Source organism: Tetrao urogallus (assembly GCF_951394365.1).
Source record: "Tetrao urogallus genome assembly, chromosome: 8".
In the NCBI taxonomy this organism is placed as follows: domain Eukaryota; kingdom Metazoa; phylum Chordata; class Aves; order Galliformes; family Phasianidae; genus Tetrao; species Tetrao urogallus.
The window spans coordinates 27,404,098-27,692,455 of record NC_136821.1 but is presented as its reverse complement, the minus strand read 5'-3'; the positions used below and the strand labels follow the sequence as shown (position 1 = coordinate 27,692,455).

The following is a 288,358-nucleotide window of genomic DNA, read 5'->3' as shown; positions in this document are numbered from 1 at the left end:
AGGCACTCACATGCTCAGCGCTAAACTGTCTGATTTGGAGACAGGAATGTTTCCTTCCCTGAAGCAGAAGGGGGAGGTATTGTGCTTTGTACCTACTTGTTTAGCAAATTGTGCTACTTCCCTTCACTCTCAAGAACAGAAAGCTTTAGCAGGGTAGTTGTTGCTTTTTTCCCTTTTGCCTCTGCTGGATAGTTATTGCAGTATTTGTGTTTTGTATCAAAATCTTTATTACTACAGACTGATGGGAAGTGACTTGTGGTTTGTAGTGCAAGAGGTAGGACATCTGTTTTCTAAATTTTCTTTATTCATGTATGGCTTGAAATCTGTTTTGCATTTCTATTCAAAGTGACTGTTGCAATTAGAGGAGTAAGGTGAAAACTAATACTGAAGTAGTTTTATTTTGTGCTTTCCAGCAAAAAAAGAAAAGTCATACATATAATCTAGTAATTCTGTCGTGATCACTTTGTTTGTCTAACTAGACACTACCTCCTTATCCCATTTAAGCCCTCACTTTCAGTCCTCTTCCATCTTTACGGACCTGTGTTCCCACAGCAGTCACTAAGACTGGGTTAACCTGCAACAGAACTGCTGATGTAGTTTTAGTTCTGCTTAGTTTTCTTCCATCTGCCATGCTGTTTGACTCCTTGCGGAGTTGCAAACTTGCGCCTGTCTTGTTGCACTGCAGTGAGAAAGGAGAGGCTGTTATCAGCAGTGCTGATGGAGAAGATGAAACACAAAAAGGAGTTGGAAAAAACATTTGAAATGATTTCAAAAGGCACATGAGTTTGTCATCTGCTTTTGTGTGGTTTGTCAAATGCTATTCAGTAATCTGCCCAAAATCATCTACATTTGATTCACTCCATTTTAGCACCCATATTATTTCTGCTAGCAATTGGGAACTCATTTATCTGAAAAGCAAGTGTCTGAGCTTTTATTTTGAGGTGTAATATGCCATAATATTTTGAAAAATGAATGAGACATGCCTGATTGGTTAAAAAGTCTGCATTTATGTAAAAATGTTCAGCAGGCTGAGTGTTATGTTGGAAATGCCAGCATTCTGAACTTTGATGTAAAGCTAATGTCATGAGACGTTTTAATATAGCAGTGTATCATGCCATAACGCTTCATTAAAAGAGACATTTGGAAACATTAGACAAAGTACAGTTATGCAGAATGAAATATTGTGCACAGTACTTTCAACTCAAATGTTCATCTCTCAGTAGTTTATGGCAAAATGGTAATCACAGGTGAAGACAAAGCTGCCTACACTGCAATCTGTAGTTGGCTCCTCTCTTATATTGGTACATTGCACATTAAATCAAGAAAATAATAGAGAGGGATTTTCAACTGCAGTGTTGTGTTCAATGTGCTCCTATTTTGAAATATTAACTTGAATTCTATGAAGAGCTATAGGACTCGATTATTGAAGCACAGCATCTTTTCTCTTTATGCTATTAAAGAGTTCTCTCTTCTACATCTTCTATGCTCTGGAAGAATATATCGCTGTCACTTTCAGTGGCGTTTACCTTTCATCTCACTGCTTTTCAATGACTTTCAAGTCTCTAAGTGGTATCCAATTTATTTGTATTCTGATGCCACTACTGTGAAGCATACCTTTCTGTCAGCTGAGTGCAAGCTTTAGATGTTTTGTATTTGGAAGCTGTGCTGTAAACAAATTGATGATATCAAGTGCAGCCTATCCTCTCGCAGGCTATTTCCACCCATTTGCTATAGAGCATTATACTTCAATTCATTCAGCGCAGCCATTTAATTTCACTCAAGTAGGGCTGGGGTTGACTCTCAGTCACCAGGGCCTGGTTTAAAAACCCTCGGATGTGTGTGGAGGCCATATGCTAAATGCAAAAGGAAGTCATTGTATGCCAGAGATAATGGAGGCAATTATTCCCCTCGACATTTTTCTTCATCTATTTTCTTCCTATGTTAAAGGTTTGTCAGCGCTCTAAGCAGTTCTGCTGTATCTTGCTGCTGAGTTTGTAACTGCCCTACTTGGCTTTACATCTGATAGCAAGTGAGCTCTCAGGAGTGCTAAATTTGCACTAAAACATGAGAGAAGGATTTATTTTCACACGTACTTTTCCTTTTTCTACTTACCTCAGCCTTGTACTGCTTTAATAACTTACTGCTTGTCTAAATAGTCATAACCAGCAGTGATTTATCATTTGTAGCATGTATGCTTCTGTTCTACCTTCACCATTTCTCTCCATTTCTGGTGAATGTTAACTACGTCTTTTATGTGCATATTGTCATATGTATGTAACAAAAGAGTGACAAGTTGGTTTGCAGAATCATTATTCTTGATAGATTTTTAAATAAGCTTCATTTGGATATTTTAAACATGAAGATATGGGTATGTTTTAGAGTTCATAATTATAATTCAGGATAACGAGGCAGATTGGAGAAGGTGTTGATCTTTTATCTTGCATTTGTTTATTTTCCTATGGGGGTATTTTCCAGTGTTTGAGATTTTAATGACAGCTATAATACAGTGCAATACACTATTGCAAGAAAGTAGTATACTTATAAACACAAACTTTTAAAAATGTAATAAATTACTAATGCAGTGTTTAAAAACTAGCTAGCCAAATGGTCCTCTTCCATCTGTTAGGTCCAGTGTTGCTAGGAATCTAACTTTGGTAACAGATAGTACATTTTGCTTGCATGTTAAGTCATTGCCAGACATAACGGAATCCCTGATCATTTAGTTAGGGTTCCAGGTTGCTGAATTTAGATTTAGAAGAAAAGCAGGAAAGAATCTAAAACTATCTTCTGTATTACCTGGTTTGTGCCGGAATTGTTTGCAGAACTACAGCTTTCTTACACTGGAATATGTTTGCCCCATATTTCTAATACTTGTATGTCTACCTAGAGGCCAGCTAGGTTGCGATGGGAATCGCTTTTGTAAGATGTTTTACTTAATTATTCAGATTACTGTTACTACTGTTTTACTAAATTATTCAGATTTGCTCACATTGAGGATTCTGACACAGTACAAACAAGCGTTCCCTAACATCACTTTTGAACTGTAATGAAGGATTTTGTTTTCTAAAGCTTGTTTTTGTTTGTGCATCAGCAATAATTGCTACATCTTCTTTTACAATAAAGTCTTTTTTAATAAAAGCTGATAGTCTTGGCTGGATCTTTTGAAGAAAAAAAAATCAGTTTTCCTATCTGAGGATGTGCTTTTACTACATAATTGCTTAAGCAAAGCTAATCAGTGTACCTCAGAGGAAATTGGTTTTTTTAGCCAGGGAAACCATAACTGAGACTTGAAGTATATCAGGGAGGCCGGTGGAGAAATGATGAACCTGCCGGCATCCCCAATATACCTTTAGCCTACTTCATTCAATAAAAAAGATAGATGCCAGAGCACTGTACTCTGTGTGTACTCTTGGTGTTGCTGTTGCTTTCTTGAAAGTCTTGCTGAGAAGTCTGGCACTGTGTGTGTCCCAGCCAGCTTGTGCTGTAGTGGCATACCCTGCGTGTTCTTCGATCAGACCTCTAAAATATTCCAATTCTCATTTTCCATAAAAACAATGTGCAAAAGTGACTGCTCTTGCTGATAACAGTGCTGCATTTTTGGCAGTTCCGGCATAGTGCCTCTTGTCTGTGGAGCTCAGGGGTTGCCCAGATTTTGTTCATTGTTTGGTCTTACTGCCAGCTACCGAAGGAAAAGAAGTGTAACAAAACAGCTGCCTGGATTGCACTGCAATCTCACTCGGAAACCAAGAAGTTATGAAGACAGGCCCCAGACAGACTGTTGGCAAAGTCTAAGGACTTGTTCCAAGGCACACTGAAATCAGATGGAATAAAAGTAACTGAAGATGCTGACTGATAGAAAGAGGAAAAAGGGGTGAAATAATGCAGACAGAACAAGATTTTTGCCAGCGACTTACAGGGAGCAAAACCAAGCAACGTCATCTTCATCAGTCATAAAAGAGATATCTAGGCTATTTCTCTCCTTCAGCTTTCTTGACAATGTTGTACAGTAAGTCATAAGGATTTTTAGAAAAAAATGAACGTTTAAGTCATTATTTTCCAATTTCTTAATGCATTTTTTTATTATACTCATGGTAATTACTGGGAGCATAAAAATGTTGAGAGAACCTGCCATGCCTCCAGCAGATACCCTAGCAGATTTATGATGGCAGCAAGCATCCACTTTCCCTGGTCACCTTTTGTAGATGTACATGCTGGTTTAGTAAGAGTGAACAAGGAGCTGTTTGTCAGCTATGAAGATCTGTATTTAAACATATAGATTTAGTTTTAAAGAAGCATATGTGGAAAACCAGTTGTCTGCAAAGGTGAAGTGGAAGGACAGACAGATTGAGAAGAATCAGTAAGGCTCAGCCAAACTGGCAAATTTGAAGAAGTTGGAAAATGGGCACACTTAAGTTGCTAATGCTTGCTAAGATTTGGGATGATAGTGAAGTATTTTATTAATAAGACTTCAGCTTTCGTTACTGATATTTGTACAAATAAAAGATGAACATATGATGCTTCTGTAAGGATAATTGATTCATTATTTTTATGTTCAGTTTTTATGAAGGAGACATCAGCACTTTTGTCTAGAGCACTGCCCAAGTGTCTGTAAGGACGGAACTCAAACTTGGCTGCTTCTAGTTTCAGTGAGCTGCAAGGCATTAGGCATGTTAAGGTACTTTTAAGACTTTGACGGTACAACAATTTAAAAATGAAAGTCTTATTCATCCACAGTAATGAATTTAATGGAAAAAAAAATAATAGGATTCCTGAACTCTGCAGATGGCTCTTGTAGATATTGTGGTATGCATTGTAGTACATGTCAAAGAACCTGAAAGCTTCATTTCTTAACTTGAATGGTAAATAAAAATGAGATGCCAGAGAAATTTTTTGGGTTGTCAGTTTTCATTATCTGAGGGGAATTTTAAAATGAAGGGCATGGTATCTTTTAAGTAAGCAAAGGAATGCTAATACGCCTGGACACTTTAGCAGCTTCATTTGTCATTTGTAGGTGGAGTTGGAGTAGGTTCATTTTTCGTGGGTATTACCTGAATTTCTATGCTGCAATTTGTTCTCTTCCCATCTTCTTGCAAGATTTAGTTGTTAAATTTCCTCACCACAAAAAAGACTTGAGCTTGGGAGTTTTAAGCCCAGAAGTTTTGCACTTTTCCACTATCTGCCTTAATTTTCTCCCTTAGGCACTCTTATCTATTGCATGTTTAGAATGGGGAATACATAAAACACGAGCTCATTCCATGTTTTTCATTGTGTGCTGCTGGGCGCAGTCACTCTGTGTGAGGTGTAGATCCTGAACTGCCACAGCTAAACGTAATTTTGGTGGGCATTCAGTCCTCACAGGAGCGGGCTCTGTGCTTGTACTCCTGTGACAGACAAGAAAAGCAGTACTCGTGAAATCAGTCCAGACTTTAGAGAACACCATTAGAATCCTCCAGCTTTAAAACTGTCACTTCCGTTAGGCTGGGTTTTTCATTTACTTATTTGATAAATCTTGCATATTTTTGAAGAATATTTGAAACTATATGATCAAGACCCAAATCTGCATTGCTTAGAAATCACATACTAATAAACTCTAATAAAGTGTTGATTTTTTTTTTTTCCTGGAAAGAGGTTTTATTTCATGCTTTTTTGTGCATTTTTACGGTATATGGTGTGTAATATATCATGACCAAATGACAAAGAGTCATCTTTTTTTTTTTTTTTTTTAGTCGTCTTAAGCAGGGTTCTCACTGATTTCAACTCTGAGAACTTGGCCTGAAGTCTTGACACACCCCTATTATTAGGATAGATTGTCTGTAGTCTGTGTGGCTCTGAATTTACTCACTCTGATGAGTGAGTCTTAGTCTCCTTATAGTTAAGAGGGAATTTTTTTTTGGTGTTTTTTACTCAGTTTTGCCACAGTGCTGCAATGGCCCTCAACCTTAAGGAAAATTTTAATTGGGAGACTTTTCTTCTTATCTCTAATGTACGCTCTGGAGCCTTATTAGAATGGCTTTGTTGATTCTGTTTCTAAACAACATTTTTGTGTCTGAGCTGAACTGAGTTGCATTTAACCATCAACCTTGTAAATGTAGCATTGGGCTGCTATTGCCTTAAATGAGACTGCTGTTGACAAAACGTAGTCTTGGTTGAACTTAAAAGATCACATCTTTCTGCATTTAATGCAAGGACTCTCTCAGTTGTAAATGGTTGCCTTTCTGGGAAAATATATCTTATAACAGTTTTGAGGCACCCTGTTATTTTTTCGCACACATTGATTTAGAAGTACCAGTCATTGGTTATAAAGGGATACCACTGCAACAAACAACTTGCATATTAATGTTCTATTTTATGGGTATGAAACCAAGTTATTTCTAAATGCATAAATGTTGTGCTTCCTCTGTTGTTGCCCAGCGTCCAGACCTTGAATCTGAACAAGGATTTGAAGCTAAGAAAGATGGGATCTTTCACCATATGCAAACAAAATTCTTCTGGTGCCAGTAACTTCCATTTTATTGATGGTAGGAAGGATTGTCTTTAGATGGGCAAAGAAAGGCTAGGTTGCTTTTCCATTAGCCAGATGTTTATAGAGGGGAGATATCTGTGCTAGGTTCTCTTGACTTCTTGGCTAGTTCCACTGGCTGGATGGCATTACTCTGCAGCTGAACTTAGCTGCTTTTATATGTCCTTGGGGAGCTCAGATTGAGTTCCATCTTAACAGGTTACATTGTTCATATAGACATCACCACGTTTGCGTTGTGTTAATTTCTAAATCTCTAGAGTAGAAAGTTATGATTTGGTACACACAGTTTATTGGTACAAGCAACCAACACAGCAAATAAACTATTCCAGCTCTGTCGAACCAAGAGGAAAAGAAAGGGCCTGTTCTCGGCCTAAGGGGACACTCAGCTAAAGAAATTGTCAGAAAAGATTCTCAGTCCTACATCCTGTATCCTATTCTGGCGAGCCACAGTGTGCTGTGCTGCTGCGTGAAATATAACATACAATTCCAGTAGCAATCCCAGATAATTTTGTGAAGGTGGAGAAAAAGAGCTTTATTTTCCTTACTCAGTCCTATGCAGTTCTGTTACATGACCCAACAACAAATGCAATAATTTGCATTGCTTTTTCTGAAGAAGTTTCAGTTCCACTGGGCAGAAGTGAGCCTGCATAAGAAATGCAGCCATTGGTATGCGGAGCTTGCTGCTGTGGTAGTGCCTTATTATAGCATCACAGTCTCTTAAAAACCCAAGTGTGTTACTGAATAGAATTCATATCTCACAGTGACATGCAGTAAAAGATAAATTTTCTTCTGGCTTGATGAGAACTTACGAAAAAATATATACTGGAAATTATATACAGGGAGGAAATAACCTGTTCTAATGTGTGGAGTTCAATATGAGAAGCTCACGATCAAATTCTCCCTGTGTCTAAGATGTTTGCGTTTACACTGTTGTCAGATTTCTTCCCCTTACTTTCTCCCCGTTTTCTCTCTGGTGCTGGGGCAGAATACAGCCAGATGCTGCATGGATTACAAAGTACACAGCTGCTAAAATTCAGATTGCTCCTCATTACTGCACTTTGATTTTCATTGTACAGTTGGGTCTGAAACCTCTTTTATGTAATTCTTATGCTGCCCGGTGCAAAACACCACATCTTAAAATAGTATTTTGTAAATCATCCCTCAGCTTATGTAATGTCCCTTGCTCATGACAGGCAATTAATTTGAGGATAAGGTGGCTTTGGTCCCAGTCACTTATTATGCTATTATCATTCATTTCTCTGGTTTAGATTCAGGCATCATCTGCAGAGATGGATAAAATAAGTAAGTAAATAAAGGGTTACTTAAGCTCTGACTCATAACTGTGTTTGTCTGAGAGTCACTGTAATGCAGGAGTGCTTTTAGCTTTTGAGTAAAGCAGAACAAAAGCAAGAACATTTTTCTTTCCTTCTGGACACAAAAAACTATAAATAGAAAAATGTTGAGAACTTCATTATTATTCTCAGAACTCTTACAATCTGTCACCAAAATGAAAAGGGGAAAAAAAACCACATCCATAAACAAAATCAACAAACCCCAAACACTTCTCTTATGTAGAAGTCTGCCTACTTTGGCAGATGAAGTGAAATCACAGCACAGAAAGTGCCTAGATGCATAAATAGCTGGGAACACGAATGCTATAGAATCTTGTTTTCAAGCAGGAGTGTGTCTGTGCTCTGATACTTTCTGCTGTTATGGCATCTTCTAAAATTTTCAGTGAACATTTACAAGCCCTATGCAGGTAAGAAATCATGATCCTTTGGGAGAGCATCTAAATTTGGTTGCACCTTTGATTATAAACAGAGAAACTGAATCTGTGGTCTCTGAGGATGGCCAGCACATGTTCAGACTCTCCCAGGATCTGACAGAGTAACACACAGCCATCAGTGCTGTTGTAACAGTTCTCTTTCTCAGCAGGAATTCTGTCAGTATCCAACAGGCTGCCACTTCACACTTTTTAAACAAGACAGTTCCAGGACATAGCCAATACTGTTAGAATTCATCTGCCTTCTTTCTAACAGTGAAATAGTTATTCACCCTCATTTGTTGCCATGCCATCATCTCATTCATCTCAGTGGCCCCTCAGCGTTACCATAACCTCCAAGGGTCAGTGAATCTTTTCTTTTTATTTTTATTTTAGAGTGATTTTTTCTTTGTAGTAATTTGAGAATAAAAATCCTTCATGGGGCTGAGAGCAGGAAACCAAAATGAATTTCAGTAGAGGTGTGAAATGGGGCTATCCATTTTTAAATCTGGGTCTCAGCAACCCTCTTTAGGTTGCAGATCGTGCAGTAGTAATTAATTCACGCAAGAAAGCTCAAATGTTTGAGAAAAGCCTTAACATTTTTCATCTTATTGATTTCTTGTAACTGTGAAGATTTTTGACTATGTAATGGCTGCCCATCAATATTGTAGTGTACTTGTTTCCTTCTTACTTGTAAATATTGCTTCTAAATAAATAAGTGGAAGAAGTGTTAACACGCAAGAAAGGTAATCCTATTTGCAAATAGCTCAGGCCTTTACTATTTAAGACACTTGCTGTGCAGTTGTGACTGGTTGTTTGTACACGTCTTGGTTGCTGCAAACTCTTCTAAATCCTTTACAAGAAAGGAAAAGCCATTTTGTTCATGAAATCATTAATTTGTTGTAACATGTTTGACCAGTTCTGGATTATAGGTGTTCGTGCTTTTAATAACTGTTGTTATGAATAGTCAGTGAGAAAAGAGTTGCTGCTGGTTTGTCATTAGGCTAATGGAAGATCTGGAAAGAGTCATCCCAGACAATTGCAGAGTGGGCAGTAACTCACCACATCAGATGCCATTTTGTCAGAGTCCCTCTCTGCTGCCATCTGTCACACAAAACGTAATGGAATATTGGCAGAAAGGTTCAATCTCTGCTGCCATCCCACCAACGTCTGCCTTTGATGTTGTGGGCCAACATAAGAAAATAAGAGGCATTACTTTCAGAGTCCTTGTATCTCCTGTAGTACATCATAGTGGAAATTCTCACCAAGTGTCAACCGAGTGTCTTTAGAGGCACTTAATGTGGATTCTAACTGAAAGCTTTCTGAGAATCCAGGTACACCATTTGAACACAATCCTGCTTCTCTTCATATGCGTTACCATTTTAAAGCATTCATATGTTTGGAAATTATTTATTATACTGATATAATATAATTACATATTATTATTTAGGTCTCAAACCTGGAAACAAAATCTGTTCAATGCAAACACATAGATGTTAATGTTTGATGTTAGTGATAGAATCATTACGTTAGAAGACATCAAACATCATCTAGTCCAACTATCAACACATCACCACCGCACCCACACGTAACAAAGAAAATCTATCATTATATATAGAAATAGCTGATTCCTGTGTTTGGTGAAAAGAAGAGAAAGCAAAACAAATTTCATTTGGAAGCAAGAAGCATTTGCTTCATGAAGCTGGTTGGAACAGAACCGATAAAACTGTGGTGAATTTTGTTCGCTGGAATTGTCCGTTTGATTCTAAAGACATAATTCACGAGTGTAATCAAACACGTAGACTTTCTTTTTTGTCACTGATGTCTGGGAGTTGTCTTAGAGGAGTACTGAGATGCCATAGCCTCAGCTGGGTCATTTGTATAATCCATACTTAACTGTGAGTGTACAGGGTTTTTGCTTCAGTGAGCAAACAGCTGCTATTCTAATTCGACAGCTTCCGGTCTCTGTGCACTGTTTTCCCATCTAACGTTGCAATATACCTGTGAGACATTGACGGGGACAGTTAATAACACGAAGAGCAGCAGCATCTTTGTTCATGTTCTGGAGAGTATGTTTGTTTCACACTATTTGTATTACCTTCAGAATTTCTGCAGGTCTTTAATTTAAAAGGAATGTTTCCTCTTAGCCCTTATGAGAAGCAAATTGGCTTTTGCCACTCTGGTGAGTTGATATTCAAAACAGAGTAAATGAGCCTCTCAAATACTTTAACACTGATTCCTCTTTGCACTAGTAGTGTTCTCCTAGGGGTGCTATCATTAATTACTGGGTCTGTTTTCCTCTTGTGTCACTGTGCTACTTCCTGCAAGCCATTTTAATCATGTGAAGTAGATCGCTTTCTAAGGTAGACTCCTTGAGACTTCTAAAAGCAAACCTCAGAGAAGGAGAAAAGGTGTTTGTTTTTTCAGGGACAGCTATTACGTTTTTAGACATTCAGAATTCTTGATAATTATTGTAGTCCTAAAAATTAACTTCTGACCTATCGAGGGTCTTAAATTGCCTGAAAGCAATTGTTAGGCACATGTATTATTTGCTTTGACAGGTTTCTGAATGTAGTGGTGTAAGATTCATTTTCACATTGAGTTTTTGTCTATATTTTGGGCTTCTTATTCAGCTACGTGATATTACTTGTTTAAAAAAAAAAAAAAACAAGGAGGGAAAATAATCTAGTCTCAGTTTCAGTGTAATGCAAATAGGTCTTCAATAGAAGAACTCTCTCTCCATCTGCAGCGTGTAATTGGAGGAAAACTTCATACTTTGCTGTTCATAGTTTTAGTTAGAGAGATGTATCACTATCTAGGACAGTTCTCCATTGCTCAAATAGCTGTTCAAACCAGTCTTAATACTTCAGAGATGTTCTTGGGGAAATAATTTGAAATTATTTTTAGTATGGACTTTTTATTTTAAACCAAAAGTTGTTCTGCTATTGAAATGGCAAATTTCAGTACAGTTTTTAAGCAAGCTCTATCTTATTTACTGAATGAAAATTACTTTGGTTTTGTACTGTGACACAGATATGTATATTTCTTCATTTGTATTATCATTTCTATCCTTTATATTTAGTTGTAGATCAGTTATTGAGAGAACTTTTTTACTACAGATATATTAAAGAAAGAAAAAACAACACATCTCATTCTTCCTGATTCTGCTAGCAGTAGAATTCTTTCCATGTACTTTTGCTTTCCTTACTACTTATTTCACAGTTTCTAGCTCTGATTTATGATGATTACCATCAGCTCGCATTCATTTGTGACTTGATTCCAGTGAGAAAGCGCTGGTTGAAAATAGTTTTACTGTTTTCCCTTTTAGTTTTGTTTTCTTGTGCTTGAAGGTTCATCAGTTCCCTATGTTTTTGACTACTGTACTTTACTGCTTGTGTATACACTGTCTTAATACTGTTGTTATTTCAAGTGCATTTATGACAGTGGATATCAGTACCTGGAAGATCCCAAAAAGGATCTTTGTAATGCTGACAATTTCAGAGGTCCATTAGGTTTCCAGGCTGGAGAGTGCTCCTTACTGATGAACCTTTGTTATGTGCAACATCCAGTGTAGTGCTGAAATAAAGAATCATCATCTGATCTCTCTGATTTTTCTATTCCTGTTTTTTTTTTCCTGAGTTTCTGCTTCATTATGAGGAGGAAGGTTAAAGGCCTTCAGAGTTTAAGGTGACCACATACTGTTTAACTTTCCTTTTACGTAATTTCCAAGAATTATAAATTATTATTCCTGAAGGGTATCTCTAGCATCTAGATGCTGGTCATTGTAACTGCTGATTTTTTTTTTTCCTTCTAACAGTTTACAATATTTTGCATCTGTTCAAATATTCCAGTGCAACTTCCTCATCTTTTCAGTTATTTTTTTCTCAATTCCGATGTTTTCTTTGAGATTTTACTCCTTTGGTCAGACAAGTCCCCAAAGCCTTTTTGATGATTTTATGTGATCTCTATAGACTTTGGGTAAGGTTTCATGAGGCAAAACTGCAGGCCAGCTTATTGGGTAGAATTTTAGAAACCGTAACAATTGCGATATGGTTTGATGTTGGAGTATATTAACACAGTCGATTCTGTAAACATTAAAATTAAGGAATTTACAGAAAAGCTCTTTGAATTGGCTTTTCCATACTTTGAGTACAAAGTACAAGACCAACTATTCTGTTTATCTGCTGAGGTTGTACAAATGAAGAAAAAAAAAAAAAAAGCTAGTCATGTCTCTGTATTGATGTGTTCCATCTGTTTCGTGGGGTCTGAGTAAAATTTCAGACAGTATCACTTGGCATGCCTTTGATTTCAGTTCTGATAAATCTGTAATTCGGAATGCCATCTGAAATTCATCTTCTAAGGGTGGATGGTACCTTTCTGTATTCTGATGGGATCACCAGCTGTTACAGGTTTTGTGGACTGTGATGTAAAGTAGAATCAAATCTCTTTGGGAAAGATATAAGACACAAAATATAAGATTATGGTCCTGTAACAGAATTTTGAAGAAAAAGAAATTGAGAACAATTCTCAGAAAGTTTTTTTTTTTTTTTAAACACCTTTCACTGAAATGGTAATGAATCAGGTTCTCTAAAGGCAAGGAATTTGTTTTCACGTATTTGAATGTGAAAAGATATTCAGTTGTTAAATACAGGACAGAGTTAAAGTATGAGCATTATACTTGCGAAGCATATCAAATATGAACATTTATGAACATATATCTTAAAATATTTCTTAAAGAATACTTTGAAATACAGTTGTATTCAGATTGTTAGCAATCCTGGTGCGTGTGCATTTCTAATGAGACATAAGGAATGTGTACCTAGAATTAAACTGGTAGGGTTGAAATACATTATAAATAGCTATATGGTTAGGTCTTAGAAGTAAATGTATTTATTAAAAGTAGTCATGACCTGCATGAAGATTGAAAAACACATTTTCAGCTTTTTTGGCATCACATGATTCCTTACAATAAAGAGCCTAGTCTGATAAACATTTCCTCTTACAGAGCAGTTATTAATATAAGAACTGCCTTTTTAGTTACTAAGATGTTAAGGGCTTAAGACTCGGCTCATTTTTATTTGTCTGTTGTATTTCAAGAAGTTGCAGTGCTTGTAATCACAAGACATAGGTTATTTGGAACAGTTCAATTAAAGCACTGAGCACACAGTAGTATATACGTGACTTTAAAGTAGTAATAACAATGCCGTTTCATCCTTAGCTGGAGAACTGTAGGATTCCAAAGTGCTGTACTGATCGCTGATGATATTCCATTTTCAGAAATGGGGTGAATGAGATAAAGGAAGGTGCAGTAACTTTTCAAAGATACAACAGCAGACAAGTGGAAGGGATGATTAAAAAATACAGAATCACAGAATGGCAAGGGTTGGAAGGGACCTTGAGGATCATGAATTTCCAACCCAAATGCCACAGGCAGGGCCACCAACCTCCACATTCAATACTAGATCAGGCCGCCCAGGGCCCCATCCAATCTGGTCTTGAACACCTCCAGGGACGGGGCATCCACAACCTCTCTGGGCAGCCTGTTCCAGCACCTCACCACTCTCTCTGTAAAGAACATCTCTGACATCCAACCTAAATGTTCCCTCTGTCGACTTAAAACTATTTCCCCTTGTCCTGAAACTGGAACTTGCAAGCCAGCCTTGTTTTTTATGTACTTGTTCTAATGATTTGTCATTCTATATAGCCAAATGGAGTAAGACATTAAATTTAGTTCCAGTGCCCTTCCAGGTAAGGACACACTGGAGCATAAAATAAAGCTATCAATTACTAGGGGTATTGCTGTAAGTGACTTTTAAAAAAAAATATAAATAACTCTTAATTCGTTTATTTTTTCAAAGTCTCAGCATCTGTCGAAAGAGACTGATGGCTCTATGAGTCTATAGACAAACATGTTTTTTTGTTTCTGACTGGCTGCTCTAAGTAAAACAGGGGCATCTTAATGGCATGGTAATTTTCATGGTATTTCCATTTTCAGAGTAGTCTGAAAAGCAGAGGACCTGGACCTTGAACCTCTCTTTATCCATTTTTCTCTTTTTGTGCAGTACATGGCAGGCTCAGAGACTCAGTGTATACGACAAGCAGCGTTACATACACAATGTCCAATGAATTCTGACAGTATATCCAATAAGGGAAGAGTTTTAAGTGGTAGCTTCAGTCACTTAGTTAAAGTCAACTGGCTAGTCATTTAAACTCTGAACTTTCAGTTGTGATATCTGTCAGGTTCTGGATCTTTGCAGATTAGGGAAAAAGTAGCTTATCTCAGAAACATGCTTCTGTGATTTTAATGCTGTACCAGTGAAGCAAAGGAGCAACACTACTGAGCACCTACAGGAGCACCGTTAATGAGTATATTATTCTAAATTTTAAAATATTAGTGCAGAATCACTCATGCTTGCCTTATGTAGCATAGTTGGTTTTTAGTTCTTCCCTGATGTCTCATCCATGGTCCGTAAGAACCATTCTCAAAGGTAAAAATGATATGTGCAGTTATTTTTAGGAGATGTCATTGCGCAGCTCTGGTATCAAAAATGCAAGATGGAACCTCAGTCTCAAGGGGAAAAGGAGTATATCCCTGATTTCACGGGCATGTGCTTGAGTAAGCAGCTAAACGTATCCGGAGTCTCCCTAATGTCTAACCTAAAATGTTACCATTACTGATTAGGTCAGAGCTTTGACCTGATGACAAGAAAGCAAGTTTTCAAGTCTCAAACTGACACTGACCCTTGGAAAGGAGGAAAAATGACCCATGAAGTTTCCATTTGCTGACAGAATATCTGTAGCGCTCATGGCTGGCATGAGTTCAGTGGCAGTGAAGTTTGCAGTGGGTGATCTCTGGCTTCCTGAGTTGTGATAGTTTCTGAATAGGAATGGCTACAAATGGAAGTCTTAGAGACATCTCTTAGTCATTGGTTCTGTCTATTGGAGACTACGTAAGAAACAGGACTCCAAGACTGTGCTAAGTTTAAAAACTTATGTGATGAATGAACATGAAAACTGAGTTAGTCACAAATAATTGCTGAATACCCACAGGTACCAAACCATGAGTGTTTTTTTTGGCATATAAACATGCTTGGTGTCTCTGTGCTTGTGGCCTCTTGCTCCAAATCAGAGATGCTGCATTCACACGTGTTTGTATTAATCTATCATCTCTACTACAGTTGCTTTCTTATATTAAAGAATTATTTAAAGAAAAACAAAAAAACTTTCTAATCTTTTAGCTCTTTAATGTCCAAAGATAACTTTTATTGTACTGTATATAATACACTATTTGAGTGTTCTGAAACCAGTCATTTCTCCTGGACTTCTTGGAGAATAAGCTATTAGCACAATTCCTCCATCCCCTTGTGAGAGCAACCCATAGAGCACCCTTGAAAGATTTGGAAATTAGGACTTTCTTGATGAGCACATGCCTGAGGTTATTTATATAATACTTTACACTGCTGTATGCAGGCTAGTCAAAAAAAGGGTAGATGTGGCACTGAAGGACATGGTTAGTGGTATGATATGATGGTGGATGGTTGAACTAGATGATCTTTAATGGCCTTTTCTGATCTTAACAATTCTATGGTTCTATTTAACACTTCTGAATGAAGGAGATGTGAGTTCAAGGAGGAAGGAAGCTTTGTAATTTAAGAGGAAAGCCATTTAAGTTAATAAGTTGGCTCCTGAAGAAACTGCCGAAGTGCTCTGATTAACAAAACTGATATTTTATCTTAAAAGAAACCAAAGGCCTGACTCTCAGTCCATAGTGTTTTCTGCCATCTACCCATTAGTAATTTGTCTAGAAAAAATCAGGAGACTTAGACTGAACAGTGGCAGTAATGTTGCAAAAAAGATTGATTTCATCTTTTGAAAGCAGTATATTAAAATCTTTTCTGGTTTGAATGCAAAAGTGCAACAGAAGTTAATGGCAAGAGGCTTAGCCAGACAACTGCAGACTATTGCATCCGTTCTTTAATTTCCACTGTCACTGCTGTGTTACAGCCTGCTATGATAATTGCAGTGTGCACTTCTAAAGTACAATCTGTTAGGAACATCAATAACATAGTCTTTAAATAAGTCTATTGTCCTGATTTATAAAACACTTGGATGCAAAACTTCATAATTGACATTGTGCCAGTTCCTAGTTTTGAAAAATGTAATTAAGTTAGTTACCAGCATCCAGCCCATAAATGATATGTAATTGTTTGAGCTACTTTATTTCAGCATTGAAGTAATTAAAAAAAAAAGTTGGGAAATTAAAATTGGAAACCAGTAGCTTGAAACATGTGTAAATCAAGAAATACAGAACTACTCAGGTTTCCAGAAAAATATTTGGCTTCCTGTTATTCAAGTGTAAATTCTAATAAAAATATCAAGTATATAATTATGAACCAGGTGTTCTTTTATTTTTATAATTGCTGTAAATCTAAATGATGAAAACTATCAAAATAATCCTATTTCAATATTAATTTCACCCCCCTGCTTTTAATCTTTAAATGAATGTTCTTTGGATTTCACGTGTTCATCTGTTTAGAGTCTGTTTGCTATTAGTATAACAGGATTATAAACCGAAAAGTTATTCCCGTGATGATTTTTAATTCAGGAGATTCAGTTCTAGATGTTGAGTAAATTAATGACATTAATCTGTCAGCTCTTCCCCCAAAATAGAGTGATACCTGACGTGTCTTTAAACCCTTGTAACCATTTCAAGATGCTTAAGCTTCAATCTTGAAACATAATTTGTGGCCTTAAAGTGCTCTTGCAGTTGTTGAAGGTGCTATCCATCCTGTAAGCCATCAGAATCTCATGATAATCTCTTACTCAAAAACTTGCAGATTTGTATACCTTTCAGTTTGATATACTAAATCCATATGATGCAAAATGATTTTTTTTTTAGCTGAGAATATACAGAAATTGACCTAAAACATATTGTTTTTCTGTTCTTGTTTTTTTTTTTTTTTTTTTAATGAGTGTACTGGGTACCTTCAAAATTTCTCTTATTCCATGTAATTCAATCTAGTAGCTCATTTGTGAAGTGGGGAACACAGGCTTTCACACAGCTGCCTCTTCACCATTAGAGGCAAACTGTTCCCCACTGCTACCCTATTTCTTGTAATGTGCCATCTTTCTTCAATCATCATTACACCATGTTAGAACACATGGTGTGGGGGAAGTTATTAGGCATCTTCCATAGAAAACGCATTTGCATAATCAACTTGATGATCTAAACAACACATTGAATGCACATTTGAATCAATTAGGTAGACAATTCTAACTGTTTTGCACAGTCATAGAATTGTGGGGGTTGGAGTGGACCTCTGGAGATCATTGCTAAAGTGGTTCCCTAAAGTAGGTTGTCCAGGAGAGTGTCCAGGTGGGTCTTGAGTATCGCCAAAGGAGGAGACTATGCAACCTCTCTGGATGCTGTTACAGTGCTCAGTCACCCACAACACTAAGAAATTTTCCCTCATGTTTGTACGGACCTACTTCTGTTCCATTCTGTGCCCATTGCCCGTTGTATTGTCACTGGATACTGCTTGAAAAAAGCCTGATCCCATCAATTCACTCTTAACTTCCAGATCTTTGTAAGCATTTTGTCAGCCTTCTCTTCTCTGGGCTGAACAGGTTTCTCCGCCTTTCTTCATATGGGGGATGCTCCAAATCCTTTATTATCTTTGTTGCCCTCTATTGGACTCTCTCCAGAAGCTCCCTGTTCTTCTTGAACTGGGGAACCCAGAACCGGGCAAAGCATTCCAGATGTGACCTCAGTAAGGCAGAGCAGAAGAAAAGAATAACCTCCCTCAACCTGCTGTCCACACCCTTTTTAATTCACCCCAGGATACCATAGGCCTTGGTCACAAGGGCACACTGCCAGGTTGTGGCCAGCCTGTTGTCCACCTGGACACCCAGGTCATCCTCCACAGAGCTTCTCTCCAGCAGGTCAGCCCCTGTGCTGATGCGTGCAGTTATTCCTCTCCAGGTGTAGAGCTCAGTAGGTCAGCCACTCCTCCTATCTTTCTGTCATCGGCAAACTTGCTGAGAGTGGACTTTATCCCATCATCCAGGTCGTGACAAAGATGTTGAGCAAGACAGGACCTAGTACTAGCCCCTGGGGAACCACTCTGCACAGTTGTAAATAGAAAGGATTAGAGGGATTTAGACAGGCTGGACCGCTGGGCTGAGGTGAATGGGTTGAGGTTCAACAAGGCCAAGTGCTGGGTCCTGCACTTTGGGCACAACAACCCCATTCAGCATTATAGGCTTGGGGATGAGTGGCTGGGTGAGTGTGAAGAAGAGAAGAACCTGGGGGTGTTGATGCTCGGCTGAACATGAGCTGACAGTGTGCCCAGGTGGCCAAGAGGGCCAACGGCATCCTGGCCTGCATCAGAAATAGTGTGACCAGCAGGAGGAGGGAGGTGGATCATCCCCCTCAGCTCAGCTGCACCTCGAGTACTGTGTTCAGTTTTGGGCTGCATGCTGTGTGATATGGTATAGTGCTAGTGGTGGCAATGGTGATGAGGAGGCAGTTGGACTAGATAATCTTGTATGTTGTTTCCAACCTTGTGATTCTATGAAATAACCTGACTTTCTCTCAGTGCTTAGATCTCTTATATTTTATTTTTGCAGGATCTGTATCATGTAGTGAGTATATAAAGACTGTTTGATATGGTTAGTTAATAGATGTACATCCTAATGATTAAAATACGTGTAGCTTAATATCTTCTGTCAAGTCTTGATTAAAAAAAAGTTCATTAAACTGAACTTTTGATTATACCTTTAGTAGCAGAAAATATCCTACTTCAGGCAACAGAATAGTTTTGATTATTGAACATGGTGTTCTCTGCAGAATCCACACTACGAAGTGTGCTTTCCATCTCTCTACAGTTTGCTCTTTGTATCTTTCCTCAGTAAATTCAATAAACTCTGTTTACTGTTTTCCTTGTTTACCATATGATTATGAGGGGTCTCATTCCACCTCATTCTCAAAATAAGCATGATGAATGATAACGTCACAATTTTCACCGGGTAAATTTTTCACAATCACTAAAATTGATTTGATCTGCTTTTTTTTTTTTTTTTTTTTTTTTTTTTTTTTTTTTTTTTTTTTTTTTTTTTTTTTTTTTTTTAAGAATATTCAGATTAATTTGGAGTTATTCTGCCTTTTTTCTTTTTGCTTTTTTCTTATGTGTGGATGAGGGATTGTTTTAGGCTTATTTCATTTGGTTAAGTTGGTCTTAGCTTTTGGAAAGGGAGGGGAACATCCATTTAAAGTTAAGAGCATGTTTAAACAAGGCAAAATGTTTTAATCACACCTTTTCCTAGAAATATTCCAAGACATGTTTGTTTTAGCAGAGAAGTAATTTGGCAACTAAGTTCAAAAGGAAGAATATGTTGAGGGAAGACATTGCTATGGCTTTCATGCTTTATTCAGTGCAAAGGGAAATTGAATAGAAAATAAAGTTATGCATGAAGGTTGGGAGGGAGTGAACACAAGGAAGATAGATTAGGTTCAGCATTTTTTCTGTTTGGAACGCAGGTAAATTGTGCTTACTTAGAAAGCGTGATATTAAAATGCACCTGGCATAAATTTTCAGTGCACCCTGAATGCTGGTTATGGCAAAGCTGTGCTCTTTCACGATCAGATCCCAAGAATGCATTATTGACTTGAAGCTGAGAATAAGTTATTCACAATAAAGCCTTTTCTGCAGGTTAGAAAGGCAGTAGCCGGGAAGCTTTGTACAGCCACTCCTTCCTCAAGGAGTGTTGCATGCTCAGTCCATGCTATACTTGCTCCCACGTTCTTAAATTGCCATTTCCATCCTTCTCTCCTGCTTTGTTCTGAGACTTCAGGAAGGGTGGTAGGCACCTGGTCATTTAGTACAGGATTAAGGGGGATGCCTAAATATTAAATTGCTCATAACTGTTACTCAGCATTGGACAATGAAATATGTGTATTTTGTCAATCAGCAATGTCATCAGCAGTGTTTTTCTGCTGAGTTACAGGATAAATAATTTCCACCAGTATTGAATTAAAACTTAGAAAATGTTTATTTTTGGTCCATGCTTAAGATATTTACATGCTAGTATCTAGTAATCACTAGACCTAGGAAATGGCAAACTATAAAAAGAATCAGTGAACTTCTGATGTGTTTCTTTTTAAGACTAAAATGATGTTTCACTTTTCTTGAAAAGCCATTCCTTTGGTAAAATTGTGAACTCTATTCCTTATTCATTACCTACATCTCTTGGCTCACTGAGGTATTGAGGTGTGATGGTGATGATGTAAATGATCGTTTTCCTATTAAGAGATTTGCCTCGGAAGAGTCCGTAGCAGAAGAGAAAGGTTTTCCAGTTATGCTCTTTGTATTCTCTGCAAATAAGAGCCAGAAAAGGATGAGTTTTGAATCATTAACTGATTTTGTAAATATGTTTACTACTAGAGTTTGTGCAAGAAGCACTTGCTTTCTATGTTTCAGGATGCATTTTTTTTTTTTTTACTTGTAAAAAGTATATTTGGTATGAAAATTAATAAGCAACAAACTACACATTGCCTTACATGAGTGAAATTTCACTTTAATTCCTGGCACATAGGGGATTGTGGGAAGGATCCTGTAGAAAACATAATTTTAACTGAATTCTTACGTCACTGTTTATGCAGCCTGTAGAAAGTTGGGTGTTACTTATGTCAGAACAAGTTCAAATAGTAACGTGGTGAACAAACTTGCAGCCAGGTTTTTTTATGACATTGTAGAGGACTCTGCTAGTTCTTAGAGGCACAGCATGCATTCAAGGTGCCTATTTCCCTACTTCAGTGCTACTTCCCAGCACATCTGCCCTCCAACCTCAGCTCTCTGCGGGGACTTTTAGTAGCCTTGGCCCTTAGGGAGCTGTGTTAACAGCCAGACTCCTTCCATGCCTTTACTAAGATGAATTCATTAATTTAATAGTAGACTTCTCCAGTCACATGTACTTGGCTGAGTTTTTACAATTCTCTGTATGTACTGTTGGTGAAGATGAATACACTCCTGATTTAATTTGTCACAGATCCGAGCACCTGTTTCTCTAGCTGAGCTGCTCCAGATCTCAGCTGTGGGTTTTCTGAAGTACTTTGGCAACTGAGTTACATCTTCACTAGTTAAACAACATACTTCAGCTGTAAAGCTATTTACAAACTCATCTGATCAAGCTGCATACACTTGGGCTGAATTTGCTACAGACAGCACTTTGCAGTTGGATCTGAATTCTTTACTAATCATGGTCAATGAATTAATTTATTTGATTAGCAGTAATTTGCATTATTTGCTGATTACATTCTTCAGTTCCCACCCTAAAGAGCTGTGTTGTTGCTAGTGCTGGTTAATTGCTTACTGCACTGCTTCAGAGAGGATGGCATTCTGGTTGTGGATAGAGATCTTTGTCTTGTAGAATCCTCCCAAGAAAAATACTCCTTATGTGTCACATAGCGGAAGATAAGTTTAAAAAATGAGAGGTACATCTGAAACAATGTGTTCCTGTAACCTTTGAGGCTTTTTTGGCTTTTTTTGTCCTATTTTTGTTTTCTCCTTTTCTCGTTCCTCATTATTGTTAAGCAAGTGCTGCTTTTCTTAATGTTGGATGGTTTTCTGCTTTTTTTTTTTTTTTTTTTTTTTTTTTTCTCAACAGTGCCATGAGAGATTTTAAACCAAGTGCACCCACTGGCATTAGGTTCCCCACTGGCCTTCTCTGCAGTGCAAACCCCCAGTGATCTGCACTCTGATACATGTGGCAGACACATAGAGAAATGTAGTTGTAAGCTCTGATGGTGGCCCAGTGCAAGTTACTGGGCCAAGCTGCCTTTTTTTATCTTCTTCAGTGTGTTTAAGTGTACTGTGGAATACTTCCCCTATTGATAAGAAAAATTCATTCAGGAGACTGTGTGCAGGTGCTACACAGGCTTTGCAAATATATTTTTTTTTTCATAAAACATCTTTGAGATACCTGAGGGTCTCTATTATAGGTAATTAAGTCTTCTCTTCTCTTGCTCAGAGCACCACTATCTCTGTAGTGCTTAGGTAAGTAAGGTATTATACTTAATGTTCTCTCCAACGTAAGTGGTTAACAGTTATCATAGAACTTTGAGCAGGAAAGTTTGAATGCTTGCTGCCTGAGAGGGCTGGCATAGTTTTCTCATTTGTATTGCTACATCCTGGAGCATTATCTTTTGTCTGCCCCTTTATAGCTTTATCCTTCTGTGTCCTGAGGTGCTCACAGTTGTCCTAGCAGTGTGTAGTTCTCCAAATCCCCTAAGAATTCAGAAATCTCAGTATCATATTAGCCACCTTTATTTTTCTGGCGCTAAGATAGATTTAAGCGAAAGGTTGCACAGTATAGTGTTACAGTAATTTCATACTTGACTGCCTTTAAAACATCTTAGTGAATATCATTTGGTCTTGGGGACTTGGTGCTTATTCATTTTAACAATTTGTTCCTAATTCTATTCTACTGACACTTATCTTTCAGGTGGTCTGTCTGACGCGTCCATCATAACAAAAGTCTTAGGTATAACTTGCCTAAATGTATTTAAATGTGTGTAGGAATGAGAGTTCGTTCTCTTGCCTTCCATAAGCACTTCTTTCTCACCTTAAATCCTTGTTGGCCCTACTAAATCCCAGGCAGCATTCCTGCTCCTGCAGTGTTGAAAGAAACTAGTTCTAGTTTTTATCTTGTTAGCCAATTGTTCAGTGTTTGCAGTGTTCCTGTTGTGTTTTACACCTGCCTTGCTTACGTTTGTAAAACAAAAGACAAACAAAAAAATCCTATACAGTTAATTTCATTTTAAGCTTCTGTATTAGACGTAAGTCTTCCTTTTATAATAATCTTTTACATTCATATGTAAGTTCATCTTTCACATTCATATGTAAGTTCACCTTTGGAAACTGAAAATTGACATAACAGGTCTCTTGGCTTTTCTGGTGCTCAGTTGAAATGGAACTTCCTTTACAGTGTATCTCTTCTAGTTTCTTCTTCAGTTCATTCCCCTCTTGGTGCCCTTGGTTTTGTGGTTACGTGAAGCATCTGGGCATGGCTTGGGCTTTCTGCCCTTTCATACCCCTTGGCTTTCCTGCAATGGTTCTTTCTACTTTCTGGATGGCTTTACAACATCAATTCTATTTTTAGACATAAACCTCTTGGGCTCCCAAAACTCAGAAATATAGAAACAGGCAGTTAATTACATGAAATTGAGGACTTTTTACATGCAGTTATTTTGTCAGCCAGTGGGGGTGTCTCCAGTAGGTTTTGTATTGTATTTTGAGTCTTTTCATATTCACTCAATTTAGCCATGGCAACTAATCCTGTTATTCCATCATTAACATTACTGATGTTTTGTTAGAGAATTTGTAATTTTCTCTTGGAACTTACAGAAAAAAATAATAGTAAAATTTAAAGAAAGAAAAAAGCATCTGCTTTAAAAAGATATTGTGTGCAGTGTCAAAACAGTGAATTCTTTTGAGAAAATGCCTCTACACCTTATACTTCATGCCAAGCTGCCATAGATGGTTACTGCATTCTGGTAAGTAATTGGTCTGCTGGCATTACACCCACATTACCTCAAAGGGTGAAAATAAAATTATAAAGTGCTGCATAAAGCCTGAAATGGCCACCTTTAAGTTTAATCTTCCCCTTAATGTTGTAGAGTCTATAAAATATGCATTAATTCAAAATTTTAATAGCTTTTATCAATCTATCTTTCCTTTGTAAAGTAGACAATATCTAATATGTACAGTCTCTCTCTCTTTATGCTTTCAACCTCATGATAAATCTTACTATCTTGCCCTTTTAAGGTTTTGGATTTACCTAAGCGATGTTTGATCATCTGCAGCATGCAAAGTAATAAACAGCTCCTGCCCTTTTACACAAACAGAAAGAAAATGGTTCGTAATATTTTAACATATTGGCAAAAGAATCGTTGTTGTCATGTACACAGATTAATATGTTTCTATTGACTATGTACTTTTCCTTTAAGTACAAACTTGCAGTAATATTCCTCAGCTTACTGCTTTTTTAATGAACTTCCTACGTTACATAGAAAAACAATTTAATAAGAGGAATTACATGAATAGAAAAAAAAGCCATCAGTGATTTCAAGTATTCCATCATGAAATATTAAAAATAAACAATGGGATATTGCTTGTACACATGGAAGTATCATAATTGCAGTCATGCTTAACAATCAAGTTATAATACATGACAACCAGGGTATGGCTGGAACAAAAGGACAAATTTCTCTTCCTGAACTGCAGAGAGATTTGTAGGATTGGTGTCTAATGGCTGTCATCATCCAGGACAACAAAAAAATGAGCCCAGTCTGAATAGTTCTCTCCGTTTTTTAGTTTTTGTGGGTCTCAAGATTGATGGATGTTTTTCTAGGGCAGCATTGCTTCAGCCCTATCCTCTGTCCTAGGCTTTCATGATACATGTGCAGAAAAGACCTTGTCTTCCCTCACATTTCTGAATACACATGAATCATATCAAATTTTAGTTATTTACATTCTTGCTGTTGTTTTATCATTAAAATGATGGGAAAATATCCATCTTAAGAGTAACTGATCAATGTTTTTTAACTGAGCATTTAATGTAGCAGAGAAACTCACTGCCACCTGCAAAATATTTGTTTAGATTTCAAAAAAGACTTTTTAGACCTTAAAAATAACTGAGGTACGGATAACTTTCAAAAAATACTGTAAAAGAGTATTCATGCTTCAGTGTTTAAGCTAAATGCTGTCATTAAATATCAGTTGCTTAGTATTTAGTTCACAAGACCACAGAGTCCTATAGTCATTGCTCTTCCCTTTAAAATTTCCTGTTGTCCCTTTGGATGCTTCATGTTACGTCTGTAGGTGGGACAACAGATGGAGCTGGCACTTAATCTGCATCTTAGTCCACGGACTTAAACCATCCAATTTCCTATCACACTGAAAAGCTGTGTTGTGAGTGGTTCAGCTGAAAAGTCTCAGTTTAGAGGATGGTGACCTGCATCAAGTGACCTTGGTATGCTATAGCGTTTTTGGTATCCCACTCTGAATTCCTGAATTTGTGTTAGAGTTTGTCTCCTTAATGCTTGCAGGATATCGCACTTGGGGTTTGGCTCTTTTAATTCACTAAAATCCAGTTGAATCAATTAATGATGACTATCTTTTAGGAAAGGGGGAGTTGGCAACATGCTCAAAAAACACAGGGGAGTGTCACAGAAAACTGGTGTTCGATGATAGGAGTGTACGGCTGAAAGCAGGGGCTGTGGCAATGATCAGGAGATTTGAGATAAAGGAAACTGAGGCTAGAGCAGATAATCCTGAGATTGCCCACTGCTCTGTGTAAATGGCCCACTCTTCCCACAACCTGGCAGCTGCCCATTTTTGGCTTTTGTCAGAGATGGAGTTTTGCATGGTAGACAGTCCCTCTGCATCCATGGTAAGCTACAGCTCAATATGGTAGGATGAGCCAGCACTGATGCTGATTTTTCCAGTATCCATGCATCACAGCTGAGCTACCACTTTTCTGAATTCTCTCTGTGGGTAACAAATATGAAAGTCAATTCACTGCAAAGCAGAATCAGGAAGCTGTAATGTAGTAGTGCTACCTATCTCCTTAATTATCTTTTTTTCTAGCATTTCACGATCGGCTCAGTGTTGTTCCTTCCTTTCCACCCCTAACTTCATCCCACTGGTGAGGCCTACAGCAAAGCACGTAGAAGACACCTTTCTGCTGAGAAGTAGTTATGGGGGCAGCACTCTCAGTGATGCTAATGGAAGCTAAATATTGTTGGTAACTTAGAGGTGGGAAAAACGTGTTCATGGCAGGACTTGGTGATCTCAGCAGTGTGCTGTAGGGAAGCACCTTGTGCAAAGCTGGACAAGTGACAAGGGTATCTGCAGCTGTTGTCACTGGTGCTTGGCATGTGGTAGAGGTTGCTGGTTGTACTCATCAGCATTTGTATAACCTATTCAGATTACTTCAGCAGTGTGACCTACAAGATTCTGGGTGTTTTAAATCAGTGGCTTAGCTCAGGTTTTTCATACAGAGGCACAGTTACATACCAACCAGAGTGGCTAAGACCAATTTTTATGTGACATTTTTCTCAAATGAGTTACTTTCTATTGGAAAAGATGCAAAAATATAAATGTAAGAACAGCACAGTAGCTACAATGAATGCTAAAAACTAGAGAGGAGATGGTAACAAGCCAAGCAATTAGGTTTCATAGGTCATCACCTTTTTGCAAAAAACAAGTGATTGTAAGTGATTGTTATCTATCTCAGAAACAGCGTGGCCTTATAAAACATGTGTCTGGCATGCAACTTGTGGAGAATTGTTAGGTCAGTCTATTTAAATCTCTGAGCATCTGAATTTTATTTTCAAAATACAGCCGGTCAAATCCTTCTCAGTCAGGTCTGCTCGCTGCAGATACGTTTCCTGCTCTCGCACAGAGAGTTGCCCAAGCGCTAGTTAAGAGCGACACCAAGTGGTTAAATACTTCATTCCTATGCGACATTTTTCAAATTATTTCCTCCGCTTCATCTTTGATTTTGAAACATCACTTCACTGTTGTTTGTTATTTTGCTGTTGCGGTTCTGTTTTGAACAGCCCTGATTGTGCCAGTGAATATTTTTTTCCCCTTAATGCACACAAGTTCTCACTTGTTATATAACCAAACACCATTCTCAGAGTGCTGCTCTGGTTCTTTCTGTCTATATATTGCTATCTACGTAAAATTTCCTTTCTCTAGTATAAAGAAATCACTGGATTTTAATGAGGTATGTGTTGAGAAAGATATGCAAACAGAAAAGCAGCAACTGCACTGAAATCCTTTGTAGAACAGCAAAAATAAATAAAATAAATAAATAAATAAAATAAAAATAAATAAAATAAAAAATTAAAAAAAAAAATCAGCAACATGAGCTATTAGATAGAGAATCTTCAAGGAACAGAGAATCTGGTCATGCCAGAATAATGCAGCTTTGTTTCTCCTACATGTCTTTTCAAATGGGAGGTATCTAGTGGCAACCTGTTCCCCTGTTTCCTTCTTCACCAGGGCTCTTGTGAAGGAAGGACAGGGATAAAGCAGCCTGCTTAAAACCCTGCTGACAAAACCAAAATTGATAATACTATTGAATTAGAGCCCACTGCCAGACAGCTATTTATATGGTGGCATCGTTCATAAATCCACAAAATAACAGCTCTGATTGTAGTCGTTCCTTTCCTTGTCAATCAGTTAGAGATTCTTGGTGGCCTTATTAGCACCATATTTCTTAAATTTGTGATCGTATACTTCAAAAAGAGCTCCATTAGCCTGAAGTGTTGCTTTCTGCAGCAAGCGAGATGGCTAAGTTGAATTGGTCTTTCTTAACAGCTATCTTAGCAAAAAAAAATACCATCTGTAGAAGTCCAATACTCTCATTTTTGTTATAAAAAATAGGGCAAGAGAATAAATATTGAAGAACATCTAGGCAAATGACAGTCAGGAAATACCTATCTAGAAAACAAACCTATGGAATTGGGGACTGGGGAGATTAAGAGTGGAGATTACAGGGAAAAAAAAAATAATAATAAAAATGTTATTTTGAACAGAAGTCATTGGTAAGTCTCTGAGTTAATGGCCAGCCCTGCTACTCACAGGATAAGTAGTAGTTGTGCAATTGCTTGCATTAAAAATGATATCAAAGAAAGTTCAGTTAAAGAAGAGTGAGTAAAGAAATAACTACTTAGGTCAGTTTGCTATGCTTGCTAAAAATAGCATATTTAAGTAACTACTATTTTCTCAGGATTGGCAACTATTCTAACAGCAGACATGAAATTTTTTCCCTAAGTGGATTTTTGGCATAGATAGTGAGCTCTGTACTGTTCGTGTAGGACAAGTGCATTTGTGCCATTGAGTTGGAAGGTGACAGTGTTTTTTGATGGTGCCTTTGTGATCTCAGTAATTATCAGCTCCCTTGCCAGTGTAATGAACTAGTGGAGCAAAATACAATTGATGCCAGTGGAATTGTGAGGATTCAACTAATTCAACTGCTACTGCAGAAGCTGCTGATGTGTCAGGATGAATGGAGACAAAACTGCAGGGGATACATCTTTAAGAGGAGGAAAGGAGAAACCATCCTAAGGAAAGAGCAGGATAATCATAAGAGGCCTATATGCATTTTATATGATTGGCTATAGTGTATGCTCTAGTTCAACATTGTAGCATACAGGGTTTTTTGAATTTCAGTAAATACTGTGTTTGAGTATTGCTGTTAAGTTTTGATGTTTCTTGCAAATAAACTGCTATCAGTAAGTTCTTGAGTTTTCCAGGTAAAAATGTTAGTACAGCATCATTCCAGTGATGTGGTTACACACAGACACGTCTAAGTTCCTTGAATGCCCATTATCTGGTGGTTCTTTACCAACCTGTTCTTCAGGTAATTCCGTTTAATGTCTCAGCAAACTGTGCATGGCAAACTGTGCATGGTAGTGGCCCAATTTTATAAGACACAGAATAAGGTTTGCTGATAATAGACACTTTTATAATCTTTAGATTATGAAACCAGCACTGATTTTTGTACATGACTTTTCATGGAATCATAGAAGTCATGGACCATGAAGTCCAACTCCTGGCTGCACACAGGACCTCGCAATCCAAAATCAGACCATGTATCTGAGAGTGTCATCCAGGCACTTCATGAACTCCAGCAAGCTCGGTGCCATGACCACATCCCTGGGAAGCCTGTATCAGTGTCTGACCACCCTCTCAGTGAAGTACCTTTTTGTGATATCCAACTTGACCCTCTCCTGCTACAGCTTCATGCTATTCCCTTGGGTTCTATCCCTGTTACCAGAGAGCAGAGATCTCTGTCTCAGCATTCCCCATCACAAGGGAGCCATGGACCACAATAAGGCCTCTCCTCAGCCTCCTCTTCTCTGGGCTGAGCAAACAAGGGGACTTCAGCCACGCCTCATATGTCTTCTCTTCTAGACTCTTCACCATCTTTCTAGCACTCCTTTGGACATTCTCTAGTAGTTTTATGTCCTTTATGTACTGTGGAATCCCAAACCTGCTGGAGGTACTGCACAGTACTCAAGGTGCGGCTGCGCCAGTGCAGTGTAGAGTGGGAAAATCACTTCACTTGACTGGCTAGCAGCATTGTGCTTGATGCACCCCAGGATGTGATTGGCCTTCGTGGCCTGGGCACACTGTTGATTCCTGTTCAACTTGCTGCCACCCAAGTTTTCTTTCAGCAGGGCTGCTCTCCTGTATCTCATCCTGCAGTATGTTTGTATAGCCAGGATCTTTCTCAAGAGCAGAATCAGGGACTTAGTCTTGTTATCTTTCAGCTGTAGATAAAATTTAGTAAAATTTCTGGGTGTAGGCCATTGGTTCAACATCAGCTACCTCTCACTGGCAATGCACCATTGCATAAAAGTTCTTTTTTCAGTTGTGACTTTGCATACTGTACCACAACACAATCTTATATTTTGGAGCATCTGCTTGTCCAGAAAGAAGTGATTGTTTTATGTATTAAGTGCCCCTAATGACAAATATGTGACTTAGCTATTTCTGTCCATCTCTCAGTGTTCACCATTTCAAGAAACAGCAGTTGTTTGTTGCCAGAATTGCTTGATTTACATAGAGATTTGATGCCCACTCATTGTCAATGCTGAAATTAATGTAACAAGAAATTTCACAAGAAAGGCTGTAAAAAGAGCTGCTTATGCTATAAAAGGAATTCCATATGTCTTCACATTTCCCACACTAAAAATCCTTTTGCTATTCCTCATTCATGCTTTATCAAGTTGAGAGCTATATTACCATTCTTCTCTTTGAAAGGGCATTGGAGATAGCACAGAGAAAAAAGTGTAAATGCAAGAGAAAAACTTAACTGTTTTTAATTAGTGGCAAGCTAGGCCTGTCTCAAATTTATAGAATCATAGAATTATCCTGGTTGGAAAGGACCTTTGGAGATCATCCACTGAAACCCCATTGCTAAAGCAGGTTCTCTAGAGTAGGTTGCACAGGAAAGTGTCCAGGCTGGTCTTGAATATCTAGGAGGATCTTGAATGTACTAGGAGGTGTTTTGAGATGATGCTATTTATCTGGAAGAGGAACTACATTTTCATGTATTTAATTATTTATTTAATTATTCATAAGTCATATTCTATAGTGGTTCACACCTGCAAATATCAAGAGAGTTCCAAGACCCCAGGCAACAGTCATTGGAAGATAAGCATTAAATTTCTTTCCCAGTGTTGTAAGAATTGAGCAACATGAAACTTGCGTTTTCCAAGTTAGAGAATCAGGAAGAAGGGTGTACTTGGGATGTTTGCTGTAAAGCAAATTTAAGATCTTGAGGAAAAAAATTACCTTATCTTTCAAGATCCAGGCAGGTTTTGTGACATATGAGGTACCATATGGGATGCTGCTGAGTCGTGGGACTTGTTTCAGCTCTTGCTGAGGCTATCTAAGAGATATTTTGAGATGTTTTCATACAGTTTGCAGAAGTTAATAAAATATCGTATGAAACAGCTTCTGAATTAATCAAAAGCATTTTGAGTCTCTCCTCAAACCATAGAAAAGAAAGGCCGAAAGCTGTTGAAGATTGATTAGCCTCCTGTGAGAAGCTATTTTTTTAAGATTCTGATTGCATATTTGGGAAGGGTCCTGCAAAGCTGTGAAAGAGTCACCCTTAAGTCCTGACAGCAGTTCTTAGTGCTCGCTCCCTCAGTAATTAAGAGTTATGAGCTGCTTTTTGGGTTAGGCAGCTGAATCAAGCGAAGGTACAGCTTGTGGGTTTGGGAGTTTGAAAGAGTTACCCCGTTTCATTGTCAAGGAAACCTATTCTTGCTTAGTGAAGTCAACTTTTCTGTACTTACAAATTCTTTCTTAATAAGAAAATCATCAGATAATGCTAACCCAAAACAGCAGCACATTTGCCATTTTCTCATTGTAGTAAACTGTTGAAGTTTTCAAATATTTTTATAAGACTGTATCAACTAAACACTCATTACTTTAACAGAGAATTACATCATAGAAATTTTAAAAGAATCTATCCTTTCTATACAGGTACAGTATGATCATCTCTCTCCTGGGATAAGTGAGCTCTTAGAATTTTCCATAGAAATTCTGTACCTGCCAACTTAGAATATGTTTGAGGGAAAAGTCTTAAGTAGCCTAAAAGTAACTGAGCAGATAGAAACCTACTGGCAATTATATGTCAACAATAAAATAAAACCCAAAGTTCTGTTTCTTAATGATGTACAAGTGATATATGACAAAAGACTGCATTCTTAATTAGGAGATCATATATAGTTAATGTGTAATACTCAAAGTGCTTTATCTGAATACTTCATAGAATAGCTACTTTTTCCAAAGCATCCTCTTACACTTTACATTAACCACTCAGGTACATTGTAAGGGTTAAACCAGCATCAGCCCTTATTATTGTACATTACTAATTGGCAGGACATAAATGACTATTCATTATTTTCAGTGAGATGATTACGCATGAGGTCTTAGCAAATCATTTAATGAAATCATCATGCTGCGCATGTTAACATTATAGCAGTATCTTACTCACAAGGGGCAGAGAGAAAAAGAATCATTAATGAAGGACAGAAAATGGAAAAAAACTAACTTCTTTTTCTACTGGAAGTAAAATGCCTTGTGAAAGAAAACAGGAGAATTGAAACCAATTTTATTCCTAGGTTTTCTAATTTACCATACTAGTAAGTGCTACCAATCAACACAGGACTCCCAGCTCTTTGCGTAGATGCTGCATGTTTTGTCTTGCTTTTGAGACTCTTAGGCATTCAAAGCCTGCAGACCAGTGGTCTCTCTGTGTGGGGGACACTTTAATCAGACTTCTTGGAGGAAAAAAAAATAGCTTCTGCAGTTTGTAATCTTTAAAGAGATATCTGAAATTTTCATTTTAGTTCATTGATGCATGGAGAATAAGATTGAGTTCACTCAATTTTATTTCAGCACTGTTGACCGCTTTTCACATACACCAAGTGAGTTATTTCACTCCTGTATACTTCTCCTTTTATTTACCATGACACCCAATGAAGGTGTCCTTTGTGTTTCTCAAAAAAAAAAAATAAAAGACCAGACTGATGATAGACATAAACAGAAAATTGAAGTAAGAGGCACTTGAATAAATTCCTGCATCCAAGAATAGAATAAACTGGCTTAATGTGCTTTCAACACCCAACTTTTTATGGTTATGCTGCATCAAGGTAAATCAATACTTAGTGAGCTCATAACTCTTCTCTTAATTTAGTGGAAATGCAAGTGGAAGTATTTTGGAAAATCTCCAAGCAATAAGTAGCATTTCTGAGCAGTCCTATACATTTTTTTGATGTTATTATATAGAAATTTTTCAAATATGCATGGTTATTCTTTTTGCTTGCTTTTCATACTTTGGAAAATAAATCCAACAGATTTATTTTACTTATGGTATAGATTGGACCAAAATACCAACAGAAGATTTATCCTTTTATATTATGTGACTGAGTTTCTCCACTGAAAATTTGTTGTGAAATCCATAGTAAGACACAATAGTCTTTGTGGTTGAAAGACATCTGGCATTCTGGTACACCTTAATGAATACTTCAAAAACCTCTGAGTTTAATTTAGATTTTCTATGATATTCTGTAAGTGTTTCGTTACGGTTATGTTTCCCTCAGCATTGCTTGAAAGGTATTTCTTGAAACTGTGTGAATGAAAATGCATTAAGGCCCTGTCATCGAAAATCATTTACATCCTTGTCCCTGTGGTAGTGAACTCACATATTCAAAGACCAGAAGAAATGACCAATTCAGAGACACTGGGTGCAAGAATTGTGCTTTTAGATACCAGAACTAAGAAAAGAATGTTTTTCTTTTGTCCCATTTTCTACAACTATGAAATATTAGCAAGTACTTCTGAAAGAGGAGAAGTACAGATCTGTTGGAAGTCCATAGACTTTTCAGGCCCTGTGGACTAGATAGAGTTAGCCACTCTAGCAGTAATGGAAGAGCAATCTGAACATGTGTTAGAGTAACAAAAATATTAGCAAGAGTTGCATATGGATCATCGGAGATGGTTAAAACCATCAGAGATGGTTTAACTTGTCGAGAACACATGTGCTTATTGTAATTATATTTATGTAAAGAAAACCTACTTAGAGGTTCTTCTAAGATGCCTACCCTGGTTAGTTCTCCACTGGCAGTTGTACTCCAATGTTTTTCATACACAACCATTTCTGATCCTGCCAAAGGCAGCATTCCCACTGCACTGAGGACATAAACATTTACTGATGTTTATTATTCCTGTGAAAGTTTTGCGTTTAAAATACACCTTTTTCAAAGCTTTCTAAAATCTTGAGCTCAAATCAATAATTACATGGTTCTTACCTCATTCATTATTTTCTGTAATGCCTATTGTATTTTATACATCACTTTCAGAGAAGTAACCCTATCTGCATATACTGAGGCTGCTTTCAGCAACTGCCACTTGTTGCTTTTCTCCTGTTTGCCATGTCTTCTAGAGACTTGACGGTCAGGTACCAGCTTGTGATCTCCAGAAGCCTCTGCCCTGAGCAGCAGGGCTGCTCAAGTGTGAGCAGGGGCTTTGCTGATGCAGAGGTTCCTCTCAGGGGTCTTCATCAACTGCTGTCATATCCTTGCCATATCACCTCCAAACACACAGCAATGCTATTTAAAATGGTAAGGTTTTGCTAGTTCAAAAAGCTGTTACTTGGAAATAGTGTCATGGATAGTGTTCAGAACAAGATTGGGATTGAACAGCTTGTAGTTCAGGGAGCATCTTCTCTGTAATGTACAGTTGGCTGCCGCATCAGGAACGAACTGCACAAGACTCCAGGGCCATGGATGGCAGGGAGATGGGGATGGGTTTTTGCAGCTGAAGTGAAAAGTGTTGATGGAGAAAATGATTTTTTGTTGAAAAGAGAGAGTATCCTTCTGAATTTTTTTTTTTTTTTGAGACAAAAAAAATTAAGTTGTTGGTCTAATGAAGAATTATATGTGGAAAAAGTATTTTTTCTAAATCTTTTGTCCCTTTAAAAAACATCTATGCTCAAATGGAAAAAGTTATTTTGAACAAAGCTTTCTTCAAATTTGAAACATTTTCTGTAAAATTCTCTGCCTTCCTTGTCTAAAACTATTTGCCAATTTTCAAAATACTTTTAGCTTCCTGAAATTAAAATGAATTGCAAACTTCCTGCTAAGCAAAGAAAAATTTTGCCCATCTCTTTGCCAGATACCTTAAAACCCAGCAAAAAGGAGAGGTAATTGCACTTCCTGCAAGCTCGTCTATACAATTAATTAGGTAGTAAAGATGGGCATGACTCCCAAGTCTGAATTAAGGCAGCTGGTTTTTTTTTTTTGTTTTTTTTTTTTGTTTTTTTTTTTTTTTTTTTACATATTCCAGCACTATGACAGAGTTGCCTTCCAGCCTTCCAGTTTTTTTCATAACTAAGAGCTGGAAATAGTGTCTTATTTTCCTATTAACAAATCTAAGATTCTGTTGCAATCGTGTTACTGTAGGTGCTGGCTTTGAAGTCTTCAGTATGTACTGCTTTATCCCTTAATCAAGGTCTGACGATAGCCTGGATAAGGCTTCCAATTAAATACGCTGTGAAATGGTTGCTGTGATTTTTCAAGTGAGCAGCTGTATGAAACTGGGGCAGTCCCATCACCTCCTCCCTCTGCCCAGCACTGAGATATGGCAGCTCAGCATCAGGACACTGATCAGTTCTGGGTGGCAAAGGGGAGTTGCAGGTGTCTGAATACATTCGTGCAGAGGGATTGGAAGAGCAATGTTTTACAAAGCGCAGCTGAAACTTTTTTCCAGATAGTTTTGTACTTCCTTGGCTTGGCCGGTGACTGGAAGAGCAGAGGGAATTTTTTCCATCCCTAGGCTTTACAGCTTAGTTAGCCAGCTGCAGCCCGTCTGGTCTCATTGCTAATTTTCATAGCATCACTGTTGTGTTTTCCATAACAAAGTACAGCCTCATCTTTTTGATCTGGCTTTTATTAACACTGTGAAAGAAACAGAAGTCGAGGTTCCCATGCAGGAGCCCTGCATGTATGTGTGCTGTGAACCAGACAGAACAAAGTGTTTCCTGTCTTCAGGCTGCTCTCAGAAACAGAACATTTGACTTCATGAAAACGGAAATCTCAGTTCTTAACTTCTTTATGCTCCATGACTATATCTAAGTCAAAGCTCTTTTAGCCCATCCATTCTGCACACTGGGTGCACCCATTACTTTTCTATTTCAGTTAAAGGAATAAGGATTGGCATCTGTCAAGAGACACTTTCCTTTATTTCAGGAACACTTGAAAATATGAAATAATTGGCTAAAAATACACAAGATCTAATACATACCTTAACCAGGAACCCCTATCCTGCCACTCTTTAGTCCTCTTCACATCTTTCTCCTTGGTACAGCGGTCTGTGTGGTAGAGAGCAGCTCCAACTTGCATTTCAGTAGTAGTTTGCCTGGTAAGGGGGAGCTGTGGTGGGAAGTGCTCTGGGTTTGTGAAAAATAATGCCCTAAGGTGGCAAAATTAAAGCATCCTGAACTGGAGAACACTTTTGAAAGTTTGCTCCTGCAAACCTTGATGAGACCCTGACTGAAGCTACTGCCCCAGGTATACTTGGATGTACTCATCTTTGGTCTTAGCAAGCACTGTGTCTGTTACACTTTCAAAATCTCCATCTTCCCTTTCCTATGTGCAAGTGAGGGGAAAGAAAGGGAAAAAAAAAAGCCCAAATGCTCATAATGCTCCATTTCAAAAGGGAATAAGTGTTTACAAAGTGGAATCACAGTGAGGGACAGCTGTTTTTACCCAAAAATGAGGTGTAGGTCAGAATGTCAAATACTACAATATAGTCCTGAAACCACTGTACTAAATGGAAGGTAAATGAGAAAATAGGTTAAGTGTATGTTCCTTAAAAGACAACCATTTTGATTAAACACAACTAATTGCTTTTAGCCTTCTGGCAAACTGAAGAAAATAGCTGCCTTCAAAATTTATTATGTTTCTTTCTTTTCCATGAAGCTATCCAACAGAACTCTAACCTGCAGGCAAGGTTAATGTAAGAGCTAGGTTGTCAGGGCTGCAGGATGCAGCTGATGGAACAAACCTTCCCCAAGCCTGATCTGATTTCTCCTCACTGGAAGCACTCGAGGCCAGGCTGGATGGGGCTGTGAGCAACCTGGTCTAGTGGGAAACGTCACTGCCTATAGCAAGGGGTTGGAACCAGATGATCTTAAATGTCCCTTCCAAACCAAACCATTCTATGATTCTGTGAAGAGGTTCAAGACATGAATAAATGCTTGGGTGTATCAAGACTGGAGTAAAGGCAAAAGTAGTTTGAATTAAGCGTTCTTGCTGCACAAACAGCTTTTTTTTTTTTTTTCATTGAGGGTATAAATGGGTAACTATTTTGATGTTCCTGGTATTGCTCACAAGAGGCCCTTTAACATCTCTGAATAGTCAAGTATCCTTCTACTGGACAAATTTGGAAGGAGACCACTGGGAATCTTTCATTTTTCTTTACATCAATAATAAATTAATACATTCAAGTACATTGATGTGATAGCCAGATCCATGTGAGGCATTCCAGGTAGGTTTTAGTAGTTGCTTGCTGACTTTTTTCCAAATTGTTACAAGTGGACTATCCTTTTCTGTTGGAAAAGTATATCGTTGGTCCCTAAAAACTACAGTAACTCTACAGTTAAAAAACAAGTGCTTTATGAGAGACCAGATGCATGTAATCTGAGCATGTAATCTCTTTCTATTATCAGAGTTCTTCAGAAGTCTTTTCCAAGTCTTCTCTGGATGCTGTTTGCAATACCTGAGTGATGAGGATCAGAACAGTATTTTAAACAAAACAAACACTCCAAAAAACAAACAAACAAAACAACCCACACCATTACCAATGCATTTAGCTGTATTACATTCCTGCTTGCTGCATGAATATGCTTTTATAGCCCACACTACCGGTGTTGATTTGTCCATAGAGCTGTGCTCTTTTGAGGATGCTACCCTGGATTTCTAAAAGGAGATTTGGTATACATCAACTTTACTGATGTCAGTACAATGCATTCCCATACAAATAAATATACCTTGGATGGGAGATTTTTCTGCTACAGCATGAAGACATGCAGGTTGAGTTTAGGTGATTCATGACTCATTCTCTTTCTGCATTTGACTTCACTAGTAGACTAACAGTAATAAGATAAACTGCAACCTCAATGTCCTCTGCAAATTGGACTTTTGTGGAAATTTATTTCAAATCTATACTCTAAGACATATTTTTATGTACTGTAAACTGCAGTTGTAAGTAGGCAGAACCGCCTGTCAGAAAAGCACAAAATAACTCCCCAAACTTCAACACCAAGTTTGCTGCCTTAGAAATACGGCTGCCATTTGAGATTCTATTAAAAGTTAGTAAGAGAAGAGGGCCTACCCTTCATTGAGAAAGGTTACAAGGTGAAACTATGAGGGAACACTGTTTTGGCATTTTGTCCTAGGTAAGAGGCTATAGATAGCTAAAGATTTTAAGGAGAGATTGCACCTGAAGTGGCAAATGAGAGGAACCTTTTTTTCTGAGCTTACCCTGTAGCTGGGTTCACTGTGAAGATATTTAAAGAAAGATACATTTACCAGGTGTCTGCATATGAAAAACATAAGGGGACAAAGAAGAGTGGAGTGCTTGAAGCTTAAGAAAACCAAGCCTTTATAGCCAAAGGATTACAAAATATCCAAGTTGCAAAATAATTATAAAATAAAACTTAGAAACTGCTCAATGTAAATACTGGTAATAGCATTCTCATTCACACAGCTGCCCTACTTAAAAAACACGCTGTTAGAAACTAGGGTGGTTTTTTTTGTTTTTTTTTTACATGATTGGAATATTCATAAATTGGTGACTAGTACAACTAAATCTCATCTAAATTAGATCCTTATAGATTTACAGTGGATGTCCCTCTCAATGGAAGTTTCCATAGTTACAGCACAGTTCTGCATGGAGCGCACTTTGATCACAAACTGTTCACATTTATATACAAGTAGTTTGAATGTATTTTTTTCAGCTTCGTTGGAAATGAGACCAACAAGTCTTAAAGGAGAATTCATTGTCTGTGCCTGGGCACAGCAATGGTCCCAGGAGAATTCTTTACTGCCCCCCTTTTCTTAGGATAGTCAGCTATCACTGGGCCTTGGGGATCTTTGATGCTGTGAGTTGACTACAGGTGCTGTTGAGGATATAGAGTGGCAAAAGTGATATGGAGGGAAAAAGTGTTTCGAAAAAAAATAATAATAATACATTGTCATTGCATTTATAAATTACATAATGGCCTTACAGCTCAACTTCAGAGCCATCTTGCTGGAAGAAGACACAAAACCTGTTCTTCATTCCTCCTTTCGTGATATCTTTGACTCTTCTAATGATTTTCTACATTTGTATTGGCTCAGACATAGCTGCTGCTTAGAATATTATTTCGGATACAATTCTGAAATTGATTGAGAGCTATTTCTTTTCATTAGTTTGATAAATTCAGAAAATAAACCAGGTTTTTTTATGACTTTGCTTTTGATCCTTATATAACTAATCTGGCTTAAGCTTTCTTGGCACGATTTGAGAGCTGGGACGCATTCTTTTTTTCTTCTCCCTGTTTCTGTACTAGTCCCTCATAATTAATATCAATTAGAAAAACCTGCAGGAGACCTAGGCTCCTCTCTGAATCCATTTCCAAGATACAATTCTTTATGTTTAATTGCAAGTAGAGTGTCAGAGGCAAGACGGAAAATTAAGTGTCCTAAACACCTTGACATGTAATGGAAATTACGCTCTAACCACTGTCTGTGCCTTTCAAAATATTGCTCTGTTCCTAAAGCTATCTGTTGAAATTGCTGCCCATTTCCAAGTTTTTCTATGTCCAAACACCTAGACATTTAATGCAAAATTAGCTCACAACAGTACTGGGAGGAACCCTGGTCTTGAATCTGATTCACCTCTTTCCTTGTATTCATCAAAAAAGAAACATTGATTTAGTAGCTTGATATGCAGGAGTTTCAAAATGCTCTCTGGTCAGTTTGGGAGGTGGCCATTTAAAAATGAATTTCTAAGCTTAGTTAATTATTGGTGTATTGAACCTGTCACTCATTGGCACTGTTTCCACTATTTTAATGATTTCCAGAATCTTCTAGTAGAGAATGGAGGATTTTAGTGGAGAGTTATTTTCTTTATCTTTCAGCAGTTGGAAAATCTAATCGCTGCTAAAATTCTTCAGGGCTTTTATTAAGTTGCTCTGATTTATATAATTTGCCATGAAGTTCATTAAAGACTTCATTAATTTTTCACCAATCTGTAACAGTCTTATCACTGCTGTTTTTATTAGCTGAGATATAATTAACTAGGTTTGACTTTTTTAATTTGGGGGCAAGTCATTTACCTGCCCTCTCACCACTTTCATAATAATTACATTTTGCTTTGTCAGATTTGAAATGGTTCTCTCATTATCCATCAGTTCCAGTGATTAGGACCCTCTATTTCAGACCAAGCGTTTGTGCTGACATTTTCATCTGAGCGGTTCATGTTCTCATTCTCATTATCTGACTGGATCGTTATTCTTTTTCTCTTTCCAGAAGAATCATGTGTCTTGATACTTCCAAGGCTAAAAAGGCAAGACCTGCAACTCAACCACATACCCTGGATAGATTGATGTCAACTCCAAGTTCTATTGGTGTATGTCCATCTGCCTTCCAGAAGCTCAGTGGCTCATTCTTGGAACCAGAAAACAAGAAAACCCTGCAGAGGTATGTTGCATACGAGACTACAAGCCAGGGCACTGATTACAAGTGTTTTATAGGGTAGGATTCTTTAACAACTTTATGTGCTCTGGTAAAGCTTTTCCGCACCCCCTTACACCATCATCTGTGGTATGCCATCAGTCATTTGCACTTGACTTCAAATCTCTGCCAGTGATTTGCAGAGCACTAGCATTGTTCAGTGTATGGCTCCATGCACCCACTGAAGGCCTGGAAGATCACTTGGATCGTTCTGTCTGTGATGGACCAGGGCACAAGTGCCAGCCTAAGGGCCTGATTTCTAACTGCCAAATAAAGATAAGATATGAGCAAGTAAGTTCATTCATGTCTTGAATGAAAGACATGACTGGTTGGAGGAGAGAGATGATTATTTCTCCTTTGCTGACGTGTCTGTTTCTTGCTGAAAGAGAATGGGGCTGAGAGTGTTGGTCTGTTCACGCTGAGTCAGCAGGCCTTTCCTTTGCATCTTAAAGCATAATCAGCTAAGTGGTTCTCACAGAAGCACTTTTGGCAATGTATAGGGCTGGCAAGAAGCCTGCTGTGCACTCTTGCTGAAGCTCCCATAACTGTGTTATAGGATTACTTTCTGTTTCTTTGTGCATGTTTCACATAGAGTTCTGCCTCACTTCAGTATGTCAGATCTCATGGGCTGGTAAAGATTGGGAAGAAGATGGAAGTAAGTGATGTGAAGATAGAGCACCCCTTCTGTTTGGCTGTGTTTCAGTGTTGTGTAATCAATGGATGTACAGATGTTATAGTTATGAAATATACCAGAGTTTGGCTATGCAGTTATTATACCAAAACAGGATAGAATGTTTACCTGTATCTTGGGCTCTCTATGAAACTCCAGAGGAGGGGATCTCCAGAAGAGATCTTTTCCTACTGGTAGCCAGCTCTTAAATGGGTCTAGGAGAGGTGGAGCTGGGCTCTGCCCCTTCCAGCCTCCTGTGGCTGACTCAGTGCTCGCCTCAGGTGATCAATCAGAGGTTGAGGCTGTGATTCAGCAGCTCCCATACAAGTGTATGAGTCATTTACTGTTTTTTCTAAATTTGTATGATGTAAATAATAAATATAAGTAGGTATTAAAGGCAGGAGTGGGAAGGGGAGTGGGAGTGGAAAAACTGATAGTTCTCTGATTTGCCTCAAATCAGAGATGATTGACCATTTTGAGTCAATCTAGGAATGGCAACATTAAATGAGTAATCACAGTTTTCAGAGGAAAAATGAATACAGAACCCTTTATCTCCTTTTTTTAATTTCTTTCAGAAATGGCATTTATAATCATTTCTTCTAACACTAATTAGCAGTAATTAGAGAAGAAACATGGTCTGGGACCTTGCAAAAAGCCCTGATTGTATTTGTAATTATTGTTATAGTTTCACATTTTCTTCCTTTGCCCCATTGCATTTGCGTTCAACCTCGTTAGAGTAAAGTAGCCATGTAAAAGGTATCAGTGCTAATTAGATGATTGCTCCAAACCTTCTGTAGCTGCAGTATTTGGAGCCTTATGTACCAAAGGAATGTTTTGATGCAGAAAGCAGAGCAATACACTTTTTAGGCACAGAGCCTGTTTGGAACTCTCAGGTGAGCTGCTGCATGCACAGTAACTTGAGAGACATGTATATTGTCTCCAGTATCTCAAGTGCAGTAGGTGTAATTCACATCTTTGTTAGGACTTTGACAAAGCACGCATTGAAGAGCTTCTGGGATGTGCAGGTGACTCGGGTTCACGTGGTTTCAAGGCTATGTTGCTTGCACTTGCTTTACTAAAAAAAAAAAACTATGCAGCAAGGCTAGGAAGAACCTTTTGCATCCACTGGAATCTGCTTTGATGCAGGAGTATGTTCTGACATTTAATTGAGTTTATTCACAGATATATCTTTTTCATTTAAATGTTATTTAGCAGCAAAAGAGTGAAAGAATGTCAGTTTATGATTCTTCTGGTTTTCAGTAAGGTTTTACTTTCCTCTTGACAGATGGGTATCTATTAATATAACTTATTTCTAATTCTCATGATTGTTGCAAATACTGCTTTCCTCCTGCACAGCATGTTTGATGTGAAGAGCTAGAACAATGTGTGTCAGTGTGGGAAATGAGCTTGCAATTCTGCACTGAGGTCTTCAGATCGTACTCTCAAGAGTCTGTATCCTGTAAAATGCAAAAGTATCTAATGGATACTCATTATTTCCAGCAGATAAAATTAGACTTGATCAAATGTCTAAATTAAAATACCTTATTCTATTTAGGCCTCTTGATTAATTATTTTACAATTAATTTTCCAATCTTCAGGTGTTCTCTAAATTAGCAATACTACCTCTAATCTCCAAATTGCTCCTAAAATGTAGACTTTATACCAGTGTCAATTCGAATGGGAATAGGAGGTTGCTCACCCAGAATTCACAGCTTTGGAGAGATTTAATTCTCTAATATTGCATGTACCAGATAATTTCATTTGCTTGCAACAAGCTGCAGAACTAGGATTTCTTATCATATCATTGAAACTTCGAATTCACAAAGGTGAAAATAAACAGAAAAAATAAAGACTTCCAAGAAACATGTGAGAAGAAAGAAGGAACTTGGACTTTTGTCTGTTATATCATGGTGGGTTTTTTTTTTTTTCTCCTCATAATTTGTAAGTAACACTGTAACATTTTTGTGGCAAATTCTTAATAGTATATAATTAAAGAAAATCTGTCAGTCTGCAGTAGAAAATAAGCAATCTGATCTTTACATTTGAAAGATAATTGATAGTTTCAGAATCTCAGCACCTCCAAAGTTAGAATTTAGAGGCTTTTTAATAGCCAGTGTCCTTCAGGGTGCTAAGGACTGGAGAGAGCTTCCTGTGATGTCTGTTGGTTAGGAAAGATGTTTTCCAAAGCTTAGAACAGAGATGTTATCATCCTTAACGAGTTGGCAAGATGGCCCTTTGTTCTTTTCCTCATTCACTTTTACAGCTCTGCATCATTCTTGCCACTGTGCAGTTGTGGTTTACCTTTTCCGGCAGCCTTTGCAGAGTCCAACTCTATAGCAGGTGACTGGTGTAGATAAAGTTCACCTCCAGCAACTGGTCGCTTTTGATGCACTGGACTGTGTGCATGCTGCTGTGCTTCCAGCTGTTCCAAAAGCCCTCTTCCCACTCTAGCTCTTCAAAAAGATATGCCTCCCTGTCACTGTGCAAATCTGCACTTCTGAGTATACTGTAGCTTGGTGATTCTTTTTCATTTCCCTCAAGTGAATAGGGTGCTGGTGGAGATTTGAGTGTCCTGAGCAAGTCCTGCAGGTTTTTCCATGATCTGCAATAATCTATTATTCCAGCTTTACATTGATCTTGCACACAGAATGGCAGTCTGCCAAAATGTGTGCTGATTTCCCTCAAACATCCTCATACTGACAAAAATCCCTTAGGGAATATCAGAAACTTGCAAACACTTTTGAAACGAGATAAATAAAGCTTGATCTTAGTGGAAGCAGCTGGTATGTTGTTCACTTCAGCAACTGGCTTGACAGTACCACATTGGTTTTTTTTCCCATGAGCACTTCTCTTCATCCTCATGAAACATTCGCTTAGCCTTCCTCAGTAGCCTTATGAATATTTTAAACTGTCTTCTACCAGCAGTACTCTTCTTCCACATTATTTCCCCAAAGATCCGTTCTCAATTTATGTGCTACTCATTTGGCAAATGCCTTTCTGTGAACAGTCTTGCACTCCACAGTTCAGCTAAGCATTCTTCTGTTTGAAGAGGCATAAGCCTTGTGCACATAGAACTCATTCAGGAGTAGCCTGTGAATCTAGGTGTGATAAAGGAAGGGAACGAAGCTGCATCTATCCCATGTACACATGTAGCTTTTCTCAGTGTCTTCCATATCACCTATCCTTCTAAGGACTTTTGTGCTGGGGCGTAAGTGCAGAACAGCAAACTGCAGTGTGAATTGGAAGCAGTTAGCTAATCCCTAGTAAGTACCAGTGTGCGCTATAAAATGTAGTGTCAACTTCTATTACATGCCGGTGTCCATACTTGGATTCCGCTGAAGCAAAGATGGTGTGTGTTAGTTTTCCTCTTTTTACAGAATTCTGTCTCACTCAACTTTATAATCCATTCTCACTGTTCATTAAGAGTAGTAGCTGGCAATATGTTTTATTAGACTGTCTCACACTGGAGGATCTTAAAAGTTACTTACAGTGTACAGCACCCAAGAGAGACTAAAGAAATATACTGAAGAGGAATCTCTTCAACCATCATGGAAATGTATATTCTCTAATACAGAGTGCAAAAGATATAAAACAAAGCACGGTAGTACGCAGAATGATTTCCAACAATATGGAAAGAAAAACTGCACACTTGAAGCTGATACTATCAATCTTTTTCCAGCCGACACCTCGAGAATTTCTATGCATTCGTTTAAAGGCAGTAATTTATGTCATGTTGTCATCACACTAATATTTTGAATACAGGCAAAAAATTTGCACAGCGATGCTCTCAGAAAATTGAAATTGAAATCACTGAAATTGATTTAGGATGGGATAGGTGGTGTGAACCCACTGATTTAATTCAGTTTCAGTACAGCGTGTAATCTGACCTAGGAAGGCAGTCATTCTGTTGCTGTTAGTCACATAAGCACTTCTGTTATCACGTGTACTTTTTGTATAGTTCAACCAGTTGTTACAGCAAAAGCATTTGGTTTCTCTTAATGGGTAGGGATAAGAGGAGCTTACGTGTTTCTGCTGAATGTATGTAGAGACCAGTAGCCCTAATATTTCTTCAAAATAGGGTTAAAGATAGAAAAGTATTCAGGCCAGTAGAAGATATGCTAGTACTTCTGTAATGTATTTTCTGTGGTATACTTTTGATGGAAACACTTGTCAATAGGCTTGAATGTGCCGTAGATTCTCTTGGATTTGGATTATTCTGTTTCTCATTTTTACATATTATATGTATTATATTATATATATTATAAATATGATATTTATTCTTTATAATATCTTTGTAATTCTGAAATAACTATGTAGGCTGGAATTTTTAGTTATTTCTTATTACTTACTTCATAATCCATAGTGTAGAAATAGAGGTAAAGCATTAACACCAGCTTTTTCAAACCACATTCCTTTTTTTTTTTTTTTTTTTTTTTTTTTAAATCACTAATTCTTAATCTGCCAGGAAGGTGTAATGTATAATACAAAGGTAGAAGGTTTTGCTCCTCTGCTTCAATATCTGGAGGAATAGTGTGCTCTCAGTGCCAACCCGATGTCTTCTTTTCCATTATAAGTGGCAGAGAGGTAGTGCTTGGATTTATGTACCGTGTTTGGATAGCAGTCAGATAAGGTATCTGACAGGAGAGAGTCTGTTCTCTAAAACTTGATTCTAATGGGATCAGTCAGTAAAACCCTCAGGCTTTGACCACTTCAGGCTTACTAATTTATGAAACCAATACTGAGGGATGGCAGCTAGGTGAGATTAGAAGAAAAAAGTCTGCACTGTGGAAGGAAAACAGGATATGCAGCACTGATGTTATTGGAGTTGTTTGGAAGGGGCAGCAAAACTTATTTCTACAGACCTGATAACAAGGTGAGTGGCCAGCAGGCCTAGAGGAGTTCTGATGTTCAGCTAGCAAAGCTCTTGGGCTGCAGGGTTGTGGGGAATGGGCAGCACAAGAGGAGTAGAGGTGCTAAAGGGCAAGCAAGTCTTTTCCTCCTGGTTGCGTTACCATTCAGAATCTGGGTTGTGTTTCTTCTCCCATGCCTATACTTTTTATTGCTCTTCTGTTTTCTTTAAATACAGTTGAAAAGATTATGTGGATATCCTGTAAGAGTTCCGAATTCTGCTTTCCTTCTACAAAGAGTGCCTTCATTATTTGTATTAGAGAGAATTAACTGAATTTGGGGTATGGGTTTGTTTGTTTGTTTCTAATTCTAATTGAGGAGAAACAAAATATCACTATTTTTCATGATAGATATCTGCAAAATACTGAGATAGATATTCTAAGTACTGTATATGTTAGCAAGACTATCTCTGATTTCAATTCAGGGTAAAAATAGGTTGCAGTTATTCATATGCATTGTGCAATGCAGACGTGTTACCATCTAGAGCATTATTTGATCAACACAGAGTGAAAGATATTGCAGAAATACAGAATACCAAGAACATATCAAAAAATAAGCTGTTTTTTGCACTTCTCATTTACATATATTTCAGAATTAGTGCACTCTTAGTTGGAATCTTAACTTTTCTTAAGTAAAATCAATGAGGAAACTATGAACATAAGTCAAGATTTCAAGACCCCTTTTAAGCTGCTGAACTGATACAACTTTCAGATATTCTGAGGAGGATTTTGCATGTTGCACAGGGATGTGTCCAACTTAACTCAAGTCATGTAGTCTTGAAATATTCATGTTATGCAGAAACTTGTCTGAATGTCATCAAAGTATGGTGCATTCAAACTATGGCTACCCAAATAACTGTTATTCTTGTATTCCAAAACTCAAGTCCAAACACATCTAATCTTAGTTCAGACCCAGATCTGAATTTCACAGCTGAGATCTCTCCTATTCCCAGTTCAAGCTGTTAATGAATCAGTCTCAAATTTGCAAGAAAAATGGTTGATGTTTTTAAGTAAATATTAGTCATGTCTGTGATACTTCCCAGTGCTACTTATTTTGAAAATCTTCCTGTAAATGTGAACAAAAAAACTAATTTTAAAATTGTCCTATATGATCAAACTGCTGCTCTGAGTGAGCTGTGTTTATATAATCAATCTGTTGCATTCTGTTCTTGGAGTTATAGTTCATGGTTTTGAATAGAAATTTTTATCAAAAAATTATGTAAATCCCTATACACCCCTGCAGTAAATCCAAATCAACTGGGATTCTGTTGGATTTATTTCACAAATGTCTTTTTACTCTTCAGAGCTGACATAAGAAGTGTTTCTGTTTTTCAGTGTGCCAAAGTAATTTGGCTTTTGTGTCCTCTACAAGGGAACCTATTTCCCTGTAGGCCTCTCCCTCGGCATGTAACCAGGAAGAGATGCATCACTCAGTTCAAGTCACCAACATGTGAATAAAAATCTAGTTTTAGAAGCTTTTTTTTTTTTTAAAGTATATAGCTCCTGTAGTAGCTCTACACACATACATATACAAAAAATAACCAGTGCAACTGAGCAGGGATGTAGTGCATTTGCATATCACAGATGTTTGCTTGTATTTCCACAGCCGTTTTTCTTTGTGTTTTAATGTACTGTCTTAAGCCCCTAAGCAATCTCAAACACCCACCAATTAGAGCTCTGTAGAAAATGTTTCCATTTCCCTGAAGTATGGAATTTCCCTTAATACTGCTTATGTTAGCAGTGGATGGCTTGCTCTTTGTGTGTTTTTAGAGTTAGACCTCCAAACGATGTTCTTTCGGACTGTAATTAACAAAGTGACTTGTGGAAAGAAACTGGTGGCAACAGAAATGCAATTTTCTGTCTATATTTACCCAGTGAGAAAGCTAGGGCCCAATTTCAGTCAAGTCTGTAGGAAATGAAAAGCCATAGAAGCTGTAAACTCTTCCACCCCATCTCTGCCTTAAGCAGTCTTTGCCTTCCTTGCCTGCATGGCTGCCCTCCTCTGCTTGCATCCTTTCAAGTCTCCTTCTTTAACCCTCTGCCCAGGTTCCCGGCCGGCTCAGGTTCCATTTTTCCTTTGCTGAAGGTTAAATGAGTAGGCAAAAAAATAGAAAAAATCTAGGCTGAGTTCTGAATTTCACCATAACACAAAAGATGTGGCTAGGTGGGAAATGCAGCTCAATACAGGAAATGCAGCTCCTTGGCATTCTTCTGATGCAGCTTACTGCAGACTTCTGCCAGTGGAAAGAAATATTTACAGTTTCCTTTAAAAACAAGCTTTTAAGCAGGCTAAAAGAGAAGGTACAGAAGATTATTCCAAGCAGAGCTTGGATTTAAAGTAAACAAAGTGGCAAGCTGCATACATTTCTTAAATTTGTGACATTTATTTAACAACGTTTGTGCTGTGGTTGGATAAATCACGGAAAGCAGTGCTCTGCCACAAAGTTAGTCTGTGATTAATGCTGAATAACTGCTTTTCCAAGCACCTCTTACTACTCCTAAGAAGCTAGGAGTAGCTGCTTACTCTTCATTATACACTTATCAGGTTCTTATCCTTTTATGCATCATAATCTAGGTTTAGGCCTTTCTACATCCATAGCTGTGCCTTTAATTGAGTTTACTTAGGAAGTGAATTGTGCACTTGTCAGTAACAAATCTGACAGCCTCATTTGTCTGGTTCTCAAACAGCTGGACATGCAAACAATATTATCAGGCACAATCCCGTTATTTGTCTGTTAGCTCAGGATTTTTTCTTCATTGCCTTTCTAGAATACCTTCTATTACTGAAACACTTAACAGGTTTTTATGACTTTCTGAAAGGTAGGAGAGCCTATAGAGCTAATGACAGTGTGTAGTATTCATCAACACAAAATGCTTTAGTTATTGTCCTAGTCTGTATTTGTAAGAGAAGAAGCTAACTCAGCCTCCTATCCAGTGCAAGCTAACAATGATGGCTGTGTTCACTGTTACCATAGGAAGTGTTTCCAAAAATTGGTCACAAAAAAGGTATTTGATATGTAAATAAGTATACAAAAATTAAAATCTATATTATGTATATATAGCCAGACATGTCTATGCCAGTCACTGCAGTGCAGCAGCAGCACAGCTCAGAACTGATAAGCACCACAGAGACAAAAAAATGCCAGTCTGAGGCATGGTGTGATACGCAGAATGAAAGGGAGAAGGGAGAGTCTGCTTTCTGTCTTCCTGAACAAGGCTGCACTCCTACCAATGCACTTCACTATGGCACTGTGAAAGACATTGTTTTTCTTCAGGGTTCAATGGCACTTTAATTTCCCAGTATTATCATTTCATATTGGTGCTTTCAGGATTAAATCACATCTGTGCTTCAGATGAAAGTGTAGGAATGAAGCCTCATGGATGCAAGAGCAGGCGTACATTTCCTGGAGAGTAAGCACATAATAAAGAGGCAAGCTGCTCTCTGACATTTTCAAACTCTTGAGCGCTTGCTGTGGCTACCTCATATTCTAGTACTACTGCAGTGGGAGAATGAGAGGTGTTACAGCTGACTGTAAGTTATGGATGCAAGGATGATAATAAACCTGTGCGTAACTAAGGACCTAGCTCAGATTTCAGTACCAGTACATTTGACAATGAGTATTTTATTCATGGAGACTAAATAAACTGTTTGACCCTCACGCTCATGGAAGAGAGAAGGCTTGCTGGTTGTGGTTCAGTTCCACTCTGTTCAGCAAAAGTCAACCATCAGCATGCGTTAACCTTCAGCAGTTGCTGGTATCTTTCTTTTGCTTGTATTACAGAGGTATTAAAAAAAGAAATGTGGATTCATGTACTTCATTACCTCCTTGAATGGTACCACAATGCCATATGATAAAGCTGTTTTGACCAGTGCTTTAGCTTTGCTGAGATTAGTTTCAGAATAACTGATTTAGCAAGCATTGCCACGTGGCTGTGGTATAACAAAATGTTCTGTTCCTCCTGGTCATCTGCAGATACGACTGGCACTGCCTAACACTTGTCAGAGTAACACCAACCTTTATTTCTCAGGACACTTGAGTTCTTCAGTCTACAGCTTAAAATGAGGAATTTCAGCTTCAGAAGATTTCTAGAAATGCTTTTTTTCTTAGAAACTTTTAGAAGCAGTGTAGAAAAAAGGACCGGTACTTTTATGTAGCGTCTGTGTGTTTCCAAGTGCCAATGGCAGCTTCTTTGACAAACCACAAGTACTAAGTCATACCTCAGTATTCTCATCTGAATATCATCTGACTGATCTTTTTAATTCCAAAGGGCCTTCTTGGGCAAGATAAAGTTACAGAGATGCAAGAAATTAAGGATTGGTGCAGCCACTGAGATTTTCAAACATTCTCATGCTTATGACTGTAATTAATGGCAATATTAATGATAGACGTACTGCCCTTCTAGTTGAAGTACATTGCTTTTTAAATAAAGAGCAATGTATGTAAAATATTTTTCAGATTCAGTACATGAAAGTACTGCTTCTAATGAGTCAGCAAATGGCAAACAGTGGACCACTTGAATTCATTTTACTTGAAGAACACTTCAGCTCAAAACTAGTATACGTTTACTTTAGCCATTTAAGTGAGATTATCTCAGTATAACTAAAAGCACAACCTAGACAACTTAGCACAAAGTAAAGCATTAGAAATGAAGTTTAATTAGGGTATTACTTGGTTTTACTTCATGCCACTGAATTATTTTGGCATCCAAGAGTACTCAAGTGTGATCATTAAGCACACAGATATTACTGAGAATCAGTGGTTCCAGATAATCAGAGAAACGTAATCATCAGTATTACAGAAAATTTGCATAGGCTAATAGTTTCTACAGGATTTTTTGTGGTACAAACCCCCAGCAAAGTGAGCATTTAGGTATGTTATTGTTATGGATGGATCAACAGTAAAAATTCCATTCTCAGAGGCAATGTTTTTGTGGTGGATAAGACATAATCAGAGTATAGTACCTTTGTTATCTGTATTAATGTCATCTTTCCATGCGCTGATGCTATCTAAAACCTGTTTATATTATGAGATCAAGTGGGTTTGATTCGCGAGATATATATGCACTTATATGCACTCTATATATAAAAACTGCTTTTTCCTCTTTAAGTTTAAAATGTAATTTACCCCAATAACTGCCTTGTGGTATATACATTGGGGAGAGAAAAAAAAAAAAGCAGAAAAAAAAAAAAGCCATGTAACTACTTTTCTCTGAGGCAAAATTGCTAGGCAATTGCTTTTTGTTTTAATTTTCTTTTGGATAAAACTTTAATCTACGCTTGCTAGAGGCAGAAGAAATTCTGTAATGGGATCACTGTTGGGAAACTTTTGGAGTGATTTTTTTTCCAGAAAAAGAAAGGGATTTTATATGAGAGGAGGAACACTACTGAAGCATGTTTTCCTCCTGTCATTTCGTACAATTAGATCAAAATACTATTCCTTTTTCTTTACTTTCTTTTTGTGTGTTTTGAAAGTTTATACATAAAGTCAACATCATTTAACCAAATTTTCAATTGGTTACGAGTACAGCCTTTGCTAAATGAAATTAATTAGAGCCATTTTGAAGAATTTGAATGGAAAGAAAGCTGGCTGTAGAAAATTAACACAGACACAGATAAGTCACTAAGACAAGTACTTTTTGTATCTTATTTTATCCTAGAAGTATGTGAACTCTGTTCACGTGAGAAACGGGCAGCCTAGGGATCTTCTTTGTTGCATCTAAATATCCAAATACTCTGCTAGAATATCACCTTCTTTCTGAAGTGCGCCAGAAGCCTGTCCTTTCTTATCAGAGTCTAATTTGGCTACACTGATGCACACACATGCCTTCTAGACTTGATTGTTGCAATTCATTACAGCTAGGAATTAAGCCATTTGCCTCCAGACATCTCCAGCCCCCTCACTTGGCAGCTTGAGCTGCCAGCTCCCTGCTGTCCACTTTCTGCCCTACACTCTGGCCTGGCTCCCTGCAGAACACAGAATCCAGTCCAGGGATAACTCCTGAAGGGCACAGGCTGCCTAATCACAAATCGTCACTGGAGTTGGCAGTGCCCAGTGCCAACTGGATGGGTGGATGTGCTTGGAGATGGAGCTGGCTGTTCCTCACAGACAGGCACACTCTTGCTATTTCTGAAGCTATCTCCTGAGTCCTTTGTACACTCAAACAACTCTCTGAGATATTTTGCATTCACACAGAATGAGGAATAGCCCAAACTCTCTTCTTCTATTTTTTTTAAATAAGGTGCTGAAATAAATAGAGGCATTTAAAGTTATTCATTAATCACTATATGTGAATGAATTTATCTGAAAATAGTATCTCACTGAGGTTCAGGAAAGTCTGAGCAACCGCTGTGTCTTGCTGCTATTACACAAGCAGATTCTGTGATTGTGAGATTTATCTCACACCAGGTGGACCAGAAGTCTCTGACAACAGCTAGTAGCAAATGTCTAAACAAAGAGTTGCCAAACTGAGTTACCCTAAAGGAACAATTTCCTTAAAAGTCATTCCCAATTCTTTGCAGTGTTTTTCTTAGGAACATCCTAACGGGGTTGCCTGTGGGTTTGTGTTTAATAGACTTTGGATACATGTAGATAACCATCAGATAAAAATAGCTGTTCTCACCAAAGAGGTCACAAGAATGTGTGAGAGCATGAAACTACATAAGTAATGTAAAAACTAAATAGAAGGTTCTCCTGCTCCACAGCAAGTCAGAGATCTAGACTTCAGTTTGCTTTCATCTTTGCAGTCCATTAAGTACCATTAAGTGGGGGGAAAAAAGTGTATTTGCATGGAAATAATACAGGAGCACAAATAACAGAATTTGATTTATTCTAAAATGGAGAGCACAGTTCAGAGTGTAACAGATTGCTGCAGTTTCAATAGGTGTACATATGACCAGCTGTGTATGGACCAGCTTCTTTTTCAGTACCAATGGGAACAGTTAAGTCAGAATCTGGTAGGGGAGTTTCTGATCACAGCATGGTAAGACATACTGGAAATTCAGTGAATGTTACTCGCTCCGCAGCTGATGGGTTTGCCCCCAAACCTCTGGAGATATTTCCCTTTTGAATTTTCATTTAAAGTATGAAGGAAATGAATGCTAATATTTTAAATTCAGTCTTTTAATATCCTGACCAATTGCAGAAAAGCAGTGAAGTACAAACAAAGGAAGCTTTACATGCGTGCATATATAGTATATATATAGCTGGTAATACATGGTAAAAAAAATTCTTTTGGAAATGCGGTCATTAAAGGCAAATCCCTGTCACAAAGCATGGACAAACATAGTCTTTGTGTGCTTTTCTCTGTGTAATTGGCATTTCGTGCAGCAAAATTTTTAAATTAGTGACTGAGAATTGTTGCAGTGGCTGCAGTCTCCTCAGCTACTTAAATATAGCGGTAGTTTCTTTATCAATAGGTGAGTTTTCTCCCTTGATAGGACAAGTATTACAGCACATAAGCAGATTAAAGGTTTCTTCAGCAGATTGGCTTGATTTTGGTGATTGCTGGGCCAACTCTAATGCAGCCGCCTGTCACCTCCTGTACAGCTTATTTCCAAATCAGCCACAGACAATCAGTCATTTCATCATTTTTTTCTTCAGTGGCTGAAATGGAAAGGAAAGAAGTGTGGGATGTTGACAGCAGTGAAAATACTCAAAAGGAGAGGTGAAAAATTTCACGGGTAACTGTAAAGTTAGCTGGAGGAAATCAAAGTAGATTTTAAAGCATTAAAATGTGTATACTTACTTAGTTGGGTGGATTTTGTAATGAATGCTGGACAGGATTTCCTTGTTCTTCATAAAATTTGTTATAATTTATTAGATTATCACCTATATTATTAGTGCTAGAAGCAGGATTCTGCAAATTCACATTAGAAATGAATATCCTGAAAAATTTTGAAGGCTATAACATGAAGTAGTTGTAAAGCAAACAAAGAAGCAGCAGAGTGAATGTCAGTTTCACTAAAACATGAGGCTTCACCTTAGGCCAGAATTATATGCAAGTGTAATAAAATTGCCAGTAATGATCTTGGTCATTGATGTTTAATTATGCATTTCATTATGTAAAGTTCCTATTGTAAAGGAGTTAATTAGTAACACACACAATGTCTCTCTTGTAGCTTATACACACCTGTTCTTAATTACCGTTACCATAGTATTGAAATTAATACTGAAAAATGCTTTGTTACTTTGCATTTTACATAGCATGCTATTTACAACTAGGATTACAACACCTTCAGTGAGCTCTGCTGACACTGGATATTCATCTATTCATCCCGCTGTTCCATACCATATGGTTATTTGCTGAAGATCACTATTAACATTCCTCTTTGTTCTAAACTCAGGTCAAACCATACCTTCCTGTAAATCCATGTTTCGCAGTGAAGACAGAAATTATCTGAATGTGATTTTAGTCAGCCTTTCTAAACCATTCTAAAATCATCCCCTTTTTTGTTTTCTGTCTTTTTTTATCTTATCAGTTATAGATTTTCTGTTACTATCATATACCATTTCTGTAAATAGTCTACATAAAATAACTTAGTCGATTTTCATGGCATTCATTATCATATGATGTCCTGACAGAAACAGTTGCTAGGGCTAGGAACTGTGCCATTACATGAAGCTGTAGTCAAAAAGCCTATTTGTTAACTATTCACTGCTCACATATACATCAGTTCTACTTGAATTCTTGGGAATGCTTGATAGCTGACAGTCTCTATACACGTAGAAAGCCCAGTTTCTATAACATTTATATGGAATTGAGTAATGCATTCTCATGTAATTAGTGAAAATTTTCACTGATATACTTCAACAATCATACTTAAAGTTCTGCCACAAGTAAGCAATCCTTAAAATAGTAACCTTTCAAGTTTCAGCAAATCATCAGTGAGGTTACGGAGCTCTGACCTAAAATTTCGGGGAGCCAACAACAAAGGAATAGAATGAGAACTCTTCTGTATTTTTTCTCAAGTTCTACTTTTATTTTTGTTTTGAAACCATATAGCCCACTGAGATTTCAAACACACAGCTACTTAAAGCTATACATTAAAGCTAAGGAATAGTTTGTGGTAAATTAAACCTCAGTGGGCACTTGCAGAAAGGCAGACGTGGCTTTCTAGATGGTATCTGATTCCTCAACTGTTAGGCAAATATTAGGTATGCTTCAGGCAAAATGTGGCTTAAGGTGCCCTTCCAGATCCGACACCTGTTCTCGTTTAGTTTTACACGTACTTGAGTCAGACCAACCACAGTCTTTTCCTTTCTCTCTTCTCTGGTTATCCTCCCAAGCTACAGCTTTATAGCACTGGCTGCTACGACGAATGGTCACGTAAATCTCCAGACTGATCCTCATCGCACTCATATTCTAAGCTAATACATTTTGACTGTCTTGTGTATCACTGACATATGCTTTCTAGTTTATGCATTTCTATGCATATCTCAGAATTGTCAGTATTCATGTTCCTAGTAGGAGCAAAAATATGGAAAGTGAATTAACATCCAATAATTATTAGCAACAACCTACACAACTATTTTTACTGCTAAGATAGTAGCCCATGATATAGATTGGTAGATTGGTCCATGATATATACAGAAATAACACAAATTAGCTCATGATTTTTTAGAAGAACAGAAATGAAATTTTATTCCCAATTATGACTTAAAAATATGTTCATTCTAAACTATAGCATTTTTTTTCACACAAGAATGGATTTCTCTGACATTCTCTTAAGTAAATTGAAGTTTTTCAGTGTAACTTGTACTGGATGCTCTCAACATTTGTTGGTGTCTCAAGATGATGACACAATTTTTCCCTGTGGAATTCAGAAGCTGAAAAAGGGAGAAACTACAGTCATAGCAACAAGGAACCTTTAAAAAAAAAAAAAAAAGTGACTAATGTTGCAAATTCTCAAAAAGCTTAAGAACAAAAGTAATATTCTCAATTTTTGGGTGGTTAGTATTTGGATCTGAACACTGTGCAGCAGGCTCAACTACATGTATACAAAGCCAAGCTACTACTGATAAATGACAGCCAGAGTTTGTTTCTAGTGTGAATGTAAGGCTGAGAACCCAAAAGCGTGCATTTAAAGTGTTTAAATTATTATTTTGCATAGTTCTTTAATATTTATATTTAAAATAATTATTCAAATAAGCAATCCTGACAGATCAGAAGGAAAATTTCAGGACTGCAGAAATGTCTGCAATATAATTACGTTGTCAATATGTTTTAAGTTATGAAGATAATTACAGTTTATCTTTGCAGGGAAGTACTCTAGACCATCACAAGATAATTGTTACATGTAGTCACAGAATCTACTTAATTCCCTCATCCAAAATTAGCACTTGTGGTTTTAGGGCTTGGTTTAAGCTTGTGGAAGAAAGAGAAGCAACAAACACTGTCCTTGCACTGCACAAGCATTCCTGTTTTTATCTTCCAGTCCCCTTGTGATTGGTGATTTCTATTTCTGCACTTTCTCTGAGTAAACTGCTAGTTTGTGTAGAAATTTTGTGACATGCACAAATTATGTATTGGTTTGCTTTTCTGTAATGAATCCCAGCTTACTGATGCAGTACAAGGCTTCTGTCTGATTTGGGATCAATCACTGGAACTCTACTACTGTAAAGCAACTGGAATTGTTCATTAATCTTCCAGTCTGGTAGTTTTATCTTTCATGAAATAGAATTGATTTCCTTATCTGAGCTTGTGAAGGAGTGCAGAGTGCATCTTTCTTGATTCATGGCTCAGGATAACCAATAATGAAGAAGCTTTGGAAGTCACAGATTTTAGGACACCAGAAATTGCTGTTTTAGGTGCAAGAGTCTGGTATTTACTCATAACAGGACTGCATATTGCACAGTAACTAGATAGCATATGAAAATGCGAGAGTAGTCTCCACTAAAATTGATGTTTAAATTTTAATAAGATCCTTTGGGAAAATAAGCATTTCTACAGATTTTAGTGTATTTATTCCACGCCAAAGAGCTTCGAAGCAGTTCATATACTACAATAAATCTCTTCCGTTGCAAGAGAGTTACTTTATTTTTTTTACTTATATACTGTGTTTGAATCAGTTGCAAATAATTAAAACAATCCTTGAGTTGAACTATTACCATTTTTCAAGTACCAGCAAGATCGGGAGCAGACAGCCTTTCTGCCATAGTCCTACCTATTTTCAGGCCAGATAGTACCAAGAAACACTGGAAGTCTGATGAGTATCCTGTTGGGTTGGTTGCTTTGTTAGTTTATTTACCAACTTCATGGTTAGTGATCCTTCACATCTTTCTCCAATGGTAGCAGTATCTAATGTTACTTAGAGTCATTACAAAAGGAGCCAAGTCTTGATTCTCCTCTTCTGTTTAACCAAAGTTCTACAGTAGTCCTCTATCTAGAAATTAATATTTGAGGAGCTATGTTGTTTCCATTCCTTTCCAGTGTAGTCTGGGAGTGTTTGTACGATTCTTGTAATGCCATCAACACAAAGACTTGACTCAAGTCTGATAAAGATGGTCTGTATTACTCTGAATTTAGTTTAGACCATAACTCTTTACCTACCACCCACCCCATCTACTTTGCTGTTAAAAAATGCAAATAATTTAAGCCTGGAGTATAATTAATGTTCCAGACCTGCAATCCAGTTCCACATGACTGCTCTTCGAATAAAGTCATACTTTGTTCATTTTCTTTCCACTGAGAAGATACTCGAGGCTGTGCTAATATGCTGTGGACAGGAAGGAGAAATGAGCTACAATTATCCCCTGATCAGCAGCATAATTTTCTTAATAGCTGTTTTTCTTGCTGTCAGATGCCATTTGCTCCTATTTTCAGAACTGTCTGCATTCATAATGAGGCTGTGCATCTAGATATTACTGTTAGCAGGGCATAAGCTCTACTAAATAAAAAATAAAATAAAAGTTAACAGCCACTGTCTGTGCAAATACTGCTGTCAACAAATGCTCAGAAGTAGCAAGAGAGATTGGATAAAATCTCTCTTAGCATAGTTGTTTGGAAAGCAAAGCAGCTGGAAACAAACCCCACCAGGGGAAATTCTTGATCTCCTCCAACAAATTGTCCAAGAGCGCAAGCAGGGAACTATAGAGTAAACTTAGGTTTACATTCTGTAGTTGCTTATTTATTTAAACTAAATATTTTGAGTTATCTCAATTTTCTTATCACAGTGAGATCTACTATCTTTTTGTGGTTGTTGTTGTTGCTCTAAGCCAATGGTGTGCTTAGATGTAGCTTGAAGATTCTGTTACAATTTGACTGCATGCAGAAGACCCGAACAAGGCCAGACTGTCATCAGTAGCGCCTTTTTTGGATTACATCTCACCTTCATTTACCACATTGTTAAACGACTTTCAAACTGTGGTAGAACTGATTGCAGACTAGTGTCCCCGCAAGGCAGATGGAATAAATAGTGAATGAAACTGGAACTCATTCAATTCTGCAGACACAGAAGTGCTTAAGCAACTTTGCCATTTAGAAGGCATTACCCAGATTCCTCTCGAAGGAGAATGACATGGCTAATGTACCCCACAAAATCTACATGAGATTTCAGAGTGTGAGTTGTTGAACCTCAAAAAATCATTTTTTTGTCATGTCTGCAGGATTACTTCGGGAGTACTTTTGAACAGAAGAACAGATCAGTTGAGAAAATATAAACGTAGTACCTCCCATTTGCTTGTCTTCTTAATGGAATCTATGACAGAAGGAGGTATTAAGTATCATTATTGGGGGATAAAGTAAAAAGCCTTTATTCTACATATGTCTGAATTAAAAATGAAGGTAAACCCAACTACCGGCGCAAGGTAAAGTCCTGCATAATAGTGAGTTACACTGAGTTTCGATGAGTTACAGCAGTTGTCTGAAAACCTTATTAGTTCAGTGGATCACATTTATGTAGATGTTAATAATTATAACATAAATAAGACATTCAGAATAATGTAAAATAGCCTATCATAATACTTAGTATGTCTAAATTATTACTATAGCGTTACAATTACTGGAGTTTAATAGAGAAATATAGGACACGTGAAGGAAGTAATTGAGATAAAAGAGCATGGTAAATTGGTATAGTCCTGCAGAAAGTGATGAGACACGGCTATTAATTTCAACAATTTCAAACATATAAAGCAAGTTCTGCTTCTCCTGTGTCAGTGAATGGCTGTGTTAAAGCAAATAGTCTATATTCATAATGTAATTCTCATAGTTCATAAATCTGGAAGGTTTGTTAAACATCCCATTTGGTTGTTCTGCAGTGCTGTACTGCTTGTCCTTGAGTGTTTCATCCAGTTGTAATTACAGATGGAGATGTCTTGAAGTGCTGTAGAATATCTCTGTGCTTTGAAGTGTCTGTCCTGAATGATGTAGACATGCCATCAGCCTTCCTCATTGCTAAGGGCATTCATGATTCTCAGATGAAATAAGATCTGTTTTGTGTCTCCCTTATACTAAAAATGCCCCTCCTTTACTATCCCTGGAATTATCCCATGAGTCTTCTGCCCTTTTGAGTGGCTTTTTCAGATGGAGGTAAAGAACACTGACTGGATATCAACAGAACATTAAGACTAAAATCAAGAAAGAGGAGAAAAAAATTCAGAAAGGTACAATAGCTGCCATGCTTCTACTTTTTGTGAGAAATAGGGCAGAGGTTTTGCATAAGCAAAATAATTACCACTGTAAGAAATGAGTCATGAGAAATGCAAAAAGTCCAGAAAGCAAATCAACCTGCTGTTTCTTGGAGCAGAAATTCTGTAGGAGAAGTATGGGAACAGTTTCTGCTGGTGGCTTAAGGAGTGTGGAACAGTGTTTTGGAATTTAGCTTATGGTTAATAAAGAAATCTAGAAAGCAAAATGCTTATATAGTAGGATATCTAGCAAAACCTTTTTTGAGCTCCTTTCTATGAACTCTCCTACTTCTCCATGTCAGTCACTTTTCTAAAAGCCCCACCAAAACTCATTGGCCTTATTTGCACTACTGCTTTGTGAGTAGTTATCAGTTCTTAAAATAGTCTAAAAATTGAAGGTGACCTAATTTCGCGCACACCTACAGTGTCCAGGAATTAATTCTTCTGTTCCCAGAACAATCTTCCCCCTGCTAGTTACACACATTTCTTCCAACACCTTTCTCCTCATTCCATATTCCTTATTCCCAGAGGATTGCAGAAGATCTTCAGCTCTACTGCTCCAAAGAGCAGAAAGAGAACAAAGCATAAGCTTTAGTGTCTTTTGCTTGGAGGCTGTGGAGAAAAATAAAAACATGCAGGTATTGTGAGACATTTCAATACTTTCAATGAATGAAATTGCACAGTGAGTGAAACACTCTCCAAGAGAGAAGGGAACAATTTTGAAAATGTTTGTATGTTCAGATTAGTAATTAAGACTTCGCGTAGATGTTATAAGAGGAACTAAGACTGGATGAAGCTGAAAATACGTGTTCTGAATGTGAATTTTTGCATTCAGAAGGATAATTAAAAGGGATAATTTGAGAATAAAGAGGAAAGAATAACAGCTGGAAAATTTCTCAAAGCCAAATCAAATCTTTTGATTTCCAGGACTCCATCAGTACAATATTTAATATATGATTCAGTGTTCCTAGGATTCACAGCTGCAGATCTTCAGAATCTGGGAAAGACTGGAGGTTTGTGGCTGTTTAAATGTTTTACCTGTGTGTCTCAATATAAGAAAAAATATATAAAGTTGGGAGAAGGAATTACTCCTGGGACCCATGTGTGTGTTTCCCTGACAATTCAGGAACTTGCAGATTATCAGTCTGGGTCATTTTTTCTCTGGAATGGTTTCAGGAAATCCGCCAGTCTTGTTTTTCCAGCTGCTTTTCTTTAAAGTTAGCTAGGTCAGCATAAAACTTTCCATAAGAGAGCAGCATCTGCGTCCTGTTCCACTATACACACACCCTTCTTCAAGCTCCTCACAGGAGACAAGGTGTCATTTCTGGTGGGGGGAAGAAGCAGTGTCAGATGCCTGCTGTGTGGCTCCTCTAAAAAATCATATCCAAGTTAAGATATTTCACAAACACCAAAACCTGTCTGTTGTACTTGCATCTCTTGATAAAGACCAATTCCTAGGATTCACTAGTAAAATAAAAACTTGAAATATACTTTATATTAAAATAGTCAGAATTAAAAAACAAGAAAGTATTACAGTCTCTTGAATGAGCTATTTCAAGCTTGAGAGCATTTTCAGAATTGCATTTCAGACACAGAAAATCCAAATCTTAAGTTTTCATATTAATTAAAAAAAAAACAACAACAACCAACACAGAAAAAGAATTCATAATGTCAGTCATTGAAGTATTCATATAAAAATTAAAGAGGAACCTCAGGCTTTTATGATATAAATATGCATATACTTCCTTTGAAGTCAGATCCTATAGCCACGGACATCAAAGACTGAACCTCTTCTGGAATAGACTAGTCTCTGAAATGGAGATTCTGTTACCTGACTCTCCAAGTATAACGAAGCTTTGGTGAAGACCCTGTTATTAGTATGTGCTTACACCAGGCTCTATTACCACAGTATTGTTCAGTGCTATATGTGGTCATTAATATTCAGATGTCTTCAGAAAGAGATATGTGAAAATGCTGAATCTGGCTGTAGAATTCATACATTAACTATATATCTTTTGAGGAAGCATATTCTAAGTAGGAAAATCCACCAAAATCTGTTTATCCGTAACATTAACACATCAAAATTTATGATTCAAAACAAAATGTCATAAAAACAAAAAGTTACAGCATTTGCATAATTCAGACAAGAAATTTCATGTCAACTACTGCCAGTTTTATTGGCACTTTGCATAATGATCCTCTCCTGTATTTGCTTCATTGAGCCCTAATAACATTTGCCTTTCTTCCTCAATTGAAATCCTGTTAGCATGACAAATGCTGGAAGAGAAATTTTCTGGGTGATTTATGAGAATGATTTATGAGGAATTTGATACAGCATCATTTAACAATACTTAATCCTGGAACCTTAGCCTTGACCTTCATTAACCATATAAATACTTTCCTTTTTTTTTTTTTTTTTTAAAGCTGAATTTCATGTGCTAAAGTTCATCAAAAGAAAAAGAAAAAAAGAAAAAAAAAAAGAAAAAAAAGCAGCTTGGTTTAAAGAAAAAAAAATATAGAAGGCCAAATTTTGCATATCAAAATGAAGCCAAAAACCAAAGTGTGATATAAGGCATCCCCCAGTGTGGCATGACAGGCAGTTCCCATAAGGTGTAGATGTGGCATACCCCAGATGTGGCATAACAGGCAGTTGCTCAGCAATCGTGACACCAGCAATGTTGCAGTTCTTCCCTAAGGTCTCCTGCCCTGAAGGCAAGAGGCATCAGGCAAATCAGAAGCTCACGTCCTGCTGGTCCAGGGTCCAGGGCTGGTTGGCCCTGTGGAGCTTGGACTCAGATTTCTGAGATAAAACAGTCTTCTTATTTTATACCAGGACTGTTGCAGTAGGTTGAGATGGCACTCATTCAGGAACGTTTTTGAGACACATCAATAAACTAGAGAATTTATGTGCAGCTGGAGTTCTTTTGTACTGATACAATGAATTAAGTATAGCTATGGTCCATGCTGTCCCTGTGGTAAAGGATGGCTTTCTCCTCCTAGAGAAACGTGTAACTTGGGTAAGTGTGGTGGTACTATTGGTCATGGAAATCACAATTGGCGAGACTGGCAGAATCTCAGGGGGTCAGGGGAAGAGCTACAAGAGGGAATACCACCTAGCAGGGCTAACTGTGTGCGTGCCAAGGTCTCCCTCTTAACGCAGGACAAAAACACCCATTATCATGGTCTCTGCTCACAACCTGTGCTTCCATCAGGACTTTGGATAGAAAGTACATGCATGGCTGCAAATCCAGAACAGCCTTCTTTCTCCTGTCAGGGGGTAACATGGGGTCTGATGAGACTGTAAATTTATTCCTTGGCAGTGATTGACTATATCTTTGCAGTATTTGGTTGTTTTCCTGCTAGAAAAACAAAGATGATTCAAAATTGTCGAGAGTAGAGTACAAATGGAATAATACACCATATGCTACTATTGACTAGTACTCTAAGGGCACTCAGCAGAGCTGGTTATGGAGCAAGTCCTTGTTATGTTCAATCACTATCCTGCTCATAAACACTGAAGTGCAAACATCTAGATATTGCCTTGTCTGCACTAAATTGTAATCTCTTATCAAATTCTATTCCACATCAATTTTCAATTATAGTATCTGTTCATGCATTTTGTGCAGACTGTGTAGGAAGAAGCTTACTCTAAAACATCTGCAGTAAGACAAGATCACATAAACATTATTTCTTGCAGAAGGTTCTGCCCATAAACTATGACGAAGTCTGTGGAAACAGTCTGCATCAGCATAATCCTACCTTTGCATTTACCTTTTATTATCAAAATGGAGAACAAGAGAAAATAAAGCACAAGGGGAAAAGTCAAATTCCCAGGCACATAATCAGCATGCTCAGATAGAAACTGACAAATCTCTGAAAATTATGTCCCTAAACTGTAAATCTGTTCAATAAACTACATTAAATATCACTGCTGAATGTCTGTTTATGTACCTAAATTCCCAGTAAGCCATATGGAAAATTACTTTCTAATATGGAATCAGCAAAGCTTTTTGATAGCAAAAACCCCACACACATGCTAAACTGTTCCAGAGCAGTTCATGTAGTCAGCAATCTGCAATTTATAGACCCTAATGGATGCAGGAATATCTCTATTTCAGCAGCAGCACTGCGCTCTGTTGCCCCACAATACAAGCAATAGCATACAGCATCTTCAGTGTGAAAGACAGTATAAATTACCCGTATAGTTGAGATTAACGCGGAAGGTTGGTATCTGTACTCAAGCAGTTTCTCCTCAATCGTGCCCACTAGGCTCTTATGGCATGTTGCTCAGCATCGGACATTTCATCTGTAAAGATACTTTTATGCACTCTAATCTGCTTATGAAATATAATAAGGATGCAGCTTGCCATCAGCACACAAATAGCTTTTGTCAGCGAACAAGCTAATTGCAGAAGTATGTGTTCCAAGACTTTCCATGTTAGTTCCTTTAATGGGCTGAGCGTGCTTGATGTTTTCTCATTACATCATTTTGGATGCAAGAAGGAAAGCAAGTCCCAGCACAGATTTTAGGCGCTAGGGGCTGCAGGTTGTAAAGATTCACATAATAGTTCAAAAATTTCACAAAGATGGGAGTCATTTTTAGACAGGAAAATGCTCTGACTGGATTACGTGTTAAACACTTAATATATGTCCCTTGGAAGTCAGTAGAGCTTTTGGATTCCCTTCTTGTAAGATTTTGTTAATAAAAATCTAGCACGATGTGTATAGCCTTCTATTTGATCTTTCTATCTCAGCATTCTCAGTAGAAAATCAACAGAAGAGTTATGTATTTGTACTTCTAGATGCCTACGAGGATTTACCCTTTTTTTATGATTCACCAAGCTGCAGTAGGATTCAATTAATAAAACATACTCCTCACTGCAACTCCCTATAGTACGATAAGTCAGAATATCAGGGCCACTGGTAGAAATGCAGACATGTCAAAACTTGAATGTCTGGTAAAAAATAATTCATTTGCATGTATAATTTTAACCTAAATAAATAAATTTTGTAGGGGCAATTTCATAAGATCTTTCAAAGCTGTGAGGAAAAAAAAAACAACTACCCTAGCTGCTGCTGCAGAAAAGCAAGAGGAGGAAAAGCAGCATTTTCCAAAGAGAGAGCAAATTTGAGGGAAGAAAGCTTATTTTCATACCTTGAAACTTCGGTATGTGTACCAACATAAACTGAGGGTTAAGTAATGTTAGCTGCTGCTGAGTTCTAATTAACAGGACTAAATAACAGAAGCCCTTGGGAGAAGAGCAAACTCAGCTCTGGGTTAGTCAGCCCTGCTGCATTTGGTGTCCAGGCAGAGCCTCACTGCTGCCGGAGGATCCCAGCATGCACAGGCATCAACACTTCAGCAGTGAGGAAGAACTGTGAGAAAATACTTAGGACTAAAAACTGCCTGGAGCCTAAACATTGGGAATGACTTCACTTTTTAGACTGAAAGGAAGGTAGGAAGTCCTATTATGTGTAAGGAAGGCAAAAAAAGTCTTTGTGGCTCACTGGTGAAGTCTGAATTGGAAAGTACTAATTTAACACGAGGATAGTACGTGGAATGATAGCATCTCTTCGTATGAATTCATAAATTAAAAAGTATTTCACATTCTTAAGGGAACATTTCTGTTGGTTATAAAGAAATTATCAAAACCTAAAACCTCTGAGTAATTCGCTGTAATTGGATTCACTGGATATCACTGAACGCCTGTGTCAAATGAGGAAAATAATGTCTCCAGAGGTACTGAGCTTAAAATGAGACTGTAGCAAGTCATCCTCAAAGACTGTTCTGTTCTTGGCAGCTCTTCTAAGAGCACAGTGACTGAACTCTGTGCACATAAAAGAAGTGCTATACCTAAGGCCTTCAATAAATTGAAGGTTTGGCTATTCCAAGAGGGTGTGAAGGATATGAGGAAAATCTAGATTTAAAATAAAATGCCAGATATTTAACTCTCTGTACAATATCTCTGCTAAGTATGGAGAGAACTGAGTGAAATGCAGTGCATACGTAAACAAGTCCAGCCTTAAGATATAGAGAAAATGTAACTGAGTTTCCTGGGACTTGGTAGCATAGGTATCTAGCCAAAACCTTTGTGAGAGCACTCATTGGCATTATAGTTAGTATTTCAAGAGACTTCATGCTTTCATTGTAAGTTAGCATCTGCATCAAATTCCTTTCTTTACCAGCTGATCTTTTTTTGTCTCTTTTTCTTCTTATTTCTCTTCCTTTGTACCCCTTTCTTGAGCTGCTTGTCCTTATCTACACCCAGCTAATTATTTCACTTTCTACTTGCATGCTGCAATTCACTCACGCTCCTACAATTCACTCATGCTCCTGCAGTTCACTCATGCTCCTGTTCCTTCCATCATCATCATCATCATAAAAAAGAGACTGGTAATGTGGCACATTAATTTTGCAGCTTTGCTTGCATTACTAAACATATTTTAGTTAGAAGTTTGACACGAGTAATAAATAATTTACGGGTTTGCTAGTGCACCCATAAAGTATGTATTGCTGCTGAAAACTGAACAGAGATTGTTGAAGTTACTGGACAAAATCCTAACTTGAAAAACACTTTTCTTCTTCTTCCTTTTTATTTTTTTTTAATATACAACTGAAAGAGCCCTTATCCTAATTACAAATACAGCATATTCTTTCAGAGGTATCTGTGTCACTTCATCAGAGAGGAATCTGCTAGAACCGTTTTGGGCAGAGTTTCTCTCATTCCCCATCTCTCCTTTGTAAGGCAGCCAGCTGCCTTCCCAGATCAAGTCATTGAATATATCAGCTCTCCTGCAGTTAAATGGAAGTTCCTTTACAAAACTACAATGCTTTTAAGTCCATGCCTGCCTTTTTCATACATCAGTTAAGTTTCATTTCTGCAATATTGTCCTCTGCATTAACTTGTGATGCAGTGACCCACATTATATCTTGAACTCTTCCAGTGCAATCTTTACAGAGGATGCAGAAGATACAGAACTTGCTGATTATCAGACATCAATTTATTACAAAATCAAAGGAGAAATTGATTGACATTAGTCTCAAAGCTGTAAATCAGGCCCTTTTGAGAATGAATGAACTTGTGTGATAATTTAAACCAGCAGATTTGAAGAAGAATTCTTACATTCTTGACTATGCTACAAAATATCTTGAAGATATTGAAGCTATTCAGTTTTTTAAAAAGAATAAGAACAAAAGAAAGCAGTCATTTCCCCATTTGGGAACATAAGAACAAGGCAACCATTTTACAAATCTGCACTATAGATCCAAGACGTCAGATGAGCACAGCCAGTATATAGGACATCCTCACTACAGGATTAAATGTATAATTATTGTACAGCGATTCAAAGTAAAAACACTCACTGAAAAAATGAAGGGTCTAAACAAAATTCTTTATAAATAAATAAATAAATAGGTCTAAAGTAATTTTTCTCTATCAAGAATTTACCAGTAGGAAAAAGAAAACTTTAAATTATTTATAGCAGCACAATTAAGTAGTTAAGCAATTAATAATAAATTTGGTTTTTCTCTAACTTTTATTCTGAGAATTAAAGTGAATGGGTATTAAGCCAGGTCTTGTTTCCAGGCTGTCACAGCTTTTATAGTTCACGAGGAACTACCTCATCTGTAATTTAAGCTTCCATAGCATCTAACTTTTCACTTGAGCCTGCACAGAATCAGCACTTTTTTGTATGCCTCTATGAGATTGCAAAAAATAAAGCCATTTTATTTTTTAAATGAGTATTTACTCATCTTACAGCAAGTGGTTGAGAATACAACTTGTTCATTAGCACAATTACTGACTTAGCTATAAATAAGTGAACTTTGCATTTGAATGATTTACGAATTTGCAGGAATTGCAGAAATGTATTTTGGGGCTGTATAATTGATCCAGATTTCCTCACAGCCCATATGTTGGTTCTAAACTTTATTCACATACTTGGACATCCTAACGAGAAAAGCAAATGTGGAGACAGGTGTTCTTAGGCTCTGTAAATGTTGGTGGAGCATGGGAACAATTACAGGAGGAGGTCACAGGAGGAGTACACAGACCTACACTTAGGAGAAAGGAAACCTTGTACTAACCCTCAACTTTCAGGACACTAGGTTGCTGTAGGTACTACAATGGTACCCCAAACAAACTACCATAGGCCTGGGGCCTTGCACTGCTTTTGCACTAGTGGAAGTCTGCCCTAGCCCCTTCAATCATACAGTCTTTCTAAAGTTTATATTCTGGAGTTATGAAGAGTCTCGACGTCTAAAGACAGTACAACCACTGGTCGCTAGTTTTAGGCAGCAACTTCCAAGAACACTGTCCTTCCTGCAGAGAACCTGGCAGAGAACCACCACAGGCTGCAAGTGAAGATCCAACCAGAAGACAGTGAGCTCATAATTCATAGTTCATAATTTCAGGAACAAGAAGACACTCCACTGACAGCATTCTGTAACCTTTAACAAGACAAATCTCTACAGACTCAGGCTTGCTCATTGCTTCATAAGGAAGTCTCCTTAATAAATGGCACTGGAAGTTTAATGCTTGGAAGAACAAGGAACTTGTCCTGAAATACCCTTTGGAGGAAGTCATTGGCAGAATCTTTGAAAACCTGTCTCACTTCATTCATTAAGAAAGGGTCTTATATAGTTCATGATATAGTATAGCTTAATTGCTTGTTGTTTTTTGGTGGAAGGTGGACGGTTGGACTGGATGATTTAACACTTTTTTCCAATCTTTGTGATTCTGTGTTTTTCCAGTATAGCCTCACAGGCTATATGCCATTAAAGATCATCCACAGCACAGCTACATGTTTATTTCTGTGCACAATCACACAGTGTTCTGATGAAGTCTTTACTTTTTAAGTCAATTACTCATATCTTAAAAACGTGAACAAGTGGTCAACTGATTTTTTTCAAACACGGTCAAATTCTACAAGTATCTGCTCTGACAGAAGTACTTTTAAAATGTATGGATGAAAGCATGTCAAAGGCAGGAAGGTGAATCAAGTAGGCACTCAAATTAGGATGAGGTTACTCAGTGCTTTCATACTGCAGGGTAGCTATTTCATGATCTTTTGCTTGTAAAGGGAAAGAGCAGTTCTGATTAAACACTGTTTTATCTGTGCTCTTTGTAAGCATAACTCAGTGAAGATGACAGTATGATATGGCTGAGTTTTGAAGGTTTGTGCTCAGAAGACATCTATCTTTAAGGCTAGTACCTAACACGGATTTTCTTCTAATTAAGAACACCTGTAGGGGCCTGACCAGAACCTGTGGTTCAGCAGCAAAACTGCCGAAGGGCTCTGAAAAGGCAGAAAATTTGTTTTGTCTTTTAACTTAAATTATAAGAGTTCAAACCTGTGCCAGCAGAGTAGAGCTATATAATTTATGAGCAATGAGGGCAGCTCTTAGGCCCCTCTGAGGTGATTTTTATCACTGCAATAGCATAAACAGTTCTTCTTTATTTGAACGCTGGGTAAAGAGAGCACTGGGAGACGGCTGTATAAAGGGGATCCAGCGTGTGCTATCATCTGTGTAGCCCACGGATGTTCAGGTAGGTGTATTTGCATTCCCCAATTTCTTTTTGGAGCAAAGGCAGAGGAAGAGGTTGTGCTGAGCTCTTCAGAAGTGTGCTAGGGAGGGGAGTGCAGACTCTGGGCTCCATGGCTCCATGGGGATCAGTTAGAGCACCCCATTTTGTTTTCTGCTGTTAAAATCTTTTGGAAGGATCTCTTCTGCTTTGTTTGATAAATCATTTGCCTTGGTTTTGGAAGGGCCAGGAATGCCAAACTTGATGAGTGGTGTAACAGGACTACCTACAGTAATACAAACTGTACTCGGCTGTAAGAAAGATTTAGGCCCTTCTCAGTTTGTGTTTTAAAGAAGTTTTATTCCCACACACAAGCAGGTGTTATTTAAGGGCAGGTCTTTGAGTTGAATGGAAGACAATTAGATATAACCAGATCATTATTGAGCATGCTTTACAAGTATAAGAAACATAAAAAATCTTTTATTTGTGTGCCGTATATCATTAATATAGTCATCTCTGAGAAGATGACTGTGCAGAACAAAACCCTTTAATTATTTTTCTTCTATTGTGTTATGAGGAGCTTTGGGAGACTTAAATAATAAACTTTTACTGCAGCTGTATGATCTTCTCAGCAAATACTAGACAAGATGTGAGAACAGCCAAGAAATATCAGCTAACTGGAAAAAGAACTGGGGCAATGCCCAGGTGACCCACCTCCAGAAAGCACACAGGCTCTGGGATTGTCTGGTTTTTGTTTCTGTCACTTTGTTTTTTGCTGTTTTGATTGTAACAGTGATAGGAGATACACTGAATTGATTTCTGTGGTTGCTTTATTTCTAGTAGTTTCTGTTCCTTCACTTAGAACTCTTTTCCTCATGTAGTCGCAAACCACCACTATAGTGAAGTGGCACAACCACCACTATGAGTTGTGTTGTTGTTTTTTTTTTTTTTCTTTCCCCAATGCTTATGCCAGGAGGAAAAAGGAAAATCAATTCTGAATTAAAAGATCCTGGGCTTCATTCTTTTTTTTTCCCTCATACAAGGTACTGCACTTTGTTGTGCATCTGAGGGTTTGTAGGTGAATGTCTTTACTTTCAGGCTGCATTTCTTGAAAAGAGGTAACTCGATGGGTTGTTCCTTTCTCTGTAATAAGTCACACTGTTTCTTTGACCATTCTCTCCATCGCTATCATTCTCCATGTCTTGATACTAGAAAGTCAAGACTTTGCTATCTTTCTGTAGATGGGTGGGAACAGTACTGTTAACACAGAAGTTCTGATACGTAAGCAGGATTGCCTGCTTTACTTGAGACTCATAGAAAATGTGTGTTCCAAAACGTCTGATGAACTTCCTGAATCCATACTTACAGTCAATAACGTTTTTATTTAGTACATGTAAGAATTACTTGCTGTGTATTGTTTGCAAGTGCAATGTAGGCAGATACACTTAAGTCCAAGAAGAGTCAGAGGGCACAGGGAAGCAATCTTGTTCCTTTCTGTGTGCACAATCCAAGTCAGGTTGAGCAGATGCTCAGGATCACATCTGTCTGGCTTCTGAATATCTCCACAGATGAAGATTCCACAACTTCCAACCTCTTATAGTTATTGAACACACTCACAGAGGGAAGGGGAGAAGAGGGGGTGAAGAGGAAAAAAATTATACTCTTGTTCAGATTTAATTTCTTGCATTTTAATTTGTGCCCACTGCCTCTTGTGCTATTACTGAGCACTATTTTAAAGTGCCTCCTTTTTTCTCCCCTTCCAGTTTGCTACAGTAATTTCACTGGGAAAGACAGTTTAGTGGCGATGACTTAGGCAAGCTAGCACTGTTGATCTGTTCTTCTGGTCCAAAGAAGCAACTACTTCTGAAAATAACCCACTAAGCCCCTCTGCTGTAGTTCACACCAAAGACAGATGTTTGATATACCTGGAATAGGTAAAGAAAATAGATGGTGTTCTATGCTTCAGTAGTTTGGGAGCAGTAAAACTTGATCATTTCCTGACATGACTCAAACAATCACCACATTCAAAGCAGGAGCTGTCCTTCGATTTCTTGGGGACACTCTTGGTGTTCATCAGCTTAAAACTTTAGAAACTTCTCAGTTCTGCCTGAATTCATTAGGTTAGGTGAAATGCGTCATCTAAACCTCTGCCAACTTTGACCGCCACAGAGATTACTTAGTGCTTATCTCCATCAAGAATAAAATGTAAGAAGACCTTAAAAGTCTGTTGGTTTTGGTTCCCTGATGTTTAGTGTTCAAACAGCTGCAGTAGTTGGAGTCTGCATTTAAAAATAAATAAATAAACAACAACAACACAACTCCTACCACTTTGAGGTAACTCTATTTTTTTAACTTCTCTGTAATGCTGACTGCTGCAGAGGGAGGGATGTGTACACATTTCAAGTTCGTCCTGCCATTTGCAGTAGCAGAAGATAATTAATTTAAAATAACCTTTTTCCTGATGAAAAGCTGGGGCTCTGCCCTCCTTAAGCACTGTCATTTGGCTTAACTCTCCCATGCTGCCCGGTTATGTCCCTTAAAACCTGGGGTAAGAAGTGTTTCTTGAAAAATGATTAAGAGGAAGAGTCATTTCTACTCTTAGAAATATTTTACAACATAATGTAAGAAGTGAGTCAGACTGTAGGTTATGCTTTGATTTAAAAGCACCATGGCCACAGTTCCAAGCCTGAACATGAGCTTAGTGTTCTCACTGCTCTCATCTTGGAATTGTTAAGAATTTTAAGCCATTATGGTTTGTGACTAACTCTGCAGCTTAGATTGGCACAGTCTCAAAGGCAGGCATTTCCCTACATGTGGAAAAAAGTGGACTCTTTAAATGGTCTCTTAAATCGTACTGCAAGCAATCTATACAACAGCTAGAGGCATCGTGTGTAGGTCGTTTAATTTCTTCAGCATTATTATCCCTTTAGTGGGTGTGTGCAAGTACCGTAATTCTCCCGTCAGAAATCCAGCAGAAATTAATCCAATGACTTCTTATGGGATCTGTACTGTTTGTTGTACATTTAATGCAATGAGTTTGTTCTGTAAACAGAAGATCATGGTCAGACTTCTCTTGCAGAATCTAAACATCAAGAAAAGTAAAAGTAGCTTTTAATTAAAAACATAGTATGTGAATTATTGTATCTTAATTCTGATAAAATTGCTCATACTATGATTGAACAACAGCATAGCTTTACGCTACTTACAAAATACATATTATATACTTAAAAAAAAAAAAAAAAAAAAAGGCATGAGTCTGGTTTCTCTGGGTCATTATGCAGGTTGTAACACCCACTGTGGCTCACACCTCATTTTCACTGCACCTTTCTTCTCATTGTGAGTCTGCTTAGCTTTGATCCAGAAAGCAAAATGAGTGTTTGCAGTAATGAACAGAAAAGGAAAAATATTATCAAAGATAGTTTGGAAGCTTTCCTCTGCCCCACTTTGAAATTCTGCAGATGGGATCTCAGATGAATATTTCCTTTTGTGAGAAAGAAAGAACAGAAAATGTGCCTTAGAACATTTTAATGCTGTATCAGACGTGCTTTATAATAAAATAAGGTAAGTTACAGTAGTTGAAGTATGTAGTCATCTTGTCAGTCATGGTAAAAAAAAACAGAAGGTTGTGGACAGATGAACCTGCAAGCATTTTCCTTAGATGTTTGAAAATAGCTGTGTGTTAGCTGCACTGGATTTTTCAATATTGCTTTATGGGATGTGTCCCAGAAATACAATAACATAGAATCTGATTATTCTATTTTTTTCCCAAGTCATTTATTCTTTGCCACCTGAAAGACAACTGCATTTATATATAAAGGTTTTCTGTTGCTTTGTATAGGTCTTCATTAAATTGGCAAGTCTGCTGGTCAGATCGCAAGCTATGCATGGATCAGGAGCAGATCATGTCAAGAAAGTGGTCTAATGTCTGTCTAGACGTAATCTGTATCAGGTTTTTTATGTGCATCATTTGCATCACCTGACAATTGTGGTGATCTTACTATCTGTTGAAAAAATAATAAGTGCACAGTTTGCTTTTGTTGTTTGCTTGTTCATTTGTTTTCTTCAGCTTATTTTCTGTAATACTTGCATTCGAGACTCACTGCTGCTAACAGAGAATTGAGCTGGAATTGATCCTGAAGTGAATATCTATGGTTCTCTCTCACAATGTGCTAAGTATTTTACGTTTCAATAAAGCCTCTTGAAAGGCTATTTGTTAAAGTCAAGGTACCATTTGAAAGAGTTCCTGTAGTAGGACTGGGTAGTGGAAATCTTCCCTCAAGAGTTTCTGTTGGAGAGCCTCTGCCTTAATCTGTGCTAGGGCATCTCTAGGAGAGCCCAGTGCACATATTGATGGTCACTGTACTACACTGTACACTGCACCTAACTCTTCTCCCCATCTGACAGAATAAGTATCTTGCCAGACTGGGCAAATACCACAAGATCTAATGTTATGACATGTGCTATAGGGAATATGCATTCTGTAAGGTGAATGGTATTACTTTTTCATTTAAGATAACTGCTCTGTGTTGGAGAATGCAGAGGTATGCTTGCCTTAAAACAAAGCAGTGTGTGGTAGGGTAGCTGTGGAAAGACTACAGAGAGCAGACATGGAGAGCAGGAATTCATCTTCATTCCTGCAAGTGAAACTAGTGTTGTGACCTAAAAAGGCCAAGGAATAATGCTGAACAAATCTGGAAATCATCAGTTTGAATCAATCTACAGTTAGAGGCAGGAAAGGAAGCAGGCTTGGGAAATCTAAGCATTGTCTGCTTCATGTTCCTCCTGATGTAAAGCCTTCAGGGGAGGGAATAATTCTGTGTGATGGTGGAGGATGATCTGGATGCTTGTTATAATGCAGTTGTTCTTGATTAGCTGAACAGCTGGCTACAATATTATACTGGCTGGAGTCTTGCAGGTTAGGAACTGGTAGCACAGTTACCAGACAGGAAAGAGTGTCTTTTCTGTTGAACTTCTATCATGTGCTTAGTCTATAAGAAAATAAGATGAAATACAGCAGCTGTAAGCAAGAAATAAGTTAGTCTTAGGTTGGCAACATGATGTAGAGGGATAGGGATTACTATACAGTTATAATTGACTTGAAATGCAGCTTGATTGATTGTAATGAAAGGACTAGGAAAACCAGGAGAATCAACTGTATTCTCCAGAAGACGTGTGCCACATTTGAGACAAATATTTCCATTTTGATTAAAATCCATGCAGTTCTTGTATAATGCTGCTACCCCTCTCTGTCATTAGCAGCATATAAGTCTAACCCTGAGAGCTTTTGTTAGAGAAAAGCTTTTCCCTCTTGTCCTTTCATCTAAAATTCCATGTGCATGAAGTAGTGTTTTTACAGGATCAGAGATACACAGTTCTAGTAACTTGATTCTGACAAACTCTTCATTACTGCCAGGGTCTGTCTTCACAGCCATCGGTGAGCACCGCTTATTCATCAGTTCCGTTTAGGTGGAGCTGCTCTGTTTTGATCTATTACACAAATAGAAACGTCAGTGTATTTACCTGTTAGATTTGATGTATGATTTCTTAATCTGTGCTAATTTTTGGGCCCCTTGGCAGTAGTAAATAGCTTGAAAAATAGCATTAGTGACTCAAAAGCTGTTGCCAGGTTTCTCTGGTTTGCTTTTGACCATACTAAGCATTAAGCAATTAATCTCAAGGTCTTAGGCATGGCAAAACAAAACAACCTTATAGATGTGGTTTACTGTCAGTTTGACAAAACTTTCCTTTGCAGTGTGGAAGATGAAAGAAAGAAGAATGAAGTAACACAAGCAATAATTGTATGACAAAATGCTTCTGTAAGCAGAGACCAGACTCAGTATTAGCAAGCTTTTAACCTGTTTTACAAGTGTTCTGAAGCACTGGTAACCTGATAGGTCAAACAAAAGAGATTCTAAGTACTATACACAACTCATGCACATACATTTTTTCTAAGATCTTTCTGAAAACGACATGATTTTTTTTCTTAAAGTATTGTTTTTTTCATTTGAGAAAGTTTAACAGGCTTGGTAAGGGGAAAGGTTTTCTTTGAACTTAGTGCCAGGTTTTGTGCAGATGAATTAAATAGCCTATAAGAAATGTTAAGTGAAGTGGATATTCAGCATACAACTGTCTGCACATAATCAAAGTAACATTTCTTTTAGTGGATATAGAAAGCACACAGCACCTACAGTACTGGAAAGATTTGATGAGTCTAATGTTTGTGTGTATGGCTGAAGAACTATATTGAATGTTTTTCATGCTGCTCAGTGGGAGAAACTTTCTGAAAACAATAGAGAAAGACAGCAAGGATTTTGTCTTTGTTCTTGCTCTGTTCTATTGCAATATGTTGTGTATTTTTAATTATGTGAAGTAGAATAAACCATCTACAGAACTGTGTCCAAAGTGTTATTGGATGACACAGGGCAGTAACTACTTGCAGGTCTGAGCCAGTCATGAATCTGCTTCATGCAAGTATTTATAATGGGTCAAGCTGACCAAGATCACATAGAAGCCCACTAATAGACTAACCAATGAACAGCACAAAATGCCAACACTGGGATGCCAGGCAACAGCTCAGGGGTAGAAAAGCACTTCTATCTTACGAGTCTTATGAGGAGCGGCTGAGGGAGCTGGGATTGTTCAGTCTGGAGAAGAGGAGGCTCAGGGGAGACCTCATTGCACTCTACAACTTCCTGAAGGGAGGTTGCGGTGAAGAGGGATTTGGCCTCTTCTCCCAGGCAATGAGCAGGGCACGGGGCAATAGCCGTAAGTTGTATCAGAGGAGGTTTAGATTAGACATAAGGAAGAACTATTTCTCTCAGAGAGTAGTCAGGCACTGGAATGGCTGCCCAGGGAGGTGGTGGAGTCACCGTCCCTGGCAGTGTTCAAGAGGCGTCTGGACGACATGCTGTGTGATACGGTTAGTGCTTGTGGTGGCAATGGTGATGAGGAGACAGTTGGACTAGACGATCTTGTAGGTCGTTTCCAACCTTGTGATTCTATGATTCTATGATCTGCTTGATTTCATTCTTCAATGAGAGCTAAGATGAACTCTGTGTGTACGTCACAGCATACAAAACAAAGACTGATTAAATCACCAAATGGCTCGAAGTAAACAAACATTGTGAGGATGCAAGTTGCTTTGAAAATACAACTGTGTCTTCAAATATGAACCAGCTCCAGCACTTCTCCTTCCCAGCTGTCTAAGCACATATTCTGATTTCATGAAGGACTGGAAGGGTTACTACTTTTTTGTTCATTTGTTTTTCTTTTTTGATAAGTGATTGGATTTCAGGATAAAACATTTCAGCAACACACTTGAAAGTTATGAGCAGGTTTTTTGATAATGACAGTTCAGAGAAAGCTTAGCAAAATGTTAACAGAAGTGTTAAAGGAAGCCGGGTAAAAATGCTTTTTGCAGAAAAGGCCAGAAGTGCTTTTGGATTTCCTTTCAGGTTTTTCTGTGATTTAAATCAAAGCAACTGAAAGAGGAAGCACACCCACTTGCCAAGTACTTCCGGTGTTTTGGACAGGTGTGCAGAAGGAACATAATCTCTGCTACAACTTTTGTAAGCTTCATTAGAATGCAAAATTAAAGACCTAAAGTAAACAAGGCTTGTAGGGTTGTATTGTCTCACTTACCCTTGGCTGCTTTGGAGTTGTTTAACCACATTAGACAGAGGGATACAGTTTTCAAAGTTAACAAAGTTCACCAGCATTTCATGAAAGTCATTGTGTGACTCTCATGTGTTAGCAAGAAGGTGTTCATATAGCTAGCGTTAGAGGAGTGCCCCTTGATTTGTTGGGTGTTGCCCATGGTGGTCCTGGTAGAAATCAGAGAAAAGCTGCAGGGTCTTCTTCCAGTAAGCATTGTGCACAAGAAGTGCTAGAAAGAAAAGTAGGGGAAGCTAAGGAGTTGGGTCTGATGCTGTGGATATGGCTTCTCTTTTTCCAGCAGGATTGTTCAATGCTGTTAATAATGCCCTTGTTCTATCTTGTTAATAAGGCCACTGTAAACCAGCTTTTCATAACAGCTTAGCAGAGTACACACTATGCATGCTGTCATTGCCCAAACTAAGGGTGAGCATTTGGGACTGTCACTAAGGGGAATTATATGTCAGAATATGTGAAATAGATTTATATGTGCAGTGCTTTATTTCATGGGAACAGACTTGTAAATTCTAGCTTTTTCTCTGAGAATCATTAACTTAAACTCTCTGGAGCAATACATTTTCCATAATTATTATTTGTACCTTAGCTTAGTAGCTAGTCTAAATCTTTCAGCTGTCTCACTCCTGACACCGTCATGCCTGTTCTATTGCTTTCCCTCCAGCCCTGTCTGTGCAAAGCCTTTTCTACCCTGTGCTGCTTCTCTAAAGGTTGTACACTGCCTCATTGGGGCCTGAGCAATGGTCAGCAGTGCCAGCATGTACCTGGAGAGGGGTATCCTTGGGCACTTTGCAGTTCACCCAAAGAAACTCTTTCTACAATTGCTGTGAGGAGGAGGAGGGGAATGAGAATCATGCAATAGGGATCACATATGAACTCATGTGTAGGCTGTATGGATCTAAATTCTGTATAGCTGGGAGGGAGGGGATTTGAGGCCTTTAAGATTACAACTTCTTCCTTGGACAGTATTTGTACTTCGGCTGGGAAGCTGGAGGTGCTGGACAACTTAAGTCAACAAAATATCTGGAGTACATAGGTGTATTCTTGGCAAAGCAAGGTTTGAGGTTTGCAGTGTTATGACTGAAAGTTTTTGAAACTTCCCTACAACACGAATAAGTCTCTTGGGTGTAATGGCTGTTCAGAGTAGTTGCATCCTCTGCTCATGGGACTCTTTAGAAGTGTGTTCTTCCCTTTGTCTCACCCAGGAGCTGGGAGAGTCTGCTGTATATCGTATGCTATCCTTATTATAATGCTTTATGTACGTAATGCCAAAGATACTGTGAATTCTTTAGTACTCATTTTGCAGCTAGCAAGCAGATGATCATAGTAATCTCTGCTGGAGATTGATTGCACTGTCTGGATGTTATCTTCTCTAGAGCCACTGAGATTGTTCTAGAAGTATAGTAATTTGGACTTAAGAGCAGAGCTGTTGCCACCCAAATCAGCAGAACTGTTCCTGCTGCTAATTTATCTGAAAGCAGAATTTGCTCCTGGTGGGCAAAGCTATCTGCACCACAGCTGCTTGAAGTTGTATCTTGCATGGCAGAGAGCCACAGTCAGTACATAGTCTTAAAGGTCCTTAACTGGAACTGTATTTGAGCTCGATACCTTTCCTAATTGGAGCAGGGCCTTCTCTCCAAAAATCAAAACATACTTGCTCTACTGGGGAAAGAGCTGCACCCTCCTCTTAGATGTTCTGCTATTTAACAATCAGAAATCCAGTTTTTCTCATACTGTATGAAACAACTGACCCTGCTTGCTTTCAGTCTGTCTGCAACACCAATTTCCCATTTGATACACATAGCCCAAATAACGTTCACCTCTGCTGTTCCCCAAAACCTCCTCCCCTATATTCATGTTACTTATTACCCAACTAATTTTAAATAGCTGGTCTCTGTAGCTACCTCTTATCTTTATTCCCTTAGGGATTCTATTTATCCTATAGTTGTAGGCCAGTCGGATTCTATTCCTGAGACCTTAGTGGCCTCCACGCCTTTCCATGTACCTATTTACAAGTTACTCCCGTTACGCCTAGCTGTTAGACTAAAGACTAAACCCAAAATTATCTAGATATAGCTGCTCCACATGGCATGATAAAGTCATCAGGCTACAGGAAAAAATAGAGAACTAGAACATAAGTCCTGTACAGCCAAGAGCAATTAATAGTATTCAAACAATGGCTAAACAGACTGAATAACAAAACAAAGTTCAACATAGCCAGGAAAAAAAACAGTGCAACAAACTATTTTAACTAGATAGCGCTGTTCACAGTGCCTTGCCCTCCCTTCTTCTTAAGTAACTGAGCAGTAGTCTGGGATTTTGGCTGATAGGCATGGTTATTGGGGGATTGCTCAACAAAGGAGAGCTGCACTGTGGTGCTGTACTAGCACACCTGTGGTGATGGTGGGTGTCTGATATAGAAGAGTCAGGAAGGATTGTTACTTCAATAGGGGGAGGCTGAGGAGTGAGCAGAAACTTGCATTTTCCAAAAGACTCAGCTTGACCTGGTGTAGGGAACCTGCTTTGGCAGGGGGGTTGTACTCGATGATCTCTGGAGGTCCCTTCCAACCCCTACAATTCTGTGATTCTGTATCACTCTCTCACCTCTGACTCTCTGCATAACAGCATGACCACATGCCACAGGTTCACAGGCAGGAAGGAGGGATTTAGGCAAACAATAAACAGCAACTTCTGCATGAGGAGTTTAGCTGTATGGGTAACAAGTACGTCAACCCATGAGATCAGTCCAGTCACAGTAATGTTGATTGTCAGGAACCTCAGGACATCATCTTGTCATCAACACTGGGTATAGGCAGCTTTGTCTAGTTGAGTCCTTAGAATCTCCCATGTGTGATTCTGCAGACTTTAGATAACCTGTTCTATGCTCTACAACTAACTTCCCAATCTGCATGTCTGCAATCTCATCTGTGATTATTACAATTTCTGATTATTACAATAATGTCTGTCTACTATTGAGAATAGTGAGAGGAGAATCTATTTTTCACATGGAAGAGGAAGAATGAATTTGTATGCATACACTGCATTCTACTGGGAAGTAAGGGCCAAAATAAATAAACTTCAAATTCATTGCTGCTCATCTCTAAATTGTCCATATACCGGAGAATCTCCCAATTCACCTCCGCTTGAATTCTGGGCTTAAAGCTGGGTGCCTTTGAGGAAGTATATTCCATATATTCACCTCAGTTTATGGTGTTTGCCAGGGAGCAGGAAGGAGACAGTAAGAAGAGTCAGCTTTCTTTCTATGGCTCTCATCTCAAAGCAATTTGGAAAAGACAGCTGAGGTGGCTGCCCTGCAGTAACTTTGGTGAGTTGTAGTGGAGAGGATGATGAAGGACAGTCGTCAAAGAATAGACTGTAGTAGAGACACTAGGTAAGAATATACTGCTACATGCTATGAATTTCACAGTTAAAATGCTGGTTAGGGACAGAATGGGTTGAATTACCTGATGTGTGTTTAATTGTCAGTACAGGTATTCACTTTCATGTTGCTGAGATTACAGTAACATTCAGAAAATAAAAACCTATACAACGCATTTTGCTGTTCTCCCCTTGTCGAGCCAGAAGGAGGGATGGGGTTAGAAGGTAAATATGGTTTGTATTTATCTTGCTAGATGTAGTGGTAGCTGATACAATTTTAAAGTCATTTACATCAGGGAAGTAAGATTTTACACACACACACACAAAAGTAATAGGGAAACTTTTAGACTTCAGTTTCCCACCAAATCTTGCTAGAACAAGTGCTAGTTTGTTTCTCACAATTAAATAGCTTATCTGTTCTTGCAGATCCTTCCTTGACTTTCATTTGATTCCTCTTCAAATTACTTTCTGGCCTTCTGCCTTAGAACTGAAAAGGTTCTTCCTCCTCCTTTTGATTTTCCATGGAATAACAGTCTTTGATAGTTAGGGAAAAATGACAGGCTTCTGCTGACTTCAGTGGCTGCCCTGGTCAGCTTCACTAGAGGTGGCCATCTTTACCTCTTGAGTTAGCGATATGCTTTCTAGACTGTGAAGTCCATACATGAACTATGAATAGACACAGTCAGTGCTAGGAAGTATAAGAAATCTGCGCTTAACAGTGGTGTGTCAGTCTATACCATTGTTAGATATGAAGATTTTAGGGCAGGCAGGAGCTGTAGGGGCGCCTTTGTGGCATTTATGAGCTTCTGCCGAAAGCTTGTAACTTGGCAAAACTTGGTATAGACTTCTTAGAATGCACTAATTTTTTTTTTATTATTATTATTTTTTTCTGGGGACAGTACAGTATCCCTTCCTGCTGCTTCCTTCCCATTACACTTTTGTATGTATAGCCCACTGCTCTCTACTATAACATATTATCATAATTATTTTATTTCTGAAAGCTGATTCTTGGTAAGTAGCTAGAATTTACAGAGCTTTCCACACACACACACACACACACACACAAAAAAAAAAAAAAAAGAATTAAATTTTTTAAAATCTCACCCATGACTTGAGCATGGAATATTTCAGCCCAACTGACTGAAATCTTGGAGAATTACAAGCAATCATTAATATATCTGGTGAGGAAATACGTGATTAGCAAGCTTATTAATAAGTAATATTACAAGCATACTGGTAACCAATTTACATTTTGCCTTATACATTGTGTGTGTTTATTTACCTGTTCACTGGTCAAGTGAAAAAAGACAAATGAGATTTCATTCCTTGGGATTATGAATCTTAACAGGTAAAGAGCAGGTTGCTTTTGAAGAGAGATTGGTTCATATTTTGGAAACATTATAAAACACTGCATCTGTTTCCTTAACTTCACACCAAATATTATTAATCTCATAAAATAGTAATAATGAGTGTTTTAAGTATTAACCTTGAATTATTTCTCAGTGTTGAAAGACAAGCTGGCTTCTTTTGTTCTCATTCATCATCCATAATAAAATGCATATAGGTCAAACTAGGCCTTCACTGACAATTGCATAACCTTACAGAGTTGCTGCTGACTGAAAATAACCAATTATCCTCCCACTCTCATTTTTTTGTGTGTGTGTTTTTTCTAATTAAGTACAAGGAAAAAAGAGATTCTTTAGCATATTCTTGACTGCACCTTTGGAGCTGACAACACAGGAATATCAAAATTATTACATTAACAAAGGAAATATTAGTCTATCAAGACACAGCATTCATCAAATATATGACCGAACAGTGAGAGTAATTAACACAGAATACTGGGTAATCTGACATGGTGTTGATACTGATTTGGTATTGTCAGAAATGCTTACCCCAAACAACACAATGGTAGTGGAAATGGTGAACAAATCGATATCGAGAAGGTGTATTCTCTTCATATCTTAGAAGTGACAGCACAGAGACAAAGGCCAGGAACTCAACTAAAAGTAAGCTATCGAGTGTATTTGTCCCTCTAGGTAAATCATATATATAGCCTGCATAATCAAGAGATTAGAAAAAGGCTGAGCTTTATTGTTTAGAAATGGAACTTTCAGCAGTAGAAGTGAAAACAGGACGTAAACCAGCATACATTCTGCAGCACAAAACGTGCTCAAAGTAACAATCTGCTGTGGGACTATCCATGTTTTTGGGCTGGAGGGAAGCTTGAGGGATGAAGCAGTAAGTTTTCCGTTCTCTTGTCAACTTCTCTGGTTTCCCTCTAAAAGAGGGAAAAGCTTTGATCTTCATCTCTATGCCACAGCAGATACAGTGAAGAGTCCTTTATTGCAATACCAAGTATTCTTTTAGTTATGTTCACTAATTTCTAGTAGTATACCATCTCTACGTACTGTCTTCAAATATTTATTAGCAATATAACTGAGCTACAGATGTTCAGTTTAAAATTGGTGCAAGGAAATTTTGGGCTGGAGGCAAAAAGCTTTCGCAAGTTTTAGGAAAATAAATAAGACATGAAGACAAAATTAGGCCAGCACAAAAGAGAATATGCAAATCCCAGCATGCAAGCAACACTTCAGGAATCTCCTGCAGAGCAGGAAATTATCTTAAAGCTCTTAGAACTCTCTCTGCTCCAGAGAAGTAATGGCAATGGAGGGCAGAGAAGAATTTAGCCTCCTTGAGCTAGAGTTGGTTTGTGCCTGCCTGTCTAACAGGGATCTAGTGACATGAAGTTGTAATCTCCATCTGTGGAGATACTGAAAGCCTAGCTGGACTCTGTGCTGGACAACCTGTTGTAGCTGACCCTGCTTAAAAAGGGGACTGGTGACCTCAAAAGGGCTCCTCCAACATCAACTACTCTGTGACTTTGCAGTAATGTAAAAAAAAAAAAAAAGTCTCTAGCAGTTTTCAAAATTAGAGATAAGTGAAGCATGCACTCCCAAGAAACAACTGCCAGAAATGACAACTGGAGTTAGAGAGGACTGCACGTACTATTTTTCTCATAGATTTAGAGGTGCATGGGACATGAAGATTTTCTGAAGTGCTGATGTCTTAACTATATACTTAACAAGATTTTTGCTCTGCTGTAGCTCTGGAGCTCTAAATAGTTGTTTTGAGGTCTGGTGATCTTATGATTGAAGTAGTATAAGAATGAAGCATTGCTCACTTGAAAAAATTATATACATGCATAAAATCTTGAAGAATAACCTCCAAGCTACTTGTGTTTGCTGTGGTACTTGGCTGAATCTAAGACAAGACATTTGAAATCTTTAAGTGGGAATGAAGGAATAAAGTGTGCAAGGGTCTGAGTAGTGATAATCCAACATGCCTAGTTGAAAAAGGAAGGGTAAAGGCTTGACTCTGCACCCCTTAGGAATTTTCATATGTCTTTACTCTATGTACATAAATAATCTTTCTTACTTCATTGGAGTACCTCATATGCAAAACTAAATAAGTCTACATCTGCAAGTCAAACGCATTTAATGATCCTGCAGGGGCTTCGGCTGCCTCTTGCGAAGCAGAACTCCTTGCAAGCTCCTATTACTGAATTTAATCCTCTGTGTGTGAGCACTATTATATGCCAGTGCTTCTCTCCTGTAAGCATTCCAAAGCATTAACCCACTCCCAAGAATGTATTATTACAGACCCAATGGTAAGCACACACAGACAAGAAACGAGCTATCAGTCTACAGACTAACACATTTAATAAACAGGAGTTTTCAGTCATGCTGCAATAAATATTGTGAATATTCAGTACACTACACTGATCTTTTGCTGGTGTCAAGCTAACCAGAGTGTATTTTTATCAGAATCATGAGCCATTACCAACAGTGCCTCTGGCTTGAGTTACACTGAAAAAAAAGTGAGTAAACTTTAGTAATTGGACCTTTACTTGAAATGTAAAGCATATGATATAACAGATTGCTGGAACAGATTATATAAGAAAATGAAACTGAATTGTCTTACTTCTTTAGAACAGTAACTGTAGACGTTGTATGAAGAAAGAAATTTCCCAGGATTCTATTGTCAGCAGTTTAAATGCATTCATCACTAATTTTATGTGACAGCCATGCAAAGAACTAACCCTGGTTGTAACAGACCTAGAAGATGGGTTATTGATTGTGCTGTTATATATCACATTGGTTTTTCAATTGAATTTTGAGAATTTGATTTTCCATGGTGTTGCCATGGTAGTGTAAAAGTAAGGGCAATTATTACATCAAACTTAGCATTTGCCATTCTTCAGGTGTTGAAGAAGTGTTGTATTAGTTTAAATCTCCAAAATGAACATTGAATGAACTTGGAAAGAAATAAATTTATAAGTACGTTCTATCTTTTTCATTCCAAATGACTTGAAGTAGGGAAGGTAACCAAACAAGCCAAAGGCTGTTGTGTCCTGTTCTGTCATTTAGTCATGTCTGCTACCAATAGCCATTACCACTCTTGCAGTCTTTCTGTCAATACTCCCAACTGTGCTAGTCATTAATTAAACCAAACATTCAGGCTGGATTTAGAATATCCACAGGGATCATTCCTGAACAGAGCTACCTGATCATGCCTTCATTCCTGAAACCAGCCTGTCCACTGAAAGTTGCATTGCTAAACAGACCTTCCTTTCCTGTTTTTCTTACTTCTCTTTAATAATTTTACATAATAAAGTGTTTCAGTGTTTTTTTTTTGTTTTTTAAAGTAGCAATAATTTACAGATATGGTTTGTAAAGTAAGAGTAATTATAAATCTTAGGTTGGCGTAGTGCTTGGTTGAAGAAGTTGTTTGGGTTTTGTGTGCATTTTTGTTTAAGTATCCAAATGCCCCATAATGTTTGGCTGCTTTGTGGTGTTTTGTTTTGTTTAATTTAACAAATAATATTTTACTGACAAAGCCTAAATGATATCCAGTAGCTTGCAAAAGCAGAATGGCAAGTTTAATTTAGAACTGCTTCTGTCTGTACAATGAAGTGAGAAAGTCAAAGATGCTAGTTTTTAAATTGACTGCCTGAACCATGTGATTTAGAAAAGCTTCCAAGGAATGAAAAGTATGTTTAATCTGGTAATGACTTGTTTGATCTCTTGCTACCAAAGCAGCAGAATTTGTGTCGATTTCTCAAGAGTTCCTCTCTCAAATCCACTAAACTTTTTTTTCTCAATAACTTGAAAAATTATTCCCTTACACTTTGAAAGCAAAAATTTAAGGCTGAGATTTTCAGAGCTAAGTGAAGCCCAGGTGCCCACCTACTGAATTCTAGTGGAAAAAGAAGGGATATTAACAAGATGCTCAGCTCAGAGTGATGCTTTCCAATTGGCTGTGTTTTTGACTTTTACTGTAGCTGTAAGTTAAAACAGAACTCCACAACTTAGTAATTCTTAGTGTTGCATCGTCATGCCATTTTGATTTCCCTGTTCTTTCCCCCACCCCTCAAAATCCACTGGGAAGAAAAGCAGAAGGGCATATGCAAAGGGCTGGCACCTTCAGCAGCTGGGGCAAAACCCATGGAAGTAAGCCAAATTCATTCAGCTCTTCCCAAGCACACTCTTTTTCTTGTTCTGTGCTGTGTTTCTGCCTGGGCCTACTGAGGTCTTTTGCCACATACTGAACTTGCAGCCAGTGCTCTGCTTGGCTCTTGAGTCCTGGGTTCTCACTGGGCTGCAGTGTATCCTACACAGAATGGATAGACATGGTTAGTATTTGAACACCACATTCATGTCATTGATTCACTCAAGAATTTAGGGGGAAGGTTACCTTTGTACTTTTTGTCCAGCCTCTGTTTAGAAAAGTACTCTGCATTGTAGCTGCTGTGTTTGACGCCTTCTTCATTTGTTACACCGATGGGATCTCATTCATACTTATTGTAGGGCTTTGTGCATGCTGTGGTGGTTTTATGTGGCCTGTAATTGGCTGTGCACTTTCAGTAGCTTTATACAAATCTATTGCTACCGTGGAATCTTTTAACATTATAATTCAAAGTATGCATTTTTTTATTAGTTTCTCCCAATTTAGTTCACTGTTATAAGATTTGATAATAAGGTATATGATGCAAAGCTGGTAATATAGTCATTCACCATTTCTTCTAGATTCGTCACTGAAAATAGATTTGTTACTTGTCAAGTTTTGGATTTTGTTTTTCTTGTTCTTTTTTAATGATCCTGCTAATCCGTTGTCATTAAATCAAAATTGTGCTGGCAAATGTGATAACCTTTATCTGTTAGTACAGGTATTTCTATGTTCTTCTTTTACTTTCCTTCTAGTTCAGCATCACTCAAAGCTTGTAGCTTTGCCCCTTCTGATCAAAAGAATGTAAAAATGTCTAACCTATTTCCTGCTGTAGTACCAGTTCTCAGGTCTGAAATCTGATACGCTACCATCATAATTGTGGGGCTTTTCTGATGTGGGGATATGAAAGTTTGATAACCCAACACTACTTCAACCACCTCTCTCCACCCCCAAACTCATAGTTTCAAGTTCCTATGCCAGTAAAGGCCAACATGATCTAAAACACTATTTGCTATCAAACGATAATAAAGCAGACTGTAGTTTCCTAATCTTTCCCAGCTACACTAATGTAGACACCTATTTTAGCCCCTTGTACATCCTTGCAAGAAACTGTTTAAATATTTGTCATGCAGTAGTAACATTCAGTAAACAGGCATTGAATGTAATAGTTCTGTGTCTTCAGACCTGTAGCTCTGTGAACTGCACTTGTCCTCAGCCCATTTGGGGTAAATGTTTTGAATGGCAAAATTCCTATATCGAAAGAAACCAAATGACTGTGTGTACATATTCATGTGCTTGTATATTATGTCACAAATGCATGCATATGCTATACTACACCATTTTTTATGTTGAAAAATAATACATACAACTTAGTTAACATCAATCCTGCAGAGCTCAGATCTATAACTAAGATCAAAATGGCTCAAAGCTGAAAAGTTGCTCAGATTTTGTTCAGGCCTATTTGAAATAAGTCCATGCTAATAGAGATTTTCTGCCTTTTTTCTGCTGCCACTCCCCCAGAACACTTACAATACTTGTTTACCTTGGGGCTTGGGAGGGAAGCAGTCTTTCCAGCCAAACTGCTTTGTTAGCCTTTAATCAGATATAGGGAGGAGTCAAAGCTAAAACTTTTACTTTTTTCCATGACTGATGAATTCCTGGCTTCTCTTCATTCCTTATTTCCTACATATCGAAACATGTGAATCCAATGGTTGCAAATACGTGCTTTAGATCCAGTGAGCACCAAAGGTACATGGGGGGCTTTGAGGCCCATACAGCAGTGGACATTTCTTTCCTTTTAGGAGCTAAGAGAACATCAAGGCCAGTAGCCAGGAGCCCAGCTCTTGGATTAGTGTGTTTTTATGAAATTTTTTCTAGTGGAGAAAGACTAACAAAAGATATAAATTAATCAATGGGTTTGAAAGCTTGATATATTCTTTTCTCAAAACTTCCTTTCCCAAAAGCACAGGATAGCTTTGGAAACTGCAGTCATAATCCCTTTGTGCTTACTGGAGGTCAGTCCAGTCTGCAGCAGAGCTAGCACTTGTGCTGTTTCCATCTTCTTTCCATTTTAGTCATGCTGGATTGAGAGCCTGAAGCAGCACCATCTCAGTGAACGTGTTATCAAAAATTCCTGTTCTTTCACTACCTCTAAAACTGCCTTAGTGAGGACAATGCCATTTTTGTTCCAGCTGTCTCTTAGTAGCACAACAGGCAGGACTTTCCTATTTGATAGGTACACGGGCTTAATACCCAATTAAAATTGATAGTAATCAAGTTGGGGAGGCAGCTGAAAGAAACAAAAATTTCTGAGTGAAGGGAAGAAAAAGTTTTCACCCCTGAAAGACATTTTCAGTTTTACCAGTGATCACCTATCTCTTCCTGATTGTTTACCACACTATCCACAACTCAAGTCCGTTGCCTGCACTATCCTTTCTGACCCCTACATCCAGTCACAACTAATAGCAGTGAGTAGCAGTTAAGAATTCCATTCCTACAGAGCCCTGTTTACCCTACTGTGCTGCTTTCAGCTCTGATAGTGGCCTTGGGATCTTTGCTTTGTCTTCCGGTACAAAATATAGATGTCCTCAAACTATCAAAGTGCCTCTACTTAAACATGAGTGTTTTATGATTTTAGGATCATTGATTCCTTCATCTCAAATCTCTCTTTGGAAACGTTGTTAGGAGTATATTCCTTCAGAAAAGGAAAAAAGGCTGCTAAATCTATTGGTCTTTGTAAATTTATTATGAGCATAAGCTATTTGCAATGATCACTTTTTAATGAAACTGGTTGAAGAGCCTGCAAACAAATATGCAGTGTTTGAATATATAGATATTTTTATATGTGGGTGTCAATTTTAAGAATGGAAGACAGCACAGAAAGTTGTAAACTATAGAAGAGCTCTAACTAGGCTTCAAAAATTGTACTTTCCCTTTGGCTGTGGGCCCAGCGTAACCATATTATGATCTCCTGGCATGAAACCATGTCTCTAACAGTTTAATTATTCTGCGAATGACTAACACTTTGCCAAAAGCTTTATTTAAGCACAAAAGAATGGATGACCTTCAAACAAATTGTTCTTGGGTATCTGAGAAGCTGGCTGGAAACTACCGGACACATTGCTGAGTTGGGCACTGTACCATTAGCACAGTCGCTTCCTCTTCTTTCTTGTGTTGTCCTTGGGCCCAACCTGATCACTATCACTGCTGCAATATATCTCTAGATCATTCTTTGTGAGAACAAAGGGCTACACAACCTGGTTACAAACCAGGTTACTTTTTGTTCTGGAGGTAGAAAAGCAGCTCTCATCAGCCTCTTAGAGCGATTTTCCATATGGCAGTTTTCTTGCCAAAAGGGAGGTCAAACCTGGCTCCTAGGGACCTTCAGAAACACCACGAAGTTGGAAATGCTGGATGCCCTACCTGTTCTGGGAAGCAAGACACGTCCTTGCTTACCAAATGTTTGCTATCTATCCCTTAGCTGCAAAAGTACCCTTAGCTGCTCAGTGGCAAAAGTGCCGGGGGGGAATCCCAAACAGGAAAACAATCATTTCCATGTTCATGTGAGCTGTTTTTTAACTCACAGAGGCATAAGTTCCAAACATGCTGTTATGATATTCTGATGCTAACATTGCTGCTTTCTGTGCGGGAGTGAACTAGCTTTTGCAGTACTAGGGGAAGATAATATATATCTGATCGGGAAAACAAAATCAAAGATGTCTGCAGTATCACCTAAACAATTTGGAAACCCTGTTTGCTCCAAACTATGAATAAGTTTGCATGCTATCATCTTACTCTATTAAAAAAAGGGGGAAACACTTTCACAAGGACAGCTATTGAATACCAAAGAGCTCAAACTAGAGAGCTGCTGGATCTCGCATCCTCTGTCCTTGTGATTCTGCTGAAGCCCTAGATTTCAGTGTGTTTCTGTTGCATTGCTGAGCATCAAGACTCTACATTGGCACTACTGTATGCGATTAATTACTCTGTTCCCTTCTTCAGTGCTAGTCGGCCAAACTCAGCTAATTAGCAACGCTGCTGACTGAAGCAGTTCAAGGTATAGGCTTGCAGAAGTGACTTTGTCCTCAGAAAACAATCTAGTTTTGAACATGCTATGTAGGTGTCTTAATGTAATCATATTCCTAACTTAGTTCCTTCAGCTAGTTGACAAATATGGGCCATTGTTAGTCATCCAGACTGTTGGAACAGCATGCAATTTCACTGAACCTCAGCTGTCATGTTAGAACACAGAACAGTTATATTTCTGAGATCCTTCAACACTGGGCTTCCTGGTTATGAAATGCAGAGGTACTGCAAAAGATGTGTTTGATGATAAGTATTAACTATTAAATGCATACCCTACAGGATAATGTTCTTTCCAATAAAACAGGCAGTAATCATCATGCTATTCCAGATAGGGAGTGTTGAATAGCCCAACCTGGATTTTGGAAAGAACAACACAAACAGCAACAGGCCTCATCTTGCTCTTAAAAAAAAAAACAACAACAAAAAAAAAAACACACAACACACCTAGAGAAAGACATTAACTTTTTAATGACTATATACAATCAGAACTTTGATCTTGATTCCAAGAAAAGGCACCTCAAGCCATTAATTGATATCTCAAATGCAGGCTCAGGCATTGGTTTAATAACAACGTGGATAACAACGTGGACTTAATGATGCTGTCTGCTAGGTTTTGCTTACCTATACCTACCTACTTAGTCTTTGAGACCTAAGTCTGATGCTTACTGATAACCAAAGACCCTTATGGTTTTTAAATGTCTTGTACAAAACAGGTGGTGACCCTCTGTCCATTAAGAAAGAATGTTCCATGGTAGGAAGTGACAGTATGCTTAAATTATACTGAACATCAGCTCAGTTTGTCAATGGGTGAATTTATTAAATAATGCCTGTCAAACTTGGGTCCCAGAATTCCTGTTGAATATGAAATCAGAAAATTATAAGCAGAAGGCTAAGGGAAAGAAGAGCAGCTTATGTGCATGAGACTTCACAGAGAATATATCACGGGGGAGATTCCCCTGAGGAGAACAACTCTGTTTAAGTGCACAAGGTGGCAGAGTAGAAGGATGGAAGGAAGGAAAGAGAGGTCTGGGGCCTTCTGAACAATGCAGATCATGACCTAGAAGACAGAGGACTGCTCCCATATAAGCAGTGTCATATTGGATGCCAGCTGAATTCCCTTATACCCAGATGACATTCAATACCAAAGCAGCAAGACACTGCCCAGTGCAATGAGAATGATCTACTGTGGAGCTGTGCTATAAACATGCAGTGTAAATGTAAAGTGTAAAGTCCATCTCCTACACTGTCAAACAGATTTCTAGAGCAAAGATGAGTTGCCACCAGACTCAGTGCAGCTTGCAGCGAGAGGCACAGCTACAGAGAGCGCAGTTTAATTAGACTGAGGCAAGCACACAACCTAGCTCAAGTACCTCCAGCCAGAAGTATTAGCAAGGGACAAAAAGGGATTTGTATAATCAATGAATATTAAGATATTATAATTACAAAATAAACAAGAGAGCTTAGCAAAGCAGATAATGATAACAAAAAGAGGATAGATAGAAAGCTTATCCCTATCCTGGGCTCACTTACAAAACTCCAGCAGAGCAGATCTCCAGAAGAAATCCTTCCCTACTGGTAGCCAGCTCTTAAATAGGTCTAGGAGAAGTGGAGCCAGGCTCCACCCCTTCCTGCAGCACAGATGAATTGCCTTCACCTGTGCTCCTGTGGCTGACTCATGGCTCGCCTCAGGTGATCAATCACGGTTCAGGCCGTGACTCAGCAGTTCCCATACACTCCACCCCTTCACAGCGTGAACCAATGATCAGGTTGACTAAAAGGTAAGCTTTCCCTAATACAGAGATCCACTATATTGTGATGCTTATACAATTTTCATCGTGATGCGTGTTGGTACAATTCAAGATGATTGATGATCAGTGAATGTCCGTGTTCTTCTGTGGGCCAGTGCTCGATGATGTGACTGGAGGCATGTGGCTGTGAGGTGCAGGTCCATTCTATGTTCCATCAGTCCCATGCAGGCCATCACCGGGTGTTACACATGATCTAACAGTAACACTGAAACATTCGATGGTTATTTCATTCCTTCCGGTGATCCTGAAGGCTCACAGACTCACGGGGAGTAATACAGATGTTTCAGAGGTACCAGGAGGGGAAGGTCTGCTCTCCAGGACAAGATACAGGCCGTATTTCTATCCTGGGTCAACACTTCTGCTTGTACTGGGGCACGTCCTGGCCGCCTGTACCACACCTTCTGGCTGGATGTCTGCAGCTGCATAACAATATCAGGCAGCAAAGGAGGTGTCCTGATCTGCCACAGGGACATGATGGGTGTCCCTTTAGCAATGAAAATCGGAGTGTTGACCACAATACCAGTAGGCCATGTACCTGTTACTGGAGGGACTACTGAGCCTCCCACCTCCAACAATCTCCCCCAAGGTGCAAATAGGCCACACCACTTGGGTCCTACCTGCACCTTCCAAGGCCATTTTATTTTATGGGAACCCGGATCTAAATTCTCAGAGGCAGGGAGCAGAAGATTAATTTCGTTACCAATCTGGGGTCTTACCTGATGATCAGTGCCTGTAATTTGGATCCTAAGCGGGGTGCAGCATTCTGAGGGCACTGGGTCTGCCATCTCGAGGTCTTTCATTCAGGTCCCGCAAGGTTTCATACAGTCTTTTTGTCCACCCCTGCAGGGACTGGGAGTCTGTCTTAAGGGCAGCCTTAAGAATACCGTTATAACGTTCGATGAGGCCTGCCCCCGTTGGATTATATGGCAGGTGGAATCGCCATTCGATGTTGTTTTCTTCTGCCTAGCGCTGTATCGTTGCACCAGTAAAATGAGTCCCTTGGTCACTCTCGATGACTTCAGGTATCCCGTAGGCAGACATCAGTTTAGTGAGTGCCTTGATGGTATATGCCTGGTTTGCTCTCGGTACTGGACAGGCCTGCAGTAGCCCACTTGCAGTGTCGACACAGGTCAGGGCGTATCTTGCCCCCTCGGACCAAGGAAGGGGTCCGATGTAATTGACCTGCCATCACTGGAGAGGATTGTGTCCACTAGCAAGATGGGCTGTTGTTTTGGGCATCAGTCTCATCTTGGAGCAAATGTCGCAATCCTGGCATGCCTGGACGATATCAGATAGTTGTATGGGCAGTCCCCATACTTTAGCAGCTGCCCACATTGCCTTTTCTCCAGCATGCCATAGCTTCTGATGTAACCAACAGGCAATGTTCTCAGATGGTGAATTCTCAATCCATCCAACTCAGGCCAGTGTGTCAGCTTCATTGTTTCTGGTGACTGTAGGGGCTGATGACCAGAAACATGGTAGACACGTACAGTCTACACATATCTTTGCCCCAGATCAGTCAGGCGTGGATAGTCCATTCCTGGGTGGCCCACTGTGCAATCCAAAGAGTGAGCCCCCAGTACACAGCCCAACTATCTGTACAGATATTCAGGATATTGTCACCGGGTTTCTAACCATCCACACGGCTCACAGTTCTGCTCATTGACTGCTCTGACTGTCCCCCTTGTCAAACCAGGTTGTCTCGGTGGAAGGATGGCATGCTATTGCTCTCCACTTGCTTGGGTTGCCCTTGCTAGACCCATCTGTGTACCAGGCATCTTCAGAGATAGGATATTTTCCCTCCTGAAAGGGATTCTTCTCTGGCGGAGTGACCAGTATTTCTTTTGGTACATCACTGTGATACGTCACTGGGCCTAGGATCTTCTGGAGTTCTTCTTTTAAGGGTGATGAAGACAGACTGCTCCTTTGGCTGAGGTAGGCGACCCATCGTGCCACTGTTTGTGCTTGGGCCACCCCTGTCTTAGGAAGGTGGGTCAGATCTTTCAAAGATCATGATGCTGTTCAAGGTAATGAAAGTTGAATGTCTCAAACTGCATGTGAAAGTTTATATGCCCACATAGGCATACCTAAGATCTTCTCTTAGGTCTTGCAATCATATGATGAACCAACTTCTTTCCTAAGAAAATGCACATCAAGCTGTAGGCTATGATGGTCTGTAATTTTCACCGTTGTAAAACAAAGGCAAATTGTTAGTGGTATTATTGCTAGTTCTTTGGTTGTAGGGCTTATTCTACTGATTTTTAGAAGATACATGCTGTGCTTTTGTTGATTTTCCCTTGACTAGAAAAACAGAATGTGACACATGTCTTGCCTCCACATACCTATGGGTCACATCTTGAGTGATTAACTGCAGAACTCTTTCAGCCATCATTCTCCTTGATTGCAAAGCAGTTCTAAAATGATCATACCAAAGTCTGCTTTCAAATAAAGTAGCTAATGGAGAGCTCTGTGTGGGTTTGAGGAGATGATTTGCTTTTGTCTTCAAATTACGCGTTCCACCTAGAATTCTTAATGTTCCAAATATAACGTTCCTGTCCATCCTTCAGAAAGCTAATGAAAATGGCTGTAGATTTTAGGGTATGAGGTTCTTTTAGTTTTTTTTGTTTGTTTTGTTTTGTTCTTCTGTTAAACAACTGAAGAACTCCTGTAAGCTGGCAAATGTAAGGTTAGTTAACAGGACGATTGACTGAGTGACAAAAAGGAAGGGAAAGATTCAAGTGAGGTATTGAAATGAGTGGGATTACAGTAAAAGTCAAGTGTTATGTGTCTTCAGCATTCAGGCCTTAGATAAAAGTTTTGATTTTGATGCAAAGGATTCCTTGTGTAGCAGCTGCTTTTTTCCTGAACATTTTAAAATATATTTACATCTCAAATCTGTTCTGTAGGTATTTCAGAAAACAGGTTGTCTTCAAGGGAGATTTACAGTGCAGAATCAGGCAACTGCTGCCATTTATTATGTAAGAGGCAAGTCCAGACTTTCTTTGGTTCAGTCTGCCCTATTACAAAGCAGTGTTCTCTCTAATCACTTTGGCCATTTTAGGTGTCAAGAGCAGATGTTTGTTTTTATTTCCCTTGCACTCAGGAATCTTTTGTTTGTTTCTTATCAGCTAGTATCTATTCATTGGCTCTGCCTTGTTGTTTTACACTTATTTGCATTAAAATATGTGTCGGTCATTACCCCAGGGGATGCACTTAAATTAGTTTCCTGCATCTGGCAGTTTTACTCTCTCCAGTTAATGTGTCACCGGGAAATAAATTAATTTTCTTATATAGAAGGTAACTAGTGCAGGTACCTGAAGTTCTATCCCTTAGCTATTTATTTATTCCATTAGTCCATTTTTGTAACTAGCTGGCATGGAAGCTCTGTAAGTATGACAGAATAATTAAAATCAGAATGTTCTTCTCTTTCTGAAGTTGGGGGACCCAGAAATTGGAGAACACACACAGAAAGGTTTTTAATTCTTTCTAAGAATAGCTTTAAGAGTGATTTGGATAGACAACTCCTAGTTTTATGAGGCAGAGCTGTATCAGCCTTCCTTGCAGTACAAGTGTGGTATATAGAAGGCAGTTACTATCTAAATGTGTCTTTCTAATGAGATCTTTATTATTGTTTTTTCTTGTTGGAGTCTACTCCAGAAAAAATCTTTGAGCAGTCCTGTTACCCACTCAGTAATTGTACTGCTCTGTAATCATAGTGGTTTTTTTTTTTTTACTTCTGAGTACTAAAATACTCCACATGTAGATGTACTTACATTAATTTTTTATGTGATTTTAAAATCTTACTGTACATAATGTAATCTCTTCTAATAACTTCAGATGTTCACAGCAAAATATTGAATGATAAGGAGAAAACTTTAATGCAAAAATGAAAGGTAAATGGTTTGGTTATCTAAATTATGTCTTGATAATTAATGCTGATCTGTAATCTTTGCTTGAGAGGTTAGTAATAAGCCTTCCCAAAACAGTATTCATCAGATTTCTAGCATTTGGTTCCCCGCTGCTAGCATATTTAATATGATAGCATATATAATCATATGATTATTTAACTGCAAAGCCCACTGATGCTTCGAGAAAGACTTGGAAAAGCAGGACTCTCAGAAGTAGCACTGATGTCTTCCTGGGTGGAGGAAAATCCTTCTTCTCTATCAGAATGTCCCTTTTGTCACCCACTGTTGTGGTTTTGGCAAAATGAGTTACTGCCAGGGGATACATCACTCTCAATCAGCTCACCAACGTAGTCAGGTATAGAGGTGGGGGAAATTGTTTATTCCTGGTGTAAGGAAAGTGCTTCTGCATCTGGTAGTGCCTCCTGGGAATAATTAAAGTTGATGGTGACAAAACCAGATTAAGACTACTTGAAAACAGACTTCAAGATGTAGAATAGATAGCCTGACTTTCTTTCCCAACAGTGCCTCAACTCTTCAATTAAGTGTGTTATACATCCCACTTGAACAGTTGAATACTGATGGTTTTGTACATGCAAAGTTTAATTTGTTTCAGCTACCTGTGCAAATAATTCTAATCTTGAAAATCAGTTGACTTTGATTTGAATAACGTGCATGTATAAAACAGCAAAACGTGTCTAAACTTAATTTGCACTGATAGAGTGACTTAATAAAACAGCCAGATTTGATAGGCACTGAGTATCTTAGATGTGCACAGCTGATAACTGAAGTTTATCATACTAATTCAATGTAGTTAAATGTACCAGTTCTTTGGTAGAAACACAAAGAATGTTAGTATCATGTCTGAACAAATTACCTGTAATTACTTCCTGTCAAAACTGACGTAAAAGCAACAGGAAACAAGTTAACCCTCTTAATTGTTTGATTACTGAATATTCTATTGTCTGATGCAAAAAAAAAAAAAAAAAAAAAGACATATTTTATTATTACCATAATTTTATTTCTGTAGAGCAGAATTACTTCACAACATCGTCACCATGTCCTTTGCACACTTCAGTGTCTTTTGTTTGTAAATCATCTCAAGGGAACTCGCAAAGCCACTTCTGGCAGTCTCTGATAGAGGCGGGAATTTTATACAGCCCTCATGACAAACCTGTTCCCATGAGTGGTCTCCTTCATGGTCAGTTCCCGGTAGCAGTCTTGTGATAAATATGGTCCACGTGTTTTGAACCTCCATGTCCATGAGATCTCACCCACTAGTCTTCTGTGGCACTGCTGTGGATGACAGGCTTAGGGATGCTTTAAGTAGACTAGACACCAGTGTCTTCTTTCCCCTTTGAGGACAGAATCTGGTCATCTTCAGGATAGTCAGTAAGTATAACAGGATATTTAATTTCTTCTGTTATCCTAACTGAGCAAAGAGTATGCTACAGGACAATGAAATGAAATGTCATCAAATTCAACAACAGAATTGTTATCCAAGTTGTAATTGCAGAATAAGAATTTGAGTCTGCTGTGATCTCCCTACCTCTTGGTCTGTAGGTGAAACCTGAGGACAGAATTTGGATACTTTATTAAGCCAGGAGTCATAGGAAGTCAGCTTTTCCTTCCTCACGCTCTGTTTATGAAACTTTAGGGGGACTAAAGAAAAGTATTGCTTCAGTTTGGGCACAGAAGCAGTAAGTCTGGAAATTTAGAATGATATTTTTATATTAAAATTTCATGTGGGCATAAAATATTCTTCCAGTAAACTGCTTTAACAGTGCTAGTCATGCTATTAAACGCAATGACTTTTTGGCCCATCTCTTTTATTAATTCAGAAGTGCTGTAAGTTCTGCAGTCACTTCATTTATGAGGGTTGGGAGTTCTGGACATGGTGGTGATGGTTTGAAAGCCTGTTGCACACTAAATGCACTCGGCGTCGATAAATAGCTTGCAGCTGGGCTAGCAGTATGTATCATTTATTTTTTAAAACAGGCAGTTTGATCAGTGAAGAAAAAAAAGTAGACACGTCCCACTGTAGTGAAGGATACAGCTGAGTCAGTGAGGTGTGTTAAATACTAATGAATGAAACATGCTGCTAGTGTGGTCATCACTCATCTTTAATGACTCTTAACTATTTTCACACCATTCAAATATAGAGTGTTAATGGCATACAGTCAGAAGAAGCTCAAAAAGAAGCAAATCACAGCATTTCCTCTTGGACTGCTCTCACTTAGAGTTGTTTTAGGCTTTAAACAGGCAAGTAATAATGTGAAACTGATAGAGCAGAAGCTAACTTAACTGTCCAAACGGATTCACTACGTGCCTCCATTTAAAAAAGTTTATGGTGAATTTGTTACTCCTATTAAGCAATGAATGTTATATGGTTTGTCTTTGTGTTTTCTTAGTTTAAGAAAGGAGTTGTATAACTGGAGTTGTAATTCACTAGTGGTGGATCACCGTAGCTATAGCCAAGCAAGGGCAAGAGGTGCCACCTCATGTTAGATATTTAACCTAAGGGTGGAAAAATTGTGTCACCCAGAAACAATTTTTGGAGGGAAACAGTTTGGGCTGAAGAAGGTTTTGTCTTAAATTCACTGTCAAAGACTTCAGCAGTGTTGGATTTGACATAAAATCTCATCTTGAATAAAGTGCAAGTAAACTGGCTTGTGCAATTATATCGAATAACACTGTCAGGTTATGTATGCACCTAAAAAAAAAAAAAAATCAGTTTCTGTGATAAGCTAGATGAAGAAAACCTCAGCCTACATCTCAAATTGCTTGAAAAGTATTTTGCATCACAGCAGGTTACAACTTTGTTTAGGGTTTAACCAAGTACTGGAGCACTATTAACATAATCTGTTTACTGTCTGGGCAGATGATAATTGCTCCCAGATAGACCTAAGCAAAATTACCATTTTGAAATCATGAAGGGGCACTCAATGGCAAGGAGGGAGGAATTCTGAAGTTACCTGGGACTGAATTAATATTAAGAAATCCTTCTCAGTAGGGTGGAGTGAGTAAGAAATCATGAATCTTAATAACTCCCTAAGAAGGGTGTTGGTAGTACAAAAGGGAGGGATTCCCAGAGCTAGCCTTCTTGTATCCCTCAGGATATAAGCTATGCAAAAGGACTGAATCCCTGAACATCTGTGCTAAGAATGTGACAGCACGTTGGCTGGATAGAGAGGAAGTAGAAGAACCTTCTGGTACTGCGATAAGTAGATTTTCTACAGCTCACTCTAGTTTCTGTCCTGTCTATAAGTGTTTTGTAATTCAATTATCTGTTTCAGAGTTTGTATAAAAATATTTCTGTCTGTTTTTAGTTCATCTCAATTTGAATGACTTCCAGACACTTAACAAGTTTCGAGGTATTCCATCCTTTATAGATGAACTTTAATCTGCGATGCTGAACAAACCACTTTCATGATATGACCTCCTCTCAGATATCACTCTTAATTAAGTGTACTGCCACTGAGGTGCATGAGCTACTCTAGTGATGACAACTCAGGACTGTGTGTCAAAGAACCACCTCTGGATTGGCAGCATTAGCCAGGAAGTTCCTTGATATGCAACTACTAACAATTACTGTTTCCTATCACTGAATCTTAGCAGCTTTAGTGTTATCTGCTGCTATGAACCATTTTCCACAAAGTATAGGAACATGGAGTTAGGGAGGTCTTAGGGAGGTTTTAGGGTCTTGATAGATAGAGATGAATAGAGATGAACACTGAAACATTTAGCACATACTTTTTTATGAGAGAGAGAAAATCTTGTCCAAGATGATACAGAGGCTTTCAAAAGCGTTATTGTCTTGCTGAGATTGTACTCATGTAAATCCTTTTACACATTTACTTCTACATGATGAATACACAAGTACATGCTTCTAGCCAAAACTGGTAACTGATGTTGTAGCAATTCTACCTGCAACATCAAAAGTATAGGATAATCAACAGTAGTGTCTTTCAGCATTAAAGTCATAATCAGAGAGGCTTTGATTTGTTTTTTTTCCTTTTTGTTTTTCCTGAACTGCTTCTGGTACCATACAAATTCACATTCTAGTCAGAATTGATCTGTCTCCCCTTTTAAAATGCCTCCTTAAGATTTAAAGTGTTCCTTAGTCTTTATCAAACTTGTTCTTTTAAGGTCACTGTTCTCGTTGATATAACAAAACTTCCCCATCACTTTTCCCCATTTGCTTACACCGTCTCTTTCCCAGTTCCTTTTTTTCATTTAATATTTGCATTTTTAAAGTTTACTCTTTCATTCAATTATACCCTCATCTTTATTTCAATTTGCTTTTATGATTTTTTTTAAATTTCTTATCATCATCTTTCTCTTCCCCTTCCATTATTATCTGGTCTATTCTACTTCATTATTCTCTCTAACTCTTCCACTTAGACATCAATCTGTCATTTCAGGTGCTGCTATTTTAAAGTAGTGCTGGCCATTACATTCTCTTACATTAATTGCAAAAATCTGTACTTTTTTTTTTTTTTAATAATAATTCAGGATAAAAGAGAGAGAGAGAAAAGAAAAAAGCAGCTTTCTTTGCTAGTAGACAGGGTGGAGGGTGGAACTGTTTGTGATAAATCTGTTATATTTCCAGTTAATCATCTGTGCTGGTATGTAACTTAGTGGGACTTTCTCCTGTTTCTAACTTTAATCAGCAGGCCCAGGTTTTACATTGCTCCTTTTAATTCTTGCTTATGTGCTTTAATTACTTATACCCACTTACAAGCCTTGCTCCTCAGATCACTAGAAAAAATAATGCTCTTTCAGTATGTCTAACTTTGAAGCACTAAGTGCTATTCTAGGTTCAGGCAAGGAATTTACTAAAACTCAAAGGCAGTAAATTCTTTTTAGAAGAGGGTAAATATATTGCATGGCTTCTAGTTTTTATTTCTTCTCTCACTAGTTTTAAGTCACTTGTACTGCTTCTACATATAGTTGCACTAGCATCAGAAATGACAATGTGCTGTTCATTTTTTACTTCATCATTCATTTACAAAGCAGTTAATATCAAATTCAAAAGTCAGATTAATGCTATTTTTTTTTTGTCTAAAAAAAGATCATCTGGATTCCTTTGGAAGAGAGCTTTAGAAAGTATTTTTCCTTAGTTTTCCTGTTAGTTAATAAGACTCAGATTTCCATTCAGAGTATGAAGAAAATAAATCATCTTTGTGGTTTTAAGCAGTCTCAAGAGCCTGTCTGCCCAAAGCTGACATCAGGAGGAAGGAATCACTGTATCTTCCTTTTCTTGTCTGGGGAGCAGTGGGATATATTTAAACTGTCATACGGTTATTGTTTGCCAGTAAAGGACATCTGAGAGGATTATATTGCAAGGACACCAATGTCACACAATAAATGTGACGTGTGACACATGGGGAACATCAGGCTTCCTTCCTATAGGCTGCATTAGGATGCCTACTCAATGGATGCCACGGGTTTCCACGCAGAGGCAATCATGGATGAAAACCTCATGCTACTGAATATGTCTGCAGTAACCATACATGAGGAGCTCTTGTCTTTCACTTAGGACAAGACCAAAATACCAAAGCTGTTCGTTCTCTCAAAGAAGCCTCCATCTAGAAGAACATGCTCCAGGAAAAGATGAGAGTAAGTTGGCTGATTCTCTCAAGCTGGTTGATCATCCAGGGGATCTCTGTGTAAATAACACATGAATATTGAAGCTGTTACAACATCTGTCATTGCTAACATAATTCTCTATTGCTAAAGCAACTTCTTTTCTCAGAGAAGCAACTGTGAGAGAACTCTAGAAACAATCATCTTAAATCTAGCTGGGATGTGAATAGTGGTAAGAAGGACTTACGACTTACAAATAGCTAGGTCTGCTTTCTGAGAGCTTCAGGGACATTACAGTGCAGTATGGCTCGCCAAAGCTGAAGAGAAAAAGGTGTCTCATAACCTGCACCACTTCCATAACTGGTTCAATGTATGAAATGAGCTACTTTGATGTTCTCAGATGCTTTCTTTCTGGCATTCTCCCAGCCCTGTAGCCCTGAATTTTCCCCGTACTGCCATAATGTATCTGCCGTCCACCTTTCCAAAGAGGGAGTTGGGAGCAGAAAGTTTTTCAGCACTGCCAATTCGTCCAGGAACCTGACTCAAGTGCCACTTGTCTGTTCGAGGTTGGCTTCCATTTTGCCTCTTTTCAGGTCAAACCTTTTATTTTCTACTATTAAAGCAGTGAACATATAATATATGCTTTTCCACCCCTTTAATTTTGCCTTAAACGGGTTCTGACCTTTTGGTTTTAATTAGTATGAGACAATCCTGAGCTACCTTTAAAAACTCTCGGTGAAGCAAGCCCATTCTGTTCATCCTAATTGTATTTTTCAAATTGATGATTATTCCTGCCATCTAGTCTGCAGGTATGTTTGAGCTGCTCAGAGAGATTTGTAGTTAAGCTCCCAGGAAGTCTTCCTACAGAGTAGCACCTCCGGTTAATAAGAACCCAGTCCAGGCTCAGATGTGAAGGAGCTGGTAGACCATTACCCCTCCCCTTCTGTCAGTGAGAGCAAGGCATTAGCTATTAACTCTAGGTGTCTTCTATTACAAGTCTCAAATGTGTACCGATTGATACAAAGTTTGTTCTGCAGAATATCAGAATTTCAAAACTTGAGGTTTTTTATGAGTCTTGGTATTGTCTTGGTCAAAAAGAATTATTGCTTTAATTCCATTTGGATAAAGGATGCCTGCCACATCCTCAACAAGTTCACTATGACTTTTATAGGTATGCAATCCCATTGCCTTCTCCAATTTCTCATAATTGATTTGTGATTCTTGAAGAAAACTGCAAGAAGCAGGGACTAATGGGAGAGAAATTTGCCCACTTTCACTCTCCACCTTCAGAAAATCCGTACCTGAATAGAAGTCTATGGTAAAGATTTTCATTGGTAAAGAAGGATGAAGGGAAGTACAGAAAAAAGCAAAACTTGTAACTCAAATGAGACAGGACTGTGCTGACTACCCAGATGAAGGACACTGCAGGTATTCTTTGCACAAATGCTCTAACTCTGTTTCCTCTCTAACTGCGGGGCAATGTCAGACACAATGCTGCTCAACCCATATCTCTTTATCTCTTCATAATTATTCTCTTAACCTTGAGCTTTCCTCTCTCATACGAAAGAATAAAGCACCCTGGATTTGCGTAGACAGGTTGTCAGTGCTTTGTAGAGGAGCACTATTCTTGCTGCTGCACGAAACATCACGTAATAGTGGAATTAAACTAGTCTGAAGATGCAGCATCCAGCATCTTCCCACTAACAGAGAAAGAACAATCACTGCTGGACTTAAAACCTCAACTTTACTGCCTCAAAGGGTTGTTGTTGCGGTTGGTTGGTTGCTTGCTTTCCCTGCATTTCATTCTGTCCAGAAATTCAGACCTTTAGCAGCCTGTAGTAATGACCACAATAAAAGCACATGTTGTGTTTATTCTTCAATGTCAAGTAAATAAAATAGCCCTTTACTAATTTACCTCTTTATTTTTGAAATGTTAGATTAGTGATTATTAATCCAAATCACTGTTTGAAAACATTATTGTTGTCCACCAAAAGTAAATGGAAATTATTCCACAGACTTCACAGCACACTGAAACAAGTAAAGTGATAATGATTATTCTAGTGCTCATTTGTCTATTTTGGGATATACTGAAAGCAGCATTCTCACATGTTTCTTGTGAAATAATTCAGAAAAAAATAAGTCACTTTTGGAATTTTTTTAACACTGCAGTTTTAAATTTGCAAAGTCTCTCAGTAAGTAGCTTACATCTGAACATATGAATAAATGTTCTGAGTAAGAAAAGAGAAGAAAGTACTACTGTTAATTTTAGTCCATGTGCAACAATTGAGAGTAATCTTAAACCAACCAGTAACTTCCACAAGTGACCTCCCTCTCTGGAAAAAGCATGGTAATCAATACAGATTGTGTATGTAACACATATATCTTCAGATTTCTACCAGGTAACAAAAATAAATGTTAGTCTCTCAATTTGTTGATCATTTAAGCCAGCTATAATGCTCCAACGTTTTGATGAAAAAATAATCGTTTGAGAAGTGTCAATCAAAGAAGACTGGGTGTATTAACAGCTGAATGCTGCATACCTAATAGGTCTGACTGATCTCTGTGAACATGTCTTCTTGTGCGTCAGCTAGAAAGCCGTCTTCCTAGAAAGCCATCCTCAGGGCACAGATAGTTTTCTATTTCTGCTGAGCTGCCTTAATCAGTTCAGAGATGGAAGCTCACCAGATTACAGTATTTTATTTCCTTAAGTACAAGATGTTTGCTCCATTCTTCTCCTGCTAGACCATTTACCCTTGATTCCAGCTCTGTATTAAATGTTTTTAGATATGGGGTTATTTAGGTATTAGTGAAGCAGAATCCATTTTGACTGTGAGCAATTAAGAGAAAGCGCGCGTCTGATCCCTGGAAAGAAGTTGCACTAGTTTCTGAGCTAATGCTCATTAGACATTCTTCTAAGGCTGCAGACATTGGTGGAGTAATGATGGCTTAGCTTTGCAAAAGGTATTTGTCCAGACTAATAGCTCTTCCTGACAGAATCAGAATTATTATAACCCGCTCTACAGCTGTTAAATGTAGAATTACAATAGTTAGACCCAGTTCCTTTTTTTTCCACACAAATTCTAGTCAGGAGAGTTGTGAGAACATCAGGTTTTGTTTATTATTCAACATCATATATGGATGAGCTGTAGCAAAGTGGCATTAGACTTTGGTTCACGGTTCTAGTGAAGTCCCTGAATAGGGCAATCTTTTATGGCTGGTTTGGACTTATAGAAATGGCCACGATCTCACTTCTCATGTTGCACAACTTGATTTAAAAACATCTTAAAGATTCCTGTAAACACTTGCAAAGGTCAGACTAAAATGACACAGTCGTTCAAACGAGAAGCAGCTTCTGCAGCGCGTGGCTTTATGTCCATGGCCGTGTCTCAGGAATTCTATGCAACTAGTATCGATGGTTTCTGGTGGATGTGTTGAAATATTGCCTCCAGCAAGAAAGCTGAATAGCTGAAAAACTGAGTAGTTACCTGTATCATGGTCTGAGGGGTTCATCATGCAATGCTCCTCCCTCCCCTCAGGAGAAAGGTGAGGGGGGAAAGGAAGAGGGGGAAAAAAAGTTTAAAAAAATCAATTGAGATAGGAGAAGCTAATTTATTAAAAGGAATGTGAGATAATGCAAAATAATTAACAGTAGTACATCAAAACAAACCAAAAATAAAATGAGAAGAGAGAAAGAGTCAGTGTGTTAGTCCAAGTCTTTATTGGCAGGCCCTCCATGGCTCATCGCCTGAAAAAGACAGGAAAGCTCTTCCCCCCTTACTCAGAATCAGAAATCACATGGAGGCTCCTGGAAAATGCAGTACATCCCAGTATATCTTCCTCTTGGCGAGTCAGAACTCATGCGAAGCTGCTAGAGAAACCAGGAAGTAGCTCTGCAGTGCATTGTGCCTCTGCACCCAAACAGCCTGTCATGATGTCATGATATGGAATACTGATAAAACCAGGATGTGCTAGATTTTCAGTCTTAAGAATGAGGAGAATAATGTGATTGGCTAATCAGTGTTGTATTTAGTGTTGCAAAAGTGCACTAACATAGTGCTGCCATCCCTGTCAGCACTCTCTGATGAAAGATCAAAGAACTCACTGCTAGTTTAGGCTTTGCGCTCAGGAAGAAAACACTGAGTTTCTAACTGGTGTTATGTTTTGTAAAATAAAGTGCCATTTATGTAATAGGCATTTCCAGTTCCAGGACTAAGGTGCTGGAGCTGAAATTACCTGTATTGTGAGCTGCTCTGAGTATAGATTTTGCTTGTTTGTTTGTTTGTTTTCCCCTGTAGATCTAGAACCAGGAGATTTTAGTGGATTTAAAATTAACGAAGTTATTAACATAAACACAGAGTAATAGTAAGTAAATAGTAGGTAATAATAGTAAGTAAATTCTCCAAACTTTGAAAAAATGCAAGTGCACGTGCTTTTAGACATACCATAACATACCCCTGTATTGCTACTTGGTTCTGTTGTGCCTTAACCTGGCAGGCAGCTCAGCACCATGCAGCCATTTTCTTACTCCCCTCTCAGTGGGAAGAGGGAGAGAATCAGGGAAAAAAAGTAAAACTTGTATTAAGCTGTTTTTATTTCATCTCACAGGAGTGTAAGTGCTGCTTGGCAACTCAAACAACAGTGGCCACTAGTAAAAATAATTCTATCTCATCTGAAACTCAGAAAGGTTCGTATTATTTATTTTCTTTTATGTATTGTTTTACTTCTAGTGGTAGTTTGCCTATGAGTTTTACTTCAAAATTTTGGGGGAAGATGCCTGATTGATATATATGCAGACAGTAGACAAATATATATGACTCCATTTGGCTCCTCCATTTGTGACAATATGGATGACAACAGTTTCATTCACTTGATACCCTGCTGGTTCCCAGATAGACTGTTTCCTATAGCTGGTCTACAGGAGTGCACCCTAAAGTAAAGGAAAGTAAATTTTTCTACAAAGTGGTCAAACAAGAAGAACTTGCTACAAAGTGTAACTTTTTAATAACACCCTCTAAGCACAAAAATGAAGATAAAGCAAAGAAGCAATGTATTTTAAAGGCAGACAGTACATCATTTCTGCAGCATCTATAGCACATACTTTTCTGCAGCTTCTGACAGCTGAAAGCACTGAAACATGTTGCTTACAATGAAAGAGATAATTCAAAGAAGTAAAAGCTAAAACAATTTTCTTGAGAGTGTAAGATGGTAAAGAGACTTGCAAGGATCTCTACAAGAGAGAAAGCAAGCCATGGCAATTAAGTGACAGCTGTCCACTACTGCTTCATCATAGACGAGTTGTTTTTTTGTTGTTTGTTTTACATTTTTCTCATCCATTTTATTTTTAATATTTTATTGAATCTGCAGAACTTGAAAACTGAAGTTTGCAATTTAACCCAGGTATTATGGAAGCGAGCATATTTTTAGTAGATTTGAGATCAGCCATTTGAACGCTGCTTTTTTCAAAGAGCCACAAAGTTATCAGGTACTTCTCAGCACAGTGAAGAGATCCGAAAGTCTCAAATAGAAAGAACCAGTGCAATCATGGTTCATTATGATTTCAGTATGAAGTATTTAATTTAAAAAAAAAAACAAAAAAACAACAAAAACAAGCAGACATTGTATTGTTACACTGCAGCATACGTGACAGAATTCAGGATTTTCTTCTAATGTATGCAGTGTACTTAAAGAATGGACATGGCTTTCAAAATGCCTGGCTTTTTGCCACTATCAGTGTCCAGAAGTGGCAGAATCTGGACAAAACAGGAATGCTTGGCAGTGTCCCTACACCCTCATACTACTTTCATGTCTCTGCATTCCACTGCCAAGGCTCTTTGCCACATTCACTATATAGTCACCATATTTTTCAGTAATGATTGTGACATGCAAAGGATATGACTCATCAATACCCTAGAGCCTGTGCCTCACTCCTAACATATTTGCATTTCCATGGATTTCAAGGGGCTCCTAAGCATCTGAGTCAAGGCAAATCCTTGCCTGTATAAGCGTGGGAACATTATTTAAACTCGTGAATTGGAGCCTGACAAAGTTTCAGTACTGTGTTCCTCTATAAACTTGTTTTATCATCATTTTCAGTTAACAGTGAAAACCAGCCCTCCTTTAGGCTCAGTAGGTGACCATGGGAGATTATTGCCTTAGGGTAATGGAAACCAAGTAATCTTTCTTCCACATTCTCTTGGAACTTTACCAACCAGCAGCACAATGGGGGGTGGAGGGAGGAAAGTCACATCCCATTGTCTGAACCGGACTTGCTGTCCCCTATTGAACATTAGTGTACATTTTGCTAAGGGCTTAGAGATTTATCAGATGGAAAGCTGCTTTCTGCCAAAAAAGTTCTTAGTGTATGCACAGTAAAGAAAATTCTATCATTTACGTATAATTCTCTGGTATTTAAGCACATCTGTAATCATTCGTACCTTGTAGTCTGTGGATGCTTTGCAGTAGCTAAAATTAATTTGTATTACATTTTAGCTTAAAACATTTCAGCAAAGTAGTCTCGCTTTGGATATCTCAAAGCGATGCCTTTTAAAACCCTTTTTAAAGGCATAAAACCAGTGTTGAAATAAGTTCTCTAAAACAGCTCTAGCAGTCAGCTTTTTTTTTTTTTTTTTTTTTTTTTTGAGGGAGGTTGCTGGTATCTGGTTTTGCTTCTTCAAGGATATGACACAGTGAAACAAAAGGAAAACATTTTTTGTTTCCTTTCTGAACTTACATTAACAACCTGCTTTCTTCCGAAAACAGACGAGAAGTTTCAGGACCACGTAAATATTATTACTAAGCTTTAAATGCCCTGAAAACAATGTCAGGATAAAGCAAACAGTCCACAGAGCAGATGCTATGCCTATTAGCAGCACCATGACAGTGTGTATCACTGTGTCAGCACCAAATAGGAAACCCTTCTCAAACCATCTCTTCCTGGGTAATGCTGAAGGAAAACTGTTTTAAACTCATTAGTACCTCAGGAGCAGAACGCATACATATTCCATGTCCCTTGCCTCCCCAGGCAGGCAGTCTCTGGTCAGTCACTTTGGAGGCCTGTGCTGAGGAGAGCCCGTGAGTTGTGGGGACAGAGCTTCAGCTTTGAATCTGAGCTCCTATCAACAGTTTTTCTTACAGATTCCTCTGTGAGATCTATAGCATTAACAGCAGTGGACTGTTGTGAACACGTCCCTGTCTAGTGAACATCTCTGTCGACGAGATTATGTTAGCATAAAGAACGATTCTGTTTTGCCTCAGGAGTTCATTGACTTTTTGAGATGAATGCTGTTCCTGTGCTGTTACACAGTGTGACTCAAATGGTGTTTCAAAAGGAAAAGATGCACTGCTTTTTATACACCCCACTCTCTCCTGCAAAAATCAGTTTTCTCTACTTTAAGTTTCAGATTGCACTGAAAACTCTCAGCAACACCCTCTGAAAAAGCAGCGCTCTGCTGCTTCTCTGTTGGCAGTATTTGGCCCTTTTGCACTGCACACGCCTCAGTACTCAACAGCCCCAAGTTCTGTGAAGTGATCTGAAGCGTCCTCCTGTGAAAACAGCAGCTCTGGTTTTAGTACTACAGCACTGTGATAATATTGGTTTTACTAGCTCAAAGTTCAATTTCTGTGTAATAATAAATAAAAAAGCTCTGCTCGTACAACTCTTTAAAAAGAAAACTGCAGAGATAGCAGCTTTTCACATTGAGGGAAGTGATTATAGGCCGTGCAAGTGAGGAAGACAAGAAAGAGGGAAATGACAAGAATCAGACACTGCTGCCCTGCACGATGAATTTGGCACTCAGCACTGTGTAAGTGGATGATCTGCTCCTTAGAGGGAGGGGGCACATGACTGGCAGTTCTTTTTCTGATTCACTGCTTTTTAGAGGTTGCAATAACCAACACTACTTTCTTCTAATTAGCGGTACCTGTGATATCGTTGTCTATTTTGCTGGGACGAACATTAATATGCCTTCATTTTAGGGTAAGGAGGGTAAGTTACATTAAAACATAAGCCCTCTCAGAATGACAGCATGGAATTCCAGTCTTCCTATGCTGTGAATTTGACACAGTCTGTATATAGATAACGTTATCCTGGAATTGCACTGTCCAGATTGGTACTTCTGGTCATTTGAGCTAAGTTTCAGATAAGCTTGTCAGCAGGCTTTAGGATGGGTATTTCCTAGAATCTGGCCTCTGCTTTACGTGGGAATTTGGCAATTACTCAGCCCCAACCAGGTATGCCTGATTTAGTGGTCGGCAACCCTGACGACAACAGGTTCTGTGACTCTATGATTCTATGACCTGAGCAACCCTGAGCAGTCTGTTTTGAAGTAACAGGCTTGCCTAAAATATTCCTAGCTTCTTTGCAAAGTATTACTTAGTATTGACTTTTTTTTAGCTTCTCTTTGGTTTTAATGAACAGTGTCTTGGAGTTCCTTCATTATGTTATCTGCCAAAGGATGCTATGTTGTGCTTCAAAAAATACCTCTCAGTTTTTTAGTGAATTGGAAATTAGGTAGATTAAGGCCTTGCAAACTTCAAATTTTATTTGCAGTTAATCCGTCAGATTTGTTTCTCATTTAGCCTTTAATTAATAGAAAAATAATTCTGAAAATTTTAATGAAAATACACTATTACAGAGTAGTAGAGACTCTACTTTATAACTGCTCATTGTAAAGAACATCTTTTGTCTGTTTACCATTTAGTTTTAAGTGTCCTTTACCAGCTGCTTTACCAACTAGAGGCATGAATTCAGTCTTGTATGTTTTTCTTGGGAAAGTATACAATTATTTCATTAGCTGTACCACAGTGGCACACTTCTTGTTGTGTATATAGGAATGAATTTTCAGTTATTAAGGGGAAGGTAAGTGATAAATGAAGAAAAGGTTATCTGGGAGAGGTAGCAAACATAAATATTGTGAATGAAATCAAGTATTTTCAAGCATAACTTGTTTTTTTTCAGTTTCGGTGCAGTCAAAATCGGTATCAAGCTTGCTTGAGGCTTTTTTGCTTCCCTTGAGTTTGACAGTCCATTTGTTATCTCTGTAATTAATGCTATTTCAACCCAGCCATTATTTTTGTTCCAGTTGGTTACTGGCATTCCCACTCACAAGTCTCCTCAGAGCTCTCATGATGCTCTCACACCTGCCAAATGCATCATCTGACATGTCAGCAAAGACGCATGACATTGTCCCCTCTTCCGCAAGCAGTCTGTCTAGTCCCACGCTCATTTGAGGATGTGGTTTAAACCTCTTTTCCTTGTCCAACAGAAAACAGGATACATTCATCACTACTACTTTGTCCTGCTGCTATAGCTCAGTCTTACTGCAGTTCTGTTTTATGTAAGTCATCAAGTGTGAAGCCATACAGCTAAAAAATAGCAATGGAGCGTGGCCTCCCTCTTGCTCTGCCTCTCTTCTCAGCTTTAAGCTGTGTGTATTCACATGAACCTTCCTCCCCATGGTATTTCAGTGATATTCACCTCAGACTTTCACGTCTTGTCATTTGAGCCATGTTCTATGCTTCATCATTATTGTACACTTCGCAAAGATGCAATTAGCAGAGTGGTGTGCTTAGGCTGCTACTGTACAGATTGTATAATTAGAAGGATGGAAAGAGATAATCACAAATAAGTGAAACGTTTACTTGTGTTCTAGGCTTGCAAAAACAAAACAAACTCCAAAGGGAGTAATCTCCAGAAAGAGATCCTTCCCCAGTGGCAGTCAGCCAGCTAGCACATGACTAGGGTGCTAACTTAAGTAGGGTCTAGGAGAGGTGCAGCAGGCTCCACCCCTCCTTGTCACACAGCTGAACTGCCTTCACTTGTGCTCCCACACCTGACTCAATCCTTGCCTCAGGTGATCAATCAGGTGATCAAAAATGTGACTCAACAGTTCCCATACAGTTGTCTATCTCAGCAGAAGTTTACTTTCTTCTCTGTAGCTGTTCAAGCTTGAAGTCACACTCTTACTTGTGTCATTAAAACTGTAATTACAATCCAATTGCGCAAAACATTTGTGGGCAGCAATGTGCTAAATAAAGCTACAACACCTAGTAGTGCTGTGCCATGCTTATAGTGAAAGATCTGGAAATTGAGGTGTTTCCTAATGTAATTCATAATCCTCCTGGTACCCCTTTATTTTTAGAAACTGGGGGCTTTAACATGCTTTTCCATTGCAGAATACGAGTGAAACAAATTTTAACATAATAATAAAAAAGTAGAGGGAGGGGGAACACAACAACAGCAACTTCAGTAGATACCAGCATTTCAAAGAGAGGTGGTGTACTTTTAAAGTTGCTAGGACCTTGAAGGCCAGCATCCATCTTCTCCCTTCAATTATTGTATATAGCATTAGCAGGCATGGAAGGATCAACACAGCAAAGCTTAAGCTCACTCTTTCATGAGTTAGTTGTGCTCCCTAAGCAGAAGGACAGTTAGCAATAACTTTGAGTTTGAGAGTCTTCCTGCTGGTTTTACATTTTTCTAATGGTACAGTTAACTTAAAAACAAACAGGCCTAAGAAATATTCCATTCATAATTTGTTTTATTTCTGCAAACGGTATCTGTGGTGCTTCTTTTCTCTGAGAGTTCATGTTCTTGTTATCTCTGTGGATGTCCCTTTGATGCTTAAGTTCTATGATAAAGAAGGGATGAGGCATCAACAACATCCTCTGCTGTCCATTCAAGCTTATGTTACTGAAGCATATCCATAGTAGATTTTAGTAATGCCCCTTCCACTGTTGAAATTGCATAGTCCCTCCTCAGGCATTCAAAACAGGTAGAACAGAAACTTAAGGATATCTTGGCATTCCAGTTCCACCTGTTGATGTTGAAGGAATTGCATTCATTTAAAATTTGTCATTTCCACTTCTACATGTAACAGAAGTGCCAGAAATGGGGAACTTCACACCAGTTGCTGACTAAAATCTAGCTGCGCTTTTATGGCTCATTAGATCTTGGTTATAAGTAAATACTGCTAATCATTAAAGTGGAGGTTAAAAATTGGCAGGGACTGACATAAAGGATACTGACTTTCATTTTCTTACTTCAGTCTGTTCACTGATCCTTTCAAATAATGTCGAGGAGAGTACTGTTAGTCGCTCCCATTCTATTTGAGAAGAGGGTGTAAAATTCCTGAACATGTAAAGAGATTACATTAAAGTCAATATTTCCTTTTCAGCAAGGTGGGTCAGTTCTGGAATCAATCCAGTTTTCTTTTATAAATACAAGCCTTTAGAGGAATTTTCAGTCCACTCCACCTAGCCAGCTAACAGAGTTTGTTAAATGTTTTGAACCCTGCACGGCTCCAGCAGAGAATATCCTATACTTATTGATACAGAGGCTTTTTGTGGTTGGGAACATGAGTTCTTTGTGCTCAGCAGTCTCACACTAGTCATGTGCTAAAGGAAGCAGCTGACCACAGTGCCTTTTCATTTCATTACGCCTTTTTACTATCTTGTCCTAAAAAAGTTTTCCAACGTTATCAGATAGGTCAATCCCAAACCTATGTTCTACTTACTTAAGAATGGAAAGGCTGAAGAATAACTGGTGCAATGAAGCAGTATGAACTGTATGTCTGACAAATCATACAATACAGCAGATGGTCTGGGTCATATCCTCATATTCTTTGGTATGAAGACAGACTCTAAAAGTGACTCTGTGTCTGAAACTAGTGCTACAGAAAAAAATACCACAGAGAACAGGTGTCTTCAAAAGTCAGGAAGGAAAGAGAAAAATAAACACAAACATTCTGGGGAGGAAGAAGGTTGTGACACATTGTCCTTACTTTTAGTATCTTCCATTTTGAATCTTCTCCCATCCCTGCTACAGCAAAGCTGCTGAGTCTCTGATCCAGGGAAGGGCTTTGAGCTGCTTTAGATAAGCAAGTCTAGCAAGTGGTGCTAAAAGAAATAGCAACACAGTAAAGTCACAGTCATTTAGACAAAGTTTTCCCAGAAAAAGTCTTGCTGTGGATAAGTGAAACTAGCATTTGCTAGCTTTGCAAAATGAACGGAATAGCTACAAGTCAAACTGGCTTCTGTCCAACTGCAGAAAAAAGTCTGTGTGAGGAACAAATACTTCAGTTGTTGCTGCAGCATCACACACCCTTTCACTTATGTCCTTTGATGTTTGTGTAACCGTAAGTCTACAGCCAACGAAAAAGGTTTTAATATTTTTTCACTAAAAATGCCAGTGCATGTTAAAAACAAAAACAGACAAGAAAAGAAAACACAAACACAAAGCCAAACCCTTTCCCGCAGTAGTCTAATAAGTTCTGAAACAAACTTCCTTTTAATCTATTTCTTGTTTTGGCATGCTTAAAAAAAAAATAAATCACAAGCTTCTGTTTAAATGTGTTTCCCATCAATATTTACACTAGTGCCATATTTAAAATTACACACAGCAAGTCACTGACACTAATACTTCTGCTTCAAAACCTACACGTGCCTATACACGTATATATGCTGTCCTGTATATATGCTGCCCTTATGGGGGAGTATATGCATGTTGTTGTATGGGAAGAAGGGTAAAGATTTGTTCTTTTAAGAACAACAACACAGTTCAAATATATTTTCCCTTTTTGTCCCATCTTACAAGTAATGAAACTTTCAAATGGTCCTTTTTGGTTGGTGCAAAACTAACCAGACCTACTTTAAATTATCATCGGAATTTCTACCAGTAATACCAATCAGAATTTAATAAACAAATCTACCAAAGAAAAGCTTAAGCAAGATCACCCAGTTCAGCAGGAATATGGAGAAAAAAAAACCATATAGTCTCTAGTACAACTGCCATTTTGATATACTGCCTTGAAATAAATAAACTTGGCCTTTAAATTCAACGCAAGCAAGCCAAGTCATCCTGAGGCACTGAAATCCCCTGGAGGACATCTCTGCCTATTTCCAAGCGTGAGCTTTAATCTTACAGTCACTACTTACTTGTGGTGATATTTAAGCTCATCCAGATGCTTAAATACCTTCACTTATGTCCTTGCAAATTTTTTTTATGTGTCAGTACCTAATCTCATTGTCCTCTGGGAATGAGTACTTACCAGACTGCTATACTGAATACTGAAAGTTCAGTAAAATTAACTACACATGGTTATATGGTACACTGGTAAATTCAAAACAGAGGAGACAAATCTCAACATTTTGATATCCAGATTAAGAAATTATGTAACAAGGAAAGAAAATGTCTTCTATGTGATTCCATGATACTTCTTTTCAGCAGTTCTTGTCAGCATACTTCTGAGTAAAGCCTCCTGTAGTAAAGCTCTTTCATTACAAATAAATTTGGTAAAACTTATCTGCTTGACTAGCAGGCCTTGCCCTGTTAGCCATTCTCTGTCTCCTCAAGGTTAGTTCTGCCCACTTGCTATCTCCATGAAAGTCTCTGACAAGCTGAACAGGTAACAGTCAAATAAGAAATAGCATTTCTGACTTTGAATCAGGCTCTTAAAATAAGTGAAAACCAAGAACAAAAGCTGTAACAGTTAAAGAACAGGAAAGGAAATAAAGTAAAGCACAAAACCAGGTATGCTGGCACTCAAATTTGCCCTGAATTCTGATGAAATCCTTGGCCAAGGTTACAGATGTTTGTGAATGAAGGAGCAATTTGATTCTTCGAGCCATCATCTGCTGTTTATCTTGCTCCACAGCTTCTGCTCTAAACAGTTTTTCCTGTATTCCCACAATCATCTTGGCTGCTTCTTTAGACATCAGTATTTCAAATGTAATAAAAGATGAAATTTGCCAGGGACTTTTGCTTTAAGGGCACAAAACTTAGTTTTGGGAACAAGTCATGACAATGGACGATGTGTCAACACCTTCAACTACAAGCTTTCCAAGCAAACTTCTCTTGGTTAAGATTTTTTTTTTCGTTACTATCGTTCCTAATCCTGAGTGGATACTTCCCTAAGGGCTCTTCCTTTAGCTTACATTCAGAAACAAAAAATAAGAACAGAAGCCTTGTGCAGAATGTGTAACTGGACATAAGAATGTAAGTGGAAGCAAAACATAAATCTGCCTTTTAAATTAGCAGTGAATAAAAACTTTCTCGTAAACAAACAACTTATATGTACACATAGATAAGTCTCCTTATTATATGTACGCATAGATAAGTCTCCTTATTTAAGTTTTCTATTCCCCACATGTAGTTGGGTTTTACAAAGGGAGAACAGGAAATCAGTGTATGAGATCTCTCAAATTCCATCCAACCTTGCAATTCTCTTTAGGCCTGGATCTTGTATTCGAAACATAACTCTACATCTTTTCTCTTGCTTTACTGTCATTTGTGGCAACACAACTAGCTGACCTAAAACCAGATCTGATGGCCAAGTGTTCTGTGGAACATAAGAAAGGGGAAGAGGGCAAAGCACGCTTCTGAAACTGGAGATGGGTGTCTAGACAGGGCCTCATTTTTTGAGGAGCCCTACTAGAAGCCCTAGTCTGCTTTTGCAGCAGTGCACCACAAACACACATCCACATCACTTAGCAGAATACATTCCCATCCTGCAACCCAATGTACAAGCATGTACTGTTCAGTTGTACTCAAAAAGTGCCCAGTGAGAAAAGGGGAGGTGGAGGGGAGGAGGGAAAGTGAGTTCTTTTATGAAATCATGGTAACATATCACTCTGTTTATGAAACCTGAAGAATCGGTCTAGATCTGCTGTGTGCATTTGTGTTGTACCAAGCACTCCCGCAGAGCTGGCTTCCCAGCTTTGTTTTACAAGCTTCCCTGCAGCACAGAAAGTTGTTCCACGTGCTTTACAGGGAAATGTACTTCTCATAGCAATGCGTGATTTAAGTTTTTGTTCTTGGTTTGTGAAACTGAGTTGTAGAAACTTGTACTTCCCTGCTCACAGCAGGGGAGTTGGAACTAGACGATCTTAAAGGTCCCCCCCAACCTAAGCCATTCTGATTCCTTCGAGTATCTATGCACAAGCAGCTTGTGTACTAAAATATGCAATTAACACTATAGAGAAGTAACCTCACAGCATGGGACGATGTACTTTAGGGTAGATGTCTAATGACCAATGTCAGAATTAGGTCTGTACTGTATTTGCTACACCAAACAGCTGAGAGAAAGGGCCTGCTTTGAGGCAGAAATTATTCCAACTACCATAAAACAATCTGGGGCAGGTATAGGCCCTCCAAATCACTTTAGCAGTCCCCAAACCTTGACCTAAACGATGGCTCTCAGATTATAACGAATATTCATAGAGAAGCCATCTTATCTGGAAAATCTTGCCGTTGGTGGTTTTGCTGTTGTTGTGTTTTGTTTTTCTCCATGACTTCAGTTTTCTGGTTATGTGATTTTTTTGGGAGACACGGAGATGCCAACTTTCTTTCATGTTACGTACACGTTGTATTTTTGGTATTTAAGACTGTCTTTGGATTCCAGAGATATGTTGCTGAGCCAAAATTTACTTCGGAAGGCTATTGCGGTGAGATAAGCCTTGGGCTGAGGTAGGACTGCAAGTAGGACTGGCTCTGGTTCTGCCAGGCCGGACCTAGGGCAGTGCAGATGTTCCAGCCAGCTCCGCAGAGGAACATGCTTGGAAAGCGGGAGGTGGATTATTTCAGCTCCATAAAAGGAGAGTCTGTGAGAAACGTGTGCCTCTTGCACCAAAAAGAGGGGAGGTCTGAAGCCTGCTAGGGAAGCATCACTTGGTTTTGGAGAAAAAAGTCATGCAAATTTCTCAGAAATAAAAAGGAAATGACTTAAATCGTATGTGACGTGTTCAACTGCACATCAGCCTTTGAGTAGGCTTTCTATACATCACCATTACAAAGTAAGCCGGTTTGTTTAAGCAGCATTTGAGGTGAAGTTGCTGTATGTTCTGGGTCTTACAGCATAAACCAAAATGTCTAATGAGCCGCGGCGCTGTTCCGGTAAAGGGTTTAATCTACATAAGGTATTACGTATGTTTGTTGAGCCCTACGGCTGCTACGACTTTGTTGAGGAATCAAATATATTGTGATCAGGGGCCGCATCTCCATCTCGAGTAGGGGACACGCTTATCACGCAGATAGCAGCTTTGTTTCACGAGTAAGCCTGACGGACTCGCTGGGTTCCATCATCCAGGACAGCGCGAGTCTTCCCTGGCGCGATCCCGGGGTGACGGCCGAGCCGCGCTCCCCGAACACCGCCGACACTCCGCTCGGCGGCCGCTGAATAAAGGCCCGGCCCCGGCGCACACTCAAGCCGCAGGCCGCGCGGCCACGGCAGCACGCAGGCCGCCCGCAGCCGGGCGGTGGGCTCTCGGCTGGGTACGCGCCCGGGCCCGGCTTCACTCAGCTGCCGCGCAGGGGAGATACGAGGTTGCCGGTCGGGGCTAGTCCGGGCGATCCACTCGTGGCTCCGCGATAGCCGGTATCGCCCGGCGAGCTCCTTTCGGAGCGAGCGGCACAGCGCAGCCCGAAGCCGGGGCTGCGTGAAGCTCGGTTCCCGTATCTGCGCTCCGCGCCGCCGCCCGGCCCCGCTCGCTTGAGTGATGAGCGCAAGGCGCCGCAGGGAGGGGAGGGGGAGCGCTACGCCATTTTCGTAGCCGGTGGAGTAGGGGAGGGGGAAGCGAGGCGCGGGGGAAGAGGAGGAAATGGCTCCGCATTGGGCCGGGCGGGCTGCGGGGACGCGATCCGCACGGTGCGTAGGGGTGAGCCGGGCGAGCGCGCCGGGGGTTGGCGTAGCGGTGGTTGGCGAATAGCGTAGCGGCGGCGGCGGCAGGAGCTGCAGGAGGAGGAGGAGGCGCCGCGGCGGTTTGGTACCGAGCGGAGAGGGAGATGCACACGGCACTCGAGTGAGGTAGCTATAAAACCCCATTTGTTTACATTCCCTCCCCCACAAGCGGCCGGCGCGGCGGTGCGGGTGGCGGCCGGTTTGGGCCGGCTGCAGGGGGGGGCCCGGGGTTGCGGACGAGGAGCGGGAGCCGGCGGGCACTAGCGGACGTCTCCTTCCCCGCGATGCGGAGCAGCGGGCGGGGGGCACGGCGGCGCGGCCGCCTCGTGACGTGGCGGTGCCGGACCCGCAGGGTGGGCGAGGGGCCGGGGGCGGCGGGGGCCGCCGTGCTCCGAGGCGGCGGAGTGCGAGCCGGTCCCCCCGCCCGCTTTCCCCGTCCTCCCGGGGCGGCCACGCGGCAGGTAAAGCTGTCCGCCCGCAGCGGGGGCGCAGAACGCGGCGGTTCCAGGCCGCTGCGGGGGGCGCCGTAGGGCCCGCAGCAGCCGGCCGGGCCCGCTGCCCCGGGAGGCGGTGCGGCTTTTCCTTCTCGGTGTCGCCGCTTCCCTCGCCCTCCTTCCGAGCGTAAACGCGGGCTGGGAGCGCCCCGTCCCCCGGAGCCGTCCGCCCGAGGCCACGTGGAGCCCCGCGGCCGGCTGCGAGGTGCTGCTCTCTACGAGATAGGAGCGCGGGCGGCGAGGCGTGAGAGCGGGCTGCGGCCCGCGGGGCTCGGCGGTGGGCCGTGGTGGGTGGGGGCGGTGAGCGAGGCGGGCGGTTATGTCCTCCTGGGCCTGAAGTTCGCCTTAGCGTGGGTAGCAACTGCAGTCAGGCTGTGTAACTTGTATGCAACCACAAACAATCAAGGTAAGCCGAGGGGAGTCAGGAGGTGCTGTCGTTGGCTGGAGTATAATGTGCACGGAAATGAGGAGCTTCCTGTGCTCTCACCTGTGCTTAACCTGCGTCGGTGGGTGCTGAATGTGGAGCCTTTGGAATAAAGCTGTTCCAAGAAGTCTTCCGTTATCTTTCGTCTTTTTTGTTTTGTGTAATGTCTGTAACTGCTCATTCTTAATCCCATGTTTCTGATGTGTAAGCACTTGGATTTATGAATTACAACCAATTCTTGAGCTGAAAATAATTGTTCTCTTGCACTAGCTGTACATCTATATGTAACAGTAAGTAATTGTAGATTTTTTTATTTTATTTTATTTTATTTTATTTTTGTAATATGTCACATCATAGTACTTGGAGAGCCTGCGGTAGATGAAGGCTGGTACAGCTCTGAGAACTGCACAGAGCAAGGCCTGGCTTTTGGAAATGTGGAAGTGATTGTCCCATTAACAGCAGTGGTTCCTGGGAGTGTGTTCTGGTGTTCTTCTGCATAATAGTAATGCATACAATGGCATTAAAATGAAAAGCACGAAAAATGGGTCCTAAGAGATTAGAAGGAAAATAAAAGAGCACACACTTGGATTTTACTTGAGAATGAACTTTCCATTGGATGTGTAGAAGAATAGGAATTCCCTGTAGACTGGTGAGATGTGCTGCTCTAATTCCAAATCAGATGTTAGGTTTACTGACAGTTACTTCGTAGGCTGATACTCTCGTGGCTATAGAAGAAAACTGCTTGCTAAAGATCTGTGGTTCCTGATACTTTTTGAAAATGTGTGATGTGAATTTTCCTGATTAGGTTTTTGTTTTAAAGTAAACGTTTCAATTGTTGCCTCATAGCACTTCTTAAACTGCTTCCAACACCTTTATATTTGGAAGGAAAGAAGCATGCAGCCATGCAGTGTATTTAGAGAATAGGGCCTGTGTACAGACCATGAATAAGTTGTGTACGTTCATGTGTGTGTAAGTGAAATAAGTGGCAATTCCTTGTGGACATTGCACTAGTGTCTACTAAAGGTGCAGGTTGAAGAGATGAACGCAGTTTCCTGTCTGGAATAGGCAATGAGAAAGGAGATTCTGCCTGCATAACTTTCTCAACAACAGGGAAGTTGTTTAAATGAATATGCCTTGGTTTCGTGTAGAATTTTTGTGCTTTTCAGTCTGTCTTAAGAAACAGATGCAACCCTCGGACAGTGTATCCACACGTTAATGTAAAATGAACTGCAAAAAGCAGTGCAAATATATTCACAAGCTGAGCTATTGCATGTTTGTTTCTCCCATTACGAAGAAAAAAAATTACAGTGAATCATGGTAACTGGGAAGTGTTCTGGAACCTTTGCTTCCCATTAAAAAAAAACACAAATCCCTGCAGTGGTCATCTTTGTCTCCTCCAGTGGCTGGTCATGATCTGATTTGAAACTTAAGCGTTACGTGATGTCACAATATGCATCTTCTAAAGTGACACTGAGGAGAGGCAGCAGGATATTGATTGCATATGGTACTTGGGTTTTACACATTAATAAATCATTTCTTTTGAATATTCGATAGGAAACCTTGGTAAGATATGAGCTTTATGTAGTTTGATTTGGGCAAAATGACATTTTGTGTTCGCACATGGGGAAAGTTAAAACCTGGCATAGATTTCTTTTGTGGTCTTCACTAAGTACATCAAGCAACTGTTATTAAGTTATTTATATTCATAAGAGATCATCTGCGAAACAGTAGTTGGTCCAAGTAGGAAGGAACTTTGAGGTGGTGCACAGATCACATGATATTAAGCTTGGGTGTATGTACAGACCTAAAGGAAGCATGCTCGGGCCTGTTTATTTTTGCTATTCTGTTTTAATGGCGTTTGATCATGATTTTTGTCTTCTGTAGCGAGTATGGTCTCATCTTCTCCACAGTTTTTACAGAAATAGAAGTTAACTTGAATATACGATGGGCATTTGATAACTTTTCTAAAGCCATATTATCGTTTTTCATCAAGTGGAATTACCAAATTAGAATTACACAAGCCACTTAAAATCTGAGCTCAATAGAAGTTTTTCCTGTAAGCTGTTTGGTCCTTAAATGTGGTGAAAGGTCCTGGTAACTTAACAGACTGCAGTGTGGAATAAGGGCATAAGCAACAAGATGATATTAGAAAAGAAATCTTACTGCCGCTTTCTTCCCAGTTTGTCAATCAGCTGTCAGAACGCTGGCTGTTATGTTTCAGCACGTTTCAGGATTGTCAAATGAATGTCAAATTCTGACTTGCTTCTTAGCACACCTAGAAATGTCATCAGAAGTTTCAAAGAAGAAAAGCTAGATATGGTTCTATTGTCTTTGTGAAAGTATGCTTTTCATAGAGTTGAGATTTAGGTGCAGAGGGAGTTCTGACTATACTAAGAATTGAAGAATTCATGCCTTTGGGGAAGCAATTTCTGTTCTAATTTAAAGAACAGTATAATTTCCTCTTGTTCTGTGAGAGTCCAACTTAAAGAGCGAATATTTGTAATATAATTTGATTATTTGTGAAGTATTTCTCTTTAGACTGCTGAAGTTATCTTAATTGAGAACCAGAGATTTTATCTTGCTGATTAGGGCTTGGTGATGTGGGTAGGTTTGAGATTGTTTTTAGTTCATTCTTAAATTGCAACTGAGGTATTTAAGTGTGAGTAATAACATATGATAAAGTAGTGTGTATGAATTAGGTGAAGCTAATAAAAACGGACAAATTTTAAGCTTCCAAAACTGATCAAAATATTGAAAAGTGTTCTGTTAGCGTTGTAATCTCCTAGGTGAGAGAAGGGTGCACTCATCTTTCATCCACCTGTTCAGAACGTTCCATGTGATGCTACATTGTTACCGTCTCTCCAAGGGTTGTTTTGTTTGTTTGTTTTTGATGTAACATAAATGTAAGGAGTAAAAAAGAAAGGAAAAAAATGTGTTTTAAGTCACTTAGGTTTTTTGTTACCTCTTATGCCTGTCTAGTCCCTGTACAGATGTTAATGTCCCCAAACAGGAAGCCAGTGTGAAAGATAGCAGAGATCATGATTTCCTAATGCTTGTTTCAAAAGCATAAAAATAAGGGATGTTGAAGTTATATGTGCAACGTTGTGCCCATGCTGGAGAATGTGCTTTATTAGATTAGAAATGTTTTCATCTTTTGGGTGTTGCATTGTGGTGCCTCATCTGTGACTTTCCACTTTCTGACTTGCCTCTTATTACAGAGAAGGAATGACTCAGCTGCCTTTTCTGTCTCAGCTGCTGCTGACCTATGAGCTTCATTCTTACCTTACTACCACATTTTCTATAGCTTGCTGATTCCAAAAACAGTATGCTGAGAGTGAAGATAGTCTGCTCATTATACTAATGGAAAATTAGACTGCTGTAGAAACTGATACGTCATTTTTACTGGGTAGTCTGTTGGAGAACCTGCGTGTAAGAAACGGTGAGATTTCTTTTCTAATATCATCTTGTTGCTCATGCCCTTATTCCACACTGCAGTCTGTTAAGTTACCAGGACCTTTCACCACGTTTAAGGACCAAACCTTAGCTTACAGGAAAAACTTCTGTTGAGCTCAGATTCTAATAAAATCACCAAGGTTAGAAGAGATCTCCAAGATCATCCAGTTCAGCTGTCCACCTACCACCAATATTTCTCACTAAATCATGTTCCCTTAGTCTACATGTTTCTTGATCATCTTCGGGGACGGTGACTCCACCACTTCCCAAGACAGCCCATTCCAGTGCCTGGCAGTTCATTCAGAGAAGACATTTTTCCTAACGTGCAGCCTGAATCTCCCCTGGCACAATTGGAGGCCATTTCCTTTAGACGTATCAATAATCACACGAGAGGAGAGGCTGACTCCCCTCTCAGCCCAGCCTCCTTTCAGGCAGTTGTAGAGAGCTATAAGGTCGCCTTGAGTTTCCTCTTCTCCATACTGAGCAATCCCAGTTCTCAAGTAGCAGGTTTAAAGTGTGTACAATTTGGGGACATTAACTAGAAATAAGTGAGAAGAGCATTAAGTTCTCAAGAGGTAGGAAGTACAGAAAGTTGAAGTCGTCATGCATTTGTTTCAGTGCTTGAGTGACAAGATGTAATTTAGTAGTCATTGGTATTAGGTAGCTAAATCAATGTTGAATTGAGATGATAATAATGGAAGTAATTGAATAACGGTGTTCATGTCTGAAAGTCATACATCAAACGAAGTTCTGGAAGAGTATTCACATGGTTAGACTTTTTGTAAGATAAAAAGCCAATGTAAGATATAAACTCTTCGGAGTGAGTATGTGCAGAGGAGGTTGTATGCAAAAGTGCAGGATTTGCATAAAGTTACAAATGTATTCCAGTAGAGGTCTTGTTCACCAAATTCTGGCTCGGTGTTTCTGCTGGTTGTTTACTTTACGAAGTTCCCAGTCACATCTCTAAGTAAATAGCACAATAATAAAACTTTTGTTACTGATAGGTGCCCCTACAATTTACATGTTAAGATCCATGTCTCAAGGTGAGTTGATTTTTACTGCACTCATAAAATGATCTCTGTACATTTTTATTGCATGTGCATTTTTATTACTGCAGTGCAGTGATTATTAATGGATGAAAAAAAAAATGTTTTTTAATGCTGGGAGATAACTGGAAATGATAATTGATTTACAGCTGATGATAGGATATCTGTATTTAGTTCCTCTTCTAACTGAGCTGGTTGCTAATAGAATACAGCCGTGCATCGTTTGGAGCATCAAAGCAAAACAAAGGAATATATGCATAATCTTCTTTAAAATAGTCCCTCACAGATGTTACCCAATGTGATTCTAAATGCTGGATTTAACCTGTGTAGTACAATAACAGTAGTAATACCACAGCCAAGGGGAACAGCAGGTGGGTATGCGTCTTACGGCTAACCAAGTCTTACTGTGCCACCACGTGCACTTCTTCATTTCGTACCAGGTACGGCGCAGGGCAGAAGAGCTTCGTTACTGACAAGTGGAATGTTGTACTCTGTTTTAAAGGTGACTGTGCTGCTTCTCAAAGCTCTATGTAACTTATATAATGTGTTCTTGTAGAGGAAGGCCTCTCTTTTCATCACACTCCACTGCATTGATAATTGCTCTCAGTCTATGAAATGTAAGCCATATCATTTTGGCTATGTTTTTTGCTAGATTTGTTGCAGAGCATTCACAGGAGCGTTTATTTGTGGCCTGAGTATCTGTCCATAGAAAACAGTATTTCAGCCTGGAAGTACATTTCCAAATTGTACTAGCTTACATTAAAACATAATGAATTATGAGTTATGTTTTATTATGTTATGAATTATGCAGTTACTTGACTGCAGTCCTGATAATATTGTATCTTTGCCTCACTACATTTCAGTGCTAAAAATAAAAGTATTCCCTTTTATGTGATACTTGATGTTATGCATAAACAGGCTCGAGTTCCAGTTCTTCCTGTTCTGAACTGTGCATGAGGCAGTTGTCTGGCAGAGGTGTACTGCCAGTGCTTGAATTGTTCAGTTTTAAACACTTTTTGAAAGCAGTGTGCCCAAGTGGCCAAGAAGGCTGTTGGCTTCTTGGCTTGTAGCAGGAGTGGTGTGGTGTGCGTGATAAGGGAAGTCATCCTGCCCCTGTACTCGGCGTTGGTGAGGACGCACTCCAAGGACTGTGTTCAGTTTTGGGCACCTCAGTACAGAAAGGACATTGAGGTGCTGGAGCAGGTCCAAAGAAGGGGAACGAGGCTTGTGAAGAGCTTGGACAATGTGGCCTACGAGGAGAGACTGGGGAAAAGGAGGCTGACGGGAGACCTTATTGCTCTCTTCCAATATCTGAAAGGTGCTTACAGCGAGAGCGGCATTGCTCTCTTCTCACTGGTGACAGGATGAGGGGAAATGGCCTCGAGTTGCACCAGGGTAAGTTTAGGTTGGGTATCAGGGAAAGCTTCTTTACAGAAAGATGGTTAAGCACTGGAATAGGCCCTCCAAGAAGGTGGTTGAGTCGCCATCCCTGGGTGTGTTTAAAAAACATTTGGATGTGGTACTCAGAGACATGATTTAGCAGAGGGTTGTTAGAGTTGGGGTAGTATGGCTAGGTCATGGTTGCACTAGATGATCTTTAAGGTCTTTTCCAACCTGAGCAATTCCATAATTCTATGACACCATTTATTTCCGCTAATTTCAGTAAATACACATTAGTTACAGTAGGTAGTATGTACAGCGTGTAGCCTATTAGTCTAATGTGCCCATACCTAATTTCTTAATACTTCATAAGATATTCTGAACTATTCTATTTGCATGTTATCGAAGAACAGCTTTTATTGATTCATATGGTAAAACTTCTTTTTTTTCTTTTTTTTTTTCCCAAAGTTGTCTTTGAACTACAGGTAATGCGCAGTGTATGTTTGCACACCTTACTCCGCAAGATGTGGAGTCCCAACAGAAGTTCGTTCTTAATGTTTTAGGGCAAAAATTCTCCTGCTAACTTTTTCTAGTCATGTAAGTTCTGTAATAGTGAGAGGAACGTGGGAGGTTTATGCTGACTCTTGGAAAAATGGATCAGGATTATACTTTACTGAGAATGCAACAATTGTACCAAATTACTATAACTTCTATTTGGTTTGTATCAGGCTTTGTGGATTGAATTAGTTGCAGTAAATCACTGTCTTTGTAGAGAACACTTGGTCTGCTCCTGTTCCCCATAGAAAGTGCTCAGTTGCCTGCACTAAACATCTATATTAGTCTAATGAAGGAGTATATCGTGGTACTTTTTAGCCTTTGATGCATGAGAGTACATTCATAGACTAAAAGTTCTATAATTTAAGCTAAACCTCCATTTTAAAATGTATGGATTTAATATTTAAATGTTTTTTTGTTGTTGTTAATTGGACAATTGACAAAATGATGTTTTGGAAGAGAACAATGTACTGCTTCTTTAAGTGAATGAAATTGAAAAATTATCACCTTGGGGAAAATTCAGCTTCTACAAATTTATTTTCTAGAACTTACTCTCTTGCTGCTTCTTGATGGCTAACTATGGATTTGGAGTCTGAACGTGAAAGGCAAAGGATTAGTCACATTTTAGAAACATGGTATTTTCAGATGGAAACAAGGAGCAGTGCATCGTTCTTCAAACAGAAGCTATGAAGAAAATGAAAACTTTTCAGGCAAATCCTTGCCTGTATCTTAACAAATATTATGTAGTAGTTCTGAGCAGTGACTGACAAACAGTGAAATGCTGTACCTCAGATGCTCTGTTGCTTTTGTTTTGTTTTCACTTTTCTTGATCATAAACAAAGCTTGATCCTTAGTGTTGTTACCTCACAGTCCTATTACTGGTAACACACGTGTCAGGAGTTACAAATATGTTATAAAAGTTAAAAGCTGGGTATGAACAAGTATGTGTAGCTTAATCAGAAACTGATAAATAGTGAATTTAGCAAATCAGATATGGAATGTGTGTGTGGGGGGGGGGGGGGGGGGGGGGGGGGGGGGGGGGGGGGGGGGGGGGGGGGGTGGTATTTCAGCCTTTTCAGAGCATCAGGTTATGAGATTTTCTTGTTTACTGGAGCTGTGCTGTAGCTGCAGCTAGTTTTGGATGGTGTCAGTGCCAAGTAGGTAACATACCTACTGAAGTATTTCAGTTTCATAACCTGGCAGCTTGATAGAAGATGGCATATTATTCCCATGACTAAGTGCCATAATAACTTCAATGAGTAAACTGTTGTGCCTCTGGAAACGTAAAAAACAAAGCCTCAGACTCCTTAACGGGTCACATTACCATTTTGGTACCTTCAGCTGTGGTTAACCATAGAATCAAACATTTGACTCTTTTTGGGATTAAGTGGTCAGATTGTTTATGTTTAATAAATTCTTGAACTGAGCTACTTTGAACGTTACAAGTCAAATAAATTTGTAGGTGTGAATGGACTTAATATTGCAGAAAAGTTGTCCAACCTTGGTCTTATATGGTGTGTTGGATAGCTTTAGTGTATCCATGGAATCCGCCTGTTACAGAAACTCATCTTTATGTTCTGTGATTGTTAAGTATTTCTGAGGTGGAACTTGTGGAATGATGGTCACGACCCATTAATACCCCTGGAATTTAGAGGCGGAGCCAGTCTGCTTTTCAGCTGCTTTTAACTAATCAGTGAAAGGAGCATAAAGCATCTTTCTCAGAGAAATCAGATAACATGCAGTTTCAGTGGTAAAGCTGCCAAACTGTTCCTGTTACTCCAGAAGTGGAAAAACAAAGCTTTTTTTGTACTACTCTGTGTAGAATGTCTTTTTATAGTTCGGATTGTCTCTTCTTCCAGAATCATAGATTTGTTTCAAGATAAACTTATAATTCTTTGTGTTAAATGTTAGAGACAGCAAATAGCCCTTTTCTGTTGTCGTTGTTCTCTTGCTTTTTACACATTTAAAAAAAAAAAAAACAAAACAAAACCAGTATCTTCTGGTTTCAGCTTGTGAGGAGGATGTATCAAAGCACTGATAGAATGTGGTATTGTGTTTATTTTCCACAGCTTTGAGAAGTAATGGAATCACGTAAACTGAAGAAAGCTGCCAATAGTAGTTGAAAAATGAAACGAAGATGGAAGATCTAAGTGAAGTAGAAGTCAGAAATGTCCTGATGATCCCACTGAGAAGGGTGGTGACTCTGATAGCGCGGAATCAAATCAGCAGTTAGTGCAGAAAAATCTGTATAAATTAAAATAGGGAAAGCACAGTGATGCTTAAGGATGTGAATAGCATCCACATTTCAGATACTGGAAGGAGAGTGTACAGAGTGAAAACAAAAGCTAGAAACTGCTATTAGATCAAGTTGGAATGCTACACAGCGTGTTCTAGGCTAGGTGCATCTGGCTGCGGTGCAGTTCTTGTAAAAATGATTGCAGCCTTACTCTTCGCAGTGTTTCTCTTTGCTTATCTGCGTTGCTGTTTGGCTGTATGTGCACTTATGAGATGATAGACACGGGGAAGTGCATACAGACAGCAGCTTTTAAGTTTCTGTACTTTGCTTTATTGAAAATTATTTAACTGAGAAGACAGTTCTACTGGCACTTCACATCAAGTCCATAAGGATTCTGCTTTCTTTCTCCTTTTCTGTCTCTAATGTTGTAGTATGAATAATAATGGCATTAAGTACAGTGCTTTTGTTCAGTCACCTCGAAGCTGTGCACCTGCAAAGTTGTTTCAATAACTTGATAAGCAAATACCATAGTTCATTGTTTTTAGTGATTTTTTTAGTTTTTAAGCTAATGGTTGTTTTTATATGCGTGAGCGTTGTCATCACACAGTCCTGTAATAGGTAGCCCAGCAGAGTTTTAGCAATAGTCTTGGCTCAAATAAGCGAGTGCTAGGCATCGTGACTTCTGTTGAAGTCTACTTGGGATGAGATAGAAATGGCACATTCAGATTCAGCTGGCTAATCATTGGGCTGATCTTCCTGTTGAAATATGTACAGCTATTTTTTGACACAGGTCAGGCAAGTTAAATGTTATTTTTCAATCTGCTGAGATGTCTTTATAAAGATTTATTTGCTTTAAAATTGTAGAAATGATCATTAAGCACCTTCAGCTGGCAGAGCACGTATGAGGGAAGCGTGCCTCGGTCCTGTTTTTCAATGGCTTTTGTGGTTGGTGTCTGTTAATAACTATTTTTGGGAAAGTGAGAGAAGCTATCAGCTAATAGTAGACGTGTTGAATTCCTGCTTTGATTCGATCTGCAATGGATTGTTTTAATTGTGATCAGTTAGCAATTAAAAGCTTACCAAAGGCATGCCTTTATTCTTTTTGATGTCGTGCAAGTGTTCTAGGGTACTGTAAGGATGAGATAGACACAGTGATTTAAGTTAAAGCAAGAATAAACATACTGCCGCTGGTCTTAATGCTTCATTATAGACATTCTTATATTCTGTGTTGTAGAGAGAAGTTTTTCCAGAATGACTTTTGGTTCAAAGTTTGTTGTTTTATTTTCATTATTTGAGTACATTTTGAGGTGGCTGGTTGTGTTTGCACTGAAATGGGCTATTGGGCTGCAAATCAGCCAGCTCTGGTGCTGCCACCAAAGGCAAGGATGCCTTTTCTTTTTTTTTTCTTTTTTTTCTTTTTTTTTTGTGGGGACTGCAGTGTTTGTGCAGCTGCACAGTGAAGCAGATAGGAGAAGTAATCTGTCTTAAAAATAATCTTTTCTTTTTCTGAGCTGTTTTTCAGCAGAATCTAATTGTACAGCTGCACAGTGGACAGATCAGCAAACAAATCTACTGGTATACAAAAATGGTTTTATGGGAATGAATGAATGAATGAATGAAGCAGCAGGGCAGGGCTGCCATAGGTGCAACAGCATCTTAAAATATTTGTTAAACTTCAGCCTTAGCTCTGATAAAAACATTTGCTTATTTTCAGTGGAAAAATGAAGTACTAAAATGCAAGCGTACCTGGTTATTTTTTTCAGGATTGCATTCTTACAAGCACAGGCATTACAGAACGTAACTAAAAAATGAGATGTTGACACAAGATCATGCCAGCTTCACTGTAAATGTTGTGTGTTAATAATGCCTTATAAACTATATCAAGTTCATATACAAAACACAGAAAAGTTGCGTATAAGCAGATCTGATACTTAAAGAACATGATCTGTTTTGATGGCTTTTATATTACTTCGAGCTGTAAGAAGGATCCCGTATTCAGCAATTCATTGCAAGTAATTGTCCTTTTGAGGAAGGCGGCCCAGTTATTTTCTCTTCTAAATAAAACAAATGCCCCTTTCTGTACAACTGAGCTACTAGATTACAATTGCATTAATTTGGGATTATTTTCTAGTGTGCTTGGGCTTTGGTATTTCACATACTTCAGATTTCCAGTTTTGAGACTGTGTTTACAATGTGTTCAGTTATGCGTAAATGCTTTCCATGCTATATGTCTTATCTGGTATTAACTTAGCAAATATGGCTTGGATCAATTAGTTGATGGTCTGTTCCTGCAGAGTGCCCCTCCTACTGGGCTGTAGGTTCTCAACTGAATGAGTTTCACTTACATCCACAAACCTGTTTCGCTGAATTTGGGGCTGGAACCAAATGCAGAAGATGAGTGAGAACTAAAGTTATAGGCTGTGAACTGTAACTTCTTATGTCTGCAGAGTGTTTGTATTGCTGGAGCTCACGTTGGCAAAAGACTGTTAAAACAAAATGAGATTAGTGTTTATTTAAGTACTTTTGTGGATTTCTTTAGTGTCGTTAGAGGGAATATTTTGATTTATCTTTGAGGTATTTTTTTAAAATCCCTTACCTTGAAAATGAGTATTGGATTAGTAGGAAATAACACTCTGGCATTTGCTTAAAACTGGAAATTTAGGAAATGAAGAGTAGATTACTTGAGTTGCTAGATCCAAGAGTTTCTGGACAGAGAAATAGCGTGGAATATTGGAGGAGTAGGGGAGCTGCAGACATTGTTTTTGCTTGTGAATTTGAGTAAACGTCTGCGATGTGGGAATTTTAAATTCCAGGAAGAACAAGGAAGTGCCTTTATGCGCCAGTACTTCTAATTCAAGAAATGTGCATCTCACATATACAGAAAAAAAAGACGTTTTTCAAACTCCTTTTACTCTGAGAAGTTGTTACTAGAACCTAATGACAGAAGTGCTTCAACTATCAGTACTGAACAAAGAGAGCATCTTGTTTTGGTAAGAATATTGCTTTGTCTGTATGTCTGTTTGTCCTTCTCTGTTCTCTCTTACTTTAGCTGACTGTGTGTGTTAGGTATCTGTGCAATTTGCAGCTTCTGGAGGTTGATCAAGTCCTGTAAGGTACTTGGATCGTCAAGGCAGAGTACTCTGAGAGGAGTCTGAGCTGTCTTTCAAATCGTTTTTGATTCTTTTCCAGGCAGTTTAAATAACTTGATCCTCTGCAGATAGAATAAAAAGGCAGAACATTGTTGCGAGAAAGCATGGAAAGAAAATTAAAAGGGAGAAATTTAAATGAATACTTGCAAGGGCAGAAATCCGATACATTAATTTCAAATGTTTCTGTTAATTGAAATTGTTGGGAAGGAACAAGACAAAAAAGAGGGGGGAGAAGTTGAGCACTTAGATTAGTCGGTGTTTACGTACTAAGAAAAATGCTGTAATATATGGGTTGTGAGCACTTCAATGATATACCCAGTTGTCACCTGAGCTTGAATTTTACATGACCGCGTTATTGGAATCCAAGGGTGCTTCTTTAAGTCAGACCTAGCTGTCAGACTAGTTTTCTACTTTCAGTGAAGCAGTTGATGATAAACAAAAATGTCCCTCCAAATAATATTCCTATTCTGGTCTTTAATATACTTACATACATTTTCTTTCTACATACCTTTCATGCTACAGGTATGAAATGGAAGAGCGGTTGAAATGGTAGGGACTGTGAAAACATTTCAGGAATTCAAAGGAAGACAAGTGAGAAAGTCTCTAATAATACCCACTTTGATTAGAGGTGCATTTATTCCAATAGAGGAAATGCCAGAAGGAATGGGGTAGCATAAGAGATGGTGTGAGTTTTCCATACAGAGCAGATAAATGATGCTGATGTTGTGCTCAGATTCTTTGGCTTCCCATATTAAAGCTGTGTTTGTGGGTATGCAGTCAGAACTGCATTGGGTTGGAATGATTTGCTAGCACTGAATGAGGGGGCATTGGGGTGCATTTGGCAGCCCTGTTTGCATTTCCTTAAATGTCAGCAGGCACAGCAGGGCCGTTTATTTTGCCCGGTGTACATGTGCACAGCTATTCTAACTTTGCAGCGTGACTTCAGGTGGGTTTGTCCCACTGCCTGAACGCATCCCAAAAAACGAGCCTCATTCTTGTTGGCAGCAGGTACCATTAGGTCCTGCTCAGGCCTGCCTGTTTTGGCTGCTGTAGTTTCTGACCGAGGCCACAGCTCAGGGTGTTTGCTCGTGTTTCTGTCCCCGCTGGCTGCCCAGCCATCCTATGCTGTTGAGGAAAGGAGGATGGGCAGCAGGAATTACAAGTGCATAAAGTAAGGCCAAGGTTGGCAACTATAATAGCTGAAATCTTTTCCACGTTCGTAGCCTCGTCCTCAGGCTGCCTTTCTGTGGTCTTCTGAAAGGATTCAAGGCTCTTAATGTGCTTATGCTGAAATGAGCCATGCACAGTTCTGTGTCACTGAAGTGTATCAGATTTGGACTTGTGCTTTCTGATGTTATATACGTACGAATACTGATGGACATACTGCAGGGTGGGAGCTGTTCATAATTGTCTAGCAACTAATGACGCTTGTGTAAAAACAAAACAAATAACCTACTCTTATCAGTTCTTCTGTTAGAGACTTTTTAGGATACAGATGTTTGTTTTGTAAGCATCTTCTGTAAGGCAAGAATTGAAATAGAAGATAAAAAAGACTGTCTTAGACTTAAAAATATTGTGCCAAGGTTATTATTAGATGTCTATTTTCAATAAAACTAAATTGATTGTGAAATAAGTGATACGCTTATCTCTTGAGTTTGAGCAGTGAATCATGATCATAGATGACAAACTTTTAACTATTGGGACGTGGAGAAAAGGTACCATTGAAAGCCAAATACCGCAATTATACATGCATGACTGAAATTTCAAAGTAATGTGTTAGTAGTATTGTGTGAGACGGTCACATGAAAAAGATCATGAGGTTGTGAACAGGATTATGATCATGCTTATCATGCTTTAGTCATGAATTTCCTGATGGACGCATTTTAGTCTGAATTGTGCTGGTTTAAATGGGAATAGTTTTGCTTTGCCTATTCTGGTTATATTACCGTTACGTGACAAAGGGGAAGACAAGGTATCTTACCTTCAAACATAGTATGCATTCATTAACTGAATTTGCTTACAGCTAAGATGGTGGTTTTGGTACTGAGAAACAGAACAGTTAAAGAAAGAATAAACAACTAAAGAATTGCAGTACGCTGTATGCGCTTACATACTCCTGCGCCATGCAGACAAGCATGTATACACGTCTTTCTCTCAGGGCTTTCATCTATCTTGAGTACATCTGTACTGCTTACTTCAGCCCTTGAACTCACTCTTTACATTGAATAACATTCCACATTGTAAATCCTCATTTAATGAAAATCAATGTATTCTTATAGAAACGCGGAGCTCTGCTGATCTGTAATCAGCCACATGCCCGATCCAGTGCCTTTACGTACTGCCAAGTATTCTGCTTACAGGGATGACACAAATCGTAGAGCCCAGGTCTTCCAGCCTGCGTGGAAAAGAGCACAGGTCTTTATCTGATGGCTTTGGAATGAGTTTCCAGATAGTTGTGCGGTCTGAGGGTTGGCTCAGTCCAGTGATTCTTGGATAGAGGTTTGTAACCTGTTTCTTTCCGCTCCATCAGCAGCAACTTATGTGCTTAACCATTTTCTCAAAGGAGAGTGGAAGGGCTTCTGGAAGGCATTTTGGGATGCTTTTAATGTTTCTTGTTTAATCCCACTGTTAAATAGCTTCTGTGAGTGAAAGAAAAGACTGCACAGAAGTCTTCTCAATAAATTTTGGGGGTGTGCTCATCCTACTGAAGTTCTGAAAATGTTTGTCAGAGCCCTGAACTCAGACTGCAGTGATTACAAACTCCTAATAGAAGAGCTGGTTATGTAGGTGTAATGTAAATGATTACCTGTGTATCTTTCTGATGTTCCTGGGATCTTTTTTGATACAGATTGTTCCAGTTGACATATACCCTGCTGGTCTTACATCTCTTACTAGGTTAAAAGAAGATTCTGCTCTCTCTGTCTCTTTTTTTTTTTTTTTTTTTTTTTTTTTTTTTTAGCATTTAAGTTTCCAGAAGGTGAATTTTCATCTTCTATATTTATAGAAATTTATGGAAGAAAACCTTTTCTCTAATTTAATGTTTTAACTCCTTAATTTGCTATATAAAGGTACAAAAAGGAAGCCCTTTCCTATTTTCAGTTCTGTTATCTCTCAACCTGTTGCAGGTATAGATTCTTGTATGATGTGTGTGCCTGTACAGTAATGTGATTCCAAGTGCTTAAATGCAAAGCATCAAGCTAATATTTTAAGAAATAAAAATCGATAGGAAATGGTGTGGTTTGTTGTAAAGCAGTTTTCTGCGTTTCAGTTTCACAGAACACAGCATCAGGGCTAGAGAAGAACGAGCGCATACACCATTTGTTGTATGAAACTCCATCTCATTCTAGGAGAGTTTGCTCTAGTTGAGGTGCACACAGGGAGCAAAAATTGCTTTTGGTGTAAAACAGGTTCCAAGTATACCTGATGTATTTGCCTAATACTTTGCTAGGTTGTCTTGACAGTATATGGATGTATAAAAATCAGGGTGGATGGATTCCTGTTCTTATCCTTTGTCAGCTCTCATTTCTTCCTCAATCATCTTGAATATATAAGTAGTTGTGTGTAAAAAGTCTACTTCTGTACTTATTCTATTTATTTTTACTTGTTAGTCAGCAAAATGTTTAAATAATTTGGGAAGCTCCGTGCTTCTTTCTTCTTTTCGTATGTTCCTTTCTAGGTGGGAGGGTGTCACAGAATTGTAGGGGTCAGAAGGGACCTCTGGGTCAGAAGCTGCCCTGCACAGCAGCTCACGCAAGAAAGCATGCAGGCAGGTTTTGATCTCCAGAGAAGAAGACTCCACCACCTTTCCAGCAGCCTGCTCCAGCACTCTGTCACCCTCACAATAAAGATGTTCTTCCTTACGTTCTTACGGAAATTCCTGTGCTGCAGTCTGTGCCTGTTACATGCATCTAGAAGAAATGCTGTAAATAGTACACAATTTACTTTGTCTTGTACCAAGAGGTACAAATTAAGTATTATTAGAAAGTTTGGATAGTGCTTGAATGATGGCTTTAACATCTCTTTTAGAGAATATTCTCTGCACAGAATAAGTCTCTAGAACTTAGACATCACAAGATGTAGTTCTTGGTTTGTTCTTCAGCTTTTTAGTTTAATATCATTGCCAAAAATCATTGCCAAATGAGTGTCTTTTTCTTAAAGTTTCTTTTGTAATAATTATTCAAATATTTGGTTGTGGGTTTGTTTTTTTTTTTTTTTGTTAGCAGATTTTAGAAAATATTTTGTGAAGGTAATCAATTGTTTTCAAATCCGAATACACATTAAATCTTATATTGGGTCTTCATTATTACCTGATGTTGAACATTGTTTCTTACATTTGATACAAGGTAGCAGATGACATTGCTTTGCTGTTGTAATTTCTGAAGAACAGTGCAAACTGTGTGTGTGTCTGCGTAATGGTATTTTTCAAGTTGTGTGGAGGGACATACTTTTATATGAAATAGAGACTGATTTTTAAACAAACGTCCACATAGATCTTTGAGATCAGTTAATTTATCTAAGTAAAGCATACTAAAAAGAGAACAAAATCCATTAGGAATACTATGACATTGGTTAATGAGAACTTGTTTTGAAATCACTGTTCACTGATGTAAGTTAGGAGTTGTACGGTATGTGTTTACTGGAAGCAATTCAGCCGCACGTGAAAGAGCAAACGATACTTGAGTGTTCAACTCTATTATCTTCCCATCATCGCCATAAATAAGAAAATACAGACCGCAGTGTTATTTTGAGTGTTTTTATTCTTTAACTTGTGCCTTACTGAGATTTCTCGGTATTACCAGTTACCACAGGCACAGATGCTCCTGAAAACAGAAGCAGGAAAGTTCTGTTCTGACTGACTGTAAACGCTGAACTTGTACTTGTAGCTTATAACTGCCTCCTGTAAGCATGGCGTATGAGACTACGGATCTGAAATGCGCAGAGCTTGTCTTCTCACTGTTGAATAAGAAGTGTATTAATACAGTATCTGAAGTCAAAAATTGTTAATGCTAATATCTAAAAAGATTTGAGTCATTCTGTTGGTGCAAATAAGTACTGGGATGATTATAATCCTGAGACTGTTTTTACACCTAACTGCCTCCTTCTTGTGTTTCTTGTAGGAAACAGAGATGAAGGTACACATGCACACAAAATTTTGCATCGTTTGTTTGCTGACATTTATCTTTCATCAGTGCAATCATTGCCATAAAGATGGGCGTGACCGTGGTCCTGAAGACGGACACGAAGACCACCATAACTGCTATCAGATCTCAGAGACACCCTACCACCAGACTGCGGGATCGGAATCCATGCCGAGTAAATTTTCAACATCGGAAGCTGAAAAGGAACAGAAATACTACATTGAAAAAATCTTTGATCGTTACGGTGAAAATGGAAGATTATCCTTTTTTGGCCTGGAGAAACTGTTAACGAGCCTTGGTTTAGGAGAAGTAAAAGTAGTAGTGATAAATCATGATGATATTGGCCACGATCATGTTTCTCACCTATATGCTTTAGAAGTACAGGAAGGAAAGCATTTGCACACTCATAACCATCCTCATAGCCACTCCGATTCAGAAAACCAAACCGTGGTTGGTGTGGCTGAAAAGAAAAATCATAAATGTAACTCTGAGAGAGATGCAGTAGTGTCATCTATAAAAGGTGACGGTAAACGTATTCACGACCAGAGTCACCATCACCATCATCACCACCCTCATCCGCATCATCATCTCGACCATAACGGTACGCATCATTCTCGTAATGATTCAGTTACTCACAGTGATCACGGAGAGCAGAATCACGGGCCTTCCACAGAAACCAACACGACCCAGGATCAGCGTGAAAGAAAACAGCGGAAACAGAAGAAGAAACGAAAGAAAATTAGTGAGACTTCAGGAGATAATACTCAAGACTGTCCTCCAAACCATCACCTAGGTGATCAGTGTGAGCACAATCGTGTTCATAAACACGATCATGTACATGATGCGTCTCACTTTCATGCGCACCATCGGGAACACAGTGGCGATCTTTCCACTAATCACGGACATCAGGATTCCAGCCTGGGTAGTGAGGATGGGCATCACCATACCAGCAAGCGAGAGGCACCTTGTAAGCACACAGGTGTAAGAAAACACACTATTTCAGCACGTGGTCATAAGGATCGTAATGAAGACGAACGCGATTGTGAAGAGGTGAGTATGAAATGGAGAACTGGTATGTCCGCTTTTGCTGTTATTAAGTACGACTTGAAGATGCTTACCCACAAATGAAGCAGAATGAACTGTTCTGCCTTCCCGTCACCCTTCTTTTTCAGGTTATATTGCCCACTTGTCTCCGTTTAAAGGGTGAGGACGTACTTAAAGCATTCTAATGTACCTTGTTTGCAAGTGGTGGTTGTTGTTATTGTTTGTTTTTTTCCTCCAATATTCAGGAGTACATCTTTTTTTTTTTTTTTTTTTCTCGTTATTGTGCTTTTTGGACTTTCTGAATCGGAGACTATTTACATTTTTGGAAGCTGCGCAGAGACTTTTTCCCAAGATAAGAATGCATATTTTCCAACGTGCTTGTTTCTTTGTTCTGAAAGATTGTGAAGCAATATAGATGTGACTTCTGTTGTACTGCACATGGTGTAAGCTCTTTCTCCCATTACTCTTTTCGGCATCCGCTATTTTGTCCAGGTCCATAAATTCACTGTCCCTATCCCCTCACAGTTTACAGCATGAGCAGGACGGTTTGACTACATGGTTTTAAGTATAGCAGTATAAAAAGGGATGGAGTGAGTGGCGAGTTAGTTTTTAACGTTAATTGCAAAGGGAAGCTCTAAACGCAAGAGCGTTAATGGCTGAAAGAGAAGTATTAGGAAACCTGGCTTGGATTGATTTATGTTCTGTTCCTTTCTTCTTGCTCTTTGTTTACTGCTTGTATTGTGTAACTGTTAGAAGGAAAATTTGCTTTCACTGACATTTATCAAAAATTACATAAGCATTTGGGGACTGAGTTGTATAATCTGACAGTTTGTTCCTCTTCAAAACCGCTTAAATCAGCTGAGGCTGATTGAGCACTGATGGAACATTTTGGACCAGAGTTTTTCATTCCTTTGTGTGTTTTGAAATCATGTGCTATGTTTTCCACAACTGTAGGGTTGTATTTTTTTTTATTTTTTTTATTTTTTAGTGAAATGGTTGCTTTTGTATTTAATTTGTTTGTACCGTTTGCTTGCAGTGCTTAAATGTTACTCAGCTGCTACGACGCTACGGTCTGGAAACCAGCTCTCAAATATCTCCTGAATTTTTTATATATATGTGTCCTGCTCTGCTATACCAGATTGACAGAAGGCTTTGTATTGTACATTACGATGAGCTTGAAGATCTTGTGAAAAGTAAAACTGCATCAATTGAGAGCGAAGATAAAACAGGCGCTTCAGGTAGGCGTGTCATATCCAAAGCCTTCTGTTTTTGTTTTTGTTTTTTTTTGCATTGTGAATTTTAACTTTTCTTCAAAGTTTGAAGCATTGTACAGTTTAGCATTGACTGCAGAGTGAAGTAAAGCTTAGAAGATATTTAGAACAGTACACGCCATTAAGTCAGTAGACAAAGCATAATTTTTGGTAGCCTCATAGCTTCTCCAAAGGAACCGTGACTCTGGGAAATATCCACTAAATTGGGTTGCCCAGACCCTGTCCAAGCTGGCCTTGACCTCCAGGGATGAGGCATCTACGCCAGCTTCTCTGAGCTACCTGTTCCAGGTAGCACTTCTGGAGGTCAGCATATCCTCCCACAGTTTGGGTTCGTTACATCATTTAAAATTTTACAACTTGCTTTTAGAGAGGCTGAGATGGTCCACACATTTGTAAGTTGAAAAGTTGTAGTTACATCGGCCTTAACTTTATTATTAAATTCGGTTTGCCTATATTAGTTGAGGAGCAGGGGACACTGCCTTTATCAGTACATTTTCCAGAAGATCCAATTAAAAGTGTTTTTTAAGCTTGTTATACAGAAATCTCCTATAGTGACACAGTATCTTGTTAACTATTAAGAGATTGCTGGAAACTGAATGTCCTGTGTGTTTTATATGGCAGCAGATCGTTCGTTTGTGGGTAGTCTCACCGTAGTAGGAGTTGACCCTTGTCCTGCCCTACTGCCAAGAGGATTTGTAGAACAGCGTTAAGCGTTTACTGCCAGTTGAAATATGGAAAAGATGGATAAAACTGTCATGTTGCACATGTTTTAAATCAATTTAATTGTAAAGTTTATATGGCTGAGTGCTTCTTTTTAAAGTAATGCTTTTTCTTTCTCTGTAATGAGTAGGACAGTTGATGAGCAGCTGAACTTGGAGGTCCTGTAAAATTTTAAGAGACTTAATTTGCAAAATAAGCGAACCTTATTGTGAACAGTAACATGCCATGGTATCTGGTGTTTTGCATATGAGCAACATTAGCCAGTTAGTGGTGAAAACGTGTGGGTTTTTAACTCACTAATTCAGCTTTGAAAACAGTCACTCACCTCTGAAGTAGGTCAACCTGATGAGATAGTGATAAATCCTGTAATGTAACAGTGTCACATATACAATGTTTCTAAGTATAAGGAGGCTTCAGGTGCCATAATGACATTTTCACTTGTTAAGTAAGGAAGCGAATCATAAAATACCAAATCTTACCTAGTTGTGATGGTTTTATATTTTTTGTTTTTTTCGGGTTTCAGTATTCCACATCAAAACATCATGTAGTGTACTGGGCATTAAAGTGTTAATGCCCCAATTCCAGGTAGTTATCCCTGTACATTACAGAAGTCATGGGATCTGGCCCTTCTGGGTGGGGAGAGATCTCTTACTGTCTGGTAGTGGGTGCTGGAGGGTGCTTTCCTAACCATTCCCAGCTTTTCAGGTTTGGCTTGGTCCCGGGAACTCTCTCTCCCATCTTGTCTGATTTATTAGTCTCAATTTCAATTCAATTGTATTATATTGTGTTATCTTGTATTCCGGTATCATAGTAAAATAAGTTTTCCTCCATAGATTGTTGCTGCTGTTCTTTTCCTCCCTTCCTTACTTCCCATTTTGTGGGGCTGGGGTTGGGGGGGAAGGGCAGGGGCCTACTGCCCCCCTGTCACGGGCATAGATTGATCTAGTCAACTCCGTGACACTAGTGCTTGAGGACTGTGGAAGGGGTGCTTGCCCCGGCTTGTATAAACATTCTTTACTCCATACGTAGTAAAGTTAGGAACACGCAGGGCATTTTTAAACACGAGATGTTTGTGCTTCTCTTTAGTTTTAATTAAAAGCTTTCCAAATGTGTAATAGACTAGCGCTGATTCTGTTTGCTTGTATTAACTCGTAAGATTTTCACTAGGTCTCACAGTGCAGTTATCTAGAGCAAAGTAATTTAATTAAATGATGACCAAAAATTATAAAACCGTGTTGAGCTTTGTACCTGTTATTGCAGATAATTCTTAAATGTCTTCTGTTACAGAGGTTTCAAAGTCTTCTAGGAGTTTTCATAGTGTACCCATTGGAAGAGGTTGCATCCTTGTAAATAGAGTATTCTTACAGAACTTGCATACAGGAAACGTATGCCTACTATGAATCAAACTAATCTCTTCGATTAATCAACTTTTAGGCACCTAAGAGAGGAGCAGGCAGAGGGCTGTATGATGTGCGTTCTTTTTCCCCTCTGCCTTCTCCTCACAGCCCCATCTGTTCTGCAGCTATCCAGAGGCCACGTGGATGTCCGACTGCCGATGTGCAGCCTGTCAGAGAGGTAGATCCTTGTATGTGCTGTACCTAGTGCCGCTTTTTATTTCACTATAGGTTTTTAGCTGGAATCTAAATCTGGATCTAGAATGAGTAAGTGGACTCATTTTTTGGATTGGGAAAGCAAATCTGTTTGCCACATCTGAAAAGCACTGTGATTTTCCTAAATTATATAATTATTTGAGCATATACATTGCTGCAGTTACTGGACAAACTGAGGTATTTTTTTTTTTCTAAGTTCAGTACACATAGATTTTAAGATCTACTTTTGTCATTTGGTTGACCGAACAAATTGATGCTACGCTGCATGCTTAATTCTGTCCTTGGGCCTGAAGTTGTAGCAGCTCACTCTTTGCATGAATGGCAGAATTACCATATATATTGGCAAAGGTCTTTTAAGTGTGCTTATGTCTGTGCATTTACAGAGTAAAACTGTGCACATCTGAAGTGAAACAAGATGATTTTGAGAGTGTAATTGCCCCAGTTTGTCTGTTGGTACAATAATATATACCAGAACGAGAATCTAGCCCCTCGCTAAAGGAGCAGCACAGAGAACTGATACAAATAAACACTGAGCAATTTTTTTTAAAGCTAGGGATCAGTTAGAGCTGCTGTTGAAAAGTATTTCAGATCGTGCTTGCCCTGTGAATCTGCCTGTGCGGATGCCAGCATTCCCTTGGAGCCGACCATTCCCTGAGTCCAGTAAAGCCGCAATGGAGCCTTTCTTAAAGGTTGTGGATAGCTAGCCTTTCTCACCTTTCTGTCTTTTTATTCTGTTTTAATTTACAAATAGCTGTGCGGTATGGCGTGGAGCATCCAAGCAAGCTTTGTTTGCTTCCCGCTGTTTGAACAGAGGTCCCTTCCGGGGGAAGTTGTTGGATCAGCTCTTTCTTGTTTTCTCCACAAGCATTTTATAAGGCAGAACATAATCACTTCACTTCATTGACTGAGCTTTAAATAGTATTCCTGAGACTGTTACGCACCAAGGTCTTCTATTACTTATGAGCTTTTGCAGTGCTTGTAATATTGCATATTAGTTCTACATCCATAATGTTTTAGTGTTTTGGTCACTACGGCTGTTTGGAATCTTTTGATACAATTTTGTTCAGAGTTACTAACAGCCCTTTCATCTCAGGATGTAGCTTTGTCAAAATCATTTTGTATGTGCATGTAACTGCAGGCTCATACCCTGCTTTTGTAGGTAGTTGTTTTTGTGTGACTTGAAAGCAAACTTGTGGTGACAGTTTTGGATTACGGCTTGTAAGAGTTTTAGTAGCTGAATTGATGGTTTCTGAAAGCCGATGGCTGAAGTCTGAGAGGGGCAGAGAGTCTGCATTCTCATTCTCATGTGCCTCATCTTAATCATGGTGCCACGTTTAGATACTGTATCGTTCATAAAAGCATGTGAGCCCTTCAGAGAGTGTAGCCAAAAGCTACACTATAACAGATGAAACTTCAGCCAGTTCACATCATCTCCATTTCTGGTGTCCGTGGAAGGCTGTTTAAGGCCAGGTCATTTAACCTGGCACCTAACATCGTAACACCTATGTCTAGATTGGAGATTCAGTTTCATGCTAAACGGCTGTAATTTTAATTTGGGCAACTTGAATATGTACTTTGTGATTCAGTATTGAGTTTCATCTTCACTCCTGCCTTACTTGTCCCTGTCTCTTTCAGTAGGGCTTGTTTGTTGAGTGCACATGATGGAAGTGCTCTGGCGATGAATCGAGGTTGTATAGCGACAGTATTTTTGTTTGCAGGGTCTCGCTTCCACTCTAGATGTACCTCTGAATTCCTGTTTTCTGACTTCCCGTTCTTCAGTTCCGCATCTGATTGCAGCACTTGCTTTTTCACCAATTCCTGTTTTCTTCACACTGTCCGTTCCAGTAGATAACACATGCTTTCCAGAGCTTTTTCCAGTCAGTTTCTTCTAGTGGATATGCTCTTAAACGTTTGCATTTCTATTGGGTTGTTTCCTTTTCTGCACTGTCATGGGACACGTGCATACTTTGTATGAATGAATATCCCAAAATAAAATTTAGAACAGCAAGTGGTGTTTAAACAGAGAGGCTGCAGCAGCCAGGGTTTTAGTGGCAAAACCTTGCTAAATATGGTCTGTTGCACTTGTAGTGCAAATGGAGTTCTTGGGCCTACGACTGCTAGCTTCTATATTTCATTGAGCAGCTGCCATATTATATTCCCTCTGTTCTTCTCCTGTTCCCTCACCCATTTCCCGAGGCGTTCGACCCTGCTCGGTCAAGAGCAAGCAGACCTTCACAAACACAAAGGAAGTCATATCCTGCACCTAAGTAACAGAGATGCTAATGCTTTTACACTCAAAATTTGCTAACTTGCCTTAAAGTTCACAAACTAACAGACAATTAGAATTAAGAATTAAGCTAGTAAGAAAACTGGAAGTATCTGAAACATTTAAGCATTTATTCCTTGAGAGGAATATTTTGAAAGCATAACTAGAGGAAATTGCCTTCTCAAAACTTCTCAGCCCAAGCAGTTAACATTTATATAATGGGAGCCTGTAGTGAAAATTTGTGGAGAGCCATATCTTTCCTTGCTCCGTGTCACTGTAATACGTTACTCCATAATGACCCTGATGGTTTTCTTCTGCAACCTTATTTACTATATATACATGACTCTTAGTTTAATAAAGTTACGTGTAAATTTGTTTTGTTTTGTAAGTACACTTACTTTATGTGTATTGCTGTGTTGTCATTGAGAAGAGGCAGCTCAATATTAATATTGCTGCCACTGACTATTCTTATCTTTGGGGCTGTGAGACTGTGAAACTTAAGAACTGTACTGTTGGAATCGAGCAGCTTTCATTGTTTTTTGAGCTGTCTGTGATGGGACAAAAAAGAAAGTATTGTGTTAGGGTGAGATACTTATTGCAAGGGGCATGTTGCCTTGTTCATAGGCTCTGTTTCTTGCGTAATTCCTTCTTTTCCGCATCGTAAGGAAACTTGCACGTCTCCACCTCACTGGGTTGTGCTGATTTCAACTTGCCCATTACCACTTTTTCTCGTAATGACAACAAAAAAATGCGTTCTGGTTTTGTTTTTTAGTGGCAAGCGCTTTCATCTCTTTAACTCTTATTTTAGCATTTGTTAACTCTCTTTTCGTGAGTAAAAATATGTGCTTCAAAGCACCGGATGAGGAGCGCACTGTGTAGCTGAACATTATTTCTACCAAAAGGGAGAAGTATTTGCTCCGATTTAAATTTCTGTAAGAATCTTGTGAAAACCGGATGTTAAACGTGAATTAGTGTCTGAAAAGTCATAGTAAGTTAAGAAAAATAGCTGAGATTTTTTTGTTTCAGCATGAAATCGTTTGCTTTTTGTGATTCATTAGTGGGCTGCAGAGCTAAGCTGGGAACTTAAGTCAGAAGGAGTAGATGGACTGTTGTTCTTGGCTGATTGTATTCTGATGGTTTTTTTTGCATTGTGATCTAGTCTGCGTTATTTTTGTTGTGGATTCCAGTGCTCTCTCGTATTTTTCAGCACCTTTAGGTTAAAGGAGAGTCACCTTCTTAAGAGATAGTTTAAAGTCTTTAATCAGACTTACAAGTTTTAGAAGTGTTGTTCTGATAACCTCTCTGTATCCATTTCTTCCCACAGCCTGGGTTTGTGGTATCATCTCTATCACCGTCATTAGCCTGCTTTCCTTGCTAGGTGTGATCTTGATTCCCATCATTAACCAATGGTGCTTCAAATTTCTTCTAACTTTCTTGGTAGCTCTGGCTGTAGGAACAATGAGCGGAGACGCTCTACTCCATCTGTTGCCACATGTAAGTATTGCTTTTCTTACATTTTATTCTCATTTAAGTGCACATATAATTTACAAATGCTTGACAAGTATTGACACAGAAACGTTCCTTGATGCAGAAGTGAATTGTCTTAGGTACATTCTGAGACAGTGTTGGAGTCTTGACATTCAAACAAAGCAGGTTTCTTTTAAAAAAACAAAACAACAACAACAGCAAAAAACAAATATAATTGTTGTTGTATGTTCATAGCCAAACTTCTTTCAGAATGTTTCTAAAAACACCTGAGACCAACAAGATTATTTTAAACTTAGCAGCGTTACTGTATCTTGCCAATTGGTACTTCCGTATCGGTGCCACCCAAAAGTATTTCAGGGGATTCAGCTTCCTGCTTACTAGCTAGCTTCTGGGGAGAGAATAACTTGTCACTCGGTCGAGAAACTGCCCAAGCTCCTCGGAAGGTAAGCGTGTTTTCATTCGTGACAGTTGATGTAATTCTTAGAATAGGAGGTATTTCCTATATTGTTAGTTATCTTTATCCTTTCAACAAGAAGACTAATGTTTTCTTTGTGTGAACTTAAGTACAGATTTTTTTTGTTGTTGTTGTATTCCAAAACTGACTTAAGACTGTAACTAATTGGAATAGTTAAAAATGTGAGGTTTCATTTTTAGTGAGAGTGCAGCAGCTGTAATTTGTGTGACGTTCTCTGATGTTTTTTCATCACAGTGACAGAAAAAAGCTGGAGAGATGTTTTTGTTGGTTTTTTTTCCACCTTGTTTGAAAATTAACCAGAAGAATATTAAAGTAATGAATAGGCTAACAAAAATTTTCTGTGGTAAGATGCATTTGTCTGAAAAGAATCTTGCACAGCATCATTAATGCTGCTTTTGGAGCGAGGTTGCATGCTTTGCCTTCTAAGTTTCGAGCCGTTTCAGTCCCCAGTTGCACCAAGTCACCCTGTGCTCTTACTTGCTTTGTAGTCACATGGAGGCCACAATCACAGTCACCACCACGGCCCAGGCCACATTCATGAACACAAGCATTCTCATCGACATGCCCATGGACATGGAGTAGAGAACGAAGGCTTTCTCCAAGAAAATGATCCAGTATTGAAAGGTCTTGTAGCACTCGGAGGCATTTATGTTTTGTTCATCATTGAACACTGTATAAGAATGTACAAGCATTACAATAAACAAAAGGTACGTGGAAAAACTGCATGCTAATATAAAAATATTTCAGCTTCTGAGCGTTGAGAGAATTGTCTGTGTGATGACCGAGCACATGCCGCTAATCTGTGTCGTTTGATTTCACGTGAGGAAACATGATAAAAAGGGCTGCATTTAGGATAACGTAATCTGAGAAGACAACATAGGAACCAAATGGGGGAAGTATCATCTTTTCAGCCAGTTACATTTGGAAGTACACCTAAGCAGAAGGAATTACAGCTCTTTCTCTGGCACGCTATTGTTTCTTTGCGAAAATAGGAAAGGAAGTACATACAGAAGAAATGATAGCAGAGGAAGGCACTTGTCAGGCAGTTGACAGGGAACTTAACTGTATACTGCCAGCTGAGGGTGCCAGTGTAACAGAGAGGTTCACATCAGGGAATGCCAAAAAATTATAGACGCATTAGGTCCAGAAGTAAGCTGTATTCATGATAGTAGAATAAGAAGAGAGTCGGTACTTGAGGGTCTATGTGACAATCCATTAATATTCAAATTGTGAAAGATCTACGTTGTTTTCGCAGTCGTTACAAATTTTCATCACATTTGCTTCCATCGCTTGACTTCGAGGAGAAAATGAGCGGTAACGGTTGCTCCCAAAAAGAGTGAGCGAAGATATCAACTTCTCCAGTTCGGTATCAAACTTGCTGCCTCAGCTGAATGGGTAGCAGATGACTTTCTGTGTCGGAGGAAGCATACCTTGTGATAAAGTGATAAAAGCTGTTAGGTTGCGTGCCTCATCTTTGAGGTTAATTAAATAGTTAAATCCCTTAGGCTGTTTTGGCAAATCTGCGTTGGCTGTCGTACGGCTGCAGGCAGGAAAGCTGTTATCTAATGGAAAATATGAGGAAGTTGTAGGAGTAGATGATTTAAAATTGAACAGAATAGGGGCTGTTCTTGCTATGTGCTTGTTGTCTCGAACAAAGCAAGTACGATGAGTCTGCGTACGTGTGTTTCTTGGCTGTTACAGCATTCTTTGTCATATTGTACTCTGTTCAAAAAGTGAAATTGTGTGTCTTTTCTAAGATTTTTTGACAGTATTTCAATTTAGTTTATTTCCACCAACGTCCCTCTATAAATCAGACGTTAAATCTTTCCCGTTGCAGAGTAAGCAGAAATGGTGCAAGAATAAGCAGAGTGAAGAATCGCCAATTGGAAGGAAACTTTCAGATCAGAAACTAAATAATAGACCAGATGCTGACTGGCTTCAGCTCAAACCCCTTGCAGGTAGGCATTTATTTTTAGTGTTTTTTTCTGACTGTGAGATTTGAAGAAATGACATGTAACTTCCAGCATGTAGCATGTCACCTCTTGTGCAGTTGCACTGCTGTTATGTAAATCGTTAATAAGACTTATTAGGCTTTCCCTGCACTATGTATTTTGTTTTTCTTAGATCTGAGAGCGCAGCAAATGCTTCCTGATATGCCCTGCAAGCGGTTCTCAGACTTCTGAGGCAGTCAGGGTTTTGGGTGGCTGTGATTCTTTAGTTCTGGGAGGAGTTCTCTGGTTAAGGTAGCTCAGCCCTGGTGAAAACTAACACGTGTGACCAGAAGGAGCATAATCGGTTACACTTGAGAGATTCCAGTTTCTGACCAGTTACTGTTTGGCTGAGAAGGCCAAGCGAAAATTACTTCTTTTGATAAACATAATGGAGAGTCTCAGATATTTCTCAGGTATCCGAAACAACATTCACGTATTGTTTGTTTATGACAATCGTACTGCTCGTGCAGTATGCACCCATACAGGATGCCGTAGCACCTATCTCGAGGGGATGAGAGAAAGGGAAGAGCTTTGCTTCATCAACTTCCCGTTCTGTTGCCAGTGTGACTGCTGAAACACACGTCCTGAAGAAGAATCCATGTGCTTTGTTTGTACAAATGCAGTTTGTTCATTTGAGTGGTTCCAAGAAGGAAATGTTAGGTCTGCGGACTTTTTCATTCAAGCAACTAAAAATGAGATTTGGAGGATTGACATAGAAAAGAAAGACTTTTTAACTATGAGCGTGGTGATACACACATTTGAAATGTGTTCATTTTCTTTTAATGAACAATCGGAGGAGTTTTGCTTCTACTGGCACAGTTTTATAGCACTGTTCCTCTGAAAGTACATTCAGTAAACAATTTGCAGTAAAGCTACCGAAACCCTCTGCTAAACTTGAATTTGGACTGCAGCACATTGGTACGGTCCTGGCAACTGTCCTTATCCAGTGTTGAACCGTATAGTTTGTCAGTAGCAGAATTACAGGTACGGTCCGTCAGGCTAAAACTGTGGATGCTGTAAATGCTGTATATGCAAATTGCTGAAAGATAGGGTAATTACACTGGTATATTTACTTTTGGCAGAACATTGACCGCACTGTTATTAGATTGGGCTGAGTTAAAACACTGTTTTTGCTTGCGCAAAGCAGTTAAATTCTTAGCTCAGTGTTGCAGTAGGTGCTGGCGATACTTCAATTAGGAATTAACGCGATGTTTCTCTCCTCTGACTTCAATGTAGGAGCAGATGACTCTGTTCTATCTGAAGACAGACTTAATGAAACCGAACTGACCGACTTAGATGGCCAGCTGGAATCCCCTCCTAAAAACTTCTTGTCAGTAGAAGAGGAGAACAACGTGCACCATTCTCACAACGATGTCTTACGTGCTGCTCAAGAACACGATCTTCATGATTTAGAGTATGACAGCCATGGCGAAGATAAGATGATAGCTAGAAAACACAGTCACCCCTGGCATCACAAACACTCCCATCATTCCCACGGCCACTGTCATTCTGGAAAGGACCTGAAAGATACAGGGATAGCTAATATTGCTTGGATGGTTATCATGGGAGATGGCATTCACAACTTCAGCGACGGCTTAGCAATAGGTAAACAAAACCGCTGGGCGTTTCTCAGCAGTTTCCTGCCTCGAGTAACTTGGGTAGTGTTTTACAAGGGATCACAGGGAAGATTTCCCTGTCTCCTGCGGCTACTGGCACTGTTAAATCATTGTGAGCATTAAAAAGTCATTGGTTCTGATAATCTCGGCTTACTGTCTGTTTCCACCGAGATTGCTATATTGATATCAGCAACAGTGGTGATCTCTGTCAAATTGATATAGGCACAGAGAAAACTCGTTAGGGATTGAGGAATACCTGAAACGCACGTTGTTTGTTTGGGTTTCAGTATTTTCCTTAGAGTAAGAAACGAAATATTATTTAGAATTGTATTTGCTTAGGATTTTACATATTTGCAATAATATTTTTTTGTTATTAACAGTACATATGCAGTATTTGTAATTAATGTACTGTGAGTCCGGTTGTTGTGCCATTCTTCCTCTTATGCTAAAAAAAAAAAAACCAACTAAGCAAAGTATTACTTTTGCTTACAATTAATGTAGATATATTTCTAGCCAAATGTATAAGAAATTAAACTATCGAACAGGCAAATTAGAACATAGAAAATAGATGCAAATCTCACCAGCTTGTTAAGTCAACATTGATTCATATAAACCTCTAAACGTGATTGTTTTCTCTTGTTTTGATTTATTTATTTCAGTAAGGTAGATGCAGAGAGCATGTGGAGTTGTGAACTCCTTGCAGAAGGGATGTTTTTACTTCCTCACCTGTTTTCAAGGAGAAGGCATAAGCTACTTAGACATATTTTGAGTTAATGACAAATTCTTCTATAGTATAGTATCTCCGCTTCTTTTCGAACAGTTTTGAACTAAAATAACTACGTAACAAATCCTGTTCTATTTTAAATGCATAAGACATTTTGGCAGTAGCTTCTGAGGGCTAACGGGATCATTCTGCCACGTATTGAGAGCTTCGCTGTTTTAAAACTCCATTTCTAAACACTTCTGCATCAAATCGAAATGGCTGAATGGAGTACGCTGTGGATTTTAGAAATGCTCATATAAATCTTTTTAATATATCACCTTAGAAGAAATGCATAGGTTTCAAAGGGAAGTTTGTTTTCTCTTCTGTCTTAAGTTTGTGCCTTCATTTTTTCTGTTTGGCCTGCTCGCTGCAAGCTCTCCTTGTACCTTTTCACTTCTGAAGTGCAGAAGTTTATTGTCAGTTTTCTCACCTCTAAATGATTTAAGGTACAAACTTCAAGTCAGTTGAATTAAATTAATATATGCAAACGTTACTTTAAAAAAGTCTCACGCAAATGTTTTTCTTCTTATTGTTTCCCAAGTTAGGCTTGTTTGTGTTGCTGATACTGCATTAAGAATAGGCATTAAAGAACTGTTACACATTAGGTGGAATTTGCGACCCAGAAGACTGTTGCTCTTGTGCCTTTTTAATTACCCAGTGAGCTTGAAACGTCCCAAGCGCATGAAGTGGTGCCGTTTTCCCCTTTGGCCTTTCTGTCTCTGTTTCGTGTTTCTCTTCTTTCAGGTTTTGCTGTTCGGTTGAACTAGTGATAATGTACGTGCACAGCGTTAATGCACACCAGGGTACTTGCAGTATAATCAAAAAGTATTAGTATGCGTGTTTTAAGAAAAGGTGGCGAGTCTGTTGAATAAATTTGCTGATCTGAGGATAGTAATTATCTGGGAACTGCTGAATCACGGCCTAAACCTCTGATTGATAACCTGAGGTGAGCAATGAGTCAGCCACGAGAGCACAGGTGAAGGCAATTCACCTGTGCTGCCAGAAGGGGTGGAGCCTGGCTCCACCTCTCCTAGACCCATTTAAGACCTGACTGCCAGTGGGGAAGGATCTTTTCTGGAGATCCCCTTCTCTGGAGTTTTATAGAGAGCACAGGATACACGTAAGCGTTCTATCTGTTCTCTTTTGGTATAATAACTGCTTAGCCAAACACTGTGGTATATTTCATAATTATAACATCTGTACATTCATTGATTATATAGTAACATAGCGTTTGTAACTTTTTTTTCTTTTTCCTTTCAGGAGCAGCTTTTAGTGCTGGTCTGACAGGAGGGATTAGTACATCTATAGCAGTATTTTGTCACGAGCTGCCCCATGAATTAGGTAACGAATTTTATAAAACCAGTACTACCTACAAAAAAGGCTGAATGAATGTGTGTGTGTGTAAATTCTGTTGTGACACTCCTCCCAGTAGCTGCTGGATAGGTGCAGTTGCAGCGAGGGTGACCGGACCTTTGCAGAGTGATTGAGCAGTATTGTTTCAGCATACGTAATGAAACTGTTGAGATGTGTTTGGCAGACATAATAGCTATAGTGTTCTGTGAAGTATTTTCAGGACGCTCACAAAGGTATTCGGGAGTACAGAGGGTACATTTTTTTTGTGTTACACCTCTGCCATTTTGTGCTGAGTCTATTGCGTTGTCTTCAAAAATGTTACATAGCGTATGACGTATTACAGAAAATGAAATGATTAAGTAGAAGTCTTTGTGTAGATGTCCAGATGTTCCGATTATCACCGAGTCCGGTCGATTTGAATGGCTATTTGGCTAAAGCCTGTAAGCATTGTTGCTGATGCCTTTGACTCTTGCCTGTAGCTGAAGCATTTTTTCTCGGGTGCTAGCTTATCGTGATGCATCAGCCAAGAGGTACATCACGTGAAATATTAGCGCATCCCAAGATTTACAAAAGAGCAGCTTGAGAGAGGAGCTCTTGGCTTTTTTTTTTTTTTTTTTTTTTTTGTCCTTGGCCTGAACTGGTGCCAGATTAATGTGATGAATCGTTACCTTTAAATAGTATTTTAAGCAAGGCATTGCTGCACACAGAGGTATTACTAGAGTTTTTGTGTCCTGCTGTCCAGTCTTCTTTTGAGCCCCTCTAGCATAGAATCGTAGAGTGATAGAACGGTCTGGGTTGAAAAGGACCACAATGATCATCTTGTTTCGACCCCCCTGCTACTCTCCTCCCAGCCACCAGACCAGGCTGCCCAGAGCCACCTCCAGCCTGGCCTTGAATGCCTCCAGGAATGGGGGGTCCGCAACCTCCTCAAGCATCCTGATGTAGCACTTAACCACCCTCTGCGTGAAAAACGTCCTCCTAGTATCTAACCTAAAGCTCCCCTGTCTCAGTTTAAAACCATTCCTCCTTGTCCTATCACTATCCACCCATGTAAGTAGTCGTTACCCCTCCTGTTTACAAACTCCCTTCAAGTACTGAAAGGCCGCAAAAAGGTCTCCCCGGGGCCTTCTCTTCTCCAAGCTTAAAAGCAAGCCCAGTTCCCTCAACCTTTCCTCATGGGAGAGGAGCTCCAGCCCTCTGATCATCTTACTGGTCCTTCCTCTGAGCCCGCTCCAAGAGCTCCACGTCCTTCCTGTACCGGGGGCCCCACGCCTGGACGCGGTGCTCCAGAGTAGTGTAGAGGGGGACGATCACTTCCCTCTCCATGCTAGCCATCCCTTTTTTAGTGCAGCTCAGAACACAGTCAGCTTTCCGGGCTCCAAGAGCACACAGCTGGCTCGTGTGCAGGTTCTTATCCACCAGGACCCCGAAGTCCCTCTCGGCAGGGCTGCTCACAAGCAGTTCTTCACCCAGTGTGTATAAACGCCTGGGATTGTCCCAACCCAAGTCCAACACCTCATACTTGGCCTTGTTGAACCTCGTTAGCTTCACACGTGCCTGGTTCTACAGTCTGTCCAGGGAAGCTCTGGATGGCTTCTCTTCCTTTCAGTGTATCGACTCCAATTTAGAGAGAAGGGTGTGGTGAGGGACCACGTTGAAGGCTTTGCAGAAGCCCAAATAGATGATATCCATCTCCCTTCCCCGGATGCTGTCACTCCATCATAAAAGGCCACCGGATTGGTCAGGCAAGATCTGCCCTCAGTGAAGCCATACTGGCTGTCTGAAATCACCTCTGTTTTTTCGTACGTGCCTTAACAAAGCTTCTAGGAGGATCTGTTCCATGATCTTCCCAGGCACAGAGGTGAGGCGCACTAGCCCAGGTCATCCTTTCTCCCTTCCTTAAAAATGGGAGTAATGTTTCCCTTTTTGCAGTCACCAGGGATTTCACCCAACAGCCACGATTTTTCAAATAGGACGGAGAGCAGCTTGGCAACTACATCCGCCACCTCTCTCAGAACCCTAGGTCGGATATCATCCGGCTCCATGGACTTGCACAGATTCAGTTTTGTGAGGAGGTCTTGGACACGTTCCACTTCTACAATGGAATGGAATCCACTCATCTCACCCTCACCTGGAGCTTCAGGGTCCTGGCAGACGTGGGGGCCTGACTGTATTTTAGCCTGGCCCGCATTCCTCCAGATCACAAATGCTACCGCGGTGTGATTGCTGCAGCGTTTTAGTTGGGCAATGCCTTGCATTGCTGAAACTTAGCTACTTGCTGTCCAGAGTACTGGTACTAAACCACTGTATTTTGTCTTCAGGTGATTTTGCTGTGCTTCTTAAAGCTGGTATGACAGTAAAGCAAGCTATTGTGTACAACCTGCTGTCTGCCATGATGGCTTATGTAGGCATGCTGATCGGCACAGCGGTGGGACAGTATGCGAATAACATCACCTTGTGGATCTTCGCAGTCACTGCAGGCATGTTCCTCTATGTGGCGTTGGTTGATATGGTAAGGCGATTTTCATTTTTCTGTTTCCCTGGTGCAAAGCAAAGCAGCTGACACTCTGAAAATTCCTCTCCCCTGTGGCCAGCGGCTCCAAATTCCTCGTCAGGTTTCTCTGCCTTGCTGGTATCCTTGAAGCATTAGTGAAGACAGCTGAAAGAGAGCGTTCGGTTTCTACTGAATTTCCTGGTATCGGCAGGATCTGTCTCGCTTAGCAAGCTTACCTCTGCTATTACTGCCACGCTGGGCTCAGGAAACTGAGTGTCAGTGGGGCTGCTGGCTTCTCGCCTTTAAACTCAGGTTTGGTTACGGAGGTCCTGTGATAGTCCCACTTCCGTTAGAACCTTTAGGACCAGGACTCGTGAAAGCTGATCATCGCTGTATTTTTTTCTGTCTATGTTAAGGCAGCCAAAAATGGGCTATCTCTTTCATTATAGAGAGCTTTAATTAGTCAATATGCCCCAGTGTTGAAGTTGCTATTATAAATTAAGTCGGTCAGTCCTTTTCAGGTCTCGCTGAGGCGAATGGCTGCATAGTAGAGAATAACTCCTTGTGTAAATATAGATGTTCTGCAGCAGCCTATAGTTACTGGCTACCAGCTAGTTTCCTGTAAGTTCTCTGCTCATATTTTTTTCCTTCATGTATTCCATTCCTTTTTTTCCTTCATGTATTTTTTTCCTTCATGTATTCCTCCATTTGACTGAAGACAGAATGTATAAAGGAAGGCAGTATTTTCTTTCTGCAATATTTTTATTCTTGGTCCATTTCCTTAGGCACACAAGCATTCAATATAGTCTGACTGTAAACAAGAGTGGGAGTGCCTCTGTGTGATACACCTGAAAATGCACCGAGTTCGTGTTCTTACAACTCCTTAATCTGCATTCCTCTCTAAGTCCCTGTCTTCTGACACCTAATAGGAACGGAATTTAATTGTTTTGCAGCTCAGCTGAGGCCCGCTAAGGGGTGACTGACCTGGTATTCTTGTGTATGATAGAAGTTCATCTGATGAGATATATTTCTGTATTGCTAAAATATAGTTTTCTCCTAGTTGAGAGGAGGGAGAACCTGAACTGAACTCAGGGAATCTTAAATCCTTAAGGCTCTCCATGACCTCCTGCTGTCACTTATGTGGAGACGATTTTTGAATTCTGTTCTTACTGGAAAATTATATCTATTTCATACTTTATATTATGTTTTTATGAATTAATTACATATATAATTTATAATATATATTATATAGTTTTATAACATACGTATTTTATTTTTAAAATGTTGTATTTTTTTTCTCACGTCTCTGCAAGAAACTATAAATTTTCAACTGCGAGACATGTTCGTATTGACAGGACTAGTCTTAATGCCCGGTCTCTGAAATCGGTCGTATGGGGAGCCTATAAATTTAGAAGTTCAGTAGTCTGTAGCAGAGAAGAGATTTTCATACCGGTGTGTATTTTTTTGTACGTTTAAATTTTCGGTGGATCAAATTGCCAGTTTATGTATCTTTGTGAAATACGATAAGGCAAGGCCAAACAGGCAATGTATTAATCTTCTTAGCTGATCTGGTGGTCTGATTATTTGTTTATGTTTGATGTACCGTACTCAGATATTTGGAATAACCAGAACAGTTATAGCCTATTTTATGAAGAGCTACAATAGAGACTTTTGCTCTCTACTGACTGAAGTTTCTGTTTGATCTATGTAATGTTTTGTTTTATTCTCGAAATGGTCTACGAAGAAATGAATTGACAAAAAGGTCAAGAAGGTAAACGAAAGAAATCCTTTCAGTTATTTTTGTCTTGCCTGGGTGGTCCTGTAAGGCGCTGCGGAAGATTTATTTTTACATCTTCCACATCTGCATTTATTTAGCGCTTTTGTCAGTACTATTTCATGTTTTCTTTGTAGGTGAGGAACAGGCACAGCTTTCAGAACTTTCTATAGACATCTGTGAAATTCCTCCTGAATTACCTGTGGCGTGCATGATGAACCTCACTGTTCTCAGACACGTGTGACTATACATAAAACATATAACAAGACAAAGGGCTGAGTTAATTGACCGAGTCTTTAGAGCCACGTGGCTAGCTTAAATTGAGGAAACAAACTTGAAAGAGCAGACTGAAAGGATACTAGACTGGCCCTTGATACTGGAATTTCATCTAGATGTGCGATCCAGGAAGAGCTGTAGAAGCGCCCGGTGGAGAAGAGTGTTCACTTTGTCTAGTGAATACATGATGATGTGTTTGAGACCGTTTTTCTAAAATACAGTGGTTGTGTCTAGTTTTAAGTATGTATTGTGGCTTCTTTTTATAACTGAAACCTCAATTGCTTATTCTTCATTGATAAATATAGTCTTGTAAATTTGTCAGTGATTACATAAAATAGAGGTGAAATAACCTTTTTTTCATCGGATTTCTTTTTAGCTTCCAGAAATGCTTCACGGAGACGGAGATAATGAAGAGCACGGTTATTGTCCGGTGGGGCAGTTCATTCTGCAGAATCTAGGCCTGCTTCTTGGATTTGCCATCATGCTGGTGATTGCCCTCTACGAAGATAAAATTGTGCTTAACATCCAGTTTTGACCATATCCCGGGTTTTGCTGTGGATACGCTGTTATTACTGTACGGCTTTGAGTCTGCACTGTTTCACTGTATGCACATAGCTTAGAGGAAAAGCAGCGGCTTGCACTGCTTACGCAAGTACATCCCATTCATTTCTGTATGTGTTACCTGCTGCATTTTTCCAATTCAAATCAGATGAGATGACAGAGCGCATCTTCTAAACTCCATGAAGTGGCAATTGGGAAATAGTAAATTCCAGAAATAAATGCTAATTTCAGTGTGCTGCTTGCTTATATTAAAAAAAGACAGTGAAGGATGTACACGCTTGGGGAAAAAAGCATTTCTTACATTGTTTACCAGAACCCAGAAAATTTTACAGCTGAAAATCATACCTATGCAAGGAGCCTGAATACACTTATAGCACTGCACAAGTATTAAGCAGCAGGCATATATGTATGTATATATATGTATGTATCTTATTCTATCTCTGCGTATGCACGCGTCCGCATGCATAGCGCTGGTTCCTCTGCAAAGTGGTGACTTGAACTACTAAATCTTAACAACAATAGATGAGTGGAAAACACTGTGCTGTCTTAAATTTTAGGAAAAAAAAGAAGGCCAAAACTGTAAGGTGCACTCCCTCATTTTAACTTAATGTGTAAGAAGGCAGGCCGTTGCAATATACGCCGCAAAGTGCTACGATGTCCTGTCGAGGATCACTTTGACGATGCTTTCCTGACTAAAATTGATGTTTGTTCTTAGATATTAGTAGGAAAATGCAAACTGCAGTAGAATTAGCGCTAGCTTGGGGAAATCCCTGATGTTGGAATTATTGAGCTATTCCTGGTTCTTTTCTACAGATGTTAAACATGTACAGATGCTAAACATGTGCCACTTGCAGCATAAACTACTGAAGAATTGTAGCTGTGAATGTGTGCAAACTCTTAATTTCATGGAGAATCAGTATGGGTTTTTTACTTTAACAGTTATTTTAGAATGTTTTCTCCTAGGTTGAAGTACAACAAACATGCTAGTTACAGAACGTGGGCACAAAAGTTAAAATATGCAATGTGCATGTAGGGTTACTTATTGTACTCTGTTTCTCTAGTGCCTCAATATCAGTCGTTGAGGCACCAACCATTTCTGTGGTTGAGACTAAGAAGATTTCTACTTCCAGCGTGAATTAGTTCGTTTGTATGATTTTTTTAAAGGATTTTGGTATTTGATTATTAAAAAGCGAATGCGATAGATAGGTCGTAGGCCTAATTTGGAAGGATAGACTGAAAGTTTTTGGGCTTGACATGCTGGGAGCACATCCTGGATCAGATTTTGCTGAGACGGTTATTCTGCCAGACAAGAGCGAGTTCTTCTTGTACTCATTATCTCATTGAGGAAAAGCATGCTGAGTTCTTGAGGAGCCAGAGTTGATTCTGTAGTTCCACTCGTAATCATGGAAGTAGCCTTTTCCAGAACCTCCAGTTTGCCGCCTCCTGTGTGTAGGCCAGGTAAGCTGTTGCTGGACTGCGTGCTGTAAGTTTTGTTTTGGTCTGCTCGCTGCCAGGGTAGCAGCTGAAACAGATGCTAACAGCTAAAAGGAGCACCAGCTGGTATCTGCATTCCATTTCAAGTTTGTGCGTTTCTCGTGGCCTGTTAGTTTCCGAAGCTTCGTCGGTCAGTTCAGTTTTCAACAGAAGCAGCTTGTGTATTGTCAAGGTGTCGGTTGGTTCTCACCAGTATTTCTTCCTAATGCAGTATCGAGGCACAGTATTAAGGGTCCATTCGAAAGAATAGCGCAGTTTCTTCGGTGAAGAGGCCGAAACACAGAGTTTAGACACACAGCCACATGATGCTGAGAACTCGTCGGTTCATTTGTTTTCCTCTTCAAAAGCATTTACCGTCGGACCCTGATTAGCAAGTGTAGTGTTATTAGCTTCGGTTTGCTGACATTGTGCAGTGCAAAGATCCTAGGTGACACTTCCTTTACCCGGTGCTCACCGTACATCCCTGAGTACGGTTTTCTAAGAGACTCGAGTCACGGGATAATTACTGAGGATCTTAGCTTCGATAACTTATGTTGCCTATGTATTGAACTGACCCTTAATTTTAATTTTTTGTTAACTGTGTCGAGTGTAAAGGGGGCCTTGTGGTCTAACTGAAGCTTTTGTCAATTTTTTTTTTTTTTAAGTAAGTTTATTTCTTTTAATACGTTTCAAATGAAAAATTGTTTATTTCAGGTAGTATATTTACTTTTGTATTAGTTAGAATATGGTTTTAGCTTCATACACTGCCCACATAGGAAAATATTCAACTTCCTTTCGAGACTGTCTTCAGACAAGGGAAAATACGATCTCTCAAGGCAGGTACTGGATTTTTTTCATTAAATACGTATGTTGCTTGTCTTTCATTTTTTGATATTTATTACAACTTACCAAGGGCAGTGTAACACCGTGACTTTTCCACCAGGACTGCAATTCAAATTGTTCTCATGTACAGTTTGAAGTCACGTTACAGCTGATCTGAATTCCACTACATTTCCGCTTGGTTTGTACATTCCACTCTGCCGAATCCAGAGTCTCATCTAACTTTTATTTGTTGGAGGGCGTGTTATTTGTATATTAAAATGCTGTCACTGTGTGACATCCCATATGAATTTTGATGTAGATCACATTGCACTCGATCTGCTGTGATTATGCTTAGAAATACTGTTGTTGCTAGATGCAGTGTGATTTTTTTTTTTTTTTTTTGAATAAAAAAAATCCCCTCCTGTCAACGATTGAGTCTATGGTTTCTAATGTGATTATGGTCCTATAAGATACAGCTTAGCTATCAGTCTTTTTGTTATCATTATTTTTTTTAATTTTATAAAGCTGGAAAAGGTCAAATGCTGTACTGTTCATTGTCAACAGTGTTGTGTTCATTTTTATGTATGTTCCTTATAAATAAGGAGCCTTCAAAAAAATAAAATTATTAAAGGAGCAGATGTGCTTGTTGACTATCATGAGGTTTTATTGGGAAATCTTTTATATGTCACGAATTGCAACGTGCAAAATGTTTTTTACTTTTTCATGAATACTTTCATATGTATTGATACTATGGACATTGAGAACCGACACGCGTTCCTCACGGGGGATCTAGGAAAGGAACACTCAGTAATGGCGGTAAGTTCATGAATTAAGCTGACATAATAACGCCACCCCCCGTTTGATCCAGTGTTCTTGCGGTTTATCGGAAGGAAGGGTCATCGCAATGACAAAGTTGGTGGAATGGCCGGTGGTTGACAGGGTTCCTCTTCTCTCGCTGGTCTTGTACACTGGAGCCAGGTAACTGGGTCGCTGTGGAATGTCTGCTTTCTTACAGGGCTTTAACCATATCTGCAGCAAAGAATAACCCTTGTCACTATATATATATTTTTTTTAGAGGTGGGGGGGGGGTGCGGGAGGGTGGGAAACATTCCCGGTTGGGCCTAAGTAGTTTTGAGAGGGGTGTTTGCTTTTTGACAGGTGAGCCTGAAAACCTGCTTTTTGTTGAATATTGTCTTTGCTGACTTTATTCAAGGTTACAATCTGCTATGCCAAACATACGGTTGTAACTTACAGATGCTACAAACTTTTGAGTTAGCCTGTTGCTCCCTTAAAGGAAGCCACTTACGTATTTAATCCACAGCATTTGTTCACATATAATACTATAGAAATGTTACAAAAAGTAGTACGCACTCACCACAGGCACCGTATCGTAGAGGATTTTCGGGTGAGATTCTCCTAGCCTTTTAGTTTCCCTGTTCCAGCGTGCTCCATCCAAGAACAGTCCCTGGATGTAGACCCCTAAATCGGTTGCATCAGAGAACACGTTACAGGAGTGCTGGAAGGGTTTTCTAACTGAAAGCAGCAGCCAGTGCAGCAGGTTCTGCTGTCAGCTGATTGACGGTGTGGGCCTCGGTCAATTTTAGTGTTACACATGGACAATGGAATACTTACTTGTAACACAACCTTTCTTACACTGAGTTAAAACTTGGTATAATTACGATTTGATAAATCTATAAATGTATTTATAAATTAAGATTTCAAAAAGTTAGAAAGTTTGAGCGTCTAGCAGTAGAGCAGCATGTCTGGTCTTTAACAAACATTAAGGCAGTTACAAAATGTAAATTGAAAATACAGGACATGATTTGCACACAGGTCAGCGTAAAGTCCTGCTCATATGCTGTGTACTACAAACTTCTGTTGACTTTTTTTCAGAGGAGATGTGATGGTATCTCAAAGAGTATTTCAGTACTTAAACTTGGTTGTTTCAAAATCTAACTCAATTAAAACTTAAAGGTTTGTTGGTTGGTTGGTTGTTTTTTTTTTTAAATTTTAAATGCAATAAAGTAATAAGAAATATATGTAAACTTGAATATTAATTACCATAATATAAATAATTTAAATAATAATATAAACAATAAATACCATAATATAAATATATACATAATATATACCATATATAATATATAATAATATATATAATATATTAAAATGTATATTATTATTATATATTATATATTACATTATGCAATATATAATATTACAATATATAATATTTTAAATATTATATATTATATATAATTATAATTAATAATATATATTAAGTATAATATAAATATTATAATATTATGTATATTATATGATATAATATAAATATAAATTATAATAAGTAAACAAACATTATAAAAATTAGAAAAAAACATTTTGGAAATGATGATAAGTTGAAACTGATCGGGTGATGTTTTCCTAAGCACCCTGCCCAAGCCTTCTTCTCACAAGCCCTGGTCAAAGGGATTCTCTTGAAAGTATTAAAGAGCATGATGATCTTCCCTTCCTCATAAGCCATTGTATTACGAACTGATCAGTTTAATGCTTCATTTTTCTGAAGACAGGAGACCGACTGAGTAGTGTTTAAGAATGTAGTTCTGTACTGCGCATCCTAATCATATCCCTAACTTATTTTACAAAGGGTAGCGAAGCAAGTGCAGTCAACAGCCAATGGCTTTGCTTTCATTGGTTTAGGAAAATCTTCCAAGTTGTGTAACTGGAAAGAAATAAGGGCAAGCTAATAGTGCTTGGAAGTTTTATTTGCAGTGGGGAGCTAGGGGGTAAGAACTATTTTGTGTTGATGATATTTTATCCCTTCAGGCAAAATCGGAGTCCTGTAATGTTCTATGTAGCTTCTTGCTTCTTGCGTATTTTGTGTGTTTGGTGGGGGAACAGCACCTTTCTGTATGTTGCGTTGCTACTTAATTACACTCAGTAACTTAACTGCTGAACTCTTGAGTCCGCAACGTAATGCTAACTAATGCTTGGTTTACGTACCATCGTCTGGAGCAATGTGATATTCCTTATCTTCCAGCACTTCATAGTCAAATGCTAACAGGTCTATTGGAATAGTGTACTTTCTGGCATAGTTCTGCTGGGCACCAGTTAAGAACGCTTGAGTGAAGAAGAATCCTGAAATCCAGAAGACGGGTGGCATTCCATTTTCATACCACATCTGCAGCAGCAAGAGAGGACAGAAGGGGGAAGCGTATGTTTTTGGTAGTATTTAGAAAGCAACTTAACAGCCAGAGTCATTTAACCTTTGATGCACTGAAGGGTGACTCTGTGGTATTCTTCACATGGCTCAGCAACAACTAAAACATAGGAGCCGTACATAAACAGCATATTTCTCTAGAGCCAGCACTAGAAAGAAAATAACTCAGATGAAACCAGAAGTCATGTTAAGGTTTATTTCAGCATCTGTGGTGTGACAGTCTCATTAGAAGATGAACACCTGTTGTTCTCAGTCAACAGAGATGACTAAGGCACAGAAAAGGGCCAAGCATTGAGGTGACTGATGAAGGTCAGCTTGGGCGAGCTGTAATTTTACAGGTGAAAGGACCCACAGTTTGGCATTAAGTTGATCAAGCTTAATTCCACTGAAAACTATTATTTGGTCTTAAGGTAACAGATTTCAGGTTGTGAGTGGAGAAACTGTCACATGCCTCTATGCCAGGACAAAAGAAGGAGAACATGGAACAGAATTTCCTTGGTGAGATGGCAAAAAAAATGAGAGAGAGATGAGACAGCCAGCGGGGCTTCAGAGGGGAAGGTTGTGCTTAACCAATGTGTAGCTTGTGGTGAGAGGGGTGGTGACAAACAGCATTGCTGTGCACTTCAGCCGGGCCTATGACAGGGTCTTCCACCCTTGCGTCTGAGCTAGGACGGGGATTTGATGGGTGGATCACATGGGACAGAAAGGCTGCTGGGGGGTTGATTAACAGCACTTGACAGTTAATTACTGTTCTAATATAATTACTAAATACAAGTAATTAACAGTTAATTACTGTTCTACTGCCAGGTTGACCCCTGTAATCTGCAGAATTCCCCAAGGAAAAATGAACATGGGAGTGTGTGTACCTGTAAGAACTTAAGTCTACTTAAAAAATCATGAATGTAGCTGCCCAGAGGCTTGAGACTTGGATAGGACTTAATCATCCACAGTCCTGGAATTTTGCCTTTCAAAATGCTGTTCACCACTTCTTCCAGTTCAGCCGACATCACTACTTCCCCCTAAAAAAAAAAGGAAGACAATTAAATACTCTGAGTTAAAGTGCGTGTGTGTTAATGAGGGGTGGGGGGGAGGAACAGGGAAAGGGAGGGGAATGTCAGAAAAGAGGGAAGGATGCAGGGGTGGAATGAGAGAAGAAGGAAAAAGGTGAGAAAAGAGGGGAAAGAAAGGGGGAGAAAGAGAGAACAAAGTAATTAAAGAGATGAACAGGGGAGGGTAGGGGGATGTGAGAAAGGAGGGAAGGGTCGAACAAGAAGAAGAGGGAACAATGGGAGGAGTGTAAAAGGGAGGGGGTGACATGAAAAGGGGCCGAGGGGCCGAGGGGCCCGAAGGCGCGAAGGGCCCGAAGGCGCGAGGGGCCGAGGGGCCCGAAGGCGCGAAGGGCCCGAAGGCGCGAGGGGCCGAGGGGCCCGAAGGCGCGAAGGGCCCGAAGGCGCGAGGGGCCCGAGGGGCCCGAAGGCGCGAGGGGCCCGAAGGACCGAAGGGCCCGAGGGGCCCGAGGGGCCCGAAGGACCGAAGGGCCCGAGGGGCCCGAAGGACCGAGGGGCCCGAGGGGCCCGATGGACCGAAGGGCCCGAGGGGCCCGAAGGACCGAAGGACCGAAGGAACGAAGGACCGAAGGAACGAAGGACCGAAGGACCGAAGGAACGAAGGACCGAAGGACCGAAGGACCGAAGGAACGAAGGACCGAAGGAACGAAGGACCGAAGGACCGAAGGAACGAAGGACCGAAGGACCGAAGGAACGAAGGACCGAAGGACCGAAGGAACGAAGGACCGAAGGACCGAAGGACCGAAGGACCGAAGGACCGAAGGACCGAAGGACCGAAGGACCGAAGGACCGAAGGAACGAAGGACCGAAGGACCGAAGGACCGAAGGACCGAAGGACCGAAGGACCGAAGGACCGAAGGACCGAAGGAACGAAGGAACGAAGGACCGAAGGACCGAAGGACCGAAGGACCGAAGGAACGAAGGACCGAAGGACCGAAGGAACGAAGGACCGAAGGAACGAAGGACCGAAGGACCGAAGGACCGAAGGACCGAAGGACCGAAGGACCGAAGGAACGAAGGACCGAAGGACCGAAGGACCGAAGGACCGAAGGACCGAAGGACCGAAGGACCGAAGGACCGAAGGACCGAAGGAACGAAGGACCGAAGGACCGAAGGAACGAAGGACCGAAGGAACGAAGGACCGAAGGAACGAAGGACGGAAGGACCGAAGGACCGAAGGACGGAAGGAACGAAGGAACGAAGGAAGGAAGGAAGGAAGGACCGAAGGAACGAAGGAAGGAAGGAAGGAAGGAAGGAAGGAACGAAGGAAGGAAGGAAGGAAGGAAGGAAGGAAGGAAGGAAGGAAGGAAGGAAGGAAGGAAGGAAGGAAGGAAGGAAGGAAGGAAGGAAGGAAGGAAGGAAGGAAGGAAGGAAGGAAGGAAGGAAGGAAGGAAGGAAGGAAGGAACGAAGGACCGAAGGACCGAAGGACCGAAGGAACGAAGGACCGAAGGACCGAAGGAACGAAGGAACGAAGGAACGAAGGAAGGAAGGAACGAAGGAAGGAAGGAACGAAGGAACGAAGGAAGGAAGGAACGAAGGAAGGAAGGAACGAAGGACCGAAGGACCGAAGGACCGAAGGACCGAAGGACCGAAGGACCGAAGGAACGAAGGACCGAAGGACCGAAGGACCGAAGGAACGAAGGACCGAAGGACCGAAGGACCGAAGGACCGAAGGACCGAAGGACCGAAGGACCGAAGGACCGAAGGACCGAAGGACCGAAGGAACGAAGGACCGAAGGACCGAAGGACCGAAGGACCGAAGGAACGAAGGACCGAAGGACCGAAGGAACGAAGGACCGAAGGACCGAAGGAACGAAGGAACGAAGGACCGAAGGAACGAAGGACCGAAGGACCGAAGGACCGAAGGACCGAAGGACCGAAGGACCGAAGGACCGAAGGACCGAAGGACCGAAGGACCGAAGGACCGAAGGACCGAAGGACCGAAGGAACGAAGGAACGAAGGAACGAAGGACCGAAGGACCGAAGGACCGAAGGACCGAAGGAACGAAGGACCGAAGGACCGAAGGACCGAAGGACCGAAGGACCGAAGGAACGAAGGACCGAAGGAACGAAGGACCGAAGGACCGAAGGAACGAAGGACCGAAGGACCGAAGGACCGAAGGACCGAAGGACCGAAGGACCGAAGGACCGAAGGACCGAAGGAACGAAGGACCGAAGGAACGAAGGACCGAAGGACCGAAGGACCGAAGGACCGAAGGACCGAAGGACCGAAGGACCGAAGGACCGAAGGACCGAAGGACCGAAGGAACGAAGGAACGAAGGACCGAAGGAACGAAGGACCGAAGGAACGAAGGACCGAAGGAACGAAGGACCGAAGGAACGAAGGACCGAAGGACCGAAGGACCGAAGGAACGAAGGACCGAAGGACCGAAGGACCGAAGGAACGAAGGAACGAAGGAACGAAGGACCGAAGGACCGAAGGACCGAAGGACCGAAGGACCGAAGGACCGAAGGACCGAAGGACCGAAGGACCGAAGGAACGAAGGACCGAAGGAACGAAGGAACGAAGGACCGAAGGACCGAAGGAACGAAGGACCGAAGGACCGAAGGACCGAAGGACCGAAGGAACGAAGGAACGAAGGACCGAAGGAACGAAGGAACGAAGGACCGAAGGACCGAAGGACCGAAGGAACGAAGGACCGAAGGACCGAAGGACCGAAGGACCGAAGGAACGAAGGAACGAAGGAACGAAGGACCGAAGGACCGAAGGAACGAAGGACCGAAGGAACGAAGGAACGAAGGACCGAAGGACCGAAGGACCGAAGGAACGAAGGAACGAAGGACCGAAGGACCGAAGGACCGAAGGACCGAAGGAACGAAGGAACGAAGGACCGAAGGAACGAAGGACCGAAGGAACGAAGGACCGAAGGAACGAAGGACCGAAGGACCGAAGGAACGAAGGAACGAAGGAACGAAGGACCGAAGGAACGAAGGAACGAAGGAACGAAGGAACGAAGGACCGAAGGAACGAAGGAACGAAGGAACGAAGGAACGAAGGAACGAAGGAACGAAGGACCGAAGGACCGAAGGAACGAAGGACCGAAGGACCGAAGGACCGAAGGACCGAAGGAACGAAGGAACGAAGGAACGAAGGAACGAAGGAACGAAGGAACGAAGGACCGAAGGACCGAAGGAACGAAGGAACGAAGGACCGAAGGACCGAAGGAACGAAGGAACGAAGGAACGAAGGAACGAAGGAACGAAGGACCGAAGGACCGAAGGACCGAAGGAACGAAGGACCGAAGGAACGAAGGAACGAAGGACCGAAGGAACGAAGGACCGAAGGAACGAAGGAACGAAGGAACGAAGGAACGAAGGACCGAAGGACCGAAGGACCGAAGGAACGAAGGAACGAAGGAACGAAGGACCGAAGGACCGAAGGACCGAAGGACCGAAGGACCGAAGGAACGAAGGAACGAAGGACCGAAGGACCGAAGGACCGAAGGACCGAAGGACCGAAGGACCGAAGGACCGAAGGACCGAAGGACCGAAGGACCGAAGGAACGAAGGAACGAAGGAACGAAGGAACGAAGGAACGAAGGACCGAAGGACCGAAGGACCGAAGGACCGAAGGAACGAAGGAACGAAGGAACGAAGGACCGAAGGACCGAAGGAACGAAGGACCGAAGGAACGAAGGACCGAAGGAACGAAGGAACGAAGGACCGAAGGAACGAAGGACCGAAGGAACGAAGGACCGAAGGAACGAAGGAACGAAGGAACGAAGGAACGAAGGAACGAAGGACCGAAGGACCGAAGGAACGAAGGACCGAAGGACCGAAGGACCGAAGGACCGAAGGACCGAAGGAACGAAGGACCGAAGGAACGAAGGACCGAAGGAACGAAGGAACGAAGGAACGAAGGAACGAAGGACCGAAGGACCGAAGGACCGAAGGACCGAAGGACCGAAGGACCGAAGGAACGAAGGAACGAAGGAACGAAGGACCGAAGGACCGAAGGAACGAAGGACCGAAGGACCGAAGGAACGAAGGAACGAAGGAACGAAGGACCGAAGGACCGAAGGACCGAAGGAACGAAGGAACGAAGGACCGAAGGACCGAAGGACCGAAGGAACGAAGGACCGAAGGACCGAAGGACCGAAGGAACGAAGGAACGAAGGAACGAAGGAACGAAGGACCGAAGGACCGAAGGACCGAAGGACCGAAGGAACGAAGGACCGAAGGACCGAAGGACCGAAGGACCGAAGGAACGAAGGACCGAAGGAACGAAGGAACGAAGGAACGAAGGAACGAAGGACCGAAGGACCGAAGGACCGAAGGAACGAAGGAACGAAGGAACGAAGGACCGAAGGAACGAAGGAACGAAGGAACGAAGGACCGAAGGACCGAAGGAACGAAGGAACGAAGGAACGAAGGAACGAAGGAACGAAGGAACGAAGGACCGAAGGACCGAAGGACCGAAGGAACGAAGGAACGAAGGAACGAAGGAACGAAGGACCGAAGGACCGAAGGAACGAAGGAACGAAGGAACGAAGGACCGAAGGACCGAAGGACCGAAGGACCGAAGGAACGAAGGACCGAAGGAACGAAGGACCGAAGGACCGAAGGAACGAAGGAACGAAGGAACGAAGGAACGAAGGAACGAAGGAACGAAGGAACGAAGGAACGAAGGACCGAAGGAACGAAGGACCGAAGGAACGAAGGACCGAAGGAACGAAGGAACGAAGGAACGAAGGAACGAAGGAACGAAGGAACGAAGGAACGAAGGAACGAAGGAACGAAGGAACGAAGGAACGAAGGAACGAAGGAACGAAGGAACGAAGGAACGAAGGAACGAAGGAACGAAGGAACGAAGGAACGAAGGAACGAAGGAACGAAGGAACGAAGGAACGAAGGAACGAAGGAACGAAGGAACGAAGGAACGAAGGAACGAAGGAACGAAGGAACGAAGGAACGAAGGAACGAAGGAACGAAGGAACGAAGGAACGAAGGAACGAAGGAACGAAGGAACGAAGGAACGAAGGAACGAAGGAACGAAGGAACGAAGGAACGAAGGAACGAAGGAACGAAGGAACGAAGGAACGAAGGAACGAAGGAACGAAGGAACGAAGGAACGAAGGAACGAAGGAACGAAGGAACGAAGGAACGAAGGAACGAAGGAACGAAGGAACGAAGGAACGAAGGAACGAAGGAACGAAGGAACGAAGGAACGAAGGAACGAAGGAACGAAGGAACGAAGGAACGAAGGAACGAAGGAACGAAGGAACGAAGGAACGAAGGAACGAAGGAACGAAGGAACGAAGGAACGAAGGAACGAAGGAACGAAGGAACGAAGGAACGAAGGAACGAAGGAACGAAGGAACGAAGGAACGAAGGAACGAAGGAACGAAGGAACGAAGGAACGAAGGAACGAAGGAACGAAGGAACGAAGGAACGAAGGAACGAAGGAACGAAGGAACGAAGGAACGAAGGAACGAAGGAACGAAGGAACGAAGGAACGAAGGAACGAAGGAACGAAGGAACGAAGGAACGAAGGAACGAAGGAACGAAGGAACGAAGGAACGAAGGAACGAAGGAACGAAGGAACGAAGGAACGAAGGAACGAAGGAACGAAGGAACGAAGGAACGAAGGAACGAAGGAACGAAGGAACGAAGGAACGAAGGAACGAAGGAACGAAGGAACGAAGGAACGAAGGAACGAAGGAACGAAGGAACGAAGGAACGAAGGAACGAAGGAACGAAGGAACGAAGGAACGAAGGAACGAAGGAACGAAGGAACGAAGGAACGAAGGAACGAAGGAACGAAGGAACGAAGGAACGAAGGAACGAAGGAACGAAGGAACGAAGGAACGAAGGAACGAAGGAACGAAGGAACGAAGGAACGAAGGAACGAAGGAACGAAGGAACGAAGGAACGAAGGAACGAAGGAACGAAGGAACGAAGGAACGAAGGAACGAAGGAACGAAGGAACGAAGGAACGAAGGAACGAAGGAACGAAGGAACGAAGGAACGAAGGAACGAAGGAACGAAGGAACGAAGGAACGAAGGAACGAAGGAACGAAGGAACGAAGGAACGAAGGAACGAAGGAACGAAGGAACGAAGGAACGAAGGAACGAAGGAACGAAGGAACGAAGGAACGAAGGAACGAAGGAACGAAGGAACGAAGGAACGAAGGAACGAAGGAACGAAGGAACGAAGGAACGAAGGAACGAAGGAACGAAGGAACGAAGGAACGAAGGAACGAAGGAACGAAGGAACGAAGGAACGAAGGAACGAAGGAACGAAGGAACGAAGGAACGTGATCGCCCATTCATGTCCAGAAATATGGTTATGGAATATGAAAGAGGGCAGTATTCCCTGTACCTTCATGGCTTTCTGTATGTTGACACAAGATTCACGTATCATGTGCAACAACTTGTTGAATCGTCCCATTTCTTGAACAAGCACTGTGTTCATACTTTCACTGTAGGCAGTTGGGTACTTTCTGCTTACTGTTTCAATGTCAAAGTCACATGGCAGTTTACTCAGGATGTCACCTGTCACATCATGAACAATGTCATCCATGGATTTGGCACCCATACCAGCTGCCCTGGACTGTAATGTCAAACATTAGAGATTTCATAATGTACACTACTGAAAAAAACAAAAACTTGCCATGCCCTAACATTTGTAAGTCTGTTTCCTCAAAAAAAATGCTTTGGACTTTAATACTGCAGTACTGACACGATCTCTCATAAACAAAAAAAACACACACCTTTAAAGCTCTGCCTGGCCATACACTAACTTCTACATAATTAACAGCAAAACATTAAAACACATTAACAACTGAGATTAAACACTCCAGACAGTGACTTGTACACCTGTGAAATTACAGGAGCAGACTACCTAAACAGCTCCATCTTTTCACCTTTTGCATTACCTGAGTAAGAAGAATGCTGTCAAATAACAGCTGTGTTTCTGACTGATCCTTAGTAATATCGGCATTGGCATGCATTCCAAATATCTCTGGGGAAGGATTCAGTGGGAGCATCCTGGTATATTCAATGTAGCTTCCGTGCTGCAAAAAAAAGGACGCTTCCTTTAACCCACCTGTTTCACCAGCTTATTGATCACAAGGTCCTTTCCGCCACCACCCACTCTCTTATGCAAGCTGAATGTCCTTTAAACTTAAGTGGGCGAGATCACCCTACCTAGCCCTGAGTGTACAAAATGGTGCAGACTGCACGCTTTAAGAAGCCATACTAATTCAGGCTATTGATTCATTTCTTTCTTAATCATTATTTCCAGACCTTACTTGTCACTAAAGCGCTACTCAACATGAGCATAATCATATACATATATACATTTTTATGTATGCATTTGTATGTACATAAACATATATACAGTATTCCTTCAATTAGGCAACTCCACGATACCAAGGAAGCTTCTAATAAATCCACATCTTTCAAATACTTACGTCACCTTCAGGAGGAACAAAGTAAAGGCCGCTCGAATCAAACTTGTAATCTCTATTTGTAATGACTTCTGGTGAGAAAAAAGTGTTCAGAACACTACGGAGTGTGCGGCGATCCCAGTCGTCAGTGACTCTGCCACCGTAGTTACATTCCCCGGTCATGTAGCGCAGAGCATCATATGGGACCTCCTAGAGGAAAAAGAAAAAAAAAAACCACACTCAGCCACAAACTATTACCTATCCCAATGGCCACTTTAGTATCGCTATCATCTAATTTCAAGTCAACCAGCATTCTCACAAAACCTTAACAAAGTATGATTTACAACTGATAGTTCGCTCTTATACTGTAAATCTTCTTATCTGCAACTACTTCGGTACTTAAAGTGATCCTTATACTTCATATTTCAGTATTTATACTACACTTGGGCTACTTTCATCTTATGAAACACCACTTCTTCTTTAGAACAATAATACCACAGGCAAAAAAAAAAAAAAGATACACTGTCACAAAAGAACCTCACACATCATCTGTTGTACTCTCGAGTCCTGTATTGTCCCTAGGACTATGTAAGTAACAGCACCAGGTTCGGCGTAATGATTCATGGTTTCCAACAACTCTTCCGAGAGAGGAAGCCACAGCATCTGTCTAGAGACAGCGTAAGATTCAGACAGAATGGACAACAATGTGGACCGTATTCTGCTCTATTCTGAGTGGCAGACAGTCAACATCAGAATCTGAATGTTTCCACCATCAATTGTGTACTGACCGCAACACGCTAACCTCCAAAAAGGAACTTTTTTCACACTGCTGCAAGTAAAAGCTCACTGCCCGATCTCAGACCCCTACTCAACCACTGTCCAGGGAACTCTCCGCTGTCTGAGTACGTGCTCTCACCGGTCTACGTTGCACGTGAGAACCACGTGCGGGCCTCGGGGAGGTTGCCATACCTCGTACTGGTCCAGGAAGATGTGCAGCTGCTGCACGCTGATGCGCAGATCCGTCTCGTTGAACTCGTATGGAATGTTCCAACCCAGCGGCCCGAACTTCCGCCTTTCTTGCACCAGCGCGTGGAAGAAGCACAGGCCGTACAGCAATGCCTTGAATTCAGCCTTACAAACAAATGGAAGCACATTACTAATAACTAGGTTCTTTACAGAATTTCACTTTTAAATTCTGTTCAGACAATGTCGCCCTTGTTCCTTCTCAGTAAAGTTTTTAGGCCTTTAAGGAAACCTACACATAGGAAGCTTACGTTTGCTTTGTTTGTAATTGAAAACATTTCAGCAAAGCATTAGATCTCATTTAAAAGGAACAAATTCCATCGGCCCTCACGGTTCAAGAGAGCAACTGCGTATTTTGCATTTCGGATAAAACCCTTGCGACAACAACCTTGCAGATTTGCAATGGTAAACAGCGTGCTTCTCAGTTCACTTCTGTTAAAGAGGCATATATATTATAAACACCATGCCACAAAGTCACCACTGAAGTAGGAGATGACCAAAAAACAAAAAATGCTTACTTTTCTGCTACCGATGATCAAAAGTAGTTCGATGTCATATAAGACAACTACTTAATTTGCTACCTTTTTTCCCCAGAGTGATCACCGTCTTCTTTAACCCCTTCACAAAGTAAGGCCGCCACCGCATTACTAACCGTTTTTTTGCAGCTGTTGAAAAAATTAGGGTCAGATATGGGATCCATCAGGTATGAACGAATTATGTTTGCCCGTAAACCTTTCGGCACTTCGTTTGTCATTTTCACTCCGTTCTGAAGTACGGACACCGGAAACGTGGCAGATGGGTAACTGGTGAGCCAGATTCTGAAATCCGGATGCGTTGTGTCGGGGTTAAGCTCCTACAATAAACACGTATTAAAACAACTGGAATAAGTGACAGACTAATACGCATCTCCTCTGTTATTATTTACACAACTTTTTTTGGAGGGAGTTGGAAAATATGCTGGTTAGATGTTGAATTTCTGAACGTCTTGCAAGCGATAATTATCACGTTCAAACTTACGACAATTCTCGTTTTGCTGGATGCCGGAGCGCTTTCATTCACGGCTGCGGAATATCGAACTGAAATTTCTGCTCTTTGTGTAAGATGTGAATGAAAACGAGGTGCCCGGTCTGCACCTTAACAGCAACAGCATGTGCACTTTGTATTTTTACTGTTGTACAGCTCTTCTTACAAAAGCTACTACAATAATATCTATGCGTCTAAAATGCATTAAGAACTCTGGAAAACGGTAAGCAAGAACTGTACGTCAACAAATTTCTGCAAACCTGCAGCTGTTCAAATGTAACACTGTTTAGTGTGCTGCTTTTCTGCAGCAACGGACGCGCAAAAAAGCTCTTGGCCTGAGGAGACAGCTGTAGCACTCAATTTAATGTTTGAAGAATAGGCCACGTCCGCTCCATTTGCGGACGCTTCCTACTGCAGCAGCCAGGACAGAACCGACGTGGTGATTCCAGGTAAGTAATGGGAATCGCCATCGAGCATAGTAAACCGCCTACGTGCCTCAAACGTACTTTCAAAAGTATAGCGAGAACATTAGTTATTTTTACCTCACACACTCGTTCCAGCGTGGGCATCCACGAGCTCGCCAAATGGCAATTCTGCAGAACTATCCACGTTCCTTCCTTCACTGCTTTCTCTATCATTCTCATGGCTATCGGGCCTTGGCCTTGACCGAGTGACAGAGAACTGAGTTTTGTGTCGCTGTATCCCTGTGTAACAAAGCACGCTAAAGGTAAGAAAGATACTGTGGAAGCACAACGTAGTTTATAGCGTCAGAGCTTACATCCATACGTATTCTTGAATTCCTCTGCACTACTTGTTTTACAATACAATTGAAAACATTTTCTCACATCACCCCAGTTGCCTACGACCTCTCAGTGATCATCTGCCAGGGAAAGACTCCCGCTACGCATCCGTTTAATTCTGAACTTTACGGTTCTGACAGTTCCACAAAACTCTTATAAACATAAGGGCTCATAAGGGATGCACGCAATCTACAATAAAATGCACTGGGAGTTTACTGCTTGGTGGCCGGACAGCTGCGTAACGCTCAACGGCTAAGAACTCCGGTAGTCACAGGCGTGCGGTGCAAGAAATTTATCTCAAGAAAACGTAGGAGTTTTAGATTAACAACACACACAAGCAAATGCATCATCTACCTTGAAAAAAATCTGGAAATATTACAATACCTGATCATCAGCAAACTTAATGAGTGCTGCCATGGGGTCGGCACCAGGAGAGAGTATGAATATCAGTGGTGCGCAAGAGTGGCTGTCAGAAAACGCTCTCGACAAATCAAATGGAGGTGGCTCGATAAACGGACGGCCCAGGTTGTGAGTGATGAATTCCTGCACTGTTGGTATTACCTAAAAAAAAGAAATAATTAAATCTGAACATCCTATTGATGTGCAAGTGTTACTAAGCCATTTGGAACAGTTTACTATAAGCTACAAGGAGAATACCGCTACACAGACAATAAAGCACTAATTCAGTCCCAGAGAAATGACTTAATACATACAAAATGTGACCAAAATAATCTTCTAAGAAAGACGTACCCTGAAATGGCTGAAATAAGCAATCCTTAAAGTCATTTCCATCTCGCATCTGAACAGAATAATGTAGTGACGTAAGAACCTGGAAGTCCACCCGCGCGCATACTAATTATGTCGCAAACAGAATTTCACCTTTCAAATACCTTAATTGAGCCTGTTTTGAAAGTGAGCTTGTTTTGAAAGACATAATTTCAAAAAAGATAAAACCTCAGATTTGCAAAGTACAGCATGAGATAGTATCCTGCCCTTTAAGTTTACTATTGTAAAGCAAGCACAGTTCTATAAATGTGAAATAGTTTGCAAGATCACAGTAACACACTTTGATAACTATAAACATCTACAGCAACTTTTCTCTTTTCAGTTACCATTTACTTTATTTGTCTCTTGAATAGCATACCTTAAAATACACTGAACATTGCATAATTACCAATTCACCATTACAGAGATATAACAACATCAGCAAACACAGTATAAAATTTTGACCCTTAACATGTAATGCAAGTAATTTAAAACATTTCTAAAATACCAGTAGTGGTTCAACCACTTCTATTACAGCCTATGTGCTTTCAACAGCTTCTATTTTAACTTTACACAAAACTATTGAATTTCTATAAGCTTCTCGCTTACATTTTCAACATCACAATTATAAAAGGAAAACAATAATAAATGCATTCATACATTATAAACACCATTCATTTCAATTAATAAATATATAATATGAAACATCACATACCTGAAACAAAAGACAACTTGATTCCCACTCTTCACGCTCCCACTCTCACCCATGTGTTCTCACTTATTTTAAAGCTGCTCTGCTTCACAGGTGTAGTGTGTCACCAATTAGGAAAATACCTTAAATTGGAGACCTGGGAAGACAGGAGCTCTGAACTATGCTCCCTACAGCCTGCACCACTGGAGGCGCTTCTGTAAGAGCTCCTTTCAACTTCAAAACTTCTGAATGAGCTTAAAGAGATGTAAGATTATGAAAGTCACTTAAAAACCTTGGTTAACTAGTCTTTTGTAATGAACTGCAAGTGCGCTCCAAAGAATGAGTGATAAAGGATGTTTTAACTTTGTGGGTTTTTTATGTGCTGTAAAGATGAAGTTCTTCATGTTAGTGTACTTTTGTTCAAGAGGTTTTGTGAGCATTTACTTAGCCTGTGATGAAAAGCTGAGCGGTCTGTTTTCCTTGTGCTCTAAAATACTTCAGCAGGATGACTACAAGCTCATGTATTTAGTTTGCTGATCTATGTTTAATTTTATGCATTCTAAGCTTAGGGTTACTTTTTACGTTTTGTTGCATTTCTGTTTGCAGATTCTCCTTTTAGAAGCAAGCCTAGAGGACTATTCTACTTCATCCAGTGCGAAGGATGAAGTAGCGGAATGATTACTTTTGGAATCTAATATCAAAAGTTAAAATCATCTTCATATTACTAAATGCTTACATCCTTGCATGCTTCAACTTGAGGGCTGAAAAAAGGAGACTGTGCTACTGTTTTGGCGCACGTATTGAACAACCGGGTTAGATCTCAGCTACGCTGTGCTAAAGGAGTTATCTAAGAGGTGAATCTTGATAACTGAAACAAATGTGTTTTTCAGTTTTCTTACTAGGTACCGTTCTAAACTGACAGGAAAATGTAGCACTGAACTCACACAGTTTATATGTAAGGGTTTACTGTGGCTGTGGTCTTGTGCTACATTTTTTTTCCAGAAAAAAAATATATTCTTAGGTACAGCAGATTACGTGCATAGATAGCGGAATGCTGCTGTAGGTGTGCTAGCCCATCTCTGAAATAGCAAAGGTACTGCGGTAGCCTGCAATTATAACAACTATGTAGAAACCTGCTTCCTGGATCTGACTGTTCCTTGTTCCTTTACTAATTGACTTGCCCTCTTACAGCTCTCGCTCTTAAAACTTTTTTTTAGCTGGATCTATGCAGGTAGATACGGCAGGGAAAAACGTTACCAAAAGTCTTCTGTGACGGTTCGATGTGAGCACGAGCTGTGTGTTGGATGAAGCTCTAAACTTCTCAACTGTCTCTTGCAAGTGGCAAAGGTGGGCTTTATCCACTGCCGAAGTGCAAATGAACCGGATGTGGCAAAATGTTTCTTTTGCTTGATAGAATTGGAGGGCTGGGAACCTAATGATGACCCACGGTAAGCACAGACTTAACCACGTTCTTTAAATATTTCTGTAAATCTCTTTGACAATGCCCCTTTATTTATTATAAAACTAACAAGTTTTCTAGCATTTCACTAAACTGAAACTTACTGAAAACTTATCCTATCTTACACCTTGACACACTTGCTAATTATACTCTACATGGTTTTTCATTTCTCCTTTTGCATCCAAAGAGAATGTCTGAGATTTGGCAATGGAAAATGATTTCTATCAGTGATGTGAAATCAGTCCAGATCTTGCCTTTCACTGTCTCTCGCTCACGGTTCACACAAGTGGTTTTATCTAACACTGGCTGAATTATCTTTCAGATGTTATCTGCAAAATGTCTCCTCTGCCTGTAGACAGAAATACTGAAGAAAAGTGTCTGCTTTTTACGCATCTTGAAGTGCAATTTTTTTTTGTGTTAGTATCTGTTCTTTTTCTGAGCTCACATTGCAGGGAGAAGCACACCAAATGTCACAGCTGTGGATTTTTATCTCTTACTAAGAGGTTTGATGATCTGACAGTGGAGGAGTACTACGTGCTAGAGATGATGCGGTTAACAACCTTCCCTGTAAGTGTTAACTAAGTCATCTTAAAATACAAAGCTGAGCTATTTAAAAAACAAACAAACAAAAAAAAACCACAGAGCTCTTTCTTTTCTTAAGAAGGTTGAACACTAGGAAAGGAATGATGATGTAATGCCAGAATGACTAACTTGGAATTGATAATTAAAATACCTTATTTGCTAAGTAACCTGCAGCTCTAGCCCTTCCAAACCTAGTTTGTCTAGCTTCTGGAAGAAAACTTAGTTCAGTGCCAATTGTTTATCCAACATCTCGTTGCAGTAGAAAAATGAACGTGAGTGTGTGGTAGTAATTCCCAGAAACTACAATTAGCAGCTCTACCTTTTCTCAGAGGGGAAGAATACCACACTTGACAAAATAAAACTTGGTCGGACTGCTGCTTTTTGTCTCTAGCTTTACACAGAATTGCTGCCTAATTATGCCGTCAGACGGCAAATCTTCTTTTGAATGAGTTGCGGTTCTCGAGTTCTGATCGTCCCTATGCTATTTGTGCGGGCCGTGCTGTTGACGTATACCAAAGCACACATATCTGAACTTTTTTAATTAATGGCCTTTGATATGCCATCTCTTAATTCTATGGATAATAATAGAGAATGAAGCGAGATGAACTCCCTGATGGGGCTTGCTAACTGTGCTCCCTTATTCGTCGTCTAAGCCCTCTGTGGCTTTGCGCAATAGATCTTTATCTTGCTGGTAAGGTCTCATATTGAAAAGATACCCGGTGGCTGTCAAGATTACATCAAGAATAAACAGTGCTCAAATAGCTAAAAATAGGAGCAGTCTGCTTTATTGAAAGCGGTCTGATACTTCAGAAGCTGGACTAATTATAAAATATTATTACCTAAATATACCTAAACTAAAACTAAATTCAAGACTCTCTCCCCGATGCTATTTAAAGCATAGCTAAACAATGTGCTCGCAACTTACAAGTTTGCTAAATATATTTAAAAAAAAAAAAAAAATCCCTAAACTGAACCCCACTGGCAAGGCGAAGTTGAATATGACTGACATTTTTTTCCGCTTTATACAGCAAACGTATTTTTATTCCTGTGCAAATACTAACATTAAGCTGAACAGCAGTTTGAGGAAGAATTTCTTAATAGGCTCTCTGGAGCAGAAGTAGTAACCGATTTATTTCTCTCTTTCGCAAAATGCTTTGTCACAGGTAGGCGTGAGCTAATACTAGCCACGATAACCTGTGAACGTATGATAAATACGTAAGCAAATACTTTTATCTTGCTTTTCATAGGCTGACTTTTGAATAAAGATGACTAACAGTGAGTGCCTGTTGCGATCTACGCCTTATTCAAGCCTTTGAGCCAGACACTCGCAACGGTCCTGAATCAAAATACTTTCTGTAGGACAAAATGGACCTGGCTGTCTGCAATTACTACTTAACAGTCTAAGCTGCTGTTAAATTATGTTCCTACACCAGTCTAATCGACCTTGGACAGCGACGTGAAAAACTTATGCAAGCCAAGTTGTCAGATGTAATAAAAAGGGAAAGTCACTAGGCCTGTAAGATGACCTTGAGTTGGAAACGCTCAGGAGATTTTGGTGTATGCAGTGAAACGTTAAAAAAAAAAATGCTCAAAGCCTATCCTTCCACATTAGTAAGTCTGCTTGTTACACTTTTATGGGAGGAGACATGGCTGGTCTAGGCTAACCAAAGGTACATTCCGTGTCCTATTGTTACGTATGTAGAAGCTAGGGGAAAGAAGGAGGAGAGAGTACATTTAGAACGATGGCATTTATCTTACCGTGACTTTTACCTGGTGAACAGACTACCTCAGCGTGAACTTTCACAGTCTTACCACATCGGTTTCTCTCCCCCTTCTCACTATGAGTACTGAGCAAGCGCCCGTGTAGCGCTTAGCTGCCAGCTGGGGCTAAACTGCAGCAACTCAGTTGAAATGCAAATTTGCAAATGTTTTTTGCTTCTAAAATACACAGAGGGTTTTTTTTTTTTTTTTTTTTTTTTTTTTTAATAAGGCAGTAGCCTTGTACGTACCTTGTCAGGTCTCAGACAGCGGATGATGAGCATCCTTTGGAATTCGCCCAACTTTCCTTGCCACTCTGCAGGAAAATCCTCGTGCTGAGGATCCTAAAAACATACATATTTCATTTTTCTCTAAAGCATTTGTGAATTATGCGAATTGTTGATTATCTTAACTCGATACATCAATTCACAATAGACTTTTTAAAAATCTGCAGGAATGCGACTTTGTGTTATTTTTCCCTCATTTAATGTTTTTTCTTATTTAAAAAAAAAAAAAAGTATATCTAGGGAGTGTCTACTGTAGCAGAGAAGCCAGTCATTTTCAGGTATTTAAAATGTTAATGACCCCAGTTCCTCTCTTCTCTAGGACGAAAGCAGACGAGAGATGAGATACAGGAAATGCTACGCTATTATATAACAATCGGTATTTATGCCAGATCTGAGTGAAATTGAACAGAAAAACCGAGTCAAAGAATGCCCAGGAACTTATTTTGTAAGCAGCTTATGAATATTCCAGCTATGTGACAGCAGTTACTAGACTGGAATAACAATGAGCGTGCGGTGTATGTTAACTTACTCCAGTACAACGCTAGCTGGCCACTGGTGTTATGGCTGCACCGGGGCAACTTATGCTCGCATGTAAAAGGCCGGGCACAGAGGCGTGCGGGTGGACTATAGATTCCGAGCAACTTTGATTTAGCAAATCCATTCGCGATGGAGCTTGTGTTCCTAAAAGGGCCTGGACTCTGACCCTCTCCACGATTTCTTAGCACTTAGCACAGAGTTCTGGATATTAATCTTATTTTTCAATTAATATATGGGGGAAATAGGTATGTCGCTGTGAAAACTCTGACTCTTTAAGAGCACGGCTAAAAAAGTGCTAGTTTAGTATCACTGAGAAAATTAAGAAACACTTATGAGCAAAGGTTGCACCGAAGACCATAATGAGTTGTGCTACTGCCAAAAACTGATTGTTTATCCACGAGAAGCAGAGATGCAGCAGTAAGCTTTGAGGTTAAGGTGGCCAGCCAGCTGGCTGGGGGAAACCAAGTTTAGGTTTCTGCTCTAAGATACAGAGCTTAACTTTAGTCAAAATACACAAAACTCTTGGAACAGGGAGCTGAAGTCAGGTCTTCTCTGTTTTTGGAAGAAACCTGAGTTGCAAGAGTAGGAGAAGCAAACGTCAAATAGTTTTCTGATGATCTTGAGACAGCTATATTCATCATACTGTTATTTACGACGAGGGTGCTTGAAGTCATTTTGTGCTCTCTTTCTCCTCCTTTCATAGACTAAACTGCCCTTTGCCTGCTTGTGCGCTGCTGGGGATAAACTATACTGATGAAAAAGATGGCCTCTATCAGAAAAAGAACGCTTACTGAGACCCATTAACAAGCACTTCTCAACATTCCAGTGCTTTCACAGGAATGTATTATTGTTGAAGCTGGATGCTGAAATAAAATGTTTTTATAATGAGTAAGAGGCCTAATGCCTCTCCCAGATCAAGACGGTGGCAGGCAATGTATCTACCGTTCAGGGTTCAGTAACAGCGGTCCTAGCTGCAGTGTTACTAATTCTTTAGATTTTTTTTTTTTTTTTTTAATGATATTTAAGTGAAGAAATTTCTGTTTATTTCAGTTTGGCTCTTTGAATGTGGTTAGCGGTCAATACGTGGACCCTGATTCCTTTCTTCTGCAAGTAAGCACCTTTACTATAAAATGGTATCATCTTAGTGTACATTATGTATCAAAGGTTGTAACTTCCATGTTTGGTTTCTCAATGGCTAACGTTGGAAGATGAACTGAAGCTCTCAACTTAACATATAAGTTATGTAAATGCTTAAGGCAAGCTTTATTTCTGCTATTTGCCTATTTCCTGCTATCTGGACAACTGAAGCAGCCGTATCTACTTTATTTCTTCAAAATTTATCATACCATCATGAGAAATTCCAACTAAAAATCCTTTAGCTTTCCTCTCTACCCCCATCCAGTCCCTTGGTTAGAGAAAGGATTTCTAAATCGTTGAAATCGATAAAATGCAGCCTTTTTAAAAAGAGTGTAACAGGTCACAGGCCATCTAGCTGTACACTGATATATTTTACTCGTTTAAGTAACGTTGAGAAAAATGCCTCGCTCGACTAGCTGAACAGACGCTACTGTTTCAGTGTTGGTGTTGGAAACAGTAACGGTCAGGCGTGGTGCTATTGGGAAATGGTAGTTTTTAAAATATTTGGATCAGGAATTGTGCGTACAGTGAGAGCTAACTGAGTAACTGACGGCATAACTAAAAGCAGAAGAAAAGCGGTATGGTAAAACAAGCGCCGAGAGAAGTTGACAGTAAGATAAACCAAGTACCTGAAAGCGGAGTGTAAGTCATCTACAAAGGCTCAATTTTGAGCGTAGAGTAGTGAAAATATTTAAAGAAATCATTTGTGCCTATCTGTCACTCTGGAATAGGACGCAGGTCTCCTGAATCCCACTTGAGTATTTCTAAAATGCAACGGTTGTTTTTGTTGCAGTCATTTTTTAAATTTACCCAAAAAAGCTGAATACCTATGTAATGGTACGAAAAGGCATCCTCAAAGCCCAGTGAACAAATGGACCTACCGATAAGGCAACAGCGGCTGACTTGAATGTAACTAATTTCACTGTTGCCTTACTTCTACAGGATTTGCCTTCTTTTACTCCAGCCCAAATCAAATACCTGCTATTCAGTAGCCACCTGACAAACTGGCAGTTATCTGCCCCTCCACACCGTTTGCTTATATTTTTACCTTCACATATGCAGAAATCAACCCTGTAAAATGACAATACTACATTTTCTGACAATAAATGTATTTGATGCATTAATTAGCTTATGGAAGCAAGCAATTGGGAATGTTAACGTACCAAGCTGTCGTACACGGTTTTCCATCCGTCTTTAAGTCGCGTAAAATCCTTACGAATGTTCGTGAAGCACGGCAAGTCTTCTAGCCGACAGATTTCATCCCATGATTGCGGAGGAAGCCAGGTGCACGGATTAGAGAAGGGATTGTCCAAGCCTATACCACCGGTCAACAGGAATTTCCATTCATCCTCGTTAATCTGTGGGAAAAAACGCTGCTCTTAGAACTAACTAAATAAAATCTGATAGTTTTAATATGTTCTATAGGAAATCACTGTGCTTATCTGATTTCTTAGACCAGTTGAAAAAGATTCCTACCCAAAGCATGTAGTGTCTGATTTTCAGTTAACAATGAATTTGAGGAACTGGAAAACTTAATACAAAAGCTGATTTTAAAAGGATTTTCATTTGCGTTCGTAAATTGGAGGAACGAGCAGTTTAAGACAAAGCGCTCTTCGTTACATTTGTTCTTAGTTCCCAACATTTTGGAGCGGAAAAAGCAAATAAAAACAAAACCCATTCTGGAAATACTTAAGGGGACAACACAGTTTGAAAACTTTTTACTATAATGTGAGTCCAACTATTGGTCCATTATGTGTCTCATTCTTTTATCTCAAAACTTTGATGGCTTAAGTTTTGTAAATGCAAGTGGCTTGTCGATAGCTGTGTCAGCTCTTGAAAATATTCATTCTAGTGCTTCTGCGATACTGTGAAAACCACCGAGCAATTTTAAGAAGTACCGCTTTGCAGATATTGAAGTTAAAGTGAGCGTATTTCATCGTGAATTAAAAGAAAAAAAAGAAAGAAAAAAATCCTAGTAAAAAAGTATTTCGTAAAGAATTAGTAAAAATTAACAAAATTCACATTTGCTTTCAGCAATTCTTACTAAAAAATTAAAAAGATTTAACGCTTTAAGTGAAGATGAGTTATTTCTTAAATTGCCTCTCACAATTCATTTTTATATGCTTTCAGAATTCAGAATACGTTACGGTAAAATTTTGTAAAACCTTAACCCTAAGAATAGTATAGGGTGGACTTAGGTTTCAATAACATCCAGAAAAGCTATTATCATCTAGTATGTTTTTGCCACACTTGTTTGTGACAAATTTATTTTATTCTAGAGAATCTTCTTTGCTTCTAGTAATTGCTTATTGAACTCAACAAAATTCTGGATTAAATATTACTATTACATATACACTTATTTTCCTATTTTATCCTCTCAATTCTTACGGCTGGTCATTTGAACATGAGATTATTTTTAATTACTTACCATTTTCTCATATTTCAGGAGATTCACAGTTAGATAAAAAGAGAAGAGCAGCTTGTCCTTTTCAAACAGTGAACGACAGACATTGACGTAAAGAGAGTAAGTGAAATGATCCTTGAGAATCTTCAACCTACAGGTGTCAGGAAAAGAACGATCTTCCATTAATATCAAGCTTAAGATCTGTGCATTTTTGAAGCCTACTACAAATAAATTGGATCCCCTTAATCGTAAGAAACTGTCTGGTCAATTAGCCTCAAAAGAATCATTAAATTGGGGTACCGATTTTTGGCCAAAATAACAAAAACCAAAATTACGACTCCCCGACATGTTTTGCCAAGGAAAAGAGCAGTCTCCTTTGGGAGTGGCAAAAAGAACAACAATCTTAAGATTCATTATGAACAAGAATATCACGGCTCAAATCCAAACCTCTGATTTTTGATCATCTTCTGTAATCCATTTCCTATTGTACAGATGCTATAATCGCAAATATAAGAAAAACTTGTGACTGTTAATTATTTTCTTTAAATTAAATAAAAAAGGAAGGTTTGTCAGTCATCATTTCGCCAAGAGCTACGTTAGAACAGCCAAAAAGAAATGAAAAACCTATACAGATGGTTAGAAACCAAGCACCTGCATTCATACAGTTATGTCAAACAAAGAAAAGAATTAAGAAGAATATAAAAATCTCAGAACACATAGTGAATGCCACCTGATTAGTGGAGACGACTCAAGAAAAAAGTCCCACGTGAATTATTAACTGACAGAATTTTCTGTTCCTTGGCAGGTCTGCCTTTTTATGTCTTAGATGGGCAAAGCTGTGAAAATGAGCTTACACCTATCGTGCCCCAGGAATGCATACTGTCAGCTGGAATTCGGGTCCCGCATCTTCCAATTTCTGCTAGCACAAAGTTTTTGTTTCAAATAAACTAAGTAAAAAAATTTTTGTCTTATCGCTCGCTGACTTTGATTTAGGAACACAGGCACGTGTGGCTGCTTTTTTGAGACAAGAACACGTAAGATTTAAAGTCAAAGGGATAGATGTATAGAATGCAGACTGTCTTTTGGCAGAAGGATAAGTTGAACGTAGTTTCAAATACGATAACAAAACATTAATTCTGACTTGAATGCGTAGCATTTGTGATAAAAACGCGTATGCTAATCTTGAACAATACAGACCTTTAATTCTAATGAAAAAACAACCTTCGTAAATCAGTACACCATTAAAACAAACTCTTTTACGTTAAGTGCTACCTTGCCCGGAACCGCACCTCATTTGTATTTAAATAAAACACAGACTGTCACAGATAATTCAGAAATCGTAATCTGTAACACTAACTGTTTTTTCTGCAGTAGTTTCCCCTGTCTTTCGTTCAGTGAATGACCACGGAAGTAGCTAAGCTAGAAAAGCAAAGCTCCGTGCATTTAATCCACAGATCTGGAGATCAAACAAGCTGCCGAAATACAATTTATTAATGGAATTGATGGAATACTGAAAAAATCTCTTAAGAAAATCTCCATGTAGCTAATTCACTTCAGCGTTACATTTTGAACAATCCTACTGCGATCTTAATCAATCACACGTAAAATCAATCCAGGGCTTGCTTCTATGAGATCATTGAAGATTGCAGTTTCTCCCGTTCTTGTGAAGAAAAAATGGAAGAGGGAGGGACGCCCAGCATACAAAACCGTAATCAAACATTCCAACATTTGCTGGGTTAATAACTACTGCTTTTCCTACTCTACAACCTAGGCCCCCGGACACAAGACTTCATTCTCTTTTACCAGTTGCGTGAATGTTTCTTACCTGCTTCGGGAAGGCATACAAAGTCAATACATTAAATACAAAATTAAGGTGAGCGGACCATTTTAATTGCTCTGCTGCTTTGCAATTTCACATGTGTCTTAAGTTAGCAATTACTAAATAAAAGAGTGAAATATGTTGCACTTGTATTATGTCATACCATTTTGTCTCTATGAAGAAATTGTCTTCCAGAACAATATCCGGCAGATATATACAAAGAATGTTTCAGAACGCGACGCCTTACGTGACACGCTTCGCAGAAATGGCAGTAACTTCTCTAGACTAACCGAAAATGTCACCAATTACAAATGGCAAATTATCCCTCTTACCTTGTTTGTAAATCTTCTGATTTCTCTGAGTTATCTATAGACATGGTGAAAAGGTTAATAAACCACATGAGAGAGTACTGATACATCGGCTCAATGTTGGCTAGATCGGTAATAGAAAAAAACAAGATCGATGAATGGACAGCAATAGGACGATAGCCCATACGAGTGGCATCAATCTTCTTTTCTGTTTCTTCGGCTACAGCTTGCTTTTCAGAAATCTCGTTAGCCAGAACTTTGGAAGAAGACAATATCTTAATAGCGGTTTCATCCTCCAAAATATTTCCTTCTGAAGCCGAAAGAACTTCTAAAATCTTGTCTTCTATTTCTTTTAATTGCCTATGATAAAATACAATTTTTTTTGCTTATTAAATTTGGCAATTTTCTGCTAGTTTTACAGAAGAAGGTTACGCGTAGATTCTTTCCACGGTACGCAACTTACGTAAGAAAACCTTTTTGTATCTGTTATTAAGTATTGGCTTAAATTTCAGAAAAATTAAGCTAATTTCAGACTTGAAATAAACATTGCAAAGGGAGAATGGGTCACAACATTTTGAATGCTACACGTTTCATGCTTTGATCTGCGGGCAAAGATCCCTTCCGCATGTGCAATAATAGCAAATACAATGCAAATTGGGAAAAAAAAAACACTGTAAAACATCAACATTTGCGAGGACAGCAAGTCATATGTTAATAACAACTTGAAAGGGACATGTAAAGACAGGAGACAGGATCAGGAGTTTGCTCTACGATGACACATCCCCCTAACTTCTTCAATATTTTATTACAATCCCACAGATAGCAAACTGTGTCTGTGACAAAAAGCCATAAACGGTACGAGTAAGAGAAAGACCGTGTGTTCTCATCAGTCTAAAAGCCAAACGAGCCGAGTCTGGGCTCTCAAAAATCATGCTCTTGAATTTCCAGTTAAATCAGACCTAAATAATAGAACAATTAAAAAACGCCTCTGAAAAGTATTTCCAGTGATTTTGATTTTCCTAAACTGCAATTTGCTTCTGTCCCTAGCAAGGGAAATTATCTTCATACCTTTTATTTGCAGCCCCTTGAAGGATGAGCGCTTGTTTTTCTCCTTCAAGATCTGGTCTTTCTCTTGCAACTACTATTCCAAGAAGCTGATCCTGCATTCCTTCTGAAGTTATCATGAAATTCAATAGTGTTACCTGTTAGAAGGAAGATGTTTTGAGAATTGATCATATACAATTAAAATGCTTCCTCATTTACAGGATGAGGACTGCATAACGACGCGTTACACGAAAATTGGATGGTAAATGAATAGCAGATGAGAGTTTAAGATCGTGTACCAGAAAGTTAGTGCTTGAAATTACATTGAAACTCTAATGCTTCAAGTGACTGGTTCACATAATGTAAATGAACGATCCTTTGATACCTTTAGCCTTCAAATAGCTTTTTCAGAGAGACTTCTATGAATGGAAGATTCAAATTAATGCACAAGTTCTGTAAATACATTGGTTCGTGTTTGTTTTCCAGATCTGTTCAATCTGAACATCCCACTGCAGAAGGGATGCCGACACAGTATTTTAGAAAAATACAAATACAGATCACATTTTAGAATTTTAAGAAACTTCTTTTCTACTTTATAATCAATCCTTGCAATTTTCATCAAGTAAGTGGAAACACAGATGCCGGAGTTACACTTTCAGTTGACGTTGCTCCCACAACATACACTTTCCCCTCTTAATTGTCCTGTTCTCATGTAGTTTGGGTTGTTATTACCACAGATATTTGTATCCTACTAATAGCATAATAGCACATCTTTCTCTTGAGAAAATATCTTAAAAAAAAAAAAAAAAAAAAAGACATTTTGAAAACTTGTTCACTAAAAGAATTTCTGTGCCATAACGTATTTATAACTGACTCAATAAATGACGTGCTTTGGTTGAAAAAGCAAAAAACATATAATGTTTTGTATGAAAAAGGTAAAAAAAATACATTACCAGTAGAGACTAGAAAATACTTGATGAGCGTAATTCAAAACCAAAAAAATCAACTCACTGATTAAAGTCTCTGTAGTGACTATAGATTCTCTCTGGGCTTTTTTGGTAGGTACAGATGATCTGTATTTCCAAAGAACGTTCACCTGAACCTTGGGATTAGTGACAATACAAAATACCTGTACAGTCAATTTATCTTAATCTTCTTCCTCTAGTACTATGAAAAGTTGTCAAAACCTTTTTTCTATGAGCTTCGCTTGCGAAGTTAGGACGGATAGTATTCTCATTTTCTTAAAATACAACATTAATAGATATTCCTTACACCACACCTCATTTGAGGCTCTTTTACTGCTTTTTTTAAATGGGAATTTTGAGAGAAAGTTCAGTTGTATGTGACTCTAAGAATCATTATGATATTCATAAGCATCACGGCCTAATTTCTTCCCCCATCTTCTCTCAGAATTTTAATACTGGTAAACTGATATATAATATATAGAGGGATCTAAATATACAGATTATATAGATCTAAAGGTTATAAATATAGGAACATTTCAGAAGCTCCATTACTCTTCCTCAAAGCAAATGGTTTCCTATAAGCAGCTCTGAGGTAACTTTTGGCCGGAGCGGCTACGCTCTGAAAAGTTGGCTGGCTCGGATACCTGAATCTTTGAGGACTAAGTGCAAACGTTAAAATCTGCATTCTTCCTTATCCTCAGAGGGCCTTAATGATGTTTTTAACGCACATGAATAGACAGCATTCCTAGAGCTGAAAATCATGAGGTTTTTTAGTGCTTTTTGAATTACTCAATTTCTAATAAATAATCTTACAAATGGAGGAAAGATACTCTGAATGACTAATAACCGCAAATATATCTCTGTACTGCAAATATGTTCTATATGTGTCTTTGAAGGCTTTGCAATGTAAGACATCAGAATCCATTACTATCATTTCTATGAAATACGATAGCCCTATCAATAACTATTTTCTCTGGACTCTTGTTCCATTAGCTATCTCCAGAGCGACCTTCAGGATAATCACAGCAAAGGGTGTTACAATTACGTTTGGACAAATTTATTTAGATATTACTTCTCTGTCTTCTCCCTGTATCAATTGCTGATTGACAACTAGAAGATTTTAATTCTATTAACTATCAGCAATTCTTAGGAAACAATTTTCATACAATTTTAAATACATATGTACTAGTCTAAGAATACATCTTCTGTAAGCTCTCTTTCCTGTTATATTTCATCTTTTTTTTTCTTTTCCTGAACCTGACGGTAATTATCTTTTTTGATAAAAGAACTGAACAAAAGTTATTCCCTTTCGTTTATTTTTGTGCTTTTTTCCCCCACTTTCAGTACTCCTTAGTTGAAACTTAGCCTTCCACATTGCTGAATATGATGTTTACAAAGCTTGACTCAAAGATTCTGCGTTTCAGTACAGCCTCTAGCCAAAGTGCCGATTTACAATACTTTTCAATTAAAAACTCTTTAAAAGGAACGATGAAGAAAAAGTGCAATACTTCTCTCAAGCAATTTTAAGATGAAAAAACCCACCCATTTTATTCTTGAAAGCAGAAAAATGCTTTTTTTTTTGTTGTTCTTTGAATATAAAAATTATGTCCCCATTTTAGCATTTGTTATTTTATTTTATTATTTTATATTTTCTATATATTTAATTTTATTTTTATGTCTTTCATAAAGGAGGCACAATGTCAGAAATTGCCTGTACTACAAAAAAGAATCTTGAATATGTAAGTCTAATTAGAGTTTGCATGTCATGCAAATGTTATATTAAATCCCTGAATACGCTTTTGTAATAAAGGTTACTGAGAGAATCAAGAGATATAGACTGGAAAAGGTCTTACAATAAATCAGCATTTTCTTAGAGTATGAAAATACGTTGGTATTGCAAGGTGACGTATTAGATACGAGATACAACACTGGTCTTCCAGCAGTGCCGAAAACAAAAAATTGTAAGTGAGGAAGAATCAACAAATGCCAAAAAATCTTCCCCGCTGAAGCCAAGGAATCACTCTGAAGTTAAAACAGAGTTGTACTTTAAAAATTCTCACCTTGACAGATATTTCAGGAAGATAGTGTGGATTTCTCAGCTTAGTCGTGATATAAAAGCGGAATTCAGGAGCATACTCAATAGTGGAGTCTCCGAGGCAAATGCATATACTTCCCGACTGCTTAAACGTCTGTTTGAGCAACAGTGGTTCTAGAATAGGATCCAGTTCTTCTCCGATATTCTCTAGAAGCACTTCAACATAACATAAGCATTAGTAGGGCCGTCTCGGCATTTATACTATTTATACTACTCATTGACTGTCTTTTGCAATTTGTAAGCAATGCACAAAAAGTGAAAATATCAATCGGGCAAAATTTACATATCTAATTAACGTTTCTTAGAGCATTCAGCCAAATGAAAACCAAATTAAAGAACTGAATTTTTAATTTCATCTTTTTTCCCTAATACTACACCTATTTTCAAACAAGCAGCTGAAACTCCTATTACTGCTGCCAACAGATTACCATTCTTAAAAATGGACGTAACAACAAATCATACGCCACGTGCCACCAAAAGAAATCACTTTGAGTATCCACGCCTTCTTGTCTTTCAATGCAAGACTTCAAGAATATCAAAATCGAAAGAAAAATAACGGAGAATAAACAATCTATTTCTTTACTTGAGCTCCAGTTATCCAACTAAATTAGTTGCGATTATCATTACGTATTCTATTAACTAACTCGTTTATGTTTGAGGGTACAACAGTACGGCAGCTGCAGTAAAATGACAGAATCCAGGAATCATTAAATTATCACAGCCTAGCACTTCGGTAATTCATACTCTTAAAAAGCCATAAATAGAAACAATATTTCGTTTTAGAAGTCAAATGATTGTAACATGAAAACAAAGACGTGACAGTTCTTGCAGAGCAATTAAAAGATACCAATTAAACTGAGGATTAGAATCATTTTCTCCTAAGAATTAGCTTATAACCTGCATCAAAGACATCAACGATGATAGTTATAATTTAACGCCGGAGTTCTGTTTTTTATTTAATTGTGCCCTCTCTAGGTTTTCCTGTAATTTACACTTTCATTATTCAATAACTTACCAGGACTGCCAAACTGAATGCAATTTTCCAGTGTCGTAACAAACTGAGGGTCGCTGAGCTTGATCACGTGCAAGCTATTGACTTTTTCCATATTCTTTATCCATTTATTTGCTTGACCCTGGGGATCTATCATAAGAGGCCATCTTCTCGCATTTCTGAAGGGAAAAATACACATTTCAAGGCTGAAACATAAGCTCTTTACTGTTACCTCAAAGTCGTTTTTAAGGCAATGTATTTTCTTTTTTCATTAAAACAAAAGCTTGCAAGTCCAAAATCCTACAGCTGAGGTACATGCTCGGCTGTAATCTTTAACAGATTAAGAGGAAACACGAAACTTCAAGTTATTTGCCCACAAAAAATAATTTCCCACTTCCAAAGAAAGTTCTTAGAATAATAATTCTTAAATCCTAGAAAAATTAATCTCATTTAATTTTATAATTCTTTCAAACTAAAAAGATCGCTGTATGTTTGGAAATTCTGAACAGCTTTAATGTTGTAGACTTACGTTAGCATTGCCAAGTGAACGAATGGATGCAAGAGGTGACTTATACTTCAAGATATCATCTTTTAAACCTAATCCTAAAGCACAATGGACACGCAGAACGTCTCAATGTTATTTTTGCCAGAGCTAATTACTACTTTATGGGGTTTTTTTTGGTTTTTTTTTTGCAGCATTCTTTACCACACGTAGGTATGCTGACTCTAATAAAAGTTAAACACAGATGGTTTTCATTGCTGTTGAAACCATTTTTAATGGACGAAAATGCGCAAGTAATACCGTGTATATTTCCAAAAATATCTCCAAATAGCTCTCAAATTCTTCCTTTAAAAAAAAAAAAAAAAAATGTTTATTGCTCTAAAAAACTCAAGTTGCATTTTTATATTGCTCTTGAGGTCCTAAAAAAAATGTAGGCACACACATATAACGACAAGCATAACACGTACTTTCAACCTGAGCTAAACTTATCTGATTTTTCAAAATTGCGAGCCATCGTTATTTAGTTTTAAAATGCTAATCATCTTCTCATCAGTTCAAAAGGAATTTTGATCAAAGCTTTATAAAAGTGAGGGGAGGGGATGTACTGTGGAAGCGGTGGATTCATTAACATGCGTCAACTTTGGAGCTTAGGTGATCGAATTATTAATATGGTAACTGCTTACAAAGTTACATGTTACATTTATAATCCCAGCACACCTCCGAAACATTGGTAAAATGTTTCGCTTCTAGACGATCCATTCTAATTCTTAAGTGTGAAAAATACACTGGGGTTTTTAGCTAGTGAATTATTCTTTGACATCTGTTTAGTTTTGTACTCACAGCACCTGCCTAATTACCAAAGCTGAATTATTAACTGCACATCTATGTTTCAAAACATTAGCTTAATATACAATATTAGCTAAGTGTGAAAACATTTGCTCTGCACTAAAAGAGGTATCCGACCACCAGCACTGCACAACATCAGCCTCCTCAAACAGTGACAAGAATTTTCAGGTAAACGGCAACAAAAATGAAAAGGTTTGTATCAGCAAGTTCATGCGATGCAATATTGCAGAAAAGATGTGAAGTACATGTTACATAAGTATCTACTAACAGGCTTGCCAGCCATTAACCTGGTTCTAAGAAGCTTTTATTCTTTGTAGGAAAACACAGAGCAACAGATGTGAAATGAAGTATACAAGGTAGCAATCACAAAGAGAACACCAGTCAAAACAAGGTGAACTCAGCTTCAGTTGCCCTAAGAAGAAAACCCAGTAGCTACAAATCGGTAGCTATGTGCTGGCAAGCATACTGGACAGAAGTGAGAGGTGCTTCATTGAGTCATAATGGGCCTGGATGTTACATCATACAGACAAAATACTGTCTGTAGACAAGCAGTTGATATCTATATCATCTCCGTAGCATTTCCATATAGGGAAAAATCCTCAAAGAAGGATTTACAAAATAATCTCCATTAGCCCTGCAGAAACACCCCTTGGTAGTAACAGACAGCACATTTATTTTAAATTAACAGAGCTTTAGTTTTTGAAGGATGATTACTTTCGTATCTACTGATTATTCTATGAGCATAGAATTCAAAATTCTATTCTTTCACTTCTTGCATCATTCATGATTCAAAATAGGATAAAGCCAAGCTGTAGAACAGAATGTTTATCACTTTGTATTTCTTTTGCGAATAGCGTCTGATTAATCAATCCGCTATAAAGAACTGATCAACACAAAAGTGCTGTCATAAATACCTGAAATATATATTAATTTGAAGGTGAATATCGTTTTGGGTTTTTTTTTAATCCTGTCCTTATGCATGTATGGAGACGTCCAAAGCACAGGTGAAGCGCTTTAGAACATTTAAACTGAAGAGTAACCCCGTACGCAGCACGTCTGTGAAATATCATTGCTTTTGGTTTCATTATAACAATCCAGAAGAGTTTAAAAAGAGGAGAGGGAATTCACAGATTTAAAAACTTCACATTATGAAGTTGAAGGGTATTATCAGTATTTCTTCAATTGAAACATCACAGTCATTTATTTATTATATAACTCTGCTTGTTAAACCAGCTATGCAGTTTAAACGTACGCAGTAGAAAACCGTCTACACAGGTAGTTAACAGACAAGCACGAAAGAAGCATGTAAGAAAGCAATTAAAAACAACCATGCTTTTGAAGATTTGTTTTACTTACGAGATAATGATGCCATTATCAATAGAAAATGTGTCAGAGGGTAACCCAGCAATATTCCAAGCTCTGATTTTCACTGGCTCTCCCAAGGTAGTCATTAAGGAAAAATCGTCAGAACAAGGAATGTTTCTCGCTTTACACAGTAACGTCCACTCTTTGGTTTGCATCTAGATGAGAAAAGTAGCAAATATTAACTGAAGTTCTGCCTATTTACAATATTTCCACAACTATTAAAAACAATTTTCAATGTATTTCCTGTACTACATGCTACAGACAAGAGCAGTATATCTCCAAACGGAGAGAAACTCACGCTTCTGTACAGGATATCTAAAAATGTCACTAAAAATGCCTTTGCGTGTGATTTCTATATGTGAAATATAGGTATATTTGGTTAGAGATGCCTCCACATGTCTTTTAAGAATATCATCTACGCTAGAATTTACACTTGCCAGGAATACATCTGAGAACCCTTTACTATATTTCTCCAAAAATATTCCTACTTTCCCAGACACAAAGTGAGTTACTTGAAATGCACTTAAAAGAATAAAACAGAACACTCTCAGAATTATGTAAATGCGATGTGTAAAACCTGCCATTTATTTACGCTATAAATACTTATAAAATTAACTCCCTCTATAGAGGATTTAAAACGGTAATATCAAAGTATCCGTACTACAAAGAAAACAATAGTTTGAAAAAGCAGCACAACATTTTCTTGAGAAAAATGGAGAAAATAATTACTTTGATTAAAAATGAGGGAAGGAAGAAGTAACGTGAATTAAATTTAGATTATTACAAAACACATGCATGAAGTTAGAGGGCACATTACTTTTCTGTAGCTGGATGTAAATGCTCCTAGGTAAGCTACAATTCCTGATGAAATAAGTATATCTCCAGTCAAATTGATGTACTGCCTTGCCAGCTCCAAAGCGGTCTCATTCCAACGAGTTTTTTCACCACCGAGGCCTCCAATCAACTGCTCTGCTCGCTGCATTTTTTTGCAGCATAGGTCAACCTTAAGGAAAAAAGAAACCAAACTGATTACGTGATCACTTGACAAATATAAAAAAGTATTCACAATTAATTTCTCTGCGCAGGTGCTTTCTTACACAATTTCCTGAAACATAAAGAAAACATCCATTTACAAATTAAATGCTTCAAAAGGAAAAACACTCTCGCTACCAGCACAGTGAAACCCATTAAATTTTAGCTGCCCTTTCATCTAAATTAAGAAAGACAACAAATATAAAACCCGCAATTCACTGCAATTCACGACAGCTCCGCATGTGATACGGAAAATAATGAAGTCAACAAAATGATCTACGTGTCCAAAAGAATCACAAACACCTCACAGAGGTCGTTGTCTCACTAAAGTAGGTATTCCTGTTATTTCCTATAAAAAAACACAAATACATAGTCTGCATTTCCGCTGTTGCAGGTTTTTATCTAAATCAGCTTTCCAAGTTTTTTTCCAAATTTTCCAATTTGACTTAACGTGTATTTAATCCAGCTCTGTCTCTGAGTTCCTTCTATCTACTATGGACACGTTTCAGGCAGAAGAAGATAAAATGGCTCAATACTAAATTCTGATAGTATTCTTGTAACAAAACCTTATGATGTTGTATTACAAATCTTAAAAACATAAAATAAAAAACCGTCATCTAAACGTTGCCTGTCTCTGCACGCATAGTAGCTCTGCAGTTAGGAACAGAGTTTACCATGAACACGCTAAAAATTGTTTTGGCACAAAAGGTGTAACTAAAACCTAAAATGTATTGGCCTTCAAGTTAACATTTAATCAAAACCATTGAAACCATTGAAAATTAACCAACTCCTAGGAAAGCAAATGTGAGTGAGGATGCAGGAGAGCCATGCCTGTAAATCACAACATCTGCATTTTTCATTACTCTAAAGCATTCATTCCCTATGCTTTGTGCATCAAATCTTCAAGATCTTATCACTGAAATAAAAAGATGTCAATCTACAAGTAAGACAGCACACAGGCAGTTAAAAGGAAAAATACCATTTGATAATGAAGTAAATTTCAAGTAACTGATGAAAAATAGGTGGAACAACAGTTCATATTTTGCATCATGTACCTGATTTTCTAAGTCAGCCTTCTCCTGTTTCTTGGATTCCAGCGTCTGCTGGAGTACAGCCAATTTATCCTGGACTTCTTTCAGGTCAGCCTGTTTCTTTCTTAGACCATCCATAGCAATCTTCAGTTCTGCTTCAGCTTCATTCAACTTCAGCTTTTTGGGCGCAACATTTTTTATCACTCTAAACAAAGTCAAAGAATAAACTGAAAACCTGAAAAATGCACCCTCATTCCAGAATTACTGTCAAAAAAAGTTAATACAGGAAAGACGAAGGGAAACGTCAGCAACTCGGCAGCTACGCACTGTCCTGTTTTTCATTATTTGGTGATATGAGAAGACAATTGGTGTTTGCTTCATTTACTTCATTACTTATTTCTGTGCTGCTACTGACTGACTTTGGCAGTTTCTGCAAAACCCTCTGCAATTCCTAATACCTTAAAGTGAAAATGGTTATCCTTCTGAGCTGTATCTCATTTAGCCACAACTTAGAATCCATTACAGATGGATTTCTGCCATTGGAAACACATAAATAATATAATATGGAAATTAATAGCTTTTCATATCCAAGGATGTATTTTCCAGTTTTGAAGACTCTCTTTTCTAACAATACCTGTACAAGGAGAACATTGGAAGCAACACAAAATGGAAAACATACTGTTTATCTTTCCAAAAACGTAGCAAGACAAGGTGACAGAAGGTCCATATCTCACTATTCCACAAATATTAACGTCGTAATTAATTAATCCTCTCTCTTACTTCTAAGTTGCATATCCTGTTCAAAGTCCACATTTGTAGTTAATTTTCTCTCAAAAAATAGGTCACCATAACTTCTGAAGTTGTTCTCAAATGCAGAACTACCAAGTATGCATTTCCTAATATTTTAGCCAACGACTACCATTCTAACTCTACTTACCATGACTCAAATTTCAGATTAACCTTAGTCACCCGGTGGCGATTTACTGTTGAATGTGGGTTCCAAATATTTCCGAGTAGGAAACATCATCAAAACTACATATATTTTTTCAGCACACCAAAAACAACACGCATAAGGATATGTAAGGTATCCTCGGGGCTCGATACGGTCAGAAACTTTCAAAGACATTTCAATAATACCTCTGTTTGCTATGTGCAACACTCCAAAAAGGTTAACTTTATTTGCTAACTGAATAAACATCGCTCCTGTGCCTTCTCAGAAAAATCTAGAACTGAAAATCAGGTTATACACCTTAACATCAGATATCTTCTATGAATGAATGTTTATGACTGCTTATTTGCACAAATCTTGCATCGGTAAGAAGTAGTATCAAATTTCCTTTAGCGTAAATACAAACTCACTTCTTCAACAAAGTTTATTTTAATTATTATTTTTACACATACTTACTTATCATAAACATCCATGGCTATGACCCATTTGCATAGACCCTCTGCTGCTGTGGAAGCATTTCGAATCTTGTCTGGTACAAACTCAGGATTTGTAAGATACTGTTTTCTTATGATAGCCATGTAAGCCGGGGGAATGTTATCCTTGTCGTATTCATGAAGGGACTGAAGAAATCTTATGTCACCAAGAAGTCTCTTAGCCGGACCCCAGAAATCCTCAATTTTTCTTCCGGAACCTGTTGGATCAGGAATCCTATCTGCCTTGATACCTTTAAGGATGCATATGGCTTCCATTACAAGCTTGACACCAGCAGGAGGACTCTTCATGGACTTCACCACTGTAATATCCTTACAAACACATAAAACAAAACAAAGTAAAACATCCAACTTTTAGAACTCTGAACATTCGTTTGAATTAATTCCCCTGTTACAGTAGAAATAATAAGTATTTTTCTATCAAGATAATATTTTTCCACGTACACCTACTATTTTCAAACTCGATAATTTGAAACACATTTGCGATTCCAAAAGCTTGTGTAGTTCACACATATATATAGCTCACTTTCATTCTGAAAAAAATATATTTTTGTTTTCACCCCCCACTCTACTTCTCTCTTTGAAGTGCTCTGGAGTTCAAATTAACATTGCCTTCTAAACAAAAAGACCCGAAAGCTAGTTAATGGTCAATTTGGAAGAGTAAAAAAAAAAGTCTCATCTGTAACTCATTTTTATACGTAATTTCTGCCCCTGAATCAGCAGTGGGCATTGCACTTCAGTCACGGAGTTCAGACGTTCTACTGCTAACCTTCAGTTCAGGCTCTGTAACAGTATTTCCAAACTTATAGAATCAATTCAGCAGTGGCTTAATAGATTTGGTATAACACAAGGCAAAACTGTCTCCAACCATAGTGCTCTCCAAGTACTGAATTAAATCAATTAGTACTCTGGTCATTTATTAAACCCCCAGAATGAACTGAAGGAGGAAAGAAGCAACTAAGAAAAACGCTGCATCACGCAAAGAAAAATCTCCAATTTCTAATATGAATAAGCAATGTTTAAAATGCAAATGTGTAAGCATAACGTAAAAGAACAAAATAATTCTTGCTGTGTGCAAACACAGCCAATTAAACAGAAGGTTAGTGAACTAAAGATTTATGTAACATCATCCTTCTCAAAGAGTAACTCTGCATGGAAATTCAAGTACTCTTTCTAACAGCCTTTCTCAGAAAATAACGTACTTAAAACATTAATGGAGTTCTAGACTCACAATTATCTTGCCAATTGGTGCTCAATTTTGACAGTTCGCCCAAGCTTTTGCTTAGTTTTGTTTTTGAGTTCTAAGACCTTGGCAATTTGGATAGAAAGACATATCTTTTATGTTCTGGAAATCTCTACGCCACAAAAACACAGAAATGATAAGACTGGATGAAAATAGAAAGAAAATAAAAACAGTTAGTGGAGCTTTAAGCTATGCTTTAAGAACAACAACTGTAACTGTGCAAGTGTTCAAATGAGAGAAAGGACAGCTTATCTATAAAGCCAGGGAATTTCACCGAAGCAGTCAGAACACAGGCTGACAGGAACTGCGGGGAAGGAAGTTAAGAGAACCAAAGACCAAAGTTAGCCATTCCATAAAATAAAATTAAGGACAAAATACAAAGAAACTTGATGAGGGTTTTAAGTAGAGTAAAATACTATTTCAAAGACTAAATGCAAACTAAAAGCAACTAAAAGCAATGTGAAGTGTAAGAAACTTTATGTAAGTGTAAGAATAACTGTAAGAAAAGCAAGAGAACTGCCGTTTTCTGAAAACAGGGAGATATCGGTATGTAATAAAGCTCTTTGTAACTGGAACGATGACAAGCGCACCCTATAAAAAGAGTTTACCAAAATGGCAGATTATAGCTCCAGAAATGCAGTATTTTCATTAATGAATGAGGGACAGAAAAAAAAAATTATACTAATTTCATAGTACTCAATTATGTACAGATGTTTCTCTAAAAAAGGAACTTAGTAGTGCATTTACGCACACAGGCTTGTGGGCAGCGTTTGCTGTCAGTGGAGTTAAGGGTGAATCAGAAAGTCCGGCGTAAGTGCTATAAGCTCCCCTACATGGACTTTTTATTTGTTTTCGTCATGCTACTTAATTATGTTTTGAGGAAAAACCTCTTACTTCCCCCCCTTCCCCCTGGAAGTTCCTACCTCTTTTTTTTTACTCCTCTTATAATAAAACTTTTTTGATACATTGGGCAGTTAAAGAAGCTGAAGAATTACTTAATTGGCCTTCAAAGCTGCATTCCTGTTTTGTTATTCACAAATACACAACAGCCTTGAAGAGTCTAAGTCATTTACTATTTTCATAAATCATGCCAATGATCTGACAATGACCTAATCTGAAACTTTTGATAACAACAGTAGCTATAGATAACAAAACATTTGCTTTCACGTAAGATTTCCTCAAAGTATTCGAAAATCCTGTTTCTCACAACAGCGGAAGCACACAGTCCACCCTCACTTTTGCAGTCTGGGACACTTTCTCTCATCCCACCATGGGCAAGGCAAAACTGGATATCCATAAAACTACAAGTTGGCCGCTTCCAGTCCCAATATCATACTCCCTTAACACAAGGAAACACAGAATCTCAATTCCTAGACTCCAAAAGACTGAATCTACAAATATTACTTGACAGGCAGAAAAGTTATGAATAAGAAAGTTAAAAGTATACGCATTTTTTCTAACCTCTAGCTAGGGCAAAATACACTTACAGCTATGAATTTTGAAATGTCTAGTATAACATTTGATCAGTCTGCAAAAACAGTCTTATTGTATTTTTGCTATAAAATACAGTGATGTTTTCTTTCTAAAAGCAAAAAAATAAAATAAAATAAAAAGCTTACAAATTAAAAAAAAATTGTTAGTATAACATAAACTCTGCAAAGCAGATACTCAATGCTTACGTTTCTCACAATACCACTCTAGTTCATGAGTACAGACAGTCAGATATACCTGTGCAGTGAGAGTGTTAAGAGCAGCCAGAGCAGCTTCTAAATAAGGCATTGCTTGAGCTAAGTCAGCATCGCATTCGTCTTTGATGGCTTTGGCAGCCATAGCTTGTTCATTTGCCACTGCTTCATCAGCTTTCACAATTTTTTCAGTTTTGGCTACTTCTGAGGATTCTTTTTGAATAACCACCATCATTTCATCGACCTGTGTGCTGGCTTCCCGTAACTGAGGCTGCAGAGCTTCCAGCTCAGACTGCATTGAGGCGACTTGAGATGTAGCAGAGTTCAGTTTCTCCAAGCCAACTTCGTATCTTCTTTTCATTTCCATCACCTTGCTGAAAATAAATAGCACTCCATTACAAAATCATTTTATCAGTACTTGACCACTGCATTCGCTAGGGCTCATTCCCCAAATTTCTCAATACATCAAGTAATCAAATACTCTATCACGCTTGTTTTATTCACTCAACAAATAACGAATGCACCAGGAATTGCTTAAGCCACAGTTTTTAACTGCTCCACTATGCATACACAGAGATTGGTTTATAGATAAATCTATTATCACTGCAAGATAAGTGAGCAGTTATTAAGTTATTGACAACAGAGTGCCAAGAACTGCAAAAATCACAATACAGTAGTTAAGAGAAAAAATAAGAGGGAAGAGGTGAGGCTGGAATAGAATTTGTATAATTGAGGAAATCCCTTTATTAGTAGAATGTGACACAGCAATTTTTTAAAAGAACTTCGGAATTTGTCTTAATTGGTATGACAGTGTCCAATCAGTGGGAACAAAAGGAAAGCAGAAGAACATCCTCTCACCAGCCAGGAACATACAGTACAACTGCACAAATGCGCAGAAACCCTTTCTGAAGAAGCTCAGCACAGCTGTAGCTCACTAGCAAGATCATGGCACCTAGCAACTCAGAAGCTGGTTTCCCACATATCTTTCTTGCAGCCTCCAATGAATCTCAGAGGAAACAGGATGTATTAATTATTACAATTTCAATTATGTTTTAATTTACTAGAAACAATTCATTGTTTTGTTCAGATTAGCTATAGAAGATAAAAACAATAATACTTTTTGTGAATTTGTGCTCTGTTAGTAAAGGACTTCATTGATCCTTACGTGCGCTTCTTTTCAAGCAGAGTTTTAAAAGTGGAGATCAATTCCAAGTACGAAGTAGGTGTAACATAGTTGTGTCTCTGAAGCTCCGCGTGGTATAAATCAGATAAAACAACGGTAGATGTATGAAAGCTTTTACACATATCAATACACCCACTTCGAGTTTCTTCTGACATTTCGACATCTTCCAAGAAGCGAGAGGCAACTGCTTCCAATGCATCTTCAGGCCACGTCTATGAAAAATGGATCAACACTTCTCTTACTCAGCACTTCACACTTACAAATATCAAAACACTTTACTAAACAAAAACAAAAATCTTTATCCCATTTCACAGATGAAGATACCGAGACATAAAGAATCAGACTGCATTATCATTACAGAAGAGGATAATAACAACTAGAAAGAACTCAAATACCTAGAGATTTAATTCAAGCCTCCTGTCAAATCTCATCTGGAGGAAACATTCCTACTAAAAGGAAAATCTCACATTTTCAATATGTCCATATTGGTGTAAGATTGTTACTCTTCTTCAAAAGAATTTTTAAAGTTAGACCAGGACCTGTTAAAACTTGATGGATTACATATACTTTAAATCACGTATCTAGGGCCTTTAGGATGTCACATGCAGAATACAGTCTTACTGCAGAGTAGTAGGGAAAACATGGTGGTCTGCATCAGAAAGATGGTTAGTTTGTTTGCTTATTTGTAACAGAGGTTACAGTTCCAAACTTTTTTTTTTTTGGAGCACAGGTTCTGGTAGTCCTTGCAATAATAGAAAATGATTCTTTTTAAAATCTATAATGTCTACAGTACTATGTTCATTCAGCTATGCTCTTATACCACAATCAGACATTTATTTTCTTGATGATTATCTGTATTCTTCCTATATTAGCTTTTATTACAGTTAGGTTTATTCTATGTGTGTAAACAATTTAAAGCGTGACACTAAAAAAATCCAAAGTATTTTTCGCTGCTATCTCAATCAGAATTACTTGCTAAAGAAATGGCTGAACTCATGTGTCTACTACATTTCCATTAGAAAAACAAGCCAAATAAAATTTTTCTTTTTACCTGAAACCAGTCTAGCGTGCAGCAGTTGACAAGAGCAGGAAATTTACGAAGGCGATTACGGAAAGCATCTCCAATTGGACTCATTGCCAATACTATATGGAGTTGATCTCGGCAGCGATCAACAAACATGTTAAAAAGAGCTATAGGACTACCATCAGTTTGTTTGGCCCTGTCCCTCTGGCGATCTATTTGACGCATTTGTTCACAAATTTCTTGTTTCTCATCTACTGCAAAAAGGTTTGGCACTTCACCTGCATTTAGTAAGTTGTTAATGTCTTCTAGGAATGACTCTTTTTTTATCTGTGTATCAGTGAACAAGAAAACTCCCTGCATTTCTGCTTCTGTAGATTTTCTTAGTATATCTTTCAAGTCTTTGTGCCATTCATTGGTACCGTAACTTTTAGTTATTTCAACCTGGAAAAGGTTGTACTCAGCCATGTGGGCTGCTAATCGAGTAAGAGACTGTCGGCCACTACCTCCAACACCAACAAGGAGGGCATGGCTACGAGGCTGTTTCAGAATACGGGAAATTCTACAAATATGTTCTATAGCAAACTGGAACAAGACTAGCTGCATTGGCTTTTTGCTCAAGTTATTAAACTCTTCGAGGTGACTCTCTACAACTAATCTCAGCTGATCTGCATCAGTGATCTCTCTATATTTAGTGTCGTCTCTTTTAGGGTCATGAAAATCACAAAACATTAAGGTACGTAAGTCATCTTCCTCCACTCTGCCATCATTATTGGAGTCCAGATTCTGGAAAAGTTCATGAAAGTCTTCATGCAGGTCTTTATTCACAACTTCTTGGATAAATCCAACAAGCCAAGCCCGATCAGGATTATCCACCAAGCGATCATAATATACTCTAAGGACCTGTATGATGATCAAAATAGTTACATTGTAGTACTTGTTTCTGCTGTTGAATTTGTATTTATTTTAATAAAGATAAATTGAAAACAAATCAGAAGAAAAAAAAAAAATCAGAATATAAATAATCTTAAACTTCAATCCATAGAAAAAAATAGATATTTAGAGTCAGTTGGAACAGTCAAGCCCAGTATTATAGCCTTGGAATTACAGTAGAGATCTGTGTGGAAATACATAAACATATGCATTTGCTATGCATATTCTAATAAATACTATGCGTTTATTAATGTATAAATGTAAAAAAGGCTGCTGCAGATGAAGGAAGCCTTTCTGCTACAAAAATATAGGAGAAGTTACAGTTTGTATTTCAAGCAAGAAGACGACAGCTGGGTAATAGGAACTTTTTTTAATGAAAAAGATGGTGAACATTAGAAATGGATTTCCTGGAGTGTGTTGTACTTGTACTTATAGAAATGTAAGAAGCTTCTAGAAAAGCTTCTTCAAAATTTGCTATTGCTCCTTTTTTTATGTTATCCTGCTTTGAGAAAGAGTGATCAATGGGCTGAATACCAAAGATGTCTTCCATCATTGATGCCAAATATTTTAAAAGCATAACAATTATAAACAACCTTGCTTTCCTTTAATTCCAGAGGAAAAATGAAAAAACAAAGAAGGAATGTTTCTAAGTTGCGCCTCTAAGGTGTCCATTCTACTATGATGGATGGGAAGCATTTGCTGAAGGCAGGAAGATTGTGAGTTTCTTCCAAAGGAAGACCAGAAGGAAAAAAAAAAACAGTAGTAATAAAATAGGGATCAAACTTTAGATTGCTCAAATTTCCAGAGATCCAGGACTAGTTGCTGTTCTTTTCACAACTGATTTGTCTTTTTTCATAGGGAGGAAGGAGGGAAGAAATCGAAAGGACTGCGTAAGCATTCAAAGCAGCAACCAGAGGCCACATAATCACATGCAAGCAAATCAACGGTCAACTTGTCTACAGAGATACGATTTGTATTGGCATAGAACCACTGAATGTTTTGGGTTGGAAGGGACCTCGAAGTTCCAACCCCCATGCCACAGGAGGACAGGGTTTCCAACCACTAAATCAGGCACTAGATCAGGTTGTCCAGGGTCCCATCCAACCCGGCCTTGAAAACCTTCAGGGATGGAGCATCTGCAACTTCTCTCACAACCAGTTCCAGCACTTCACCACGCTCTCGGTGAAAAATTTCTCCCTGACATTTCATGTAAATCTCCCCTCTTCTTGTTTAAACCATTCCCCCTTGTCCTATCACTATCTACCCACGTAAAAAGTTGATTTCCCTCCTGTTTATAAGCTTCCTGAAAGTACTGGAAGGCTGCAATGAGGTCTCCCCACAACCTTCTCTTATCCAGGCTGAATAAGCTCAAATCCCTCAGCCTGTCTTCATAGAAGAGATGCTCCAGCCTTCTGATAAATTTTGTGTCACTTCTCTAGACCCACTCTAGAAGCTCCACATCTATCCTGAAGTAAGGATTCCACACTTGGATGCAATATTCCAGATTGGGGCCTCACAAGGGCAGAGTAGAGGAGCACAATCACCTCTTGCTCTGCTCGTCACCCTTCTTTTGGCCGTTTGGGCTACAAGAACACATATAGCACTACTGGCTCACATCCAGCACTTCATCCACCAGGACCGCTAAGTTCTTCTTCGCAGGGCTGCTCTCACAAAGTTCTTCTCCCAGACTGTACGTGTATCTCAGACTTCCCTAACGCAAATGCAACATCCCGTGCTCCCATGAACCCCCTCCTCACACCTGTCTAGGTGCCTCTGGATGACATCCCTTCCTTCTGTAATATCAACTGCACCACTCAGGTTGCTGTTGCCTGCAAACTTGCTGAGGGTGCATAGATAAAGATGCTGATGCGCACCAGTCCCAGGAGTGATCCTTGGGGGACACTACTTGTCACCAGTCTCCACCTGGACATATTTGATTAAATCTGCCCATTCAGAATATAAAAAACCTTGTCTCATGAATGCAACAGCAATTTACAGCTGCTAGGCAATAGGAAAAGCTATCACAAAAACATTAATAGTCAAATTGGCATCTTAAAATAACAATAATAATAATAATAATAACAACAACAACAATAATTTCTTAGCATTATGTGATTTACCTCATGAACCCAGAGACGTTTTATCATTTCTGTAGAGTCTATTGTTTCAGGCCTTGACAGGCAAACACCTTGAATAACACGTGAAAAATCACGCAGATTGAACAAATAGTGTGATTTGGCTGGGGTAGGAAGTAGATTCTTCATAGCTTCTTTATATATACGCATGGTTCCATTAATAACTTGTGGAATCAGTTCTATAAATTGCGGTGGAAAGCTATAACTGATAAGGTATAAAAGGTGGTAATTAATAAACAACACAATACATGCACACTTGTATGTCCCTTCTAGTTTTAAAATTATGTGCTTACGGAGTCATAAAATCATTATTTGAGCTGCAAGGGACTCTTCCATGTCATTAGTCCAATTCCCCTACAATGAACAGGGACACACACTAGTTCAAGGTGCTCAGAGCCTGGTTCAGACTGACCTAGAGTGTCCCCAAGGATGGGGCATTCCACTACCTCCCTGGGCAACCTCTTCCAGTGCCTCACCACCCTCATTGTAAAACCTTCTTCCTTATGTCCAGACTAAATCTCCCCTCTTTTAGTTTGAAGCCATTTCCCCTCATACTGTCTCAACAGACTCTGTTAAAAAAGTCTGTCCCCTTCTTTCTTATACCCCCTCTTCGGATCCTGGAATGCCGCTATCAGGTCTCGCCACGGAACCTTCTTTTCTCCAGGCTAACAGTCCCAGCTCTCTTAGCCTGCCTTCACAGGGAAGGTGTTCCATCCCTCAGATCATTTCTGTTGTGTTCCTGTGGATGTGCTCCAACAGGCCGACATCTCTCCTATACCGAGGACTCCACACCTGAATGCAGTACTCCAGGTGAGGTCCCACCAGCACAGAATGGAGTTATACTTCCTCATGGGCAGCTTAAATAATATCAGATCCCTTGCTAGATTAAAAGACCAACCTTGTCTATGAATCAAAACTAGCAACCATGGAACATGCTGGAAAAATTGCCTAAGGTCAGACATAAGCAATTATACCCTTTCCTACCTAGATTTTTACAACTAACAATGGCAACAGAAAAGTTGGTCTAATAGCCCTTGCTATCTTCCTTCTATCTCTCTTCTCAAAGGGTCAGAAGCTGTCAAGCATCAACATAGACTAGAAACAGGATATTACAATTTTCTGAGACTTAGCTGTTAGAATGGAGAGAAAAATTCAAGTTGAATCAATTAAAATTTTTTAAAAATCTAATAATACAATTTAAAATTATTCAGCAGTGAAAGACTGAAGAAAGAATAAACCTTCTCGAACAACAGGAAATTTAAGAATAGATTGTGGTTCTGTTCTTGGAACAATTTCTAATCAAATTGTTTTTATACATCAAATAATACAGTACTACAAAGATGTCTCAACTAACTTAATTAGGCTCAGCTAATCTAGAACTTTGGAAACTTCAGAAGAATAAGTTCACTATTTCAACATGATCATCAGTTCAGTTGAAGTAATGAATATCACAAAATGCACAGGATATAAAATACGTTCATTTTTTTACAACACAAAGTTCCTACAGACGTATATTTCAAATTTTCCTGTAACGTAATTAAATTATTTTGATTTTTCTACATACAAAAAGATCTCTTACCATATAGTCAGATGCCAGTCTAAGATTCTAGAAAATATCGTGTACATGGATTCATCATCAAACTCATTAATGGTGATTTTATTGAAGTGTCGCAAGAATCGTGGTGTTACTGGGTTTCGACCGCCACCTATGTATTAGAAAGCAGTGCTATTGTAAATGACAGAAGAAGACAGAGTAAAACAGAAAAAGCCTAGCAATATTTTTTCAGTCTTCATCATTCATTCAACTAGCAGTGCCACAACAAAAAGTACTGCACCAGGTCATAAAATTAATGAAAGCAACAAGCTAGTAAAAGTATTCATGGTGTTCTCTTGCAATAAATAGTATACAAAATAAAGACTGAAATGGTCAAGTTATAGACAGATAGACTTGAACTTATTTTAACCACACTTCTGTAGAAGAAGAAAGACTTTATCATAAACTTTACATGTATGTTCTTGATTTCGAAAGCATCTCCACACAAAAAAAGCTCAAGATAGGAACAAAAGGAGGTTTTACAGAAAAAAACACCTCCAAAATTCGGCCAAAGTAAAAAAATAGTTTTGAAAAAGTAAGATGTGCAATTAAGCTGGGCTCTTCTTTCACAGTTTCCCTCTGTTCAGCTCCACAGACTAATCGTTTAAATAAAGTGCTTTGTGGTTGAACACTGCTGCCCTAGTTTCAGCTGGAAGTTGATTTTCTCTTTTTTCCTCATAATGTCCAGTATAATGCTATGTTTTGTCTTCAGGACAAAATACAGTGTTGATAACATCAGTGTTTCAGCTGTTGCTGACCAGTGCTGCACAGAGTCAAGGACATTTCAGTTTCTCAGCTTCTCATATCGTCCTACTATTGAGGGGGACTAAGGGCACACAAGAAGTTGGGAGGAGACAGAACCGGTATAGCTCACCTAAAATGGACAGAGGATATTCCATACCATATGATATGGTGTAAAAAACCCTGAAGAGGGTGGAGGGAGTTGATGGAATGTGGAGCTGCAGCTAAGAGACTTTTCTGGAAGTAATGTCTTCCATTTTATTATGTTTGCCCATAGTAGCATAGGCATATATTGGTAGCATGGGAGTAAAGGACAAATCTGTCAACTAATATTCCATTATATGTTGTTGCCATGCAACACATGGCAGCAGAGCGGCACTCTGACAATAGCATCTGATGTGGAAGAGCATATGAAGCAACAGTATGTCACTGAACTCTTCCATGCAGAAAAAAACAATGCATCCATTGACATTCATTGATGCTTACAGAACATTTATGGTAGCCAAACAGTGGATGTGAGCAAAGTGAAGTGGTGGGTTGTGCATTTCAGCAGCAGTGACAGCCTGTCCCCTCTGCTGATGCAGATTTCTGGCAAAAATGCACAGATAATGGTGGTGACTGTGCTGAACAGCAGTGTTTTGTACATCAGGATTTCCTATATCAGTGTTGTAGTGCCCTTTGCATCTGTTTTTATTTTCCATAGAAATAAACAGGAGGCATTACTGTTGGAGCGCACTACATATATATATAGTCTGCACGTACACAGGCTATGAGAAAGATGATCTCCTGACATCATGTGATTACTTCATTTTTTTGCCAAGAAAAGTAAAGCTTATCTGTTGCAGATCTCCACTTAGTGCTTTCTTAAAAAAGTTTCAAACAAGGCGTCATTAGCCCAAAACATTTTCAAAAATACTGTTCAGATACGTTCTTGTCTTCCTGCAAAGCAATATCTCCTTCCGTTTGATTTGTGCAGTCAATTTGCTGCTCCTCAACCACTTTGGTTTGACTGCTGTTCATATTTTCTGCAAAGAAAGCATTCCCTGTGTCCTATCCATAGCCACGAAGGCCAAAACTAAAGCAATAAGCATTTAGCATTTGGAAACCAAGAAAAGAGAGAAAAAAATGTATAATATATGTCTCTTACCTGGTGGCCCCATTGCACAAACGATCTGAATATCTACAAGTTTAATCATTGAGCAATCTTTAAGGTCATACCAATTCCAGTGATCTAACCACTGTCGTAGTAATTCAACAGGAGGTTGAGCACCATAGACCTCTCGGGCTGGCATGTTAACATCATCTACAAATACAACCTGAAAAGGAAAACAAAAGAATTTTGTATTTATTGATTTTGCTGAATTGGAATAGTACACAAGTACAGTCTTCTGAGAATCATCACAAAGGTCTTACTGGATTTGCTGCCAAGTTAAATAAAAACAAACAGCCACAATAGAAACACAATAGAAACCGTGGCAATTCTAAAGCCATTCCAAAATGTACGGAAGACAGAAAATCTGTATTTCTTTTCTTGTATCTGAGAGCATTTAATAAGAGTGCAAAATAGTACTTGCTACTTAATCCTTCTGCACCACTGACATGCCTTTTCCCATAAAAATTCCAGAGGCAAGAAGAGCCAGGAAAGCTTCAAACTTCACTTAGACTATCAAGTCTATTAAGCTTTATATCATTTTTGACACTGCTATTCCTAAAGCATACACCGCTGGAAACATCTTCACACAGTTAACCCAATTCAAATTATGCAAGTTCTAGAAACACATTTATGCCATTCATTCCTCTTCTCTTTTTCTTATTTAGAATTGTAATTTGAGCAACAAACTGAGATGGCTTTGAATGGAAACCTATCTGGGTTTCTGGATCCATTTTTTTACTCCAGAGCTCTGTCTAAGTATCTCTTCACAGAAGCCCACACAAATGAGCAACAAGGATGAACAAGCTTCTTCTTCCCATGACATAAAATCTAGACCTATAACCAATGACAAACCCTTGGTAATTCCACTGTTTGATTTATATAAAACTCAGAAACAGCAACACTCAAGAGATACATGCTGTCAGCAGCACCTTACCCATACAGAACTCTTATCGAAAGCACAGAATCACAAAACACTGAGGGGGAAGTATGATATGCTGATCACTGTTGTTCATATCACATATCTGTATTGTATCATCTTTTCAGTTGATTAAAATGAGATGCATATTACTAGTGAAAGAGAGAAATAAGATTGGAAACTTGGGCAAATAAATGAGAAAAATTAGAACTGGGGATTTATCAACCTTTCTTGAAATCAGTTGCAATCAGTTACAAAAATAACACATTCATATATTCGTTTGCATTTAAACACCTGTGTACAGAAAGATATCAATTACCATTCTCTTCCCTAGAGGAGGCCCAAAAATTCCTTTTCTCCTTTTATCCAGCTTTGACATGATAATATTCTGAGTCTGAGCTGCTGTAGTTTGCGCTGAAAAGTTAATGAGCAATGGCTTATAGACTTCTTTATTCAAATTATTTAAAAGGAAATTCTGGAAGAATTGAGGAGAAAGTTAAAATACATATGTAGACAAACTTAAAAGCAATCTAGCAAATAGCAATTAAACAATTTGTACCATTTTTATTTAACTCAGAACGAAAAAGAAGTAATGTATATCTAAGATAACACTTCAATCGCATTTCATCAGATAAACCAGTATTTAAAATAATAGTGAACCTTTATTTGTCAAAGAAAAATTTCTACTTTGCTTTACAAATATTTTCATGGATCCTAAAAAAACCCAAACAATCGAAACAGTATATTACACAAATTCAGTATGTTAGTATTTGTACAAGCAAAACATTTCATCGTATTATTAGGAGTTGATTTGTAAAGCCTGTACTAACCCAAACCAAGAAAAGCAGCCACAGGTCAAAACAGTTTTGCTTAGCTTTAAAGAGCACCCAGGAATATTGCCTTCAAATGGCATAGGAAAAAAATGTAAAAGTAAGTTTTATGGTCAAGATTGATCTTATTTTATAATGTTAGCTACCCTCCAAAGCCTCTTCTTTATTAGTTTAAATGCAATCTCTGCAGGAAATATGGATCAAAGTCATCCTTTTAAGTAAGACTGAATGGGACTCATTTCTTACCCACAGATAGGTAAAATCACAGGGTTTGAAGTCATCCTTTCAGACATGGCTACAGAGCAATACTGCATATAAATTAATGTCTCTAGTGAGCTGCTTAATCTCTTATCAATAGATGTTGGAGCTTTTAGACCTCACAATCTTTTTAGCAGAAATAACATTCACTTTCTACTTCTCAATTAAGACAATGAAAACATAACAGTGACAATATACAAAAACTGGAGAGAAATGTAACTCAATGATAACGTTTCTTTCACTCTTTTTATCAATACTGAACTCCCAAGCAGTACCACATTTTTAAGTTCCACTCTCAAAGTTAACTGGGCACTAAAAACTTACCATATTCTTCATTACAAATGAATGCCTTATTTGTGATTTTTATTTTTATTTTATTTTATTTTTAATTACTTCAGAATAGTAACTTAAAAATTGAGGTAGGTTACATAATCCTTACTCGGTAACTTAATTTACTACAGTTAATTTAATGATAGAAAAGGAAGAGAAAATAACAGCTTAAAAACATGAGACTTAACTTATTTATCTGCTTATATAATTTTCAAGACTCGCCTTCTGCAAAATGATTGTACACAGGTTTCGTGCTGAGGGCATGAATAAACATAAGCAAAACTCTATACAAAAAGACACGATGGAGGAATGGCTTCTCTCTTAGGAATTATTTAGAGAATCTCAGTTAAAAATGCAATAATGACTTTGTTTAATCTCCAAAGAGTTAAACGTTTTTTTCCTCAAATATCAAGTATTACTCTACCATGGATCTAGATAGAATGCAATGAGAAAAGCTGATTCGGAAATTTCCCTAATTTTACCAACAGCAGGACCATTATATTGCTACAGTTCCATTACTTACTAGGCTTTGATAGTCTCCCAGAAAGATGGATAGCATCAGGATTTAACCCACAGTACCTGTCTGATCTATCTGAAGATTAAGTTATCTAAACTTCTTAAAGCCATACATCAGAATTCTTAACTATGTCATACATACTGTTAAAATATTTTGAAAAAAGCTATCTTTTTCCTTCTTTCTTTAGCTTAAAACTCCTGAAACTAGAACAAGTATTAACATTTTGCCAAAAATATTTTATTTCAGGAATAGCAGAAATTGCATACAACCAAAAACTTCAGTCAGCATTATCTGCATTTCTTTTTCATTTTCTCTTATGGACAAGGATATAAAGAATATTTGGCATTCTATAAAAAGAATACAATTATTTTGATATGCTTTCTTAATTTTCACTTTTTAACGTTTTTTATTGCAATGAAAAGATACAGCCAAGTGATTTTTTAAAGAAAACTGGCTGGGACAATTTTGACAAGCTGATTTCCTTCCCACCACGGTCTGTCTCTATAAAGAATTCTATATTAATACTGATCATAATTTTTTGCCTTCAGATTACTTTCAGTGACAAAATTCTTGTTCTCCACTGTTTATCAATCCGTGGAATTGCCACTGGAATGTGAACAGAGGTTATTATCTCCTAAACTTTTCCACAATAGCAGCAGCGCACAGTTTTGCTGCTTCTAACTCTAGAACTTAAATATTTCTTTTTCTGTTTTGTTTTGACTGGATGAATTAGTGAATAGTCTTTTGTACATCAGTGTCTCTCTGGACCGTGCCAACTATGCGCGGTGAATAATGACAACGTAAAGTAAATCAGGACAGGAATCAAATTGAAGAATCTCATTTACATGGTATTAGTGGCTTTTTTCAACGGATATTTGATGGCTCCATAAGAATCTAGTCTGTAAGTGTGAAGAAAAATAAAGGTAAAATAAGAAAAAAATAACACACCTACGTAACTGCTTTTTTGGTTGCGCATAGTTTACTTTCATAATATCTAAAACATACATGTCTCACTTTCTTTATATATACAATATCATCAACTCACTCCTCATTTAACCCCTTTCAACAATCTCTAACATCTATTTTAGAAGTACTTACAGTGATATAGGTACTTTTTCCAGTTCCTGTCGGCCCCACAAACATAGAAGGCTTTTGATGCACTGTCAACAACTCCATCAAAGACATATATCGAACTGTATCCTGAGTTGGCACTATTATTTCATTAAATGTCACATCCTGAGGTATAGGAGGAGCTGACTTGAGCGTTTCCACCCAAGGTTCCCAAATCCCTGCTCCCTATTTTAATATATATGAAAGTCAAATATTAATAATAGAGAGGAAGAAGCAGAATAAAACTAACGCAAATAGAAATATCAAAGTTCTGTGAATTAACGGACAGAGTTATCAGCTAATTTTAAAAAAATATTTAAAATAATTTCACAGGTTTTGGTACTATAAATACATATGTGTGTGTGTGTGTACATATGTGCACACAATATAAATAGTTTTCTTTAACTAGGATACAGAGCTTTGCTGTCAATTCTGACTACTTACACAGAAACATTGTGCCAGTGCCTCAAGTGATTCAGCAATTACTGAATTACTGAATTTATGACTGAAAGACAATTTTTTTTACCTTAACTTTTGTATCAATACACATATTACGTATATAACAGATAAGAATACATATAACTATATACAATAAATAAATCTGTACATAAAAGAAATTACTGCATAAATTCAATCACAGAAATTAAAAAATCAGAGTTGTTACTTTGACAGACACCTTATTCATTACAAACAACTCAAAAATATGCAATTTGTGGACAAACCAATTTTGGTGCTGAAGTGCCACAGCAAGGCTTCTTCCTTTAGGTCACTCTACTACAAGAGTCTTTAAAATATGCCAAAAAAATTAAGAAAATTAATGTAAGGAGATAATATAATTGTAAATAGCTCTAAAAAAACACTTTATTTTCTCTCCTACCCCCCAAAATATCAATCTTGAGATGAAAGTCGTATGAAATTCCTAAAGATTGCTCTCTCCTTAAGTAAGGAAGAACATGTTTTTATAGATTATTATCGGAAGACATAAAGCTTTCACAGCTGATAGAAATCTCACTTCCTTCAGCAACATGCAGGTATCGTGCACAAGCTAAAATCTAGACATTTCTCATTATAATTCTCATTGTACAGCAACAGGAATTTACAGGACTGACAAACTCCAAATAAGTTATTTATTTTATTTTGGAGTTTCTGGAGCATGCTAGATAAAGCTTATGCAGTTTTCTTCTCATCTGGAAGAGGCACATCAAAGATTCACATCTTAATCTCAAAGAAAAGGGACAAACGAGAAGGCACAGTAGTAGATTTTCTGCTAACTACTTCTCTACAACAGGCAATTACTACGGTAGCTGAAAAGACAAACCTTGATACTCTAAGCCCCTGACAGAACACTGGATATTACACTGGTTTATAAGGAAGAACATCCTGCCTATGCTGTGACAGAAACATACAGGAGAGCAACAACAACAACAAAATACAACAACAATACACACATTCCAATATTCACCAAAAATTACTTGACAGTGTAAACTTCGAGGCGCTACATCTTCTTTAGCAAACCTCACCTTTTTGACAAACCGATAATCATAAATGGTTCCTTCTGCTGGAAATGGGACTGTGAACACTTTTGAAGCGCGTTGATCAATACCACTCAACAATTTATATTGCTCCCTTGTCTCCTCACTAATTGGTCCTTCAAGCATTTCTCGAACAATTTTGTCAAACTTCATACGGTCGTCCTCTTTACAGCTAGCTCCTACAGACCATGTCAGTGAAAATAAAAAAATACCCTACAGTCGGAGAAGAAACAAATTCAGTACCTGTAAATTACAAATGTCTCATTCGCTAAGCCAAAAACATTTTTGCATGAGATCACAATAGAATGCTTGACCAACTTAATTTTATGTATAAAGCTTGGGACCATGCTTCCAGTAAAATGGAACACCATTTATGCTGATTACCAGTACCTGATCTCCTTTTCTGTGCATAAAATCCCTGACCTACTCAGTGCAAAGCCCTCATTTTGAGACAACTCAAGCATAAAGTGACTTATATTCCAAAACAACAGAGATTATACTTCCATTACTCAAAGGACTTACCATAATAAGTGATATCCTTATTAACCCTGTACAGACACACGTATTACGCAGGTAATAGTTTTTTCCTAATTGGACTTTACAAAATGCCCATTAGAATGATTGAATAGAGGTATTATTGCCTGTGAAATCCATCCTACTAAGTCCCAAATTGAAGGTGCCGATTCTTTACATTGAACATGCTGCCCACCTCAAGCCAAGAAAAAATGTCATGGTCATTCATAGCTTTAACTTTGGCTTCATCTGCAAATTCATCCATCATGCAGTCCATCAGATTCATTAGCGACTGAATTAAGTTTGTATCTGAAGTAGGAGACAGTTCCTGAGAAGAAAGAAGAAATACTCTTGATTGCAGATATGTTTTGCTCAATGAAATTAGACTAGTTGTTTTTTTTGTTTCTATTATTTTATTTGTTGTTTTTCACTTTTTTGTTCTTTTGCCTGAAATACATTCAGAAGCAGGTCAATCCCATGAACATCCTGCTCAAAAGCCTTCATCTTAACAGCACTTAAGAAAAATAAAAATAAATTGACGTTATCCTACTAAAATGATTTATTCCTTGGAAGTAAAAATAGTTCATATGCTCTTTTTTTTTTTTCAGAAAAGTTCTTCATCTCACCTTTGTGTGTTTCCTAATAAACTCAAGACAGAGAGGAGCCATCGCATCAAAGAGGCCCACTATAAATTCTTTATGAGCAGAGCCGATTCCTGAATGCATTGTATTTAGCCAAGAAATCATTAATGGTCTCCAGCCTAACATATGGGGCTCCATATAGATCATACCACACCTGGAAACCTAGAAGTAAATGAACAGGTACGTGTTACATTGTGTAATCCCAGAAGTTTTTTTCCTCACTAAAAGAAAGTAACATTAAACATTGCAATATACATCTTTCAGGATTATTAGAAGTTAATGGGAAGATAACACAAAGAGAGGTGGTGGAGTCACCATCCCCGGAGGCATTCAAGAACCATGCAGATGTTGCACTGAGGGATGTGGTTTAGGGGAAAACATTGGTGATAGATGGACAGTTGGACTGGATGACTTTGGAGGTCTTTTCCAACCTTTTTGATTCTATAATTCTAGGATTCTAAGATGTAAGAAATGTACAGTGAGGTTCTATTAGCCATGAGATGTATGGTCAAGATCAAACCAATCTTCATCCTTGAGCAAATGGAAAATATAATCTGAATGAGATTTTCCTCTTCGACAGAATTAGTTCCCAACGTTAAGGTCAAAAAAGTAATAAGCTGACCACCTGATTGTCCAACACTTAATTTTAAATTAAATTTTACATCAGTTTGAAGTAAAAGCTCTCCTTCCCAGTATGACTATGCAGATATTTTGTTCTCGTTATATTATTACCTGAACTTATTCTCATATTCAGGAGGAAACTTTTGCATTTCACAAAACACCATTAGAAAAAACAGGCGTAACAGAGATTGACAACTACCATAAATACAGTGACCATTGATTCTACTAGAATCTGTCAGGTTAAAGTTCTTCACGTTTATCATTGTTTCTTGTCAAGCATTTGGAAGGATCAGGCTCCAAATAGTTATATAGGGTCGTTGGAAGAACACTCATAATCTCTCACGTGATATTGTAAGATTATGAAAAATTTGAAGAAGAAAGCCAAGATGTAATGTCTTGCACATTAAACAAACATCAAATAAATAATAATTTTTCTCAGTCAGGTATATTTAATTAAAAAAAAATGAGAGATTTTCACTTTATCCTCCATAATGAAAAATAATTGCAATCAGAAATCGAAATACAGGTACTTACAGTAGCAGGAGAAGCAACTTCTAAATCCATTGGCTCAAAAATAAGGCTCATTTGCTGTGACATTGTGATGATCTCTCCACTCATAAGGCACAACTTTTTATTATCATCAAGCACAGTATTCATATTCTCAATCCATACTGCATCCACTGGTCCATCAAAAATTAGCCATTTCCTATCTGGGGTCTGGTTAAAAGAAAAGAAAACAAAACAAAACAAAAAACAGATTATTTTTTTTTAATTATGTTCACTGAAATATTTTAGCACTAAAATTTTTTCTACAAAAAAAAAAAAAAAAATTCTACGTACAAAGCCGTATTATAAAGTTTCTGACATCAAATGTGTAATCTACACTCACAATTTAGGTGCATTACTTTGAAGCATATACTGTAGACAGCTACTGAGGGTTAATACTTTTTACTAGAAACTTTCAGTTATACTTTTAAAGCAGTATATTGCTTCAGTTAAACTACAACACATTCGAATAGTTATGACAAAATTAAGTTGTTAATACAACAAATACAAACCATCAGTAATACCTACTCCACATTTACCATGGAATTCAATAGGCCTAACTTAAGGAATATGGTATGCTAGCAGGTAATCAAAGGTATACGTAGCACTTCTTGTGCAATAAAATACAAATAGCTTTTGCAGTTCTGTAAACTCTATTAGAAACAGCGAACTTCACATCAGTTAAATTCAAAACACTATTAGCTCACTGAAATTTATAGTGTTAAGTGTCAGATGCTACAATCACTAGCAAAAACTAAAGTAATTGTCAGTTCTCACCACCCTCATTGTAAAAACCTTCTTCCTTATATCCCATCTAAATCTCCCCTTCTTTTAGCTTCAGATCATTACCCCATATACTGTCTCAACCAACCCTGCTAAAGAGTCTGTCACCTTCCTTCTTCTGGAAGGCCACTCTCACGTCTCCCTGGAGCCTTCTCTTTCCCAGGTTGAACAGCCCCATCTCCCTCAGCCTTCTTTTATTATAGTCAGTCAAAATGTTTCAATGGACTTTAATGCAAGTTCAGACATAAGCCACGCGCAGGAATCAGTTTCATCCAAAATTAACACCAAAACTAACATCAAAATTACATCAAAATATTGGAGATTTTATTCCAAACAAGACAAAATAAGAAAGGACAATGTAGCATAAGGATTAAATATTCATTTATCTCTAATAGATGCAAAGAACAATAACAAAATTTGTTTTTACATAAGGACTTCTGAAACACAAATCTCAATTTACCAGCACCCAGAAAGTCACTTGCATGGAGCAAAGCAGAACTAAAACAACCCATAGTCTCTGCATGCAGATAATTAAGTTTATTAATCCTACAATTGTTGTGAACACACCATAGAAATGCATGTATTGAAAGGTCGTTTCCAATAATACTTTAACTCTGTTCGTGCTTACCTGAGAAGAAGCAAATGCTCTGAAACTTACAGCTAGGATGCCATCTGACCATTCATGTGAAACTGGATCAAACTGCCCATATAGCTGACCCATTGTTATGGATTTGGGATTTAAAACTGTGATCTGAACTTTGTTTTCTTCCATCAGCCCCTATAGGTACAAAAGTGTTAACATTAAACATTAGTTATACCGTATGGTTTATTTTGAATTTTACATATATATTAAATCTTCATAAAACTTTTATCAGGTTAGAGAAGGAAAGATATCATAAATATTACATTTCAAAGATGGAATACAAGTGCATAAAGACAAATCTCCCAACTTTATCGCATGCAGCTGGAAGTATAATTTCAATACCGAACAGTGGCTTGATATATAAAAATGGATTTTACTTAATTTAAATGTTAGTGAATAGGACTGCAGTTAGTCGGTTAAGATACCCAAGAACTGTACTTACACTTGCGTGGATGAAAACAGGCCAAGTCCTGTCTTTGTTTCATTTATCCCATGTTTTGCAAAGGAATAAGTATGACCATTTGGGTAAATTTCTGAGATTGACATCAAAACACCACTACAAACAGGGTACTTTTGGTTTGGCTGTGTTTAGTTTTTACTTAAACCAGTCAAAGATATCAATTTTATTTTTTATTAACTTCAACTGATTCTTTTCTTGTCTCCTCGTGATTAAAGATGACATGTAATATTGCACAAATCAGAGATCAGGTGAGTAAAAACCACTTCAGGAATGAACCTTCCTTAAGTTTGAAAGCAAAGCTTCTCAATCAAATTCTTCTCAGTTTTCCCTTATGCTTGCCTAGGGACCCTGGGGTAAATTCTGTATTTTGTACAAACACAATTCTATTTTTTTTAAATTTGTTTGAAAATAGATTTCACAAGAAATATTTATAAAATGTGTCTAGATACCTTCTCGCATACGTCCCCCAGTGCTCCTGCCAGAACTCGATACGCACAAGTTTTTCCACCAAAAGGCTCTCCAACTATCATAAAGCCATGACGCACGATCATCATCTCATATATCTGCAGGATCTTCATAGTAAATACATCAGTCATTTGTAAATTCATAGCAACACAGTTTGTTTTGATGGCTTCCAACAGGTCATTGTAGTCTGGTTTTGGCAGCTTCACACCAGGAAACAAATCAGAGGTAATACCCTATTCAAACAATTAATTGAAAAGCATACTTATTTCTCCTGTCATTAGGTTTGAAACTCATGCAATCAATGATTTGTCCTTTAAAATTTAGGCAAACTAATATCTATTTCGATATAAATAAAATAATTATGAAGGTCATATAACCTGGTCTGAGCCAAAACTTCTTAATTTATTACTGATATTTATTTAATGAGCCTTTTTCATGTTTATGTGCATACAGATTAAAGGATTAATTACCTAATTGATCAGCTTCTATCAAACTACTTTACAAAACTTGCTTTTAGAAAGCGGAAAAAGCTTTTTCCTTTCTCTCTCAATAACCAAAGACTAGTTAAAAGAAATATAAACAGTCGACCCATATGGTCAGTGTATTTGCTATGAAGGAACAGCTAAGACTGTTTAAAAATAATTAGGGGCTAAACTGAAGTATTTGGACTACTACTCTGATAAATCTGCTATATAATATTAGCATTTTTAAGAAGTTTTTTTTTAACATTAGTGAAAATATGTTTTTGGTTTTGTTTTTTACCTCAAAAAGTGGTAAATCGTGAGACAAGAATTTAGGCAGGTTAACATCTGTAATGGATCTAAGCAGCAGAATTTCTTCATCTTCCGATGGATATTTCAGCTAAAAAAAGATTAAATTAGCTTTACGTTATTAGTTTGGAAAGCCAATGTTAAACCCCTATTTGACCAAACAGCTTCTGTTGAGCATCTGTGTAATTATTTTTGGCAAGTTCAGGTCCACAAACAATTCTGGATGTATGTTTATACTTTGATATCAGGGAGATGACAGTAGCTTTCTATATTCAAGCCAAGTAAACTTTATTTTACACCCAGCTACAGTATTATTACAAACTGTACTTTTTCCTAAATTAAATTGTTGTTTTTTAATATGTGTTTATTTTCTTCATAAAAAGAACAAATTTTCCCTGTTCTGAGTAAACCTTTTGCTTTCAAAATGGAAGGTCTAATAGCCTGCATAGAGATATGTTCTCCAACAGGACATACACATCTTTTTGTCATGATATACAGCTCGTTTACTTTTTTGCTTCAGTTTGTTTTGCTGGTAGTGCGTTGCTTCTTTTGTTGGTTTATCTTTCTTTGGGGGGTGGGGAGAAGGAGGCCTTTGATGTCATTCGTTCATAACGCACATCAAAATAAAATACTGTAACCTAAACAGTTTTTCTTAAGAAGTGGAGAGAAACTGGAGTCACACTTGGCAGACTAGCCAGTGAGCTATTGGAAGGTGTTAACATATTATGGCAAAAGCATCTAAGGGTGTAAAGAAAATAACGCAGAACAGAGGCCAACATGCCAAATACAATTCACTAAATCTGCACTGAACTAGAATTCTTGAAAGATAACCAACACTTAATGGGCTTGCCAACCCTTTAAGTTGGTGATCAGATCACGAACTTCTTGAATTCTCCTGGTTTGTAGCCTAAAATATACCCTTTTCATTTTAGTGTTCATCACTGAGTGTGTACTTGCCATTATACAGAATTGTGTGCCTTTTATCATGAAAGAGCTGCATTATTGAGTAAGTTTCTGGGAAACAAATAAAAATCTAAGAAATCATTTACCTTCAGGTTGCCAGCAGCAGTAAGTACTGACTTCACAGCTCTCATTCCATAATCATAATGGTGCTGGGATGACAACTGCTCAGAACACAGACGGTACGTAGCCACGATTTTTACAGATAGAGGTCGTGCAGAAACAAAACCACAAGAATACAGAACTATCTCTGCAATCATGGCATAATCAGGAACCATCATAGCTACTGTTCTAAAGAGAGCCTATTAAATACATGAATGAAAAAAATCACAACGGGAAAAATTACACATTATTATATACAACTTTTTCTGCAATTACCTAAAATACGTTTCCATTATTTCCTTAATAAAGCAGGAGCCAATTGAAGTCAGCTACCATTATTATTATGTCTACACTGTAATATGTTAACAGTTTTCCCTAACTATTCAGCAACACTTTACAATTATGACTATTCATGCTTATAGTTCTTCTTCATTCAAGATTAACAACAACAACAAAATTGCAACACAAAATACCACAAGCTTTAGAAGGAATAGGGAGTGCAATTCAGGTACTACAAATAAGGTGCTGCCCACAGACTCATCTACTAGCATTGTTTAGCTGTAGCCAGTGCTTCAATTTTACCATATCTTAACCGAACAAGTATCAGAATAGTTTCAAACAGATTAAAGTTTTGTTGCTTTTCATAATTCATCAAAAAGTTTTCCAAGTTATCCTTTTTCATTTACAGAATTAATGTTTTTGAACCTTCTATTCAAAGTATGGGTTAAGGAGTAAACTTCCCAAACAGTTCTGAGAAATATTCACACATTATTTATACATTATCAATTTATCAATATCTGTGCTCAGATTTTCTTGCTATGGACATATGACAACTGTATTTAAGGGGTAAGAAAGGATGCAGCACTCTTGAAACAATCACTCAATAATGAACTTATAGAAGACAGAAATCCCTAATATGGAAAACACTGCAAGTCCCATCAGATGTTACCTTGATTGTTGGTCAGAAGTAAAAAGAAATTAGTCAAAGATCAATTTTAGATTCAGCATTAACAAAACACTTTTTATAAACTGTGAAGTGTTCCTTTTATTTTCAGAACTTTCAGGCACGTAGTAAAGGAGCATTAAGCTTTTGTTGTTTGTTTTTTTTTTATCAGTTTTTTTTTTATTATTATTCTGACAGACTGATAGGCCTTAAACCACTCAACAATTCCCCAACATATTTAAATTGAGCTTATTTCTATTGTTAAATCTAATTTTCTTTAATAATTTCTTTTTCAGAGATTATTTTTACGCTAGTGTAATTAAACAAGCAGTTTAAAAGACTCGAAGGTAACTGATATTAAATATTCTTAATTTTTTTATTTGGCAAAAAGCTATTTTTTTTTTTCAATTTCTTTGTTAACTATTAAAAAGATTAAAATGCCAAATGTTACAATACCTTAAGATTGTCAGGGAGCTCTGAACGCCCAGCATAGCCAGGATTCATAGTAATGAAGACAGCACATGTAGGGTTAAGTTTCAATTCAGTTCCTTCGAATACTAATATGTCAGATCCTGAATTAATGCCTGTAAAGGAAAAAAAAAAAGAAACAAAAACACACTTCTGTCATTGTTAGACTTTTTTTTCTCCATCTCTAGTCTTTGTCATACATAAAACAAAGTTATAGTTAAAGTAACAGTTTACCTCTTTGGATAGTAAAAATCTGCTGAGCAACCACAGAAAGCACTTCCAAATCAATTCTGTTGAATTCATCAAAGCAAGCCCATGCTCCACAAGATAACAAACCCTAGAAGAGACAGGCATCAGATTAATTCATTGGTGCCCATTTATTTTGAACATATCAATGCTGACCAAAACAATTCAGTAACAAGAAAAAGTTTTACTGTGCAAAGACAGCTCTTACATCCATGATTTAGGGCACTAAGGTCTACTCAAACTCACTCCAAACAGCAGAAATCACCAAAAAGAATTACAGAAATTTAAAAAGTTTGCTTAGGGAAAAAGACACAAAACCTGTACCATGTAAACTGAAATCCTGTTTCTTCAGTCATAGGCAAAGTGCTATCAAATACATATGTTTTGCATGGTTTACCTTCAATGTCAGCATTTTGGAACTGGACAAGGGGGAAATTTTCACCTCTAAACAGGCCTCCAAAAAACCTACTCATTCTTTTTTGTTCATGCCTATACCTGATGGGGGTCACAACGACAACAGGCAACGTAAGGAATTCTGCAGGGCTAAAATTAACCATTTTGTTTACAGCATGAACAAAAATGACTGTCTTTTAACAACGTACTACAGCACGACAGGTTACCCAAGCTATAACTGAAGAGCAATTCTCTTTTCCTACAATTCTCATTAATTTATAGTTCTTTTTTCTATATGTTCCCTAAATGTCACTGTACTGTCTCTGCCGTACATATAGTGCCTAGACAGAATCTTGTGATTTGGTAACAGTTGTTCTACAAATTCCTATTTAGGACACAGAATTTTGCTTTAATCGTTTTACAGGTAAAAAAAAAAATCCTTTGCTTATTTGTTTGAATTTCTCTCACATCAAATCTTGAAGCCATGCCATGCGGTTCTGTCACTTAACACAAATGGGAAGAATAATGCCAGAGAGAAAAGCAGAATTGCTCTATTTTTGTACCATTCCAGTGAGGAATAGGATACTGTTTGGAATGGCACAGATACCATTCAGAATATATTTTCATAATACAGAGCTGTCTACTCAGGCCAATAGCGACATAAATACGCTTGATTTGTTTAATACAATGGTTCTTACTAGTTTATTTAGAGTTTAAATTAAATCCCAAACCAAACTAAATTTGCAATCAGCTACTAAAAACGTGTTAATCTAAATGGCATCTATATTGAACAAATAAAATCGTTATGGTATGTTTCGTTTCTAAAGCAGAGAAAACACTTTGATATTTCAGGTGGATTCTTAGGAGGAGACAGACCCGTATGCACAATACTAGCATTATATAGCAGCCTAGAAGTGGAAGAAATTACATTTCAATTACAAAAGCAAATAAAATATTTTCATATAATTTAAAATAGGACCCTCAAGACTTTTCCAAACCTTAAAGAATTTTCCCAACGCGATGTAATCCAATCCATCGGAACAATTAAAAACCACACACTGCTTAGCTACAGCCTTGGCTAAATCTTTTGTCGTTTCTGTTTTTCCAGTTCCTGCAGGACCTTCAGGAGCACCTCCGAGATGTAGATGTAGCGCACCAAATAGGGTTCTGAAAATAAAATAGAAGGCAAAAAAAAAAAAAAACTGTAACAATTTTATGCTATTTTTCTAGCTGCTCCAACTTCTCCCAGGAGCTCTCAAAACTTGTTTAATGTCTAAACTTCCCTCAGGTTGTACAGTTTGTGTGCTCCTGCTAACTGCAGTCCACAAATACATAGAAATGCTTTAAGTTTACTAAAAGTTTAAAAAACAAAAAACAAAACAAAAAAAACCTGTAGCTTGCTATCCATTTATCACTAACCACAGTGTTACAAAAGATGACATTTATTAGAAATCTAAATCAAAATATTCATACAGGATGAACTGTAATCAGTTAAAACACTTCTAATTATGCCTATTAGAACATCAAAGATATAATCCTGGAGTCACCCAATTTAGGACTAAAATATCTCAACTAAGTAGATACTTGCAAGCACAGAACATTTAGTAACAAGTGCTTTTACCTGTAGCACCTGTCTGTAAGTGGAGTAATAACCAGCCTAGGTGTATTGCCAAGATATTCATATCCATATCTCAGTCCAGCATTGATCATTCTTGTTTGAAGATGTCCTTCCTAAGAAAATAAAGCACTGACTTTATAAGTGAAATGATTACACAAAGAGAAAAGACAACACAATATTCCTCAAATTTGTAGATGAGCACAACCCTTTTAAAACAATTGGTGCATTGCTCTGAGACAGCTTGTGGTTCAATTAAATAAAAATATCACCATTTAAGAGATAGTAAAGTATGAACACAAAACCGTTTTTCCATTAACTTCTATCGAAAAAAAAACCCTACTAACCGTATTGCTGAGTTAAAATGGCCTTGTTCAGCTACTTAGAAAGATGAAGGTCTTTCTCAAACAGAAGTAATTGTATCTCAGGATTGCAGGAAGGTTGAGGCTGGAGGGACTTTAGCCTATCATTCTAAGCCAACCTCTCTTCTCCGTCCCCTACAGCATACTAACAGGCTTGTATCCAGACAGCTTTTAAATATCTCCAGAGTAGGAGACTCAACAGTCTCCCTGGGCAACCTGTTCTAGAGCTCAGTCAGCCTCACAATAAAGAGCATTTTCCCCGTGTTCAGTCAGAACTTCCTGCGTTTCAGTTTCTGCCCATTTCCTCTCATCCTATTACTGAGCACACCATTGAGGACAGTCTGGCCCCATCCTCTCGTCATCCTCCTTTCAGATACTTATGTACATGGATCAGATCTCCCCAAGCCTTCTACAAGCTGAACAGGCCTAATTCCTTCAGCCATTCCTCTTAACAGAGATGCTCCAGTCCCATAAATATTTTATCAGCCCTTCACTAGACTTGCTCCAGGAGCTCCAATGACCAACAGCTGAATTTACAGTCAACTTGATGACTCTAGTATGGCAACACAACGTATTTTAATTTTAGATGCAATGTCTTCTGTAAATTGGGAAATGTTGTCTTGACAAATGCAAATATACTGTATACTACCACCATGCAGCATAAACGTTTTTCTATTTTTCCAAGTAACATAAAATAATATTGACATCAGATTAAAATCTTTAGTTGTCATCCCATTTTTCACTCTTCAGAAGCAACAATAATAAATAGTGTTAATAATAAAAATTAGTGTTTGAACAACAGCAATCTCTGCTGCCGATTCAGACAACATTCTGAGATTCAGCAGTGATGAGATTTTCATTAGAAACTGATTGTATTTGGCTACTGGACACTTTAGTTAGCAATCCACAGAATTATCAGTTAAAGGTATATTCTTATCAGCAAAAATTATCACATCAGAGTAACTATTCTCTGTGTCAGCAAGCAAGCAGAAATCGAAAAGCTATGAATGGAAATTACCTTCTAATAAGATTGAGAGGTCTCACTTACCTCCCAGTAGTATCTAAGCTGACTTAGCCATTCAAAGTCATTCTCATCTTTGATTTTCTTGCTTACTAGGGATGCAAGGACATCCCTAGCGTGAACATCAAGCACAACAAGTGCTCCAAGCGTCACACGATTCTGCTTAGACAGCTTTCCTCGCACCAAGGTGACAATGTCCTCTATCTGTCTATTATTCTGTTCCAGAAAATCCTCTAGTGCCTGGGAAAATTTTTACAAGTTAGGTAACTGCAGGGTTAATCTAAGGCATGAGGATTTTTTTCCTTATATTACTCTTCTTTTTCTGTATCAAAATATTCCTTCTCACTATTACAACAGTAAACTATCATTCACAGACATAGCTCAACAGGGCTTTTATCTATTTGATTCAGTTTTTTTAATGTTACAGAACAATACATGGAAACATCAATGACACATCTCAGGAGACAAAACAGCATAACTTATTTCTTCCTGAAATACATGAATTACTCCTTAGCTTTTGGTAAATTTCACATTAAGAAAATGACACATTTTAACGACTGGCCTACATGTGACACATATTTTAAGGACTGGCTTGCATGTATACAATACATTTTCTATGATTAAGGAACATCACAATACTAGAAAAAAACCTTTAAGCTCTACAGTAGTTAGGAACAATCCAGTCATAATCCTTTTCATTCTCATAGGTTGCAGTAAATAGGAAAGGTCCAATTTAAGGAAAGCACTTACATCAATACTGAGAAGTGATAAGTGCTTCACTAAACAAATTAAAAAAAAGACATCGGAACCTGGAAACAGTTAGAGTTTGCCACTTAGACATCCATATCTTTTGCACTCAAATGCATGCTCTTTCAGGAAGCTGCATTCACTGAAGGTCCACAGTAAGCCTGACTGCTCTGAATCCTTACAGAAAAGTTAGAAATTTCTGCTATTTGTCTGGAGAAAAACTTACCTACATCTGGTTTAGATTTTTCTCCACACTAGAACGTTGTTCATCTTCGCATACTCTGGCAGCAGTAACCACCAATGAATTTTTCTTATTTTCACGTCTCTCACCCCAGCTAACTATTTCCCAAACACTAAGCTTGATTAAATCATCCACTTAAAATTACTTATTTTTAATTTACGAATATAAAGAAACAAAAAAAGTTCAAAATCGCTTCAATATTATGAGTTGCTTCAGAAGTTTCAATCAGGCAGCATCCAAAACACACCACTCAAGGCAGGGATAAAAACCCATTTGCTTACCACCAAGCTTTCACCAAGCAAACTTGTAAAAACCTAGATACTAGTATGTTCTCATCTCCCATTTCAGTATCACTCTTTACTACTGCACTTCTGACTATATACTCCACTGAAAATGAAAGCGTTCCACAAAATATTACTCTGTAAATTTATGAAACAGTTTTGTTTCTACACATCTTACCTCACTATTTGTTTTAATAAAAAACTTGTACCTTTATACAGTTATCTGTTGGAAACAACTAAAAAAAGCTGAAAAGAATCCTGTGTATATGCCTGCGTGTGTATGCATGTGTATATGAGTAAATTTTTGATCATAAGAAGTGATTTAAATGAGACTGGTATCCTGTCCCAGAAAACACTGAAGAGCTTCTGTTAAAAAAAGAAGTGTTTTGTCACTGTATGCACAGAGTGCCTTTGATGTCAGCAAAACATGATGCTGTAGGTAGGATACCATTTATTTTCACCAGGATAAAGTTGTGTCACACAGAACGCCTCTCATGTGGTCAGTGACTGTTTATGTTTCATATGCTTTAATACAAAATGGAAATGGTACAGATAAAGAATTTTGAATGTTCTGAGACTGAAAGTGCTCCTTGTCCAAGATCTGTGACAGACTGTTAGGAGATGCAAACCTCCTCCCAGTCCTTCACTACATACAAGTCTCTTTCTGCAGCAAAATGAAGATTCTTGGGCTGGGGCCAGATGGGCAGAACTACCAGTACAAAACAATTTGAGTAAAGCCTACAGAAGTGACAGGTTTCCCTGAATAACCAGGTATAGAAAAGACTTAACATAGGCTAGACAAGAGCCTTGTCTAGGCTCAAAATTCCGTAACAAACATTCCCAAAACCAAATTAATTTAATAATTCCTTAACTTCTTACTTTTATTCACTAACAACCTCTTAAGATGATGCTGGCTTTGAAGTCTCTGGATTTTATGCTGGATTTAAAATCTCTAAGGTTAGAATTTCCATTTCTCCTTCCTGAAAGACTTTCACCAAGAGAAGATAAATGGTGCGGTATGTAGAAGCCTTCCTTCTTTCCCGAGAGAACTGAGGATCTCCCTCACTACTAGAAAAACAAATTCTTTTCAAATCTTTTAGTCCATTGCAAGACTTATTCCTTGTATTAGAAATACTGTTCTCTTCTTCCTTCAGTTCTGTCCACTCAGAAGCTTTTTTTTTTACCTCCTGTCTATCTGACAAATAAAGCTTCTTGAAATGCCCACTATTATCAGAAGCCATTGCTTCCACTTGTGAATAAGTGGCGTTACATGGCCTTGAAATACTCCTCCATATATAGAATAAGGAGTAGGTTTAAGTTTGTGTTTGTGTTATAACAGCAAGTTTGTGTTACGAACAGCAAGAACCCCAAAACACAAATACTGCAGATGTTTCTCCAGTTGATAGCATCACATCGCAAAAATTGGTAAGAGAAAGTAGCATGAAGTGCCAAAGATACTGTTTTATGTAAACCCTGATGCTCCTTTCTCTCCTAGCATCAAAGAATGAAAATTTAGTTGCCTCAGACGATAACACTTATCTAGTAACAAGTCTGGAACATTTCCAAATACAACAGGTAATAGCAATCCTTACTGATGAAACAGAGGAAAGATTTTGCAAAACACAGATCCTGAATCTTAATTCAATGCCTTCGGTACCTTTCTTCTCACCACCTAATGAACAGATAACATGTTCTGTATCAACCATGCACTCATTGTTTGACAAGAGTGAAGACAGTACTTATCTTCTGCTAGTGTTAGCCCATATTTATAACAAGTACTGAACATGTAGGAAGCTAAGCTAAGTTACAGACAGAGACTATCCATGCTAGTTAATAGCATCTGAATACACCAATGACCTGTTTTCACAGAAACGTGTAATATACGTGTTAAGCTATGCAGAATGTATTCTGATAGTGTGCTGAAGCATGCCTACATTCAAAAGAAAATATTAACTTCAAAGTCTTCAAGAATCACAGCTCAAGTGTACCTTCAAAGTAGGTATTAAAAGGATTAATTATTACACTGAGCAGCTACTCGTTCAAAAAGATAACTAAAGGTTGGATTCATCACTGCGTTACATCAATTGCACAAAATTTAAATATACAGTGAATAATCTTACCTTCTGGCCATTTCTAATAGACATCTCTACCTGCATCGTCCAGAAAGTTTGGGATACACAAAGAACAGTTTGTCCAGGCCACTCTCGTACCCAGTCAACACGTGCAGTTTCGGGATAAGCTTCAATTGCATCCTGAATGACCTACATAGGATAGAAGCACGTGGTAGCCACATATGAAAATAAGTAATGTTTAGCTTTAGAATTTAGGTTAGGCTGCAGTACTAAGAATCAAAAATAAACCAGCCTCAACTTTAACGCTATGACACTGACATCCTGCAAGAAAATCCCTCCAAGATTAAAAAAATGAGAATGTGATAACATGAACCAAGCGATCACAAAAAATTTCTGAGAACTAATTTCACAGCACGTTCAGGGCACTGAAAACATAAAATTTTCTACCTCCATCTATAATGAAACTAGAAAACAAGTGCAAATACAGCTTAGTTAGAATGAACAACCCAAACTGAAAAGTCTTTTTAAAATATGGTTATTCTGCTATAAATACAGAGCTTTGAACTTTGCAGTTCATATTATTTAAGCTTATCTCTAACTTCATGTACATTTTCTAATAACAGAATGATAAATCTGGTTATTACACCACTCAAGGATAATCCCAATGAAATAAAAACTTAGGAAAATCTTTCAGTCCTGAACATTTTGCATTTCTTTCTTCCATTAACAAAATTAAGTAAGAGTAAGGCAGAAGCTTCAGAAAATTTAGATGTCTCCTCAGAAAATCAGTGTAACACTAGTTGGATGAAAATCTGCTGTATGTCCTGTACTTCCAAATCTCGTTACTTTTAACAATTCATACACGGAATAGCATGAATAACCCACTACGGAAAAAATGTATCTGCTTTGACACCACTACTACATAAATATTATGTGTTTCAGATCATTATAAAAGTTTAAAAATCAAGAGTGAATGCAGACAAATGGTGCTCGGCCACTTCTTACTTATATGCACCAAGCAGGTGAATTTAGTCACTTCTATTTGCCGACACACCATTAGTATAATTAAACTGTAATACTGCACAACAGTGTCAGAAGCATGTACATTTGATTACCTTACTTGACATTGAAGAGAAACAAAGAAAATGACAGAGAGAGCTAAATATATGACGTGATAATGTGATCTTGTGAATACTCGAATAATACAATCTGGAAAGAGTTCAGAATCGTGATTAAGGTAGTCAGAATTAAGAGGAGTATTAAAAAATAATTTAAAAAAGAAGTAAAGGAGTATTAAAAAAAAAGGGCATACTTTCATTTGAATCTTGTCCTTTAATACCACACCCCAAGAGTACAATCTCTGACAAAAGAATCCTTGGGTCAGGAGTTTTTCATTTTTAAGAAATTTAGAGCATTATAAATCCAGAAAACTGGTATCAGATTAGTTGTTGCTGTTTGTTTTAAAAAAGTATAATCTTAATAGACTGAATTCATGGTTTTAATGCTCATGCCATGCAAAGAATAAAAAGTGATTCCAGTATACATGAATGTTAACAGAAGAAATCAAGGCTAAATGACAATAGCCTAAGGAATAACTACATAACTTCATTTGGAAATGAGGTCCAGAAGTATTGAAAGCAAATATGCCTAAATACATCAATACTTGGTACTACTTATAACCACTGATAAAGGCAAATCAAATTGCAGTTGCAGTGACATGTAATCAAGGTGGCTTTCTGCCTTCAGAAGATATTATGCTTAAATGCCTTAATTCAACAGACTACTTGATATTTGCTTAACTTCAAGCATGAGTTTCCATGAACTTTACTGCTTACGCCTCCCAACACTCCAACACCAGGACAAAATACCACAGAACCGTTTAAGTTGGAGAAAACCTTTAAGATCAAGTCCAATCACCTACCTAACTACCAAGTCTATCGCCAAACCACATCCCACAGCACCACAGACACATTTCTTAAATGCTTCCAGGGATGCAGACTACATCACTGTCCTGGGTAGCCTATTCCAATGCACTGCCCCTCTTTCCACAAAGAAATTCTCCCTGATATGCAATGCAAACCTCCTCTGGCACAACTTGAGGCTGTTTCCTTGCATTCTATGAGCCATTTTCTCATGTCCTAAACGTAGCTGTTTTTGTGCTGGACACACAGCACAACTGCCACAACTAAGTACTTTCAAACTTTGAACAGCTACACATCAATCACCTTACTATTTTTTTCATGCTTCAGAGAAAAATAAAAGCTTTATGATTTGTTACCTTGTGGACAGAATTCAGCATAGCTGCCTCCAGTTCAAGGAGCCATCTTTCAACTTGACCTCTAGCTTCAGAGGTTGAAATGGTCTGCGTGAGTTTCACAGTCTCTCCTTCACTACTTTTAATGTGTGTAATATCTAACACATCAGTAAACACCACTCTTGCAATTCCTTCAAAACATTTTTTCAGGTGAGGCTGTACTCTAGAAAGCAAAACTAATATTAAACTGCTTCTGCCATTGTTTCCTTTCCAATCTAAGAAAAGTAGATCTAACTTTTCACAAAAAATACTTTCAAAGAAATTAATGGTCATTTTAAGCTTATTAATAAAATTATTATCCTCTACAGTAGTTGTTTTGTATTACACCTACAAGAAGCCCACTGCACGACTTTGAGAGGACCAGTTAAAGATGTACAATATTACTTCTGTTTTCTGTAATATATAACCCAAAAAAGATAAATAGGAATCCTCTCTTTAACAGTTAATCCACCTAAATTGCATAAAATTTCATTATTTATACCTTTCCACAGAACTATTGTAAATATTAATGAATTTAAGTAAAACAACCCTATTAATTGCACTGCATTAATATTTCTTAGTAATTAGAAGGTTGTTCATTATTTTAATTCTTATCCTTGCATGGCCTTGCACTGGACGCTATCAGATCTGAACAATGAGAATAAAACTGCAGTGTATGGATCCTACCTGATGTCCAATTTTCCACTGGGAAAAAAACAACACAGTATGCTAATTTCACTATGAATTATTAATTGGACTCTTGAATTTTCTGAAAAACTGTGTACAGAAAGGTTACTAGTTTAGGAAACAAAGAAGAATTCAATTACTTGCATTAAAAATCATTCTGCATTTGCCTAATACAAAATCCAACCTCGTACATTCTTAACGCCATGGTTGTCAGTGGGGAAAAAAAAAAGTTATAGAAAAACAGAGAAACAATAAGGCAAGCCTGTCTGCATGCACGAGTTACAAATGCATCTAGTAAATACTACGGTACCGGGTAGGATCTTTGGTCTCTGAAAGAATCTCAAGGAGTTCATCATTAGATAAAAAAAAGAATCTTGGGAAAAACAGGCGCTTCTTCTCTAGGTATTCATTAAGTCCCTTGAGAATTATCTCCAGAAATTCATTGCACTTCCTCAGTTTCTCCAACATCTTGTCTATTGTTACCACTGCCAGCACATGTTTGTCCTGAAAGAGAAATCAAACCATATAAAAACATTCATGTCTACTCACACAGAAAGCAGTAAAAGTCTTGAGCAAAACTAAACTTTATTTCATACTTTTCTTTACTCTGTAATTGCCAGAATTACAATTTATAATCTTTAGTTTCTGGCTTCACTGGAAAAACAGGCAGTTGGCATTAAACTACATTTACTATTTCTGAAAATAATTTTCAAAACATAATCAATTCATCAGAGTGATTCCTGTCATTTTGTTGAACCAACAGCAATCTACCCCTTAATCAAACCCAGATAATTAAGAAAAATGAGCCAGCAAAAGATTGTGACAGATTTTTAAGTATACTTGTATGGCAACAATTCTGACACACACTTCATCTGGTAATCTATAAAATTCCAATGTAAAAAAAAAAATGATCTCTTTTCTCATGTAAAATACTTCTATACATAAGATCATGAGTTGAGATGGCAAAATTGCAAGTAGGCAGCACTGCTACTGTCTATAGGACTTCAGTACTAACATTAACTAGTGATATGCTCTGAAAAAGGCATTCTCTTACCCTAATGATTACTAACTAAAGACATCTTTAAAGATTTTTGCTAATATAAAGTTACAGATTCTTTAGAAGAATCACAATTTTTTTTTATTTTTTACAATAGCACCTGAATAACACATGCTAAGATACACTGCTTGATAAACAGTTCCTTATATTTTTACACTGAGTAGATAACAACATATATCCCTCAGCTACTGCCTTTCAAATTAACACCTTCAGTGAAAAGAACATATGTGCTTAAAGAAATATATATTGCATGAGTTGAAAGTTGCTTAAATTAATTTAAAAAAAATGCATAAAATTAAAAGGTTTTGCAAATGACCTGAAGATCATCAAGCTAAAAAGCAAGTTTGAAAGAAATACAGTTGTCTGAACATCAAACTCTGGCATTTTATATATAGCTTGTGACCTATCAATTTCCAGCCTAATTTCCATTAACATTTTAAGCCACTCACCAAGTATGGAATTTTTGCAGCAAAATGAGAGATATTTCCAAGTAGGAAATCCAGATGTGCAAATTTATGACAGTGGAAGTCAGACCAAACAAATGTTTCTACTTAGAACCTGTTGTGTGTGTTGTGGGTTCACGTATGAATGAATTTATTCCAGCACTGCACTGTTCAGGCCCATACTGGTTTATATTACCTGACTTGCTGACCATTCAACTGATTCAAGCTTACTCTTGTTGCAATGCATAAAGTTCTACAACATCACGGGAAGGGAAGGCAAAGTGATTAGTCTGGGAACACACTTCAATAGCTTTTCCTTTACCACCTGCATTTCCCTGGAATTTGATTGAGGCCACAGAAGAGAAGGAAACAGAGTAACTAGAAATCTTAGGCTCTGTCCAGTGAGTTTGTACCTGTAAGAGTACTATATACTACACGTGACCAGGGTTACAGGGGAAAAAAAATGTAAGTACACAATGAAATAAACGACGAGAAACACCAAAGAAATCAGTAGGGACTATTTCAGGCTAATCAATCTGTGAAGGACATGCAAGAACTCCTGGCTGTAGAATAATGCAGCAGTAAGAGTAAAAATCAAAGATGCAGCCCAACTATTTCCAGTAGGAGCAGTTTTGTCACAAAACAGAATGTCTCATTCAAAAAAAAGTTCCTGGTGGGGCTTGCAGAATTACACAGTATCACAGTGCAGAAGGGTTGGTCATGCTGCAGTGACAGATGAAGAGAGACAAGACAGACTGCTGTGCAAAGCCCAGAATGTTTCTATGAGAAATTAATTCCTCACAGAGCAACAACGCATCTCTGATCTACCATCCTGACTGCTGTTCAACCTCAGTTGGGAGCATTCAATAACAAATTCCAAACTCAGCTACAGTTCAAAAACTCGTAACGTTCTGAAATGATTTGCAGTTTGCATTTAGCTTTGGTTCAGTTCCCTGCTCATAATGCAAATATGCTTCTAATCTACCGAAAACAAATAAACAACAACAAAAACATAACTGTATGCTTATCTAATTAATCCTCATAGGTTGTGGCCCTCTAACATAATAAGCAGTGTTCTCTTCAACATGAAATACATTTACCTTCTGTTACTTCCCTCTTGCATCATACCAAAACAGAACAAAGTAAATTGAGTACTCATATTTCTCATCTATATGTAGGTAATTAATCTGTCAGCATGCAAATGCAGTTAATCATCTGTTTTACAAAACACGTTGTAATGCATAACCGGTGCAACAGAAAAAGGAATTGCTTCCTTTCTTAGCATGTTTGTAAGTGCAGCTGGTGGAGAAAATCAAAGCCATGCTGCCAGCACCAGACACGGATTCTTTCTACTTAGTTATTCTTTCACATGGAAAAAAAAAAGGTGAGGAAAAAAAAACCAAAAGTTTTGTTTCTCAACACGTAATTCCTATTTACAGCTCTGCTAAGGCATGAAGGAGAAAAAGGGAATGCGTCCATCCTGAGTCATTCAAAACTTCAGTTCTGTTTTTTATCAATTTGAAGCAAAAAAGCAAGCTGCGTCACAAAAACTATAAATGAAGTGTATGAAAACAGTTCTAGTACCCATCTAAAAGGACATCACTAACTTCAGTTTTCAAGTATCATTTTTAATATATCACAGGTTGCAGCCTTGAATTTCTTTCTTCTCTTTCTTCCTCAAAAGAAATATAAATACTTCTGTATTCTAGTTTTTGTGTGATCTTATTTACTTATTTATTTATTTAAGACAAGCAGAAAATAAATCCTTTAATCCTCATTAACGCTTTGCTTAAATTCAGTAGTTTTAATGAATTGCTAATAAATGATTATTCAAGTTGGTGAGGGATAGCTAAGGAAATAAAGGAAGCATTTTGATTCCTCTCACAATTTCATTACACAGCCACGTATAAATGCACAAAAAAGCAGACTCAAGTTTGCATTATTATTTAAGAAAGACCATTCCAATTGACTGAGGAACAATACTCAAGACGTAAATAGAAACAGTATTTGTGGAAATAGAGTGCCATCTACTGGAACACAAGGCACACTTGTTTAGAGAAAATAAGCTTTGGTTCATTAAACTACTTTTTTGGCATTTATAAGCCCCTGCACAAACAAAAAAACATTGTTTTCTACCAGTGATAAGATACATCACATTCAAAAATAATTCAGAATTGATTAGCAACAAATATTTTTTTTAGCACCAAATAAATTAGAAGATATTCTTTAAGAAGATAATTCAGCAGACACAACATTTACAAATTTATTGCACAACACAGCTCTGAAATTCTTGCCTTTTTATTATTACTATTTTTACCTGATTCTTCCCTAGAGTGAGCACTGCTGATTTCACATTAGCTTGATAAGTTTCTGATTTTTCTTCTACATTAGAAGATGGAAGAAAGAAAGAGCATGAGGGCATGGCTGAAGGAGAAGAGAGTGTACATGCAGCAGGAAAGAAAGGATGAGAAGAAAACTAATGTAAAATTTAACTGGAGCCTGGAACTACTCGAAGTGCAACCAAAGAACAAATCAGAACAAAAATAAAACAGCAACCAAACAATGGAAAACACCACAGACCCAAGCTTTTCTCCATAGTGACAACTGGACAACAAGGAGCAACAGGTACAGATATTTGCATGGGGCACTCAGCTTAGACATTACAATGCACAGCATCAAAGTCTCTGGAAGTTATCTCCAAAGATTCCCTGTCCTTGGAAGTTTGTGGCTGGCTTGATCCAGTGCTGGCAAGTGTTCCACTTTGAACCCCAGTGATCCCTCCCAAGCAGTGCTTCTATGATTCAATATGAAACAATTCTACAAAATCATTTTTGAAAGAATCTAAGAAATGGGGCTAAGAAACAGAAAACTGATTAACTGTGCTACCAGAAGCAATTTTCTAGTAAGTACTATAGATTCAACCCATATTCTTAAGACACGGACACTTACCTGAAAAACTGATCTCATCAAGTCTTTCCAAGTTTTAAAAACAGTATTGAATTGCCTGCTTTCCTCAGGCATCTGAGCCATGATGTCAGGAGAACTGAAAATTGGCTCCAAATAAAGCCACGTAGCCTGAACCTTCAGCCATTCATCCAGGATGTCCTGCAGTAACAACAGCTTTCCTTCCCATTCCCTGTGAAACAGCAGTTCAAATGCATGGATTGACACTACCAGAACACTCCTCCCACACTGCTGAGACCTTTTTGGCAACTTGTATATTCAGCAGGCCTAAGTTTTAATACTGCAACCGAGTATCACACTCATCTCACCTGGTTTCCTGCATTAAAATGTCCACACTTGTTTCTGCAACAGAATCATCTGTGTGTATTTAAACTACGTATTTTCTGTAAGGTTGACTCTAGGATTTCATAGACTAAAACTAATAAGAAGACTAACAGTACCAGCGAATGAACAGAGCACGCACTTTAGCATGTAGTATGTATGGACAAGTTCAATTCAGTTCAGAGAAACTGAGTATTTAGTCAGGTTGTTGGCATACACAAAAGCCCAGATTGGTATGTCTAATTGTGTGCTAGGTGCAAAAGAAAGCCACAAAAGTAACATAATGTTGAAAATTAAGCCATAAATGTGTAGATCACAGAATCACAGAATTGTAGGGGTTGGAAGGGACCTCCAGAGATCATCAAGTCCAACCCCCCTGCCAAAGCAGGTTCCCTACAGCAGGTAGATATTGTCCTAGGAAGTCATTTTGTCTTAATTAAAAGAAGTCAAGTAATAAATAGCCAATATAAGGCACTTAAAGCATCACTTATTTCTGAATTCAAATTCCCAGGGTGTATGTTGAACATTTTTGTTGATAAAGACTCCATCAATATTATTGCACGTCAATATCTGTACATAATTTTATTATTCAATAGTTATTCCATCTTCACTTATTTATCAGTTGGTACCATAATTTGATAATTTTCACTACCTCACCAGTATCACAGACATGGTATCGTCAATTCTCTGATGTCATTAGTATTTCTAATTCACTGACACAGACAATTTGAAATAATTCTTTGTAAAAACAGCACATCATTTTGCAATTCTCATATCACTGGGTAGTGCAGATAGAAATATTTCAGAAGAGCATGCTGTTGAAATATGTACTGTACAAAACAGTACTGTACAAAACACTAATTTTCTCAACCAGACCATCATACATGGTGGGCTGCAGAGAATTCAGTAAAATGATACATGTGAAAATATACTTGCCAATTCACCCATTTACCTGCTACAGATTCTAACCAACAGCTACTCTTCCATGTATCTTCTCCACCCCTAAGTCTCTCTTTCATCTTCTAGGCACTGGCATTTATATATCGTGTATAGTGATCTTCCTTTTACCAAAAGGCAAAGAAAAATGCAGCTCTCCAAGTGTTTTTTCCAAGAGGAAAGTTAATTTTGTTATACCAAAATTTTAACCAAGGAATTTGGAAAACTCTCAGGCAGGAATCCAGAATTCTACATGTTTGTTGGGCTATTGAGAAAGCAACTACTCTGTAGTCACCTGGATCTCAAATACAGAAGTTATTCTTTGTACTATCACAAGTCCCACTGATTAAAAAAAAAAACTTTAAAAAATTAAATATAAAAAAAAGATCATCAAAACTGCCATAGTGTGTTTACTCTTTTCCTAAACACATTTTATAGTTAAATAGGTAAAGACAACCATTTTACATTAATAAGGAACTCTTCCCTAAATACTTTTACTACGGTGCAGTAGTAATAAGAAAATTAGTACTCATCGGAATGTATGCGCATATATGTATAAGCACGCATACATGTTTCTTACATGCTGAAATCAGAAATTTCTTTTTTTGGACGCTGATGGGAGTTTGGAAGTACTTACAGAGCTAGATAATTATGGGCAAACTTTAGATTCAAGATCTTATTCCACAATATGGCTATGTTTGAGAAATTCATGAAGCAAGTAAAGGATTTACTGAAGACAAAAATCACATTAAAAATAGGGCACAGAGATAAAAGTATATGATTTTTTTAACATGTTAAGCTAAGTTCTGGACTTCAAGTTTCTGCATTATAATGAAAAACACCTTCCATTCCTTCCCTAGAATTTGTCTCATTTTAATTTTTCTGCGTCTCCTTTAAAAAAGGCTAACATTTTTAATTAACATTTTAATGCACGGCTGAAAGATTCAGCAGCTTTAAAATTTATGTAGAAAGGTTAATCTAGATTTTCTTAGTTCACAATCTTTCCTTCTTTAACTCAAATTTAAACTATTTGGTTAAACAAAAGCAAAGTTACAGTCTGCTGCCTTCAATACCAGAGCATGTCAAATCTGTATTGTGGCCCCTCCAATGCACTGGCACTTTAAATCAGTAGTAAAAAGCATGCTTAAAAGTAAATAATGCTTTCTTTGACACAGACAAAAGCCTTAGCTTTTTAAGATGAGATTAACTCACTCCTTAAGGAGGACAAAAACAAGTGAAGGCCCTATATTCTTGATTAATCATAATCTATCACTTCTTCTAGGCAAGATCACTTTGTGACTTTCTATTGGAAAATAAAACAAAAAGCTTACCTTATCCTCTTTTCATAATGCTTAATGAATTGAGAGCCTCTCATAGTCTGAGTTTTAACAATGTGATCATCCAATAACAGCTGAATATCATCTACTGATGACAAAATATGGGTTCCTGTTTCTCTGTAGGCAAGAAGAGTGAACTCCATTGGATCCCACTCAGAAATCATTTTTGTTAAAGCTTTCTCAAGTGAATATTCTTTGCTAGCTGTTTCACTGATTGCTTCAAATTGTTCTAGGAATGGTTCAAGGTGCAAATTTATGTAAGTCAGAAGATTTGAGTCTTCAGAAGGAGACAGAGGGAAACCAGCAATTTTTGACATTTCTTCCCAGTGCCTTTCTTGCAAGCCAGGACTGCAAATCACCTGAATTAGAGGAATGTGGCGTTTGAATTCCTCTACTTTTGATTTAACCTGCCGTGTTAGTGCTAAAGTACTTGGAGAATTGTGGAAAGATTTTTCTAGCTTATACAATCCGTGCCAGTAGTTTCCTACATCTCCCTCTACTTTGTCTGGATCCACTTCCATAAATGACCCCTCTGTCCAGTTCTCGTGCTTTCTGTTGAATTCAACAGTCATTTCATAGAGACGTAGATAAGGAGCAAGAACATTCCGGATTGTTTTGTGCTGAGGGTACTGAGATACTGGCCATCCAAATGACTCTTCTTCTGCATTAAATTGATCAATCTGTGCAGAGAGAACAGAAGTACGAAATATAAACCAAGCTCTACATGCTATCAAGTCCTTGTCATGGGTATTACAGAGGTTGTCTAGTATTTTCAATGAGCTTCAAACTATGTTTTGAGTTACTAAGCTAGTCAATTATTCAACTGCTGCCACTGACTGCAGTTAAAGCGATCCTTCTGACAGCTCAACATTGTGCTTATCAATAGATGAGTACAGACAGAAGTTTAAAACAGTACCTGGACATTCCTCCATAATTTGCATCAATACAGAGGCGATAACAGACAGGAGGGAACAACAAGCATCAGAATTTATACTTTACAGAATATAGATCCATGCAAACCTACACAAACTTCATCCACTTTTCTTCTATGCGAACTACTATACCATTAAGATCATATAGTAACAATTAATCATGCAAATTTTGTTTAAACTGTAAATTGCATACAATGTTTCAGAGATGAATAAGGAATGATTTTGCTACATATCAGTAACTGCATTACTAATTAAACTCTTGGCTCTGGAAACACAAATATTAAACCTTCCAATTCAAACTATCGGACTAGTTTAGACTACAATCTGTACCTTTTCAGCAGCAAGATCCAACTTTGCTTTTAGTGCTTGTGCCTTCTTCAAATATCTATTGACTTCCTGAACATCTCCAAATGTGCTGAGTTCTTCAACCTGCTTAAAATAGCTTTTCAGGTCCTCCACAAATTGTTCACGCCGTACCTAATCAAAGCATATGAAGAAAAAAAATAAAAAGTCACAATAAAGTTAATCTTCTGTATAAAGGAGGAATAACGAATAATTCTGATTTCACTATAATAGGATACTTCACACTTGCAGACATCCAGCATCCAGAATATGAAATCTTTAGTATCTGTTCCACTCACATTACAGAATTTGACCTGAATTTTACTATTAGCTGCAGTGACTTACTGGGCTAAATGACAGAAGTGACTTTGGTTTCCCCTCTGCTATGCCATAGGATATAGGATATAGTCAGACACAGAAATTTCAGCTGTGGTGGACACAGCTGGCAGGCAAATAACAGAAAGCTAAACTGAAGAAACTAGTGTACCACAGATTGAAATGCAATAATAGGATTTGCTTAATCAAACGACAGATAAAGCTAAACATTTTCATAAGACATAGGCATATCTTGTCTTAAAGCCAGACAGTTCAAGGACAGATTTTTTCCTCATATATACCACTTGACCACAAACATGTCACAGCAGGTACCAGTAGTGGTCAGTGTCTGAAAACAAGCATCAGACCATGCAAAGCAATAACCAGCTCCAAGGTAACGCAGTGCATGCTGCACATTTATTTGTAATACAAAAAGAAACTTAGAAGCTCCTTCTTTGAACATACCTCATAAACACAGAAACTCACTATCTCCAAATATTTACTGTCTAAGACAAAACTTTAATTACAGTAGGGAGCAAAAGAAAGCCAAAGCATATGTTTATACAGGCAGTAACCCTGACACATCAGCAACCTAATAATTAGCAATCCTTGTGCACTCGTGTAGTAAAATGTAACCTAAGAGTCTTGTAAATATAATGAAATAAAGAATGTAGCAGAGAAAAAAAAATGTTTAAAAAAAAAAATACATCTTAATTCACGTTTGAAGACGTTTGCCATTACGCTAACAGCAAAATCACACATAAACTAATACTTTATTATTATTATTGTTTTCTTGGACCTATAACATAAATTTCATATACTGCAATTACAAGGATCTTCTCGAGACATAAATATGCCTTTAAAGGAGCTATCTGAATTTTACTATTCCATATAGAGAGCCTTCATCAACATCAATGAAAATTTTGTAACCAAAGAGCTTTTAGAAAGCAAAATATGATGTGTGGTTTGTATTTTAAAATTAACCATGTCTGAAATACTAATGAGTGGAAAACAGACAAAAATTAGTTAATATCAAGAATATTATGAAAAAAATCATATTGAACACTTTTCTTAATATATGAGAAAATAAAAGAGGTTATTCCATCCAGTATTACTTCATGTTCTAGATGTTATTTAAAATCAGTTACAGAAAGGTTTTTTTAAATGTCGTTACAAACCTTAAGACCATCTTGAAACTGTTCTGTTTTCTCCTCAATTATCTTTCTGTGCTCTTCAAAAATATCTGGCATTCGTGCATACCACTGAAAAACGTTCCTGTTCAGTCGAATGTCTGCTGGCGAAAAGCTGACACACTCTACCAGGAAAGCAATACAATTCAAAGCATCCACCAACTTCTGCTCCAATTCAAGCATGTCCTGTGTTTCCACTTTCTGTATACAAGCCTGAGAACAGAAATTAAAAGGAAAGATTAACATATATAATTTAATGCCAAAACGGCCAATAGTTAATCTTTCAAAACTAACTTTTTACTAGGAAAAACTAATAAATTTAAAAATACGCAATACAAAAACTTGTTTACCTGGAGCAACATGGTACTATCTATTTTTACAGCACATAACATGTGAAGACAATTGCCTTACTAGATATCTTGTTGAACCAAGGAATGGTTGATACAGTGTGCACAAATCTTGGGACCAATGAAAACCAATCCCGACAGCCTACTGTAAGTATTGCAAATCTGGGCAAAATGCAGGATGCTAGCAACTTAAAAATAGTGAAATAAATACAAAGAAATAAGGACACACTTCAGAAAGGAAAGCACTGGATGGCCCAGTTAAGATTAGGCCTTCCCTAGAATTAAGAACATAAAGAATATTGTCAGTTACTGCACTGCTCATTATGACTGAAATACAAATTACACTCTTCTTTCAAATCTCACAAGTTGGCAATGAACTGTGCTGACACATGTAAGCATTCCATGCAGCACACTTAACAGAACTTTAACGCAGCCCAGTTTAAATGACAGTCTATAACAATGCTTTCTGAAAGCCTCTAGAAGAGCTGCATTAGTAATAATCTGGCCAATTTGACAGATCAATAACACACCAGCATGTATAAAAACTGATATCACAATTGAAGACAAAGAAAATCTTAACGTGACATAATGTGAAATTACTGGAAACATTTTTAGGTAGGGATAAACTACCCATTGAATCTACACTTCTGCTCATTTTTAATAGCAGTCTTTGCGTATCAGAATGCATTTATTAGTACGGACCTAACAAACAACAATGTATTAAAAAAACCCAAAAGGAGACTGAGACAGCCCTCCAGCACTTATATGGAATAACTGTTAGAAATAGATTTTGATGCTGGCTAAAATACTGCACGTTACATATAGGTATGGTAATTTGCGACTTTATTCCTCCAGCAGACACGTATAGTATCATATGTATTCTAAAGGCACCATATTCTCAGCACAGATTTATACTTCTAAACATTTTAATTTTTTACTCAGAAAAAGATACTGCTCTTATATTCTACGTTTGGCTTCACTGTAACAAAAGCTCAAATTCACTCAGATTCACATTCAGCCAACCACACAGGAATTATTTTAAGCACACATCTACATTCCACACATTTAATAACAAGCACATACATCAAAACTTGACTGAATAGCAACAGAGTAAGACATGTTGTTTTAAATGCAAATGCAAATACTTTTTTGAAGTCCAGCTGAACTGGAGCCTGAATACATCACAGCAACAGCAGAGTTTTGATTACAAAAGTGGTATTTGTAAGTGAGAAGACGGGATTTTAGCTATCAAACTGTAAACCCTAATCTACTAAATTTTAAATGATAATTCAACACAGTATGTAAAATTACTTCATGCAACTTGCCAATGAGTGCTTCTTAAAGGTTTCTTGTTAAGAACTAAATACATATTTAAGCTCCTTACATCAGAGGTTTCAAGAGGTTTCTTTGATTAGTTTAGGATATTACAAATGGATTTTGAGTCTTCAACATCAAATTCAACTGCTTGAATTTAAATCGGAGGAACCAAGAAACATTCACTGTTTGAATATACTATCTGTTGAGAAACCTGTAGAACACAGGATCTAAATTTATATTGGTACGTTGTAATGCAGAAATTGTTAGCTCCTTATACTAGCTAGAGGGAGATATAAATAAAACTTGCTCCAAGACAATACCTTTGAAATCTTTGCCTCACACAAATCTGTGACTAAACTTCTCAGTTACACCTACGTTATTAACTAAAACAGGACTGGCTCATGGGCTCAACCAGAGTTCAATCAGTTGGCTGCATTTAATAAATCTGGCACTTAGCCTTGCTACATGTTACGCGATTATACTGGGCCCATCAATCTAGCCTACCCAGATCCCCCTGCTAAGCCTTTGCTAATATCAAACATATCAACAGTGTCACCTAATTTGGTATCTCCTGTGAGATTACTGAGGATGCACTACAATTCCTCATCCAGACCAGTAATGAAAACATTAAAAAAAACTGGCCCAAAGACTGAGCTCTAAAAGATAGCCCTGATTAAAAGCCATCAACTGGATTGAACTCTACTCCCTAGGACTCTTTGAGTCCAGCCATCCAGCCACTTCTTCACCTGGAGAACAATATACTTGTCCAAGAAATGAGGTGCCAGTTTCTCTGGGAGAACACTGTGGGAGACGGTGTCAAATGCTTTGCTAAAAGAAGGTAAACAATATCCATAGATTTTCTCTCACATACTCAGCAGTTCATCTTGCCAAAAAAGGAGATCAAGTTAGTCAGATAGGGCCTAAGGTTCATAAATCCAAACTGGCTGCCTCAGATCGTTTGGTTGTTTCATATATGCCATGTGATAGCAAGCAAATGATATGCTCTGCAGCTTCTCCTGCAACGTAGGTCAGACTGACAGATGTATAATTCCCTAGATCTTTCTTCCTGCCTTTCATGTAGACTGGAATCACATTTGCTAACCTCCAGTCAAACAGGACCTCCCACATTAGCCAGGATTGCTGGTAGATTATTCAAAGTAGCTTGGTGAGGGCTTCATTAGTATGAATCTTGTCCAGTGCTAAAGACTCAAGAAATTTCAAAACATGAAGGAGTGCACTTACAGTTTCCCATTGAATTATAAGGAATTCATCTCTCTCCATCACCGTTTTCCAAATCAAGGGGCTGAACACCCTAAGGACTATTGGCCTTACTAATGAAGACTGAGGTATATAAGGCATGACGTACCTCAAAAAGGCATTAAATACCTCACAGGGTGCATGTGATTGATGCAGTAAATGAATGTCACAAGTTTCTGTTCTTTTCAGAGAATCTTCTTTTTAATTCCAGTCAAGTCAGCAGCTTTTTTGCCAACTTCTCATCATTATCTTTACCTAATGACGTGACTGACAAAGAACTTGTACGAGAAGCATCAGCTTTGTCATATTCTTGTTCATTCCTTTTGCTCCCACAGTATTAGCATTATGCTCAAGAAGCAGTTTCTCTGTGGTAATCTTTTTAAGCCACTTGCCCATTTGGCAGGAGTTAGATTAGTTAAAACTGAACAATACAATCTGTAAACCCACTCTTTTGCAGATTTGTGTGCCACTATAAGCACACAAACTGCAATGCATTAATTGCAATACACTGAAAATGAATGAACGAGGGTGCCACTGTGACCCTTCACATTGTGGAATATCCAGTCTTCCTCAGGACGCATACGTAGATGGTACAAGACCTTCTGACATGCAGACCAGGCAAAGGGGACCAGTGTCAGTCTATATATTAGATATTGGTAAAGCTTGATTTCTTCTTCAATTGTTTAGATAAATAAATATGAAAGTTCTAATATGCACTCCAATGGATCACACGCAGCCTCTGATCTGCACACACCTCACTTTAGAGAGCACTGCCTTACAGAGTTTTGGTCCATGTCAACGCGCTCGCTTTCCAACAATATCACGGCGCAGATGACTGCAGAGACAAAAGATTGTTCTAGGTAGGCAGTTCAGTTGCAAGCATAATGATCCAGGGAGGAAGAGTTTAGATGTTTCTAAAAGAGCCAGACTATGCCTTTTAGCCTCATGGCTAAAGATGACCCGTCCTTTTTTAATTCTGTAACACAGATACAGCACCAGTGACTTCAAGAGGGTCGGAATCACACCCATTAACTGTATGTAGTGCATATGCTACTACTCCAGGACAGAATAATAGTATTCATAGCTGTTTTTGCTTGGTCTCATTAAAAAGAAGAGAGTACCTTAAGTTCTATTAGCTCCTGTGTACTAGATGGAGTACTAAGGGCTTTTTCTGATATTCTCTCAAATTCATCACATAGCCTGAAAAACAAATAAACAGTTTGGCAAGTTTGTTTTGTTTTAGTCATCCTTAGACAAATCACATACATTTGCAACAGCAAAAAATAAATTATCATATGCTTTAAGTTTTATGAAGTTCAGCAGTGGAAGCAAAACTAAACATTTCAGAAAACGTTTTCAGTTTGAGTTACCTCACACTTGTATCTTGATGATCTTTGAGTATTTTGGCAATAATTTTTTCACAAATATTATCTGCTCGCTTTGCCAAAGCATTTGTTAATTCATCACAGTGCAGTTCAAACATTCCTAGACGGAGACACTGAAATACAAATTTAAGTTACCCAAACGTTGAACAACTTCTACGTACAATCATTCACTATCTTAAAAATAACATCAAGGCCCTCACCTAAGATTTCACTCAAGCCAAAAAAGGGTCCTAAAACTTTACAGTGAAGAAGAGAAAAAATACACACTTATAACTTTTCTTCTCCCTGTTCATGTCAAAATGTAACTAAACCTTACTTCTATCACTTTTTATCTTGACAATCTACTGCCTCATGCAGGAAGGGCATCTATTCTCTGGAAGAAGGCAGCAGCGGATGTTGTCTGGTGACATTACAGAGTTTGAGGTACATCTAAAAAGCAGCAATCTCTTAGAAACATGTAGGCATGTGGTACTGCTAAGGATTAAAACAAGGGGCCTCTGCCTCCCAATGAGTCTCGGAATCCAGTGATTTCTTTAATTAGGGCAAGAGAGCTTGACTTCCAGACACGGGAGCCCTTACGACTAATAACTACTTGTTTCTCCAGACAAGTTTGCATTGAATTCAAGTAACAATTCACAGAAAATCACTTAAAACTTCGAGTTCTTTTTCAGAATGTGAGAATAAAGAATTCTTACCACAGAACATCGTTATAAATACAAAAAGAAGAGGATCACATTATGGATCACCTCACTTAGACGCTTGGAAGGAATTTTGGTGTGACCAGATCCAAAGACCTTTTGTAATTTCAAATCTGGAAGGAGCATACTCTGAGAACTTTCACAAGTCTCCCAATGAATACCTACTGGGGTGCTCCAAAAGTAATGCCTCCTGCCCTATTACATTGGCCCACAACATCAGAGGGAAATATTAATGGGAATGTTCAATCTCTACTGTCATAGTACCAACGTCTCATTACATGTTGTTGCCAAGTAACAGATGGCAGCAGAGGGGAGTTTGTGACAAAATGGCATCTGAAGCAAAGGTTTGAATTCCTCCCTGCGGAAAAAAATGGCACCCACTGACATTCATCAATGCTTGCTGAACATTTATGGAGACCTAACAGTGGATGTTGGCACAGTAAGGTGCTGGATGGTGCATTTCAGCAGTGGCAACAGCAACAATGGGTCGCTCAGTTTTTCCACAAGCACAGTAATCAGACTCTTGTTCATCACTGGTTTAAAAGCATTGACAATGGTGTTAACTGTTGAAAAACAGTGCTTTGAATTCACTCTATTTGTATTTTGGAATTTGCTCTATCAGATAGTGTTACTGTGCACTTTGTTGTTTCCATGGAAATAAACAGGAGGCATTACTTTTGAAAGGACCTACACAGTAAAAAGCACTACATTTTACCAAAGCAAGGCAAATCCTGCCCAGAAATACTAACTTTAAAAAAAAATGCTTATTTTTCTGAGAAATTAATTTTACTTCACTTATCTCACAGTTAATTATCATCAATTTTGACTAACAGTGTACTCAGAGAAAAAAAATCAACATTAAAATTAAGAATATTTTTATAATTTACCTTTCTAGAAGTATATTTTAATTCCTCACTGAGTTTCTTATACTTTATAATTTCTCCTTTCATTTCTTCAAAAGTATGTTGCTCAGTCAGGAACTGATCTGCATCTTGTTCAGCTTGTTTGTTTATCAGGAGGCTGTACTTATCATAAACCTTGACATGTTCCACAGGTGCAGCACTTTCTTTGATAATTTCTTCTCTGATCACTCTCTTATGTTCATCCAAGATCTCATCAAGGATTACAGGTTTCAGGACAGCTGATGGGGACTCGCTTTTTGGCTTTGGAAAAAAAAAATACAGAAATAGGAAAAATGAATAAATAAATAACAATCAGAAGGACACGACATTTTCAATTTACACTTATTTTTGTAGACCAGCTATATTAAGGAAGATTAACAGGATAAAAAAAAAAAGTTAAATTCGACTTCAATTTTCTTCTAATTATTATTACTAGAAGAAATTATTTCTTCTAATCATACTTATTAGTATTATTAATACTTATTATTATTGTTATTTTTTAATACACAATTATTTACATACAACTACCAATTTTGTGAATTCTAAGTTATGGAAGTTTATCTCCAGCAGGAACTCAGAATTCTAAGTAAAAGTCCATTCCAAATAAAGTCATCAATAATTTCAGTCTACACTGTCTTTATTTTTCCTGAATGACCAGCAATTCAATTTTGCTATCCACCAATGACTTTGTAACATTAGAAACGTGGAAAGCACTTTCCTGCAACCCTCCAGATGCTATTAAACCTTGCTCTTATGCATTTAGACATGCTTCTTTTCATTTTTCTTTTTAAAGGTTATTGATTAATGTTTTTATAAATAGTATTACAGCTATTCAAGTTTCTGGCAAAACAGAAACTGCTTTAAAATTACAGCTCAGAATTTTTAAAGGACAGTCGATTCATAAGATTCTATGTTTAAAGTGACAATATCATTTCCAGTGTCAAAATGAAGGCCTTTTTTCAGAATTCTGGAGAAACATGCTTCAAATTTGAATGCATCAATTCTGTTTGTAGTATATAATACATTTGCAGTAGCTACTGTAGAAAAAAGAAAAGAGAAAATAGCTGATGACTTTTTATTTGCTTAGAGAACAGTAACTGGGTCTTTTCATACAAAAAAGATTACTTCAGAAAGTTCAAAATATCACCAAAGCATATTAATGCGTTACTGCATGGTCTGGCATTACGACTACTCAGTAAAATACTCAGGAACTAAACATAGAAATAATGAGAAAACTAAAACTGTGAGTACTGTAATTTCTTACCAACTTAGAAAATAATTTGGTCTCAACTCTTGGTATATCACTGACAGCATTAATCATCACAGCATAAACATTCAGTAATACATCCTCATAGTCATTAAAGTCAGGTTCAAATTTAATACAGTCATTCACAAGTGTTGCCCTCAGGATGAAACCAGGGTGTTCATAAGCTCGAACTGACTTCTAGATTGAAAAAAAAAAAAAAGAAAAAAAAAATATTAAAGTATTATTTAATCTAAATAACACAAAAAACATCAAAGGACCATTAGGAATTACTCAGGATTTTAACTGCAAATTACAATTACTAATTCTACTAAAAATACCAGTGCAAATATGAAGTATGTCTCTGATAATAAATAACAGTTTTACATGAATTTTAAGATGAATTACAGTGTTGTTTCCAGTTGACATAAAAAGTATCTTCTATACACCAGCCAACAACTCATATAAAGTTGTTTGCACAAACTGATGCAGAGTAGTATTATAGCAGCAGCCCTCACAAGTATAGGAATATACAAGTACAGGTACAGCAGTACACGCATCCGTCACCTACCCCAGTCACTGGGGAACTAATTTCCTTTAAAAAAAAAAAAAAAAAAAAAAAGTTATTTCTATTTTTATTTAGTAAACCATGAACCTGATTTGAGGAAAAAAACAAAAACAAAAAAAAAAAACAGAAAAAAAAAAAAAAAGCCAAAACAAAAAAAAAACACCCTAGTCTGAGACAAACACTGTGAGCTGCATTTGCAGTAAATGGTTGGACTCTTTTGCAGTATAGATTCCTATGTATCCCAATACAAAAAGTTCTGTATGCTCTTGCCCCTGGTGGCACCATTTGATTTTATATGGTACCTTTAATCTAAATCAGGCATCTTTTAACTTTTCTGTATCTCTGATATCTTTTAACTATAATAAATTTTAATCAGGAGCCATAAGAAAGCATTTAATCACCACTGTGTAGCTTGAATAATGGATAATCACTCAGAAGCAGAACATTAGAGATTATACACATATTTCTAACAACAACAGGAAACAGCACTGTGGACGTCAAATCTTGCTTAATTCAGGAGTATACAAAGCAACTTGGGGAAGAAGTAGGAATGAAAATCATACACTCTGCTTTCACAGTATGATTCCTTACCTAGATTCTCTGCATATTTTTTCATATTATTTCATCCCTTTATTATTATTATTTCATTATTATTCAGTATCATCTGGAGCTAGAGATTCTTTAGATATTTAAAAGCAAGGATGTATTAATGGAAAGCTGAGCAAAGATTCAGTTGCACTACAAAACATAAAATTCAAGGAGAAATGTTTATCTCCACAATAGACACTGTGTAAGTCCAAAAGTGAAATTCTTCTTGCTTCCCCCCCCAAACCACAGAAGAGATGTGATGTCTACTGACAGTAGAGAGAAGATAAGCCTTCAACACAGATGGAGATGATGGGGAGGTAGCACTAGAACACCGAGCAAGAACAGTTTCACTTTTGGACTTACACGATGTCTATGGCATTTATAGCACAGGATTTCTACTTTAAACCTAACTAACTGTAGCAGGTTCCTGTACATTATCAGATTTAAAATGTCAGTATTTCCTCTGACGTAAGTTGTTGTGGTTTTTTAACTCTGTTTAATAAACACCACATACATTCAATACCACATCTTTTTTCCTCAAGAAAGCAGCTGAGACCAGAGTTCATATTTTCTTTTCTTCCCTAAGTAAAACCAACGGGAAACAAATTGTAGGTACAAGGATAAGCAGTGCTACTAGTAGAGGCATGAAAGAGTACTTACTGCTGGTTGAACAATTAAATCTGTAAAGTCCTGAATTGATTGTAAAAGTAATTGTTGCAGTTGACGAGTCATTAAAGTGGCAGCACATCTGAAGAATGCTTCTAATTTAGCAGTACTGGCATTGCTGGGTATTTGCTTTTTTTTATTACCTTGGTAAAAGATTTTCTGCACTTCTGGAAGCCACCTAAAGAGAATACAATATTTCTCTTAGTTCTTCAAGAGATTAGTATTAATAAACCTATAGTTGTTGAATGCTTGCAATACGTGCATGAACAAAGAATGCTGCAGTATACCTGGGGAACTGTAATGTAATTAGCTCATACAGTCGTACCTTTAAATTCAAAGGAATCATGTATCTGAAAATGTTATCTACTACTATGAAACCATACTTAAAATAAAAATCCATGACAGACAAATCCACCTGCTTGCACTAGTCTCCTATTTCTCAAGTCAACAGAAAGACCTCATAGGCAGCATACTTAAGTCCCAGAGACTACACACTTCCTTATCCATCTTTGCAACCTTAGTAGATTTTAGATATCAAAGTTTCCCAGAGGGAATTCTGCCCTGCTATTCATAACCAACATTGTGCCAACCTGGCTCTAGCACTGGAGGGAAATAGGAAAGATGAAAACAAAAGTGTGCAGCCTTACAACTGTTTATGAGGTGCACAGTGATAGGACAAGGGGGAACAGCTTTAAACTAAGACTGGGGAGGTTTAGGTTAGACATTAGGAGGCAGTTTTTCCACACAGAGGGTGGTGATGCACTGGAGCAGGTTGCCCAGGGAGGTTGTGGATGCCCCATCCCCAAAGGCATTCAAGGCTAGGCTGGATGTGGCCCTGGGCAGCCTGGTCTCATGGCTGAAGACTGCACACAGCAGGGGGTTGAAACTAGATGATCAATGTGGTCCTTTTCAGCCCAGCCTATTGTTGTATGATTCTTCAGTTAAGAACACAAAGACATTTTCAGGGTCAGAAAGAAATAAAAATGAAAATAGTTGAGGCAGTTACTAACACAATTATGGGCCAACAGAAATAAAAACTCTCCACACCATGAAAAAAAAAAAGAAAACAACTGACAAACAAACAAGAAAAACTACAACCCTAATAATCAGGAATCTAGCAAATACAACAGCTGTTCTTCTTAATATAAATCTAAAATAGTAAAAAAAAGCAGTAGTAAATAATTGCAGGAAGCAATCATTGGGGGTTGGTTGGATGATCTCAAGGTCCCAACCCCTGCAATAGTGTAGTTACTGAATAAAGATCAGATGTATACGAACAATACAACACAGCTACAAATATCTAAAAAAGACCTAGTAATTACTATGCTTCTACTTCAGCATATTAAGCAAAATAACAAGAAAATTGCCCTTCTTTCAGAAACACTGCTAGATGGATATACGAATATTACACTGCTCAAACACTTTGTTTTTCAAAAACTCTTTTATACTCTAATGTCAATGGATGTCATTAATAAAACATTCTTTAGATGACACTGGTTTAAAAAAAAAGGTTAAAAAGTGAAAACATACAAACTGAGATACCATGCTCATTAACAAAAGTTCTACACAGGTATCGTTATTAACCGAACATTAGGATAATCTCAATTACTCCTATCCCCAGGAGGCACTTTCTTTCTTTGAAGTAGGGATGGAGCAAGTCTTATTACACAAAAATTCCACCATAATTTACTTTTTTTAATGTCATAAATTATTGATAAGAAGAAACACTACTTTTTCAGTGTATCTCTTCAGAATTCAGTATTACAGCTGTTTTAAATGGCCTGAAAAACAAGGCAGAAAAAAAAAAACAGGGAAACTTTAAAAAGCAGACTAATCTGAAATAGCTCCAAGAATTCTTTGAAGAATAGCAATTAGATGACAAGGGAGTCCTCAAAATAAAAGCTTTTCTCAAAATAGACTAAAATACTCGTCATGTCCCACAGATTATCCAATTCTGAATGAATCTGTGCCCTATAAGAGATAAAAAGCAAAACACAACACACTGAAATTTGGAACAAGAAAACAACATAAATCACAGTAAGCTCAACAAAAATATTTTCATTCACTGGCCTCAAAGCATTTCCAACCACTCCATCTCTTTCTTTGATATGTATTATTAAAATTGGTCATTCTTTCTGTCTCTGAAAAGTCCAGAATTTCAAAAACACCCAAAGAAAAAGATCTCCGTATAACTTAAAATACATGGATGCACTGGATCATACTTCCTAGATAGAACAGCTTTGGATTTTCCAATTTCCTGGATGACTTGAACCTGGAAAGATGCAAGTTCCTTGGCTTCCTGTTTATTGTGAAATAGCTCTGTATCAAGAAGGCGTAAGTTTCTGAAACAGAATATAACATGAATATTTTAGAAGTGTATTCACAGTACCTTATTATTTCCTTATTTCCATAAAACCTTATTTCATATTTCAAATGTTATTTATTTTAAACATTATATTTTATTTTCAGGAACACCAAATGTATGTACTTCAGCACTTTCTTTATACATTATCTAAATGGAGATAATAATTGCTGCATTTGAATATATTAATTGGTATTTTCAGAGTTGGAGTCCACGCACATATTTGACCCCATACTGCATATGTGATCAAACATTGACACTTCTAAATGTTTTAAACAGTGACCTTCCCAAAGACTTGGTGGATTTTTACAGATATTATGAAACAACGTAGAAATAAAGATAATTATCTACACCAAGCTTGGAAATAATTTTCAGTATTCCTATTCCTTAAATAAATAATTTAATATCGTCTGTTCATTAGCAGATACAACAAAAACAAAAAAAACCAACACTGTAAAGTCATTACAGCACTTAACAGGTCAATTCATTGCCTTTTTCATCACCAGTCAAGAAATAAGCAAGCAGTTCGAGCTACTCTGGAAAGACAGATTGTTTTGAATATTCCTGGACTTAAAAAAAAAGAACAAAAAAAAACCCTCAAAATTAGAAAAAGCTAAAATTACTATTTCAAAAATGGAAGTCTTTTTCAGACTTGTCAGAAGCAGGAAAGTTGCCAATCTGTAAGATAACAAAGAGAAAAAAAGAGGGGAAAAAAGAAAAAACAAAAACAGGAAAAAGAAAAAAAAAAAAAAGACTTAGAGAACATAAGATTTCTAGCAGCTCCATTCTGGATCCTCTCTGTACAATGGACATGATGGCATAAATTGTAGTTTCAGTGGAACAGTTATAGAAACAAAATGACAGACAATCACAGATTACCAGGTCCAGATGGTATTTCATCTAAATATAAAACTAACAATCTAACTTCCATTTGCAGTTTCTTGCTTATTAATGCCTAGATACAAGGGGAAATAAGATGGCATAGGTGACTTTTTTTTTTTTCTTTCCCTGTGATCTCTGGGGAAGTACAGATAAGAAAGCTTGACCTGTACACATGAAAAGTTGGCAGAAACTCTTCAAAGCATGAAGTCAGAGAGCACACAAAAACAATGTATTTGGGAAAATGGTGTTTGAACAAAGCATGTTCACAATCTGTTTCCACATGCAGATACTGTAGCTGTCCCAGATTCAGGAAGGCAACCTGGAAACCTTAAGATACCACCATTTACTATTTCCTTACCTAGATTCTGAAATCACTGAGCATCTGATAAGCTAAGAGATATTGGTAACACTTACTTAAATGAAGTTTCCCATAGCTTCAGAACAGCTAGCATTGAAGGATTTATTGCATGCAAGTTTTCTTTTATGTAACTGTACGCTGACATGAAAGACTTATTCCAAGGTTTTGGGACAACTTCTATTCTAAAAAGCAAAACAAAACACAAACACATAGAAAAAAAGAAACAAAAAAAAAAAACCAAAACAAAACAAAAAAAAACAACCAAGAAACACAGTAGGATGGACACAGCTGTTCTAAAAACCAAAATATTTATATATCTGCATTAAAATAATTTTTTTCCATCCCAAAAAGCTCATATAAATAGCTGAAGTAGCTCAGGAGGTAAATCTGGTTTTCTACTCATTATTCAGGTATTAAAAATACTGTCTTCAAATACTGGTCAATATACATTAAAAAGAGAGAGAGAGAAAAAAAGAAATATTGGTCTTCAGACATTTAAGAGATCTGTAGCCTATTTATAGGTCCCTTATACTAAGAATGTAATAAAATCATACATATATACGTAATCAACTAATGAACACATGATTTTCTGTAGTATATTTTTGTTTACACATAATATTCAATTGGTCATCATTCATGAGTATAGAGCCTTTTTATAAATCCAGTTGGTCTGCATTCAAATTTTTAAGAACATAAAGCTACTTTGGTGGGGTTTTTTAATATATCCATAAGGTGGGTTTTTTCTTTAAAAACTGAAACAGGGTCATTTTCCATTTTATGCAGACAACTAAATTCTAGTATTAAAATACTGAGTATTGCAATTGAAGAAAGGGACATTGCAACCTTTACTATCTTTGCTTTAACTTATATTAAATTATACACTTTTAACTACAGTTTTTTACAGAATGAACTGCACAATCCCATTCAGGAATCAACCACAGAACTATTTAGTTTTACATAGATAAAAACATAGCTTATGTCCTCAATTCCTTGTAACTGTTTCATATCTCTCCGAATGTTCTTACAGTGATGTCACAAAATAGAGCATAAAACTTTCACCTGCTTCAGATCTACTTTTCATCAAATCTCAGATTGATGAGGAGTTTCCAAGCAAAGGAAAAGGTTACGTAGATATGTGAGTACACAGACTCCACCTCAGAGAACTACGGATCTACATGAACAACTTTCATTTCCTCTTTAAGTGGTTTCTGCATATTCACATTAGGAAATAACCTTCTAAATGATAATATCCTGAAAGGTTGGTAGCAATGAAGTCATAATTAGAACCTAAAATATTGCTTTGCCGTACTGAACTTCAAGCTTGGACAACAAATCTCAGATCAGAAGTATTTTCCTAAATCTGCATGTGAAACTAGGTAAATTGTGCAAACAAGAAACTGGTAATTCTGATACAAACTTTTACCCATTTCTCAGTGAATCTGTATCCTATAGGAAATTTTAAAAAAATAATAATAATTTGGCTTTAGGAAGTTAAAAAACCTTGCTGAATTTCCACATCTATCTGACATATTTCTCTAGAAGAAAAATTCATATTTCAAGTGCTGTTAATGAAATAAAATCATTTTGCCAATGACTGTTGTAGTAGGACAATGTTATACTTTGGGTTTAGTATGCAAGCATACGATATAAGCTTATATGAAAACTACTGCGATGTCCAACAAAATGACAGTTCCTAGTAGGCATGGAAGGTCTACAGTTAGAAATTGTAGGATGGCCTCTTATCGGGGGATAATATAACTCTCTCGTTACACATTATTTCTCTTTTCAATATGAAAATTGTCTCAGTAATATCTGTCACAGCCACCCTCCTATATACTTCAATGCCTGCCATTTGGTATTTAAAAGCATATACCTCAGAAAATCTCAAGCATATACCTCAAAACACAAGAATTTGCCCTTCCGTATCTTATTTTCAAATGCTGTGAGATTAAATGTAGGAACTTCTTACCAGTTAAACACTGCAAAACAAAACTAATTCCCAACAATTATTCATGGTAGACACATTTTTTCCAAGGAAGTTGTATAAGCATTAACTGAGATAATAACTAAAATATGTTTACTTTTACTGTTTTGTGCAGTGCTCAAGCCAACACTGAGCAACACCACCTAAGATAATTCATTACACGTTACTGTACATCACTGCTCTATAGTCAGTCCATTTGAATAAATATATTTTCTTACTCTGCACGATGAGGTAAAAGACTATCTTTCTTCTTGTCTTCATCTTTTTCTCTGGTGTCTCTTAAGACAAAGTCAACTATGAAAGGTGTTTCAAAATAAAAGAAAAAAAGTGAAAACAAAAAGTGAAAACAAAAATAAAAAAATAAGCTCACCAAAGAAATAAAGATAAACAAAATGCCCAAATGGACAACTCATTGACATAAATGGTTTTACGTGGAAATACATGAAAAGAAATTTAGCAGAAAGCTATACAATTAAATTGGGGTTTAGAAAAAAGTATCTTTTTAAATTGTTGAAAGACTAAAAATACTGAGTAATAATAGTTTACTATTAGAAGGGTAAGAACAACACCATATATTTTTTTCATTGAAGTCCTCCTCTACCATAAGCAGAGTGCTTTACGGTAGCTCTCTCACTTTTGGTAGCTCTCAGAAGTGAGCAGCACTCGATGACGAACACTTTCGAGTATTATCAACTTAGGACAAAACTAGTAAATATTAGAAATCTACCTATAGCCTTCTTTACACTCAGAAAATAGTCTTCTTTCATTTCATCAGTCAGTGAACGAATGCTTTCATCAAATGATTTCAGATGCTGTGGAATTAAAACTAAAACGTGATCTAACCAGGCTTCATCCAGTGGGGCTACATTTGCTGTATCAATTCCATGGCGAATGTAATAGTAGTATTTCTGCAGGATAGAAGAATGCATTGGTTAAGTTCAGTACTAGATAGCAATTACTAGTGCAGGTTTCAGTAAAACATGGGCTGATTTAGTAAAAATAAAGGTAATTAGTGTTGAGTGCTTTTTTGTTTCCATAATTCTGTCATTATATCAATCATCTTGTCTATATTTACAATAAATAACTGGCAATACTTTAAATTTAATGGTCTTGAAAATAGCCTTTACCTACCACGATATCCTTCTCTATTGCTGTAGAGGAATCTGCTCTTGGAGACTGGGATTCATTAAGGGCTTCTTCAGTAACGTCTTCCTGCCTGACGTAAAAACAAAACAAACAAACAAGTGTGCATCACATTCTTCAGATACATTTCAGTGTCATAAGCAGTATATAGCCATCAAACACGCGAGCTATGAATAAGCAGCACAAAACAAATGTGACTGGCAAAACTTTACAAAAAATGCAAAACATTATGATTCAAAAAGAACACTGAAGCACGCAACCAAGTTTGTAAACAACCTGCTAAGGTTCAGATTTTAAAGTCAGCAATACAGTTCGTTGTCATATACATATTTCCTTTTGATTTGTAATCTTCAAATTTTTGAAATGACTTAAAAAAATTGGTCCATCTATCAACAGGAAAAAGCACATTTTTCAAACATCATTAAACTCACAATATAATGTTAACGAGAGCACTTCTGAAACGTTCCTGGCTTTTTTTCAGATGACTGCAGCTTTGCAGTTTAGAAGTGGATGGCTCAGCTTCCTTATCTCTAGCATCTTGCATCTTGAGTCTCTTGCATCTTGCCTTCAAATACTCTCCTTGCAGAAAAGAATCACAGAATCACAAGGTTGAAAACGACCTGCAAGATCATCTAGTCCAACCACCCTCCCATTCCTATTAGTACCACAAGCTACTAAACCATCTCTCGTAGCTCCTCATCCAGGCGCCCCTTGAACACTATCAGGGATGGCAATTCCACCACCCCCCTGGGCAGCCATTCCAGTGCCTGACCACCCTTTGAGAGAAAAAGTTTCTCCTAATGTCCAACCTAAACCTCCTCTGGTATAACTTCTGGCCGTTTCCTCGGGTCCTACTATTTGCCTGGGAGAAGAGGCCAGATCCTTTTGCACCACAACCTCCCTTCAGGAAGTTGTAGAGTGCAATGAGGTCTCCCAAAAGAACATTTTGAAATTAAGTTTTAAAAACAGTTTGAAATGCATGATGCATTTCCTTATGTTTCTGAAAGATTTTCTTCAGTAGCACCAACTACTGTTAGCCTTACCAGATGGGTACTCATTTTTTACAGAAAACTCATCTGGCTCATCATCTTCCCACTCTTTTCTCAGGCGGAATGAAGGACAAGTCTGCTGCCACGGTTGATGAGAGCTTGCCTGGAAGAAATATTTTGTGTTTTAGTTTTACACTAGTTGTAGGTGCTAGTAGCACTTCAAGATATTTTAAATACAAATAAATAAATACATACGTAACCTAGTATATAGTAGGAACAAGGCAGCATAAAAATGATACAGTAAACTATTACCTACATGTTGCCCTCAACTTTAAAATATCCAGCCCAGCAGAGATGAGCACACTAAACTTACACACAAATATTTGCATACCCGCTAGTTTTATACTTGAAACATCTACAGATTTGTTCAAATATTCTACTTTCAATGTTTTGAAAATATTGAAACATATTTCCACATAATTAAATGTGAATAATACAAGTACATAATGCAGACAACATGCAGATATTACACTTCAATATGTTCTGAAATCTTTACGTAACTCTGCCATGTACACACTTGACAACTAAAACTTACAAAAAATCCAACAAAACTACCTGAGGTAGCTGTGGTATTAAGCTCGCTGCTCTTTTTGCAAACTTCCCTTTGACACTCGGAGCGGCCTTGGGAAAAATCACAAACATTTTAATTGCTACTAATATTAGACTTCCAGCCATACTTAAACGTCTTAAAAGAAACTATAAATCCCTTTTCATCTCTGATCCATAGTTGCTCTGGAAGTTATGCCTCCCACTTATTTCAACGTAAACTAAACCAGACACAAAGAATATGGTAACACTACTTGATAGAACAAATTCTCAGCTACAGAACAATATTTTCCAACAGAGTCACCACCGTTAGCTCTGCGTTTTCACCAGCAATGAACAAGAGCCTGCATGCTGTGTTATAAAAACCTGTACCCATGGAGGTGACCCACTGTCATCACTGCTGAAACACATCATCCAACACTGTTTGGTCTCCATATATGTTCAGCAAGCATTAATGAATGTCAATGGGTGCCACTTCTTCTGCATGGAAGAATTTACTTCCACCTTTGCTTCATATGCACTTCCATGTCAGATGCCATTTTGTCAGACTGTCCCTCTGCTGTGCAGCAACAACATGCTACAGGATACTGGTGGGAAGGTTCAACCTCTGCAGCCATACCACCAAGATTCACTTCTGACATCGTGGACCAACATAATAAAATAAGAGGCATCACTCTCAGAGCAGCACTCATACAATATTTTTTGTAAGCACAACCGTGTCACTTCTCCGACGATTTCTAGTGTGCTTCCATGTAAAATTTAACTTTCCCAAATACCTTTTAAAAATCACAGCCTGGAGAAATCTATTTTATGCTGGAAGCATTTGAAGTATATTTTTGCCAACACAAACATTAAAGAATTAAAAGATACCAAGACGTAGCGTAAACATACAGTTAAGTTTTTCATTCAGGTTCATCAGTTAGCACATATTGGTCCTTTATCCTAACCCGTAATCTTCCGATAAAAGACTGCCCAGCACTCTGTGCTCTTCCATAAGGCTGACCCCTCAGCATGAGACAGAAATGCTGGCTGTCCCTCTGACCGTGCCCAGGATCCCAACTAACGTGTTTTTAGCACAGCACCTCACTGTGAACAAACAAGACAGGCTAGCTGTACAATTATTTGAAAACGGCAAACATAAGCACCTTTGGCTGCTCCTCCATTTGTCCTCTGCTTCAGCCTGGCACCAGTGCCCAGCACCACACACACCACCTCTCTTCATGCAGCTGCACTTGCAGTAAAGTAACACTACATCTATGCCACAGCTGTCCTTGTTGTGCTTGATTTCTTACGCAAGGATTGTACAGTGGAGAAAAGCTGCAGAAGTTTGTATGAGCACACCTGAGCCACTCTTCCACAAGTCACATTGCAGTGCAGCTGCTGTGCTACAGGACACTCAAATTTTAGACACACAATTACAAGAACTGTAGTGATTCACATGCAAGTCAGAAAGTCCAAAGTCCAAAGAAAACCTCCATCAAAATTCAGGAATTGGAGTGATGAAGATGTGGCACTGAGGAACATGATCAGTAGGCATGGTGGAGATGGGTGGATGGTTGGACTGGATGATTTTAGATGTCTTCTCCATCCAACCTTAATGATTCTAGGACTCTGTTCTCCATGGAACAGTTTCCTGCCTACATTCCGTGCTCCAGCCTCCTAACTATCCCACTGGATCCTGGTTTGTCAGCAGCTTTACTGCTGGATCTGAGCCAGAGTCACTTCAGTTGGTTCTGAATCTTGAGTGTAGACATGCTCTTTATTCTTCGCATAGTAAGACTGATATTTAGAACTACACTAGCACTGATGCTCTTTAATATCCTCATCAAACACACTGACAGTGGGATAGGGAGCACCCTCAGCATTTTTAATTACACCAAACTGTGGTCAACACACCTGAGAGACACAGTAATACCCAGAGAGACCTAGATAGGCTCCAGCAGTGGGGCCAGGTGAACCTCATGAGGTTCAACACTGTTGCCCTGCATCATGGCAACCCCTACCATCAATGCAAGCTGGGAGAGCAAAGGACTGAGCACAGCCCTTCTAAAAAGAAATCGGTGGTAATGGTGGATAGGAAGCTGAACATGAGCCAGCAACGTTTGCAGCCCAGAAAGCAAACTGTATCCTGGGCTGCATCAAAAGCAGCATGATCAGCAGCTCAAGGGAGGCAATCCTGTCCCTCTACTCTACTCTGCACTAGCGAGACCTTACCTAGAGTGGTATGTCCAGATGTGGAGTCCTCAGTACAGCAGAGACATGGACATGTTAGAGTGTGACCAGAGAAGGGCTACAAAAATGGAACACCGTTCCTACCAAAGCAGACTGAGAGAGCAGGGGCAGTTCAGCCCAGAAGAGAGAAGGCCCTGGGAAGACCTGATGGCAGCCTTTCAGTATCTAAAGGGGGGGGGGGGTGGGGGCTATAGGAAGGAAAGGGTAGACTCTTTAGCAAGATCTGTTGTGATAGGACAGGGAAGATTTACAGTAAGAGTGGTAAGAGTGGTGGGGCATTAAAAGATATATATATATAATATATATATTATATATATATTTTTTCAATCTTAAAACCCGTTCTCAAACTGTATAATCAGAACGAAAAGCAGGGCTGCACGCTTTTTGCCACTCACACGGCTGTGTTCAGGCCACAAATCTAAACGCATGCAACTCCTCGCTGTAAGCGAAGCCGGCACCGCGCGCCCTCCCCGCGCACCGCCGTTGCTGAGCGCTGGGTGTGCAGCAGGGGCCGGGCAGGGCAGCGCCTGCTAGGCAGCGTCGGACACGGCTGGTACAATCCAACCCCCTGCTAATGCAGGTGCCTACAGCAGGTCGAACTCCTGGTTAGGAGTAACAGAAACCTGAGCGGTTTTGTTTTGTTGGGTTTTTTTTTGTTTGTTTGTTTTTTGTTTTTTGTTTTTCTACAAATAACAGGAGTAGAAACGTTTTCACCGCGTGCAACATTACGCAGATTTGTTGGTTTTTTTTTGTTTTTATTAAAACACCAAAACGCTCTACACAGCCATCTGTAACCCTGAGATTCCGGCATCCTTAACGCCTCGCAGCACAGCTGCTGCCAGCACCAACAGCCATGCAGAGAGCCCCACGGTCCGGACGGCGCCGATGCGCACCCTCCGATACGCACCCAACGTAACACAAACTGCAGAACTTCGAATCCACCAAAGGAATGAACCGAAGGAAAGCGGCGCAGTTCTAAGGATTTACGTTACTTCGAACAAACACCGCCTGAAAAGCTCTCAGCTGCAGCCCTCTTTCCCCGCACCAGCACCCCCTCAGCAGCTCGCTGCACCGCAGCTCCGCTCCACCCCCCCCCCGCCAGCCCCCGGCGGCAAACGGGCGCCGCAGCGGCTCACCACCGTACCTGCTCGGTGCCCATGTCCGCTCGGACGGGACGCGGCCGCACTGAGGAGCCGCCGTTGCCCCGCAGCACCGCGAGCGAGTGCGACGGTTGCGCTGTAAACCGTGACGGCCGCGCGGGAGCAGCCCCGCCCCGCGCCCTGCGCTCGGAGCGACTCGCCTGTATTGAAGACCGCGGTTTACCTGCTGTTGGTTGTTTACGTTTGCCAGGTAACACAAAAGAGCGTGAAGATGCAGCCACAGCCCGCTCCGAGGGCAGCGCGGTGACGCCGAGCGCTCCGAGCACGGCATGCAGGCTCTGCGAACCAGCTGGAAGTGCAATTTATCGCCTGAGCATCGGGGGGTGGGGGCACAGCTGTGGTGGGTGAAGCTGTTGCAGCGTATCCTCAGGTACAGAAAGCTGAATTTAAACTTCGTTCAGTGAGATTTCAGCCTTATGCAGCAAGGTTTTCTTCTAGGAGGAAGCGCATGCTGCCAGTTTGTGGCAGATTCAAGAAAATAAGGGGCTTAAATAGCTCCGAAATGGACTATTCCATACGGTTCAAACTGGCATTCCTCCCTCGCTTTGAAATTAGCAGGTGGGTGAACACAGCTGCTGTTTGCAGGCAGAGCTTTGCTACCTATGTGTTCCAACTACACCTAATAGAGAACAGCTGTGCTCTTGAAAGCGTTCCTAATAAACCAATGTCTGAACTCTTACCTGGGTTGGTAATGCGTGCCATTTATTATTTGTGTTATATTTATTATATTGTGATTTTGTTATTTAAGGTGTTTTTTCATCCCTTATCGTCCCGTGGTGATAACAAGAAAAGCACTGTCCTAGCAAAAGGTTGATTCATGAAACACATTTTATGTGTTAACCCAACCAGCCAAAAATTTTCATGCCATAACCTCTGTACCTGCTTTTGATCAAGGAGTTCCATAATCTCTCACCACTGGAAGATGGCCTGACAGTTCAGCTTTATAACTTACCATTAATTTACCATTAATACGGTAAGCTTTCAATACACTGATCTATCTTGTATTTTTTCACTATCAGTATTTTTCAAATCAGCCAGCTGCCAGGTTCTTAAGGCATGGGATGATTCCAGTTCCTTACAAAAAATAATACAACTGCATGTTTTTATCTTGCCCTGACTTTACAAGATGTTTTTCCAAGTGCAACTTAACTTAATTAGCAGCAGTACAATCACAGCTGTCTTGTTAGAAAGATGGGCAGCTATCATATGGTAGGACGAGGGGAATGGTCTGAGACAGGGGAGGTTTAGCTTAGATACTAGTAAGTTTTTCACTCAAGGAGGTTGTGGATGCCCCATGCCATGACAGACAAATCCACCTGCTTGCACTAGTCTCCTATTTCTCAAGTCAACAGAAAGACCTCATAGGCAGCATACTTAAGTCCCAGAGACTACACACTTCCTTATCCATCTTTGCAACCTTAGTAGATTTTAGATATCAAAGTTTCCCAGAGGGAATTCTGCCCTGCCATTCTTAGCCAAAATTGTGCCAACCTGGCTCTAGCACTGGAGGGAATATGAAAGATGAAAACACAAAAGTGTGCAGCCTTACAACTGTTTATGAAGTGCACAGTGACAGGACAAGGGGGAACAGCTTTAAACTAAGACTGGGAAGGTTTAGGTTAGACATTAGGAGGCAGTTTTTCCACACAGAGGGTGGTGATGCACTGGAGCAGGTTGCCCAGGGAGGTTGTGGATGCCCCATCCCTGAAGGCATTCAAGGCCAGGCTGGATGTGGCTCTGGGCAGCCTGGTCTGCTGGTTGGCGACCCTGCACATAGCAGGGGGATCAAAACTAGATGGTCATTGTGGTCCTTTGCAACCCAGCATTTTATGATCATCTGGACTATACATTTTTCTAACACCTCCTTTCTTAGATTAGAAAACTTTTTGAGAAGTCAGAAATCAAGCTGTCCCAAGTCACTAGCAGTATTAAACAGGAGGGTTTTACTGGTGCCTTAAAAATAAATAAATAGAACAGCATTCTTTAGAAGAACCTTTGGTGCAGAAAAAATTCAAATTATTTCTAATCTTACTGCTGTAAGCAACACTGAACTAATGAATACACTAATCAATTTCCTTCACTAAAAAGGGAGCTCATTCGTGCTTTTCTAACAATATGAGAGCTTTCTTTTCAATGAAATGTGCCTTTGTAGAAAATATAGTATCCATATTGCAAGACATTACCACTTCTTTTGAATTTAACTAGTTTCCTAAAGGCTTGTATTTCCGGTTGAGCCTTCTACTTGAAGATTTAACAGATGTACAGTTAGTGCCCTAGGAGGCTAATATTCGTGTAATAAACATTCTATTTAAATTTATATGGTCATTCTGCCAAAGCCATTAGAATACATCATCTAACATCTTCATTAATTACCTGTGATGGGGCAGAATGCACCCTCAGCAAGTCTGCAGATGACACAGAACTGTGAGGAATGACAGATAGGGTTGCACTGCTATCCAGGGGGACCTCAAAAGCCTGGAGAAATAGGCTGATAGAAACCTCATGAAATTTAACAAGTAGTGCAAAGCCCTGCGTCCAGGGACAGACAGCCCAAGGCACCAACATCGGGGGCCACCCAGCTGGAAAACACCCTTGCATGAAAGGAGGTGAGGTTCCCTTGCCACAAAGAAGGTAATGGTATCCACGCTGCATTAGCTGAAGTCTAGCCAGCAGGTCAAGAGAGATGATCCCTTTCTGGAGATAGAAAAGCAAGCAGACGTGGTCAGGGAAACCAGCTCTAGGTGGCCCTGCTTGAGCAGGGAGGCTGGGTCAGATGACCTCCTCATGTCCCTTCCAAACACAGTTTTGCAAGGCTGTGAAAAAATGAAAACACAGTTTTGAAAAAAGGAAAAGTTTATTTATTTAAATATAAAATGGTCGTGAACTGCATAGAAATACGTCTTAAATCACCTTAAAATGTTCCTCATCACTCACCAGATTATCTCTCCAGCAATATGGCAGGAAGCAAGATGGGCTAAAAATTGCCTTCTTCAATGTACGTATTTACCTTCAAGCAAAGCGATGTGTGCACAGTAATATTTTTAAAATAAACTCAATGCAACTCAATACCAACTCAATAAACTGATCCAAACAAAATTTGGCTCAACATATACTTCGAGTTTACATGAAGTACAAACTTCAGAATTTAAGTTCCTTGGAGAAGACAAATCTTCATTTATTTAAAGATAAGTTAATTCCAAAAGTAGTAAGAAATGTAAACATCAGATAACTTGATTAAAAAAACTTAAGGAACAATAACTTCTTCATAAAGTGCTGGCACATAACTTCAGCTTTATTTTTCAAACACTAAAAAAGAAAACTATTGGAAAGACTTCCACAAGCTTCCAGTTACAATTTCAGGTCAGTGATAATTTTGGAAAATTTGAAAATGAAACTGTTTTAGAAACCATCTTTTCTACCTTTGTCCATCACAGCTTTTTGATGTTCTCATCTTTAACTTGAGTGAATGTTAATTGCATAGTAAAATAGTTTGCATTTTTAATTTGCCCAGTTCAAATTCAGACTCCACACTAGTGAAGAAAGAGAGAAATAATAGTCCACGTGGAAAAGGCCAAGGACTTGGAAAAGTAAAGGTACAGAGTACCTGGACACAATCCAACAACTAACCCCAGCAAAGGCATTTAATAACTCTGTATGTATATACATTATCATTACCACTATAAAAACTGCATAGGAATACTCAGAGGGAAATCAGTGCAGTTTGTTTATACTGAGGCATCTGAGCTTCATTCATGCTATTATTTCATTGCATTGGAGATCAAGTCTTGGAAATTTTTTTTACTTCTGTCAAACAAGCTAACGACACCACAGTTGACTTTCCACAGAACATCACCCAAAATAAAAGACAGAAGTCCTCTATCTCCCCCCATGCTTTATAGTGAAAGCTTGCATTTAAATCTAAAATAATAAAATTGTTCCTTCCTTTTGTGAAGAAAGCTGAAGTACAAACTTATACCAATTATTACCATACGATCTCAATCATACGACGTTTCAAAGCCTCCATCTGCCTAACTATCGTTGGATCAACAGCCACAGTTGGAAAAGTATTAGATTGTGATATTTTATTAAATAAAAGAAACCAAATTAAGGAGACTAAGTCTGGAATTTTCTAATCCTCAGGGCTTAGAACTACTTCGAAGTACCATTTACTTTCAGAATACTTACAGAAGTTTTAATATACTTTCTACACAGAGTTTTAGCTTCAGTGTTATGATTAGGATCTCGTCAGTTTTTCTGTGTTAAACTGTTAGTTTCAGGCTGTTGAGACATGACTGGTGTTTGCTCTAAGCTGAAGTTTGACTTACGCGTTACTTCTCTGAGCCTAGAAACAGGAATTGAAAGGGATATAACTTGAACACATAACAAACACATTAAACAAAGCAAATGAAAAGACTTAAAATAATTACTGGGTCGTTTGCCTTTAAATATTAACACACTGCAGTCCATTTCTCAAAACAGGCATAAAGCTAGGTTGTGTGAATAACAGTAATTGACAGAAAAACCCACTGCACATCTACATTAAAAAAGCATAATGAAAAGCTTTTAACTGCAACTCTACTGGCAAAAAAAAAAAGTCATTTTCAGTTTATTCAGTTATTAATTTGAACTTAAGGCATTTCATGGCTTTGTGTTCATTTTTTGGTTTTAAGATAAGGAATAGGTCAATAATTCTAGACAATATACTTCAGATATTTTATGAAAGACAACTAACGTGTATCAAATAATCACAACAGAATGGAAAACTTGTCCTCTTCAAATCTAACTCACTGGTAAGAAGCAATGTATGACTAACACAAGGACTGACCATCTACCCGTTTTCTTTTCAAGCATTACATGCATCCACAGGAAACAATGGAAAAACACCTCGCTGAATATACATTTCAATCTCTAGGTGGACCAGAAAAACATTTCCTTAATTACTAACGACACCAGAGAAAAAGCAGTTTTCCAGATGGCCCCAGCAGATCAATCATCCCAAAACGCTGCTTTTAGCTGTCATTTAAATCTAGGAGAAAGGTCACAGATATGCCCATTAAGACAGCTAGATTCAGTTCTACCTACTTAGACCCGCTTCTGAAGGCTAGTCATAAAAATGTACACGCTGTTCAACTGCTGTTTGGCAAAGCTCAAAGTTTAGGCAAAAACTCAATAAAATGAGTTTATCTTAACACATGTACAGGCCTTAATTTGGCATCATTTTTGGACTGAAATTTAAAAAGTGCAAAAATATTTAATTATATCTTCTTAAAAAAATAATTCATTTTACTGGTGCTACAACTCCAATTCTCAGGAGTTAAACCCATTGCCAGCAACGGATAGAAAAGCAAGCACCAGAATGAAGAATCAAAGTGCGTTTCCAGTACAGCAACACTGCACAAACTGGCAAGCCAATCTCGCACTTGCCGCTGGAATAGATTACACTCAACCCATTCTTATGAAAGTCTATGTTACGCATTAACATACAAAGTCTGTCATGAAGTCTTGGGGATATTGCAGTGAATCATCAAACCGGAAGCGTTTGGAGACTGTACTGCTGTCCTCTGGGATGTTTTCTTTGTCTTCCTTGTCGCTACAAGTGCCATTACAACTGGATCTCACATGCCGCTCTTCTGAGCATTTTGTTGCATGTCCTGGCATCAGAGATGGGCAGCAAGATTCTTCAGGGCTGCACAAGAGTATGAAATCCCCTTGCCGCAACCAGAAATGGGAGAGACAGGCCTCTGCTGTGGGCCTTTCCCTTCGAAAGAGAAAGAACAAACGGTAAACTGCTTAAGTTAATTCCAGAAACACTAAAACCATCATTAAAATACACCTTAGAACTTCTCAGCATACATGAGAATTGACACTACAGAATTCACATTGCTATTTTTTTCCCCCCACCACTGCTGCTAAAAAGCACATTACAACCTTACCATGGTTCAGGATTAAGTGCTGGCAACACGCATCTAGATTTCAGCTGACAATTCTCCCTGCTGCTGGATGTCCAAACTGGTAAACTTTTCATCACAACAATAAACAGCCAGTGTTCAGTCCCTTGGGATGTTTTCAGCCTTATTTATATATGTGTGCTTGTGTTTATGCTTTTGAAGTTCTACATTTTGTACAGATTGTTATAATCAGGCTCATGAATATTCAGTCATGATGTTTTCAAGAAAGGCCGAAGGACACGTTGTCATCAACTCTATCAGACATTTTGCAATGTTTTACAGATGCAATTCATCATAGTCTGGTACAAACTCTTCCCAAGATCTATTTACTTCCCAACAGATTTATGAAATCATTACTTTGGATAACCTAGTGTATTGCTACCCCAGTTTTACATTGTTAAGTTCTACAATACAAGAAGACATCAATATTTTCTGCTCAGAGAAGTCTTATTATGGAGTTGACAATCTGAGGACAGATTTTTCCCTCATAATATTCTCGAAGAAATACGAACCAAGAATCAGAATTGGAAAAGAGTTACCGAGTGCATAATAAAGACTGAGATGCCCAGAATAGAGAAAGTAGAGTACTGACTGTGGCAGAAAGCCACACATTCTGCAGGCCCACATTAACATTTACCAAAGCAAACTCTTCATAATTGCTTCCTTCACAATGATACGGTTTCTGTGAGTTGCTCCAGCTACTGACAAAGCCTCCACATGAGATAACTATGTAGAAAGAATTGTTCACCCATGATTATATCTACATATGTTTATACGGAACCCTTATTTCCTCAAAATAGAAAGCTTATGGATATCATCTACTATCATCATCCCTTACTGTCATAGAACCACTTTCTGAACCAGACTGTTCAACTCCTGCTTGCTGAAGATAGTAACTACTGCGTCACCACAAGTGACAATACATAGCAATACAAGCAATATTACTTCACAAAACTTAGAGGAACATGACTAGCTGATTTCACTAAACATTATTCTCCAGTATACACACACTTTTTTTTAGTGCACATTTGTTAGTGCAAAGGATAAAAACAAGTCCCCATTTAACACCACATAGCAAGCACAGTTAACCAACCCCTATCATTTTGCTATTCTCAAAGACCATTTTCTCAGAGTTCAGCTACTTTGAAAGGCCGTAATCAGTATCCAAACTCCCAAAGAACACTAAGTTATGGTTGTACACATGAGAAGCAAAAAGAAGTTTGTGCTTTTGGTTGGAAACTTTTTTTAAGCAACTAAACGTGGCAAAACACTATACATATACACATGTATATATGTATTCCTGAAGAACATATACAAAGTATGAAGAAAAAACATACAGTCATAAGACAACCAGGTTTTGATATAAAATCCATTCAAGTAAAAAGCTCCATTAAAGATGTCAGGAAACACCCAAGCACACATCAGAAAGATTACATTTTGTCTGTCCTAACTGTGTAACAAAATGTTAGGTTGTAGACAAAAACCTGAACTTTCCAGAATACATTTCATAAGATTTGTGAATAGTCAGTCCTTCAAATGAAAAATATTAAGTCAAAATTTGAAAGTGAGCAAAACTCAAAGACTGTGCCTGACTTTAAAAACAGCCAATGAACCAAAGATCCCTTACATACTCTACAGAAAAGCAGAAACCTACGCTTTTAAATATCCAGGTGATAACACCAGCACATTGTGAAATATTAATGGATCATATTTACAACGTTAACCTCCCAGGTTAACATTCATGTTGTCCATGTATTCACAGACATAAAAGAGTACATTACTTACTCAGGATTTTTTATGAGAAGTTTTTGAATGAAGTCTTTCGCTGGCTGTGAAACTGATGAAAATGTTCCTTCTGAATAATCCACATTAACTTGAGATATATTAAGAAAAGTTTCTTGATTATCAGCTCCCACAAATGGAGATTCTTGAGTCAGCAGCATGTATGATATTACACCTATGTTCCTGAAGTAAGAACACAGCGTGAAAGGAATTTATCTTCTCATACTTGTTTGCTGTAGATAAAACATCTTGATGTATGCTACACTCAGAACTAAAACCAGCACAAGACCTCTCAGTTCTATATGATTCAAGTGTAAATGCATGTATACACACAAGGAAATTCATCTGTATCTCCATGAAAAGACTTTTCTTTTTAATTGCTTACTTACAATAAACCTTTTATTTCCTGCTGCACAGACAGCTACAAAAAGGAAATATATAACTTTTACGAAGTCTGTTCTTGCAGATATGGCAGTTCTGAGAAAAAGAACTGCAAAAAACAAGCTCTTATCTGCACATAAATAAAAAATAGCCATTATTTCACACAAATTCTAGAAGTAGTATTTAAGTCTGAGATGTAGCCCACCTTTCCATAACAGCAACTAGGATCTGACTTGTGTTACAGTATCCTTTCATTTTTATGACATTCCATACAAATTGATGTTGGTCTAAAGTTAAGTACTATCTTTAATTAACTTACTTCTTAACATTTCCATAATAAGATTATTTAACGATACAAAAACAGTCAGGGAGGAGTGCCCAGAGCAGTTAATACTCTCAGATAACATGTTTCAGGTAACTAACAGCTAAAGTGTGCTATCAGATAATTGCCACTATTTCCTCCAAACAGAAGGACACTCTGTATGTTGAGAAGCCACTTCAGTCCACAGCAGGTGAGCAACAAAGGCGCAGACAGAAATTTGTGTAAACTCCAGTTTATATTCAGAGCACACCTCCTTCAGCCAGCCCCTCTCTTGTTCAGCCCACCCACAGAAAACTATTCGTAGGAACCAGATAAAGCTGCATCAGAGTCTGGAACTGGCATGCAGATTGTTAACTGGTCACATCTACCTCAGTAAAACAAATTAACACAGACAACTTACCACATATCCGTGGCTGTGGTAATAGGGTCATAGTTTAAGATTTCTGGAGCTACAGGAAGGGAAGAAAAAAAGGGGAAAACATCTTAATAGCCATGTTGTTCAAGTACCCTTGAATTGTACACTACATTTCTATCAGCTTTTCTGTCAACTTTCGCTAATCATTATCAAGAGAGTAAGCACGATGATGTTTGAGCAATCAGGTTTAAGTTTTTTCAGAGGGTGAAAACATTATTCCAGTTCGATTAGACACTGAAATTTGAGTGGTTCAGACAGAAATGATACTACGTGGCTTAAGATCTACTCTATACAAGTCCCAGGATATTCCCACATCAGGCGTATGCATCTAAAAGACCTTCCTAAGAGAATTTCAAGTACACAGCTTTTTTCAGGGAAGGCATGAGTTAACACTGCAAAGCCAGGTGACCACGCCAATTTAATTGCCAGCAGCTGTTAGCTTATGTTGGATACCATGCTATTCACCACAGATTCACCTGCTCGTAGAAAAACAGGTGTAGGCAATTCTGGTTTTTATTGTTTTACTTTTTTTTTTTGAGAAGGAAACCTCAGCAGGCCAAGCGTTAAAGGCAGTTTTTCGCTTTTCCAAGAATATTTTAATTTCAAATCATACTCAACAGTTCTCATTAATTGAAGCCATACAACTATTCAGTAGTCTACAACAGAACAAATGCTACAGCAGGAAATAAGGTGTGCTTACTGGTATAATGCTTTTTGTGCGTGCAAGTAATAGTTAATTTCTCTAAAGAAAGAGCAGCTCAGAACAACACGCTGCCTTGTGCTGCTTTGTTCTCCAGTAATGACTGACAAGTTGATAAGCACATTTCATCAACTGTTTTTTCCTCACACATCAGAAATTGTGATGCAGCTCTTTCATACCGAGATACTCGGTGGTTCCCATGATTTGCCGCAGTTCAGTGCTATTCTCAATCTTCCGAGACATGCCAAAATCTACAATCTTCACATCACCAAGAGGATTGATGCTGCTCAGCAAAATATTTTGAGGCTAGAACAGAAAAAAACTCTCAGCTCACAGAATACAAACTGCAAAAAAAATAATAATAAATAACATTTCAGTTCATATTGTTATTTTTTTATTTACATTACTGAATTTTATTTTTAAGTTATTTTCTCCCTAGTACACTGTTTTCTCATCTTTGCTATGTACTTAACAAATTATTATGATTATCACAATATTAAGTTGAATACAAAGTACTAAAAAAGCCTGATGCGGTCTCACCTTTAAATCGAGATGAACAATATTTTTTTCATGCAAGCAACAAAGTCCTTCAAGTATTTGCCTGATAAGCCTTATGATATCACTTTCAGCAATTCTGTCATCCAGCTCTGGGACACACAAGTTAAAGATCTCTCCTCCAGCGGCACTGAAATACATTCAGGAACATGAATGTACTAAACTCGAAAGCTCAAGTGAGAAAAATTTTACATATAGTATCTATGTTTAATTTATACGTATTTATCAGTAGCTATTTACCAAATATTCATCCAAGAGGCTGAGAAAATAAGGCCTTTTCCCCCCTCTTTTTGAACACACCTCAAGACGTTACTTAAAGAAAAAAGGGAAGAGTGAAGATATCTGATAATGCTTTTTCTTCCTTCCTGTCTAACTACAGAAGTTCAGGTGGTGAAACAGAATTTTGTGGCTGAATTGCTCTTATGTGTTTGGAAAACTCAAGCTTGCTACTTTGAAAGTGAGCCTGAGATGCCTTGAGGATGATTAGATCTATCATCAGTTCTTAATAGAAAACACCTTCACAAGTTACAGCTGAAATTTCTTCAATTAATTCCATAAATGATTGGAGATTAAAAAAAAAAAAAACAAAACATTCCTATTTTCTGATTTGGGGACTAAAACTATTGTCACATGAACCAACTACAATTGAAGGAACAGACCGAGTTGTAGAGGATCACCTCTGGAGCAAGAGGAAACTGCATACTTGCTACCACAGACCATACCATTCTGATGGAAGACTAGATATCAGTCCTTTCTGTCTGGCAGGTACAAGAAATAAGATGTAGCACACTGACCATGACGAAATTAATAGCTGCCTGGTCAGACAGTGAGCAAAGCCTTCAACTCGTGTAGACACAGAATACTCTGAAATACAGGGACTTAACTCTGTCAGCTTGACATCTACCACTTCCAACAGAGATGACATTCACTAGATTTTTTATTTTTATTTTTTTTTTAAAAGTATCTCAGTATGTATTCCTCAAAAAAAAAAAAGGCAGGCTGTTGTTTACTTACAGAATCCTACCATTAGCAAAGCATAAAGGGAGCATGGAAATAACCTTGTGTAATCATCTTGCATGTGGTTTCTTAGCTACACGCTACATGTTGCCACAGTGTCAGCTGTTTCTTTCCAAGCTGGGTTTGAAACCATTACTCAGCCTGTTCTAACTGCCTGAAGCTCCCATCTGAAGGCTAAAGAGAAACAGACGTCAGAAAACGTCAGAAACAGATTGGTTAAGTATGAGTTTCACCTTTAATAATATGAGTCTATAAAAAGGGAAGGATACTGGACAACGTGGACAAACAGTTAGTAACCTGCTGAGGCTACGTGAGGTGTCACTAACGCCTTACCTAACTGCATTTGACAAAACAGAGGAGAGACTTCAAGTTTAGGAAAGCTTTCAATGGTCTCCCACAGTATTCCTGTACCCAAGCTATTATTTTTATTATTTCTAACTGAAGGGGTGGACCAGATGTGTAAAGAGCTGAACAGCTTCACTGTTTGGGGTGCTCACAGACTGCAAGCTGAATGCAGCAAAGGAGGCCAACAGCACTCTAGGCTGCAATAACAGTGAGTAGGTTGAGGTAAATGACTGCTCAGCACTGTAGACCACAGCTAGAATGCAGCCTCCTGTTTTTGGCTCCCCAGTTCAAAGAAATCACTAAATAAGTTCAGCTGAGAAAGCAAGTAAAAGAGCAGCAGATGAGCTAGCAGCAGCATATACAAATAAGTTATCTTCAGAAAAATAAGCCAATGCAACCTCCATAACGCCAAAACTTGAACTGAAAGGCATAGCTCAGGAAATCTCAACTGACATTCTTTGGAATTACTGGAGAAATACAAAGCAGTAAGCCAAAGAAGTCAGCATACATTCAGTACCCTCAGGAAGGCTGCTGACAACACCAAAAAGCAGCAAAATGATGCTCTGTATCTGTATCTGCAGATCTGGTCTCCATACCTTCAAGCAGTAGATAGTAAGACTACTGACGATACAGAGCAGGGCAAACACAAGGGCAGACGGTTTTACAAGGAGAATCCAAAGAAACACTGACTCGTAAAGTTTGAGTAGAGTGTTATGCAAAAGCCTATGAATGTTGCTGACAAAACAATCAGGGTCAGCATACAGATAAATAAGAACTGTCATTTATCAAATCCCCAGCATGACAACCAGGAGACACCTGAAGAAAAGAGCTGATTACGTAGACAAAAAAGTAGTATTTCCTCACACATCAGGTAATGAAACAAGCAGCCCAGGGAGGTTGTGGAGCCTCCTTCTCTGGAGATATTCAAGACCCACCTAATGCCTTCCTGCTCAACCTACTGCTGGGGAACTTGCTTTAGCAGGAGGAAGGACTCAGTGATCTCTGAAAGTCCCTTCCCATCCCCATGATTCTATTACCACAGAAGCTGATAGTATCACAGTGTTAAAAAAAAAAAAAACAAACACAAAGATAAAACAGCTTCACAGATGTCCATAAACACATTCTAAAAGGAACTGGCAGATATTTATCTTCACTACAACACTTCTGGTTGCTGGGACTGTATGAGGACAAAGACTGCAAGAAGCATACAGGCTCACAATCAAGGCAGAAGTAGCTGAGCTGAAACTGAGGTGAGAAAAAAAATACATCAGTACAGCTTTTACGTGAACTTGTTCTTAATATGAAGTTCAATACTTGTCATCTGGACATTGCCTTCCACATTAGTGCTTTAGTCCTCGCTAAGGTGTTAGGGATCACTTAGTTCTAAGGGGAAAAAAATGTTCCTTTTTTCCTTCTCTTTTTTTTTTTTTTCCCCCTCTACTTTTGGAGAACAATTTAGCCACAGCAAAAGGAGTTTATCACAATGCACACAGATCACTACTGCATAATTCTGGCAGCCTGGTCTGGTGGTTGGCAACCCTACACATAGCAGGGGGGTTGAAATTAGATGATCATTCTGGTTCTATCCAGGCCATTCTATGAATCTATGATAAAAAAAATATTTGAAGCAAAACTTAAATCCTATTTAGAAAATAACTTGCTGAGTTCATCTCACCAACTACATTTTTGTTTCTCACTTTACAAACATTTAAACATACATCCATTATGATGAATAACTCAAACTAATTCCCACACTAGAAGACTTGTTTTCAGAGCTATGAGCAGCCACAAGGGCATGTGAAAAGACACATGAATTTTGGAGGAAACAGCTACAGAAGTTAAGCAGTTTTACAGCAAGAGAAACAGTGGCTTCAGAAGCTCAACATCCACAAGTGAACTGCTATTTTCAGTCACCAAGAAGTCTCACGCTGACATTAAAGCACAGAGCATCAACATGCTCAGCTTCTCTGAAATCAGTACTTGGAATTAAACAGTCCTTTTTTGGTATGATTTAAGATGCTTCAAAGCACTATCCACCTTCAAGGGATGCAAGATGAAACTCTGCTCAGCTTGACATAAGAGATTCTTCACGAAAAAGAACTACATATCACACCCTAGAACTTGTGATCAGGCTTTATATTAGCTTTGTTTGACCAGAATATCCAACAGAGGCTGGTGAACGGAATGACTTGCTCACATTCAACAGACTCCTGAGTGAGGCTGTTTGAAGGCACAAAAAGTTCCAGTTTGAAATGAGTGAAAGCACCTACAGAAATGAGTTATGCAACACTGGGAAAGAAGCAGCTTTGTTTTTCTAAAAGCAATTTTGTAAAAAAAATAAATCTATCAGCACATTGCAAAAGTTGAGTAAAGAACTAGTTTTGGCGTGTTTTGCTGTGTCTCTATTCCATAGTCCAACACAGCTCATTAGCTACAAATTGCACAAAATACACATCCAAAATCAAGGAGTGAAGTGGCAGCAATGGATGCAACTCCTGAATTTACATGAGAATAAGTCACACCAAAAGGCCCCCGAGATCTTAATAGACATTAGTAAATTAAAAAATCATCATGAAATATTAGCATATTGTATACAGTGTAGTGTTGCAATTCTTACAGGCGTACAGACAAGTCAAGCAAAAAGCAAACAGCGACAGGTTGGTAACTACCAGCATGGGACACGTGACAAAGGCATACTTACTATTCCAACACTAAGATGATTTCATTTGCTGTTTCATAGACTTCATGGAGATTAACTATGCGAGGATTAGATTTCATTAATTCAAGCACAGCAATTTCATGAAGAATCTCCGCTTTGCAGTCTTGACCTCTTCTTCTTTTCTTTAAAAACTTAGCTGCATATTCTTGGCCTGTGGATTTAGCTATACATTTTCTAACCACACCACATCTTCCTCTGCAAAATAAAAGGAAAAATACATCAGAACTTCAGATAGAAAAAGTAATTAGCCTGCCATTAGAACTAAAAAGGCTTGGCAGTCTGCCCTTATGTTCTGAGCTGGCCATGTTCTTACAGGGACAGCAAGGAGGTCACCTCAGGCTGCTCGGGGCTTTGTTCAGGTTGGCAACATTGGGTTTTGTTTGCTTTTTCAACAAAGTACACACACATAGTATAGCACATACAAGATACAGGACACACCAGCAGGATACAGTAGAACAAAACAACCGAAAAACAGAAAGAATGTAGGGGAAAAGAAAGCATCACTCTACACTGCGGCCAGAGGCAGAGTTTTTCTGTGCAGAAAACTTTGAAGTCATAAAAAAAATCCTTCCATTCACAAATGATGCAGGACTGCTAAGAAGTCACATTAACGCACTAAGCTTAGAAACATCTAATCAGAAAAACACCCACTGCTTAGCACTCCCTTTTCCAATTGCAGTCAGACAAAGTGAGCTGCTCTGTTTCCCAGCCAACTGTTTAGGTATGGAAACAAAAATGTCTTCTGGCAAAGATGTGTTTGTAAAAGAAAACCACACAGTGTAGTTAAACCACCAGGCTGACCTTTTAAAAAATTAGGGGAAAAATGCAGTTTTTTAAGCCAACTTTTAAACTCCTGAAAAAAAGAAAAAAAAAAAAAACCAACCAACCACCCTAGTTTTATAATCACGAGTTGTGCATTCCCAGAAATGCCTCACTGCATATTTGCAAAGTGTTTTCAAATTATACAAGAAATACCATTAAAACAAAACAAAACAAAAAAAACACCTGAAGGGCTAAAACTGTTTAAAGTTTTAAGAACAGTTTCAAAACCATTTGCAAAGAAAAACACCTCCATCTGTGGCTTCAAGCAAACACCGCATTTGCACGTGAACAAAGCAGAGGAGAGGCTCAGCACCAGCTACATAAGCTGCTCTTTTTCAGCCATCCTAGCTCCTTCAGCAGGGGAGATGGTGCTGTCCTGCAGGCTGAGCCTTCCTTCTGGTGCAGAACAAAACAAGAAAGCAAAACCGAGCAGAACGGTGCCTAAAAGGAACATCTGTGACACAAAACACACATCTAAGGTTTTTTCCCCTTACAGTCTGTGCTGTACCAGCTTCTCTCAGAATGAAACAGACCACGGCCATGTTAAATACACTGTGCATATCCAAGTGAATCACAGGAGATGCAGAGCTGCCTTGTATTCATCCTGCTGTCAGTTATTTAGAAATAAACACAACAGAACTCTTCCTCTGTCATCATTTATTTCAACGCTAGATTTGTCTTTTATTTCTTATCTAGTAAATTCAGAAAAGCAAAATCAAGAAGCAAAAGTGATTTACAACAGGGTATGTGTACACACTCTTGATTTTAGCAACTCTTTGTAAGCCTGAAATAGCCAAGTGCTTTCCCAACTGCTAAACGAGCTATTATTGCTGAGCTTGAAGTCATTGACCTGCATTTCTTAATATACTGAAGTCTGTAGATATTACCCATAGCTTACAGTCTCATTTAACATCACACTACTCCATCTACCATGGGAGTTTCTCTAAAATTCAAGAAGAGGAACTGGTTGAGTTTCAAGAGAAGAGGAAGACCTTTGCTGAGTTCTTGAGCATTGCACTCCCAGCAGAAATAGGTACAGCAGCTCTGAAGGATCAGAGATATCTCCAGAAGAAATCCATGATGTATGAATTTCTACTTTTTTTTAATGTGATATTTGTAGGGTGCCAATAATTTAACATTTAAAGCTATGAAGACAAAAATCACATATTTTAATGTGCAAAAACAATAAAAACAGCAGTAACTTGAAAAGTAAATACTTAGAGAGTGTGGTAAACACTATTAGTATATCTCCAGTATGAAAAAAGTTCCCAAAACCAATACTGAATTTGCCTCAGAACTCCTTCAGTATAATGTCATTTTCTGACTTTAATCATAGAATTACAGAATGGTTTGTGTTGGAAAGGACCTCAAACAGCACCTGGTCCCAACCCTGCTGTGGGCAGATTGATACCTACCAGTTTGGGCTGCCCAGGGTCCAATCCAGCATGGCCCCAAATGCCTCCAGGATGGGGAACCCGCAGCTTCTCTGGGCAGCCTGTGCTGGCCTCTGAGTAAAGAATTTCCTCCTAACATCTAACCTAAATTTCCTCCTCTTTTAGTTTAAAGCTATGCCCCCTTGTCCTGTCACTGTCAGACCATGTAAGAAGTCCCTCCCCCTCCTGTTCATAAGCTTCCCCTCAAGTACTGGAAGGCTGCAGTGAGGTCTCTCTGGAGCCCTTCTTTCTGCAAGTTGAACAAGCCCAGCTCCCTCAGCCTGTCCTCGCAGTAGAAGTGCTCCAGCCCTCTGAGCATCTTTTTGGCCCTCCTCTGGGCCTGCTCCAGCATCACTTTCTCCAGCCTGGACTCTCTTGTGTGCTTCAATCTGCACAGACCTCAGATATTTCATGACTGACTCCGTGCCCTTTACCTCAAACCATTCACAGTGACAGCATCTTCCATCTTTTTACTGCTACTTTCATAGTTTTCCTGCTATGCCCAAGCAAATGTAACAAACTTGCTCAAAGGTAGGATATACAGGTGTATAAACAACTCATTCAAATATACAGCACCTATTGCTCGTCATGTAGACAAAAGAAGTTTCTAGAGGAGAGGCAATCAAGGACAAAGACACTACATCTTTTTTTAAGCAAGGACTTGGAAAAATAAAACTTCAGTTCTAAAAGCATCTGCATACAAATTAACGTACACGTGCAAAACTGCTGAAAACTGTTCCTGTTAGCTGAAAGCGTTACGGAAACCACACAGAAGTTAACGTTCTGGTTGAAGTTATGAAGTTGCCATATTACTCAGTGTCTCAAGATATGCTGAGTCTCGAGAACAGCTAACAGTGATCTTTCAAACGAGCAATGAAAAAGCATCACCAAAACTTGGAAACTGTCACATGAGATAGCATCTCAGCTTAACAGAAAAGCTGCGGCTTGAAGAAACAAGTCCAGCCAAGTTTTCTTCATAGAATTGTTTGAGTGGTGGAATTTCCCCAGAAATGAAAAAAGGTAGATCTGAAGTTAGATCTGAGATCTTGCATTAAAGCAAGCACAGTGCTTCCCTCCTCCTTACTGCCTGCAAAGCAAATGCAATGCCGGAGCGGTGTATTGCGCAGCTCCATTTCTACTTATTTCCGTATCTCAAGTTATAAACCACAGAAATTCAACTCCTTTAACAGAAGTCAAGCCATCCACACTGAGGACAGAAGTACTATAACCCACCAAACAGAACCTGCCTGCTCCACGAGTCGATGCCTTCAGTACCGAAGGACCTAAAAGATAAGGCCGTGGGAGGAACGAAAGGGACTCGGGAGAGTTGAGTAGCAAAGAACAAAAGAATGACGTAAAGGTAGATGAAAACTGCAAGTGAACACACACAAACTGTTAGGCCAGAAAAGCTAAAAAACCATATTTGGAAAAGATGCTTGTCTACTTCTGATTCTTTGCATTTTGGCACTTTTTTTTTTTTTTTTTTTTTAAACATCTGCTTTCACACGTTCATAAAGTACTAAAAACTGAGGCTGGGAGTCGAAGCAAAAAAGATGCCTTTATTTGCTTTAGACATCATCTCACATCACAGCTAAGTACGATCTGAAAATCCAGCATTTGAAGAATATCAGAGTTGGTACATGGAACTGGTTCTGTAGAGCCTGGCATCCAGAGTTAAGGCTAACAAAGTGACACAAGCAGAGGAAAGTTAAGGGCTACAAGGTGTACTTCTATAAAGAGTATGAGATAAAAACATACTGGAGTAACCAGGAGAACTAAAGAGGTGAAAGAGATTACAAAGTTATGCCTGCCTAAGCTAGAGGTAGGAAGGATCACTGTTAAGCATAGAAATGCCTAACAAATTACAAATTACCCACGTCATTTGCATTCAAGGAACTTGGAAGCATCACCACCCTATTACATTTGTGTGGGTTTATACACAGTTCCCTGAATATTTTCAAGGTACAAATTAACCCACTGATTTTAAATAAGCATAATTTAGATGCCTTTAACACAAATACTTTTGTTTTCTTTTATTTGCTATTTTACTTCTGCAAACATGAGTAAAGGAAGCAGACGGCCAAATTACCCTTGGTTGTTAGAAACGTAACCATAAAAGGTCAGAGAAAAAGAGGTCTTTGTTTTCTGGACTTAAAAACAACAAACAGCCAACCCTCAACTGAACAGCCAGCATCACCAGCTCAGAAGTGCCATTCTTTCTCTTGCAATACTTCTCCAAGTTATCTCTTCTTGAGTTTATATTCCTGTAATGTACTGTGCGAATGGACAGGGAAAGGACAGAATCTTCAACTGACATTACTATGAGAACAGCCTGAGCCTCTCTGCCATGGAAAAGGCTGGCATACTATGTTTCACTGTACCTTTATCCTAATGCTATGGAGCCTCTTAGACACTGAAAAGAAGGGAGCAGGAAAGGTGCTGGGAAGGGAGAAGGAAAGGGTGGGGAAAATCGTTCTTCATTCCACATCCACAGCCACAAAAGTTTGCCAGAAAGCAAGTCTATCATTGCATACAATTCTGCATCAGCAGAGATCTATCTGACTAAGATATACAGGAGCAGCCTTACCTTCCCAGCTCTTTGGACTCAAGCATGTAAAAATTGTGGAAATTGTCCATCCTGATTTGTGTCTGCAGAGACGTGGCCAACAAGCCTGAAAGGCTTCTGTTCTCCATCTTTCTCCTGGACATGGTTAGGAACAGGTCTGTCCTTTCTGCCAGTCACCTGTGAAAGCAACATAACGGTGAGTCAGGGCAACTCCACAATCACCGTGCGAGGAAATATACACAGATCAGGGCTTATGTTTATCTGAATAGAGCAGCCTAAAGCTTGTTTAAATGTGACCAGAATACTACACATTTAATCACTCTACATACACAACTGGAAGGAAACACCAAACAAGAGAATGAAATGATGCTGAGGAAATTAATTGAAAAAATGAACTTTTTTATAAGCTGTTTTAACTTAATCTAATTAGGTTACTCATTAGAAAGCCTGATGAACAGACAACTTCTTTGCAAGTTCTGACCACTCAGAACCAAATGATGAGTAAATCACCTTAGCAGACCAGAATAACGGCGCATTCAGAAAATATAGCACACACACTAACTCTACTACTGATTAAAAAAAAAAAAAAAAGCAGCTATTTAAAAGCTAAAAAACAAGCTTGGGCACTCACATTTACAGGCCTGAAGCATCTCTTCAGGCATGATGTAAAAGCAGAGCAGAAAAAGGTTACTAAAGGATATCAGCAGTTTTAACTGATAGCTTATTTCAAGGTAAAGGACAGGTTTACTTTTGTTAGCAATGGTTTTAAAAAAAAAAAAAAAAAAAAAAAAAAAAAAAAAAGGAAAAATAGCTCAGAGACAAATTATAGTCTGGACACAGTTGACAACCATTAAAAATACTTTCAGTTCTCAAGTGACAGCAGCGTGCTCTCAGAAGCTTCTGGGGGAGCACTCGCCCCAGCTGTATTCCAAGCACAGCCCAGCACCCATCGAACCTTGTTCGAACAGCCCGTTCTTAGAACGTGGTAATTCATACTGCAACTGTTCTGGGTATAAATCATGATTCATGCTTTAGTTCTAATAAAGGAAAAAAGAAAAAAATAAAAATAAAACCCACAATCCTACAGTTTCAAGATAAAATAATGATAAGCATGACATAAACTGAAAGCTTACCAAAGGTCCCCTACGCACAGTAGGCTGCATGCCTGTGAATCACCCTGTATGTAACAAACCAGCATTTCTCTCCCCCCTGCTTACAGGGCAGCTTATCACGTCAGAGACCGATTCGGACGTCTCCAGTTCTACATCGCCAGGCTGTTCTCTGAGATGCCCGCACTGAACGCAACTCCGCAAGTAAGCTCGGTGCTGCAGGACTTCAGCGTGAGCACTGGTGTTAGGGACAGGTGAGCTAACTAAGGGCCAGCTACCGCTAAATACACGCAGCTACTGTTTCATGATATCGCTGTTCTTAAAGACGTGATTAAGAACAGCTTTTGCCTCACACCGGATTAACCGCGCTTCCCTGGTAAGAAACCACATGTCCCTTCAGCTCGGCGTTATCGAGAGCACACAGAAACACAGCGGGCACCGAGCCGCAGCTGGGCACCTTACGTCGTCGGAAGAACACGGTCCGACTTGTTTCGAATCTGATTAGCTATGGCTGTGTTATTTATCACCAAAATTAGGAGCGATACCGGTGCAACACGTCGCACCCAAAGCCCTAAGGAACGGACAGAAGGTCGCACGCGAGTTCGCAGACTTCCAAGCGACCGAGCTCCGCGGGCTGCCCGCCGGGCGGCAGAACGGCGCGCCTCCCTCAGCGCCGAGCCCAGCGCAGGGGCCGACAGGGCGGCAGAGGGCCGGCGGGCGGTTCGGGCGCCGAGATCACCGCGGAGACAGCCGCCCGGCCCGCCCGGGCCCGCGCTGCCGCACACCGGTACTCCGAGCCCGCCGAGACGACGCCAACGCCCGGCGAGGCGGGCGGTCGGACCTCGAGCCCAGCGGGGCGCGGACCCGCCGCTGCACGCCCGGACCGAGCTCGCCCTGCCGCCCGGAAAGCTCCTCCGCCCCAGGCCCGCCCGCGTCGCTCACCGGGGCTGCCGATCGCCACCGCCAGCAGCCCGGCCGAGCCGTGCCCCCGGGGCGCGGGACGAGCCTCATCTCCTCGCAGGAGGCCCCGCGCCTCGGGCGCTGCCCCGGGCGCTTCTCCACAGCGCAGAGACGCGCACCAGCGAGCCGCCGAGGGGAGCGGCGCGACACTCACCGCCCCGCCGCCCGCCCGCCGCCCCGCGGCATCCGCCCGAGCCCGGACCCGCCGCACGACGGGGCGCGCTCACCGCTCCTCGCAGAGACCACGCAGAACGCCGCCGCTCGCTCAACAGCCGCCACGACCGGCCCTCGCACCGCAGGCCGCCCCGCGTCCCCGCCAACCGCCGCCCCGCGCAGCCGGCGTTTGAAAAGCGCAGCCTGGCAGATGTGGCTGCCCCGGCGGCGCCCGCTCGCCCCGCCCTCTCGTGCCGGGGAGGAGCCAATCCGCGCCCGGCCGCCCGGCCTTGTTCGCCACCATTGGTCGGGCGCCCCCGCCCGGCTGCCCTCGCGCCCCTGAGGCGGGCGGAGCGCGGCAGGTGCCGGCGGTCCCGCCGCTCCCCTCGGCCCGGGCCGGCGGGGCTGCCCGCCGCCAGAGGGACGTTTTGTCCCGTCGCCGCCGGACGGCGGGGCGAGCCGCTTTTGCGGGCGAGATGCGCCGATAGCTTCTGCTGATCGGGCGGCCGTGGGGCTCATCGGATGCCGGCAGTAGCGGGACAGCGGGGAAGGACCGACGTAACGGTCAGCGGCACGGGGCACCCGCGCGGCGGCACCTGCTAGCCCAGAGCTGCGCTTCTGGTATAAGTGTGGCCCGCCTCGCCTTCCACCGCCATTTCTTGTCTTCCGAGCTGCGGAAGTTTTTAACAGAAGCAATCGGTGTCCCTCAGAGCTCTGCCATCCGTGTGCAGTGCCGGCCTGGGCCCTGCCTCCATTATAGCACAGCTTCGGGCGGGTTGGCTAAAGAGAACGCAAATACAAGGCATAGGAAAGATGGGTTGTGCGGAGAAGCCTTGTGCGGTATGAAAAGCAAGCAGCATTCCGAACATACCGAGTGTTCCGCAGGAGAAAAACGACGTGATCACGGCAATTAAGGTGTTTAGGTTATTACAGCACGTGGTGCCGAAAAGCAAATGATGGTGCTTTCGTTTGTCTCCTGGGCTGTCTGTGTGTCCTCACAGCTCCTTCCAATGGCAACATCTGCTCTACTCACCCTTTTGGTCCTAAAAAAACAAGGAGTGAAATGTTTTGTGACACGAGTGTATTGCTGTAGTCTTGGTTATCTGTTTACATCATAATGCCATAGAAACGTGTGGCACTCGATGTAGGCTGTAATTGGCAGGGCTCCACCCTGAGGACTTTGGAATTTTAATTAGATACAGAGAATGGCCAAGGGTGGAGGAAGGGAGACAGCGGGGTGAAGGTCACAGCAAGATCATAAGCTACACTGTTAGTAATGCATGTGTCATTAATTGATATTTTTTAATTATCCCAAATGTGTTAGCTACGTGATCGTAGAATCATACCATGGTCTGGGTTGAAAAGGACCACAATGATCATCTAGTTTTGATCCCCCTGCTATGTGCAGGGTCGCCAACCAGCAGACCAGGCTGCCCAGAGCCACATCCAGCCTGGCCTTGAATGCCTCCAGGGATGGGACATCCACAACCTCCCTGGGCAACCTGTTCCAGTGCGTCACCACCCTCTGTGTGAAAAACTTCCTCCTAATATCTAACCTAAACCTCCCCTGTCTCAGTTTAAAACTATTCCCCTTGTCCTATCACTATCCACCCATGTAAAAAGCCATTCCCCCTTCTGTTTATACATTCCCTTCAAGTACTGGAAGGCCACAATGAGGTCTCCCCAGAGCCTTCTCCTCTCCAAGCTAAACAAGCCCCGTTCTCTCAACTTTTCCTCATAGGAGAGGTGCTCCAGCCTTCTGATCATCTTAGTGGCCCTCCTCTGGACCAGCTCCAAGAGCTCCACATCCTTCCTGTACTGGAGGCCCCCAACCTGGACGCAGTATTTCAAATGGGGCCTCACAAGAGTCACAAGGGTGATTACCTCCCTCTCCCTGCTGGCCACCCCTTTTTTAATGCAGCCCAGAATACAGTTTGCCTTGCAGGCTGCAAGTGCACACTGCTGGCTCATGTCCAGCTTCTCATCCACCAGGACTCCAAAGTCCTTCTCCAAGGGCTGCTCTCAAGGAGATCTTCCCCCAGTCTGTATAAATACCTGGGACTGCCCCAACCCAAGTGCAGCACCCTGCACTTGGCCTTATTGTACCTCATTAATTCTCTCACTTTCCTTAGTTATCTACCCATCACCAAGTTGGCTTTTATTTTACAGTTTTTAGAAGCTTTCATGGACAGAACTATTTCTTCCTGATCCATTTTTCACTGCACAAAGCTGTGGTGTACAGCTCAGGTTTGAGCCACAGGCCTTGCAAGAAGCCAGCCTTCAGTTAGAGGCTCAGTTCCCTCAAGAAATGATTTAAACTCAGTCTGGTCACAACGGATGTAATTTGGAATGAACAGACAGCAAGTTCTGCAGATAGCTTGGTTGCTGGAGGAGAGGACAAGTGGATGTCATTAAGAACCACAGAGATGGAAGCATTGAATGGCTGAGCCTTCTTAACTCACTTATAATACCTTCTTTCACAATATATTTACAAGGCAATGTCCTGACCTGTAGCACCCAAGAGGCCTCAAAAAAACCCACAGCATAATGCAAATGAACAGTTCCACCAGGCAATTAGTTAGTTAGTTTTTTGTGGCACAGCCATTCCAGGCTGTACAGGACAGTCCATATTTAAGCAAAGCAGAACGAAACTTTACCTCAGGATCTTCAGTGTCCCAACTTTCAGAAATCCCAGGGAAAGATGCAGTTCTCCAACATGCTGTCTCTGCTACTGTAGCCTCCAGTCATCAGTAGCAGCTTCCTGCAGACTCGGTGATGGCTGTTGTGCAGATTACCTGCAGTTGTTTGCTTGGAGGAAGAGCATGGAGCTGGCATGCCAGAGTACCACATAGGGCAGGAAAGCCAAAAAATGTGCTGATTCCATGTCTCCTGGATTATAGCATAAAGCTGCCTGTCTTAGGGGTGGTACTCCTGTACTTACCGACACCAAATGTTGCTTCTCTCTGTAAGGATAACATCCAAAAAAAAAAAAAAAAAAGAAAAGAAAAGAAACAACAGCAACAGAAACAAGCAAACAAAAAACACATTAAAAACCACCACACTACAGAGATTGCTCCATGCCCCAGACATCCATGAGAGCACCTTTAGCTGAAGCAACCTCACTGATCCCACACGCTCAGCTACAACATGAAACACTCGAAGCTCAGAATGCAACAGACCCCTCAGAATCAGCATGCTATCTTTTGCTGCTTCTGCAGCGTTCAGCTGTGGAAACCATCTAATCTCTGAATACAGACACTCCACAAGAGTTACCATGATTCTCATTAATAGAGACCACTTAATCTTTTTTTTCCCCCTGCCAAAATCTCTGCAAGAGTGCCACAACATTTGCACGTGGGAAATGAGTAAGAAAAAGGCAATCCTCAAAGCCAGGCAAACAAACTGTATTTCAGGGACTGCTCAGCAGAACCGCCTTAGCATCACCTGGCATGAGCTTTGTACAAGCCCCAGTCCTCACACTGAGGGAAAAATGTACAGTTGCTCAACACATGGCGCCAGTTATCAATGATCTGGGTGAAACTGTCTTAGGAGTCTAAAATTGAAAAGTATGACAGAGGCTGTGAAAGGTGTTCTCAGAGCCTATCTCCACATAGCTCCCCTTTCATGATTTAGGCTACCCTGCATCGCATTTCTGCTAGAAGCAAGAGATTGCAAAATTACTGTCTGGAAAAGTTTTAAAATAGTAGAAACATACTTCAATATTAGATTCTAAAAAGTGTTTGTGAAAACCATAGCATAGGGGAAGTGACACTGCACCATTCAGCCATTCAGAAACAAAAGTCCACTTGGCCTGTGCCCCAGAGAGGCCAACTCTCACCCAAGAAAGACCAGGACCTCTCAGAGCAGTTAGTCTCACCTGTTACCAAAGCAAGAGAAAATCTTCAGTGGGAGGCACTGGTTTTTATGAAAGGCTGAACAATATCCTTTTCCCCGAAGACATTTAGCTATGAAATTTCAGTGCTGCATATCAAGCCACCTCCATAAAGTATGTTATTGCCCATTGTGGTACTCCATTCAAAAACAGAGAGCCTTTTGCATTTGGTAAAGAATCCTTCCTTTCTCTGCTGCAAGTGATGATTTGTAGCATACCAGATTCCAGAGGCCACCAGAAGCCACTTAGAAAAGGTGACGTGAGAGAGTATTTTGTGATTTCTTTAACAGTTTTAAACTGCTGCAAACGTTAGGATATTTTCAAAAACAGAATAAAAGAGCTGACTTCCAAAGTGGATTTTTTAAGAAGATTTATTTTAAGTGATTTCATGATGAAACATGGTCTTAAACAAAATAGAGATCAGTAGGAAAATAAAATTATACACAGAAATCTTTTCCCCAAATGTTTTTGAATAGCAGGAAATACAACAGAGCAATCCTGTATTCAACTGAGTAGATAATTATGTGTATCTATGAGCAGTCAAACCTTATTAGTACAATCCTTGAAGCCAGGCACGACAAAATGCCTGTCACACTTTCAAAACATTTCGTAACCACTCTCCCTGCCTCAAAGAAAAAAAGTAGAATGTGATGCAATGTAAATAAAGGACATACACCATCTTAATGCTTGAAACACATTTTCCCCATTTAGTGCTTTGTGAAAGACATATACCAAATTCAGATGAAACAAATCAGCTTGTAGAAAGATAGAAAACCTTGGTATTGTACTTGATATACAGTCTTGTGAACACTTAACTGAAACGTATGGAAAAGATTAAAAAATACACCACATGTGTTCTACTTAAAGCTTAGAAATAAATACGCACTCTATATTCTCAGTGCCTGAAATTCTTTAAAAACAAAGAACTTGGTATAAAATTATATCAAGTAATCATCAAAAATGAGGGAGATGCACCTATATACCTGTTAGATTCTGGATGCCTGCATCCCCACTACAAAAATTTGTAAAACTATATGCGCTTTCAAACATGCTGAATAACCCAAACCATAGCCTAGCAAGGGCACAAATACTGACTGACCCAGGGCTACCAGTACTCCACACCACACCCCTCAGGAATTTCTTTTCTACAAAGTATTCCCCTTCCATAGCTTACCAGCCCTTACAAGTCTAAATGTTCAGTCACTGATACAAAAAGCAGCCTTGCTGATCAGAATTTGTGGATGCCCTCAAGGCTATGTCATTCGAAGGGAAAAAAAAGCATCTTCCTAAGACGACATATTTACTTAGTATTATTATAATTATTCTTCCTCCCTGCAATGCTGATAATAAACAGCAGTCTCCTGAGTGTTGCAGACTCATTGCAGAAAAATGTCCTGCTCTATGGAACTACTGACTATGGTCCAACATACTAAATATCTTCTACTGCAGGACTTAACAGTTTATAAGAAACTCGTCACCTCAGTTACAAGACTGAAGAAGAAAACTTGTAAGGAATTCTTCCTTTGACTTTCATATCTGACTTGGATATCCAGTAGTCTTTAAGTAGAGGACCAGGCGCAGAGATTCTTCTTGTCCTCTTATTTGTTCTTTTTTTCTGATAATATCACTAAACCGAATGAACTCAATGTGTGAATGAACTGAAGACCTGCATCAGCTTGGCCAAAGCTAACAAGAAAATTGGGAATACTTTTATTATCTTAAGTAAACTAGAAACTTCACATCGTTCCTGAAATGACAACCAAACACAAAAAACCCTCTTTGTAGAAATTCATGGTTCTTAAACAACCGTAACACAAGGCTCACCCATTAAGGGAAATAAAAATAAAAACAACTAACATTTTCATGGAGATAAATGTTGGGGGTTTGACCCATCATATTTAAAAAGGAAAGGTACCTTTACCAGTGATGATTTAACTCCTTAACCAATACTATTTCTCTTGCCAAATGTGGCCAGTGATAAGTACAGTAATTAGTTATTGTAAAAACAATTAAGGACTTATTTTATTTAGAAAAATCTTCATTTTTCTGAGAGCGGTCCAAATAAAATAAATAAATAAATAAACAAACTGAGAAAAACACAGTAAATATTCTTCTGATTGCGCGCTCTACGTTTTCAAAACCTAAAATAGTTAGCCAAAACACATCTTCCATGTTTTAACAACAATCCATCTCGTGATGAACGGTCATTTTTCCTGGGTACGTTATCACAGCCTAATTTTTAAGCTAAAAGTATCCCCCTTTATACGTCCTATGGTCAGCACAGCTCATCGTCCCACCTCCTCTTTGCAAAGCCTTTTTCTGTCCCTACTTCTTTCAGCTGTTGTCACTCAAGAACTGCTTTATGGCTCCGTTTTTCATGTTGTACTTGTTGTGTGGAACTGCCGTATCTTATCACTTACTGCACCTACAATTACCTTCCTTCCCCAGCATTCGTTATGAGGCTTCAGAGATTTATTTGCTTATTTATACAGTAATCTTTTCAAAATTTACTCAGCTGCAATTTCTGACTGTAGCCAGCGTGGCCATTAAATCAGCAAAGCTGTCTTTTATTGACCACATTTACACATTACGAATATTTCTAACTATCAAATCGTAATGCTCCTGATCTAAAATGAGAGCTTTTCAGTAATTGACAGAATACGTGAGGAGCTGCTTATATCGCAAGCAATGG

The 288,358-nt window shown here is 38.7% G+C and overlaps 3 protein-coding genes across 3 annotated transcripts; 1 reads left to right on the top strand and 2 right to left on the bottom strand.

Annotated features, from left to right (window-relative positions):
• Positions 1-135,353: 135,353 nt before the first annotated feature.
• On the top strand, positions 135,354-155,044 carry SLC39A10 (solute carrier family 39 member 10; the record flags this gene model as incomplete). Its single annotated transcript, XM_079539128.1, has 9 exons — positions 135,354-136,418; positions 137,449-137,650; positions 143,604-143,773; positions 144,731-144,949; positions 146,080-146,200; positions 147,470-147,838; positions 149,873-149,953; positions 152,287-152,477; positions 154,886-155,044. Exons 1-9 carry the CDS (start codon positions 135,357-135,359, stop codon positions 155,042-155,044), a joined length of 2,574 nt encoding a protein of 857 aa, XP_079395254.1. The 5' UTR covers positions 135,354-135,356.
• Positions 155,045-158,187: 3,143 nt separating this feature from the next.
• Positions 158,188-260,546, bottom strand: DNAH7 (dynein axonemal heavy chain 7; the record flags this gene model as incomplete). The annotated part of the gene is made up of 64 exons (XM_079539127.1): positions 158,188-158,394; positions 158,741-158,844; positions 160,369-160,546; positions 161,452-161,604; positions 167,997-168,227; positions 168,553-168,690; positions 169,090-169,275; positions 170,035-170,196; positions 170,741-170,941; positions 171,654-171,815; positions 172,296-172,472; positions 177,418-177,510; positions 180,291-180,485; positions 181,556-181,682; positions 183,683-184,018; positions 184,727-184,860; positions 187,728-187,918; positions 188,778-188,932; positions 191,458-191,621; positions 192,284-192,469; positions 193,554-193,734; positions 194,935-195,281; positions 197,941-198,271; positions 199,063-199,292; positions 200,132-201,004; positions 203,155-203,374; positions 204,749-204,875; positions 206,652-206,820; positions 207,893-208,048; positions 210,607-210,804; positions 212,139-212,363; positions 212,860-212,991; positions 213,290-213,466; positions 214,460-214,642; positions 215,883-216,032; positions 216,807-217,055; positions 217,585-217,683; positions 218,642-218,854; positions 220,054-220,181; positions 220,300-220,402; positions 221,703-221,871; positions 222,326-222,435; positions 223,730-223,942; positions 227,092-227,232; positions 229,322-229,520; positions 230,334-230,527; positions 234,473-234,659; positions 237,076-237,761; positions 238,344-238,490; positions 239,849-240,073; positions 243,903-243,981; positions 244,152-244,279; positions 245,752-246,027; positions 247,031-247,210; positions 248,826-249,009; positions 251,054-251,173; positions 252,490-252,615; positions 254,636-254,711; positions 255,145-255,325; positions 255,549-255,633; positions 255,992-256,139; positions 256,604-256,712; positions 257,165-257,230; positions 260,532-260,546. The coding sequence occupies 64 exons, from the start codon at positions 260,544-260,546 to the stop codon at positions 158,188-158,190; spliced, it is 12,015 nt and encodes a 4,004-aa protein (XP_079395253.1).
• Positions 260,547-266,022: 5,476 nt separating this feature from the next.
• STK17B (serine/threonine kinase 17b) lies at positions 266,023-279,695 on the bottom strand (the record flags this gene model as incomplete). The annotated part of the gene is made up of 7 exons (XM_079538963.1): positions 266,023-266,305; positions 268,281-268,460; positions 269,381-269,429; positions 270,275-270,401; positions 270,636-270,780; positions 274,714-274,926; positions 279,574-279,695. The coding sequence occupies 7 exons, from the start codon at positions 279,693-279,695 to the stop codon at positions 266,023-266,025; spliced, it is 1,119 nt and encodes a 372-aa protein (XP_079395089.1).
• Positions 279,696-288,358: the final 8,663 nt, after the last annotated feature.